Genomic DNA, 223,558 nt, shown 5'->3' with positions numbered 1-223,558 from the left:
CTCCTTGTAGTAGGCCTCTGCTTTCCTCTGTGCCAACTGTGGGATTTGGCCTGAGTTGTAAAGGGAAGGCTGCTGATTAACGTTTTTCCAAAACTGTTCATCTTCCTTTTTTTACTTTTTTATCTGTAAAACCACCATTTACCCTTTCTGTCATATTAATAACCTCAAGTTATTGCTATCTTCAATTCCTTCCTTTTTCCTGATGCTCTAATACAATACATCATCAAAGTCTGCCCAAACTATCTCATAGTATTTCTCACTTCCTTTCTGATGCCACCACTCTAGTAGAGGCCCACTTCATCCTCCTTTGGACTATTACAATAATCTCTTTACATATTTCCCTGTTTTTACTTTATCTTGCTTCCAACTCAGCCTTTGTTAACTTTGCCAGAATAACCTTTAAAAGCACTGATCTGATTCTGTTCTGCATATGTTAAAAAGTCTTTGGGTGGGGGGGTCTTTCTGATTCTTATCAAGAAAAATTCTTGACTTATCTTTACTTATCAAGTCCAGGCTTAAATATGCAAGTTTCTTTACTGGCACTAGAAACTGAGAGAGGGTTAACAATTCAAAGCAGCAAGAGGGGAATGATGCAGAGACTGCTACCTGACCCAGGAGTAACAGGTCAGAACAGTGGAAAAGTACTACATTGTCTGTCTTTGGCGATTTGCTTTATGGGAGTTAGGACCACTTAGCTTAAGTCACTCCATGTCCTATCATTATAGCTATATCATTAAACAATACTAAGATTACATTTTTATTACCTATCTATTAAAAGCCCAACTTAAACCTCACCTTCTCTAGAAAGTCTTCCGTGATTCCTATTCCAGTAGATAATTGCCATCTCCTTAAACCTGACATAACACTTTATTTGCAACTTTGTAATGTAATGAATTATACAATATTATGTATCATATTTGTACTGATATCTCCTCCCTAATAGACTGAAATAATATTAATTTTTTATTAATAATTTAAGACTCTCATTTGATCCTCATAAAAATCTTTGTCATATATACGATATAGCCTTTTTCATGATGAAGAAACTGAGGTTCAGAAACTTAAATAACTATCCTATTTTTGCACAGCATCAGAGACATAATTAGATTCTTGGTCTTTCTTGACTTCCATGTCCAGTACTTTCCCACTATGTCAGATTATGTTTCTCTATAAGATCCTTCAGATCCTTGAGCTAAACTTTATTTCCCCTAATACTTGACTGAGTACTTAGCACACAGGAGGTTTTTAATAAATACTTTTTTTTTTTTTTTTAGGATTTTGCTAGGCAGTGGCGTTAAGTGGCTTGCCCAAGGCCACACAGCTAGGTAATTATTGTCTAAGACCGGATTTGAACCCAGATACTCCTGACTCCAGGGCCGGTGCTTTATTCATTGCTCTACCTAGCTGCCCCTAATAAGTGCTTTTTAAAAAAAATTATAAATATAACTCTTAATTTATGATACTTTAAGGCAGTAGTGTTAATCTCAAATAGAAAAGGGTGGGGCACTAATCAGTACATAGGGATCTCTGATCCACATATTGACTTAGTTTTAAAATGTAATATTATCTATGTTTTATTGCATTTGTATTTGTTTTGTTGAATATTTCCTGATTACACTTTAATCTGGTTCCACTTGTAATGGGAGAGTTGATTATGTCATTCAGCCTTCAGTCAGTGTTTGACAACTGTGTTTGAAGGCATCCAGATCACTTGCTTCCTATGAAACCATACTGTCAAACTCCAAGGCTTGTCATGTTACATCATAATCCTCCAGGAAAGGTATACTTCCATGATCCTCTGCCCACTTTCTTATTTGTCTCACAATCCATTAGAAGAGTTTTTTCACTGATATTTTTTTGCTCATTGTAACTGTGTCATTGAAAGTTTCTGTTCTTCGTGCTTTATTGTTAGACTATGTCTGGCATTGTGGGAAGGATGCAGCTGAGCTAGCTCAGAGGTCATCTTCAATAAAGCCTTATCTCCCTAACTGAAAGTCTTCTCTTCCTCCTCCCTTCTTTCTAGACCATTCTATATAGCTCTGATGTTCTCATCAGTTAGGTGAATAGAATTCTCCATCTGGAGTTTGGAAGACCTGGGTTCAAATCTGATCTTAGACACCAGCAAGTCAATTAATTTCTATCTGCTTCAGTTTCTACAACTATAAAATGGGAATAATAATAATAATGGTACCTACCTCCTAAGGTTGCTGTGGAAATTAAAAGAGATAACATTTGTAAACCCCTTAGCATGGTTGCCTGATACATTACAGGTGTTTAATAGATACCATTTCCTTCCTTCCATTATTACCCTCTTCCTTATTATCATTCTTATTTGGCATGCACTGTGTCTTCTCTAGTAGACTGTAAGCTCCTATAAAAGATGAAACTCTTTTATCAGTTTCCCCCAGCCCTAATATAGCCCTTTATACAAGAAATTAAATATTAAAAGTTTGGAGAATTTGAATTTAAAATGGAATGATTGAATTTCAAACACACACACACATATGTGTGGTGTGTGTGTGTGTGTGTGTGGAGAGAGAGAGAGAGAGAGAGAGAGAGAGAGAGAGAGATTATGACTTTTGGAATATGTTGTAATATCTAACACCCTCAGAGAAAAAGATGTACAACCACCATTAATATTTTTTGTAAAAACAAAACAAAGGACAAAACATGTGGGATGATCATCATTGTGAAGTGTATTATTTGCTTTGTTGACCTTTTAAAAATTGTTTTATTGATGTCCTTTGCTTTTTACATCACTGTCATTTCCTCATAGACATGCTCTCCTTTGTAACAATGAAATTGAGATTCCATCATCCTCTTAACTTAAAGTAGAATTTCTTGAGTACAATTTAACACTTTCTTGATGACTAAGGACATAATAATGAACATTTATAATTATAACAATGCAAGGATATTTTCAGGAGCTATGGAAATGTGACTCCTTAACTGCTTTTTGTAGGCAGTTCCTGCTCTAAGAAGAAGGAACATAGGACTTTTCCCTCCTCCCCCCAGGACAAATTGTTTCTCAAAATGCCTTTTTGGCTTATTTGCTTTTGTTTCATCTTCAGTTGCCACTTTCTACTCTCTGATTAGTGTATCTGTCCTATTTTAATTTACTTGTATATTTTACATTTAATTTTCTAGGTGAGAGCCAAAGGACAACTCTCACTTTTTCTAGAAGAAAAGTACTTGGGTTTTGTGACAAATAAAAGATTTTCTTGTAGATTTTTAGAATTTTTGAGCTAGAGGGGAACATGACTGTATTCTAGATTCTTATGTAATGGGGAGTCCATTAATTGTGCAGAATTCATCAGTTTCCTAAGAGAATCATTCATAAGGAGCCTTTTTCCATGGACTGTAACTTTGGGAAGGGTCTGACTTAGTACTTGCCATGACTTTTCCTCATTCACATCTAAGAGAGAAAGGTGCCTACTTCTTTCACTAATCTAAGAAGGAGGAACATAGGACTCTTCCCTCCTCCCAGGACAAATGGAACAAGATCTTTGGCCTTTCCTTCTTTCTTCTTTTTTTTAATGTTTTTGCAAGGCAATGGGGTTAAGTGGCTTGCCCAATGCCACACAGCTAGGTAATTATCAAGTGTCTGAGATTGGATTTGAACCCAGGTCCTCCTGACTCCAGGGCCGGTGCTTTAGCCACTAGCAACCCCCCTTTCTTTCTTTTCTACTGCAGGGGTAGTCTCCAGGGATCTAGGAGGTCAGTAATTGGGCCTGGGTATTGCCACCAAGCCCAGTACTACTATCTGGCAGAGCAAGAGTATAGGACACCCCAGCTCATCAGAAAGCAACAGTGATGCTGGCTTTGGTTGGAAACTATGTAGGACTAATACTATGTAGAAATTGTACTAATTTGTGAGCTCAATTCCTTCTAGAGACTGGGGTGGTAAGTGGGTATATATTATGTCTTCAACAAGTTGAGGAAAATTTATGTTTATTTTTGCTACATCCCTTTATAAAAGCCAATTAGTTTTAAGTGATTAAATGGAACTGGGATTTTAGTCACTGACCCTCTCAAATAAGGAGAGCACAGTTAGGACTCGAACTCCTGTCAGTGGAGAAAAGAGATCTCCTAATAACTCAGATTACCTTAAACCTAGAGGGGGAGATGTAGTCTGCCTGACCCTAAGAAGGAGGGAATAGAATGTATATGTTGCCCTTAAATTGATGCTTCCATGGATCTATTATCTCAACTATAGAATGTTTATTTCAGTAATGTAGGTTTTTATCAACTCAGAACTCCCCATTCTGTATTATTTATATTCCTGTCAGTTTGACCTCTGAATAAATAGGGATATATATCATAAATATATATGCCTACATATATTTATGGATTTAAAGATACACATGAATATATGCAGATGTATTCATAATAATATATGTAATTTGGCTAAATGTAATAACTGCTATCAACAATTTTAAAAATATACTTCTAGGTATTCATGTTGAGATGTCTCCTTTACACTGTATCATCACAGTCATCAATATTTATCGAATACTTGTTGGTTAAAGCCTCCTGTTTGTACAACAGAGTGGAAGGTTTACAGAATATAAATTAAAGCATCTGCAATCCCTTCCTTTCAAGAGCTTACCATCTAGGTCAAAATTAAGCTCTAGCTACTTACAAAAACACAATATTTACTCTTGGTTCTCCTACTCCCATTTTTGCAGATGATTTACCATTAAGATCTAGGTACCTCTTGGGAAAGAAGAAAGCAGAGGGGATGAAAATGACATCAAAGTAGAACAGTATTATTCAAAACAGCTCCACAGCCTGGAGCACAACTCTCCCCCTGGAGTACTAATGTAATCAGAATGGTTGAAAAGGTGTGATCAGTTATTAAGAAGTCTTACATGTAATTAAACAGCTTTCCTGCCTCTTCAACTCTTCTTACAAAGGATTCAAAGGTTCAAGGACAAGTTTTTCAGAAGTTCAATTATAGACTCATAGGAACATCAAAACTTAGAGCTGTAGGAGCTAATTTAGACCAATACCCTCCTTTTACAGACAGGCAGGAAATCTAAGGACAAAAGGAACTAAAAGGATTTACCCAAAGCAGCTGAATCTGGAATTGGGAAGACTCAAATTCACTAGTTCAAATATGACCTCAGACACTTACTGGGCAAGTTGCTTAACCCCATTTGTCTAAATTTCCTAATCTGTAAAATGAACTGGAGAAAGCAATGGCAAGCCACTCCAGTATATTTGCCAAGAAAACCTCTAATGAGTCATGAAGAGTTTAACCCAACTAAAAAACAACTGAACAACAACCTAATGCCACCCAGCTAATTTCTGACAAAAGTGGGTAACAGAATCTAGCTCCCCTGAATATGTCCTTGTTCCACTATACACCTTACAAAGAGGGAGGAAAAAATCTTATATTTGCTTCTAAAAAATTGGTAAAGATGGTAAAAGTAACTATGCTGGAATAGAGACACTGACTTTGAAATTAGGAAGGTCTGGGTTCAAAATTCTGCCTCAGATATTTATTTCCTGGATGACATGAGGCAAGTCATTTAGTCTTTCTAGGTTTTTGTTTCTGAGGTTCAAATTCTACCTCAGACACTAACAGACACTCTGTACAAGTTACTTACACTCTGTCTGCCTCAATTGCATCATTTATAAAACAAGAATAAAAATAATAACATCTGTTTCTCAAAGTTGTTGTGAAGATCAAATGAGATAAAGTGCTTCACGAAGCCTTAAGAAGCTATATGAATGCTACTTATTATTAAATCTATTATCCTAGATCCTGCACTTTAATTATGTATATTAGATTTTTGACAGGGATAGAAGTGAAGTTCTATTTTTGTTCCTGTTTTGTGGTTTCCAAATCCTCTTTTTGGAAAATCAGGGCAGCATTTAACATATACATATACATAATATATGTATGAAATCATGCCAATTTTATAGGCACAATGTAGTGGGAATATAGGTCTTTGAAAAACTTTCCCTATGTCTCTCCCCTCCATTCTGGTGACCCCATTGAGTACTTTATGAATTCTTTTGTGAAGTCTTTCCTGGTGGCCTTCTTCCACTTAACTCAGTATCACTAACTTTGTCCTAAGCATATGCTCTCTTGTATTTTTAGTTACTTTTACACATGCACGTATATACATATATACATATATAATGTATATGTGTGTGTGTGTGTGTGTGTGTGTGTGTGTCTTGCTTTCCCCAATAGTGAGTGTTTTCGATGTCTTTTTATCTTTTTCTATTCTCAGTATTCTAGTACAAAGGCAGTAATTGAATTCAATAGACATCTGTGCAAAATGCCAGGTGTTCCAAGGTAAAATAAAACTTAAGAAGATTATAATCTGATTGAGGATGGAGATGGGAATGAGAGGAATATATAAATAATTACAATAAAAGGCAATGCTTTAATCAGAGCACCTGAGTTTTAGAGCTGGAAGGGACCTTAGAGGTTATATGATTATATAGTCAGTAAAATGTCACCATTTTGCATTTGAGAAAACTGAGGTCCCTGGAATTGTTACAAAGGCATTGCAGTGTAGTTTCTCTTTCACACTTTTAAGGTAACCTGATTATCTTAATTAGAATCTCATTTGTGTGGTCTTGGGCAGATCCACTTCTCTGACCCTCCTCTTTTCTTCTATCAAGGGAGGAAATTGAAGATTAGATGACCTTTTGCAGTCTCTTTCTATGGTCCTATGATAATATGATGGAAAACCCAATTTAAGTGAAGAATTGGGATTTTAGCTGCCCTGAGTCTTGACTATACCACATCCAGAGCACTGAAAGACATGACTGCAGTGATCAATTAGTCACACTCAGCCATCTTTGAAAGACTGCTGAAAAGGAGAGGACCTCTGAAGAGTAAATGCTGCCCTGACTTTGCAAAAAGGAAGGACTTGGAAGACACAAAACACAAACAGAAATAGAACTTTACCTCTATCCCTGGCAAAAATCTAGGATACGTAATTAAGGATGTAACTATGGCCCAGAACTCAGTCTTTCAGCTAACATAGACCCAAGTTTAATGTTGGAGATTTCTCTCTCAGAGTCTCTTCTTTGATTCCTGATCTTACCTAGGGTTTTCCTAGGAACATCAGAATTTAGCTCATGGTTAGGTTTTTCAGGAAAGGAGAAAGTAACTCTGTATTATCTTTCTCAGGAAGGCCCTTAGGTTAAGAAGACACTGAATATAGTACAAGCCAGTTCACTTGCCTTGTCAAAGGCATTTCACACCTTGTTAAAGAGATATTGTTTCTATAATCAGCTCTACAATTGTGGGCATCAAGTGCTTTCACACCTCATACAGGAAATTTCACACTTGGACCCAGCAATGTCAAGGCAAATATTCTACATTGGGATGATTATCTAGCTTTAAGAAAGGGAAATGTACTCACTAAACACAGCATGTCATACTAGACTAACCTCATATCTTTTTTTTGGTGGAGTAACTAAATTGGTAGATCAGGTAAATGTCAAAAAGTTAGTGTACTGAGATATCAGCAGAGAGCAATGGACAATATATCCTTATGGACAATCAGGATAGATTTGGGGATTTGGAACTGTTTGAAATGACAAGATGTAGTCCTTAATGGATCAATGTCAGAAGAGGGCCTCTAGGGTATTGCCCCCAAGAATCAGGCTTTGACGCTTTTCTATTTATAATTAATATAAAAAAACTTCAGCGTAATTACTTGATTGAAGAATGATGAAACAAATTGTGGTGTATGAATATAAATGACTATTGTTGTTCCAGAAACAATGGCAAATGTGAAAAAGTTAGACAAGTATAAGTTTTTTTCTTAAGGATTTTTAGAATGTCCAGCTTTCCTATAAATGATTCCAATTGCCAGTCATGGTTTTCTCCCAAGTATAGGGGTAAGTTTGAACTCCAGTTCCATTTAGTCACTAATAGATTCATTTTTATAAGGAAATATTTATTAAAAGATATAATCACAAATATACAATAAACTTTTTCTTTTAATAGGTAGAAGGCACAATCCCACCCAACACCTTCCCCTAGTTTTATTACCTCTGGGGAGGAGGAAAAATAGTCGTAGCTTAAGGCATTTTTTATAGATCACAATTGCAAAACTCCCAGGCATTTTGGATTTTCCTTCTCTGCTGGACTGACTGGTTGCACTTATTTTCTTATTATCCTGACTCCATCTCCCTATTCACTCAAGTCCTATTTCTCAGAGCCAAGATATAAGAGGAGAACAGGGGAAGGAAATCTATCCTCTCTCATGGGTTCAATTCATGGTGCCTACCCTATAGATGAACTGTGAACTTTTCCCTCTGGACATGTCAGGAAAGGACATTCAAGAAAAAATTTGAGTCAGAAAAGAGCCACCCTCTCAGTTTTGCCTGTTTGAAAGATGTGGCTTGTTTTAGTTATAATCATCCACATGGTAGGGGACAAAAAAGTGTCTCTATCTTAGGCAGTTTGGACATATTCCAATGCTCCCTCAGGGGGCCTCCATGTTAAAGCCAAGTTACAGAAGTAAGCAGAACCAGTGAAACAATTTGCAAAACTATCACAATAATGCAAAGGAAAATTACTTTGAAGACTTAGACTCTCATAAATGCAATGACCTATGCTGACTGCAGATCACTTCATAAAAGAGCATATCTTTTGTCTCTTAGCAAAGAGGTGGTGGATTATTGATACAGAATGAAGCATAATTTCTCAGAATCAATCGTGTTTTGTCATGGCATCACCTCCCTGATGTGGTCTTTGAATATGAAGAACAAATATTAATTTTTTTGTGCAAAGGAGAGTTCTATTGGAATCATTGAGAAGGGATGATGATGTAAAACATAGCATTAAGATTTTAAGTAGGCAGTATCTAGAATGATGGCATTGCTACTTCTATTGTTCTCTGGCCTAAATAGACTACATCTAGAGTAATATGTTGAGATCTGTGTACTGGAAAGACAGAAAAGCTGGAGATTGTCCAAAAGAGGGCAACTAGAATGCTAAGAAACAAATCCAATGGCTTTTTCTCAGTCCTCATTCAATTCTTCACATCTTTTAACATTATCTATCACTAGCTTCTCCTTGATAATTCTCTTCCCTCTGGGTATTTAAGACACTGCTCTCTGCTGATTCTCCTCCTATATGAATCTGTTCTTTCTCATTCTTCTTTGCTGAATCTTCATTCAGATCATGCCCACTAACTATGGACCCTTTCCCAAGCTATATGCTGTTCTTCATCAATACTGTTTCACTTGGTGATTTTCTTAACTCCAATGGATTCAATTATCTTTTTTATGTTAATGATTCCAAAATCTGCTTTTGTATCCCTAATCCCTTGCATCTCCAAACTGCTTATTAGATATCTCAATTGGATGGATGTCCTGTAGACCAATGAGGGCCACTGAAACATATATGAGGACAGGTCACATATTGACTTTATTTTAAAATATCATATTGTATATGCTTTAGTGTATTTTTGTTTATTTTGTTGAACTGTTAGGTGACACAGTGGATAGAGTTGTAGATCTAGAGTCAGGAAGACTCATCTTCCTAAATTCAAATTCAGCACTGATACCTAAGTGCTGTGTGATCCTGAGCAAGTCACTTAATCCTGTTTGCCTCAGTAATCTCATCTGTAAAATGAACTGGAGAAAGAAATGCCAGAACACTCTAGTATCTTTGACAAGAAAACTGTAAATAGGGTCAGAAGAGTTAACTGCAACAGAAAATAACTGAACAAATTTTTTTATTAAGTATTTCTGAGTTACATTTAATTTAGTTTGGGACATCATTTTTTCTTGAATGATGTCACAATGGCATACTCCTCTATTGGCAGGTGTGACATTGATTGCTCCTAGGTTTTCCTCTTAGTTGTATTACCACTTTTTTCAGGTTTTTTGCTGAGTCATTGCAGGTACTTCTCTCTAATCGTGGGTGTCGTTCCTTGATTCTGTGCTGGATCATCTTCTTAATTTGTCCCCTTCTTGATTAGTAATCTATATTATCATCTCCCATGGTTTCAAGAGTCATCTTTATACAGATTACTTTCAGTTCTAATTAGCCATTCCTAATCTCTGTTCTGAATATCACATTGTATGCCAGACATTTCTCCTTAGATGTACTATATTCAGTCTTGGAGTTATCTTTAAGTTTTAGCTCTCCCATAAACTCTAGATCCAACTTGTTGCCATGTTTTGCCAGTTGTTTCTCTATAGTGTCCATCTCCTTTCCATTCACCTTGCCAATATACTAGTTCAGGCTCTTATCATTTCAAATATGGATCTCTTTAACAGCCTCCTACTTGTTCACCCTGCTTCCAGTTTCTCATGTCTCCAATCCATCCAGTTACCAAACATTTGACCTAATGCAGAGCTTGATCATGTCAGTCTCCTGCTCAACAAACTTCAGGGGCTCCCTATTTCTCTAGGATCAACTTCATTATCAGCTTGGCATTGAAGCCTTTCATATTCTTACTCCAGGCTACTTTTCTATCCTTATTTCATAATACTACACTTCATGTGCTCTCCATTTAAGCCAAACTGATCTACCTGCCTCTGCATTTACCTAAGCTATCTCAAATGGATCACTTCTAGAATTAAATTCTGGTTTCTCCTTTGAGAAATATTTCATGATCCCCCTAAATTCTTCCTCCTTCCTCAAATTATATTATATGCATTTAAATATCATAGACTAGTAGGCTCTTTTAAGGTCAGAAACTTTCACTCATATCCCCAGGACCTAGTCCAGTGACTTAGGCAGAGCAGGTACTTACTTAATACTTAATGAGTTGAATTGTTCAGAGTAGAAGGGATTTTTGGACAGAAAGACTTCTTTGCTACCCACTACCTCTGTGATCTTGGGCAAGGTTCAGTTCCTTACCTGTAAAATGATGGGCTTGAGCTTCAAGACTTCTACATTTCCTTACAGCTCCAAATTGACAAACCTATGGGCCTATAAGGTAAAATTTAGACTACACAGCTTCTGAAGACCTTTACAGTTCTGAGAGTGTGATAGAATCCTAGTGAATTCTCAATTTGGGGAGTCAGGAAGAAGACAAGGATCCAGTGAAGAATGTTCAGATAAACTGATTAGAGAGGTAGAACAATAAACATGGTATGGTATATTTGAAGTCAAGGAAGGAGAGAATATCCAAAAGGAGCAAAATGGTCAAGTTTTTTCTCCCTGATTTGGTAAAAGCAAAGAAAGCTGAGAAACTAGTAATTTTCAAAAGTTGTCCTTAATGGAAAATGAATTATAGAAGGCTAGGAAAGGATCATACCTTGAATTATTGCTCTTCAGTTTCTTTAGTCACATCCATGTCTTTGTGACCCCTGTTTCCTTTTCCAGCTCATTTTACAGTTGAGGAAATGGAGACAAATGAAGTTAAGTGACTTGCACAGGGTCATATAACAGTATCTGAGGTAGAGTGGCTAGGTGGCACAGTGGATAGAACACTGGCCTTGGAGTCAGGAGTACCTGAGTTCAAATCCGGCCTCAGACATTTAATAACTACCTAGCCGTGTGGCCTTGGGCAAGCCACTTAACCCCATTGCCTTGAAAAAAAATCTAAAAAAAACAAAACAACCCCCCCCCCCCAGTATCTGAGGTAGAATTTGAACTCAGATCTTTTTGACTTAAGGCAGGGGTCTTCTAGCCACTGTGCCACCTAACCACCATTCAGTACCCTCACTGATGCAGGGTAAAGATGAAGAGAATTGTGAATGTAGAAACTGGATGGAGATGTAAATTGACTAGAAGTAGAGAATTATGATTGTAACAGAAACAATTGTAATTGGAAAAGCTGCTTGGGTGGAGACCCTCCCCATTCTTGATGTACCATTGATTCATTGTTTAATGTAAAATTTGTATCCTGATCTTCTTAGGCTTTACCCTTTACCTAATTTCTGGTCCAGCGTAGGTAAGGGAGTTCACCTTTTCCCTCTGGATGAGAGGCAAGACATAAAAACCTGGGTTGGACCCAGGCTCAGGGCCAGTGTCTTCTCTACCAACCTGTGGCCCAGCCTACACTGCTTGGCTGTTCTTTTAGCTCTCTCTCTCTCTCTCTCTCTCTCTCTCTCTCTCTCTCTCTCTCTCTCTCTCTTTCTCTCTCTTTCTCTCTCTCTCTATTTCTCTCTCTCTCTATTTCTCTCTCTCTCTATATCTCTCTCTCTCTCTCTCTCTCTCTCTCTCTCTCTCTCTCTCTCTCTCTCTCTCTCCCTGCCTCTCTCCCTAGCCCTTCCTATGTCTTATAACCTTTTTAATACATTTTTGTTTTATTTCCAACCTTACTTTCCCCGAGTCTGAATAATGATTCCTCATAGGCATAATTATACTCAAGTAACCATCACTACTAACTCTAAAAACTTTGTGAGATGAGGCATATTTTGTGGGCCTGTCCTGAAATAAGTACAGTCAATCTGTTGATTAGTAAGAGGTCCTTAGTGACTTTTGAGGTGGCAATTCCAATAAAGATATAAGAACAAAAGCAGTATTTCAATAGGTTGAGGAAGTAAAGGTATCAGGCATTAACAAACTAGAATTCAGATCTTGGCCTCAGACACTTCCTTGTTGTGTGACCTTGAGCAAGTCACTTAACACTAATTGTCTGACATCTCCAGTAATTCTAATCCATATCTGGCCACTGGACCCAAATGGCCCTAGAAAAGAAAGTGAGACTGGTGTCTTAGCCTCCTCATCCAAATTCAATTGAATTGATTTTCTTGGCATCACCTCCCTGGTCTTCTTCTGGAATGATGACAAACAACAACCAGGAACCCAGAATACTTAGAGAAAATAAAGTACAAATCCTACATAAATAATACATCATCATTATTGTTAACTGGTAATAACTCATAATAGGGAGGATGAGGTTATTTTGGGGGGGAAGGGGGTAGAGTTAGAAAAGACAGAAGTCTCAAAAACCATCCATGTTGAGATTATTTTAAAAAGTATACTGGGTTTGTATTTGTTGAAAAATTGTAATTGAAATATGAGAAAATTCTTGTTCTCTTTAGAATTGAAGTAAATAAAATTTACTAATCTAGAAAATCAAAAGACCTGTCAGATAATTGGTTTTTGAATTTTGCACCTTTTAAATTCTACTTATTTCTGAGAAGGCAAAATTTATTTTCTCTAAATGGCCTGAGAAGAGTACAAAGAGATTTAACAATACTTTGGTCTGATCAAGTTGAAACTTAATTTAAGCAATGTGTATTGCAAATTACTAGGGATTCCAGAAAGAAACAAAATTATTTTGAGTTTATAAGGTTTGCTTGTCAATATAAAGAAATCATTATTTTGTATTGTTAAATTTCATAGAACTCATCTCATTCACTTCTTATGATACTAATCCTCCATGTACAGTGAAATGAGACTAGATTCAGAATCAGAAGACTATCATTTAACTTCTGGTTCTGCTTCTCATCTGTGAGAACTTGGACCCTTTCCCTAAAATGAGGAATAAAACTAGATGGGCAGCTAGGTGTTGCAATGGATAGAGTTTCCAGATCTGGAATCAGGAAAATTCATTTTCTTCAGTTCAAATCTGTCTTCAGAAACTTAGTAGCTATGTGACTCTGCTCAGGTCACTTAACCCTGTTTGTCTTAGTTTCTTCATCTGTAAAATAAACTAGAGTAAGAAATAGGAAAATCACATTTCTTTGCCAGGGGTCAAGAAGAGTCAGACATGACCAAAACACAACTCATAAAAACAACAAAAAAACTCTAGATGACCTCTAAGATCCTTTTACTATTCCAGATCTATGAATAATAATTATATATTCCTCTATTTTTCACTGGTTTCTTTTTTAAAATGCTATACAGATTTGCCTATTGTTTGCTACATCTGAATTATTAAAAGCTTTAGAGATGCAGCAAATAGATCCATATATTTTATGTTTAACATCTTTTTTAAAAATTTATTTTATTTTAATTTATGGAATAAAATAAGCATTTCCATAACATAGTATAATAAAAAAAGATGATTGCACATGGAATTGCAAATCTATTATGCACAACTTTCTATTTTTTAACATCTTCAGGGTATCTACAAAAGCAATACTGAAACCTTGAGAATGAGTTGTAACTATTGGTCTCTTAAACATGAGAGACTTATTTTCTTTCAATCATTCATGCATTCATTCATTCAGGATCATCAATGCAAATAAGAAAAAAGTTGAAGCAAAAAGAAATAGATTTTAAGATACAGTAATAATAAAATGCATTAAATATTTGATAATAACACTTTTAACACCTACATAGGATTTCTACAAAGTCAACTATAAAGAAATTTTGCAAAAATTAAAATTCTTTAGGGAAACAATCATTTTTAAGAAGGAGGAGCTTTTGGAGGGGAGAAAATGGGAGTAATAAAATCCACTTTAGACCCCTTAATTCAGTAATTCTATCAATAGCATTCTTTTGGCTGAAATTTATTAAGCACTTGCATTGTATGAATGAAAAAGCATTTTTTAAGCACCAACAATATGCAGAGCCCTGTGCTAAGTTCAGGTGATAGAATTCTCACATCAACTTGATTACAATAGCCTCCTATTGTAAGCTTCCTAAATGGTCTCTCTGCCTCAAGTTTCTCACCTCTCCAGTGCATTCTACTCACTAAGAGAGTAGGGCTTGTGCATGATTGAAGGTAATAGGAAAAGAACCAACTAATAAGAAAAAGTAGAAGATTCATCACTCATTCACAACACTTGACGTTTTCTTCTCTATAAAGCCCATCTTGTACTGCCACTTGGGGCCAAGTGAACAAATATGATCCCATTTCCAAGTGAAGCAGCCTGATGAAGCCTGTGAAACTCTTCTCAGAGTAAAATGTATTAACTACATTTATCCCTTACACATCATGTTTTTTCCCATTGAGGTTTCAATATATCATGGGTTGTCATAAAAAAATTAAATGGGAATTTTTTTTGTAATTTTGCAGAAGTCACAGATAACACGTGAAGACCTGCTGATGACACAGAAAAAGTTTAGAAATTCAAAATTCACAATATATACATATAATATTGTATAATATCAATGTATTTAATCTTTTAATATCATAATAATTCAGATTTATTTGGTATGAAAGGAAGATAAAAAATTTTATTCAGAATTTCCAAATTACGAGGTCACTATTTCTTTAACTCCAATGATGTGGAAGGGATAACAGTACATTCATAATAAAAGGAATGCTATATTTTGGTTAGAGGTTGGTAAAGCTATCATTTTTCCCCCTATCTAAGTTCTTGGACTTCTGAAATCTAGCCACATTCTCTTTAGGGATCTATGGAAGTGAGCTTAAGAACCCTTGCTTTTAAGACCCTTGGACCACCATTCTACTCAATCTTCCCTAGATATTCTCCAGTTTCCTTTCTAAAATGTGTCACTTATATATGTAAATCATTTTATGGATTTAGTCTGATTACAGTAGAATACAATAGGACTAACACCATTCTCACCCTGAATACCACATTTCTCTAAATTTATCCTACTGTCACATTTGATTTTTGACAACCACACCACACTTATAGTGAATCTGAAGTCCATTAAAACCCCTGGGCTTTTTCCAAATGAACTGCTGTTAAGGCAAGTCACATCTGTATCCTATACTTCTGCTACTTATTTGTTTAATAGTTATGATTTTGCTTTCATCTCTATTAAATATTTTATCTTTTTCATTCTTTTATGTCTATTGAGATATTTTGGGTCTTGATTCTATTATTCATTATATTAGTTATTCTTTCAGTTTCCTATCATCTGTAAATATAATTAGCATACTATTTAGATGATATTATTATATTTGTACCCTGCTTAAAGGTTTCCAAAGCACTATTGTCTTATTTTATCCTTTCAACAACTGTAGGAGGTAGTTACTAATGTCACCCCTATTTTACAGATGAGAAAACCAAGGATAGGAATTGTCCAAGGCATGAATCGAACTCAGTTTCCCTGCCTCCATGTCTATCACTCTACCCATTTATATCACATAGATGCCACAGTTCTGAGGCACCTCTCATATTCACTAAGACTCCTCAGGGATCAGTAACAATTTTCAATAACCACAATTGCCAATCCCTTCAGAGTCCTGTGATATTCTGGGCCCAGTGAGCTAAACTAATTTGTGACAGATTGATAGATTGTTTCCGTACTTATCTTGGTTATCAAGTCCTTGTTGGCTATTTTTGTTCTTTTTTCTCAGAATATAGAACATATTTCTTGGTAGGAAAAATGTGAGCAGATACGAGTTGAGCAGTGGGGGTAGTGGAAACAAGAGAGGGCAATGCCCACCTTCTCCTGAAACCATAGACTGACTCCTTATCTGATCAACTTTGCCTCTAAGTATAGCAACTTGGACCTCTACCCTGAAGAATGGAAGAGGTAGGGGCTAATGAATGTAGTCAGAAGTCATTTCCTTTTGCATCTTCCAAGAGAAACAGGGTTCCTGGTATGGGCCTTTTGCAAGATTCAGCTGAGTTGGAGATTGATTTTCTTTCCTTCCTAGAAGACATCACACTTAATAAGAAGGTCCTATTCTGACAGAGTTAAAGTTTAAAGGCAGCCCACTCAAGGGATAGATGGATCCATCTTGCCTCCTCCAGTGGAGATTTTGCAACAGGCAGGCAACTTCCTCATTCTATTTTCCCAAACTAGAGAGATTTTTTTAGGTCTGTGCAGCTGGGGACCTAGGGACCAAAATGGGAACAGTTCCCAGACACAGTAACATCTGGGGGCTCTAGGCTAGAAACCTGTAACCTAGCAATAAGATGTTAAAATCAGCTCCCTTCACTAAATTAAGATGTCTTTACCTTCCTGTCCATTCTCTGTCTTAATCTTTCTTTTTTGTTATTTTGACTTTCAACTGAATGCCTGTCAATGAAACTGATCTATCTATACCACTAACTGTAAATCTAACATAAGCCATTTGAGTTTAAATAAAGGGTCACAATTAAATGACTTTCATTTATGAATCTTGGGGTTTTTGGATTTCTTGAGACTGAAGAGAGGAAAGATGTAGGCATGTCAATATTCGAAATGCTTAGTATTTACACAGCACTTTACATTTTCAAAGTGCTTGACAGTTATTAATTTGCCCATCCTAATGGCATTCTGGTAAGCAGAACAGTATTAAAATGAATCTCAAGGATTTGTCTGGAAGCATAGCTTCTTGGGAATTAGTGTTGTGAGACATTTTTTAACATCTCTTACTCACTGATTGTCAAATAGATCACTTTCTTTACCGCATTTCATTATCTCCATCAGGCAAAAAGACTATAATTAATGAAAATATTCCAAGTTTTGTTGAAAAAGCACAGCTTGACATGTAGCATTACAGCTATTTTTTCTGGAGTTTTGCAGCCAGTAGGTATAGCCTCACCATCCTCAAACGAAGAACAAAGTTTTTGAAGAAGCCCATTTCTTATCATGGAGCCTGTGCACTATCTGCTAATAATAGAGACACAATGGGTAGATCATAGGTGGAAGGGACCAGCCTTTTATTTTTCAGAAGAGGAAATTGAGGTTCAGAGAAGTTAAATGACTTGCTCTAAGTCACACAGATAGTTAATAGCAGAATCATAATTTAAATCCAAGATCTCAGACTCCTAATTTGTTTTTATACTGTACCATGTTTCTTACTCATCTCAGTTCATACACAAGAGAGTGACAGAACAGTTATCCTGGGATATGTTTTCATGAGTTACCCTTATCTCAGACCAATCATGGGCTTCAGGTTTGAGAATGAAATGCAATGATATACAGATGGACTCTATGAAATTCAAATAAAAATAAGTTTACTTTACAATAAAAGATGTCAAAGGATACAATACCTGATTGGAGTAGAGAAAGGCCCAGGATTCTGCTGTGATATAAAGAAGCATTCTTCCTGGTAATCTATGAACAGGATATTAACAAAAGACCACTATTCATCGAAAGCCAGGATACGTAACCTTTGACTCCAGGGTTGGTACTCTATCCACTGCATCATCTAGCTGTCCCCAATACTTAACTTTTTAAAAATAAAAATAATAACTAGAATTAATGTAAAATTTGCAAATCAAGGGAATATTATTCACATCTACCTTCACTGTAGGGTTACAAGTCTCCCAACAAACCCCAGCAGCACCAACTCCTTATAGGCTATGACTTTTATATAATAGGCAATGAAGAAACCCCTTCTGACCAACAAATCCTGAAGACAGTCCCTTTGTTTATTAAGGGAAAATTATCCTGGCCTATATAAGACAGTTGTTGCTCCTACCTCAGACATCAACAAAAATGGTGGGTAAAAATGAAAGAATAAGTCACTTTGGTCCCTGGCCTGACCATAACCAGGATAATCAAAGATTTTTTTTTTTAACCTCAGTGGTTCCCCTAAGGGAAGGCCAGCTTTATTATCATCAGATAAGATAAGGGAATTTAATGTTCCTTCAAAATTTTTATTAATCATTGAGTAGAAATGACAGCAAATGATGTGTCAGAACCAAGCTTGAGCTAATGTCTGGGAACAGGAAAGAACTGCTAGGGATTCATTAATCAGGGGATTATATTTGTATTTATATTGTCAACTAAAAAGATCTGTTTGTTGCAATGGTGGTCTCCAGAGTTCATGACAGTCATCCCTGACTGTCCATAGGAAAGAATGCACTCATGAAAATTGGACAAGGATTAGGGCCAGTCCTCAGCCAGTATATTTATTGTCTAAAGATATGAAAGAAGCATCCTTCCCATGACTCTGTGGCCAGGATTTTAACAAAAGACCACAATCCATCTAAGGTCCTTAGTTCCTAATTTTTCTAAAAATAAAAATAAACATCACAGCTAGCATTAGGTACCACTTTAAGAAAAGCAATGTACTGGGGCATTTAGGTGGTGAAGTGGATAGAGCACCAGCCCTGGAGTCAGGAGTACCTGAGTTCAAATCCAGCCTCAGACACTTAATAATTACCTAGCTGTGTGGCCTTAGGCAAGCCACTTAACCCCACTGCCTTGCAAAAAAACAAAACTAAACTAAAAAGAAGGAATTGCAAAGTACTTTACAAATATTCCATTTTATCCAACAACAAGCTTAGGAGGTAAGTGCTATTGGCAATCTAGGGAATCTTAATGAATAGGTTTTTTAAATGCACAAAATAAAATACATAGGATTATAAAGGAAATCAATTATATTGATCTACAGTTAAAAAAAAAAAACAAGTTCATGTACCCATTGAAATCAATTCATGTATCCTTAAAAGGGGATTCTCACCCAAGATGAAGAATCCCTGATCTAGAATGAAGGACAAAATTGCTATTTTAGAAAGACAGGCATCAGTTTCCCCCTTATGAGAAAATATTAAGTCCTGGTCCCTCAGATCTTTAAATATATTTAATCTATGATTCTTGTGATCCTTCACAAACATTTCACTTTTAATGAATCCCTTGGAACATTTCTGATCACATGTTGTCAATCATTCACTTCTTAATACTAAAGACATGGCTAATCAGTGTCAGAATTAGAGTTAGCTTCTAATTCTGAATAATCAGAGAGCAACATTTCCCTGCTCTCCATTTATTACAGGAGTAAGCTGGAACTAACTCAAACCAGTTGGGTTTTTTTTTCAGTGTGAATAGAAATTGCTAAAGGCTGGAGATGAATGACAAGCTGAGAGACAGTTTCTTGGTAATTAATAATCAATTTATGAATTAGGCAAGCTTGCAGGCAATAAATTGATAGTCAGTGGTTTCTTTGAATAATCAAAGATGCCAAGGGAGATTCTGAAATGTCTTAAATATCTTCTGAAAGTGAATTTCACTCCAAGTAAAAATCAATCCTGATTGGTGAACATTTGATGAAGAGGTGGGTTAAATCTTTAGCTCCTCCTGCTGAGAATGTGATTTGACATGAGACAGCAGCAATCTGGGCAGGGAAAGTTATTTCTATCTAGACCTCCCTGGTTTTCCCCTTTATGAGTTGGGTTATTCTCAACTGATATGGAGGGACCAAGAACTGAGATTCTTTGCCCCAGATTAAGGGTTTACCCAAGCTGTATTCTTTTTATCTTTTGAATAGAAATTAGGTCTCCTAGTTGGATGGGGTTCTGCCTAAAATTGACAAGCATAATCCTGGAGGGCTAAGAGAAATCTCATTAATTAGCCATGACCTTCAGAGACTTCCTGAACCTAATAGGAGTTGGACCTTTAAAGAAAATAGCAGGAAAAAAGTGAATCACAATAATTAGTTACTAATATAATAGTATAATATTAATTTCTCTTATGCTACAAATTGGGGCTTGGATTATTATTTTCTTGATCATCTATCTAGACTTAAGAAAGTGGTGACAAAAATGTTGATAATGCCAATTAAACCTAAAAGTTTTTATGGATTAATTTTTTTGAAAAAACATTTATCAACATACCTTTGGTTATAGTTAACTGAAAATAGATAAGCAACTCTTCTCCAATTTACGTTTTAGAGAATTGACTGGAACTCTGTGAGATTATATGATTTCCCCAGAATTATCAAGATCATTGCTATCAGAAGCAGGGCTTAAAAATAGCTCTTCCTGACTCCAAGACCGGATTTGTATCAACTTTGTAATACTGATGCTAAAGTATTAACATCTGGAAAAACAGCTAAAGCAACGGTTGTATTCAGGAAGCATTACAGAGTTGAGTTTTTTGGTCAAGGTCTGTTCCTGACTTATTTTGTCAACTGCTGCAAGACATAATTCTTTAGAGCCTCAAGTTCTTCATTTGTTATGAGGGAATGAGAAATACATCAGTACCAACATGATCATATATCTTTCTTGGTCTCTGTTAGAAATCTAGTCACCCACCCAACTTCATAACTAGAGGAGTTGCCAAGCCTCCCATCTATCTATCTATCTATCTATCTATCTATCTATCTATCTATCTATCTATCTATCTATCTATTCTTTCCTTTGGTGAATTTGTCTGTTCTCAAAGGTTCAGCTCTAACTAATTTTTGTTTAAAATTCAAACCTTTAGCAGAGTCTCAGTTCCATATTTCCACTGGCCTAAGGATTTTACTTGGAAGATTCACTATTATCTCAGATTCACTGTATACCCCATTATTTCCCTTGAACCAGCTCTGCTTCCAAGCTATCCTTCTCCTATCAATGATATAACAATTCTCTGAAAAATCATTTTATTGATGGTCTTGAAAAAAAATTGTCATAATTACCTATTATTCCCAATCCTATCACAAAGAAAAAGAGAGATAAATGAATATAGATAGATGATAGATAGATAGATTAAAGTTTTTATAAACGAATCCTCCCTTATAACAAAGAATTATATACAGTTAAGGAAAACATACCATTACATTGTCCATGTCTCAAACTATATTCCTCATTCACACTGATTTTCTTTTACCTCTCTCTCCCAAGAGGTGGGAGGCATATTCGCTATCAGTCCTCTGGAGTCCAATCATTGCCTGCATTAATTAAGGTTTTTAAATATTTCAAAGTAGTTTTTCTTCACATTTATTGTAATCATGGAAATAGTCCTGCTGATTCTGCTTACTTCAGTTTTTATCAATTCATGTAATTCAAGTTTCTTTAAGTTCCTCACATTTATCCATTCATCTGGAACAATAATATTTCATTTAGAACAGGATTTTGGGAATGGATTTCTGCAGGCAGAGGAAGTCTTAAGAGCCTAGATACAAGTGAGATTGGGGTAGGGGAAGGGAAAGAAGTGATTGAATGAAATGTAGTCCTGCATAGACATAATATTTTCTTCCAACCTTGGGAAGAACTGAGACTATCAGAATTCTAATCCAGGTTTGGCTGCCAGGGCAGAAGAAGTAAGACTGAACTAGAACCCTGGGTAGCAAGCAGCTGTAAGGCTGCCCTGGCCTCTCATGCATGATTTTCTGTTATGAGATGAGTGGGGGCTAAGAGATGAGAGAAGTGAGAATTGGGAATGCTTCTATGGAGGATAATAAGTATCCATGAGTGAAGTATGATCTATTTAACCTCTTCTTCTTTCTGCCCAAAAAGGATAGAAGCTGGGTCTAAAGCTTATTCTATTCTGTAAAATTATTTTTTCTGATTTTTATGTAAAGGTCATGCTGCTCATGTAGTTTATGTATGTCCAAAGGGGTTGGCTTAACGTTTCTCTTGCAGAAGCACAAACAGATATCTCTGAAATATAAAACTTTCTCCACTCCTCTCCAAGGGCCAATTTAAATCTTGCCTTAAGAGGAGCAAGAGAAGAACCATGAGCCCAGTCACTCTGTTTTCCTTTGAGAAAGGGAGTACTGGATTAAAATTATATCCATTTGTCCTATATATTGTTGGTCTAGGAGCATAATTTTTTTAGATTCAAAAACAACAAAGCTATTAGTTTCTCTGATCAGTAACCTTTAAAAGGGAAGAGTATCTTCAAACTTATACCTTCAGGCTTGACTCCTTCCAATCATTACTCAAAAGATCTTACTCATCCTTACCAAAAAGACCATCACAAGAAAAACGAGGAAACTATGGCAAATAGAGGTTAAATGACTTGTCTGGGGCATTCATGATTCCAAGCCCAGTCTACTAGGCTGTCCAACTGTCAGTCTCTTCTTTCTTTCTTTCTTTCTTTCTTTCTTTCTTTCTTTCTTTCTTTCTTTCTGTCTGTCTGTCTGTCTGTCTGTCTGTCTGTCACTGTCTCTTTTTTCCTCTTCATTATCTTAGACTCTTTTTAGAGTCTAGAATATTCTAATATCTTCTTAATTGGTCTTTCTACCACAATGTCAAAGTCACATTCCTACAGCAGATTTTAACCATCTTCATCACTGCCAACTCAGTAAAATCCAGTGCTGCCCTATTATCTCCAACAATAAAAATAGATTCCTCTGTTGGCATGTAAAGGTGTTTATAATCTGGTCCCTTTCTATCTGCTCAGTTTTCCTCTACATTGCACCCCTTTTTCCACTCCAGGAAAGCCATATTGGACCACTTGATGGTTCTTACATATGAGCCTCCATGTTATTTCAGTGTTTATTCACAGGTTATTCATCTAGTATAATATAACATGATAAAAATTTCTTAAGTCATTCCAGGCATGGCATGCTAGTGATAAATAGATTAGGGAGGAAAAAAGATAGTCCCAAAAGATAGTCTCTCTTCCAGAGTCATTGAAGTCCAGTAACAAGAAGAAAGTCAGGATGACTGGTGACCAGGATACAATGGGTGACCTTGACATCTTAGATATCTGACAAACTCTAAGCACTTCATGGAGCCTTCCTCAGCACCCTCCATGGCCATTGAAACAAATTGTTCTTATGCACCCGTTCCACTGAGAGAAGTCTTCACATGCATGGTGTAGACAGTCCTCCTATCTAACTGATTTGCCCAGAATGTTTCCTGAGTTGTGGCTGCTATATATATGCTACAGCTTCTTGGAGTCACAGGTGAGAACTGGGTGAAAGGAGGACTGCAAAGGTATATGAGCACCCCCGGAAAGGGCTCACTAAGCCCTCACACCACAGATGCTGGTTCTCCTTGAACACCCAGTATTTACTTTCTTATTGAAGGACTGATTACCATAAGGTTTCATTGGTAGAAAGTTACATTTTGAAGCTTTGTCTTCTGACTCCCAAGTTGGAGGTATGATGCTTCTTTCCAACTGTAATAGCCCAAGGAAAAAAGTGATGGATGTCTGAACTGGAATGCTGAGTGTGTGAGTGGGAAGAAGATAGATATAAAAGACAAATATAAGAGAGCACAAAATCAGCTCCGCTTTCCCCATATTATTCATGTTAAATTAGATATGTACCTGACTTAAATGTGGAAGTAGCTCACATGATTGGATATATCTCCAAAGTACACTATTAAACTGTTAGAATAGTTGTACTTGACAAAATTATTGTCTGTTGATTGACATCTATTTTCCTTCCATTTATCTGCAATAGCTTACAGTAATTTGAATCCCCTAAATTCAAACCAGAAAATAGATCTTAGAAAAGGAGAAAGAAGTGGGATATGTGACTGGACTGAAGAGGTGGCTTTCTATTGATAAGACTGATAGTCCTTTTCTATGCAGACAAAACCGTTCATTTAAATGGTGACATCTAAAAGGACTGCTTTATTGAATCTATTACTTGAAATACAGAAAGAGCAACTTTTGTCTAGTTGGAAGGTCAATATAGACTCTATGTGGGGGAAAGTATATGGGAAAGACCCAAATCAGATCACTAACCTACCTATTTACTTTCCTTGACCTCTTTCTTGACCTCTTTCTTACTGGTTCCTTACTAAACTCACATATTTCCTTTCTCTATCTATTCTAAATGGAAAAGCAGAGTAATGATTTGGTTAGGATCTTCCCCTTTTTTGTGTTTTTCCTTTCTTTTTTTTCCCCTTGGCTCTCTCTCTTTTTTTTTCCCTGGTGAGAGTAGAGACTACATCATACTCTCTGGGTGGGGCTCCTAGCCAGGTCTGTCCACAGCTCTTCCTCTTCTTTCTCTGCTTGGTTTGGAGAAGATTGGCTGTGAAATATGGACTCAAGTATGACAGGTCAGTGGGGGTACTGATTTGTAGTCTGGTTTGCTTCTGCCTACATAAATGCCTGTCAATATTAGTATTGTAAAAATATTTATTTTCAACTAATAGAAGTCATTTTTGACACACATATTCTTATAGAGCTCAATTTCCCCAGAAAAGTCTCTGTCCTTGAAAGTCCTTCATTCCCTCATTTCTCAGGGAGTGTTCATAAGAGGCAAGTAAAAAGATGTATCTGTTTTGCTGAGTGAAATTCAACCAAAACAAATCTCATTTGCTAAACAATGCCAAGAATTATTGTTTGTGGAGAGGAATCAACTAAGCTTAAAACTCCCTTCTTTTATTGAGAGACTCAAAATAAGAGGGGTCAGGATATTGAATCTACAGCTGGTATTATATATGATACATTCTTAGGCAGCTAAGTGATGCGGTGGATAGAGCACCAGCCCTAGGGGAGGACCTGAGTTCAAATCTACTCTCAGATATTTAATCCTAACTGTATATCCTTAGACAAGTTATTTAATCCTATTGCCCCACATCCAGATCTTCTCCAGTCATTCTGATTCATGTCTGGCTTCAGAAGAGAAAGAGAGGCTCACTCAAATTCAATTCACTTGCTTGTCATGGCATCACCTCTTTGATGACTTAGTTTTCTTTGAGAACAAACATCATCATCACATATTATGTCACTTTTGTTAGTCTTAATATAAATGGAGCATTTTACCAATTTTCTTAGCTGACACGTTTACTCATTAAAGGACTGGCATGGTAAGACAGTGATCAGCTGACTTAAAGACAAGCTCTGATGTTAATCTTCACTATCCCCTTAGTGAGCTTACCTGTAAAACCACTCATTCCTAGAGCTTAAATTATCCATAAATGTTTGATCTTGTGGACCTTACATTATCTGCCCATAAAACTTATGCTGAATTACCCTGTTAACTGGCATAAGGATATTAAAATTATTTTATATTGACTCCCATACAGTCATTTTATTTTTAAAGCAAATCTTATAACCAATGGAAGTTTATTCTTTTGTGGAATCTTGCTGACACTGCCAAAAATTTAATCCATGTGATTAACTAGTTAATGTTAAAAGAATTTCTGGCTCAGCTTTATTTACTCATGATGAATATTTCCTGGCTAGTTGTATATTCCAGAACAGATCCCCTAGTGTTACTGATCTATTTACAAACATAGATCTTTCCTTCTGCTTTATAGGTGTTCAATCATGTCTAACTCTTTGTGACCCCATTTGGGGTTTTCATGACAAAGATACAAGAGTGGTTTGCTGTTTCCTTCTCCGTCTCATTTTACAGATGATGAGACTGAGACAAGAAGGATTAAATGATTTGACCAGAGTCATAGTCCCAGAGGTCACATTTGAACTCAGATCTCCTTGACTCCAGACTCAGCATTCTATCCATTGTCATCTAGCTGGCCCATCTCCTTTGGATATCAGAATATAATTATTCACCTACCCCTTTGTCCTCCATCCTGCCCTATCCCGTATAAGGCTACTGAAAATACTATTCTGGGCCCATTGGTCTTTATTCATCATAGGACATTGCTCTGAGCATATAAAAAACTGATTATAAAATATCTTGCTGTATTGATGTGTATTTGCCTAAAGAACTTTTCAACAAATTCTTGAACATTTCCATAACATTACTTTGAATTTTTCCTGGACTTATTGGTGTTGGGGAAAGGGGAGGTAAACAACTATGTAAAAATTTTGCATCATAGTTAATGTTTATTATTTGTTCTATGGCCTATTACTAGGAAAATAATCAATAACATAATGAAAACAGAATACTTTCCTAGATTCTTGGATAATATAGAAGAAACACAAACATGCTCTGTATCTTAGAAACTTCCAATGCAGGTCTGCTTCAAAATCCTTTTAAAACATCATATTAAAACAATACTATATTGGCCTTGGGCAAGCCACTTAACCCCATTGCCTTGAAAAATCTAAAAAAAAAAACCACCCTATTTTTGGGGGCAGCTAGGTTGCGTAGTGGATAGAGCACCAGCCCTGGAGTCAGGAGTACCTGAGTTCAAATTCAGCCTCAGACACTTAATCATTACCTAGCTGTGTGGCCTTGGGCAAGCCACTTAACCCCATTTGCCTTGCAAAAAAAAAAAAACACCTAAAAAAAAAACTCCAAAAAATACTATAAATTCACAAGTTCCAGAGATACTTCAACATAAGAATAAATCCAGTTTCATTTATTTGTGTTATGGTATTGCTCCTTGGTATTAGTGCTATCATGGTCCCTCCCTATTTGCAAGTCTGATTTAACTTTCTTATATCAAATCTGGCAATTCCATTCATTCTGTTCCTAAATGCTATCTAATCATTCTTCAGGCAAAGGGCCCTAAATTGCTGAAGACCTTGGCAATTGTATTATTTCCCATTTTTGAAGAAAGGACTCTCTAGTCTTAGGTATCTGAATTAAAGGGTGAAGTTTTCCTCTGTATGGCATTCAAAAATGTCTCTCTGGAGAGGGACAACGTAGAAGAATGGAACTGAGTTTTGGAGAGAGCGGTGATGGCAGGCTCGGAAGCTGAAGCAGCAGCAGATGGAGGAAGCTTCCCAAGAGTCTGACTCAAGTCTTAGTGACTTGAATTTTTTCCTTCCCTTGGCTCAGTTCCTTTCATTAAGAGAGTCCAACAGAGAGTGACTGAATTCTTGACTATACAGAGAAACTGCTGGGAATAATGGTGAAAATACTCCACTCTCCCTTTAATTTTATTGTCTAAAACCCTAGGTGGGAAAGTTCATTACAAAGGGTTTCTTTGATATTTAAAAAGTTTTGCTTACAGTTCATTTACGTTTTTACAATGGTTTGGTGATAAAGATAAGATACTTTTAATTACATTTTGAGTTTGTTTTGCTATTAAGAGTTTAAAGAGACAGAGATACCTATTGATAATGAATTAAGCTACTTCTGACTGTGAGGTCACTTTCCTAGTTTGGCTAGCAACACATTGTTTGGGTGCTCAGAACATTTTGTGCATTTTATTTCCTATTTATATTTTTAATTTTTTTAAGCTTTGAAGAAAAAGAAAGTCATAAATTCAAGACTAAAACCTGTCTTCCCTAATCTCTATCTAATCACCTTATTTCCAAGCAGATGAAATGCTTTGCTCCAGGGCCTTTTGGGTTTTATTCTAAGCTTTGAGGAGCTGAGAGAGAGAGAGAGAGACAGGCAGAGAGAGACAGAGAGAGTGAGGCAGAGAGAAACAGAGGTAGAGAGAACAGAGAGAGACAGAGACAGAGAGGCAGAGAGAGACAGAGAGGTAGAGAGAACAGAGAGAGAGAGAGAGAGAGACAGACAGACAGACAGACAGACAGACCCAGACATAGAGATGCAGAGAGAGACAGAGAAAGACAGGGAGACACAGAATCATAGAGAGACACAGAGACAGAGAGAAACAGAGATAGAGACAGAGACACAGAGAGGCAGAGACAGACAGAGTGAGAAAAACAGAAGAGAACTCAAGAGAATTTCCCAAGCCAGTTAGAATGAGTAGTAGACACAGTAAGGGTAGAAAAACACTCTCATTCATACTTTCCTTCATAGTTATCTCTGTTGAAAAATATATAAATTTCTATATTTCCCATCAAGTTATCACTAAATCAGGACATTGGCTTCTGGTTTAGAGTACCTAGAATTTCCTTTTGTGCCATTCTTTAGGTGTGATGTTGAGAAAGTCACTCAATAATTTTGTGCCTCAGTTTCTCCATCAATAAAATGTAGTCATTAATGTCTACCTTGAATATCTATTACATGTGATTATAAAGATTAAAGGAAAATTTATAATGTGAAAATAATTTGTAATTTAAAGCATTGTACTCAAGTCACTATTATTTTTTCTAAATTCTTCAATGGATTTGTGATCTCATTGATGAAGAAACATTCTCCAAAAGTGTAAATTGCAAATAATCAATGACTTCTTGCAAATTCTCAAAATATTGTCTTCTTAATATATTGGAGATTTTCCCCCAGATGTCGTGAAATTACCCTTCAACAGACCAGCATTCGTATCACTGGACCTCAATATATGACTATTATACCTCTTCTGCCATTTCCAGTCATCACCATGATGATATCTACTATACTAATAGTCTATGATATGTACCAGACCCTGTGCTAAATGTTTTAAGAATATGTCATTGGATCATCATAAAAACCCTTCGAGGGAGGTGCTATTATTATCCTCATTTACACTTAAGGAAACTGAAGCAAATAGGGATTAAAATGACTTGTCCAAGGTCACATAGCTAGTAAATTTCTGAAATTGGATTTGAATTTAGGTCTTCAGTCTTTGTATGCTATCCACTGAGCTACCTTGCTGCCCCTGCTGCCCCTGCAATAGGATAAACTGGTCATTGGGGATGGAAGCAGTTCTTCAAGCTTTCACATGCATATATACGTATAGATAACTATATTCCCCCTCCTCATCTCAATCTAAATGATCATATGGAAAATTTAGGAAAGCTAGCTATGACAATTCAGAGATCAGTACTAGATGATGATGAAAACTCTTCTAGTTGGCTGTGGAGCTGAACAAATTAATGGCTCAGTAGTACTGAGTTAGAATTGAGCATATGTACTAAAGAGGCAACCTGTTCATAGCTGGTTCTTTTTTCTCTGTGGGGAAAGGAGATAGGATTGTTCTAAGCTGCCAGGTTGGGTAGAAAAGAGAAATAGTGGCTGCTCTTTCACCTGGGAGGGCAGCTATGAACATTTGGTGTCTTCTATCTCTATGGATTTATTCCTTTCTGACATTAAGCAAACAAGTGTCTGCTGTCTAGGCAGACTACTGATTTCCATTTGATCTCCTTGCCAAGGGGGGGAATCTTGTTTTCTCCCTACCTTTCAGTTAATTATGTGAGTAAGAAGATTAGATTTGTTGCAGAAGTTCATTTGGGAAAGTTTGATGGTTCCCTTCTCATATTTTCATCAAGTATACTTGATGCATACTGAAATTATTTTCAAAATAATTTTGTGGAAATAAAGTAGGCAAATGGGCCAAGAATTATTATTTTCTCAATTGCCTTTTGGGGAGTAGAAATTATATCCATGATTTTATCTAACCCAAGTATCTTTTTATTAGATACTGTATTATGGAGAAAGCAAGGGAGTTCCAGCAAAACATCCACCTCTGCTTCATTGATTACACTAAAGCTTCTGACTGTGTGGATCATCATAAAATGTGGCAAGTCCTTAAGAGATGGGAGTATCAGATCATTTTATTTGTCTCTAAAGGAACTTATATTGGGCCAAGAAGCAACAGTTTGAAAAGAATATGGAACCACCTATTGGTTTAAGGTTGGAAAAGGAGTCCAATAAGATTATATATTGTCACCTTATATACTTATCTTAAGTGCAGAATTCATAATGCAAAATGCAGACTGGATAAATCAAAAGCTAGAACTAAGGTTTCCAGGCAAAATATCAACAATCTCCACTATGCCAAAGATACCACTTTGATGGCAGAATGAAGAAGAATTTAGAAACCTCTTGAAGGTGAAAGAAGAGAATATAGAAACTGGCTTGAAACTTAACATCAAAAAAAATTAAGATCTTGGCAACTGGTCCCATCACTTCCTGGCAAATAGAGGGAGAAGAAATGGAAGCAGTGTCAGATTTCATATTCTTGGGCTCACTGCAGATGGAGACTGCAGCCATGAAACTTTAAAAAAAACACAACACTTGCTCCTTGGAAGGAAAACTTTTGTAAATCTGAACAGCATATTAAAAAACAGAATTGTCACTTTGCCAGCAAAGGTCCAAATAGTCAAAACTATGGTTTTTCTAGTAGTGATATGAGAATTAAACAATAAGGAAAACTTTTTTGTTTTTTTACCCAGAATCATATGTTTTGCTATTTTCCTCTATACCTGCCATTGCTTTGAGCAGCTCATAATCTGTGCTTCTGAATTGTGGTGCTGGAGAAGACTGTTAAAAGTCTTTTAGACAACAAGGAGGTCAAATCAGTCAATAGTTAAAGAGATTAATTCAGATTATTCACTGGAAGGTCAAATACTGAAGCTTAAATACTTTCACAATTAATTAGAAGACAGGACTCATTGGAAGAGACTTTGATCTTGAGAAAGATTGAAGGGAAAAAGGAAAAAGAGGATAAGATGGATAGATAAGGTCATGTAAACAACAGACTTAAACTTGGTGAGACTTTGAGAGATAGACCTGGCATACTATGCTCTGTGGGGTCAGGAAGAGCTGGACTTAACTGAATGACAACAGTCTTTAAGATATTTTGAGAAGTGATCTCTCAATGTTCTTTTGTCTTCTTTTCAATTCCATCTTTCAATATTCTTAAGATAATCACACATTTTCTTTAAATTCTTTTTTGTTGTATATACTTCTTCAAGATTCTTGAAGGGGTGTTCTTCATAATATTTTATTTATCCTCTTCTTTAAGATGATGTAAATGATTTTAGAGTTTAAACCTAAATTGGCATTAGCTGTCAGAGTTTTTTGTTTGACAGAGAAGTGAAGTATTAACTGTTTCAGAAGTTTTTTTTCCTGCTTATTAGGGCAGTTATCTAATCTGGGATATAATGAGAATGATTTTTGTGGTATCCATTTTCCATTCTTCAGTTTCAATGCAGTAAAATAGATCAGGCTGGAGCTGTATTAATTGTTCTACCATAACTTCTAAATATTTTACCCCTTTTTTCCCCTAATTTGGTATTGAATTTTGAACAAATGATACATGCTAATTATCTGCTAAGATGAGCTCTATTTGATTTACTTTATGGGGAATGAGAGACATGTCCTGTGGTAGCCTCAGTGTTCAAGACCTTTGACTTTTCTCAAATAATATAAACATGGTGTACAAGGATGAGATAGTATTCTAATCTAGAAATATTTCACTTTTTTTGGTTTCTTCACCCAGAATCATATTTTTCCCCCAATATATATTTTACTGTTTTCCTCTATGCCTGGCATTGCTTTGAACTTACTGAATGTTAAAGTATACATCAATTTTATTTGGAGGAACCTAATAAATTCTTTTTATTTTTTTATTTTTTTGCAAGGCAATGGTATTAAGTGACTTGCCCAAAGTCATACAGCTAGGCAGTTATTGTCTGAGGCTGGATTTGAACTCAGGTCTCCCTGACTCCAGGGCCAGTGCTTTATTCACTGTGCCACCTAGCTGCCCCCCTAATAAATTCTTTAAAGAACTTTTTCTATTTCCTCATTCTCTGAGAACAGATAATGGTGCATGAACAATTGTAAAGATTGTATTTTGCCATAGAATCAAGTTATGACTTTGTGTTTGTATGTGTGACCAAGGACTAGGCATCAAATAAGTCACTTATATCATCAATAATACATCATAAAGGTAAAGTTACAACAAAAAGAAATCTATTAAATAAATTTAAATTAACAACATTTTGTTCTAAGGCCTATAAAATGGGCATAAACGCACTGTCATATTTACTATAACAGAGGGTGCAGCACACTATAAAGTGGACAGAGAGTGCATAAAAATAAAGAAGTATAATATTGTAAATTTGATCTAAAATTACTATGCTATTTATGTGTAATAGGGGAATGTTGGAGGAAATGGACTGTATTTCCCTTGATAAAAGGACTGAGAGAAAGATCACTCACTGGGAAAAGTTCCCAAGACTCAATTTCTGAAGAGATAGTGTCCTTTATAATAATAAAGGGTGATTGCACAGTGAAGTGTGAACCCTGGCTTGGAGTGGAGAGATATATGTGTTGGATAAAAAAGAGGGGGAGCTAAAAGAAGACACTATGTTGACAGAAATTCCTATATATTTCTAATACTTTAGGGAAAGGAAATATCAGGGAGTCACAGAGGTAACAATAAATTCTTTACCTACTTATCTTTATCTTCTGGTTTTCCTTTCTTCTTTGACTTTCTTTGGTTCTTAGCAAAAATATCACTTTCTACCCAAAGCCTTTTATTTGTTCTCCCTAATACTGGTGCCTTCTTTTTGTTGATTATTTTCCATTTATTTTGTACTTATATTTGTTTATCCAAAGTTGTTTGCATGTTGGATTAGATTGTGAACCCTTGAGGGCAGGGACCATTTTTTATTTTTGTTTTTGATTTGCCTTTCTCTTTATCCCAAAGCCTTAGTATAATGTCTGACTCCTTTATGTGTTTAATAACTTTCTCTTTTTGACTAGACATCTTGGAGCTGGAATTGACTGTGTTGTGACCTTAGGAATTGTGAAAGATCAGAAGAACGAACCAACATAGCACTGATACAGGACCATGCAGCTGAATGATCCATTGCATCAGTGGAATAAAGACATGCAAGAGGGAGTGACTTTATTTATTGGCTGTGGCATATTCAGAAAAGAATGGAGAGGGGGCAAATTCTTTATAGCAAATGGCTTTAAGTTTGACTCTTTTCTCCAAAGAGAATCTTTCCTCAGCTGCTTTGTTTTGCTTGTGACTATTCCATCCTCACATCTTTCTTAGACTTCACTCTTCCCCCTCACTATCCCTATTTATTTCCCTGTGAACTTAATGTATTTCTATAGAAAGTATGCATGTATTCAGATAAAAATGGGTTTCATGAAATGTCTAGCTCCTCCCTCTTTGCATATTGTGAGAAATAGTAAGTTTCATCCATTTCTTCATCATTTCTTTCCTAGTGTATTCTTTTCCCCCTTCCTTTTCTTTTCTGACAGCAAGAGCTATTCAGGATTTATGTTTGTCTTTATATTGTCTTGACTTTTTATGGCATTAACATTTTGAAGGGACACTTGTCTCTCCCTCTCCACCCCCATAAAAATGTAAGCTCTTGGTCATCATGAGTCCTTTCTGAGTAGTAAAATGTATTTACTTTTCTAGTTTTCAATTTTTCTCCTGTATTTGTGCTTCAAACATTCTACCTAGTTCTAAAATCCTAATCATAAGTGCTTGGAAGTTCTCTATTATATTGGAAGTCATTTTCCTACCCTTCCTACCACATCCCCCTGCCACCCCCATTCCCTTACTCAGTTTTTCAGAATAAGTTTTCCTTATTTTGTCTTTCTCTTTTGTTTTTGGCACATTGTATTGCTTCATCTTTAAGATGGTTAAAACAAAGACATATTTTTTGTATATTTTTCCATTGATCTGGAAGCTCTGATTTCAGCTATAAAGTTTCTTGGTATTTTCAATTTGAAGTCTCTTTTAGAAGGTGATGAAGGAGGTATTTTTATTTTATTCTCTGGTTCTGTATGAACTGAGCAGATTTCCTGAATGATTATAATCAGTTTTGGGGGGTTTTCTTAGGGGTTTTTTTTTGTTTGTAGTTTTCAAGGAGTCTGGTGATTCTTAAATTTATCTCTCCTAAATCTTTTTATTCAGGTATATTGTTTTTGATAGTAAATACTTCATAGGTTCTATTTTTCCAAACCCTTTGAAATTCTAATTTTTCTTATTGTCTTATGGAGCATTTCAGTTCTGTTTTTTTGCATTATATTTTTTAGAGGGTTCACTAAGTTGGATAAGGTTTTCTACTTTCTAAGTTTACTTATCCCTTTCTCATTTTTCCTTGAGTTCTCATTTATCTCTTTATTTTTTTCCATCAACTTTTAAAGTTTGCAGACAAATCATTTTTTTTCTGAATCACTACATGTATTTAGAGACTTATTTTCTTCTTCTGGGTTTAGCTCTTTGGTTTCTCTGAGCTATAATATTTTGTCATCATTTTTATGAGATTTCATATATATATATATATATATATATGTTCATATAAATATATGTGTGTGTGTGTGTGTGTGTGTGTGTGTATCCAGCATTTGTTTCTAGGTGATATGGTAGATGGAGCACTGACCTTATTATAGTTAGAAGAATGGGAGTGTGAATTTGACTTGAGGCACTTTTACTCTTACTATCTGTGTGACCTTGGGCAAGTCACTTAAGCCTGATTGCCTTGTATCCAGGGCCATCTTCAGTCATCCTGATTCATATCTGGCCACTGAACCCACATGGCTCTAGAGGAGAAAGTGAGACTGAAGACTAAGCATAGCCTTCCCCCACTCAAATCCAATTCATGTTCTTGTCGTGGCATCACCTACCTGATAATAATGTTGTGGTCTTCTTTGAGAATGAAGGATAAACCTCATTAAGGACAGATTTTGTCCCTCTTCATACTATTGGATGTGGTTACTGGTCCCTAGTTTGGCCCCAGTCTAGATGTTACTGTCACTGACCTGACACCATTCTAAATGACACAGGCCTGGGGGTTTCCTCTCTCTCCTCTTCCACAACTCTAGCCAGAGGTTTGTGAACCTCATGCAGGGACTTAGGATCGGGTCTCTGTTTTGGTACCTAATTTCTGCCTCTTTTTTACTGGCTACTAGTCCCAATCCTCCTCTCTTTATCTGGTGTAATAATTGTTGAATGCAGCAGCTGACCTTGTCTGATCCAGTGCTATGAACTTCTTGAGAGGGATTGTAACCAGTCGAAATTGGAATATTGAATGCAGACATTTGACTGGAACTGGTCCGAACTGATTTCCCTGTTGCTGTTCCCGAAGACTGAGCCTACTGTTCTGATCATATGTCACCTCCTCCCTCACCTCAGCCTTCTTTATAGATTTTCAGGTTATTAGTCAAAACAGCTTAACTAACAGTTTCTCTAGATTATGTACCTCACCTGCTGAAATATATTTAACCCTGCACCTCTCTGCCCATCTTAGGCACTCCAATACTTTGGGTGCTGCATTGTGGCTCTGAATTGCAATTCCCTTTCCTAGACTTTTGATACTTTGATAGTCTTTTTTTTTGTATCAGATTGACATCACCAGCCAGGAGTTGGCACTGTCCTTTGCTGCAATCATCTAAGTACCTTCTAAAATATCAGACTGACTCCAGGACTCTTGTGTGGGATTTTGAAATTTCTTTGCCTTGATTTCTTGTTATGGTCACTGATTATTAGAGATCATACTGCTTTGAAGTCCCTTGGAGTTCCTCCTATGTTGTGGACAGAATATCTGAACCTGGGTCAGACATTGTAAAGTGAGCTTGCATTTCTCTTTTGTGATTCTGATAGGACTCTTCACACTGATTGGCTTTAGGTCTGATGGAAGACTAAGAGGTATATACAGTTATTCCTTGCATATCTTTGGGATTAGGGACCCAGCACTACCCCTGAAAGACCCCTTGTTGGAGGAAAAAAAATTTGGCCCTTCCTTCATACCAAAGAATTCTGAATTTCTTTTCTTTTTATGGGGTATTTTCAATACCTTATTTTAAAATTTGGGTTAAGTATAGTTATGGACTATATTATACAATATTATAAATACATATATTATAATATACATATTATTATATATATATATATAATTTATGCATTTCTGAGTTTCTAAATTTTTTCTGTATTATCTTTTGGCTTTCATGTGTCATCTGCGACTTTCACAAACTCCCCCCTAAAATTCCTATTTAATTTTTTATGCTGACCTGCAATATATTGAAATTGAGATATAAAGTCATGGTGTGGAAAAGATAACCATATACATTCCATCTCCTTGTCTTAGTATAATGATTACAAAGGAACTGGATTAGCCATCACTGTAGCTCCAACAGACCTGGGTTGAGCTCCCAGTGGTTTTAGATCATTTGCAGAGCCTGTACTGGCCCTAAGATTTCCTTTGTAGGCTTCCACACAGTTCTGAACTGGACAGAGAAAATACCAGTTTTTTTTATTTAGTTTCATTGAATGTGCTTTACCTAGTCATCTTATTTCATCTTTTCTGGGGGGATTCCTAGGGGAATTAGACTTGACTATAAACTTTTATGCCACTATACCATAAGTCTCCAGGATGGGTCTTTCTTTCTTTCTTTTTTTTTTTTTGCAAGGCAAATAGTGTTAAGTGGCTTGCCCAAGGCCACACAGCTAGGTAATTACTAAGTGTCTGAGGTCACATTTGAACTCAGGTACTCCTGACTCCAGGGCCAGTGCTCTATCCAACTGTGCCACCTAGCCGCCCCAGGATGGGTCTTTCTAAAAACTGTTTTCCACACTTTTTGCTTGGGATTGGATCCTAATTTCCAGAAGGTTTTCCCAAAGACTATCTTCCCTATTTTCTTGCTAATTGTTTTTTGTGGTTATTGTTGTTTTGTTCAGTTATTTTTCAATGTCTGATTCTTTGTGATCCCAGTTAGGGTTTTCTTGGCAAAGATATTGGAGCGGTTTGCCATTTTCTTCTCCAGCTCATTTTATAGATGAGGAAACTGAGGCAAACAGGGTTAAGTGACCTCCTCAAAATCATATAGCTTACTAGTATCTGAAGCCAAATTTGAACTCAGGATGAGTTCAAACACAAGATGAAACTTCCTGACCCCTGGCACTCTACACACTATGCCATCTAACTGATTAGATATTTGCTTTTAAAAAGTACACTTGTTCTCTAGTCTACTAGTAGGGTTCAGATTTTAATTAAGGTGACTTTTATGGGTGTACTGGGATGAGGGCTCAAGAAAATTTAGGTACATATTCCAAAATTACTCCAATGGAACTGAGTAATTCATGTGGATCTAGAGTTGAGTAGATTGTGGACTACATATAAAACATTAACTAAAATTTTAATTAATTTTTTTGCCATCTTAGAACCTAGTTAAGTTTTGGGAATAAGCTAATGAGATAAGGTTGAGAAGGGTTGATCTAGATGGTCTTATTTTTTTTTAAGACTTAGTTTTCCTATCTGCTCAGACTTCTGGGGCTGCATTCTACTCATTTTGGCATCATTGATCAGCATGGGAATCTTAACCTTCTCTGTTTCTACCCTGGGCCTGTTTGCTCTTCCTTGGGCAATCTCCCCACTCCTAGAGATTCACCACAGTAATTACAAAGAGTTTAAAAGTTTCATCCACCTCAGACTCCTTGGCAATAAGGATTACAGTATGAGCCACCATTTCCAGCTTGGTCCTTGTCTTTCAAGCAAAACAAAATAAAATTATAAGAAAATTAAGTATATATCTTGCTTATCCGTAATTAATTTTCCTTGCAGCAAATAAGTGTCATTTACAATTCATTCTGTTGAATAAAAATTGCTTCAAGTAAGACAGGAAGAAAGATACCCAGGGTGGCTAGGTGGCACAGTGGATAGAGCACTGGCCTTGTGGTCAGGAGTACCTGAGTTCAAATCCGGCCTTAGACACTTAATAATTACCTAGCTGTGTGGCCTTGGGCAAGCTACTTAACCCCATTGCCTTGCAAAAAACCTTAAAAAAAAGATGCCCAATGTATGCTAATAGAATAGTGGAATGGTAAGAATAGAACTATTGGAAGGCATTTATAAAAGTGACAACTGACCTATGGTCTCTCCCCTTCACTCTTACTGTTTTGTAATAGGTATATATCTATATAATCTAGTACTTTACAAATCTTTTTTTTAATCTTCCCATCAACCCCAGGGAAGTGGATATTATTATTATTATTATTATTATTATTATTTCTAGTTTACAGATGAAGAAACTGAACTAGATAGAGGCTTAATAAGCCTCTGAATCTGGATTAGAACTCAGGCTTCCCGACTTCAGGTCCGGCACTCTGCAGTCCTTAGCTGCCTCTAATTTATTCAGAACAACTTCACTAGAATGAAAACAATGAAAACAACAATGAAAAATCCAGTAGTGTTAAACTAGCTTTGCTGGTGACATTTTGTTGGCAACTATCAGAACAGTTCACATTTCCCTGGAAGCCATGCAAACAATTAAAGCCCAAAGACCTGAGCTTGAAATATTTAAAAATTCTTATTATGTTGTTAAGACATATATGACAGCATCTTGCCTGGTACTCCATGTCACTAAACAAGTAGAGGAGGGGTGGTTATTGTTATGCTGCAGAATTTTTGTGATCCACAGAATATCAATACTGTTCATGGGGTTTTCTTGTCAGATACGAAGTGGTTTACATGTCCAGTGGATTAAGACAAACAGAGGTGAAGTGACTTGTCCAAGTCATATAGCTAGTAAGTGTCTTAAGTACATTTGAACTCAGGTCTTCCTAAATCCTAGCCCTAGCCACTGAGAACTAGCTGCAACATAAAGTCAACATAGGAATGCTAATTAAGCAGCAGTAGAATGGAAATAGAATGGTTGTCCACAGGGGGACAAAGGACTATATTCTAAGATCCCCCAGGAATACTGCTATAAAGATTCCAGGTATAGGAGTTTGTTACTTACAGCTGTTAACATTGTGTTTTCCAAGGTGGAGAGGGATGGGAGAAGGTCAGGGCTTTGGAAAGCTCTAAAAAGAAAGGGCAAAACCAATTCCTATCCTCAAATGGCTTCCCTTTTAATGATGCACTTGTAAAAGGAGACAGGAGGAAAAGCAAAGGTAATGCAGCTTGGAAGGTAGAGCATGGGGGTTGGGGGGAGGTGATCAGGACATTGAAAGGAGTCCTGGGAAACTTTGAAGGTGAGCTTCAAAGTTGGGTTTTCAAGAGCTTCATCCTAAGAACCGGAGTTTGCCTTCCTCCAACAAAACCCAGCTGACAGTGCAAAAGATCATTTCTGGTCTGCATGCTTGAAGGTGTGCTCTTTACAGATAACATTGTTAATCAATACAGGATTTCCTCACTTGTTTTTCTGAGATCAATTCACATTGCTTTGGGGAGGAGAAGTTGTCCTCAACAAAACTGCACCTTGCAACTTTGCACAATATGGCTTCTGTGGTCTGGGAGGATAAGGAGCCTGGAAACACAAACTTTCCACTAGGAAAAACTAATTCCAAACACATTACAGTCTTTCCAAGTTGGGGGTGAGTAGTGGGTAGGTGACTGGGTTAGGGAGGGCCTCACCTTGAATAGTTTTTCTCTAAGAAGGCTGCATTTTTCTTTCTTTTTTTTTCCTACAGTCTCATTTCTGATTGGTCAAAGATGTAACTTCTGACAAATTCTCAGTGTTTTAACACTTATTTGTGAAATGACACTAGTGAAATATTCAGTCAAGTATTTGCAGGTAGCCACCCACTGTATATATATGTCATAAAATCAGTTTTGTTTTTGAAATCTCTAATCTGTGGCTTAGATTCTTACTATCCCAATGAGGCCCTTTTAGATGACAATATCATCCTCATCCCTCAGCCCCATGGCAGTGTTTAAATCTCTTAGTCTGGTTTTCTTCTCTTAAGCCTCCGCTTCCTGCAAAAGTCAGTCACTTACCCTTGTCCACCTCCAGATAGTAAATACTGTTTAACCTTGTTTCACACTGCATAATTGAACTTTCAATTTAAGAAGTTATATCTTGGACAGTCAATAAAGGAATAAATTAAAAGACTCCTTGATTACTATCATTTCTGAGGATAGGAATTCTTTTTCCTAGATGATTTGACCTCATTCCCTTCTGATAGCTGAGATGAAGATGGTGGCTGGATACAATTTCCTTTCTTCCAAATAAACTATGGGAAAAGATCATGATTGCTAGGCAAGCAAATATTCTTCCCTCTCTATGGTTCTGATTCTTGACCTTGTTGAAGAAACTTGATTTTTTTGATCCATTCCAATGTATTTCCTCAACTATAACTGATCTTTCTTTTCAGTTCATCAAAGTGTTATGCTACAATTATTTTTTACCTTAATGTTAGGAGAAATAAAATTTTATTTTGAGAATTTGTGATACTCTTTGAGATAATGGAAGGTATGCAGGCCTAATACCAAATCAAAGCTAGGAATTATTGCTCTATAGGGCTCAAATAAATGGAAAATATTTATATTAGATGAAATAATAATAGACCTCTTCCCTCAACTTTATGACCTTTCTTTATTCAGATGACATTAGATAATCCCAAAGTATAGTTTTATATTCTGAGTTCTCATAATATTTGTGGAACAGAGAAAACAACAGCCCAGTGTGTTATGAAGTAGGTGGTATTTGTCTTATTGTCTAATTCTTTACCTCTCCTTTTGCTTTTCAGTTTTTCAAGGTTTCCCTTGCCCTTTTGTTCTCATCTGCTTGCTGAAGGTTTTTCCTATGGTTTGTCACCCCCAAGTCTATGTTCCCTATTCTTGTAATTGTTCCTCTCCTTTATGTGAATTTGGCTCACTCCATGGTGAGGAGTAGGAGACCATCTTCGCCTTTCCCCAACCAGCCAATAGGCCACAAAGAGGTCAGTAATTACACTTGCTGTTCCTTGTGGGACAGTGTGTGTGTGTGTGTGTGTGTGTGTGTGTATATATATATATATATGACATACATACACACACATATATGTCATATGAAGCAGTTAATAAATATATTTCTATTATGTGTCTAGCACATTTCTATGTTTATTTAAATTATTTATTGGGTGATGAATGAATGAACGAATGACTCCCTCAAGACTGACCTTGGTTTCTGGAAGACATATCAGCAGAGAGGAAAGTTGGCCATACCTTCTCAAGCTGGCAAAGCCCAACTTGGACTATATGTCTCTGCTCCCAACTGACTGACAGAAGGCTCATCATCAAGTTGGTTGAATTGGGTAAGGGAGTTTTAATTGCAATAATTCTCCAAGACTACATTATAGTAGGACTGTGATTTATGTTGGTAAAGGAAATCCTTTCCTGTTGAGGAAATCATGTATCCTTAAAAAACTGAATGATAGAAGTAGCTTCTGCTGTGGATGGTATTCTAACCATGGACACTCCCTAGCTGCCATCAGTGATGAATGGAGATAATGGCACCTATAACCTGATAAGAGGCATTTACAAAGAATTTTAGAAACTTTAAAAAATCTTTGTAATTACTACTTTTTTCCCTAAAGATCAGACCTGTGATTTTATTACTTTAGAAAACCAGGATCAGGAAACTTCATTTATTCATTCTGATTAAGATTTGTTCTTTAATTTATAGTTTTAGAAAGCTGCTGGGGTGTGGAGAAGTTAAATGACTTTCCTAAGATCGTATGGTAAGTAAATATCAGAGACAGAATATCCCCTATGCCAGGCTGCTTCTGGTACCTTAGTAGTTTTAAATGAACATTAAAAAAAAAGAAAGTTAGTAACTAGTGGTTGTGAGAAAGGCCAGACTATCTTATAATTTTCTGTTATCTGAACATTTTGGAAAATGGTGGTAAAATTTTTAACTGGAATAAGTAATAATAGCTAACAGCAATAATAACTAATATTTTATATAGTTTATTATGTTAATCCTGAGATGTGTGTGCTGTTGTTATCCTGATTTTATAAATGAGGACACTGAGGTAAACGTTGACTTGTCCAGAGTCACAGAGCTACAGTATGATTTGAATTCCTGTCTTCCTGACTCAAGGCCTAATGTTCTAGTCTTCTTCTGCCATTCAATCACCCTATAATTATTCAGGTAATCACTTCAGTATTCTCTTTCCTAGATGCAGAATCACTTGATAGAGTATGTTGACATATAGATATAGATAAAGATAGATATAGATATAGGTATGTGTATAATAAAAATAACACTGACTTGGTGTTGTCACTGACTGCCTATGTGACATGGGACAAATCCCTTTATCCTGTTGGGGCTCAATATCCTCATCTGTAAATTGTCCAAAATCCCTTTTACTAAAATCCCAGTTGGTTCAAATGGTCTTGTAACTGGCTTTAGCACTAGTGTCATCAAGTTGTTGAAGGTGACAATGAAAGAAGTCCAAGTATGAGAGCAATCACTTATTTCAATAGGTGCAAATGGATATAGGTAACAAGTTCTGTACTCAGGCATACATGCCAGCTCACTTCCTGGTCTTTCTCTATGTCTAACATTTTTGTACTTTCTTCCTCTCACTCCTTCAAGGTGTTTATAAAAGTCCGACAGTATTTTTACATTTTTTTATTAAAGATATTATACGAGTTTTGCAATTTTCCCCCCAATCTTACTTCCCTCCTCCCACCCCCTACCCCACTGAAAGCAATCTGTCAGTCTTTACTTGGTTTCCATGTTGTACATTGATCCAAATTGAGTGTGATGAGAGAGAAATCATATCCTTAAGGAAGAGACAAAGTCTAAGAGATAACAAGATCAGACAATAAGATATCTGTTTTTTTCTAAATTAAAGGGAATAGTCTTTGAACTTTGTTCAAACTCCACGGTTCTTTATCTGGATACAGATGGTATTCTCCATTGCAGACAGCCCAAAATTGTCCCTGATTGTTGCACTGATGGAATGAGCAAGTCCGTCAAGATTGAACATCACCCCCATGTTGCTGATAGTGTATACAGTGTTTTTCTGCTTCTACTCATCTCACTCAGCATCACTTCATGCAAATCCCTCCAGACTTCCCTGAAATCCCATCCCTCCTGGTTTCTAATAGAACAATAGTGTTCCATGATATACATATACCACAGTTTGCTAAGCCATTTTCCCCAGAGAACAAACTTACAGAAACCTTTTGGTTCTCTCAAACTTCCATTATGAAGGCAACCAGTTGAAATCAGTTTGAAAGGGATAGTCTGACTAGCCTGGACCAATGATAGGGAGCAGTTGAGACTTTTTTTCCCATGGTACAACAGGTATGTATATAGCATGAGAAGTAGAGAATCTTCCAGGGAGGACTAATGGTAATGACCTTCCACGGATATGGGACTAATGGCAGTGATCACCCAGGTGGATGCTCCCTGTAAGTTTATGAGAACACAAGCATATTACTAGGGGTACACCTTTTTGCCTATCTCCTCTTGATTGTTTTCTGAGCTCAAGGTCCAAAGATTACATAAATGGTTCTTTATTTCACCCATCCTCTACTCCCACTGACTGCATTTACTCTCCTAATTAAAAAAAAATGCCACCTTTAGCTTTAATCTTAGAAATCCCCTAATTCACTGCCTTTGTTTCATACATAAGGAAAGTAAGGCATATTGAGATGAAGGCCAGGCAGTTCCTCTTAAGGACCTCAGAATTCCTGGGGGGGGGGGTATTATAATGATCACCTATTTGAAATACACATATTTAGTTGAAGAAGATATTTTTAGATGTGCTAGGTTAATACTTATCATGGAAAATTAGTGAAATTTTTCAGTCATAGAGGACATAATAAAAAACTTTTTTTTTTGTCTCTGCTAGACTATTTCCTATTTGGTTGAAAGGAATAACTCTTTCATTGCAAATCATAGAATATTTCCCACAGCATGAGACACTTGCTACTCTCTGTTTCTATCCACAAATGATCTTGATGATGATAAGGCATATTCCTAAGTACCTATTGCCTTGCCGGTGGTGTTACAGTCACATCCCTGTGTGCAGCTGCAGAGGGCTCCGCAGCATTATAATCCCTGGTGTTTTAGTAATAGGTTCAGAATGAATAACGTTACATTTAAAGAGGTTTGGATTTTGTTTATAGCTTCACCTACCATTTAAGTGGCAATGTGCAGCACTTTAAGCAACATAAAAATGGTCTCTGGATTCCTGCAGCAACTGCTTTTATATGGAGAACACTCAGCAAATTCATCTGGCCTGTAACAGATTTCTAAGTGGCAGTGAAGCTGTGGTGGGGAGGGAGGGGAGGAGAAAGGGGGGTGGTGATAACAAGAGAATCTTTTCATTTTCTCCTGTAGAACTGAGAACTCTTGGGTCTTACTTTCCATCAGATACCTAGAGATCATAGTACAATGAAGTGGGTGGTGGTCAAAGGGGTCCTAAGTACAAATTTCTTTAAATGATGTTGCTGTTTTACAGAGAATCCATACTATACTCTTCTATGTACTGGATTAATCCTGTTGCCAGCAATATCCAGAACTTAGCCAAGAACACCTATTTCCTTTCTCTTTCCCAAAGGAGGCTAAAGGAAATTAACGGAAAACAAACAAACCAAAAAAACTCAACACTACCATCATAAAAATATTACTAGTAAAAATGCCTGGACTATTTTGCATTGAAAACCAACTTTTGATTCTAGACCTCTGACATTTGGAAGCATCTGTGTCTCTGAAAAGTAAGAAGATCCAAATCTGTCATAATGGATTGATGAGGGATACTGGGGCAGACTCTTTAACCACTACTCCTTTTGTTGTCTTATGATCAGCAATATGCATCTCCTTCTCCCTTACCTAAGCTCCATTGCCACTTAGAAAACTGGATAAAGTGCTGGGCCTGGAGTCAGGAAGACTTATGTTCCTAAATTCAATTCTGATCTCAGACACTTATTAGTATGTGATTCTAAGCAAGTCACTTAACCCCTTTTTGCCTCAGTTTTCTCATCTGTCAGATGAAATGGAGAAGGAAATAGTAAACACTCCAGTATCCTTGCTGAGAAAACCCCAAATGGTATCACAAGAGTCAGACATGACTGAAAAATGTTTGAATAGATAACTATGCTACCTAATCTCTCCTTGTCCCATTTTCTCCATCAAGCAAATGGAACTCTTGCAATTACCTTAACTTATTAAACTTTCAGTTAACATCTATTTGTATAAAGCATAAATTCAATAAGCTAAACTTTGGGGGAATTAAAAGGTTCCTATAAGACATCTGATCTTATGGAGTGTAAGGTCTAATACATGTATTTATATTACAAAATTTTAAATATATGATATCTTTACATATATAGGTATATATACAAACCACTCATGTATGTAAACCGGTGTTAGGTGTCCATGGATAACATTGGTATGAAGCACCCCAACAAGGATTACTTGAACAAGGATGCGTACTCATAACACATATAGGAAATCTCTGACTTTCCTGGGTAGCATTGAATGGTATCACTCCCATAGCTGGCCTATGTTCCCGTTCCTAGGGAATGGGTAGATTTTACTCTGTTTCTACTAGATCTGAGGGTATATTTATATCTTTGTTATGACTCTGATAGCTTTGGTATATGATTTCAATGTGTTTCTATTTTGTTTGTGACTTCTACATAGAGTCACTATGTGTTCCATCTCCTATATATCTTAGCTTTTCTAAAGCTGTTTCTTTATAAAAATGTAAATCTTTCACCAAATCCCTGCTCATACTAGCATTAATCAAACAGATAAGCCCTAGTGGCTGTAAGCTTTTAATTTTATGTAAAGGGGGGAATAAACTTATAGTGAAAGGACAGTGGAAATTGGGGGCTGGGGAGGGAGTTTATTTAGATAGAAAAATACTGGCATTCTTGCTGCAGGCTGCAGAAGCCTAATCAGCTTCTCTGACTGAAATCATCCCTCCCCTAAAGAGAAAGGAAATCTACCAGAAAACACAAAATACAGTACCAGAACTCTAAGCTGAAGTTGTCTCCAATGCCAGATTTTGGGACAGTGTTTGCTTGAGTCTCTCATTTCTTCAACAGAGCTTGTAATGTAGATGTTATATTAACAAGTGTCTATTATTCTATAGAATCATTAAAAATGGGGGCAGCTAGGTGGTGCAGTGGATAGACCACCAGCCTTGGAGTCAGGAGTACCTGAGTTCAAATGTGGCCTCAGACACTTAATAATAATTACCTAGCTGTGTGGCCTTGGGCAAGTCACTTAACCCAATTGCCTTGCAAAACCCCCCCCTAAAAAATAGAATAACTAAAAATCCTCAATCTTAATAATAACTGAAACTTTATTGTAATAATTATAAATAACATTATCTAAATCCAAGAATAAATGATATATGGAATGGGCAGAAGTTTGTAGGCTTTACTGATAAAATCATAAGTATAGAAATTATGCCTGTTATCACCAACTGTTTAAAATAGTGCTAGAAATGCTAGCTATAGCAATGACAAGATAGAGAAACTGAGGGACTAAATATGGAAAAGAAAAAACAAAATTAGCACTTTTTTGAAAATAATGCATTATACCACAGAACCCAAGAGATTCAAATATAAAATCAACTGGAATAATCAGTAATCACAGGATATAAGATTGATATAAATAAGCCATCAGAATTCCTATTAACCAATATAACAAAGAATGAGAAAGAAAATTTTCTTTCACAATAACTACAGAAACTATAAAATACTTGAAAGTATATCTTCCATGATTCATTCAAGGTCTATATAAAAAACCTTCTTTGAAGCAACATAGACCCAAATAATTAGAGAAGCATTAGTTGCTCTTGGTTGGGTTGATCCAATATAATGGCAATTCAATTTAAATTGATTTACTTATTCAACATTATTCTGAAAAACTTCCAAAAGAATATTTTACAGAGCTAGAAATATAATAATAAAATTCATATGGAAGAACAAAATATCATGATTCTCAATGAAAAAAAAAAGTAGGTAGAAAGATATCCTATCAGTACTAGATAGTAAATTATACTCCAAAGGAGTAATCATTAAAATTATTTGGTATTAGTTTTTAAAAAGAAAGATCAGTCAGTGAAATAGATTAATTACCAAACAAACAGAAGCAAACATATATTATGGCATGGTGTTTGATGAGTCCAGAGATCCTATTTACTAGGGAAAGACTCATTCTTTTAGGGAAGGACTCATTATCTGACAAAACCTGTAGGAAAAACTACATGTCAATTTGACAGAAATTAGGTTAGTCTAACATTCACACCATTTATTATAAAAAGGTTAAAATGGACACAGGACACATACAAAGTCACATTTTAAGTATATTTGAATTATTGTACAGTTTTTCAAGTAGACATCAAAAACTATAAATAAGTCTCAAGTGTAGAACTGAGTCAAAGATTGTACATTAAATAATTAAACTGAAATTAGCTGCTTTTTTTTGCATCTCTGCACTGTCCAGTGTATTTTTTCTTCCTCTGCACACAAACTGACTATAGAATTTTTTAATAATTATACGATATGCTTTGAATAAAAGTTCCTGAACACATAATTGAAAGAGTTGAAGAGATCACTGGAGTTTTTTTATCTTTTAGCAATAAGTATGTGATATTTTCTATTAAAAAAATGAGATCAGATGATCTATGGAGGAAAATGTTTTTGCTAATAGATTAATGTGCATTTGAACTAATAATTGTAAAACATTTGTGCTGATAATCATGGCTCTTACAGGACCCTACCACTTTAAAATTTTAAATGGAAATTCTTTGAAATAATTCTCCTGTAATAGTAATAGTGACTAAGTTTTCTCTTTTGTGTTTGCTCCATCTTTTTTGTTTTCATCATATTGAGATTCTTTGTGACTACAGAGAAGACTGGAAAATTTTCAAATTATTCTTTTTTAGGGATTTTCTCTCCTCTGAATTTTTGTTTCTCAGACCCCTGCAATAAGCTTTTTGACTGATATTGAATTGTTATTTGTTATTGTTATTTGTGATACTTTCACTCCTTGAATCACAAACTATTTTGCTTTTAATTGTGGATTAAAAGCATCTAGAATTTCTAGTAAAAAAGGCCACATTATATATAAATTAGAAGACCATGGAAGAAATTACCTTCTGCATCGATGGAAAGGGGAAGAGTTCGTGACTAAACAAATGACAGGAAAAACTCACATAAGAAAAAAGGAAATTTTTTATTATTTAAAAAGGTTTTTGTACAAATAAATCAAATGTGATAAAAATAAGAAGGGAAATGTGTAATTGAGAGAAAATATTTACAACAACTTTCTGTGATCAAAGTCTCATTTCCAAAATATATAAGAAACTATTTTAAATTTATAAGACTAAAAGATATTCCCCAAGAGATAAATGGTCAAAGGATATAAACAGGAAGTTTTCAAAGGAAAATAAATTCAAACTACCAGCAATCAAATAAAAAAAATCTAAGTAATTAATAATCAGAGACACACAAATTAAAGCAACTTTGAAGTTTTGTCTATACCTGTCTAATTGACAAAGATGTCAAAAGAGGAAAAATATTGGAGGAGCTATAGGGAAAGCAGGTATATTATGTACAGTTAGTGGTACTAACAGAATTAATTCATCATTTCTGTAAAGCAATTTGCAATTATGCCTATATCACACACACACACACACACACACACACACACACTTTGATCCAATTATATTATTACTAGGTCTATGCTCTGAAGGAGGCAAAGAAAAAAGGAAAGAAATCTTCTGTTGCTTATAACAACTCTTTTCCTGGTGACCCAATGTGGGAAACTACAGGATTGTTCTGTTAGGGAATGGATTAACAGAAAGTGACATATGAATGTAATGAAATATTATTCTAGCATATGAAATTATGAAATTGATAATTTTAGAGGAACCTGGTTTTAAGAATTGATTTATAGCCAAGTGAGTAGAAATAGAACAATTTATATACAACAAGGATCTCATTATTAAAAAACTTTAGAATTCTGATCAACGCAATGATAATCTATGAGACCAAAAGAATGAAGATGAAAGTTACCACCTGAAAAAGAGGTAATGGACTTAAAATGCAGAAAGAGACATATTTTCATATCTGCTAATGGAGGAATTTGTTTTGCTGGACTTTGCAGCTAGTATTGAAGGATTAATTTTTGGTTATAATTTGCTCAATTGTAAGAAAAGGTAGTAAGGACAGATGAATAAAAATAATTGGTAATTCAAAACAATGAAAAATAAAGTATATTAAAGACATACAAAGGAGGAATTTTCTATGCTTATAGAAAAAAGGTTTTTGCTGTGAGAGATTAAGCAACATGTCTTGTAGGATGTGGCATTTGACATGAATTTTGATAAATGGCTAGGGTTTCAACAGGCCTAGAAAACAGGATGATCAAAGGCAAAGAGTCATATAGATATATATATGTCTGAAGTACAGAAAGTAGTGCGTGAAAAATAGTTAAATGAGACATGCCTAGAAAGGCAAATGGTACCTAAAGGGCATTGAATGCCAGGCAAAAGAAAATGAGATTTACATGGTAACCAGTAGGTAGTCCCTGAACTTTTGTTGTTGTTGTTTAGCAGAGGAGTGATATGACCAAATTTATGTGCAGGGAACATTAATCTGGCATCAGATTCCATTCCCTCCTTTTCCCTCCTCTGAATTCACCAAGGCTTTCTGCAGTCTCTTATCTGTAAATTAAATAAAGCTCTTTGCTTTGGGGCTATTTAAAAGGCCTTTAGTAGGCTTATATAGTATTTCTTTGTTAATAACAAAAACCTAATATGGTCATGTACATAATAATAGTTCACATGTATATTGAAGTTCAGGATAGTAATGATTTCCTAGTATAATGGACCTTTCCTCAATGGAGATCATTAAGCAAAGACTGGGTGATCACTTTTTAAGTATATTGTAGCAGAGATTCCTTCTCTGATATAAATTAAACTTGTTGGCAAAACATCCTTTTCAAGTGAAGAATTTTGTTATGTTTTACAAATTACATTACTCACAATAGCCCTATGACATAGGTAGGGAATATGTTATCTCACATTTGAACAAGCCAAGACTCTTAGAGGTCAAGTGACCTGCCCAGAATCACAGAGTTAGAAAATATTAGTCAAGATGTGAACCTATGTCTTTCAAGGCCAAAGCTAGTGTTCTTTCCACTACACCACCCTTCCTTCCTAATTAATCTCCTGGGGTCATTTAGCCCTCCAAGAATGGTTTTCAAAGGTTTAGAGAGCACTGCTGAAGTAGCTATTATGTTGAAACACAATGTTTTATGGAAATATTGAGGTCTTTGATAACTTTCTGCAATTGTCTCTTACTGAATTAGGGGACTTTTTCTGGAGAGAGTTATTATGATGTCCTGGATCTTCTCTCAGAAACAAAATCAGATCTTCCTTCTGAAAGCTTAAGATAGGTGAAGATTCTTTAGGGTACCAATATGAGTGGTATAGTAGAAAAATGCTGCATTTAGAGTTCAAAGGATTGTGACCTTGAGTAAGTCACCCAAGTTCTCTAGGCCTTAATATCTTCTTCTGAAAAAATGAAGGGGTGAGCTATTTAATTCTTTTTTGTTTGTTTGAGTTTTTTTTTTAGCAAGTCAATGGGGTTAAGTGACTTGCCCAAGGCCACACAGCTAGGTAATTATTAAGTGTCTGAGGTCGGATTTGAACTGGTACTCCTGACTCCAGGGCCGGTGCTCTATCCACTGCACCACCTAGCGATCCATGGGCTATTTGCAATGATATGGAAGGGGGGGAAGGCAAGGGGGAATGAGGGAATCTTTGCTCTCATCGGAGATGTCTAGGAAAGGAAACAGCATATATACTCAATGGGGTATAGACATCTGGAGTAAGAAGGGGGAGATAGGGGGAAGGATAGGGAGATGTGAGTGATGGAGGAGAGGGTAGACCATTGGGGAGAGTGGTCAGATATAACACATTTTCTTTTTTACTTCTTGCAAGGGGCTGGGATTGGATGGCCTGTCCGGGACCATAGGGTCAGGTGGATTCTGGGCCTAAGGGGTGGTATAGGAACTCAGGGCCTCTTGGCCCCAGGGCCAGGGATCTGTCTGCTGCACCACTCAGCTACCCTATAGCAGAGTCAGAGTGAAAGGAGAGAGAAAATATAGTACATGGTAGTGGAGAAATACGAAAGGAGGGACATGCAATCAGCAATGGCAATGGTGGAAAAATAAGGAAGTAACCTTTGTGATGGACTTATAAAGAATGTGAGCTGTTTAATTCTTTAGGTTTTTTCCATTTTTAAATTTATAATCTCTCTATGATATTATGGATTTATGTCAACTGCTTATGTCAGGAAGACTTTAGTTGTGGAAGATCTAGAATGCCTTTCAAATCAATTACTTAAAACTATTTCCCCAAGGAATTCTAATTCATGAACACTTCCATGATACAACTTTATCACACATTAGATAATTCTTCAGAGCAAGTAATTGGAGAGAGAAAAAAGAGAGAGGGGAGAGAGAGAGAGAGAGAGAGAGAGAGAGAGAGAGAGAGAAGAAAGGGAAGAAGGAGAGAGAGAATGGAGGGAGGAAAGAAGGAAGGAAAGAAGAAAAAAGAGAAAGAAAAAAAACAAAGAATCTGATTTAATTCTTCATTTTTGTCCACTTGGAGAAAAAGTAAAGGATAAGGAAGTTTTAGCTAGTAGAATTTTTTGACAATATGATTTAAACTGTAAAGAAAAGTTGTGATTGATCCTAAGGTCATAGTCAGATGTTTTGATCTTTCCAAATTTTTTGGAGCTGGTCTTCTGTTAATCTAAATGAAGATGATAATTTGATCTTTTATTCTAGCATCTCAAAAAAAAAGTTCTACCTTCATCTATTATTTTTGCTACCCACAGGTTATTCCAAAGGTCACTAGGAATTTTCCCAGTTACAACCTAGAACGAAACCCAGGCTTAATGACTTTGGTTCAGCTGCTTCCTTCTCTGAGAAAAGGTAAGATTAGAATGTTCTAGCAGGAAAGACTTAGTCCCAGTTCAGAGGAGATTAGGGAGAAAGAAAACAAAAGGAAGCCTGTTTTTGCAGAGCATTCCTTAGTCTCACCTTGGAAATACTTGAGAATCTCCTGACTGGCTGGTATTGGTGGTATTTGAAAAGCAAATCAAAAATGCTGCTCCTGCAAATATGAATGCCTAAATATTAATCAAAACTAGACTGTAATTCTGCTGAAATGTATGAGATTTTCCAGCTGTCAATCAATGCGGTTCTGACAGTTCTAATGAGATTCTGGCTTCATGTGTGCTTCTCAATAACTTAGGGGCTGAAGCAGGTGTTGTCCTCCTTAAGAGACAACTTGCAGACTGCCTCCCAATTTCTTCCCATCTGGAAGGAAAGAGAGCCCATATAAATTACCTGTCTGAGGGACCAATGAGGGACCAACAGGACCTTCAAAGATAAAGGCTGAATTTCTCCCTTTGGATCAAACCAGGCTCTGGGAGAGTGATAGGTTCCAGGTGGGACCAGGCCCTTAGGAGCTGACAATACTGATGATAGACTAATCAAAGGAAGGTGGAGCATTTGAACTCTGAAAATTTTATTCCTAATTCCAATTTGAAATATCTCCAATAATAGCCATTAGTTAAATGTCTGCTTCAGGTAACAGACCATATTTACTGCCATCTCTCTGGAAGTAATGAAACGCTATTTAAATTAGACTCTTTTCGCTAACAGATCTGAGTGGAAAAGCAAACTCTTTAAGTTTCCTATCATTCTGTAAAGCCTGAAACCATATCAAGTAATCACTTCAAGTCTCACCAGGGAAGAACAGCAGGTAGGAGGCTATTGGGGATTTATGGGCCCACTTAGTTCTATAGGCACAACTAGAGTCATAAAAACAGAAGAGAAAGAGTTCTCCAGCCCTCCAGGGTAAGAAATACACTTTAAAGTCTTTATTTTTATTACCCTTGTGAAAATAAGGCAGTATGGCACCATGTTTAAGGAAGGGACTTAAAACTCTAGGGCTGAAACTTCCAATCTTGTATCCTCCCCTTCAACCCCTCCGGGATTTCATGCAGCTGTCATAATCTCTCTCTCTCTGTTACAGTTTCATTTCTGTAAAATGGGGAGAGCAAAATTCTTTCTGCCTCATCATTAAGGGAGGAACAGTAAATCTGTGGATGCAATGTCCTGAGAAAAGAACCAGGTCTTTTTTGTAGAGATTTTAGGATGACAGAACTGAAAGGGACTGGAGAGGTGACTATATAGGGTACATACACACACACACACACACACACACACACACACACATATATGTGTGTATATATATATATATATATATATGTATATACATACATATATATATTTGACTCTAGTCCTACATTCCAGACTATGTTTCTGTCATCTCTCTGACTTAAATGTAAGCAATCTTCCTTTCTTTTTACCCCTTCCTCTGGGAGTTTGTTCAGTTTTTTCCCAATTGTCCTTGATTCTTCATGACCCCATTTGGATTTTTTGGGGGTGAAGTTACTGGAGTGGTTTGCCATTTCCTTCTCCAGTTCATTTTGCAAATGAGGAAATGGAGGTAAATAGAGTTAAGTGACTTGTCCAGGATTACATAGCTAGTATGTATCTGAAGCCAGATTTCAACTCAGGAAGGTAAGCCTTTCTGCTTCCAGCTCTATTTTTCTGTTATCACCTAGATACCTTTTCTCTGGGAGCCATAATCAAATCAATAATTACATAGATATTAGAAAGGATGTGCCAGCCAACTACCTATTATGACTCCATTAACTATTTCTGGGACTTTCCAAAAGAAAGTATATCCCTTCCTTTTCAGAACTCCTTATATGAGTTGCCTCTCAAATTAGAATGTAAGTTCTTTGAGAATAGGGACTGCCTTGCTTTGTATTTGTATTCCCAGAGCTAAGCACTACTTGGTATATAGTAATCACCTAATAAAGGCTTTTTTAATTAATTCTTTCACCATGTAAAGATGAATAAACCTCCTCTTTACCTCCAAACTACCCTCTTCCAGACTTCCATTCTTTCTATTGAGAGCATCATATCTCTCCAGTCACCTACAATTTCCACCTCATAGTTACTATCATTCTCCATTCCTGCTCAATTACCAAGTGTTATTAATTCTACCCCTAAAAAAATCTCTCCCATCCTCTCCTCACATAGTTACCACCTCAGTTCACATCTCCATCTCCTCTTTCCTAGATTAGTTTCCCTTCCTCAAGTGTCTTTCCTCTCTAATACATTCTCCTTAGGGATGACAAATTAATGTCACTCATCACTCAAGAAGCTTCACTGGTTTCCTTTTGCTTCTAGGTTAAAATACAAATTCCTCACTTTGTCATTTAGAATTTCTCCCTAAAATATAGTTCTGTATTTCCTTTTAATTATCTGTAAACTTGTTTCCCCTGTCCTCCCTCCCCTGAAATTGAATCTAGGTTCCTTTTGAACAGGGTCTGTTTCATTTTTGTCTTTGTATTTCCAGTTCCTAGCACAGAGTATGTGATTAATAAACGTTTGTTGAGTTAATAAAATGTTCATTGGATCAGCTACATATTTCTGATATGTAACTACTTCAACATTTTGCATGAGACTTCAGAGGCTATTTCTCCATAGTACAAGTATAATAAATTTTCATTGACTCAGATAAACTATGAAAAGAGGCCAGTCTGAAATGTCAAAAAGTCTGAATTATATACCATTTGCCAAAACAAAAGAAAACATGGAATTTGATTACTTTCAAATACTTTGGAGCTAGCTATAATAAATATGAATATATTATAATGAGTATATAAATTATTTAAATGTAGATGTATACTTCCAAAAAGTTGGAGGGTACTTAAATAGTTTTTGATCTTAAGTTGATTCAGTCTTAATTTTGGACAGTTGGGTAGTTAGAATACTGATCTTGGAGTCAGGAAGACTCATCTTTCTGAGTTTAACTCTGGCCTCAGACACCTCCTAGCTTTGTGACCCTGGGCAAATCACTTAATCTTGTTTGCCTTAGTTCCTCATCTGTAAAATGAACTAGAGAAGGAAATGGAAGTCACTCCAATAGTTCTGCCTAAAAAAGCCAACAGTTAGGCACTTGAAAAATGACCAAACAACAAAAACAAAATTGAATTTCACTTTGAAAACTTCTTACAGACATTTGCTTATAGTCCATGCTCTATAGGCCATGGCATGAGAAGTATTTTCATTGTTTTTGTTACAGGATTTCTTATAGATCTCATTAGAGGATCTTAGGTCTAGACTTAGAAAGAATCCTAGAAATCACTCTTCATTTTTAAGTAAGGAAACTGAGGTCCTGAAAGAATAAATGACCTCCCAAGGCCATATAGTCTTTTAGAAATCAAGGAGAGTGTGAAATTACTGACTCTTCTTTTCTTTGACACAAACACATACACATAAATAATTATGTAGATATATAAGGTTCTACTAGCTTCAGCTAGCTTAAATAGACTAAAGAGAGTCAATTGTTACATTTTTCAGAGTGAACATTTGCACTTTGGAAATTGACAAATGTCATAAATTAGGACTTGATTTATCATATTGTTGATTATCTAGATTTAAGAAAATGATGGAGAAAATGTAAAAATTTTCCAGATTAAACTTAAAGGTCTGTCTTATAAACATTTTTTCCTCTGGCAAAGCAGCTGTTAAACATTAAACAGCATACTATTGTATATACATAATGAAATATGTATGAATTGAGAGAAATAATTATTGATAACCAATGATCTGGGAAGATCCAAAGTTCTTTTCTTTTTTCTAAAAACTTCACTTCAGTGTTCACTCTCTGAAAGATGTTTATTGATGAGGTTGAATTAACTCTCCTCAATCTTGGTCAGATTCCACTGCCCAGTTTGCTCTACACAGGTTTAGGTTAGGATAAATTATTTGATTAGATTTAGATTGCCCAAGGCTGGGCAATTTAGAAGTAAATGACAAAGTTATATGCCCAGTCCTTCAATAGACTAGATCCACTTCTCATTGAATAATATTCATTGTCTCTCATTAATTGTTAACTGATCAGAGTTGATTGCCACCCTTAGGAACACGCACTCTTCCAAGAGCATATGAACCATGAGCCCATGATTGGTCTTTCGATTCGAGAGTGTCATTGACTCTTTTATTAATAAAATGCTAGCATTATCAATAAAATGATTACGCAGAAACTCTGTCTCTCCAATTTTTTATATGTCACAGAATGTATATATGTGTGTTTCTTTCTGTGTTCACACACATATTCATCTCCTTTAAAATGTATTTCCAATACAGTGACACATGGTCCAGTTGTTATTTAGTCAGCAAACAATAAGGATTTATTATTTGCCCTTCAAGGACCTAAAGCTAAAAAGAAAGGGCAAAACCAATTCCTATCCTCAAATGGCTTCCCTTTTAATGAGCTAGACAACAGGTAAACAAGTAGGTCCATACAAGGTGTAGAAAGACTATTTAGAACATGATCTTAGAAGTGAAGTCACAAGCGTCTGGGGTACTAGGGGAAGGCTTATAGAAAGTTGGAATTTAAGATGAATCTTGAAAAAATTCAGAGAAACTAAGGCACAGAGATAAGGAAAGAAAACATTTCAGCTGATTGCTACTGCAAAGATAGGAGAGATAGAGTTTATGGAGACTACAAAGGTGTGTGAATTCTGTAAAGATAGGAAAAGTCTCAGTTATGAAGAAATTAAAATGCGAAAAAAACTATTTTACATTTCATCTGAAGGTATTAGGAAGCTTTTAATCAACTGGATATGTGGAGTGAGTGATACTGAAGGGTTGAGTTTGATACTTAATTTTTGAGCCTTAAGAAGATAATGGTAAACTCAAAAGCAGTAATGGGGAGATTAAGAAGAGGGGTCTGTTTGGGGAAAAGATAATCAATTCTCTTTTTACCTATGAGAAATCTAGTTTGAGATCTCTATTGGAGATGCAGGGCTGGAATACAGAAGAGAGAGATTAGACTTAGATGTTTAGATCTGGGAATCATCTTTAAGGGGATGATAATTGAATCTTTAGAAATTGCTATCACCAAATGAGATAGTATTGAGTGAAACCAAAAAGGACTCAGGATTGAGCTTTTTTGTGATCATCCCCTATTAGTGGGAATGATATAAATGAAGATCCAGCAAAGGAGATTAAGAAGGAACAGTTTGATAGGCAGGAGAACAAGGGGAGAACAATAACATAAAAGCCTTACAGAAAATATTCAGGAGAATAAAGAGTCAAATGCTGTAGACCAGTTAATAAGGATAGGAAACCCTAAAACATGAGACTTGGAAATAAAGAAATGATTGGTAATTTTGGAAGGAATGTCTTCCTTTGAATTATGAAGATGACAGTTAGACTGCAAGGCGGCCACAAGTGTAGGTGGTTTTCTTAAGGAGTTTAGCCAAGTGGCAGAAAAGAGGTTTAAGATAATGACTAACAGGACTGATCTATCCAATCAAGTTTGGATTGTTTGTTTGTTTGTTTGTTTTTAAAGGGATAGCTTTGTAAACTGCAGGGAAGGATTTAGTAGCTAAAGAGATCACAGCTTAGAAGGAAGGGGGAAATTATTGGGGACAATTGTCTGGAAAAGAAGGGAAGCTTTGGTATTAATGGAGCATGGAAGTGGATTGGCTTTGATAAGGAGATAAGCCTTCTGGTCATGTGAATCACAAGTGAAAGAGGATAGTGAAGGACAGTACCTGAGTGATGTAAGAAGAAAAGAAGGAGGGAGTTCTGGTTGGATAGTAAACTCTTGGTGAATTATTTGATGAAATACTCAGCTGAGAGAGTGGAGGGAGGGGATTCTGTGGGAGACTTGAGGAAATAAGAGAATGTCAGAAATAGTCACTATGGACAGCAGCATAGTAAATCAGATAAGGAAGAGTAGAAAGATTGCTTCACAGTAGGATTAGATAATATACATTTTTAGGACTATATCAGCAACATTTCCTGATTTCCCTCAGTTCTGTATAGCAACACAATGATGAGCAGTGAAGGTGGGTGATGGAAAAAATCTCAAATTGGGCTTTGATAAAGTGTGTTTGGTCATAGGACAAAGGGGCAGGCAAACTTTTAGACGACAAGCATTTGTTTAGGGTTTATTGCCAGACCCTGTTTTAAAGGACTTTAGATACAAATATAAGCAAAAAGAAAACAGTACCTATCTTCAAAGAGCTTACATTCCAATGGAGGGGAAGGAAGAGAAGGTCCTTGCCTGGAGCAATGTTTTGAGGTCTGAAAAGTCTGAGCATAACTGGAAAAGGGGAATGGAAGTTGGTTGACCTGGGTCCAGGAGTGTCGTGAAATCAGTTTGTAACGAGTGAAAACAGATTGTTAAATTTTGGTATGAGCATCTATACCTAAGTTATCAGCAAATCCTATCCAAATGGGGCTGGATTTATTGTTTTGCTGATTGTCTAGATTTAAGGTGTTAGAAAAATGTTAATTGTACAGATTAAACCTAAAAATATGCAGCAGGTTTTTGGAAAATCAATTGTTAAACATTTGCCAGAACACTCCTGTTTGAAGCCCTCCTCAAAATGGAGGATCTTGGAAAGAATTCACTAATGAATAAGGGATTCAAGAATGGAAGGTGACATAGAATTGAACTGATTTGCCAAGAGATTGAGATAGGGAATGGAATGTACCCACTTTGAGATTTATGACCTGGGAAAGAACTGAAGAATGGAATTAATGTAGGTTCTGGTGGAGATGAAGGACAGGGTTGAGGTTAAAGGGTCTAGGAAAAGATGGAATAATAAAATATTATGATCAAATAAAGATATAGAGTTCATGAACATAGAAATGGAGTTCTTATGGTTAATGAGAATTAAGGGAATAATTATCTTTGTTTTCAGCTGAAGTTGAGTATAGGAGTGGATCATGGGAGTAAGGTAAAAAGAGGAACTGGAAAGCAATGAAGTTGGAGGGAGCTTTCAATACACACAATGAAATCCCTTAGTATGAGGATAAGAATTGGGGTAGAAGGACTATGAACTCAACCCCACACTCAGTGAAAAAGGTAGAATGGATATTAATAGATAATATATCTGGATTAAAAAATAAGTTTGGATTGAAATGCTGAGTGATGGTGATCAAAAGAAAGTTTCAACACATTAGTGGGAAGTAAGGCATATTCTCCCCTCTGGGATACATGCTGCCATAGTGAACTTCATTAGCAGGATCTCAAACCTTCATCCTATGGGAAAATCTGATTTCTGGTACCACATGCTCTTTAAACCCTTGTTTTTGGAGTCAAGCCAAATATCTTCTAATCTTCCCACTCTCTTTTTCTTCTTTTTGATCCATTCTACATACCTGCATGCGTAGGTCAGATCATCTCATTCTTCTTTTCACCAAATCTTCAATAACTCCCCATTGTCCATTGAGTACTATCTAAAGTTAGGTTGAAATTAAGGGTTTTCAAAATCTGATTCCAATTTACTTTTTTTCACTTTGATCTCACTCATAACTCTTTGTTCTAGATAAAGTGAACAACTTGTCTCTCTTCTTTTCCTGTCATGATCATATTCCATGTTCTCTCCTCTATGCCCCTGCTCATACTATTTCTCATTTCACAATATTTTTTGAATCCATTCCATATGTTGATATTCTATCTAACTTTGAAAATACTCCTCATATACTTTTCAATTCTATTTGGTATTATGCTTATCTCTATATGTACTCTTATCTACTTTATGAACTCTTTGTCTTCTTGTGTAAAATGACTAAGATGGAAATGTTTTATATGATTGCAGGTGTATAACCTATATTAGATTGCTTACGCTCTCAGGAGGAGAAAGGGAGGGCAAGATAGACTTTGGAATACAAAACTAAAAAAAAGTTTTAATTTTTTTTAACATTTAATTGAGGAAAGATAATATATATCCTGGAGGGCAGATCTATTTTACCTTTTGTTCTTCCTCCCTCTCAACATAACAAATTCCAATAATAAGTGCTTAATAAATGAATTAATTAATATGATTTTAATACTGATTAAATTTCTAACAATGTACTATTTAGACCCAAAAGAAGAATATTTGCATAAAAAGCAACCTATTTTTACAGGTTATTATATTTTCCTTCTTCTTTCTCCCCAGCTTTCTAGCTATGCCCACTGCTTTGGGGGATTAGCAGGACAAAATTATTATCCTTTTTTTCTTTTAAGGCCCTCTTCATCATTAGTGATTATCTTTCTCTTCTATTCAGCTCAGTTTCCACCACCCTCTTGCTTCCCTCTATTGCATCCATTCTTCCTCCAGTCAGTTTAGAAAGGAAAAGATTCTACTGTGCACATCTTTTTTCAGATTACTATGGTGCATATCTTCACTGGTAAACATAGTGTTGTCTCAGGTGAAGAAATGCTCCCACTTTTAATATCTTTACTGGCAAACATGGTTTTGGTTGGTTGGTTCTTGTTCTTTATTATCGAAGAAGACCAAAATTACATCACTATGTTTGAGACAAATTACAATGTGTTCTACTGTGGCTGTTCAGACCAATACAAACTCGAAATGCTCTACTACAGGTTGAGCACAAATAGTCCATGTGAACACCTGGGATGGTACTCTAAACTTATGAATGTCTTGTTTCTTTTGAGCTGCTTCAATTCTGCCTTCCTCATGGAATGTAGCACCCTCATTGGTGAGAGCATGCCCATGCTGGGAGGTCTTGCGCTAGTGTCTCCAATGCTGTACAATCAATTCTAAAGTTCTTTAGTGAGACCTTCAGGGGGTCTTGGAATCACTTTTTCTGACCCCCTTTTGACGTTCTCCGTAAAATAGTTTTTTGGCAAGCATATGTCTGGCATTCTAACAAGTTGTTCAGCCTATCATAGTGGCACTCTCTGTAGTAATGTTGAAATGCCAGGTGGTTTAGCTGGAGAAAGGACCTCAGTGTCTGCCAGGTGATCTTCAGAATCTTCCTAAGACAATTTAAATGGAAGTGATTCAGTTTCCTCATATGGTGCTGGTAGACTGTCCAGGTTTCACAGGCATATAGCAATGAGGTCAGCACAATGGATCTGTAGACCTCCAGTTTGATAGTCAATCTAATACCTCTTCTCTCCCACTCTTTCTTTCAGAGCCTCCCAAATACTAAGCTAACTCTGGTTATGCAAATGTCAACCTCATTGTCAATGTATACCTATCTCCTTAGAAAGGATACTTGCCAAGGTAAGTAACTTGTCCACAGTACTCAAAACTTCTTCAAAAACTTCTCACCAAAAACATGGAGCATATTTATTTAAAAGGGAGTGTTTGGAAAAGGATGCAAACTGAAAACTTACACTGGCTTTTAGAAATAAAACAAAAGAACTGGATGTCAAGTTTTGACGAAGATGTGAAAGAATATTAGAGAGTAGAGAATGGGAAATTTAAAACAAGAGAATTGTTCATTGAATGGGAGACCAACCAGAACCTAGATGAAAATCACGGTGGTTTTTATGAGTGCAAAACAATAAAAGGCTCTTATTTGAGGATGAATTGTTTGTTTTTTGAACTTGAGGATAAGACTTGCAAAACCAGGTTAAAAAGATATTTGCTTTCTCTGTGATCAGCAGGAAGAAAGAGAAATGGGAAGGAAAAAAGGGGCTATGAAAGGGATAGAGAGGTAAGTAGTTTAGTTGGGGCTGGAAGCAGGATGATACCAGGAGTAAACAGGTTTTGGTAATAAGGTTTATTTCCATGTCCCCCTAGAGATAGAGCTGTACTTTGTTACAATCCAAATATCTGTATATATTTTGTACCTTAGTGTTCCCAAAACAAAATAAAATAATTGAATTGCACTTTAGGACAACTTGCCTTAGTGCAACCATGCTAGTAATTTATTACCCATGAACAGTCCAGAGATCATAGGAAATATAAGAAGCTTATGAACCTGAGGTTGTTTAAAGTTCTCAGATGATAGCAGCAAAATCAGGACAGAATGAAGTAATGTTGTTTTCTCAGTTGTGTTTGACTCTGTGAACTTATTTGGAATTTTCTTAGCAAAGATATGCTAAGGAATGCCTTGTCATTTCCTTTTCCAACTCATTTTACAGTTAAGAAACTGAGGCAAATTGACTTGATCACAGTAAGAGGATTCAAGCCTGTTGTTTCATCATGATACTTCCTTTTTTATTTCAAATCTTTCTTTCCCTTCATGGCTTATGTAGCTTGTGCTCCATTTGAGTGGTTAGGGCACATTTCTCATTCAGCCTCAGACGCTTATTACCTGCATGACCTTGAACAAGTCACATCACTTCTGTTTGCCTCAGTTTCCTCAAATGTAAAATGGAGATAAAAAGAGCATCTATCTCATAGGGCTGTTATGAGGATCAAATACCTGGCACATTGTAAGCACAATATAAATGCTTATTCCCTTTTCCTTTCTCTTTTTTTTCAGTTCAAAGACAAGAGTTCATCTGAAGAACTAACCAGGCTTAACTGATTAATGTCAATCTACAAACATTTATTACCTGCCCAATATGTGCCAGTCACTGTGGTAGAGATACAGGATAAAAAAAACCCCAGATATCATTGGAATCATACATCACACCTTCAGGAAAGGTATTTATATTTTTAAAAGATTATCTATAGAATATGCTTTAATCCAAAAGAGGAAAAAGGACAGTGAGGGGTCTAGGTGTTTGCAGGTCTACAAGCTTGGGGGACAGGAGCATTTTTTGAGCAGTAGCCTGTTTTTTTCCACTTCTCCAATCCCTCCTTGGAATGGCACAATCCAGATGGACAATGTCACAATAACATATAAAGAGGTGCCATCAACATTCACTCAAACACCTGACCCTAACAATATCTCCTGTGTGCCTGTAAAAAGCGAGGATAAAGTAGAAATGTCAAGAGGAGCTCTGACTGACTCCATTCATGGGACTCTTAGCAGTTGTTCTGCCTCTGGCCATTTTCAACCCCCAAACTGAGTCCCTACTGAGCTATATTTAGAAACCTATGAAGAGAATTGTGTGCTGGGTTTTGAAAAGATATATTTTGCTTTAATTAGACATATGTCCCAGATGTCCCCTGGTGCTGACAGCTCTGTCACTCTGGATTTTCTTTTGGATGGCACAGGAAGGAGAATTGACTACAAGCTTCTTTTCCTTTCTCCTTTCATTTAGGATCATTGGGTGAGTTGACTTTTGCTCTTGGTGGAGATTCAAGTCATATTCAGCACGGGCTTTACCAGCATCTTCTTGCTTTTCTTTTTTTAAACCTTTTATACTATTTGTTTTCAACAGCAGGAGCTATCACCTGCCTCGGAATGACAACCAGGGATGGCTGTAACCTCTATGATTGTAATCCTGTTCTATCTAAGTTTTGCATCTCTTCCAGCTCTAGCCCAGAGTTCTGAGCAAAGTAGATGCTAGAATTTGAGAATTGGAAGGAACTTCCACTATAACCTAGTTAAACAACTGAAAAAGGGAAATCTCATTAGGCATAGTCAAAAAGTGGTCATTAAACCCTTGTTCAGGAAGACTCCAAGGGGGGAGAGTCCACTGAATTCACTGTTGAACAGCTCTAATGTGGTAAAGAAACTTTCCCATATATATCAGATCTAAGTTTTGCTCTGCTTCTCCACTCATCATTCTTGTTTCTGCCCTCTAGGGACAGAGAATGAACTGGTTTTCTTCTGAATGACAGATAGTTGAACAAATCAATCAGTTCTCTTCTGAGTCTTCTCTTCTTTAGGTGCAACATTCCTTGTTTCTTCAAGCAACCATAATGTAACATGAATTCAAAACCCATTTTTGTGGAATCTGTATTTTTAGACTGTGGCAACTAGAACTGAACCCAATATACTAGATGAGGTTTGATGAGGGCAAAGTCCAGAGGGAATTTTTATTTGTTTTTTATTTTTTAATTCCTGGAAGCTATTCCTCTCATTGCTTTCCAGATTTGCATTAGAGTTTTTGTCTACGATATCAAACTACTGACTCATATTAAACTTTTAGGCCACCAAAATTTTAGATTTATTTTTGATCCTATAGTATACTTCCCTCCCTAAGTTGTTATCTAACCATACCTTCCCTGTCTCATTCTTGTCAAGATGAATTTTTGTACCAAAGTGTAAAACTTTACATTTATCTCTTTTAAATTTCATCCTATTAATTCACTCAATATTCTAGTCTGTTAAGTTCTTTTTGGATTCTGACTTTCAACCACTGTGTGAGCTATAATTCCTATCTTAATGTCATTTACAAATCTGATGAGCATACCCTCTATGCTTTTATTCAAGTCCTTGATAAAAATGTGTTAAACCATGACTGTTAATTTGACTAGAGTGACTTGAAAATTCTGCAATATTCCTTCTACAAACTGAAGACAAATTTTGATGAAAGACTAGTTGAAAACCATTGTGGAAAGTATTTGTTCATCCTCCAGAAAGTGTTAACCTGGTGAGAGATGGTGCCAATGTCTACTCTGTTAATTTCCAAAAAGGTTTTCTCACCTACTTTAAATCTCATCTCTAATTCATACTTTATATTTTTTCCTGTGATCTTATGTATAGGTTTGGGGGTATAGTTTCCTTGATTGAAGTTTGCATCCTAAATAAGCATTCACATATGGGACTACCTCTGCCTTTTGTTTTTCATTAAGGTCTTCTATGCACCCTGCACATCAGCCAAACTAGACTACCAAATATGAATTATGTTCTCTTGCTTCCTTATATTTATTCATGTTGTTTTCTATGCAAGGAATAAGCTCTTCCCTCCCTTCAGCTGTTGACTTCCTACTCAGATATCTTTCAAAATCTAATTAAAATGCCATTTCCTCTTTGAATCTTTAACAGATCCCCTGAATGACCTCATATAGCACTTTGCTTGATAACTCCCTAATGTACTCATATGATTGCTATATGTATTGGTATCTTCTTTGCTTTCCTTTTCCCCCAAAGATTGCATATGTTTCATGAAGGCAGATACTATGTCCTAGGTAAATTTTTTATTTCCTTATGCACCTAGTGTAATGCTTTACCTAATAAATTTGAAATGTTGTTGGTTTTCACACATTAGGTACCTAATAAATTTAAGTTGATGCTGATGATGATAATGAAACTGCTGATGATGAAGATGATGATGATGATGTTGATGATATTTAAAGCAGTTTCCTGATACTTCATAAAAGTACTCCTCTTACCTTAGGAGAAATTGAGAAATATAATTATCACTTAATTAAGAGAGGTTCAGGAGATGTTTGGTGTTCATTTATTTGCATCATTTTTTTGAGGGAGCATTTGTCATGGCATTGTTTCATCCAAAGGTATGTTGGATTTATTGATTCATGAGTTCTGAAACTCATTATTTTTGTTTATATCTGGTCTTCATTGTCAATCGTTAAGTGCTTGGCTAAAGAGATCTGGTCTGTTTTTCTAAATCTCAAATAATAAGAACAATAATTATAGCAATTATTATTGATAATAATGCTATTTGAATATTGAATATTATATGAAAATGAATAATATTTTTGATTCTATCTTGTAATATTGTTGTAAGGAAGGAGTTTTATAAATATTGAAGGACAGAATGAATAGTATTATCTTCATTTGACAGCTATGAAAATTGAGGCTCAGAATCATGAAGTTATTTGCTCAGATCATATTAATAACAAAACAAGGTATTTTGATTTCTGTTCTACCATATGTCTTCAAATATTCTTTCCTTTTGAATAGATAATGAACTTTTTCTTATGGCAATAGGAAAGTAGGAAAATAGAATAGTCTTCTGAGATATATGACCACTTTGCTTGTAGACACCAGTTTTGGAACAAGAAGTGATACTCATGTAGCCCAAGAGGAGAGGTAACCTATCTATTATTATACTGTTGTTAGTTTTCTCTGTGTTGCTTAATGATAAGGAATATTCAAGATGACAGCAAACAACTTGGCTTTCAGGGACGGGGAAGAGACTGCTTACTTTAGCAGAAAGAATCATGTTAGCCTTAAAAAAGTTCTTTCTTTGATGGAACTGACCATAGCTAGGTGGTCAGGTAGCTGGTGCTAAGTTGCTTTGAGGCTGTTACTTAGGAAATCTGACACTTTGTGCTTAGATACCTATTTCTTCGATACGGTCCCTTCCTGAGTGATCGCCTACACACGTGGTAGTTCCATGAGCTGTAGTTAAAGGATTATCTAGGAGGTGATCTTCCCCATTGCTGGCAGAGCTATTGAAAGGAAGTGTCAGGTGGCAGAGAAGATAGATTTAAAGTCCATAGTTTGCAGAAAATGAGTCCTAAGGGAAACAGTGTGTCCAAAACATATTATTTTTTGAATGATTCGTGATTAGCTCCTGCAGAAAAACTGCAACCTTTGATGATATTCTGTTGCCAAAACAAATGATGGGTAATTCCTGGGGAGGAGAGGTGAAAGGTATTGGATTAAAAAAAATTTTTTTCCCTACTTCTCACTTCTTGAAACAAAGACTATCAAGTCTGATTGACTCCCTTTTTTACTTAAAAAATAGTTATTTCTAAGTGTTTTATTAATGTAGACTGAATATCCTAGAAGTATGAGTAAGTCATTTACTGATGATTGGAATGGTTGTCTACCCTAGGAGTACAGTGAGTTCCATCCCCAAAACTGGTTATTTTCTTACATGGGTCAGACCTTTTCAAGGGTCATAGGTTTGGATAACAAAATTGGAGTCACACTAGAAAAAACTAAAAAAAAAAAAACCCAGATCTGTCATTTCATTGGCATAAAGCATGGATTCTTAACCTTTTTGTGTGTGTGTTATGAACCTCTTTTTGAATCTGGTTAAACCCTGTAGTCCTCAGAAAAAAGTTTTTTAAAAATTATTAATCAAAAGAATGCTAAATTTGTGAAAGGTTAGTGGAAAAAAAGTTTTCACTCTCTGAAACCCATCCATGGTACCTAGGTTAAGAAGATCTGGTGAGGAAAAGACCTCTATTAATACAGATAGTCTCTAACTATAACTAATACTAAGAGATAGTCCTATAAAACCTAGGTGTAATGAGAAGTTAAATGACTAACCTAGAGTCAAACCATCAATATTATCAGAGGAGTCTTCAGAGGCTTTCTCTTTATCCACCGTTGCCTCCCAGCACGAGTACTTTAATTATTTTTCTTTTAAAATTTGAAGATCCACCCAATCTAAATTATTTTTTCCTCTGTTTTTTCCTAATTTTTTTCCCTGGTGTGTGTGTGTGTGTGTGTGTGTGTGTGTGTGTGTGTGTGTGTGTGTGTGTTACAGGGAAGAGAGTAGGATTTAGTTACCTTTCCTCAAGGTCCACATCAGGCTAAGAAAGTCAACAGAAGAGAAATGAAAAGAGTTCTTTATAGAACAAGTTTTCCAGGCAGGAAACGGTCAGTGGCTATGTGTGTACAATGCTCTCCCGTTTTTAAAAGTTGAGCTGAAGATCAAGTTACACAAGAAGATGACTATTCTATTTTATGCCCCATATTATGAAGACTGAAAACATAGGAGCAGTTTTGTGGCATCATCAAATAAAACTAACTACAAAATTATTAATAATAGTTATTGATTATATAACATGATAATTAGTTAAATAATCTTCCTATGCAAATAGATGAAATTAGAATCTTAGACTCTTAAGACAGATCAATCAGTTAGACAGTGGATAAGGATTTTTTAACTGTCTATTGTGTGCCAGGCACAGTGCTAATACAGAAGGCAATCAACGATCATTACCCACAAGAACTCACAATTTGATGGGGGGTCACAACATTCAATCAATTATGTATAAAAGATCTATATATAGGATAAATAGGAAATAATCAACCAAGGGAAAAACACAATGGAATTATGAATTCCTTTCTAAAACCTCCAGAATTTTTTCCACCCTAGCCAAGTCCCTTCTTAGTTCTCCAGTCCAGATCTATTCATACCCCCAATTCCCTTTTCATTATTTCTGTTCTAGGATTCATAGCACATAGTTTTACAAGTTAAAGATCGTCAACAATTTTCTTCTTAAGTCTCCTTTGTTTTTTCCTCAAACATTTTAACACCTTTAAAGACTCTATATTTTCCTCTTCACTCTTTAATTTTTAATTTCTGGACCTGGCTTATATTTGATTCACAAACTGTCTTCAAGAAGGAGCAATTTAGGGAAGAGGGTACAATGAGAATGGGCACCTTAATTTCTGGTATCTGTGAATTAGAGGGCTGATTGAGTGGGATTGAGGACTGGGGAGGGAAGACAGGGATATAGTAAAACAAGGAAAGAATAGGAAAAGCAGGTCTGTACTAGACCAGGATGGATTTCAGGTCCTGGGTATTTGACTGAAAGGATTTGCTTTTGGAAGCTAGTAGGTGTAAGATTCAAGCTGCTATAATTATGTCGGCCCCTGGTTTGTACTGTTAGGGAAACAGCGAGACAAATGATTGATATGCTGGCCTGTTACCTCTCAGTGAATCTAATTGTGTGGAAAAGTGGGGAGCACAAAGGACTTTAGTCAGGAAAAACTTAGTTTTGAGAGTTGGGTGTGTCTCTTCATGGTTGTGGAATTAAGATCTCTAAACCCAGGTTCCTCTTCTACACTTTGTTACTGACTTAAGGGTCATTGTGAACCTTAAACAAGCTAATGAAGGTAAAGTTTTTAAAATCTCTATTACTTTATTATCGTCTTTGGATTGTTTTACAAGTCTATTTTGAGAAAGTACTTTGTAACTAAGAAATAGGGATGCATCTGTGATTTCATTGACCTAGGGAACTTGCAGATGAGGAAACTTTCTCTAAATAAATGTTTCTCTATAATTTTGAGTCTAAGAGCAAAGATGTCAAACTCAAATAGAAAGATTCCTGTCAGTTCCATGTTGATTCAGAAAACCACAAATAAGTATTATGGTGTGTTATATTTTTTATTTTGCAAAACATTTCTCAATAACATTTTAATCTGTTTGGGGCTACTTGTAACTCTTCTCTGGACCATAGAAAGCAGAAGTAACTTGTCCATGATCCCATCCCTTATAGGAGACAAAGGGACCACTTCAACCCAGGTTCTGCCTTAAAAGGACAAGATCTCTATAAATATCAGTTATTAGAAGCATTTTGAAGAAATGTAGTGTGATTTTTTTTGGGTTCCCAGAATGTCTACCTTCTTCTGTTGTCATCTGCTTACTGATATCTTATAGAAGGTGATAAATTACTTACACGTGGTTTTTAAGAACCATAACCTTGGTAGTTATTCCTGCTAATGAGAACTAGATCTAATACTAAGACACTAGATTAGTGGACACATGCTTGGAAATATCCAGAAGGCACTACTGATTGGGTGAAGAGTAGATTTTGCTGAGGAGGTAAATAAATTATAAAAAATTGAGGTTGAAACTCAGAAATGAAACAATTCTCCCCCTTCATGATTTTATTGTGGTATGGATTAGTTTATCTGCAGCTGGGGGTGGATGAGAGAAAACTATATGCTAGGGGTATTTGTAGTCTCTTTGGGAAGCTTATTGGGGAAGTAACTTTTTATGTGAGTTGGCTGTACAAAGCTTCTTCCTCACTACCTCTTGTAAACTTAATGGTAGAATTGGAGGGCTTTAGGAGCTATCTGCCCATTTTCTCAGAAGGGAGTGAGGATGACTGGAGGACTGTGGAAGGATGATCTACTCCAAAGGGAGGAGGGAATGGGAGGTTGCTGAAAGGGGGGTTTGTGTGTTAGGGAGTTCTACATAATTTACCTTGAGCCAGTCCTGCTAGTCAGTCTTTTAAATTAGTCTGAGAAACTGCTGCCTGGATTACCTGGAGTGAATCTAATCATTCATTCAATTTGCCATTGATCCCTTCACCTAGTTCTTTTGTTTCCCAATTTCTCAGTCTCTTCCTAAAACCCCCTGCCTCATATTGTAAGGAAGAAAGAGCCCAGGGACTTCTGTCCCTTTCCATGCTCTCAGTTCTCTTGGTATTAGTTGAAGGTCAAGAGGCACAGTTAAGAGTGTATTTCTAATCCCCTTATACTGAGGGAGTTTGTAACTTGGAGAAAGGAAGTTAAGAAAAGCCCTCAGCAGGACTTTAAATGGAAGTACTTCATTTTCTTGTTGCTATTGTTTTTTATATTTCTGGTATTCCCACAGAGTTGGGTTTGAATAGATGGACGTGCCTGTTAGAGGAAAAAACCCACCAAGTCCCCACAGACTGAACTCTTCTGCCAATGCACACAATGTGCTCTCTGAGAGTATCACCAGCTCAGCAGGTTTCTCCCACCCTGGGCTTTTGAAAAAAAAAAAGCTCTGTGTTTCTTGAACAAGATAGGGAGAGCTTAATCACTAGCAGTTCCCGGGTCCCCTCCTCATGTGGTGGGGCTTTTGGCAGTGTGAGCACCAGGACAGCTATAGTGAGAGGTTGAAATAGGCTTGGATTTTATTTGTTTTGTTTTGCACTTACTGAAGACCAGAGAAGGGATGGTAATCCATGGATGATGCCATACACATAGTGAATGATGGTTGTTTACCAAGACAAGTTACACCCTCCTGGGATATCCATTCTAAGTGTTGAACTAGTTTTCTTTCAGATGAGCAGAGAATCATAGGACTGGGCTTGGAATCAGGAAGATCTGAATTGACAAGTGATCTCAAGACATTAGCTGTGTGATCCTGGACAAGTTATTTAACCTATGTTTTAGTTTCCTTAAATTATAAAACTGGGAATAATAAAAGCATCTACTTCCCAGGGTTGTTGTGAGAATAAATGAGATAATATTTGTAAAACATGTAGTAGGCACTGTTTTACTTCCTTCCTTTTCATATCTATCTTCTGAGATTTTACCTTAACAATGATTATCCTTTCTGGCATCACAGAATTAGTTTTAGAGCTAGAACGGTCTTTTGAAGTAAGAGAAATGATTATTAAGTAACAAATTATTGCAAAGATCCAAGTTTTTTTCCTAATTCTTGATTCTCTACTAGGTCAAGCCAGGATCTGAAGGATATTGCTGATAATGACATTTTCAGTACCCACTCAAGTGGAGAAGCCCAAGGAGTTCTATTCAGACTTGAGTAAGAGATAGATCCTTTATCTAGATTGCCCAAGGGCTAGGGGTGGTCCAGGAGTCAAAGTGACATAATTAGTTTCCCCTCTTATTAGAATAGGTACACCTCTCATTATAATATTCATTTTCTCATCTTGTTACTTGGAGATAGCTAGGTGTGCAATAGATAGAGCACTAGCTCTGGAGTCAACAAGACCTGAGTTTACATCTGGCCTTCAACACTTGATACTTACTAATTGTGAGACCTTGGGCAAGTCATTTAACCTAGATTGCATTATATCCAGGGCCATATCCAGTAGTACTGATTCATATCTGACCATTGGACCCAGATGACCCTGGAAAAGAAAGTAAAACTGGTGACTTAGCACAGCACCCCTCATTCCAATCATATTTACTTGTCTGTCATGTTTTCATGTCTCTGATGTCATGGCCTTCTTCAAGAACAGCAATATCATCACCATCACTATTTGTTAACCAATCAGTTGATTTCCACTACAGGTATTATAAGCTTTGAGTGGGTTCCATAAGGGGTCTTTGGTTTGGGAGAGTGAATCAAATCACCATTGTTTATTATTACTCACTTGCATAATTATTCCAATAAATAAGACAACATGGAAGGAACTGTTTGGGTTAGCAGAGAAGGTAGTTTGTTTGGCTCACATTGAATAAATGATAAAGTATGTTAAAGTCAATATGGGCCAGGGGTTAAACTCTAAAAGTATAAATACAAGAAAGTTCCTTAAGGAGGTTACATTTTAATAGGGAAAATGATCAGATAAAATCGGAACTAGAAGGATTGGTGTTAGGCATAGCAAAATAATTGGGAAATAGCTAGAAAGCTACATGGAGGCATGGTTCTAGGTGAACTACAGTAGAAGCTCCTCAAAAGGTAGTTCCAGAAGTGAAGTCCTAGATTCCAATGAGAGAGGGTTTGATTTCACAAATATTATATTTACTGAATTTGTTCCGTACCTGCTTTTTACATAACTGTCAAAATTGCAAAAATGGTAGTATATGATCCACTGACTCTAAAAGTGATAATTTAGTTTGTGATATAAAGATTATGCTACTCTGCAGTTAATTTCCAAATCAATGGCAATTACTTTAAACACTAAAGGAATTTGGAGATAAGGAAATGTATGGTTTGGAGTGGTCAGAAAACATTTCTAGGAGGAGCTCAGATCTAAACTGGTCTTATAATGTTTTGGTGGAGCATAAGAGAGAGTTAGGAAGGCATGTCCCAGGTGAGAAAAACTGGCTTACTATGGTGCTAAGGAATGGGACAACAAGGGGAACACTATGCTCGCTCTGAGGACATATTGGAGTCATAATGGGAATTAATGGGAGCTGAGTTTTGAATTCCATGGGTAAAATTATAACAGGACTTAAAAGTCAAGTGAAAAAATTTGGTGAAAAGGGGAGTCATTGAAAGATTTTTTTTTTAGAGAGGAAAAAAAGTGTAACAATGAAGTGGTAATGTAGTCAAATGTCATCTCTACTGTGAAGTCTTTGCTGATGATTTCCCAGTCCTCCTCAGCTGGAAATTATCTGTCCATCTGATTTCCTAGAATTTTGTACTATGTACTTGTAATTTATGTCATTTCTCATCACTCTTAACTAGATTGTTAGCTCCTTGAGGGCGTATAGCAGTTTGTTATATATTTGACGCTCTCATCAGACTTCAGTCTCCATACTTCTCTAATAATCATTGATGTTTTATCATTTATTCTCTCAATGTGGGGGAATAGAGGAAATACCCTCCCACTTCTACAAAAATCTCAGTTCCCAAAACTATTTCTATCTTTCTCATATTCTTTCAGTTTCCCTCATTACTTTAACCCTTCTTTTTTTTTTCTTTTTAAGGACAGATGATATCTTAAAGCACTGTCTTTTTGAGTATCTTACCTTGATATTTAAAATCTGGAATGAGTCCTGTCCCATTTCAACTAGAGAGCTTTTCAAGCCAGTGGCTGCTTTATGCTTTCTTGTGCAGAAGAGTGGGCTGCTTCCAAGGTTATGATGCACACTGTGATTAAAAATACATTTGCTTTTTATTTATTTTTCGAGACTAGTTCTCTCTATTTTGCCCAAGCTAGAAGTGCAGCATTGAACCTGCTCTAACTTTATAATCTTCACTGGATTCCCCCTCCTTAGAGAAGCCTGGTGTCTTTTTGGCTCCAATTTCTCCTTCCTTTCTGCTTTTTTTTCCATCACCAGGGACTAGTTATATTTTTTTACCAGACTCCTTGTGGGTAAGTGATTGGTTTTAGGTTGACTGAACTCATGAACTCAAGCTATTGACCAGCCTCAGTTTATCCTTATAGCAAGGACTACAGGTATTTATCAATGCTGCTTAGCTTAGAAATACATTATGAAGAATGATATGATCGGTCTTGGTACCTGATTAGATATGGGCAAGAGGCAGTAAGTACAGAACAAAGGAGCAAAGAATCAAAGATGACTAATGTTTTGAGATTGAGTGACTGGGATAAATAATGATTGAGAAGATGGTATGTGCTGAGAAGATAATGAAAAATGATAGAGTTAAATTAGGGTCCCATAATCAAGGAAACATCTTCCTCTCTTAGTGATAGGACTTTTATTCAATCACTCAATAAGCATTTATTAAATGTTTCATTAAATGTGTCATTTTTTGGGGTCCCCAGATAAAGGGTCCTTGTGTACAGAGAGCATGGTTTCTCAGAGTTGGCATTTTGAGATTGACTACCAGTTAACACGTGCGTGCACACACATACAAACACACACACACACACACACACACACACACACACACACACAAACAGAGATGGCTATCTTTAGTTCCCAGCTAGTCTTAGGTGTGGGGGTGAGTTAGATATTCTTTCTGCTAATGTTGATAGTGATGGAGATAACCTTTCAAGGTTAAATGGGTTATCTTCTCTCCCCTCACCCCCCTTTTCCCCTTTATTTTGACCCAATGTGACTCTGTTTGACAATGAAAACAGCAGAATGAATTATAACTCAGCCTTTGGATTAAAGCCCTCCATAAATCAAATAAAAAAGAAAAACAAATATTTAGGGTATATTTTGGTTGGATTTGTCACAATTAAGATTTCCTTGGCTCCTTTGAGTATAGGACAACAGAACCTTTGTGATAGTTTATAGCTGACTTTTCTGAGTACACTTTCCTAATCTTAGAATCTTCCTGCTATTTCTAAAAGTGAGCCACATGTCAGATTCTCCGTGCAGTTCATGTCTAGAATACAAATGAATAAAATCTAGCTCTTTGAGGTCATTAGGATAAAATGTGTTTTGCTCTTCATTTGTCATTGTTTTGATTTAAAAGTTTATCCTGATGGAAAATGTGACCTCTTTTAGGAATGAGCAATAACAAGTATTAGTTTGTCCCATCCCCCACATTTTCTATCCAAATCATGTTAATTTACTTACAATGACCCTAAATTAGGTGATCCAGGGTAGAGTAATTGCTGAGACTGGCTTCCAAACCACCAGGAAATGAATAATAGGCTTCCTGTCTGTGGCAGAAGTTGTCTCATTTTCAAGGTTGTTTCTGGTGTTATTTTGTTTTAGTTTTGAATATCTGTCTAGTTTCTGACTCAACTTTCTTTTTACTTATGTTACTTGTAGGTTTTCTTTTTTTTTTAAATTTATTTTCATCAATATGCACAGGTATATTTTTAAGTTACAAAATTTCCTTACTCCCTCTCTTCCTACCCCCTCCCCTCGAACAGCATTGTACATACATATTTTGAAAACACATGTTTACAGATGAATAATTTTCAGTATGAGGAATTAGGGTTGTTGCTGCTAATTTGTTTCTTCGATGAATTGTGACTCAGACTGGGGAATGCAGATTTTGGAAAGAAAATAGAGATTTATTAAAGGAAGTTACAACATATTAAGAGAGTAATAGAAAAGTTAAAAAGTTTAAAGAGACCATATGGATTGCTGATTGAATTGGCCAGGCCAGCTGACCAGGGTTCAGTAGGAGGCTAGGTGTTTAAAAAAAGAGTGAGCTCCTCTAAATTCTCTCCAAGAGTCCATGGAAGGGGGTGGTGACCTGGAGTGACCCAAGTCTTGAATTGGAGGTTTTCCTTTTTTGGGGGAGGGATCTCTTTTGGGTGGTCTTGGGTGTTTCCAGGGCTTGTGCTCTCTCCATCCTGCCACCTAGCTGCCCCCACCAGAGCACAATGCAATCCAAATCAGGCTGAAGGTCAGGTCCTCAGGTGTGGCCTAAATTAGATGATAAAGCCAGAAGGGAAGATTCTCTTTTATAATGCAAACAAAAGATTTACAAAGTTTGTTTTCAACTGATCTCATCACTACCATGCCCAGATTTCTCTGCATCAGGATTAAGGGAAAGAGATACATTAGAGATAATTTTTATAAAGTGTTCCTCAGATTCTAAAGGTTGTGTGTGTGTGTGTGTGTGTGTGTGTGTGTGTGTGTGTGTTTTGTTTTATTTTTCTTCCTCTGGATGAGGATAATATAGTCCATAGCCAGTCTGATACACTTGTTCTAGCTCAATGAGCTGCTAAGGAGGAGCTGCTTCCATTAAAGTTGTTCATCTCACAATGTTGTTGATGAGTACATCGTTCTCTTGGTTCTACTCCCTTCACTCAGCATCAGGTCCCAAAAGTCATTTCATGCTTCTCTAGAGTCTGACCACTGATGGTTTCTTATAGAACAATAGTATTCCATAGTATTCATGTGCCATAACCTGTTTAGCCATTCCCCAATTGATGGGCATCCCCTCAATTTCCAATTCTTTGCCATTACAGAAAGAGCTGCTGTGAATATTTTGGAACATGTAGGAATTTTCCCTTTTTCTATAATTTCCTCTGGATATAGAACTAGAATTGGAATTGCTGGGTCAAAGGGTATGAACGTTTTATTGTTCCTTGTGCATAGTTCCATACTGCTCACAACTCCACCAGCAATGCATCAATGTCCCAGTCTTCCCACAACCTCTCCAACATGGATCATTCCTTTTTCTTATCTTGGTCAATCTGATAGGTGTGAAATGATACCTCATTGTTGTTTTAATTTTCATTTCTCTAATTAAAAATGATTTGAAGCATTTTTTCATATGATTATATATAGATTTAATTTCTTCATTTGAAAACTGTTCATATCCTTTGACCATTTATCAATTGGGGAATGACTTGTGATCTTATAAATTTGATGTAATTCTCTATATATTTTAGAAATAAGACCTTTATCTGAACAACTAGTTGTAAAGATTGTTTCCTAGGTTTCTGCTTTCCTTCTAATTTTGGCAGCATTGATTTTATTAGTGCAAAAACTTATTAATATAATATAGTCAAAATTAAGCATTTTGTAGTTTATAATGTACTCTAACTCTTGTTTGGTTATAAATTTATCCCCCTTTCCACAGATCTGATAGATGGAGTATTTCTTGGTCTCTTAATTTATCTATGGCATTGCTCTTTATGTCTAAATCCTGTACCCATTTTGGCCTTATTTTAGTATAGGGTGTGAGATGTGGATCTATGCCTAGTTTTTGCCATACTATTTTCCGGTTTTCCCAACAATTTTTGTCAAATAGTGAGTTCTTATTCCAGAAGCTGAGGTCTTTGGGTTTGTCAAATAGTAGATTGCTGGAGTCATTTACTGCCACTTCTTTTGAACCTATCCTAATTCACTGATCCATTATTCTATTTCTTAAACAGTATCAGGAAGTTCTGATGACTGCTGCTTTATAGTATAGTTTTAGATCTGGTAGAACTTGGCCACCTTCCTTTATGTTTTTTTTTTTTGTTTTTTTTTAGCAATTGCCTTGCTATTCTTGCCCTTTTGTTGTTTCAGATGAATTTTGTAACCATTTTTTCTAGTACCCATAGGTTTTTTTTCACTATTATCCTAAATCTGTCCTTAATATCCAGATCTTTCCAGTCTTGTCTTACTCTCCTCAGAGTAGCTCTTGATTGACAAGACTAGCTCTCTGTTGAGTTCATGGCCTGCTCTCTGTTTTTGCTACCAGAAATCTTGGTCCTTTTGAACTTGAGGGGACTACCTCTCTGTGTAGATTGGACAGGGTGTGTTTCTGTTCTGGTGTGGATTTATTGTCTCCTTACTAGTGGAGTTGTTCTGGTTCAAAGTGCCTTGGCCAAGTTGCAAAAGTAAATATTTTATTTGTATTTCCTTTTGCAAAATGATTAATATGGAAATTTTTTTTCATGGAGGTATATAGGTGCTCAGAGACCACTAGCACTTTTGGTATAAGGATTTGCTGAACCCTTTGCTCATCTACCTTTGGTCTCCACCTGATTCATCCAACTCTTCCAGTGGATCAAAGAAGCTTTTGTCTGCAGTTCAGAGATCTAGCACAACCCCGAGAGACCTGTTATGGACAAAACCATCCACATCCAGAGGAAAACAAAAGAAAATCAAAAAATAAGCCTCATAGAATCTGAATGATTACTATGGTCACTTAATAAAATTTCTCTTATATTTTCCTTCCTATTCTATAGTTTTTCTTTCTTTACCCTTAATTCTAATTCCTCATCCACAAAATGTCTATTATGTAAACATGTTAAACACAAATGAACATATACAACTTTTACTAGACTGTTCACCGCTGAGGGGTGAGGAGTGGGAAGGGTGGTAGAAAAATATATACATGAATATTCAAGTGGATGAATGTTGGAAAACTTTTATAACATGTAATTGGAAAAAATATCAATAAAAACAAACAAAAAAGAAGCTACTGTTTCCATTGACCACATCCTGGTAAATCATCTCAGCAGATGTCTAAATCAAGTTAAGGATAGCTAAGAGATCTCAGTTTCTTCGGTGTGAAGACTGAATGTGAAGAATGTGAAGACTCCCCCAAGTAGAATGGGTAGATAGAAACAATTTATTCCAATGGTCATGAAGGCAGGAAGTATGTGCCATAGAGTGCTTAGAGCTTGATCATATATTGAAAATGTCAAGATCATGCACTGCAACCTGGGCCCTCACCAGTCATCTGATTTTTTTCTTGCCATTGGACTTTGATGACCCTGGATGACAGAGTGAGAGTGATGACTGTGCAGCTCTACCTTATTAAAATCCAATTTATGAGCAGCTCAAGACAATGGTTGTCTTCCAAATGAAATAAAGGACAAACAATGTTTTCAATGACCTAAATGCATTGTCAAAATCAAATTGCCTGCCTTCTCAAGGAAGGGGGAGAAGTAGGAGGGAGAGAGAAAATTTGGAACTCAAAATTTAAAAAAGGGATGGTTAAAATTTTTTTATGTAATTGGGAAATATTTAGTAAAAAGTCAAACAAACAGAAAACAAATTACCATAGCCTACTTGGTGTAGAGGAGAGAGGTGTCCCTTGCCCAAACTGATTCCCTCTAAGAGACTGGTTTTCTTTCTGCCTTGAGCCAATTGGAATGCTCTGACAGTTTTGAACTCTGCAACCTTCCTAAATAGGCTTAGCCATTTGAAGTCTCCAGAGATATGACCAATATTCCAGTCAATAGTCCCTTCTGATTTGAATAGAGAGAAGTGTTCATTAAGGGTTTGATACCTTATTAACATGACACTTTATCATCTGTTATTTTATTAATATGGGAAATGAAATAATTTCTGTATCTTCCCCTGCTTAAATTGGTAATCAATTACATACAGCCATAGAGTTAATAATGTTTTCCATTAGTGCTTCCTAATCTTTTTTCATCTGACCACTGGTTTGTTAACTTTGTCAGTGCTGATTTAAAAGGGGCAGGGGAAGTGAACAGTCTAAGACCCACTGGCCAAATCTGGCATGAGGGGTCATGTCTCCCACCTGTTTTTGTTTGGCTCTTGGACTAAGAATGATTTTTAAAAACTAAGTAACGTAGTTTGCAGACCCCTAACCAAGAGGAACAACACAGTGAACCTTTGAAGACATTGACAGTTTTGATGCAAGAAGAAAGAATGATGATACTGAAAAGAGATAAGGGCAAATTAGACAGTTTCTGGAGAAAAAGAGATGTAAGGCAAGAAGATGCACTTTTTCCTATTTCACAGTCTACCTAGGAAGGAGTGTGCAGACATGGACTGGAGTTAAAAAAATACAGGAGAGATATAGAAGTAAAGATTGAATTCCATGAAGGAAGGAGTTTTAGTTTGAAATAGGTGATGCATTGGGTTGAGAGTGATATAGATTTGAGTGGTTGAAGATCTCATCCTAGTTCTAGGAAGGCTAAAGTTCCTTTTTTATGTCCTTGAGAAATATTTTTTTTTTAACTAGGAGAAAACTGTATTAAAAGAGTATGGCTGTGGGTATATGGAATATCCAGAAGATGTTGTTGGGTAGACATTTTATCCTCACTGATCCTGAACTAAGCAAATTTTCAACAGATAGTTACATGGCCCCAAGAAGAAGTTAGTAAATCTGTATTTGGTTATGCTATTTTATATACATAATTATATAAGGGATACTTACCCTCTGTCTCAGATTAATGTAATCACAAAAGACCCAGAGTATAATTACAGAGTTAAGTACATGCTAAACATTTTCCTGCATTCCCATTTCAACATGTGCATTACTCCTTAATCATTTAAACAGGATTATAGGGCTTTGACCATAAATGACTGAAAGATTGACTGAAAGAATCAATCATTCCACTGAGCAGTTGGAAGCTTCAAGGCTTAAGAGTGCTTTGTGGCATCAGATCTCCTTCTCCTCATTCCAGTGCACTTATCTACCATGTCAATGGAGCTACTGGACCAGTGGGAGATAGAGCAGCTAGCTAGGAACAAAGACACATACTGAGGGCAGACAATGGATGTGAAAATACAGTAATTCAAGAAGGGAATCAGCTATGAGGAGCATCCCCATCTTGGTGGAGAGGAGAGTCAGTTATAGACTGCAGCTCTTGGGAACTCTGTTGGACAGCCTTCCCAATAAAGAGCTGTATCCAATGGGTGCAGCATGAGAATTTTATATTTAAAAAAAAAGACTTCTAGGCCCTGAAATAACAGGAATTTTGAGTTAACCAATTTTACATATGTATTATAAATATTATACATATGACTCACTTTTTTACATATGTATTATACATATTTTACATAGGACTCACTTTCATCATGCTCTAAGTTTGAGCTTACCTTTTGTTGGGCACTGTGCATTTGTGGGATAGTGCACCACATATTTTCAGTGGGAATGTTTTTATGCTATCCTTTCAGTAAATATCAATTTAACATTTGCTTAGAATTTGCAATTTGGATCATTGCTGTGGGTTTGAATTGCTCACTGAAACTATGAGTTGTACTGAACAGGATTACCCAAGATCTATAAATGGCAATGGAAAGTTCTGACAAAAGATGATCCTATGGGGAAAGAAATGGTCATCCACACCAGTATCTTTGCCAAGAAAACACTTAAAGTATTAAAATGCTGTGACATCAGAAGATAAGACCCTTAGGTCATAAGGTGTCCAACGTATTATGAACTTGGACAGATTTTGGGAGATAGTGGAAAATAGAAGGAGCCAGTTTGCTATGACCTAGAGGGTTATGAAGACTCATCCATGACTTAAGAACTAATTGCCTACTGCCTGATTTTTTTTAGAAAGATTTTATTTATCTTAAATTTTGCAATTTTCTCCCAATCTTGCTTCTCTCTCCCCCCCCCCCCCAGAAGGCAGTCTGTTAGTCTTTACATTGTTTCCATGGTATGCATTGATCTAAGTTGGATGTGATGAGAGAGAACTCATATCCTTAAGGAAGAAACATAAAGTATGAAATATAGCAAAATTACATGATAAGATAACATTTTTTAAAAATTAGAGGTAATAGTCTTTGGTCTTTATTCAAACTCCACAATTCTTTCTCTGGATACAGTGCCAGATTGTTAATAGGAACACCAGTAGAGGCTCATGAGCAATGTAACAGGAGTAGTTTCTTCCTAGAATTCTTTCCTAGAATCCAAGGCCAGTTCACCTATAAGTGTAAGTTTGGGGAGTAACTCAGTGGGAGTCCTATGTTTTGTGTGTGTGTGTGTGTGTGTGTGTGTGTGGTGTGTACCCAAATGGAAATAATCTTTCTAATTTGGTTCCTTAGAGGGTCATGTTTTTAGAAATGTTTTCAGAGAATGACTCCCACAGGAGTCATTGAGCATCATTTTTCTTTAGTGTTTTCAGTCACAATTTTTTTTAAATTAAAGATCTTATTTATTTTGAGTTTTACATTTTTCCCCCAATCTTACTTCCCTCCCCCACCCCACCCACTGCCCCATAGAAAGCAATTTGTCAGTCTTTACTTTGTTTCCATGTTGTACATTGATCCAAATTGAGTATGATGAGAGAGAAATCATATCTTTAAGGAAGAAACAAAAAGTATAAGAGATAATAAGATCAGACAATAAGATATCTGTTTTTCCCCCCTAAATTAAAGGGAATAGTCCTTGAACTTTGTTCAAACTCCATGGTCCTTTATTTGGATACAGATGGTATTCTCTATTGCAGACGGCCCCAAATTGTCCCTGATTGTTGCACTGATGAAATGAACAAGTCCACTGAAGTTGATAATCACCCCTATGTTGCTGTTAGGGTGTATAATGTTTTTCTGGTTCTGCTCATCTAGCTCAGCATCAGTTCATGCAAATCCCTCCAGGCTTCCCTGAATTCCTGTAGTGTTCCATGACATACATATATATATATAATATATATATATATATATATATATATATATATATATATATATCACAGTTTGCTAAGCCATTCCCCAATTGAAGGACATTTACTTGATTTCCAAATCTTTGCCACCACAAACAGGGTTGCTATGAATATTTTTGTACAAGTGATGTTTTTATCCTTTTTCATCATCTCTTCAGGGTATAGACCCAGTAGTGGTATTGTTGGATCAAAGGGTATGCACATTTTTGTTGCTCTTTGGGTGTAGTTCCAAATTTCTCTCCAGAAAGTTTGGATGAGTTCACAGCTCCACCAACAGTGTAAGAGTGTCCCAGATTCCCCACAAATCTTCCATCAATGATCATTACCCTTTCTGGTCATATTGGCTCAGTCTGAGAGGTGTGAGGTGGTACCTCAGAGAAGCTTTAATTTGCATTTCTCTAATAATTAATGATTTAGAGCAATTTTTCATATGGCTATGGATTGTTTGATCGCATCTGCAAATTGCCTTTGCATATCTTTTGACCATTTGTCAACTGGGGAATGGCTTTTTTTTTTAAATATGACTCAGTTCTCTGTATATTTTAGAAATGAGTCCTTTGTCAGAATCATTAGTTGTAAAGATTGTTTCCTAGTTTACTACATTTCTTTTGATCTTGGTTACAGTGGTTTTGGCTGTGCAAAAGCCTTTTAATTTAATGTAATCAAAATCATCTAGTTTGTTTTTGGTGATGTTCTCCATCTCTTCCTTAGTCATAAACTGCTCCCCTTTCCATATATCTGACAGGTAAACTAGTCCTTGATCTTCTAATTTTCTTGTAGTATTTTTTTTTATGTTTAAATCTTGTATCCATTTGGATATTATATTGGTAAAAGGGTGTGAGGTGTTGGTCTAATCTAAGTTTCTTCCAAACAAACTTCCAATTTTCCCAGCAGTTTTTATTAAAGAGAGAGTTTTTATTCCAATAGCTGGACTCTTTGGGTTTATCAAATAGCACATTACTATACTCATTTCCTGCTATTGCACCTAGTCTATTTCCCTGGTCCACCACTCTATTTCTTAGCCAATACCAAATAGCTTTGATCTCAGTCACAAATTTTGAGCACTGGATTTAAGATCATAGAACCTGACTTAGCTTTCTATGAATTTGGGAAAGCAAAATATGCTCCTGACAATTAATAAGAACCACCCACTTAACCTATGTCCATAGGTTTATAAACAAGTTGTTGAAAAGCAAGCAGTACTTAGGAGAGATTTGTGATTTCGTATGTATGTTCTTCTTCTGTTCTGTTTTGTATATGTAAAGGCTTATCTTATTTAACACAATAGATTCAAGCTAAAAATACAAAAATATAATAAAAAGATGTAGAAAGTGCTGTTTTCATTCCAAGAAATTACAAAAAGACAAGAAAGATCAAGAATGACTTTAAAAAAATATTTATTTTTTTCCAATTTTCTGCATTCATTCGTTTGCAAGTTTTTGAGTTCCACATTTTTCTACTCTCTTCTCTTCCTTCCTCCCCCATGACAGCTAATAATCTTATATATGTTGTATATATACATTTATATTTAACATATTTCCACATTAGTGATGATGTGAAAAAAATATTACTAAGGGGAAAAATCATGAGAAAGAAAGAAAAACCTTAAGGAAATTTTAAAAAAGTTTGCTTTGCTCTGTATGGACTCCATTTTTTTTTCTAGATGTGAATGACATTTTTCTATAACAGATCTCTCAGGATTGTCCTTGATCACTGAACTTATGAGAGGAGCTGTGTCCATCATAGTTGATCATCTTTCACTATTACTGTTAATATGTAGAAGGTTTTCCTAATTCTTCTCATTTCACTCAGCAGCTGTTTATGTAAGTGTTTCATGCTTTCTTATAGAACATAATACTCTATAACATTCATATTCCATAACTTGTTTAACAACTCCCCAAATGATGGACATTTCCTCAATTTTCAATTCTTCACAATTACAAAAAGAGCTATTATAAATATTTTTGTACATTGATTCTTTCCTATTTTTTATGATTTCTTGGGATATTAAGCCTAATTGTTATATCAAAGGATATGCATAGTTTTATTCCTTTTGGGCATTGTTCCAATTTGTGCTCCAGAATGGTTGGATCAGTTCAAAACTCTACCTACAGTGATTAAATATCCCACTTTTCCCACATCTTCCCCAACATTGATCATTTTCTTTTTTTTTTTTGTCATTTTGGTCAATCTGATAGGTTTAAATTCAAAATTGTTTAAATTTGCATTTTTCTAATCAATGGAACATTTTTTCATATGACTAGATAGATAGCTTTAATTTCTTCATCAGAAAACTACCTGTTCATATCCCTTGACCATTTATCAACTGAAGAATGACTTGAATTCTTTAAATTTGACTCAGTTTTTATATTTTAGAAATATGTCCTTTATCAGAAACACTAGCTGTGAAAATTGTTTGCTAGAGCTTTTTGCATTCCTTCTAATCTTGGTTGTATTGTTTTGGTTTGTGCATTTTTTAAAATTTAATGTAGTAGAAATTATCCATTTTATAATTTATAATGTTCTCTGTCTCTACTTTGCTCGTAAACTTCTCCCCTAAGCCATAGATCTGTCAGGTAGACTATTCCTTGCTCTCCTAATTGGTTTATGGAAATCATCCTTTATGTGTAAATCCATATCCAATTTGATCTTATCTTGGTACAGGTTGTGAGATGTGGGTCTATACCTGGTTTTTGCCATACCATTTTCCAATTTTCCCAGCACTTTTTGTCAAACAATGAATTCTTATTCCAGTGGCTGGAATCTTTCAGCTACTGGAATAAGAACTTACTATTTGACTATCAAACAGTGGATTACTATAGACATTTATTACTGTTTCTTTTTAACTTAATCTATTCAACTGTTGAACTTCTTTGTTTCTTAGCCAGTTGCAGACCAGTTTGATGACTTAAAATAAGATTTTAGATCTGGTACAGCTAGGAAAAATGAACTTATTGGAAGCTACAAAAGGTTATTGTTGCTTATCCTTTGTTCTTGAAGAAGATCATGATGATAACATTACATGCAAGTGAATTGAATTTAAATAAGGGAGGGTTGTGCAAAGTCACCAGCCTCACTTTCTTGTCTGGGGTCATCTGGATCCAGTGAAAAGATATCAAGGGTAGTATGATTTGGGTTTACTTCTTTATTTTTCCTATGCTTTTTAAAAATATAAACATTTTGTTTTCCAATTATATACAATAGTAGTTTCTACCTATCATTTTTTGTAATGTTTAGAATTTTACAATTTTCCTCTCAACATCCCTTCCCTCCCCCCACCCCAGAAATCAGTCTGGTAATCTTTACATTATTTCCATGCTATACATTGATCAAAATTGAATATGTTGAGAGAAAAATCATATCCTTGAGGAAAAATAAAACATAAGAGACAGCAAAGTTACATAGTACATAAAACAACTTTTTTTTAATTGAAGGTAATAGTCTTTGGTCTTTGTTTTATGGGAGAGCTCATCCCATTCACATTCAAAGTCATAATTACTAACTTTTTATTGCCCTCCATGCTATCTTCCTTCTGTTTGCATTTTCCCCCTTTTTTCACTTTATCCGTATTCCCCAATATTTTGTTTCTGAATACCACTTCCTTCAGTGTGTTTGCCCCCTTATATCCAACTTTCTTTCCCCAACTTTTCTTTCTCCCCTTTCTTTCCCCCTTCCCTTTGCCCCTTCTTCCCTCTCTTCCTTCTGTTAGCTCCTCTTTTCCTCCCCCTTCCCTCTTTCCTCTTTCAATACTTGAAAAATAAGATAAGTTTCTTAACTTAACTAAATGTGTGCATGTTAATCCTTCTTTGAGCCAAATCTGATGAGACTAAGAATCAGATTGTTCTCACCTCCTCCCCTCTTCCCCCCTATTGCAATAGGTCCTTTGGACCTCTTCATGCAATGTAATTTACCCCATTCAATCTCCTCCATCCTCTCATCTCTTTATTGTCCACCTTTTTAATGGGGGTATTCTTTTTAAATCATTCTATCAGAATCATAGCCAAGTCACAAGTGTCTATTACTTCTGTATATTCTCTCTGCTAGAGTTACAATTCTTGAGGTATGATAATTTTTCTCCCAGGTGGGGATAGAGCCAGTTTCCTCTCATTGGATAGCAGTTTTTTTCTTTTCCCTTTTTTACATTTTCATGTGTCTCTTGAGTTTCCTGTTTGAAGTCCCAATTTTCTATTTAGCTCTGGTCTTTTCATTGGGGAAAATTGGAAGTCTCCTATTTCATTAAATGTCCATCTTTTCCAATGGAAGAGAAGGCTCAGTTTTGCTGGATAGTAAATTCTTGACAGCATTCTGAGCCCCTTTGAACTTCAGAATATCATATTCTAGGTCCTTCAATTCTTTAATGTTTATGCATTCAGGTCCTGTGTGATCCTTATTGTAGCTTTTTGGTATCTTAATTGTTTCTTTCTGACTGCTTGCAGAATTTTCTCTTTTATCTGATAGTTCTGGAATTTGACAACTATATTCCTTGATGTTTTCATTTTGGGATCCCTTTCAAAAGGGGATCAATGTGTTCTTTTTTTTTAACATTTCTATATTATATTTTATTTTGAATTTTTTTACAATTTTTCCCCTAATCTTGCTTCCCTCCCTCCACCCCAGAGAAGGCAGTCTGTTAGTCTTTTCTTTCTTTTTTTTTTAGGTTTTTGCAAGGCAAATGGGGTTCCCCAAGGTCACACAGATAGGTAATTATTATGTGTCTGAGGCTAGATTTGAACTCAGGTACTCCTGACTCCACAGCAAGTGCTCTATTCACTGTGCTACCTAGTTACCTCAAGTCTATTAGTCTTTACATTGTTTCCATGGTATACATTGATCTAAGTTGAATGTGATGAAAGAGAAATTATATCCTTAAGGAAGAAAACTAAAGTATTATGCCTGATTGTTGCACTAATAGAATGAGCAAATCCATTAAGCTTGGTCATCACCCCCATGTTGCTGCTAGGGTACACAATGTTCCTCTGGTTCTCATTTCACTCAGCATCAGTCCATGCAAATCTTTCTGGGCTTCCCTCAATTCCCGTCCCTCCTGGCTTCTAATAGAACAATAGTGTTCCATGACATACATACCACATTTTGTTAAGCAATTTCCTAAATTGACAGACATTTACATTAATTTCCAATTCTTTGACACCAGAAACAGAGCTGCTATGAATATTTTTGTACAAGTGGATTTTTTATACATTACTAAAATATTCTTAAGAGTAAACATAATACCCCCTTCCCCCCCCCCCCAAATATAGACCCTGATGAGAAATAAAGTAAAGGAAACGAAAAAAATTTGTTTCAGTCTGTGTTCTGATACCATCAGCTCTGTTTCGGGTGGATCCATCATAAAAGTTACTTCCATATTTTTCCACTGTTGCTGTGGCTGACTGTAATTCCCTCCATCCATTCCCCCTGACTACCATATATTATATTTTCTCTCTCCTTTCACTCTGTCCCTCTTCTAAAATGTGCTGTAGGGTAACTGAATAGGGCAGTGGACTGATCACCAGCCCTGCAACCACCCAGTCACATGGTCTCAGACAGGCCACCCAATCCCAGCCCTTTGCAAGAAATAAAAAGAAAATGTGTTTTATCTGACTATTCTCTCCTATGATCTACCCTCTCCTCTATCACCCACATCCTCCCCTTACCCCTTTCCCCCTTCTCTCCTTTTTACTCTAGATGTCTATATCTTATTGAGTGTGTATGCTTTTTCTTCTCTGAGCCATTTCCAATGAGCCCTCATTCCCTCTCGCTCTCCCCCTTCTATATCATTGCAAAAGTTCATTGTAAAAAATATATATCTTTGATATGAAGTATCTTAGCCTATTCCACCTCTCCTTTCTCTAACTCCCAGTGCATTTCCCTTTTAACCTTTGACTCCATTTTTAAAATATATCATATCTTCAAATTCAGCTCTCTCATGTGCTTCATCTATAAAAGCTCTTTCTACCTGCTCTATTAAATGAGGAGTTTCATGTGAGTGTTATCAATATCATTTTTCTATGCAGGAATGCATGCAGTTCATCATCAAGTCCCCCAGATTTTACCCTTCTCTTCTACTCTCTATGCTTTACCTGAGTCCTGTATTTGAAGATCAAACTTTTTGGTCAGCTCTGGCCATTTTAACAGGAACATTTGAAATTTCCCCTGGTTAGGGGCAGCTAGGTGATTCAATGGATAAAGCACCGGCCCTGGAGTCAGGGGTACCTGGGTTCAAATCCGTTCTTAGACACTTAATAATTACCTAGCTGTGTGGCCTTGGGCAAGCCACTTAACCCCATTGCCTTGCAAAAACCAATTAAAAAAAACCCAAACCAAACGAAATTCCCCCTGGTTCATTGAAAGTCCATTTTTTTTCCCCTGGAAAAGGATGCTCAGTTCTGTTAGGTAGTTGATTCTTGGTTGCATTCTGAGCTCTTTTGTCTTCTAGAATATTATATTCCAAGCCCTATGAGCCTTTAATGTAGTTGCTGCTAAGTCCTGTGTTATCTGACTGCAGCTCCAAGATATTTGAATTGTGTCCTTCTGGCTGCTTGTAATATTTTCTCTTTGACTTGGCAGTTCTGGAACATGGCTATAATATTCCTGGGGGTTGTTTATTTCATTGAGATGTTTCACATTTTCTTCTAATTTTTCATACTTTTGGTTTTGAAGTATTGTGTTCTGACTTCTCCTAAAGTCAACAACTTGCTTCAGCTCCATTTTAGATCTGAAGGATTTGTTTTCCTCAGAGAGCTTTCTTATCTCTTTTTCCATCTGGCCAATTCTGCTTCTTAAAGTATTCTTCTCCTAAGTAACTTTTTGAATTGTTTTATCCATTTGACCTATGTTGGTTTGTAACATGCTATTTTCTTCAGCATTTTTTGGATCTCCTTGACTAAGCTGATGACTTCTTTCATGTTTTTCTTGCATCTCTCTCGTTTCTTTTCCCAATTTTTCTTCTATTTCCCTCACCTGATTTTCAAAATCTTTTTTGAGCTCTGTCATAGCCTGAGCCCAATTTCTGTTTTTCTTGTAGTCTTTACTTGCAGGAGCTTGGACTTCCTCATCTTCAGATTGAGTGTTTTGATCCTTCTTGGGATCACAGGCAAAGTATGTCTCAATGGTGTTCCTCTTTTTTCTCTGTTTTCTCATTTCTCCAGCCTGTGCCTGGTTTCGGGGTGCTTCCTGATCTTTTTGAGTATTATTGAGATACCTGCTTTGGGATTTTTTTTTGGTATACCCCACTAGGACCTCTATTTCTCCAAGGGCATATGCTCTCTTGCCTGTACTTTGATATGTAGATAACCACAGGCACTCCCCTCTGCCCTGGAGCTGTGAGGAGGAGCCCTGGTATCTTATTATGGAAGACCAAACTGCAGCCTGGATCTAAGTCTGGGTAAACAGCAGACTTCTGCCCTAGGGAGAGCAGAGTGATTTCTGCAGTCTCCCCTGCCCCTCACTGTCTGTGGGCTGTGCTCTGGAGGTGCAGGCTGTTTTCTCCCGATTCTCGCTGCAGGTTCTGTGGCTGGTGTTCCTCACTCCACAGTCATTCTGGTGTATCAGAGTTTTCTCATGACTTCTTCAAACTGTTACTGGTGATCCCTGGGCTGGGCTGCATTGCAGCTGCGCCTTTTTTCCAACTCCCAGTCCTGGTGAAAGACAACTTTCCTGTGGAACTTCTAAGTTATCTTGGACTGGGAAAATGTATATCACTCAGTCTTTCTTTGGATTCTGCCCCTCTAAATTTTGGCTAGAGTCATAATCTGTTGGCTTTTGGAGTTTTGGGGGGAAGGAGTTTCTGGGAAATGCTGCCTTTAAGCTGCCATTTTGGCTCTGCCCTATCAATGTTTTCTTTAAATAACAATTTTGTCCTCTGCTTCCATGATATAAGGGCAATTTCCCATCACTAAATTCTGAAATATTGAGACCAGGCCTTTTTTTTACAAATTTTATTTATCGTCAATGTTTTCAGCAAGCCCAGTGATTCTTAAGTTGTCTCTTCTGGATCTATTCTCTAGGTCAGTGGTTTTGCGGATGAGGTATTTTTCATTTTCTCCTATTTCTCGAATTTTTGGTTTTCTTTAACAGATTCTTATTGTCTCATGAAGTCATAAGTTTCCACAGATTCCATTCTTTTTTTTTAGAGAAGAATTTTCTTCATTTACCTGTTACAACTCCTTTTCTAATTAGTCAATTCCATTTTTGAAGTTTTCCATTTGCCCAATTTTATTTTTGAGAATTATTTTCTTTTTCCTCTTGTCCAATTAGCATTTTCCAAGGATTTGTTTTCTTGTTGCCAAGTGTCAATTTTTTCTTGAGTTTCTTTTCCCAATTATTCCAATTGTTTTGTTTTGTTTTGTTTTTTTAGTTTTTGCAAGGCAAATGGGGTTAAGTGGCTTGCCCAAGGTCACACAACTAGGTAATTATTAAGTGTCTGAGACTGGATTTGAACCCAGGTACTCCTGACTCCAGGGATGGTGCTTTATCCACTGCGCCACCTAGCCACCCCTCCACTGTGCCACCTAGCTGCTCCCCAATTGATTTTTAAACTACTTCCTGATGTCTTCCAAAAAGTCTTTGTGGGATGGAGACCAATTCAAATTCTCCTCAGAAGTTCTAGATCTCTCTCTGAGTTGTGATCTTTGCCTTCAAGGTAGCTTTTGATGGACCCCATCCCCTTTTCTTCTTTTTTCCTAGGATCTTGTATTAGGGAGGGGCTGATTCATAGACCTTTGGTGTTGAAATCCCTAGAGGCCTTGCTCACTGGACTTAGTAACTACAAATGGACTGCCAGTAGGGGACTGCTAGCTGCTTTCTCTGGGGTGTCTTTGACCTTGACTTGTGGCCCACTCTCTAGGCTTGAAGGGGTAGGGGGGCAGCAGGGGCCGGATTATCCTAGCACAATGTGGGTTTTGCCCTTGGGCTATATAGATAAATTATCCTTATTCTACTGAGGGAGATCTGCTGCCCACACCTGAGCCTGGGGTGGGGGGTAAGGGCTGATGTGCTTGTTATTGGAAGAGTCACTTTCTTCCACAGGGATGTGGGGGAGGGGACTCAACTGGAAAAAAAAACGGGGACTCTCCAGAAAATATGGGGCTCATGGCTCTAGTCTTCCAGTCCAGTCAAGCTAAGGTGAATCGATGTGTAGCTGCATTCTGGAACTTTCCTGCCTGCTTAGCTGGAACTCTTCCTCCAGCCCCACTGGATCTCTCCTGCCTTCCACATAGCCAAAGGTTCTGTGGCTGTTTTCATGTTAGTCCTGGGGCCTTATCCTGCTGCCCCTGCGCTGGCTCACCCATGTTTCCCTGAGAAAGATCTTGTTGGTAGATGTTCTTCTCCTAGTTTCTTTTTCTGGGTTTTGTCAATCAAAATCCTCTCAAGAGGCTTGATTTATATTAGTTCTGAGGGAAAGCCGGGAGGTCTTAGCACAGTGCCTAGCTTCTCTATGCTGGAAGTCAAGAGTTGGGTTTCTAATACTGGAATGTTTCTCATTATACTGTATTTCCTCATGCATAAGACACACCTTAATTTTGGGGCCTGGAATCTGAAAAAAAAATGTGTTACATAAAGCTATTGAACTCAAGTTTTATTCTTCATAAAATTCATACAACTCCTCATCAATGTCAAAACTTCCATCCATTAACTTGTCCTCATCTGTGTTTGAAGATGAATCACTTTCTTAGGAGAGGCTCTGACTACTCTCCTGCCTGTGCTCTAGTCTGTAGTTGGCCACAAGCACTCCCTGGACAAGTCTGGTGCATAGATGCATGCTTAGTCCATTCTGTTTCATGAACCTGATGTGCCAATTTTGTCTTCCTTTGAAATCAGTCATTTCTTTTTCATCAGCAATTCTTGTTGCCTCCTGGTGAACTATCTTTGTGGACACAGGCCTTTGCTCTTCAATCCATATCTTCAATTCCCTCTCTAACTCAGGCCATTTTACTGACTTTCCTCTCATGGCATTCTGCTAGGGTATTTTTATTTTTAATTTTTAAAAAAAATTTTTATTTATTCTCATTTTGTACAAATAATGTTTTTTATACATTAATAAAATATTCTTGTTTAAGAGTAAACAAAATACCCCCTCCTCCCCAAAATATAGACTCACTTGAGCGATAAAGTAAAGGGGAAAGAAAAAAATTAAAATTAAAATAAAAAAATAATAGTAATAATTGTAGGTATGGCCAGGTGGTGCAGTGGATGGAGCACCAGCCCTGGAGCCAGGAGCACCTGAGCCCAAATCTGGCCCCATACACCCAACAACCACCCAGCTGTGTGACCCCATGCAAGCCACCCCAACCCCACTGCCCTGCAAAAACCAAAAAAAAGAAAAAAAAGACCCCAAATAAAATAAAATAGTAATAATAGTAGGGGTGGCCAGGTGGTGGACAGAGCACTGGCCCTTGAGCCAGGAGTACCAGGGTCCAAATCTAGCCTCAGACACCCAACCATCGCCCAGCTATGCGACCCCAGGTAGGCCACCCAGTCCCATTTGCCCTGCACCCCCCAAAATAATAATAATAATAATGATAATGATAATAATAATCATAATAATAACAATAACAATAATAGCAATAACAACAACAGCAACAACAATAATAATAATAATAATAATAAAATGTGCTTCAGTCTGTGTTCCAACACCACCAACTCTGTCACGGGTGGATCACATTCTTTATGATAAGTCCATCAGAAAAATTACTTCCATATTTTTCCACCATTGCCATTGCTGATCGCAACTCCCTCCTTTCGTACTTCTCCATTACCATGTACTATATTTTCTCTCTCCTTTCACTCTGACTCTGCTGTAGGGTAGCTGAGTGGCACAGCAGACAGATCCCTGGCCCTGGGGCCAAGAGGCTCTGATCCCCCATACCACCCCTCAGGCCCAGCATCCATCCCGCCCTATGGTCCCGGACAGGCCATTCAATCCCAGCCCCTTGCAAGAATTAAAAAAGAAAATGTGTTATGTCTGACCTCTCTCCCTCCAAGGTCCATCCTCTCCTCTATCATTCACATCCCCACCCCTTCCCCCTGTCCCTCCTCTACCCTTCTTACTCCAGATGTCTATACCCCATTGAGTATAAATGCTGTTTCCTCTCCTAGCCACCTTTGATGAGAACAAAAATTCCCTCATTCCCCCTTGCCTTCCCCCATTCCAAATCATTGCAATAGCTCATTGTAATAAAGAAAAATCTTATTATATGAAATATCTTGGCATATTCCACCTCTCCTTTTTCTTGTTCCCATTACATTTCCCCTTTTTGTATTGACTTCATTTTTACAGCATGTTTTATCTTCAAATTCAGCTTTCTCCTGTGCTTCATCTATAAAAGCTCCTTCTACCTGCTCTATTAAATGAGAAGGTTCATATGAGTATTATCAGTGTCATTTTTCTATACAGGAATACATGCAATTCATGATCATTAAATCCCTCATATTTTCCCCTTCTCCTCCAATCTCTATGCTTCACCTGAGTCCTGTATCTGCAGATCAAACCTTCTGTTCAGCTCTGGCCATTCCAACAGAAACATTTGAAATTCCCCTGGTTCATTGAAAATCCATCTTTTTCCCTGGAAGAGGAGATAGTTGATTCTCAGTTGCATTCTAAGCTCTTTTGCCTTTTGGTATATTATATTCCAAGCCCTACAAGCTTTTAATGTAGTTGCTGCTAAGTCCTGTGTGATCCTGACTGCAGCTCCACGATATTTGAATTGTGTCCTTCTGGCTGCTTGTAATATTTTCTCTTTGACTTGGGAGTTCTGGAACTTGGCTATAGTATTCCTAGGGGTTGTTTTTTTGGGATCTCTTTCTTGGGGGGATCTGTGGATTCTTTCCATTTCTATTGGCCTCTGCTTCTAGGATATCAGGGCAATTTTCCTGTAGTAATTCTTTGAAAATGATGTCAAGGCTCTTTTCCTGATCATGACTTTCAGGTATTCCATTCATTTTTAAATTATCTTTTCTGAATCTGTTTTCCATATCAGTTGTTTTTTCAATGAGATGTTTCACATTTTCTTCTAATTTTTCATTCTTTTGGTTTTTGTTTGGAAGTATTGAGTCCTGATTTCTTGTAAAATCAGCAATCCCCCTGAGTTCTATTCTTTGTCTGAAGGATTTGCTTTCCTCTGAGAGCTTTCTTATCTCTTTTTCCATCTGGCCAATTTGCTTTTTAAAGCATTCTTCTTCACAATAACTTTTTGAACTGTTTTATCCATTTGACCTAAGCTGGTTTTTAGCATGTTATTTTTTTTTGGATCTCCTTGACTAAGCTGCTGACTTTATTTTCATGTTTTTCCTGCATCTCTCTCATTTCTTTCCCCAATTTTTCTTCTATCTCCCTCACTTGATTTTCAAAGTCTTTTTTTGAGCTCTGTAATGGCCTGAGCCCAATTTCTGTTTTTCTTGTAGTCTTTAGATGCAGGAGCTTGGACTTCCTCATCTTCAGATTGAATGTTTTGATCCTTCTTGGGATCTGCTTACTCATTTTCCCAGCCTGAGCCTGGTTTTGGGGTGCTTCCTGAGTTTTTGGGACACCCCTACAAGGATCTCAGTGTATAAGGCTCTGTCCTCCCCTCTGGTCTGTGAATGACCATAAGCACCCCACCCCCGCCACGGGGCTGAGGTGGGGTATGGGGGGCCTAGACTGTGATCAGGATCTGAATGTGGTCAGAACCCCATTGTCCTGTTCCAGAGACAGAGGACAGAGCTCAGTAGTCTTTCTCCCCTCCCTCCCTAGGCTCTGCACTCATGCCCTGGGGGCTCCTGCTTACTGGCTTCTGCTTCCTATTCCTGGATCTGGGTTGCTGGGGGCCATGCTGCTTGCTTTGTGCCTTGAGGGCTGGGCTTCACATGCTCACTCTGGCAGAGGTTCCCCCCAGCTGATCCCCCAAGTTGTGCCTGGTGCTCCCCAAGGTGTAGCTCAGGAAACTCCCCCACTGCTGTGAGCCCCGGCTCCCTGTGCCCTGGGGCTGCCTCCAGGAGGCTGAAGTTCCTTTGCTCTGGTGGCCCACCCCTCTGGCAGGCGACCCCTCCAACCCCAGGGAGCAGAGCCTTTCTGCTCTTTTCCAGGTTACCTGGAATTGGAGAACTGCTTCACTGGGTCCCTCTCTGGGTTCTGTCTAGTGAAAATTTAGTTAGAGTCCTTTGTTTATAAGTTTTAAGAGAGAGCACCTAAGAGACATCCTCTCTTGTCACCATCTTGGCTCTGCCCTCTGCTGTGGTATTTTTAATAGTGTTTCCTCTTCCTTTAGCCAGTCTTGGATTGTTTTCTCAGTTGGAGGAAGACACCTTCAACAGCGTGATTTCTATCATTTTTGAAACGGGATCACTTTTAACTTGAATTCAGCAATGTATGAAAATCTTTTCTGAGCCATTTCTGGGCAGAACATGGCAAAACATAACCTAATATACTGATAACAAATGTGAAAAATGGGCACAAAGGCAAACAATGATGATGTTCCCAGTTTTTAAACCCCAAATTTTTTGGAAAAGGGTGGGTCTTATATATGGGAGAATATGGTACTTTGAGTGTTTCTCTTAGACTGTGGCAAGATATCAATAGCAATTAATCAATCAATCAATAAATATTTATTAAATATGTTAAGCTTAGGAATACAAAAATGGGCAAAAGAGAGTACCTATCCAAGTAGCTTACAATCTGAGGGGACAAAGAACATGCAAATATATATAAAACAATCTATATACAAGATAATTAGGAAGAAAGATGCTAGGATTAAAAGTGTTTGAGGGGGGGTTGGGGCGGGGCACAGTAGATAGAGTACTGGCCCTGAAGTCTGGAAGACCTGAGTTCAAATTTGACCTCAGACACTTAATAATTACCTAGCTGTGTGACCTTGGGGAAGTCACTTAACCCATTGTCTTGCAAAGACCAAAAAACAACAACAACAACAAAAAAAGAGGGCTTGGGGAAGACTTCCTGAAGAAGATGGGATTTTAGTTGGGGATTTAAAGCAGTAATATATGTCTCTGTTGCCCAATCTTCCTAAATATTCCCTACTTTCTATTCCCTCTTTATATGCCAGCTGGCTTTCATCTTTCACTCTGCAACATTTCTCCAATATACCCCCTTCTCTTCTCTGACACTATCACCACCCTGGTATGAGCCCTCCTAACCTCATTTCTGGACTATTGCAATGATCTGCTAATGGGTGTACCTGCCTCAAGTCTCTTCACTCCAATCTATTTCAAACTAATTTCAATCTATTTCAATCTAATTAAGCCACAGATTTTGAACATGTTACATCCCTCTGCAATAATCTTCAGTGACTATGTGCAAAAAATACAAAAGACTGCTTGATTCTGAAAATTCTTCACAACCAAACCTCCCTCATCTTTTCCAGTGTTTTTACACTTTGCCCTTTACATGTATTTTCCAATTCAGTGACATTGGGCTCCTGGTTGTTCTAGGACATTCCATCTTTCTGCTGTAGGCATCCAAGTGTCCCACACCCCTGAAACACTCTACATCCTCATTTCCACCTATTGACCTCCTTGTTCTACTGGAAAGTTTTTCTAATTGCTCCTAATTCCTATGCCTTCCCTATTCTGTATATATTTTTATATATTTGTCTTCATGATTTCTCCCCCCCATCAGACTGTAGGTTCCTTGAGATCCCGAAACTATCTTTTAGGTCTTTTTGTATCCTAGCACTAGTAGATACTTAATAAATGTTTATTGAATTTAAATTCCTTGAAAAAAAGGAAATCTGTTCCAAGAGAACCCCTTGCCTCCCTTCTTTTTCTACTTTCCAGCTTCTAATTATGCTCACGTCTTCCTGGTTGTGCCAGGTTTAATGTTAAAGACCTAGGCCCAGTCATTTCTGGGGGTGAGGAAATTTAGTTTGGCTCAGCCGATTAAGAGCTGATTGTTTTGGCAAGTAATTAATTGGTGGGTTGGAGTAATCTGATTAGCTGTGAGTAATCTCTGGATATTTCCAGTGGTAGGTGCTTTATTCAGTTTCATGGCAGCCCCTCTGGTTTTAAAAATAACCTCAAAGAACAAGCAAATCCTTCCAGCTTGGTTGCGCATCTGACTTGTCAGATTCCCTAGTAGCCATCCAGGCTGCAGGTGCAAGGTAGCTAATAAGTAACTCGATTGTAATTTTTATTTAGCTACATGAACTTAACACAGGGCTTAATTGCTATTGCCTAAGTGAACCATGTAATCACAAATTGGGCCCTTTACATCTTGTCATTTGCTCCAAAGAGAAGTGCTCTTAGCTGGAATTCCGATTTTAGGCTGGGCTAATGCTGAAATTAGAGATGGCTTTTCAGATGGGAGGAAGGGCAGAGAGAGCCGGGCTTGTAAATGCTTCAATGCAAAGGCTGGTTTGTCTCTGCCAAAGCTCAAAGCCTCTGCTTCTACTTTCCTCCTTTTGCTGGCCCAGGTTTCCTAATCCCCATCCTCTGTATTGATTAGCCTCCATGTTTAATTATCCTGCAGTTTGTATTCTCCACCAATCAATTTCACTTCTGGAATGCCAGAGTCCTGTTTCTCAAGGAGGAGGGGATCAATTAATCTTTGTTTGCCTTTTTAAAACCCTGAACATAGTACATTCACAAACAGGTTAATTTTAAATCCACAATCCACCTCCATTCCTTGACCTTTTTATTTTACCTTGGAAACCCCAGTGATGTTAAAGCTGTATCCACATCCTCTTATTGCTTACACAGACTTATTCAAGGCCTTGACTACTGTGAGTTTCTGAGTACATTTTTTTCCCCTTTTAGCTCATGGGACACAGCTGTCCAAAGTCCTTTCATTTGTCTTTTCCAGTCTAAAGTCCCCTCAGGGCAGAGGTTTTCAGGAAGTGCTGACTTGTACCTCTAGAAGGAAGGCCACAATGGCAAAAAAGAAGGGTGCTGGCCCCTTCTTTTCTTTTGCCAGTGTGATGAAGCATTTCCCAGCCTCATCTTCCTTGAACCACATTAATTAATTCTAGGTACCACATGATCTGAAAATAAAGTGTTACATGGCTCAGGTCTCAGGATCTCCCAGAAGGATCAAAAAGAAAATGTTACTTGACATTCCTATTGCATTTTATAATTTTCCTTTTGTTTTTCTAAATTTTTTACTTAAATCTTTTGATTTTATATCACTTCCTTCCCTCCCTCTCCCACTATATTCTTCCCTTTTCCCTAGAGAGTCAGCCTTTATAACAAGGGGCAGATTATCTCTAAGGTCCCTTCTCATTCAAAATCTATGATTAGATTGAACTCCATTTTACAAATAAAACACTGAGGTACAACAAGGTTTAAGTGACTTCTAAGACCCTGCTGCTGGGTTGAGGGTGGACCTCTGACCATCAGCAGCCTAGGCTGGTCTCCTTTTTCATTATGTTCTCCTACTTGCCAACTGAGGAGAACATTTTATTTGCCTGTATAAATTTTAGGATGGTGGTGATGCCCCTCCTAGGCTTCTGCAAATAAAACTTTTGTCCTCTGTTGGTTGTTTTTCCTAGTGATTAAGCTTAGTACTTTGGACACAGCTTGCCCAGTCCCATGTTCCTCTGGGTTGGTCTGAGGCTGGGCTGATGGTGATATCACAAACCTACTGGGCCATTTGCCACAATTTATCACCTTGGCTTCCAAAACAACTTTGTTTTGGCATAACCTTGAAGTTGAAGATGAGGTCACAAGTACTTTAGGGAGCTATATTGGGATTCTTTCACAGCACCTGAACACATTTTGCCTGTCTCTGGCTAATGCGGGCTGTCCTTTGCCTGATTAAGTACAAAATTCATTCAAAAGCAGGAAAAGTGCCAACTACAGAAGAAGACACCTGAAGGGATTGATGTCCTTTATTCACTCCCAGGATATTAATACCATAGTAGGGCAGGGGGAGGGGTGTATAAGCTCCCCATTAATATGACTTCAGTCTATCCTAGGAAGAATAATTATTAGCCATTAGGGCTATTTAATCACAGATCTATTTTCTGAGACTATTTAATAGCAAGACCTTTTAAAAGGACTACCAAATAATTTTTTATGGGGATTCCCATAAAGATTAATAATTGTGAATGACAATACCTCTCTAATAACTCTCAGAATGGAACAACTTTAAAATTCTTTAACCAGCCAAATTCACACTAAGTGGTCATAAGAGGCATCATTACAATGTTTATATTTGATGGTCACTTATGGACAGCTGCCACCAACCCAAAAAGTGAACACTCTTCTTTTCAATAATATACAGAGGAAAATGAAGAACTGAGAGCAACTGCTCTTAATGATGCATTCACATAGCTGACATTTCTATTAGTTATAAGTTAGCAAAGGGCTCTAGACTTATTAACTCATTGGAATTTGGAAACAACCCTGTGAGGTAGGTTCTATTAATCCATCAATCATCAAACATTTAGTAAACAATTATTATTTGCCATTTTCCAGACAGTTGGGGATTGAAATTTAAAAAAGGAAAAGTGTTCTTGACCTCAAGGAGCTTACATTCTAAGAGCATATGGGGGAATAGAAGGGTAACTTGTATGTAAATAATATTCTAGGTTCCAGTTGTCAATAGAGTATGGGTCTGGAATCAGAACATTGACCTCAGGCACTTGCTATGTGATCTTGGGCAAGTCACTTAAGTTCTGTCTGCCTCAGTTTCTTCAATAATAAAATGGGAAGAATAATAGATCCTACTTCCCAGAGTTGTTGTGAGGATTCAATGAAATAATGCCTGTGAAATGCTTAGAACAGTTTCTGGTACACAATAGGTAATTAGTAAATATTTAGTTTTTTCCTTCTTTGAAAATTGGGATCTTCAAAATTATAGATATCATTCCCATTTTAAAGGTGAAGAAATTGCTACACAGGGAAGCTACTTTTGCCAAGGGTCAGTAGCTAGTACATGTCAAGGGTAGCATTTAAACTCAAGTCTTTAGCTCCAAGTCTATACTTTTTCTACTGATGCCATATTGTTTCTGGCAAGAGAAAGGTCTACAAGTGCAAGTCTTATTCATCTCCTATGATTTGATACTACCAAAGCCTGTCTAGTATTATTTGGGATACCTCCTATGAGATTATGGTTTAGGATCAAGGAATTTTACAGCTGGAAGCGACGTAAAGTTTTGCCTAAGTCAACCTTTCCATTTCAAAGATGAGGAAAAGGGACATTTTTACCATCTGTCTCCCATTCTGAAATGCTCTTCTCTCCTCATCTCCACTACTGACCTTCTGGTTTCTTTGAAATTCCAACTAAAATCCCATCTTCTAGAGGAAGCCTTTCCCAGCCTCTCTTAATTCTAGTATCTTCTATCTCTTAATTGTTTCCAATCTTTCCTGCATTTGTACATATATGTTAACTTTTTTCTCACCTATTTGATTGAGAGCTCCTTGAGGGCAGAGGTTATCTTTTTTTGCCTCTTTTTTTATATCCCCTACACATAGCAGGTGTCTAACTAATAAATGCTTATGGACTTCTAAATGAAAGAGGCCTTGAATGAAAGTTGTGACTTGCACAAGGTCACCTAACTAATTAGGGGCAGAGTTGGCATGAGATTCTAGGTGGTTTGATTCCTCGCCCAGTACTCTCTCCACTTTATCCTACTTTTTTCTTAATTTTCCCTAGCCTTGATGCTTTAGGAATGACGAATGCAAAATCACTATAATGAGCATGCCAGCCAAACTGATAGCAGTTATAGATACCTGAATCAACTTTTAAGTGTTTTCACAGCAATGTTAGCAAAATATTTGGTTCAGATCTGCCCTGCTTCATGTTCTCATTTCACATTGTATTCTTTATGGTCTATGCTTTAAGAAAATCTTACAGAATCATGAAATACTGGAGTTGGAAAGGATATTGAGGACTCATCTAGACCTGAGAAATCATCTTTAGGCAACTAGGTGATATGAAACAGGGGTTAGAATGCTGAACTTGGAGTAAGAAAGAACGGAATTTGAATACTGCCTCAGCCACTTACTAGTGGTGTGATCCTAGCTAGTCTCTCTCAGCTTCAATATCCTCATCTGTAAAATGTGAAAAATAATAGTATCAAACTCACACAGTTGTTGTAAGGAGCAAATGAGAATGTATATTATGTGTTTTGCAAACCTTAAAATAAAATAACAATTATTATTAAAAGAATTTAACATTATACTAATACATTAACATAATAATAACTATCATTTAATAAAGCACTCTAAGGTTTGTGAATCCATATGCATTTATCTCTTCGAATTCTTATAACAACCTTAGGAAAGAAGTGTTAGCATTAGCTTCATTTTATAGATGAACTGAGACCAACAGAGGTTATGTGACTAGGCCTAAAGTCACACTGCTAGGATTAAGTGCCATTTGAAATCAAGTCTGTCTGACTCCAAGTCCAGTTCTCTTGCTCACTGCACCACCTACTAGAATCAGCTATTAATAAATACTCATTATCATTATTATTGCTATTTAGTGTAAGAGACCCCTTTGGTACTCTTGAAGCCTCCATAAACCTTTTATTGTTTCTGTCTCTGCTTCTTTCTCAGAATCATATTTCTAAATATGTATAATACATAGGGTAAGGAAACCAATCATGCTGAAATACAGTTATTAGAATCTTTTTAAAAATCATGGAAGAGAACTCTTGCTCTCTTAGTGCAAGTCCTCTCCTTTTGAAGTGGAGAAAATGAAGGCCTAGAGATGCTAAGTAGACTTACACAAGGTCACAATTATTGTAGTTGGTGTGGGACTAGTCCCTTGTTCTCTACTCCTAGGAGATGAGCTTCTTAGTTAACACACCTCTCACCACAAGCCTTCCTTGGGGAGGTCCACCTTCATGTCACTTCTGAAGGATTTGAAAAGTGAGAAAGACCAATCTTGACTCTGAGGAGACTGTGTCTGAGATCAGTGTTGATCATGAAGATATCTAGGTGATGGACTATGACGGAAGAACGACTGGACATCACTCTTGTGAGCTATTCCCTGGAAGTGAGTGCTGTTTGCTTTGCTCACATTATAATCCAAAACAGGTGGCCTCCATTTGTATTAGGAAGGGAGTATGTACATAGTCTAGTGAAGTTTCTGTTTTTAATTTAGAAGTATCTACACAGGCAAGAAACTAACTAGAGAAAAGAAAATGCCAGAGAGACCAGAGAGGCTAGAGAGCATTGTCTTTGTGGCCAAATTACAGAACTTCAAGTTGTTTTTCATTTCCCTCCCCAAGAGTCCAGCTGTTCTACTGCAAGCATCAATAGGCACAGTAGATTGCTTTTCATTCCCAGTGACTCTAAATTAGCAAATTCTTATTCATAAAAATGTTGTGCTTTTCAGTGCATCGTTTGACACCTCAGCTTTTATATAAAACTCCAGCAAATGAGATCAATTCTCCATCCCTGCAGGTGTGGAGTAGAGAGTAGTGATCCCTCCCCTAGAGAAACCCCCATGCAGGGTGATCTCTCTCTCTCTCTCTCTCTCTCTCTCTCTCTCTCTCTCTCTCTCTCTCTCTCTCTCTCCGCTGTCTCACCCAACTAGAACATTTTGGGATGTGTGATCCAAGGCTAGGAAGAAGGAGTTGGGACAAAGGACAGGATCAGAATGAGATTGTGAGGGGGAGAGCCTTAGTGATTTTCTTGGTAGTGGATCTGGTCATGGGACTTTTAAAAAGTCCTATTAGAAATGTGAGAGTTTTTTTATTTTTGTTTTTGTTTTTCTCTTGATTCAGCTAATATTACCCTGCAGAGATAGTCTTAGTTTCTCAGTCTATACTTCATAAAGAAAACTGCCTTTTGGCAGAACTCACTTGGTAAAAACAATTTTGTGGATACTGATTTATTTTTCTGAAGTCCTTGAATAAATAACTTTGCTGCCTCAAGTACCAAGTGACCTCTGTACATCAGTAATTTTCATGCCACACTTCAGAACACAACCACCCTTGGGAAGATGGATAGTCAGAGTTATCTGAAAGCCCTGAGCTCACTTATGGTATAGCACTCACCTCCATGACCTGAATCTTTCTGTCTTTCTATTTCCAGGATGCAAGGTTCTGAAGAGCAGAATATATTTGGCTAATCATTCAACTTTGATTACCTTTGAAGAAAAAATACTCACTAGCAAAATTTCTAAATTTCAGTGGATCAGTAGCCAAGACAGGCTTTCCTGATTCTCTGTTTCCTTTTAATAGTATTATGGGGCTGCTAGATGGTGCAGTAGATAGAACACCAGTTCTGGAGTCAGAAGGACAAGCATTCAAATTTAGCCTCATACATTTTATGCTTATTAGCTATGTGACCTTGGACCCTGATCACCTTGTATTTAGTGTCATCTCCAGTCATCCTAATTCATTTCTGATTATTGGACCTAGATGGTTCTGGGACTAGTGACATAACACAGCAATGCCCCCCCCCCCATCCAATTTACGTGCATGTCCTGGCATCACTTCTCTGATGTCATGGAGTTTTTCAAGAAGGATGAAAAAAACCACAATAGTATTATAAACAAAGGAATTTAGTTTGAAATACAATATTTAACTAATTTTAACTCAATGTAGTGTCAATTCACCAATTACTTGACTTTTGCATAGTGATTTTCTTTTTTTATTTGTTATGACAATGTTATAGTTGTAACAGGGGCCTGGGACAACCCAGGAGGCCAGTCTTTATGGGGACAACCAGCTTACTCTGCTATTGCAATCCTCATATAGACTTCAGGACATGTGAAGTTATTGTTTCCAACCTACTTCTCACATGCAAAAGAGGTACCTTTCAATAGACTACTGAACCAGAACGGAGAATATATTCAAAATACACTGACCAAGGCATTTTTCTTTTCTGCTTGGCTGTGTTTGAGTGAGGAGGAGAGAGCGGGTGTAAATTTCTGGGTAGGGAGAGAGAGGCTTTGGGACCTTATTCCCCAATCTTGGTCACTCATGTCCATAAGCTCATGATTCCTCTGTTGCTTTTGTCTCTGTGATATCTATTATTTCTTGCTGGGTGAATTCAGTCAGTAAACAAGTTATTAAGCTTTTATTATGTCTCAAGTTTAAGATCTGGGGATCTAAAGAAAGACAAAAACACTCCTTGCCCTTAAAGAGCTTGCATTTTCATGGAAGATACAACATGCAAATACCTACACAAAAATACAAATAGAATATTCATGGTAAACCAAAGCTATTCAGAAAGGGAAGGCTATTTTCATTAAAGGGGAACAGAGAAAGGTTTTTTGCAGAAGGTGAGTTTTAGCTGATATTTGAAGGAAGCCAGGGGACAAAGGTGAGGAGGAAGTAAATTCCAGGCATGGGGGACAGGTTGTTAAAATGTACAAGATTGGAAGATGGAATACTGAATTCAAAGTACAGCACGGAAGCCAGTCTTACCAAATCACAGAATGTATGATGGGAAGCCAGGTGTAAGAACCTTGAAAAAGTAAAAATGTAGTCAGGTTATGAAGGGTTTTAATAGCCGAACAGAGAATTGTCTATTTATCCCTACAGATAATAGTGAGCCATTGGAATTTATTGAATGAACAGGGGAGTGAGATGATCAGATTTTGGCTTCAGGAAGATATATTTGACAGCTTAGTGAAGGAAGAATTAGAGTGGGGAGAGACTTGAGGAAGGGAGGCCAGCCAGAAGACTATTGAAATAGTCCATGCTTGCACAAATGTGGTGGTAGTGTTCAAGGAGAAAAGGTGGTAGAGTTAGAGGACAAAACATGTATAACAAAATGTTATAAAGCTAAAAACTATAGAACTTGTAACTTTTCAGATATAGGGGATGAGATAGAGTGAGGAATCAAGGATGACAACTAGATTGTGAATCTGTGTGATTAGGAGGATTCTTATCCCCTTGACAGTAATAGGGAACATAAAAAAATAGAAGATGGTTCTAGGGGAAAGACACACTGAGTTTAGCTTTGGATATGCTGAGTTTAAAATATCTGTGGGACGTCCAGTTTCAGATATCTAAAAGACAGTTGAAAATTCAAGGCTGGAAGTCAGAAGAGTGGTTATAATTGGAAGTTCATTAAATTACAAGGATAAGGACATCTGGGAATCATCTTCATGGAAATGATCATTGAATGTGTAGGAACTGATGAGATCATCAACCAATTTAAAATAACTGGAGAGGAGAAAGCAACTCAGGACACAACCTTGGGAGATACCCATGGTAGTGGGAATGACCCATATGAAGCAAAGAAGGCTGAGGAATGGTCAGATGAGGTAGTGTCTCCACTACCTCTCCTGGTTCTCACCAGGAGAGAGCAACATCATGAAAACCTCGAGAGAAGAGAATATCAAGAATAGGGTGATCAACAGTGTTAAAGGGAACAAAGAAGTTTGAAAAATTAAGTTTGGGGAAATGTTATTAGTTTTGGCAGTTAAAGCAAGGTCTTGTTAGCTTTGAAAGTTGAGGAGAATGAGCTCCCAGGTCCAGGTCAAGTGAGCTGTCTTATAGCACAAATTCAAGGACGAACCAGGACCCAGGCCAGCAGTGAAAAGACCCAAAGTCAAGATGCCAGGTCCTAAAAGAAGGGATTTTTCCATGAGCTATTCGCTTTTTTTTTGCAAGGCAATGAAGTTAAGTAACTTGCCCAAGGTCGCACAGCTAAGTAATTATTAAGTGTCTGAGACCAAATTTGAACTCAGGTCCTCCTGATTCCAGGGCAGGTGCTCTATCCACTGTGCCACCTAGCTGCCATGGTTATTCATTTTCAAATATAAACTTGATGGGGCCAATGCATCGTAGACCTAGGGACCAAGGTGATATAAAGGATAGTGTCCTCTGAGATATTTCTAGGGATGAGAGGAATAGTTATATTTCTGTTCTTGATGTGACTTCTAAGTAAATATACTTTTATAAAAGTTATTTTACCAGGGCAACTAGGTGGCATAGTGGATAGTTCACCATCTCTGGAGTCAGGAGAACTTTGAGTTCAAATCTGACCTCAGACATTTACTGTGTGATCCTGGACAAATCACTTAACCTTGATTGCCTCCCAATAACAACAACATAAAAATGTTATTTTAAGGTAATTGGTTAAGTCATATTGAGGCACTAATGATTATTGATAGTAGAGAGAATAAACCAGAATGGAGCCAGTGATATCAGCAAGAGATACCCCCATCCCTTCAGAAGTACTTCTAGAACCCTGATGGGGAGATCTAGTGACCTTCTCTCTGGGAACCTGACTTGTTAGTGTGCATGTGGGTTAGGACAGTGAGCAGAGTCTGACTACATTGATGCATTCTTTCTGTATGCTTTTAAAAGATATCCTCTTGACCTATTCAATACAGATAGATCCTTTATTAGTATGAATAGTCACATGAAATGGTTGCATTATTTGAATTTGCACTGCATATTTCCTTTATGATAAAACTAATGACCACATTTTACATAAATTATAATTTTAAAATAGTGTGAATTCAAATAATATAACCACTTCATGGAATTCATTGGAACTTAGCTGTACCATGTATCAATGCCTAATATTAGGTCCCCCTATGAGACCTTGATTAAGGACCTCCTAGGACAAAGCTCTGGTTACATTCTAGCAAATTCTGAAAAGGCAGGCTGAAAGAAAAACCCCAAGAGTGCAACACAAGACAGATGATGCGCATCCGCATCTGCCTGCCAAGAGCCTTCCTTCCAGGCTATTTCTCCCCAGTGGGATTCCACACCCAGCCTCTACTTCCTTAGCCTAGATGGGTGTTTTAGGAGTGTGCTCTGAGAAAGCTTGTGGTGGCAATGGTGATGACAGTTCCTACATTCCCTGGCCTCTCCCCAATGTTTCTGGGTCCACCTTGTCTTGCCCAGTTCAGGAAGGAACAGACTTCTTTTCTGGATTTGATAGGGAGCTGAGGGAGTGCTGATGAATGTTTTCACCAAAGGAAGAACAATCCATAATCCTTCTTGTAGCAGGAATTGGGTAAACTGCAAACCCTCGAGGTAAAGAATGATGGGGCTTGAGGAGAGGACAAATCCTGAGGGGTATGCTTTCTTCAGTTCTGCAAGCCAGTGTCAAATTATTAAGGTCTGATGGATCACCATGTTATGGGATAATTGTGCCCTTGAACAGAAAGCTACAGCAGCCCTGTCTGCAGACTGTTCTGCTGAACCTAGTTTTGTAAACAATGCAAGATTTGTCTTCGGAGGCCACAGGCTTAGCTCTTTTTGGGGATGTGTTGCAATCACCACCTTTCTTTTCCTCAGGATAGTTAGCACAATGAAAGCATTTAATTTCCCTGGATGGGGTGTTCAAGAGCAAGCTTGGGCAGTACAAGCAGGTAGGGAGGCATTCAGAGGGATTTTTCAAATTATATTTTTGTCTGGCTATAACAAAGTTCTCTCAAGTTTTTAATGGAGAACTTTATAGTATTACTATTAGGTAATTACCATGGAAATTATAGAGCAGGGTTGAATGTTGAGAGTGAGAAATTATAGGTAATTTCTGGTATTTTGGTCCAGTTTCTATGGTAATAGAAATAATTGAGAATTAATTGCCTGTTGTTGCCATGGTTCTTTATGATAATTCCAGGTTGTTAATGCTGAAAACACCCAGGATTATGTTATCCTTATGACTCTACTGCTAGTAGGATGTCTTGGAGGATACTTGCGTTTGTAATTGTCCATTGTAACCACCTAAGGCCACATCTAATCAAATGACAACCCTTGCTTTAGAAAAAGGAAGGAATGAGTCTCTCCTCATTAAATGTCTTTGATCTGCTTTTCCAATATTCCTAGTTTGTTTGTTAGTGTTTTCCACTTAAAATTAGGACAACATTATGTAACCATTGATAGATACAGGTAAATGAGAAGATCTGCCTGCTTCAGGCAAAGCAATTGTAAATGGCAAAAATTATGGTAGAGCAGGAGGATGAAATCACATTGTGGTCATTGGGCAATCTGCAAGTGTTATTGCTGCCCTTTTGGCCACCTTGGAGAACAGAATCCTGGTTGGCCTGTTGGCCTGTTGGGTAGAGCCAGGATCCGGTATTGACATGAAGTGATTGATGCCTGGCCCTGAGGAGGACCATCATGAGGAGGAGCAGTGGGCTCAAAGGGCAGATCGTTCAGCCATGGGTGAAAGTTACAGAGACAAATTTAGGCTCCATGTGAGGAAAAATTCCATGACAATTGGAGCTCTCCCAAAGTAGAGAAAACTGCTTCAGGAGGACTTCACTAGAGGGCTTCAAGTGAGGGCTAGATACCAGTGTGACCTTATATAAGTCTCCTGAGTTCTTTGATCCCCAGGCTCACCTCCTCTCTAAAGTGAGGGGTTTGGGGTCAATGATATATGAGGTTCCCTCCAGAAATAAATCTATGATCTTGTGATCCATGGACTTACCTGGGATGTTCAGAGGGTCTTCCTTTTAAAGAGTGCATTGGACTAGATAGTCTAAAGTCATGTGATTCTTAAATAAGTTCTTAATCATAATACTATTGTATTTAATTACCTCCCTAAACCACTGAGAGATATAGTTTCATATTATAAGTTATATATTTGGGATATTCATTTACATGAGGAAAATCTCCTGGGTACTTAGCCAATCCTTAGGTAACTGACTAGAATGCAGCTAATGCCTGGAACACAATAGATATTAAATGCATATTTATTGACTGTCTGATTTTGCTAATTTTTGAAACATCTTTCTTTTCCTAGTATTATATCATAGTATATAGAGTTGAAAGGGACTTTTATAGTTATCCAGTTCAATGCTATCACACTGCTTGGGGCTATCAAGTTTAAGTGACTTGTTCAGGATTATTCAGGTCTGAACCCAGACCTTCTGTAGAATTTGAACCCAGACCTTAAGACCTCAAATCATTACTCTTTCTACCAAACTAAGTAGCAGATTATAGATTGCAGAAGGATTGCCTCTTAATTGGTAGTCCTGTGAGGAAATCTCATTCCCAGTAGGATGAGATAAGGGAATTCAGTCTGGATATGTTGTTTTGAGTCTTCCAAAGCTTGAGAAACTCTGCCCTTATCAGAACTTTTAATGAGAAAGATATAATCACATGGCTTCATCCGAGTTTTAGTTATTTACCCAGGAGATTAGTATGGTAGACATTTATAGATATTATGTGCTCATATTAATTTGGTTTGCTTTGTGATAAAGAAGTCCTTCATTGTTATATTTTGATATCAGGGGAAACCACTACTAAGCTCAAATTCATTATTGTCTGTTATTTTTAGTAAGGTTTTGTCCTATAACTGTTAAAGTTTAAAGTGATTATTAGAAATTCTTTCCCTGACAGTCAGGTACATTGGATAAGCTAAAAATTCATATATTGGCCTTGATAGGTTGAAGATTTTATTTGCTAGAGGTTAACTTTAGCATCAACATTGGACTGGGAAGGCCACAGGTCTGACCTAGTGGGCCATATCTCATTTTTTTATGTAGTTAAGTCTTACAGATTCAAGTCTCTTCCTTCCAAATCATTCTATACTTGGCTTCCATGTCAGTGTTCCCACTGAACAGGTCTAATCATGTCAATCCTCTGCTCAGCAACATTTATTGCTTCCTCATTATGGGCCAGTTCTCATTACCTGTGCATCCCTGTTCAAGTCATGAACTCCTTGGGCCTCAGTCTTTTCAAATTTAAATGAGGGAGATGGACTGGATGACTTCTGAGGTCCTTTCATGCTCTAAACTGATGATCTTATAAACCTGGCTCTACCTCTCCTACCCATCAAATACCCAGCTCTCTAGACAAACTAGAATATTCTCCATTTTCTGAATACTATTTTTTTTAAGTTTTTTGGTAAGGCAAACAGGGTTAAGTGGCTTGCCCAAGGCCACACAGCTAGGTAATTAAGTTTTTTGGTAAGGCAAACAGGGTTAAGTGGCTTGCCCAAGGCCACACAGCTAGGTAATTATTAAGTGTCTGAGACCGGATTTGAACCCAGGTACTCCTGACTCCAAGGCCGGTGCTTTATCCACTACACCACCTTCTGAATACTATTTAAAAACTTTCACCTTGTTTCCTTTGTTCACATTGTTCCTTATGCTGAAGACCTATTGATACCTCACCCATTCTTCAAAAAAGATTGAAGAAAGTATTTTTTCCTCCATATCTTTATTGATTCTCTTAACTGGTCAGAGGAGGGGAATCCCTCCCTCAACTGATCTTTTATATAAATGTATGTGTGTGTGTGTGTGTGTGTGTGTGTGTGTGTGTGTAAAAATATAAATTTTTTGCAGAGAAACCCATTTGTTCAAATAAATAGCAAAATACAAATTAGAGAAAATATACATAGAATATATACACCAGATTATACAAAGTCGAGGAGCTCTCCCAATGAGAGAGCAAGCTAATTCAGCTCAAGCAAGAGATAAAGTCCTAGATCTCACCCAAAGGAGAAATTCCCCAAGGCCTCTGGTGTAGCAAAGCTGGGAATAAAGACATGATTGAAGTACATGTTAGCTTCTTCCTAGACACTTGTCTCCCTTGAGCAACCTGAAGAAAGTGGCATTGCCACTACCTTTTTTCTTGATTCTAGAAGCCAGAACAAAACCCAAAGATATTTCATCTGGCCTTTTGTCTATCACCATTGCTAGCTCATTAGTTCCTTGGGACAAAAGACCTTGACCTTTTATTATATCTTCTTTACCCCAACTCCTTGCCCTATTCATAAAGGGAACATTTGAATGCTTAATTAATGAATTAATGTAACTAGAATTAATTTTATATGATTTACCCCTTAAGATATTGCCTCAGGTAATTCTCTAGATCTAGGAGTCTCAGAAAACATCATTATCATCATTATTATTATTTTATAAGAAGAACCAGGTAGGAAAGTTTTTTCCTAATTTTTGAGGCAGTGAGATAGCCCATTGGATAATGTGATAGCATGGTGAACCTGGAAGGAGGAAGACTTTAATTCAGATTTGACCTCAGGCCCTTGCTAGACTAGCTATATGCCTCAAGCTAGTCACTTAATCTCTCTCTGACTTAGTTTCGTAAATTGTAAAATTGGTAAAATAGGAGCACCTACCTCTCAGGTGGAGATCAAATGATAATATTTACAAGTTCTTATCAGAGCAGCTGACACATTGTAGTTGCTTAATGCTTGCTTATTTCCTTTCTCACCATATCAGAAATATTTCTGTTTTAAGAGTAAGGATATACTTTCAAAAAGAAATTTAAAAGGAGCTCATGTGCTTTGTTTCCTCTTGTTGAACAAATCTTTCTCAAAGTACTTTGAAAAGTTGGTCATAATAGAGACTTGATTCATGGCTTCTGACTGTAGAGAGGAAAAAAGTTACTGAGAGGTGATAAAACTTGGTGATTTTTGTTTATGGGAGTCTGACAGTCGAAGATAGCTTAGCTAAACTAACTTTTTTGAGAAATGAACTACTTTTTTCTTTTTCTTTTACCTTCTCCATCTTCTGAACTTAAATAGAATAGAATTGGACTGTATTACTAATTGAGAGTTTTGAGAAGGGATGAGAAATTAAATATTTAATAATAAGGTCATGATGCTAAAAAAGGGGAATTCTTAAATAGCATCAATAGACAAATGAAGTGAATTGTCCCTCTGGTCTAAAACCAAATCTCATTATCATTTGAAATAGAAGGAGAGAATGGTGATAATTTTCAAACCAAATTTGAGGTACATTTCATACTTTATTCTCCTGTAAAAAGACTATGACCCTGGAAATATAGATAGAGAAAGTATTTATCAGGTAGTGGAATGGATAGAGGGCTGGGCCTGGAATTAGGAAGACATGAATTCAAATTTAGCCTTAGGCATTTAGTGACTGTAGGATCTTAGATTAGGTCTCTTCTGTTTGTTTCAGTTTCTTAAATAAAATGAGGATAATAACAGCACCTATCCCCCAGGATTGTTGTGAGAATAAAATAATACAATATTTGTAAAGCTCTTTGCAAGCCTTAAAACATATGAATGTCAGCTGATGTCAAACAACAATAACAACAAACTTTCTATTAAGATCAATACTAAGTGCTGAGAATACAGATACAAGCAGACCAGAAAGTTCCTTCTCTCAAGGAGCTTACATTCTAATAATGAAGATAATAAATAAAGGGAGCTAGAAAGGGAGAGAGAGAGGATACACATATGGGGGAAAAAAGCTACTGTAGGAGAGACAATGAGTTGAGAGAAATAAAGTTAACTTACCTGGGATTCTAATGATGAGCTAGGAGTTCACTAATCAGAAATGCCCCCTTAAGGGCAGAGGCATCTTAAAGGGGGAAGATAGGCTGGTTGAGCAAAGCTATGAAGTAATTTTTGGTTCTATTAGAGAAAGGATTATAGATTTGATCTATAATGATATTTCTGTGAGAAGAACTTGCCAGGATTGTATCTACTATCCATTTAATCCATCATTAATATGCTGATCTACAATCACAGATCATTTCACCTTTTCTTTTCTCTCTTCCTGCTCCTATATCTTAGGAGGAAATTCTAGAACCATGAAGGCTTCATATAAAAATTAATTCTGTGCACTGGGAACAGGGCCCTTTCTACTGTACAATAATCTTTATTCCTTAGTGAATTCTTCATTCTCTTTTCTTTTTAAGCCCAAATTCCATTGATTTCATGATTTTTGTTCTTAATATATATAAAATCTCACCTTCTTTACTGAGAAAGTTCTTATTTCCATTTCAGCATTCTTATTCTGTCTCTTGTAGTAGAGATGTTCTTTGAGGTCCCTTTAGTTCAGGTGGTCTATGAGTCTGTGAAGCCCAATTCCCTTAGAAGTTGGAAAGGAATGGCCTGAAAAACAGAGATTGAAGTTGGTTGGAGGCACTGTTAAAGTTGGATAGAATGAATTTGTATATGGACCTTCATGGTCTGGTTTTCCTGTTGCAATCTCCTGTGATCAAGGAGCAGGTAAAAAGAAAACAGACAAAAAGAATTGATCTTGGAGGGTGTTTGTCCTCCTCTCATAGAAAGGAGTGCTTTATCTCTTTAAATATGATCTTTCACCTTTGCTTTAGAGGTCACTCCTTTCCATCTTCTAAGGAATTTGGCTTCACAGAATTATAGACTACAGAGCCTCAGAGGACATTTTATATAACCACATTGGAGCAAGAAACCTCATGTGTCATTTTAAAAAATTCTAGCCTTATGCTAGCCTTTACTTAAGGAACCTTCCTCCACCTTAATGAAAGAACCCATTGCCTCCTGAAGCAATTTTTCAGTATAATTGATAATTCCTTACTTTCAGTCTTAATCTATTTTTTTCAACTTCAGCACTTTTCCTTGTTTTGTCATCTGTAGCCAAGAACAAGTCTAATGGTCTTCCATGTGATTGTCATCTATCTTTTGTAAGTCCTTCCTAAAATATTGTGCCTAGATCTGAAAACAGCACTAGAAGTGTGTTTTAGTAGAGCAGAGTTATGACCTCCATTGTTCTGATTCCTCTTGATGTAGCCAGGGTTAGCATTAGCTGTTTTGGTTGGCATCTTGACTCAGATTGAGCTTGCAAATCCATTAAAATACTCAGTATTTTTTAACATAAATATTTATTTAGTCATACTCCCTTCATCTTCACAGAATCACATCTCGATTTCATCTATATCCAAAAGGAATCTCCACCATAACCTATCTGAAAAGGGTTCATGAAGACCTCCACTAATAGAATATATACCATTTCTAGTGACATCCAATTCTACTTTTGAATAATTCTGATTGTTTGGAAGGATAAAATTTCCTCTTTGCCACTTTCACTCTCTGTTCCTGGTTTTGCTCTTTTAGGCCAAAGAGATGAAATCTAATTACTCTTGAACAAGACAGATCACCCAATACTTGAACACAACTATCATGTATATCCTCAATTGTCTCTTTCACAGGTCAAATATACCCAGTTTTTTCAAATAATTTTCTTATGGCCTGAATTCAAGGCTTCTCACCATCCTGATTGACCTCCTGTACCTTCCTTAATCTTATCACTGTCCTTTTCAATGTATGTGAAGGAATGATAATTTCTTTCTTACATTAATAGCCAATTATTAAATTAGGATTCATGTATTTCTCATTTCTATTTCCTCATTAAAATATCAGCCCCTTTTAGATTCAGCCAACATCTGAAGGACATTACTGATAATGAGATTGTATTAACTTTCTCTTCAATCTTTTTCAGACCCTACCCAAGTGGGGAAGCCCACTGTGTTTTACTCAGGTTTGGGTAGGTGAGTAGGGTGGGTGGGTAGTGGTGAATCCTTTGTCTACATTGTCCAAGGCTAAAGGTGGTCTGGGAGTAAGAGTGACATAATCAGTTAAGTCCCAACCACCCCCAGCTGCTCATTAGAATCAATCTACCTCTCATTATTATATGAATTCTCTCATTAATTATTAACCAATCAGAATCAGTGTGGTTTCTTGGTAATACCCATTCTTCTAAGAGCATATAAGCATGACTAGGCTGCCATGACTGTCTTTGTTTTATTAGAAAAAACCAAATGGCTAACTTATTATTAATTATTCACTAGCCATAATTAATAAAATGATTGGCTAGAAAAATTATGTCCCTCAAACTTTTTAATGTATCATATATGGCACTGAGAACTGATTGATCTTACAAGGAAAAAATATAGAAAGGCAACTACTTCTTTCTTTTTATTTGGAAACCATGCCTCTCCATGCAGCTGAAGACCATATTAACTTTTTAAGCTGCCTTATCTCACTTCCCACTAATATTGAATTTTTGCCTATTAATGTTCTTAGATCTTCCAGACAAGCTGATTATATGTATATATATGTATATATATACATATATACATATATATATATATATATATGACCATTTTCCCTCCCCTGTGCTTGTGAAGTTGATTTTATTGGATTTTATGAAAGACTTTACATCTATCCCTCTAGAATTTAATCTAATTAGATTCCAGCTTTTTTGCCATCTATTTGGATTCTAATTCAAACCAGTTCATATCCCCCCCCCTCCGTTTTATGTCACTCACAAATATGATAAGCATGACTTTTATATATTTGTCCAAGTCATTAGTGAAAATGTCAAAGTTAAAATTCAAAATTCTGGGGTATTTCTTCCACTTGAGACTTCTAACAAGATGATATTGAGTCACTAATGTCTACTCTAGGGTTTGATCATTTAGTCAATTCTGATTCTGCCTAACTGCATGATCACCTAGCCCAATGGTATCAAATTCAAATTAAAACAAGGGACTCTAACCTAATCATAAGGATCCCTGTGTGTTGCATTTTGACAATATTAAAATGTAATTTTATCTGTGTTTTATTGTATTTTTATTTACTTTGTTGTTACTTTCTGATTGTTTGGAAGGATACTGTATTTATTTTGTTTGGAAGGATACTCTATTTATTTTGTTGTTCCGAATTATATTTTAATCTGGTTTAGGCTCCACTCTTGAACACCTCTCATCTAGCCCATATTTCTCCATCTTATCAAAAGGACAGTATTATAAACTTTGTCTTATGATTTTTTGAAGCCTAAGTTATTCTGTTAACAGCATTCCATTGATTTGCCATTCCAAGAAACCTGGTAAAAAGGGAAATGAGATTAGTCCAATGTTCCTCTCCAGAATCTTCCTTTTTTTCCTCTTTATTGCTTCCTTCCCCTAACCTATCCGAAGTACATAGGTCATCTTGAAAAAAAAAAAGCCCCCAGCAACAAACCTCATGTTTTCCATCTTTCTCTCTCTGTCTCTTTCTGTCTCTCTCTTTATACCCTCTCTGTCTCCTGTTCCTTCTTCCTCTCTCCTTCCTTCCATTTCTCCTCACTCCTTTTCTCTCTCTTCCCCTCCCTCTCTCTTTTCATTGCCAAATGTCTCCAATAAATTATTTATACCCACTATCTTGATTTATCTTCTACATATTCCCTCTCTTTATAATTCCTTCTAATTTCATTTTAATTTTCACTACTTTAGTCAAACTGCCCTCCTAAATGCGTCCATATTTTTCTCATTGCCTGTCCAGTGATCTTTTCTCTCTTTGTTACCAGCAGCATTGTTAATGACCCGATTGATCCTTTAAATCTCTCTTGGCTTATATGAAACCATATTTTCCTGGTTTTCCTATAACCTCTGAAGGAGGAGCTTCTGTTTTCTTAAAGTTTTCTTTTCTTTTTTTTAAATTAGATACTTAACAGTATCAATAGACATGAACATTTCAACATACAGAAAGTAAAAGAAAAGAGCATACATTATGGAACTGTGAGTTGTTGAATAGTTGTTGAATAAAAATAAAAAAATGAGTAGGTTAGGCAGCACAGTGGATGATTTCCAGATATAAGGAAAGAACTAGTAGCCTTTCTGTATTCTGTGAGTCAGGAAGACTCATACTCTTGAGTTCAAATTTGACTTTAGACACTTACTAGCTTTGTGACTCTGGGCAACCCTGTTTACCTCAGTTTCCTCATCTGTAAAATGAACTGGAGAAGGAAACAGAAAACCATCACAGTATCTTTGCCAAGAAAACTTCAAATGGGATGACAAAGAGTCAGACATGACAGGAAAAAAGATTGAACAATAACACATTAAACTTAACAAGATAGTAGCAAAGCTGCCCCTTCTGAACTCAAATCTGCTTTCTTTTTTTGATGTAAAAAAGTTTCATTTTTTTTCCCCTACCTACTTAACCAAGTAAAAGCAGGATTTACCCTAGTAAGCACAGTGGATAAAGATATGGATCCTGTTTACTTCAAGGCAATCATTGTTCCCATGAGGGCCATCACATAAGGAAGCCCTGGCACAGTACCCAGTTGATCTCATGGGGGCTAGAATTGTTAATCTCATCATTAGGAGAACTTGACTAGTAATTATACTTCCTTTTCTTGCTCTTCTCAATTATTTTGTCCAACTATGGATATTCCACAAGGCTTAACTCTTGACTACTCCCTGTGTTTTTCCTTACTTTTTTCCCTCTTCAAGAGTCATTCTCAGGACTTTAAATATTATCTATATGCTTATGCCTTCCAAGTCAATATTGCCTGTTTTGTCTTTCTACTTGAGTTTTGAGCATCTGTGTCCATCTGCTACCTTCAAAATCTAAGCCTTTTTTTTTTTAACCTCCATAAGATTTATGCTTCCTTCTCTCCAATGTTCCTCCCCCAGTGCAGTGCAGTTATCTGAGTGACTGTTGCATCTGAAGGGGGAATATAGGAAGGAACCATCATGTCAATAAACCAGTTAAGTCTAAAAGCTACTGCCCACTGGGTAATCCTCTACCCCTTGATTAATAACTTTGAACTTCTGTTTCCTCTAGCTTTGTAAAGCATAACCATTACCCAAATCTCTTTCTAATAGGTATGCAAAAAAAATTGGAACAAAGTAAAATAATTAAATTTATAACACCTATGACTTTTTATATCTTTAAAAATCTTTTAATATTCAACATGACCTCTTTTTGCTGCAGTTAGCTATTTAATGATTTGACAGTAAGTTGCTGAGATTTTTACACAGACAATAATTCTTTAATTGTGAAACCATAATTTTGTCTCCTTTATTATTTATACCCATGACACAACAGTCCATTTAAAAAAGTCCAGCCTTGATTATAGCCCAGAGGTTTTCAGTGGGGTTTAAATCTAATGAGTTCTGAGAGGGAATTTTTCTCTTTTTAAAAAATTTATTTTATTTTCAATTCATTAAACAAATAAGCATTTCTATAATATGGTACAATAAAAAAAGATTATTATACATGGAACTGCAAATCTACCACATACAATGTGCTATTCCCTCCAAATACACAGCAAGATTATCATACAAATTTCTTTTTTTTTGTACCTCCCTCCCTCCACCCATGGCTAATATCAGACACAAATATATGTATATGTAAAATTATTCTAAACATATTATTAAATTATAAAAACTATAATAAACAATATAATAAAGAATCCAAAATATAATAAAATAATTCTATATATATTCCCTTTTTAAAAATTAAATTCACATTTATATTTTCAGTTCAACATTCTCTTTCCCTCCCTCCACTCTTTCCCTCTTGAGAAGGCAAGAAATATGATATCCATTGTACATATAGCGTTATATAAAATTTATCTCCACATTTGCCATGTCCCCCCCCACCCCCCCAAAATTTCACGAAAAATAAAGGAACAAATTTACAGTCTGCACTCTGAATTCATCAGTTCTGGATGTGGATAGCATTTTATATCACAAGAACTGTGATTGTATTGATAAGAGTTACTAAGTCTTTCATAGTTGCATACGGTATTACTGTTACTGTGTACATTGTTCTCCTGGTTCTACACATTTCACTTAGCATACTTTTTTATATCTTCCCAGGTTTTTTCCCGAAACTATTCCCTTTATCATTTCTTCCAATATAATAATTTCATATTATATTCATATGCCATATCTTTTAATCTTTTCTCCATTCCCCAATTGATATCCTTTCAGTTTCTAATCCTCTGCTACCATAAAAGAGCTACTATAAGTATTTTTGAAACTTTATTTTTGTGTTTTATACTATAAATATTTTATATATTTATCCATCTCTTTTTTTCTTTGATCTTTTTAGGATATAGACTTAGTAGTACTGTTGCTGAATCAAAGGGCATGTGCAGCTTTATAGGTCTTTGGACAAAGTTTCAAATTGTTCTCTGGAATGATTAGACTGTTTCACAGCTTTTAGACAAATCTTTTGACATTTTGTGATTTGTAGAATCTGACATTTTCAGTTCTTCATGGACTTCTAGTATGGTTTTGTTTTAGCCTTGGATGAAGTAATGAATTTCATCAGCAAAGATAACCTTTCAGCCAAAACTTCAGTACTCTAGTCTTCATATTGTCTTGCTTATGACAAATATCAGAAAGAGGATGAGGGAAAGGGTTTACTGGTTGGAAAAATGTTATATAGCTAGTTTCTGCCATAAATATTCCTTTCCTACCTACTTGGGTCTGGAGGCCAAAGCATTTTCCAGTTGAAGCTGTTCCAGCTGGGGCTGACTCTTGGCTGTGTATTCCCACTGAGCAATATCTACTACTTGGAGTTTTGGGTTTGGTAACTCTTCTCCCACCATATTGTAATGTTGGGAAGAGGAGAGAACATTGAGGCTTGAGCAACATGCCAGGCTATAAGAATTCTGGTCAATGCAATGACCAATCTCTGACAACAGTAGACTGAGGATAAAGAATGCTTTATCCTCTTTCTGATGACAGTTTTTGGACTCAGAGCACAAAATGAAGAATAGATATTCAGATATGGTCTATGTGACTATATTTGACTCTGTTATTAGTTCAATCATGATTATCTCTCATATGTCAAACACTGATGATTTGTTTCTGATACATACTTGGATTCTAATGGGAGAGAAGTACATATAAAAATATATGCAACATAAATTTAAAACCACCACACAACCATACACAAATACACACACATATAATTTATACACATGATAGTTAAATACACGGTTATTTGGGAAAGAGAACACTAGTTTCAGGGAAGTCTTCATTTAGAAGTGCACAAGTTTGTTTTTTTTAAAAGACAGAGTTTAAAAGGTGAAGATTAGAAGGAAATACATTCTAGGGATGGGGAACAGTCAGTGCAGAGGCTTTAGGATGGCAGAAGGAGTATTAGTACGAAAAAGAAATAAAAGTTCAGTTTGACTGGATGACAGGATTTCTGTCTAATGAAGCAGAAAAGAAAAGCTTCAAGAACTAAATGCTGGAGTCTATATTATGTCCTATCAGCAATTGGAAGTCACTGGAGTTTTTTTGAGTCCAGAAGTCACATGGGTCATATCTGTGTTTAAGGAAAATTATTTTTGGAGCAATGTATAAGATGAGTTAGAGGACTAAGAGACTTGAGGCAGAAAGACCTATTAGTAAGGTATTGCAATAATCAAGGTGGGAGGTGATCAAAGCCCGAATGAACTAATGTGGCTGCTGTGCGAGCAGAGAAAAGATCAGATAAGTGAGATATTGTGAAGGTAGAAATAGCAAGATCAGCAACTAACTGAATTTGTGAGGTGAAGGAATGAAGAATCCAGGGTAATGCTGAGGTTACAGAGCTGACAGATTGGAAGGATGAGGCTGCTTTTAGTGAAAGTTAAGGGAGTTTGGAAGAGATGAAGGTGCAGTGTTAGACAGCTTAAATTTAAGATGTCTTTGGGACATACTGATTGAAAGTCCAGGAAGCAATTGGTGATTCAGATGCGAAGCTCAAGGGAAATACTGGAGTTCAAAGGATTCAACCAAGGGTGTTGCTGAGGCTACTGAGAGAGTTTGTAGAGGGAGAAGAAAAGAAGGGGTCAGAAGAGAATACTCACAATTCCTTCCCCACCTCCAATTCTTGAGGTGGGAATTGGAAAGAGGGGAGGGGGTTTGTGCTAGTGGTCCTCCTCCCCCTCCCCCCCAGTCATGACTATTCAAGAAGTATTAAGTGCCTACTATGCACCACCAACTGTGTTAAGCCCCGGGCATACAAAGAAAGATAAAAACCAGTCCCTGCTCTTAAGAAGTTCATAATCTAATGAGAAACATCATGAAAATAATAATGTACAAGCAAGCTCTGTGTATACACACACACACGCACATATAAGAGATATATGCATATGTCTGTATATGCACACCTTCACACACAGTTGATTCTTCTGGTCCTTCCTTATCAAAGAAGATCAAAATGGCATCACTATGTTTGAGATAAATTACAGTATGTCTGACTGTGGCTAACCAGAACAATATGAATGCTCTACCACAGGTTGGGTACAAATAGTCCTCGTGAACATATGGTAAGGGTAATCTAAACTTATGGATGTCACATTTCCTTTGAACTGTTTCAATTCTGCCTTCCTTGTAGAGTGCAGCACTCTCACTGATGAGGGTACTCCATGCTGAGCAGTCCTGTGTAGACACTAGTCTCTCATGATGTACAATCAACTCTAAAGTTCTTCAATGAGACCTTCAGGGTGTCTTGGTATCACTTCTTCTGATTCCTTGTGAGTACTTGCCTTATCTAAGTTCTCCATAAAATAGTTTTTTTGGCAAGTGAACATTTGGCATTCTAACACCGTGTCCAGCTCATCATGGTTGCACTCTCTGTAGTAATTTTGGAATGCTAGGTAGTTTAGCTTGAGTAAGAACCTCAAAATCTCATTGTCTGGTATCATCTCCAACCAGGTGATCTTCAGAATCTTCCTAAGGTAATCTCAATGGAAGTGATTTAGTTTCTGACATGGTTGTGGTAGATTGTGCAGGTGTCAGAGGCGTATAGCAATGAGGTCAACACAATGGCTCTCTTCAATTTGGTAGTCAATCTAATACTTCTTCTCTCCCATACTTTTTTAAAGAGTATCCCAAATACTGAGCTAGCTCTGGCAATACATGTGTCAACTTCATGATCGATGTATACCTCCTTGGAAAGGTGGTACCTGGAGGTAATTGGGAGTCACTGGAATTTACTGTGTATGGAAGTGGCATAGTCAGACCTGTGTTTAGGAAGGTCACTTTGATAGCTGAGTGGAAGATGGACTGGAGAGAGGAGAGAGGTGTGGCAAGCAGTCCAGGAGGGAAAAGGGCAAATATGAAGAAATTTTGTGAAGGTAAAACTGACAGGCCTTGGCAACAGATTGGAGATACATTGTGATAGTGAAGAGTTGAGGATGACACCTGGGTTGAGAGGCTGGTGACTGGGAGGATGATGGCAGCCTCAACAGTAACAGGGGTAGTTAGGCAGATAGGAAAGTTTAGGAGAAAAGTTTATGAGTCCATGCTTGAACATGTCAAATTTAACACATCTATAGGATATCTGGTTTGGGATATTTAATGAGTAGTTGAAGATGGGGCATTAAGCAAATTCAGCAAAGAAGAAAGGGATGAATCATCAACATAGATATGATAATGGGAGATGATGAGATCACCAAGTGAAATAGTATAGAGAGGGAGGAGAAGGTCATAACTGAACCCTATAGAATACCCATATGTAGCAGGTGTGACCTATATGAAGATCTACCAGTGCAGACTGAGAAGGAGAGTTCAAATAGGTAGGAGGAGAACCAGGAGATAGGAATATCATGAAAACCTAGAGGGAAGAGAGTATCCAGAAAAGAGGGGAATTGACAGTGTCAAAGTCTACAGAGAGATCATGGAAGATAAAATCATTAGATTTGGTAATTCAGAGTTCTTTCTTTCTTTCTTTCTTTCTTTCTTTCTTTCTTTCTTTCTTTCTTTCTTCTTTCTTTCTTTCTTTCTTTCTTTCTTTCTTTCTTTCTTTCTTTCTTCCTTCCTTCCTTCCTTCCTTCCTTCCTTCCTTCCTTCCTTCCTTCCTTCCTTCCTTCCTTTTAGTATTTTGGATGGAGCAGTTGCAGATGAATGATAATGTCAGAAGCCAAATTGAAGATTTAAGAAAAGAGTGAAAGGAAAGGAAATGGAGACATCTATTGTGTCACCTATTCCATTCCTTTACATGGAATTTAGCCCCAAAAAGAAAGTAAGATATGGGATAATAGCTAGCAAGGATCAAGAGGTTTTAAGAATGAAGGAGACCTGATATATTTGTAGGCAGGAGTGAAGCAGCCTGTAGAAAAAAGTAGATTAAATATAAATAAGAAAGTGGGGGAAATAGAGGAGACAATCTACCAGAAAAGATGGGATGAAATGAGATCACTTGTTTATCTAGAAAAATTTATTTTGGCAAAGAGAAGACCCACCTAATTATGTAAGTTAGCAGTGTTGGTGGAGGTAGTGGCAGAAGACATCTGGATGGTGTGAGTTGGGCAAGAGGGTAGAAGGGAAGCTCTTGTCAAATAATCTCAAATTTTTTTTCGGTAAAATATGAATCAAGGTTGTTACCTGAGAAGACAGAGGAGAGGGAGTGATGGGATTTTGAAGAGGTATAAAAAGTTAGGAAAAATCTGTAGTTTGAGTGGGATATTGAATCAATTAAAATAATTGCCTTGTTGCAGTGAGGACCCATTTGGAGTAATTTGGAGTAAATCCATGTGATTGTTCTCCAGCTTTGTTTGATAGCTCATGAGTAGGAATGAAAAAAGCAGATGGCCTGAGGTCTGACAGGGCAAGATTGACCATAGGATAAAAAGGGAGAAAAATATTCAAAGAAGGAGACTGTAGAGTTGTATCAACTCACCACTCAAGATGGACTAAGGGAGAAAGTGCAGCCAATGCAGATGTAATACTGTGAAAAAAAACTGAAGAATTGAGGGGCTAGATGTCATGAAGCACAGGTTTTGGACCACAGCACAGAGGAAGGGCAAGAGTTCTTTAGTATGGAAGTGGAACATTTGTGGTTTATGGCAAGATTATGGGGTGAAGGAATAGATTGTGGGAAGTAATCAAGTTGAGGAGCTGGGAGGTAAGGATGCTTGCAGAAGTATCAATATGCATGTTGAAGACCCCTAGTATGAAAACAGTAATTGGAAAAGAGAGATAGACAATGAACCTGTGATTGAATTAATAGGAAAAAAGGGGAGTATTCTGGAGGTACTTAGACAATAACTACTACAATTTTGTTTAGGTGGTATATATGAGGATTGAATAAACCTCAAAGGAAAAGAAGATAATGAGTGATGGAACCTGGATGTGATAAGAAGTGACTATGAGGAAACAGAAGTACACTAACTTGCCCTTCTTCAACCAGAGTGGAAGGGGAGGGGAATGAGTGAAAGTACAGCTCATAATGGAAAGATTGGCTAGAGTATCTGTCATCAAGGGGGAGCTAGCTCTCCCTCAATGACAGTCAAAAGAGAAAAGGAGTAAGAAAGGAAAAGATTTAAGATGAAAGCAAATTTGTTACAAATACCACATTATCTGTAGAGAATAATGGAAGGTGGGTGGGTAGCTTTTGAGAATGACCCTATTTGAGAATGATCCTGGGATTAGGGACTGGGGCAGTGGGAGTAGAAGGGTTGAAAAGGATGAGAATAAGGGAATGGATGGTGGAGAATGGAAGTCAGGATTTGTTTAATGACAGCCAGGGGTCCAGGATCATTAGGATGGGGAGAATATGACCAGATGGGAATTTATTAATCATTAAGAAATAAGTTTAGGAATGTTATTAACATCAGTTTGACAAGTAGGCAGCTTGGGTGAGGGGAACAATAGGAACAGTTTAGGAATAGTGTTTCTGTCTTATCCCAGATCAGGACAGGAGGACAAAAAAAATGAGCTGAAAGGAACAACAATAATAATAGTTAGCATTCATATTTTACCGATAATGTGCTAAATGCTTTGCAAATATTATCTCATTTGATTCTTATACCTCTAGGATATAGGTTTTATTATCACTCTCATTTTACAATTGAAGAAACTGAGGCAAATAGCAGTTAAATGACTTGTCCAAGATCACACAGTAGTAATTATCTGAAGCAAGGTTTGACTTGAACTCTTTCTGACACCTGGTTAAGTACCCTATCCACTGTGCTACCTAGTTGTGTCTGTTCTCCTGTAGGCAGGAAAGGTCCCCTGCAACAGGAAAACACCTGATCAGGAGACCTTCATGTGATGGAATGGCAACTCTCCAATCTCCTGCAGACAAGAAGGACACCCTGTAATCAGGAAGGGTCTAGTCTTGGGGACTGACATGAACCCAGTGATATCTTTCTGATCCCCTACTGACAGGAAGAGGTCAGATCAGGAAATCAGCAGGCTAGGGAAAGGCATCTCTTTGATCCCTTGAAGGGGAGAAGAGTCCCTTGCTGCTTGCAGGGGATTGGCAAGAAAAAAGAAAGTAAAGAGGATCATTGAAGCATTTTCAAAATTCACAGAAGAGAACTCATAAAATAACTCATAATCAGGACAGTTTCTTTTCAGTTCTACTTCACACATAGAAAAGTTCATTTTTGGGAATAAATTTAAGATCAGAATTAAAAAAAAGTCAGATCCTAACATCTTCCTTGGAGTGATAGCTTTTTTTGTTGTCACTTCTGTATATGCCAGTGGGACCCCATTTTACCTGATTCTGTCTTAAACTTTATGTAATTTGTTAATTACTTATGAACTACTGCTCCCTTCCTGCTCTTCCTTCAACGTCTAATCCATATCCCTCTTTTTACCCTTAAATTCAGAGACTATTTGTCTCCTTAACTTGAGACTTTCTTAATGCCTATCCTCTGATGTCCTTAAAAATGTGCTTCAGTGGAACTCGGCCCTAATTCTGGGTATTCCTACTAGTACAAGTCATAAGCCATTTGTGGACTCTCATTCTGTGAGATTCTCATGTTTCCTGCTAAGCCATCATAGAGATCCTGTCTAGCACAGGATGTTTTCTTCTAGTTCTTTGAGTAATATGTTGTGGATTATTGACTAGAAGCAAGAATGGTTTATTTTCTTTCCTAATTAATTCTTGAAGGGTTGTTTTTAGAGAAAGGTGGGCATTATAACCTCTTTTTAATGAACTTCTTTTTCCGTGGTAGGCTGGTGGGAAAATTGGCCAATAATTCCTATGTTGGTTTGGAAAGAGATGGTTCTGTTCTAAAGAATCCTTTTAGCATCAAAACCCTTCAGTATTCCTCCACGCTCCCCTGTAATTCAATGGTTTTTATAAATAATTATAAATGAGCTTCATCTCATATTTTACAAATTGTTTATATTGATTATGTTACATCCTTTCAAATGATGTGGTCAGATGCTACAAGTGATAAATAATGTGGCCAGAGCCAATTCCTAATTAAAGAAGACTTTGGGGAATATTATGTATTACATGAAATATTCAGCTTTTAGCAACCATTCTGGCTGTGAGTCCATAAATATACAATGATGTAATTTGAACTGTGGACCTGAAGCTGTGATGCAAAAATCTGGTAGGGTAGAATGAGCACTTAGCAAGGAGTCCTAGGAGAGGTGGACTCTCAAAATGGCTTTCCTAGTTATTAACTGGGTGACTCTGGGTAAAACTAATTAACTCCTTTGGGATTTGGTTTCATGGAATCTTGGCATCTTAGATTTTGAAAGACCTTTAGCAATCTCTAAATGAAAGTCATACTTGAGGCATGAATTAACCCCCTCTGACATAATTCAGAAATTATTAAGCCTCTGTTTGAATTCTTCCTATGAGTGTAAACTCATTACCAAATCAGGCAGCCCATTCCATTTTAGTGCAGTTCTAATTGTTTATAGGATGGCTAGGTGAAACGGTGACATAGAGTACCCAGCCTGGAGCCAGAACTGGTCTTCCTGAGTTCAAATCTAGGTAGTTCATTCCATTTTAATGCAGTTCTAATTGTTTATAGGGTGGCTAGGTGAAACAATGACATAGAGTGCCCAGCCTGTAGCCAGAAAGACTGGTCTTCCTGAGTTCAAATCTGACCTCACACTTATTAGCTTTGTGACTCTGGGCAAGTAGCTTAACCTTGTTTGTCTCAGTTCCTCATCTATAAAATGAGCTTGAGAAGGAAATGGCAAACCACTCCTGCTCTTTGCCAAGAAAATCCCAAAAGGGTTCATGAAAAGTCAGATACAACTGAAAAATGACTAATCAACAGAAATTGTTTATAAGATCATAGATTTAGAGCTGAAAGGGATCTTATGAGGACATCAAATCCAATGCCTTCATTTTATAAATGAGAAAAGTGAGGCATAGAGGTTAAGTGGCTTCTCCAGGATAACCCATCTAGTAAGTGTTCAAATCAGGATTTGAACCCAGGCTTTATGAATCCAATTAAGAGCTCTTGCTACTGCATCAACCTATGTACTTCATGGTAAATTTCTACCATTGGTCTTATTTCCATCTCTTGGGTTTCAAATTTTATATCTCATTTTTAGTTGACAGTATTTTAAATATTTGAATATGGAAGGAGAGGAAGAATGGTATTTAAATATAAAAACAAATACTGAATTTGGAGTCAGAAGAGCTAGATTTGAATTAGACATTGTCCATCTGACCTGATGACAGCTGCTTATCTCCCCGAGTCTTAGGCTTCTTACTTGTCAAATTAGGGTTTGGCCTAAGATGCCTTCTAAGCTTAAAATCCTATGATCTCAAGAAGAGAAAAATTAGGGAGAACAGAAGAGACAACAGTCCCTTACTACTGGTATGATCTTGGGCAAGTCATGTAACTTCTCTGGATTTTAGTTTGCTCATTTGTAAAACATAGGGGCTAGATTAAATGGCCTCTAAATGCCTTCCAATATATAAAACATTGATCCTCTGAGCCTATACTCCCTCTATATTCCCACTCTTTCTTGGGATCCTAGAATTTTAAGGTAGGGATGCTATATCAAAACCTTAATTTGACAAATAAGGAAATGGAGATTCAGAGAGGATACAGAAATTTGCATAATGCTCCAAATCCAGTACTTGTTTTATACCACATTCTCCTTCCTCATAAGTAATAATAATAACTGATGTTTATCTAGAAACTTATGGTTTCCAAAGTATTTCATTTACAGTATCTTATTTGATCACACATGCATGAAATAAGAAACACAAGCATTGTGCCCCTTTCTGAAGTGCAAGGAAATTACATACTAACTCATGGTCACACAACCCTACCTGCCTCCAGTCCTTTATCTGTAAAATAATGAGTCTACACTAAATTACTTTCAAGGTCTCTTCTAGGTCTTTTCAAAATCTCTGCTTTGCCATAAGAAACCTTTTGATAGGAATAATTCTTGGAAGAAGACTTTTTAAAAATTGATACTATGTCTTTTTAGATTGGAGGAAAAGTTGGGATTGGACCCCTTCCAGATGTCTTTGATGGCTGAAATGTGAAATGATCTAATCATGAAACTTTAAGGGAGTTTTCAATTATTTTAATATTTTAATCAAATATTTTAACATGTATTATTTTAACATCACAGACTCATGTCTTAGAAATATCTAAAGCCATATTTTCAGTTTGGTGTAACAGTAAAAGAGTATTGGCCATGGAATCAGAGGGCCTAGATTCAAATCCTACCTGAGATGTAGATTACAAGTATTACTTTAGACAAGTCATTTAAGGTTCTTGGTCCTCAGTTTTCTCCTCTGTTAAATGAAGAAGTTGGACTAGATGGACTCTCAGGTTTCTTTTAGCCAAACATCTTTAGATGTATAAATCATGTAAAACTAACCTAAGCTCCCTCCCTATACTTCCAAAGGTGGCATCTCAACATCTCCTCAAACAACAATCTTTCTTCTAGGCTTCATCACATAGAGAAAGCTTCTGTTGGGTAACTCTGCTTACCATAAGTCTATCATCATCTGTTGCCAATGGAAAGCCTCTTCTGGTTGATGATCCTGCAAATAAATGTGCTTTGAATGGCCCCTTCCTCATCTCTGTCTATTGATTTCCCTGGCTTTCTAACTAAAAGCCCAAATTTTACAGATCTCAACCTTTCTTAATTCTAGTGCCTTTCCTCTGGTAATTATATACTTTTCTTTAACCCATATATAGCTTGCTTATATACCATTTGTTTGCATGTTGTCTCCCTCATTAGATTATAAATTCCTTGAGGAGGGACTGATTTTTGTCTCTTTTTGCATCCCTAGTCCTTAGCACAGTGTCTGGCACTGTTGATTGATTGAATTATTTTTATTGATATATTTAATAAATATTTATTGATTAATTACCTGAAGATGGTGATAATCTGACTGTTTTCCCTTGCTACTTGTGAACCCTATAAAAGCATTCCACTAAGGAGGGTACATTGAAAAGTTGACTCTCTGCCGAGTCAACCCAATTCAGTTTGATTTATTTTTCACCTGCTACTAATGTTCAAGTCTTGTAACTAGGATCTAGGAGTAAAAAGATGAAAATGAAACAGTTTGCCCTCAAGAAGCTTACATTATTTGGGGGATGTCAGGCACACAGATGAACAAATACAAAATTGGGACTATAGAGAAAGCAAAAAAAAAAATCTTTGTAGGATTCAACAGTTGAGATAAACCTTTAGTTGTTTTTGTTTGTCCTTCATTTTCGTAGAGGATCATGACATCAGGATGGTGATGCCATGACTTGCAAGTGAATTGGATTTGAGGAAGAGCTGTGTGCAAAGTCACCAGTCCCACTTTCTTCTCTGGAGCCATCTAGGTCCAGTGACTAGATATAGGATGATTGGAAATGATTCCAGATAGAGAGGGAGATTTTGGCTTTTTTTGTAAGAAGAATAGAAAGGTAGAAAGCCTAAGGTCATATTTGAACACCCAAAGATAAATCTTTCTGACTTTAGACCTAATGCTCTATCCAGTATTTAGATTACTAGCCCCAAATCTGGCATCAGATAATTGACACTAGTTGTGTGACCTTGGACAAATCATTTAACCTTTATTGTCTCACATCCAGGACAATCCACAGTCATCCTAATCCATATCTGGTCAATGGTTCCAGATGACTCTGGAGGAGAAAGTAAGACTGGTGATTTGGCAGAGCACCCCCTCACTCAAATACAATTCACCTGCTTGTGATGGCATTATCTCCCTGATGTTATGATCTTCTTTGGGAACAAAGGACAAAGCAGCACCATCATCATCATCATCATCATCATCATCTTCATCATCATGAAGGAGTCAGTTTGTAAAGAGTTTAAGAAGTCAAAGTGAATATCTGGAGGTAATAGGGAGCCATGGAGTTTATTTAATAGGGAGGTGACATGGTATTTGTGCTTCAGAAAGATCAGTTTGATAGCTAAGTGGAAGATGGTTTGACCTGGGGAAGGATTTAGATGTTACAAGCTTAGATGTTATGCCATTCACTGCATATTCAGGATGTCCCAAAAGTTAGTGCAGTCCCAAGTTTAAGGCAGCATCAAGGCTGCTGTTATTTTGTTCTCTACAGTGTTTTTAAATAACAATGCTTTTACCCTATCCACTATAACTGCTTCTCTGGCTCACTCCTTCCCTTATACTGCTTACTCTATTTTTTCTATATGTCCCTGTTCATTTGCTTCCACTTGCAAGTTCTAGAATTTCTGCATTTAGGTGCTGATTTATGCCGTAGCAGGAATTTTACTAATGTTTCCTGATTGATTCTGACAATGGATGACCTTTATTATCAAGGTCATTATAGTACTGATGCTTCTAATCTGTTTTTCTCTCTGCATTTGCTTGTCTGCATGGATTTCTGACCAGCCCCTTTGCCTTACTCTTTAGTATTTGTGTCTTACTGTCTACTTAATAGGTTTCTGACCCACTGCTTGCTGACACCTCCATTAGTCAATTATTTCTTGTCTAATGCTTGCTGCCCAGTTTTCTGACTTATTACTCTATTCTGACCTTCAACTTGTATATATTTCTGGAGTCACTCAGGGTCATCGATTTAGAATGAACCCAAAATTTTTACTTTAAAGATGAGGAAACTGAAGTCCAAACTGGTAAAAATAACCTGTACAAAATGATACCATTAATTAGTTGAGAGAGTTACGATCTGAGCCCAGCTCAAATCTCTTCTGACCGTCCCCCCCAAGCAGCACCTTTTCCACTTCTATATCTCTCAACAATCAGTTTGATTTTTCACTATGCCCAGCCTAGATTCTCCTTTTCTGGCCCTAGTTCTATCTTTTAAGCTCTATTCCTTCTGGTGGTCCTAGATCTCATGATTCTTTCTTTTATTTTTATGGGTTGTTTCACATTTGAATGTTGTCTTCCTAGTAAGATTTTAAACTTCTTGAGAACAAAGTCAGTGTTATTACTTTTTTTCTATTTCTCTGAGTACAGAATAGAACACATAAGTAAGGGACCTTAGAGATCATGCAGTCCAGATCCATCTTACAAATAATAAATCTGTAAGCATATTATTATTATTATTATTATTATTATTATTATAAAGTAAGCAATGAAACCATTTCTTTCTTCAAAGAACTCACATTCTTTTGGGGAAATAATATTCACACATCAGTATGTAATAATCACATATATCAAATATAGGGTGAGTGAGTGGGTGAGTAGGTACTGAAAGCAGTGGGATTCAGAAAAAGAGGTAGCAACTGAACTGAACTTTGAAAGAAACTAGGAAATGCATTAGGAGAGTAGTGATTGAATACCAGACCTGAATCCAGAACAGCCTGGGGAAAAAGCACAGCAATAGGACATGATACACTGAGTATGAAGATTATCATGAAGATGATGAAGAAACTGAGATCCATAGAGGTCCACGCAGTTAGAAAATGGAAGAGTTAGATTTTGAAATCTTATTTCTACAGCATTTTGGACTTTTTTTTAATTGCATCATGCTCCTATATTATCATACTATCCGTCTACCTTAAAATACTATGTTGCCACTCTGTAAATGCTTGTTGAATTTATTTAGCTTGGTGTGATATATCCATGTCATTCTCCATTAAGGATTTTCTTCCCCAAGTTCCTCCCCTGAGCTCATGAACCAGTGATGAATGCATCAAGCCATTTGTAGTTGAGACCTCTTCACATTTAGACTTCTTAATTTGTAATGCTCACTGACTTCTTTCCAGTACAAGGCAAGATGTGTTTTCTAATCTCCATAGTGTAAATACTTTCCAGCATATTCTGGTTCACTGCTTGCTCAGTTGTCTGAATCGTTATACACATATTACCTATTTGAGATTAAAAACATCTGTTAACTCTGCCTTTGTTCCTACTCTCCTCTGGACAGAGGTAGCATTGTATAGTGGGAAGAACCTTGAATCTGGAGATGGGATACAGGGGATGATGGGGGTGGAGGATGCTAACCATCAGAATGTCACTTTATACAAGCCACTTTTTCCCCCCCTCTGGACTCCTTCAAGTATCCTTATCTGTAAAATGATAGATTTGGATTATATTATCTTTAAGATCTTGCAGTTAATAAATTCCAGGATCCTAAAAGCTCACCAGTCCTTAATATGTATTTATAGGGAATTTCAAGACATTTTCCTTTAATTAAAAGGGAAGGGGAAAAGAAAAGTGAATAGGCATCAGCTTTTCATTTGAGAAGGGGCATAGTACCTTTGAAGCATGGGTAGTCAAGCATGTTATAGCCCTGTATTGAGTGAACAAAGTCTCTCATACTTGGAAATAAGCACAATCAGGTCAGTTCCTGATTAAGAAGTTCAGGAAAATGAGTAGCCCATCATTAGGCAAACAATGGGCATAATGTGGATTACAAATGATTTACTCAACAAATCACCTTTTCAAAAGAATTAAGAGGCTTTTCCTTGAATATTCCTGATTTATTTTCAAGAAAAACAAAGTGCTCAATTGTGTTCTCCTATTGTTGGAAGGACGGAGGCAGGTTGGGAGAACTGGAAGGAACAAGTTGCTAGGAGTAAGAAGATTTGGGTACTGGACTTGGTTCTGGAAAAGAAACTTGAACCTGGAATCTTGTGAACCTGGAGTTCTGGGGTGACTCCCTTGCTAATAAGCAGGGTGGCTACATATACATCACATTTTCTTTCTGGGCCATTGTTTCTTCACCTACAGGAGGCAGGGGCTAGACTCAATCTCTTAAGCATTTTGCAGCTCTGATAGTTTATGCTTCTAAAGCCCTGGGTTAACTCCCTTAACTCCCCTGATCCACCCAACCCACTTTAACTCTCTGACCACACAGTCCTAATCCTTTGAAGATTGTATTGATTTCTTTCTGTTTGCAGCAGTGAGATGTGTTTTTTCATGGCTCAGCCAGAACATTTTTTTTTTAGTGGGCAATCATCCTGGTCACATTACTATTCAAGAAATGAAACAACAGCCTGTGCCCTGAATGTGGTTTTTAATAATAAGAGGATATGATTCCTTGAGGAATATTATTCAGTAATGATAGGTCATTATTCTTAGCAACATTACTCCTTCATTTCCATTAAAATGCACCGGACGATATTAATTCATTTATTCATCAAGCATTTATTAAGTGCCAATTGAGGGGTTTTAATGTACTAGACCACAAACTTGGCATAAAGTAGCAGTGTAACATAACAGCCAAAACAAAAACAAAAACAAATGCTTAAGACCTTTAGCAATAATCAATCAATTACCATTTATTAAGTATCTACTATGCCAGGTTCTACTCTAAACAAGCTAAACAAAAGGTGCAAAATATAGACCCTACTTATTAATAGAAAAGTTAGAAAGAACAAAGGAAGTAAAAATTCCATTATACTCTGTTCTGGAGTACTATCTTTTTATTTGAAAGTTATAATTTAGGAAATATATTAGCAAGCTGGAAAAAAAAAAACAAGGGAGAGCAATCTTGTTGGTGAGAAGCTCAGATACCATATCATATAAAGATCAATTGAAAGAAAAAGGGAGTGTTTGGTTGAATGGAGGAAGAGAAGGCCTTTGAGGAGCTGTATTATAACTATCTTTAAGTATTTGTAGGGTTCTCATTTGAAGGATCAGTGGATAGAGTGCCAGGCCTAGAGTCAGGAAGACTTATTTTCTTCTGTTCAAATCTGGCTTCAGCTGTGTGTGACCCTGAGCAAGTCATTTAACCCTGTTTGCTCAGTTTCTTCATCTGCAAAATGATCTGGAGAAAGAAATGGCAAACTTCTCTACCATCTTTGTCAAGAAAACCCCAAATGGAGTGTTAGATATAACTGAAATGACTGAGCAATAACAACAATATTTGGAATTAGGGAGTCTACTTGTTCTCAGACAAAGGGAAATCTTCATATTAGATCAGATAACCACTCAACAGTGATTTTGTTGTAGAGGGGGTTCTTCTTCTCATCCTAATTGAAGCAGTTGACCTCTGAGATCCCATTCAAATGAAATTCTTTTTTCTGTGACTAACATTATATATTTTTAATAGAGTATCTTTTCTTCTTACTCCTTCAAGACCATAACCTCCATGACAAAAGAGACCTTATTATATACAAATGATAAACACCTAGCATTGGCCTCTATACATACTAGACATATAATGAATGTTGAGTGAAGAATTTTAGACTGTAAAAAAGCTGGTATGATCTTATGTTGCCCTAAAAGGTATAGTGTCTAGATTGAGGAAGTCCTATTTTAGTCCCACCGCATTCTGCACTGGTCAGACCACATCTGGATGTGGGATCAGTTTGTTGGTTAAGATTTTAAGGGAGGACATTGGTAAGATAGTATTCTCAACCAAAAATAGTTTACTGAAATGTGTGTAGTGCAGTAAAAACACATAGAGCAGTCAGAGTGTGAAAAAAAATAGAAGAGAAAGAAGTAGAAAATATTTGGAAATGAAAATATTACACTTAATAGTTGAAAACATTACTGTTTGCTTTAGGGGTTGACAGGGGTCTGCTAACTGTTAATCAATGTACCTGGTAAAGGAATGTCAGATAATAGGAGAAAAGGTCAGGGAATCTTTTATAAAAAAGCACACTTAGGAGCATCTAAATGACAGCTTGTAGCAGGCAGTTTGCCATGGCAGTAAGTAAGTAAGTAAGTAAGGAGAATTGACAGTAAGAGCCACAGAAAACTGAGAATCTGAATGTTAGTAGGTATGGATAGAAGGGGGAATGGTATAGTGATAGGAGAGATTTTACTATTAGAGTTTCCCTTGGAACCAATTAACAATTGAATGGTTTTTTCCATGTAAAACATATTTCTGTTAGCTATATTTCAGAAAAGCAAGAAAAGCAAAGAAAGTGAGAAAATTATTCTTCAATTTGTACTCAGAGTTCATTCATCTGTTCTTTTTCTGGAGGTGAATAACATATTTTCCTCATAAGTCCTATATTGCTGATTTTTCTTACTTCACTTCGTATATGTTCGTTTTTGTTCTTGCTGTATTTTTCTGAAACCACCCCCTCATCATTTTTTCCAGATCAATAGAACTCCATCATAATCATATGCTCCAACTTCTTCAGCTATTTCTCAGCTGATAAGCATCCCCTTGATTTCCAGTTCTTTGCCACCAAAATAAAATTGCCGTAAATATTTTTGCATATATGGGTTCTTTTTTTTTTCCTTTTCCTTTGATCTCTTTGAGGTATAGACTTAGAAGTGAAATTGCTGGGTTAAAGGATATATACAGTTTTATATCCCATTGGGCATAGTTCCAAATTGTTCTCCAGAATGGTCTGAGCAGTTCACTATTCCACCAACCCTTCATTAGAGGATCTGTTTCCTCCTTATCCTTATCTGATAGATTTGAGATATAAATACTTACAGTTATAATATAGCTCCTCAAAGGCCTTATCTTCTTCCTTCAACCGAACGCTCCCTTGTTCTTTCAATTGATCTTTATGTGATGTGGTATGTGATCTTCTCACCAACATGGTTGCTTTCCCTTGGTTTTTCTCCAGCTTGCGAATATATTTCCTAAATTATAACTTTCAGATAAAAAGATAGTACTCCATAACAGAGTATAGTGGAACTTTTGCTTCCTTTGTTCTTTCTAACTTTTCTATTAATAAGTAGGGTTTATATTTTGTTTTAATGTGAATTATTTTAATGTGTATTTCTCTAATAATAGTGATTTAGAGCATTTTTTTTCATAAGACTATAGATAGCTTTGAATTCTCCTGAAAACTCTCTGTTACTGTCCTATCATTTGCCAGCTGGGAAATGACTCTTATTTTCTACTGTTCCATATTCAGAATATGTTTGAGAAATGAGGCTGTAAACATTTATTGTCTTTGGTACCTTTTAGCAAAATTTATTTTTCTTGATTCTCTCTTTTAATTAGGTCTGTTTTTTTGCCTTTGCTTTGTGCATAATCATGATTACTGCTATCCTCCCTTTTTTATCTTCAGCTAAAGCATATTAGTGCCTTCTCCTACCCCTTATATTTACTTTATGTATGTCTTTCTGTTTCAAGTGTATCTCATGTAAACAGCATATTACTGGATTCTGGTTTCTGATCCATTCTGCTATCTACTTCTATTTTATGGATGAGCTTATCTTAGTCATACTCACAATTATGATTATAGTGTATTTACCTACATCCCATTTTCTTCTGTTTCTTTCTCTCTCTCTTTTAATCTTGTCCCTCCTATGTTGCTTCTAACCACTGACTTCCTCAATAAGCTCTTCTTTTTACCATTCCCCACCTCCTTTCTCTTCTCCCCTTCATCTTCTATTTCTCTATTGAATAAGATACATTTATATATACAATTGAGTGCATATGTGTATATGTATATAAATGTATATAAATATATATATCTATATCTATATGTGCTTGTGTGTATTCTTCCCTTTTTCAACCAATTCTGATGAGAGTGATATTTAAGTATTGCCTGCCATTCCTAACCCCCCAATTTCTCCTCCATTGTAAATTTCTTTTTTGTACACCTTTGTTATGTGAGAATTTTTTCTATTCTACCTTTTCCTTCCACTTTTCCTCATTTCATCCCTTTTTCTCAACCCCTTCATTTTTGGGAGAAATCATTCCAATGTAATATATTTATACCCATGCACCATTAATTAAATTTAGAATAGGGGAAACTTGGCTTGAAAACAATTAAGTGAAAGGAACTTAGGGGTTTTAGTGACCTGTAAACTCTGCATTGATCAATAGTGTGATGTGGCAGTCAAGAGAGATAATTCCAATTATGTTACATCAATAGAAGCATCATGTCCAGGTCATGGAAGGTGATTGTCCCAATGTACTCTGACCTGTCTGACCATACTTGAAGAACTGTGTTTGGGGTGCTATTTTTTTGGGAATGACACAAGGGAGAAGGCCTCTCTACAGAGGAGGGTGATCAGGATGGATAAAGGATTAGGGACCATACCATTTGAAGATTAGTTAAAAGATTTGGGATTGGGGTGGCTAGGTTGAGCAATGGATACAGCACTGGCCCTGGAGTTAGGAGTACCTGAGTTCAAATCCTCCCTCAGACACTTAATAATTACCTAGCTGTGTGGCCTTGGGCAAGCCACTTAACCCCATTGCCTTGCAAAAAAACCCAAAAACCTAAAAAAAATTTGCAATTGTTCACCATTGAGAACAGAAGGTTCTAAGAAGTTATGATAGAATCAACCATTCTGGAGAGTATTTTGAAACTATGCCCAAAGGGCTATAAATCTGTGCATAACCTTTGATCCAGCATATCACAAAGATTTCTAAAAAAAAAAAAAAGAAAAACCTATTAGTACAAGAATATTTTTGGTAGCTCTTTTTTTTGTAGTGGCTAAAAAATGTAAATAGGATGTCCATCAATTAGAAAATAGCTAAACAAACTGTGATATATAATTGTGATAGAATATTATTGTATTATAAGAAATGACAAGCAGATTGATTTCAGAAAAACCTGGAAAGACTTAAATGAACTGTTGCAAAGTGAAGTGAAAACCTGGAGAATGTTGGACACAGTAACAGCAATATTGTTTGACATAGAACTGTGAATGAGTTGGCTATTCTGAGCAATATAATGATACAAGATAATTCCGTGGGACTAATAATGAAGCATACTACCCACCTCCAGAAGGGAAAAAAAATGATATTGTTAGAATACAGATGGAAGCATGTTATTTTCACTTTCTTTTATAATTTTTCTTTAATTTGAAACTTCTTGAACAAAATAATTAAAATGGAAATGTTTTATACAATTGTACATGTATTAATTATTATGCATTAACCCCTCTGGGAGGGGTTAGCAGAGGGAGGCAAAAGAGGATAGAATTTGGAATTCAAAATTTTAAATAAAAACCTAATGTTAAAAAAGTTTTAACTTGTAATTGGGAAAAAATAAACTATATATGAAAATAATTTAAGTAAGTTCACATTCTCTAGCTTGGAATATTTATATTAAGTTATTAGATATTGTAATGTATTGTAATGTAAGATTTGTAAATACATTTTCTAAAGACCAGTATGGTATTAGAGATACACAATCTCTCATCTAACCACCCATTTTTTCCAAATTCATTACATTTAGTTGATTTGACTTAAGTGACCTGTTTGAAATAAAAACAAATTTAAATCACTACCAAACATTAAACAATATTTCTATTTAATTCCCCTTACCCCCTAAAAAAGAAGTATAATAACTGTCTTCAAGTCTTAGAAGGCTGCCATGTGAAAGAGGGATTACATTTGTTTCACTTTATTCTAGAGATCATAGTGGTAGAATGTTGTAGAGAGTTTTATATAATGGAGAATTTTCTAACCATCTGAGTGCTATTGGAAGGGAAGGGAACAGAAAAAAGAAGGATCCTACTTAATACCTTAAAGAAGATGCTTTGCCAACTGCTTTGCTTCTAAACCTTAAGAACCATGGAAATTTTACATCAGCATTTAGCACAGTGTTTGCCCATAATAGATTCTTATAAATACTTTTAAAAATCATGTATTCAAATAATAACAATGCTCATTCCTCATTGTTGAAGGAAACCACAATGTCGGGGCGGGGGGTGGAGGTGGGTAATGCCCTGACAAGCGCATGAATTGGATTTGAGTGAGGGAGTGACCAGCTTCACTTTCTCCTTCAGAGCCATCTAGGTCCAGTGATCAGATATGAATCAGGACAACTAGAGACAGCCCTGGATGCAGGATAGTCAGGGTTAAGTGACTTGTCCAAAGAAACACAGCTCATAAGTGGCAAGTTTCTGAGGCTGGATTTGAACTCCCTCCTCCTGACTCCAAGGCCAGGGCTCTAACCTCTGCCCCAAAGAGGACTCCAGCATCTCTCACTGCTTTTCTTCTCTTCTACTCCTCTAACTTCTCCTCAAGCTACCATCAGTCCTTTCTCCCTGCCTCATATCCTTTCTCATGTATTTAGATTAATACACAAAGATCATTCAGCAATGGTACTAACATGGGCAAAAAACAGCTCTCTTTTTAGTCAGCATCTTTTTTTTCACATTTTTTTTTCAGTAACTGAATCTGAAGATAAACTCAATTAGATGTAGAATATCATTGGTGAAGAAAAGTCTGGGAAAAATGAATGTGATAATGTATGTGCTAATTTATGCTCTTGGCTAATGATGGACTCTTGGTATGTGTATCCATTCATGTTTATGTTTATGCTTTTCTTCCTATTGATGACTTTTTAAAAAAGGACTCTTTTTAACCAGTTAATATCCTTAGAAACCTGCCCTAGTTCAGAATGTCTGTAATTCCTGCTTCCAGGGAAGGTGAGACTGGTGGATTATTTGAGCTCAGGAGTTTTGAGCTTCAAGACAACTAAAGCTAAATGTTTGTGTGTGTGTGTGTGTGTGTGTGTGTGTGTGTGTGTGTGTGTGTGTGTGTGTAACAAGGTTCCCAAGGAAGAAGTGAACTCAATTCAGATCAGAAACCCAGCAGGTCAAAACTTCCATGCTGACAGTAGGTGGTAGGATAAAGCCTCTGAATGACTGCTGCACTTTGAGCCTGGGCAAATTAGAAAGACATGGTCTCAAGCAAAATACTCTTTTAGAAAAAAAAAAGTAAGTGTTGACTGAGTCTTGTTTGCAAATGTGAAATGTTTTTATAAAATAATTTTCTATATGTTGGATTCTAGGCATATACCCCATGAAGGTTAAAAATAAAGACCTCAGGGCAGGAAAAAAAGTTATGATATACTTAAAAATATTAATAGCAGCTCTTTTTTTGTGTGAAAGCAGTTAACTGTAAGAAAAACATGCCCATCAATTGAGGAAATGGCTGAATAACTAGTGATTTGTAAATGTAACAGAATATTACTGCACCCTAAGGTATGGTGTATACAAAGAGTACAAAAAAGAATGGGAAGACATATGAATTGATGCAATGAGAAATAAGCAGAGTCTGGACAACAGTATAAAGTACAATTAAACTAATGGAAATAGAAAGAGCAACAACAGGTTAAAAAAAAGGAAAAAGGAATCAAGAAATGGAAAAAAAGAAGACTATGGATTGTAAATCCAATGATTGAATTTGGCCCAAAAGAAGGAAGGAGAAAAATACATTTCTTCGCTCTATTTTTTTACAGAGATGGGGTACTATGTGTATGACATATAAGATATATACTAATAGTATGAGCTGATATATTGATTAATTTTGTGGAACTTTTCCATTTTTTATTTTATTATAAGCTCTTTTATTTATTATAAACTCTCTGGGAAGAGGTTTGAGGAGGGATACAATTAGAAATAGAGATTATATAAAACAATAGATACCAAAATTTAAAAATAGAAATAATATATAATATATATATAATAAATGAAAATAAATATAAAAATTTTCAAAAATACCCAACTTTAGGAGAAATAACAATCCATGGATATGATCTTTTTTAGCCCATATATGCGATCTATCTATTTATCTATCTAACTCTGTCATTGTCTCTGTTTCTAATATCTATCCTTTTTCTAAAGAGTTAGGAGACAGGAGCTTGCCTTTTTTTTTTTTTTTATCATTACCAGAGAGGTAGCACTTAGGGATTCTTCTTCTTGGGCTACAATTTCAATTTAGAAAGACCTGAACTCATCACTAAGCAATTGTGTGACCCTGGACAAGTCTCTTTATGTCTTTCAGTTTCAGTGTCCTCATTTGTAAAATGGGGATAATAAGAGTACCTGCTTCATAAAGTTGTTGTTAAAAATGAAAGATAATATATGTAAGGTATTTTTCAAATTTTATTTTGCCATTTTAAGGTTAAGCATTATTATTACTATTATTGTTGTTATTTTATTAGAGGTTATTAACCTCTATGGTGGATTTATGGAGGATCATGGGCACAAGTCACACAGGATGAAGTGATACAATCTGTAACTTTAGAGATCACGCCTACCTTGATGTCTTACCAACTTTTGGAATACTGGAGAACATATAAAATGGCCTCTTACTTAGAAAAGATTGAAGAAAATATCCTTCAACATGCTATATGAATATGTAGATACTTAGAAAGATATTTTACCTTAGAGAATATTGGCATAGATTCAGAAGAGTCAATGTAGATTACTCCTGCAAGCTTTTTACTTCTGAGTTTAAATTGTGGTATTTTAATTATGCATAAATGATGATGGAGTGACTGAGGCCCCCATGGCAAAGGGAAATTCCAGAGGAAGGCTATTAACAACTGAGCATTTCTAGTTGGTATTGAAATCTCAATTATACTTATTGAAGAGGGGGGCAGAAGTGGCATTCATTATACTTAAATCCTTTTAACTTTGAAAAACTAGAGTGAGACATAGAAATAATTTCTCTGGTGATTGTGAAATACCTTTCTTTCCATCACTTTATTGAACCATGATGGTGGTTCCTTTTGGTTTATCACATCAATTTCTTCACATCAGTTCCCAGTAGCTGCAGGCATAGACTAAGAACAGGTCAAAAGACCAGGATCCATTTACTCTGGAACCTTTGCTAGTGGCTAATGAGAATTTCTGGTTACTTTTTTTTCCCTTCTGTCTTCTGGAGCCTAGGATAATTTTTTTCTTAAGTATTTTCATTTAACTTGATACAAAATGAAAGATGAGAATTAATGATACCCTCTGCAGGAAATTTAAAGTCCTATTAACTCTCAGAGTTGCTTAGTATTAATAATTTAGGGATAGGATTTTGGTTTGTTAAGGTGGCCAGCCAGACATAATGGTGGAGTCTCAGTGGGCAGCCCAGGGAAAGGGCTGATTTGTTCTACAGTTTAGACCCACCTTCTGCTTAAGCAATTATTGATGTAAGGATGTTAACAGACATCAGAAAAAATTTGGTGTCTGACTAACTTATGCCTCTGATTAATTTTCTATCACTCCGTATGCTCTAAGTAAATGGATTAAAGAACCATTTGATCTTCAAAAAGAGGTTTAAGGTTGCTTTGATGATTAAGTACCCATGGGACACAATGGATTATCATGGATAATGGATTAGAAGTATGAGGGACATTTAAAAAAAAGCCACGAACTCTTCCCTTTGTCATCTGGGTGTATGAGATTTCGTATGAGGAATTAGTTAACTCTTTTGTGTAATTTGATGAGCAAGGTTGAGAAGTAAGGAAAATGCTTCCATTACTAAGGAAATTCATACTTCTTACTTAGTGTGATGAAAATGACTGAGTCTGGCCCAGTTTGGTTTGTGGAGACAATGGTTATAATTGGAAGGGGATGTTTTTGTTCAGGAGGGGAAAGGCCAAAATGCAATAGAATCCCTTTAAAACTATACTCATGTGTACAAAGATTTTACCAATCTTTACCCATTATGGTAAAATGACTGGAGTCCTGAATTTGGAACTAGAGGACCACAGGCTATGAGTTTGAATCCTTTACCACTTATAATTGATATAATCTTGGACAAGTCACTTAATCTCTCCCTGTTTCCTTGTTTGTAAAATGAAAGAGATAGTCTAGATAACCCCTACAAAGTTCTAAAACTGTGGTCCTGAGGAACCCCCCTCCCCATGCAGTAACGTAAAAACCTTTTACCAGATCTCTGGTTATAGGGTCAAATGCCAATCCCCATGTCAGCTTGACATAGAAAGGAGGGTAATCTTACAGTCATGATGAGAACTTTTGAATTTTGAAAACAAAATAAAACTATAAATTTACTTCCTGTTAAAAATACAGAAATTCCAGAGACTAGTTCAATGTTCTTTGTTTATTCAGTGATTTGGCAACTGGTTAGATTAAAAGGGTTTCCTTATCATGCTTTAGTCAGTAAGCCTCAGGGACAAAATACTTGATCCATCAAAGGCAACTTCCAAACAAAGCAATTTCCCAGCCAGGTTTTCCCAGTCCTTCTGTTAGTTCCCAGAGAATCATTTCTGACATAGGGTAGAATGTTGGGTGGGATGCTCTCTTTGAAGGTTATCACCTTGGCTTCTTGACTTTTCCCATTTTTTCTTCTTCAGTTGTACTCTTTTTGAAACATCCCTATAAAGAGTTCAAGTGTACAAGTAGTCATGAATTTATAAGAGCATTTTGAGGTTAAAACATAATACAGTGGAGAAAGACTATAAATTCAATCTCCTTGTTCAATTATTCTGAGACAGATGTATAGAGTATTAAACAGTCCCTTCCAGGATCTCTCATTATAGTGGTAGGTAGAAAAAAGATTAAATTTGGAGTCTAAAAGACCGTGGTTCAGGTCCTAGTGCTGCAGCTTTTATACTGTGTAATTTTGGACAAGTCACAACCTTTCAATACCTTGATTTTCTCATTTTAATCAATATAAGCTTTCACAAAGCTCCCCCCAAACACTAGGGTAGCATTCCAATTCCTTTAATGGAAAGGACCTAACTCTAAATCTAACATTTATCTTGACCCTGACCCTTAGGAGAAAGTACAATGGGAAAGTCATTTTTCTTTGAATACCTAAGACAGTGTATGACCTTTATATACTTCTTAACATTTGCCCAGTTTTTTTCTTAACAAGGCATCTCATTTGAACTTCAAAACAACCCTATTAGTTAATTCTTACAAGTATTATAACTCCTTTATAGAGTTGAGAATACTGAGTTTATGACATATAGTCATGTATTATCAAAGCTGGCATTTGAGTCTGGCAATTACTGATTTCAATACCAGCACTTTATCCAGTACTTTATATTGACATTATAAAATGAGGGGGTTTGACCAGATGATACCTAAGGTTTCTTCTGTCCCTAAAATCCTGTGCCCATTTTCAGTCTTTAGACCTTCCCCTTTTATGATTTATAATTAGAATCTTTCTTGCTATTTAACTCAGGTGGAACAGTTGCCTTTAACCTCTTTAGGACTGTGAGTGACATCTTTCTTATCCCCTTTGGCTCCAGATCAGAACCACTGTTCTGACATTCACCTGCCTTGCCAATTCAGTGTCCTGAATTCTGTCCTCAGGAAATCTTTGACTAGTCTTTGTCCTAGTTATGGGCTCTTAGTGTACTTCCTTTTCTTTCACTGAATTTCCTATCTTCATTCTGTCTGAAGATAATTTTCTTGGCTAGAAAACACAGAATCAACATAGGGATTGAAAAGTTCTGCCTCCTTTTTGTCACTGATTAACACTGCCCTGCTCTTCTTCAGCCTCTTTGTGTCATCTAAACTTGCCCCCACATCCCCAACTGAAGGAGGAGGTGGAAATATAGTCACTTAGGGGAAAAGTAGGTTCTCATTGAATGAGGCAGATTGTCAGCAACTAAGTTGGAAAGGAAATAGGGAAATAGTGAAAGCAAAGGGAAGCAACTTACATCATATTAAACTTGATCATAGGGCCTCTAAGAGTGGGAAGGGATTATAGGGACAGCATAGTTGATTCTTTCATTTTACACTTATGTTGTTGTTTTTTTTTTCCAAGTGACTTGTCCAAGTCATACAACTAGTAAGTATTAAGTGTCTGAGGACAGATTTGAACTCATTTCCTCTTGACTCCAGGGCTGATGCTATATCCACTGGGCCACCTAGCTGCCTTAATTCTCTCATTTTACAGAGCAGGAACAGTTACTTGCCCAAGAGTTGGGATTTGAATCGAGGTCCTTTGATTCTACAACCAATGTTTTATCCTCTGGACTATTCTTGTTTTCATCTGCTTGTTTTCTTCCCAATAGCTAGGAGCTGAAAAAGGGCAATTGGGACCAGTAAAGATTATAAATAATAGCTTTCATTATAATGCCTTAAAGGTTAGAAAGACCTGGTCTATTTGTTTTCATTCACAGAGGTCTAGGATAATTGATAGTATATTTATTATATGCACTTTGTTTTTGTTGTTTTTTTTTTCCATGTTGTATGGGAAGGTGATAGGGGTTGGGAAGGAAGAGGGATTCAAAAATCCAGAAAGAAAGTAAATAAAGTCCCCATTTTACTTTATGCTTTGTTCAGAACAAATTTATTTTTAAAAAGAAAGAGATATGGTAAACTGTCCCTCTGTAGACCCACTCTACCAGGCTAATAACCAGAGGAAAAGACCAAAAACTTTGTCCCAGGTCTATTGTGAGTGGAGGAAGAGAATGTGGGAATAGTTTGCCATATGATTTATGGCTGGCCACAGGATGGGTTGGTAACTTTTTGCTCTGAGGTCCCTTACTAGTAAAACAATCAATGAACAGGAACACTCTCCCCCCATCACTTCATCATTTTTTTCTAAAAGGCCCTCAATTCTGTACAATGCCTCTCTCCCCCTGTACCCCAGTTATCAGATCACCTGACTCAGATTGGAAGTCCCAGTTTATGAGAGACCCAGCTATACACATTAACTTGCTCAAGTCAGTCATCTTCTGGCCTTGAGATATCCACAGTAACATCCCTTACAAATTTAAAAATAATTAAGGCTCTACATTTATATTTTAATTCTATGAGCTTTTTGCATCTATTGCAGATCACCTCTCAACAGACAATAACTTTTTGGGGAGGGAAATATTTTTTTCTAACAGCCTCAGTTGTTTTATTCAGTCAGGTTTTTATTACAAGGTCACAGAGGCAATAATGACTGAAAAAACCTGCACTATAACTAAACAAAAAGGGCATGAACTAGTCAATCTCTCTAAATTAATCAGTATTGATCATGAAAATAACTTAAATGAATGAGTTGACTGTGCTGTGTTACCATTTGATTTGCCTTTGTCTATGAAGGAGCAGTAAGGTCATGGATTTTCAAGCTGGAGTATATGTACTTCCAGAGGGTCACAGAAGTTTCTTGAACAGAATGGGGAATAGTTGACAAATAGCTTCTCCTTTTGAATCAATTGCTTACTTTAATTTTTTATTCATTTGCACAGTAAATTTCAGAATGTATTTTCTTTCATATTGAATAGGGGACCCAAGATCATTTTTTGAAAAACTTTGGGAACTGAAAATCAATCTCTAAACTTTTAGTAAATGCTTCCTATATGTTAAGCTATGGAGATACAAAAAAAGTCAGAAGAATGTCCCTGCCCTCAAGAAGCTTATACTCTTTTGATGGAAGTAATACAAACAAATTATATACAGGATAAATAGGAAATAATTAACAGAGGGAAGGCAGTAGAATTAAGTGCAGTTAGGAAAGACTTCCTATGAAAGATGGAATTTTAGTTGGAACTTAAAGGGAAAATGATTAGGAACAGAGAACTCTCTAACTTAAACCTTGGTGAAAGTGAGTCTATTCTTGAAGTACAGAATTTGGAGTGAAGGCTTCTAAATGTCACTTTCAGCATCTCTATGATGAAGAGTCAGAAAACCAGAGTTTAAACAGTTTAAAACTACCAGTAGTTCTAATTCTTAAGAAATTGTCTTTTTTCAAGATTCACACCAATATAGCATCATTGGAAGAATATAGTTGTTAATAAAATTGTTTTTTTGTTTTGTTTTGTTTTTGGACAGATAATCAGAGATATTTGACAGAGCTGTCCATTTACTCAAATGCAACCTGTCCTCTCCTTCTATCCTGGGTTCAGTATTTTGTCTATCTAAAAATTTTACAAGGACATTCTTCATTAATTTTTTTCTCTTCTGGGCATATCTCCTTTAGATTTTTTTTATGGATTTTATTGAGGTTTGAAAGTAATCAGCACACCATCTGTAAATAGAAGCATCTGGAGAACCTCAGTGTCTATAGGAAATAACTCCTTTATTTGAATTACATTCATGACTTTCTGATGTATAACAAACAATCTGCCTTTCTCTTCATATTTTTTACCAATAAAATCACTGATTTCTGTAAGTATTCAATCTGATGATGGGCCATTAGCTATTGGAGATCTCTTGTTTAATCTCCTTTTATCAGTAATATTGCCAGCAAGAGGTAAGTGGAAATAGGTGGAAAGCCTGGTACCCATTTAATGCCAAAAGATGCAGAGGAAAATCCGTAGATTATTAGAGGACTTGCTTGGAAAATTTTGAGAGAATACAGACATGAATCAAGAAAGAGAAGCTATAGGTGGGTTATCATTCATCTTGGGAAGAAATACCCATGTAGATAAAATCACAAGTGCATTGAAGTTTAAAAGAATTAATAATGAAAATATACTACATAGTGGGCTAGGCTCTGATGATACAAAATATGAAAATGATGAAGTGCCTGACTTCAAGGAACTTACATTCTAATGATGAAGACAAAATATATAAAGGAACAGTGGCTGGGTTTTTTTGTTTTGACCTGGAAAGTCACAGGAATGGAGACATAAGTAGATTGTCTCTTTTTGGGCAAGCCATGGTAATACTGATTTAATTGCTATTCCCAGACCAAGAAATATAGATAGGGGCAGGAAATTTCTATTTATCTGATGTGGGGAAAATGATAAGATTCTTGGTGTGGCTGGCTGAATGACATGTGAAGTATGGACTAGGACTGGCTTAATATATTTAAGTTAGATAGGTTTTAAGTCATTCATTCCACTTCCACTCACCTCACTTACCATTCAAGATAGCTCAGTTCTAGTTCAAAACTGAATTAACTCACCTAGTGAGGGGCACAGCATGGCCCCTAGAGGGGGAGTCAAGTACTGGGTAGGGAGAGGGAAATTAGTGGCTGGAAGATAACAAGATTCCTGGGGTGTATGGATGGATGGGGTATGACATTCCCATCCACAATGTTTTTTTCTAATTGTCTGGTGTCTTCTCCAATTCAGATACATTGATTTTTTTTTTTTAGTTTTCAAAATTATATTGCCTTCAGATAAGACTTATTCCTCTGTAGTTCAATTAAATTAATATTTATTGAAAACTGTTCAGTGCCAGTCACTGTGTTAGACACTGATGATACAATGACAACACAAAAAACAAATACTTCCCCCCCCCCCCCCCCCACCAAACCAATCATTCCTTCCCCTCAAGAACTAGTAGTCTGGTCCAGCTGCTTTTTCCCTCAGGGTTCTTTGGTGCCAATTCCATTTCCTTCTGTACCACATCAAGAAGACTAAAGTCTAAATGTGGTGGTTCTGCTGTCATCAATAATAAAAATAGTTTGTTTTAGAAATGCTGACAAATCTATTCCTTTTTCCATCTGCTTGTTGTCTAAATTCCAATTTTATCCATAAATATTCTTGGGATGACTTAGTTCAGTCTGAAAGGGAGTTTAGATATATATTACTCATAACTAAATTGAGAAAGAACTGGGTTCAAATCTTCCTTCTGACTTTAGCCAGTGGTATGACTATGAACAAATCACTTATCCTTTCAAATTTCTGTAGAGTCTACCTCTCAAGAATGGTAAGACTCACCTGAGATAATGTATGTGAAAGCTTTTGAAAACCTTAAAGTTCTATGGAAATATCAGTTATTATTATTATTATTATTATTATTATTATTATTATTATTATTATTATTATTATTGGTTGAATTTCACACCAAGGAATCCCTTATACCATTCTTCATTGTTTTTGAGTTAATTGAAGATGATAGATTTAATTTAAGATGTGAAAGACCACAATTCAACTTTGTAATGTTTGCAAATTAGATTATATATTTTTTTGCAAGGCAATGGGGTTAAGTGGCTTGCCCAAGGCCGCACAGCTAGGTAATTATTAAGTGTCTGAGGCCAAATCTGAACTCAGGTACTCCTGACTCCAGGGCCAGTGCTCTATCCACTGCGCCACCTAGCCACTGCAAGATTACATTTTAAACTAGAGCTTTCTTTTTTGTTTGGCAAGGAGTTATTAAGTGTTTAATGGCTGAAATGGAGTTTTCTGGCCTTATGTCAGCTGCTTTACACAAGCTAAACTCTGTAGAAAATGATGATGGTCTATATTTTTTTCCTTTGCTAGTGTTCATATTTTGGGCATTGACACTGATACCTTGTTTGAATAAATTAGGTTGTAAGTATTGAAGCTATATATATATATATATATATATATATATATATATATATTAGCTAAATTCTAATTTGATAGGCTTTTAACCTTTATTTTAATTAATATATATATATATAATTATTGCACAACATAGTTGATTTAAAAATGGCTAATTTTAATATCTATATAGTAGTCATTTCCTGTCTAAGGTAAAATCAATTTCTTCCTTCCCTCTTGTCTTTTTTTAGGATATTACTCCTTGTTTTGCATGCCTAGGATCTTCTAGTTTTCATTTTGAAAAAGATATTCATCATATGTAGGTATGAGGTTTATAAGAAGACTTTTTCTTTTATTTCTTAATCCTAAACCATATTTTTGAAATTAATTTTCCTGTCTTCATATACATTTAAATGGATTTTATATTGGTTTGCTTTGAAGGATCTTATCAAGATCTTTGAAGAATTTCTCCCTTTTAATTCTCTACTACAAATGTTGGTGCTTAAACTACAATTGCTATCGTGTGTACAGTAAGATGAGATGACCAAATGTCTCATGGGATTATTTTTTTTGTCTTTGCCTAATGTAGTTAATTCCTTTGTCATTTTAAGCTACTACTCCAAGGAAAATCTGTATTTTATACTTTTCTTTAGTTTGAACTTATTTATTTTTTCTGGTTTCATTCATAATGAGATTGCCAATATTGATATGGTTAGTTATTGTAGCAGTATGTGAACTTGGCACTTGACAATAAACTCAAAAATCACAATTAAATTCATTTTTAACTGGCAATCTAAAAATGTGTGAGACTTAGCTTTCTTTGTCCTCTTTTCCATCTTTCAGTAATGACAAATGCAGAAACAGACCAAGACTGAGGGCGACTATATATTTCTCTTTGTTTTACAGGTTGCCATTGACAAATAATTCATCATCTATAGGTCAGTCTATCTCTAATGAGATAGGATTGGCTTAATATAATTAAATTAGATAGATTTTAACTCATTCACTCTACTCATCTCACTCATCAGGCTAGGCCTTGGGAGCAGACAGTCTGTTCCAGGACTTTGCTTGAAGCTTTCCCAGATCCTGCCAATACTTAAACTCTGTTGGCATGATTTTTGAGAACATAGGGTCATCATAATGCCATGATGAGGCATTGGAATAGGATTTTGGTGAAGGTTTAGATACAATAAGTCTATCAGTTCAGTGAGGATTCTGTTTGTAATTTTGGCTACCATGATATAGGTTGAATTTTACTGAATACCTCTAAAACCCCCAGGTTTTTGCCCCCACCCTCACCCTCACCCTATTGAATTGTTGCCTAACTAAATCTCCTTTGTTCTGATGCAGTCGATTTTTTGGATCTAAGATTAGGACTTTATATCTTTAACTTATTTGAACTTATTAACTTCATCCTATTGACGGTCAAGATCTTTATGGGTCCTGGTTATTCATCCAATATATTAGTTATCTTCCCAGCAAAAGCTGTCTGCTAAAGCTTCTAGTCTTGAGGTGAAATATCAAAGAAACTGAGCATTCTATTCAATAGACATATATATATACTATATACTATGATCACTGCTCACTTTCCTGGGAAATTGTTAAAGAGCAAGTAACATTTTAAATGAATTTAGGCTTCCTCTTGCATATTAATTGTAATCTTATAATCAGATGTATTCTCATATGTTCAGCATACTGTATTGTAGTCTATGAAACAAAGCTGCTTATGAGTTGGAAAGTCAGAAATCAAACTGCCTATTGGAAGTAGGGAAAAAAAAAAGAAATGAATTGGGCTGGGGAACTGCAGCCTACAAGTGTCCATCAGCACTGAATGCTGAGATCTGCACAGTCAGCTTTTTAAAGCTGCTCTCCTGAAAATTAAAGGTAACATTGCAGCCACCAATCTGCAACCTAAAATGACCCTTAAACTGAATAGGTCATAGATTTTAAAAATTGCTTTCCCTTAGTTGATAATCCAAAGTTTAGCCTACAGTGAATTAAATCTCTTCAGCTAGATAAGCCACTAGAGTGTGAAATGGGAGCACCATTTCAGGTTTAGCGATTTCTGTAAATAGTAGGAATGACGTTCTCTTCCTTTGTTGATATTTTACCTTTGGTTTATTCTTTTTGTCTAAAGAATGACAAAAGAGTTGTGAAGAGTGGGAACAAGGAGAAGTCTGGGATACAATGGATATGTTTGACTTCAGTTTTTAAAAAGCAAGTTTAATTTAAGTAACTTTATCATAAAGTCAAAGATGGAATCTTCAGAAGCCAACTATAACCCAACTTTTTCATTTTATAGGTGAGGAAACTGAGGTTCAGGGACATTAAGTGCTCTGTCCTAATAAGCATGAGAGGCAGAACTTTGTTTTTAAAGAAAGGCTTAAACTTTAATTCACAGTTTACTGCAAAAGTTCACAGGATATTACAAAAAAGATTGTAAACTACATAAAGTTCACAGCTGATTGCACAAAGTTTACAGGTTACATTCTTTGGAGAAACAGTGAGTTTCAATAGAAATAAGATGAGAATAGGAGTATTTGGGGAAATTATGCACCCCAGAGTGGGCCAGCTTTACAGTAAGACAATCTGTATACATAGTAGAGAAGTTTCTGGGATGATGCTCCCCCAGAGTGGGCTATCCTCCAAAGGCAGAGGAGCACCTCCTCCATGTGAAGATAGGTTGATGGATATCTTATCAGTGCTCTCTTAACATGACTGTAGTTGTGTGGGGTGGTTTGTGTGTGTGTGTGTGTGTGTGTGTGTGTGTGTGTGTGTGTGTGTGTAATAAGGCCAAGTAGCACTCTCTGACCTCAGTTCTTTTGACTGCTCTGTTCCTGGAGATGTGACTCCTTCATCTAAGGCATCCAGTAGAAGCCCATGTTGTAATGGGAGAGGCCTTTGGGTCTTTATAGTCCCAGAAATGAATCTCAATCCTTGGATTCTATAATTATTTGTTTTTTCTGTTCTAAGTGAACAGAATGGAAACTTTTTGACTTTGTGAGTTTAGAAAGATCCAGAGGACACCTCGGCATCCAGAGTCCAGAGAGAGCTTCAGTGTCTTGCTGTTCTAGGTTGGATTTGGTGGAATGCTCAGCATTAATAGCCTTAGCATCAAATAATGTCTTTCTGGACTCAAAAGAATGGAAGCTGACTAAACTAGCAGACTGCATCTGGACATGAATTTGGTGGGATCAATGTTAGGTAGCATCTGAGATGTTAAAGGTACTTTCCCTCCCCACCCCCTCCCTGGAAGATTATGCCCTAAGATGTTAGGAAAAATGCTTGCATATTTTTAACTATACTTTTGAAGTTAATATATCTCTTTGTAAAAGTTATGAACAAGTAGCTAAAGAGACAAACAGACAAATAAGAATAGGTGGTATAGAATAGGGGACAGCTAAGTGGTAGAGTAGATAGAATATTGGACCTGAAGTCAAGAAAATCATCCTCCTGAGCCCAAATCTGACCCCAGACACTTATTAGCTGTGTGATCCTGGACAAGTCAATTAATTCTGCTTGCTTCAGCATCCACATTTGTAAAATGAACTGAAGAAGAAAATGACAAAATACTCCACTATCTTTGCTAAGAAAACCCCAAAATGGGAAATGGAGAGTTCAGTTTTGACTAACAACAACAAAGCTTTGATTAAATGAAAGAACATGGAACTTGGAGCCCAATGTTTATGTCTTGACTTCTACTTATTACTTGTATAACCTTGATCAATTGGCTGAACTTCTCAGTTCTTCATCTAGAACTATCTAGTTCTTTGTGTAGTTGGGAGTCACAAATGAAATTCCAGGATTCCTGGTTTTGTGCTGAAATGAACCTTAAAGATGGCTTTTCAGAAGAACTTGAGACCAAGAGAATAAATGATTTCCCCAAGATCTTAAAGCTAATCAGTAGCTAAGGTAGAATTTGAATCCAGGGCTTCTGATTCCAGATCCAATTTTTTATACACTACACCACACCACACCACACCACACCACACCACACCACACCACACCACACCACACCACACCACACCACACCACACCACACCACACCTGTTGGATCTGAACACATTTTGGAAACTGCCTTATAAATGTGAGCTCTCAATGTTTAGGGTAAGTCCTAGCTTAGACTCCCTCGGATGGTTTGGGGTGGGAGGTAGTGGGTTTCATGGGTTGGTTAGAGTGTGAGACAGTCAAGAAGTATAGAAGAACTACCACAGGTCATTCTGAACTCAGTTTTTTGGGTTTGTTTTAAAGTCATAGCCCAAGTCAGGACACAAAATTCTAGACAGTGAGAATTAACAGAGCAAGCAGTCTTACAGTCTAAAGATCAAAGTCTGGAATTTACTAATAACAAAGTCACCCAATCCAGTCTCTAGGCATGAACATGTAGTAAGAACAGTGATTCCAAAATTAGGAAATCCCTTACATGGCAGTATCAGGAAAACAACCTGGGCAAAGAGTATTTTGAATGGTCAGGACTAAGGAGGAGATTGAGGCAGCAGCATTTGTGGCATTGCAGTTTAGACAAGGATTAGTTTTTCCCCCCTTTCCACATATCCACATTTATTCCTCACTTCCCATTCACACACCCACAAATACACACATTCACACACATTTGTGAAAGCAAGGCAACTTTGAGCATTCTTTCTCCTCTGATGTCATCTGTTTTACCCAAGAGATGAGAAACTCATTTCCCAGTGCAAATGATTTGCTATATGGATTGAGACACCTAACATTTGAGCAGACACTAGCAAATAGAAAGCATTACATTTTCATCTCAGTAGCTTGTCATCTTGCAGCAAATTTGTATAATAACTTTTTTTTAGACTGGATTTTATTGAACTTTGTGCTTTGTTTGGTATAGAGAACTTCCCATATTTTGACTACCAAGGCAAATTTGTACATGCTCTGCAGCTTAAAAATTTCAAAGAATTGCTTTGGGTTAAGAAATGACTTGCATTATAGGATCACAGGGCCACAGAATATGTCAGAGTTGGGACTTGAACCTAGGTTTTCTTGATTTTGTCTTGACTATGTTTTGTTGCCTTTTCCCACAATAATAACAGGTCTGAACTATATAATGTTTTAAAGTTGGCATAGCTCTTTCCTTCTGTCAGCCTTCTGAACTTATATCAAATGAGATATCATTTGTATAGCAAAGTCTCCTGACTTTAGTGATGAACTTAGAACATTAGAGCTAGAAGTAATCTTAGAGACTATCTATCCCAACCATCTTATTTTATAGATGGAGACACTGAGATCCAAAGAGAAAAAATAACTTTCCCAAGGTGGCATAGATGGTAAATGGTAGCTCAGGATTTGACCTAGATGTTTATAACTGTTAGAATCTCTTCACCTGGTCTTCACTTTCTGCAAATTAATTTTTGTCTGGATGGTAGGTGTTTCCTTTTCCTCATCACAAATTCAACACTTGTTGGTGGTAGAAGTATTGAAGAGTATGACCTGATAGTTTAGTCATATATTACTAGGCTTTTACTATATATCCTTATGACTCTAGGGAGTAAGGAAGAAATGATCTCCTTTTGGCCTATTTATGAAGATGAAATTTGATGACCTAACAGTTGTAGGATAATTACCATGCCAGTGGGTTGGTAATCCCAGATCAAAGCTTGGTTTTAGAATCATCATTACAGTAGAAACAGCACTCTTTCTGAGATCAGAAGAGGGTTGAAATCCTGCTTCTGGCATGAACTCTGTGACCTTGGGCCACTTGCTTATCCTCCCTCTGCCTCTCTTTCTTCAATCAGTTCCTTGGACTAGGGGACTTCTAATGCTCCTTCCAGCTCTATGATATGATTTTGATGTTCAGGTCAAGTAAGTCACTTAGACGGTGGGAGTGAAAGTCAGTCCTTAAGAAGAGACTTGGACCTTTGGGACACAAGGCTTTGTGGAGAAGTGCTCTCTTTCTCTCTGTCTCTCTGTCTCTCTGTCTCTGTCTCTGTCTCTGTCTCTGTCTCTGTCTCTCTCTGTCTCTGTCTCTGTCTCTCTCTCTCTCTCTGTGTGTGTGTGTGTGTGTGTGTGTGTGTGTGTGTGTGTGTGTGTGTGTGTTGATTCTGAAACAAAAGAAGCTGAAGAGTCCAATGGAAGGGGAGAGACTAGAGCAGGGTCAGGTTCCAGAGAAAAAGAGCTTACATCCTGGTAGTAGAAAACAGATCATTTGATAATTTCCTATTTTAACCCATTCTTCATGCTTAGTAGGTACTAAGCCACATTTCTGTCTGGCAAAGATGGCAGGGTCAGAGTCACGCAGATTTTGATCTCCTGCCTTGACCTCATTATGGCTTTGTCTTGTTAGGATCTTCCTGGTGATCGGCTGCAGAGGATCTCAGTAAAAACTGAGTTTTCCTTTCCCCCCCCCCCTTTTTTTTTGCAAAGAGGCATCAAACATCCAAGTGTCCAAGGTTTATTGAGGCTTTTTATAGTTGGAAAGTGGGTTTCTTATTCCAACCTAAAGACGGAAGTATCCTTCCTGTAGAGGTATCTGGGAGTTGCAGTTTCTTTGTTTCTTAGGAAATGCCTGATTGCAAAGCAAAGAATGATTTTGCCCAGCTGACTGGGTTACCTCCAGAATGGCTGACTTAACATATGCTTCCTATGGTATTAAACTTTTCTGATAGTAAATAAATATTTATTAAATGCCTACTCTGTGCTAGAAACTCTGGATTTACACATAATGAATGAAACAGTTTGATGAAAGGAAAAGTACACTGTGTACCAGAAGTTAGTCCATAAGAGCAAGGACTAATTTTTTTGTATCTTTGACCCCTTAGGTTGCCGGGCAGAATGTATGGATGGACTCCTTTTCATAATATTTTTAAATGAATAAAATAAAATACAGAGGATTTTATTTAAAAAAAGCCCAGCAAAGCAATCATAATGAAGTAGTTATTAAAATGTAAAAAAAAAGTTAAGAGTTCTTATTTTAGAGCAATCTAGTCATTAATCTGGGCTATTACAATGAAGGAAACACATTGTAACTCCCTTATAGCTTGTTGACTGACAGGTGGTTCTGGATTAAAAATATAATTGTCCAATCCCAGATATTCTTTCCCTAGTAATATGTTACTGGCATGTTGGAGTGGGAAGGGGTTTTGAGGATCATCTAGTCCCATCTTCTGTTGGTTTGTTTGGTTTGTTTTAGAGGAGGAAAATGAAGCTCCTATCAGTTAGGTAACTTGTCCAAAATACTTCAAATAGTGTAAACCTTGCTTAATACTGGATCTTCTAACTCTAGTTATTGACTGTTGAGGGAATCCTCTTCTCAAATTTACATTTGAAAAAAAAAGACATTTCTCAAGTCTTACAGTTTTTATAATTAGAAGGGAGGAACTCAGAATGTTGGGAAGTATATGAATTGCTCATGGAGGTTGACCATATGCTCATAATCCCTAAGAAGAAATGATGCCCTCACCTAGGGATCTCAAAGTCTTTGTGCTTCTCCCTCCTATTATTAATTCACAAGTTACTTTGGAGGAATGTTCTTTTGATCCTGATTGGGCTGTTATAAAGGTACTAGTGTGCCCTGTTTTAGATGATATTTGTGAAAAGAATTGGGTGAGGGTCCAAGATACTTCTTAGGAGGGAGGGAGGGAGGACCCAGGACAGTCAAATAGCATTTGATGTTCCTTGTTCTAGCTCTCCTCAACGGTTGAAAAACTGAACGAAAATCAAAGGCAGCCTTGAAAGGAGAAGAGAAAGAAGGCCATCATCACCAAAAGGCACTGTGTAACCAAGGGTGAGAGGGTGCTGTTACTAGTCTGGCAGGCTCTCTTCCCCAGTTCCCTCCCCTTCCTCCCTCCCTCCTTTCCTATCTCCCTCCCTCCTTCCTTCCTTCCTCCCTCCCTCCCTTCCCTCCCTCCCTCCCTCCCTCCCTCCCTCCCTCCCTCCCTCCCTTCCTTCCTTCCTTCCTTCCTTCCTTCCTTCCTTCCTTCCTTCCTTCCTTCCTTCCTTCCTTCCTTCCTTCCTTCCTTCCTTCCTTCCTTCCTTCCTATAGGAGCATAGAGGTAGTGTTAGAAAAGACCTTAAAAGATTGTACCCACATCAGCCTCAGGTACATTCAGGGCTAAAGCAAAGATTCCATTTGCCTATTCTCCATGTGGCAAGGACTGCAGGGAAATGAGATTTGAATGCCATCAAATCATATATTCCTCACATATATATGTGCATATATATACATATGCACATGCACACATATACATATACACACAAACACTTACATACATATATACTTAAACATAACAATATATATTTAAAATAATAATAATAATAATAATTAATGTTTTAAATTATTACTATTATATGATTTCAATGATTTAATGATTTGAACTATTTGATTTAAATTTAATGATTCAATCAGTGATTTGAATTATTATTACTATTGTATCAATTTAATTAAATACTGTCAATAATAAAATTAATACTATTATATATGCACATAAATCATTTATTTATTTATTTATTTTCTCAACTACTTGAATGATTGTTTTAAACTTTCTTTTTTTTTTTTGGTAAGATTTTTGCATTCTATATTTTTCCTCCCTCCTTCCTTTCTCTCCCCCCCTTCCTTTGACAGGGAATAATCTAATACAGGAAACCATATATTCTTAATCAGTGGGTAGGATATTGGAGCAATCTTGTGTCTAAGTCTTTGAAACTATAAAGGTGAACTTCAGTAATTTTCCCTCAAGTAGGACTATGCAGTAGTCATTAGACTTATTAGTGAGGATAGTTACTTCTTACTCATATATTTTTGACTGCTATATTATAGATTTATTTTGATAATTTTTCCTTTCTCATAAGGTCCTTAAGGGGCAGCTAGGTGGTGCAGTGGTTATAATACTGGCCCTGGAGTCAAATCTGGTCTCAGACACAATATTTACTTAACTGTGTGACTTTGGGCAAGTCACTTAACCCTTTTGTCTTGCAGCTCCCTCCAAAAAAAAGGTCCTTGAACCTGCCAGTAGTTGCCAAGATTTAGTTTTTATGTCTACTATGAAAATAAAGGAAAGCCCCTTGGGATAGTACAATGTACTAAATGTCTTGAAATCCTGTGTATACTCTGATATATATATATATATATATATATACACATAATACATGCAAATATATATGTACATATATACACATGTGTTTCTTTTTCCTACAGTTCATTGGATCACAGAATCATAAATTAAGAACTGCAAAATACCTTAAATATCATCTTTTCACCATTTTTTTTTTGGTGTGTCATGGAGCCTGCTGGCATTCTGGTGAAGCCTATGGATCTGTTTTTAGAATAATATTCTCAAGTGCCTACAATAAAATCTATAAGATTACAATGGAGGCCAATCATATTGAAATGAAAGGATGCTAGGTCAAGAGCCCCCTCCAAGTCCAATCTCCTCATTTTATAAAGGAGACTGAGACCTAGAGAAGAAATTTGTTCAAAATCATAAACCTAGTGAGAACTCAAGCTGGAACTAGTTTCAGGTTTTTTTTTGGTTCCCAATCCAGGTTGTTCTTGTTCTCTCCCTCCCCCTCCCCCCTCCTCCCCCCACTCCTGATATTTGTATCCCCTAAAGTCTATGGGGAGTAATTGAGAAAAATTTCTGGAGTCCTAATTGCCCTTGCAATGACAAAGAGACAGTTATGATTTCCTTTGAAAAATATTTCAAGTCAGTTCAATAGACATTGAATAGTCTTTCCCTTTCCTCCTTCCCATTCTTCCTTTTCTCCCCCTCTTAACCAGCTAAGAAACAGAATTTTATTTTTATCTCCTCTGGAAAACCTTCACTGATGTGATGCTAATTTGTGTCTGAGGGGAAAGTGTTATAATTTTGGAAGTTGGAATAGTAGCAGCAGCAACAACTGAGGTCTTTGATAAATTTGACCTTTTTGTGCCAGGGGACATCTGACTATTGCTCACTTAACTATTCTGATTTGACATTTCATGAAAGAATTCCCATATTGCCCCAACCTGTGTATGTTTCTTTGCTAAAGGAATTCTGTGAAGGATGCCATCGCTGTGAGTAGCAATAGAGGAAGGTTCTTTGAGTACAGACCTCACTCTCTATTCCTTGGTAAAGGTTGTTTTTAAGAAGTCTGGGTGAGGTTAGCAAAGTTTTCTCATCAGTTTCCATCTCCCAGAGACAAATCTGTCCTCCAATTGCCAGAGAGGCTGCACTGAACTTAAATTTAATTCTGGGAGGCAGAAACAGCGACAGACACTGGTCTTTTGGGAAGCCAAGTAATGGCTCTAGTGAGTGTCTGTCAACTAATAAAGATGCTTCAAGTGTGATCCTGCCTGAGGGATTGGGGAGGAGTTGATTTTTCAAGGTCTCTTAGATTCTGTGATTCTGTGGCAGGACTGAAATTAACAGAGGACTGACATGGAAGCAATTCAAGAGAGTGAAAATAAGAGAAGAGAGAAGGCAACAGCATGGTCGTGATTTAGAAGGCATGTCTACAGATATACGTGAATAAACCTTGTTACCAGGATAGGAATAGTGAGGTTTTTTTTTTTCTAATTTTTTAAGGTTTTTAAAATTTCTTTATATTGAAGGCCATCTAAATGATAAATTTATATTCATAATATCTTGGAACATATAAATGTATTTATCCATAGAGAATGTCTAAAAATGGCTCACAGGGATGCTGTGAGTGGAGGGGAGACAGAAAAGGGGCCAAGAAGCTGGCCACTCTTCTAGAGTACCAGATTAGAAATATATTTATCTGTCCATTTTAGTGCTATATAGTCTAGAGAAAATGATTGGGAGTTCAAATGGCTGCTTTGGTAGCTCTTTCTTAGAGGAAGGGGTACATTTTATATTTGGACACTTAAGTCTCTTCTGGCACAGTGGACCTGGAGTTAGGAAGATCTGAATTCAAATGTGGTCTCAGATACTTATTAGCTGTGTGACCTTGTGTAAGTCACTTAACTCAGTTGGCCTCAGTTTCCTTATCTGTAAAATGAACTGAAGAAGGAAATAGTAAACCACTCTAGTATGTTTGCCAAGAAAATGCCAAATGGGGTTACAGAGAGTTGGACATGACTAAAATGACTGAACATCAAAAAAATCCTTTCCCACCAAATTCTTGTTGCACGAAAGAAAATTAGAAATAGGTACTACACAACAGAAATCAGAAAAGTAATATGGATAAGAATATAAAGATAATATATAGAAAATATACTTTTGTTTACTTGGAGTAAGATATCTCTTATTGAGAGTATTTTTCTCAGCTAAGGAAAAATTCCCTAAAGACTCAAGGGAGGCAAGAGAGATATCAGGACATGTTAGAGAGAGGCAGCTTTCCCTTACAAGTTTGCCTTTTATCTTTCTCTGGAAGAGAGTTTGGAACCATGTATGTCTTCCCTCAAAGCAGAAAGGAAGATAATCTCTCTTCCTTTTTTTCTTAACTTAATAGTATTTTATTGTTTCCTTTATTACATGTAAAGCTAATTTTCAACATTCACTTTTATAAGATTTTGAATTCCAAATTTTCCTTCCTCTCTCTCTCTCTCCTCTGATCCTCTCCCTTCCCCTCCTCAGGACAGCAAACATTCTATTATAGAATATACATTGTACAATCATATTAATCAAATTTCCATATTAGTAATATTGTGAAAGAAGAATCAGAACCAAAGGGAAATATCACATGAAAGAAAAAACAAAAACCTAATGAAGTGGAAATAGTATGCTTTAATCTATTATCGATTCCACAGTTCTTTTTCTGGATGTGGATAGCATTTTCTGTCATTTGAAATTGTCTTGAATCAGTGCATTGCTGAAAAGAGCTAAGTCTATCATAGTTGATCATCATACAATGTTGCTGTCACTGTGCACAGTGTTCTCCTGGTTTTTCTCACCTTGCTCAACATTAGTTCATGTATGTCTTGCCAAATGATCTCTCTCTTGATATCATGCATCAACACCATACCTCATGAATTATTGAGTCAGCATCCTGCCTACCAGTGAAGAAAGTCTTAGACCCCAGGTGATACTACTACTAATAAATAATAATAAAAATTAGAATTTCTATGAATCTTGAAAGTTGGCAAAATATTGTTCCTATTTTATAGATTTGGTCTTTATAGAGAGAAAGAAGATAAGGTTCAGCAATATATAACTTAGCTAAATCTCGCACATATAACTTACTAACAATTTCTTAACAACTGAAAAATTAGGACAGTAATGCTTGCACTACTTTGTCTAACTGGGTTATTATGAGGAAGATACTTAATAAAGTTTGAAGTGCCATAGAAATGTGATCAATAGTGTATAAATGACAGAATTTTGATGTAATCTTATAATATGGATAGTTACAAAGAGTAGAAAGGTATGAGGAGAGACCAGGATAGAAAGTGAGGGTTAAGGACAGATCAGGATAAAGAGCTATATGTAGGGAGATATATATAGAAGCAAAGATATGACTACAGATATTCATTTATTAACATTTTCATCTTGGGGACATTTAATGAATTTCTAGTATAATTCTTCAAGTTATTGTGTATTTTTGCAACTAAGGCATACCTTAGATACTGCCTCATGTTCTTGTCCTTTAGATCACATTTAACTAAACTATTGACCAGATTTGCTCTTGGTTCAAAGATTTGCCCCCAAGGAGCTAACTCAAGAAGTGAAAGCATTTTCTTAGAACCTTTGCATTTCACCGTTCTAAATTCTCATCATTCTGACTATTCTCCTCTCTGGATTTTTCTGACATTGCTTTATTCTGTTTTGTTTCCTATCTGGCAATTCTTTCCCAGTTTTATTTTCTCATTCATCATCCAGATCATACCAAATGGGTCTCCATTTCCATCAAACCTCTGTCATGATCTTTATTCTCTGATTTCTCTCCATTTTTTTTCTGTCTTGTCTCTGTCTTTGTCTCTCTATATCTCTCTGGCTCATTTATTATGTACATCAATGACTCTAGATCTATTTTTTCAGCTCTTTTCTCTTTCTCAAATTTCAGTCCTTTATTCGCAATTAGATAGACTCTAGGAATTTCAAATTTAACATTTTAAAAGTAGAGCTCATTTTCTTTCTCCCAAAATCCATTACTCTTTCTCTATACTTCACTACTGGGCACCACTAACCTTCCATCCATTCTGGCTTATAACATTAGTTATAATGTTTTTCTCATTGTCACATACTCCATATAGCCAGTCCATTGTCAAACCATGTTGTTTCTATATCTAAAAAATTTCTTGTTTACATTGTATCCATTCTCTTCTCTTTATGCACACAAAACCATCATGTTTTAGACTTTCATAATATCTCATCTGGACTATTGAAATAGTCTTCTAATTGGTCCTCTTCTAAAGTCCATCTACTGTATACCTGTCAAAATGGTTTTCCTAAAGTGATTCCTTATTAAATTTAAGATTGATCAATCACCTGAAAATAATTCATTAAGTTCCTACTATGTGCAAAATCACAGAGACAGAGAATGAAATATTCTATATGAGAGACAGGGAAAGATTATTTTGACTAGAACTCAAAGTATAGAAGAGGGAATAATATCCAATGAGGTAGGAAAAGATAGGATGTGGTAAGTTTGTAAAGGGCTTGAAAAGTGAATCAGAGGAATTTATATTTTATCCTAGAGCAGGGATTCTTAACTTTTTTGCATGTCATTGAAATAAAATATATTCTCAGAATATGTTTTTAAATAATTAAAGTAACTGCTTAAATTTAGACGCTAGTGAAAGTAAAGATGTAAATTTTTTTTCCCTTCCAAGTTGAGAAAGTCTTTGAAATTTCTCCTCAGATCCCCTAGCCTGTGGCTTCAGGAAAAGAAGCCTGACAGAAAATACAGGGAGTTACTGAGCAAGTGAGTGACACAGTCAAATTCATGCTTAAAAAATTTCTTAAAATTAATAGTATTTCATTTTTTTCCAATTGCAATGTCAAGACAATTTTGGCATCCATTTTACAAGATTTTGAGTTTCAAGTTTTTATCCCTCCCTTCCCTCCTCTTTTTTTTAAGGTTTTTGCAAGGCAAAATGGGGTTAAGTGGCTTGCCCAAGGCCACACAGCTAGGTAATTATTAAGTGTCTGAGACTGGATTTGAACCCAGGTACTCCTGACTCCAGGGCCCGTGCTTTATCCACTGCGCCACCTAGCTTCCCCCTTCCTTCCTCTTTTCCAAAAATTGTAGATAATTTGATATAGGTCATACATGTGCTATCATTTAAAATGTATTTCTATGTTAGTCATATATATTAGATCAAAAGGAAAAAATATGAAAAAGAATAAATTAAGTGAAAAAATATGCTTCAATTTGTGTTCAGAGTCCATCAGTTCTTTATCTGGATATGGACACCATTTTTTGTTTGTTAGTCCTTTGCACTTATCTTGGATCATTGTGTTGCTGAGAAGAGCTGAGTCATTCATAGCTGATCATCATGGAAAATCACTTTTGCAGCAATGTGGAGGATAGATTGAAGTTCAGAGAAACTTGAATTGGGTGGAACAATTAGGAGCTCTTTGAAATAATGTAAGAGAAAGTGATAAGGGTCAGAGCTAAGATAGTTCTATATGAATAGAGAGAATGAGGTTATATGTGAGCAGTGTGGTGGTGTTAGAAATGGCAAGATTTTTCTACCAATTGAATAAATGTGGAAATAAGAAGATGAGAATAACACCAATATTATGATCTTAGAGACTAGAAAAATGATATTATTAACAGCAATATGAAGTCTGGAAGAGTGAGTTTTAGAGAAATACTGAATTTGAGATAACTCTGAGACATCCAATTTGAAATGTCCAATAGACTTTTGGTGATGTGGGGTTGAAGCCTGGGGAGAGAGAGGCTAGATATATACAGTTTTGAGCATTTAAAGATAATTGCTGATAGCAGATAGATTAAGAAGAATGATGATGTTTATCCTTCATTCTTGAAGGAACTCATGAGATCAGGAAGATAATGCCATGACAAACACATGAATTGAATTTGAGTGGGGGGAAACTGTGCCAGCCTTACTTTCTCCTCCAGAGCCATCTGCATCCAGTGGTCAGATATGAATCAGGATTATTGGAGATAGCTCTGGATGTGAGGCAATTAGGATTAAGTGACTTGCCCCAGATCGCACAGCTAATGAGTATCAAGTGTCTGAGATTGGATTCAAACTCTCATTTTCCTGACTCCAAGGCCAGTTCTCTAAAAATGAAAAAAAAAAAGACCATTAGATATTGCTCAGTTGTGATTAATGTGAACTGAAGTAATGTGAAATTCAATTTAGTATGAATTATAAAATAAAACCAGCTTACATTTAATGTGATCCCAAATGAGACCTAGTTGAAGATTTTTATTATAGGTATGTGATGTCCTGCTGTGTACTATGCAACCAACAATTATGCTAATTTTTTCAAAGAGATCTTAACAAAAAGTACAAAAGAAAGAATAGTTCAGATAGAAACATTACCAGTGCAAAAAAAGAGAAAAGGTTTGTTAATTAGAACAAAAATCTCTTGTATTTGGATGATATGATTGTAGTCATAATATGTCTAAAAGAGCACAAGATGTTGGAGTGCTTGGATTTACAGTATGGACTATTACAAAATATGCAGCAAAGCAAAAGAAAAAGTCAAAATTGCAATACCTTTTTGTGATTTCCAAAATCTAAGAATTGAAGTGCTTTAATGATAGAAATGGGATGTCTTATTGAAAATTCAGTTAAAAATCACATTCTTCTTAGCAGAACAGCCATTTAGATATATTTCATGTTTATTTTAAGCAATGAAAGAAAATGGAAATGAAGTGATGAGTGGGGAACTTTACTACAAATATTAGTTGGTTCAATCACTTGATTAAATTAATTGATTAAAAATTAATCGTATAATGTTAAAATATTGGAGAGGCAGCCAGTGTAGATGAGGAAATTAGTAACTAAATGTACAAAAAATATAGAAGGTGGATACACTGATCAACACATTTTTAATGTGAATGAAATAAGATGTTTTAGAAACGAATGCCTTTCAGAACTTAAATGTCTAAGAAATGAAAACAAAAACTCAGCCTGGATTTAAAATTGCAAAACATTTTTTATTGGAAGGTACGACAGCAGATTTTAAATAAAAACCAATGTTTGTTTATCAGTTTCAAAATCCATGTGCTTTGAGAGGTTACAACTATCCATTTCTCCTAGTTCTTTCATGGTCAAGAAAGAAAACTTTGCTAATTGAAATGGTTTTCAAGTCTTTTTTAGTAGGTGATATTCAGTTGTTTTTAAGTCATGTCTGATTATTCATGACCACATTTTGGGTTTTTCTTGGCAAAGATACTATAGTGGATTGCCATTTCCTTTTCTAGCAAACAGGATTAAATGATTTGACCAAGATCACACAGCTAGCAAGTGTTTTAAGGTCAGATTAGGATTTAGGAAGATGAGTCTCCTAACTCTAGATCCTGCACTCTCACCATTGCCCCACCTAGGTACCCCATCCTCCCATATTACATACATACATACATACATATATACATACATACTTTTTCTCACATTAAATAGATTATAATCAAGGAAAATATATTTTATTCCATATTTTGTCCAGGTATAAGAGGCATATATCTTCTTATTACATATTGTCAATTCTGCCTTCAAAGTGTGGAGAAAAAATGTGTAACTAATATTGTACTAAGGCACCAATTTCCCAGAAATAGTTTTATTTAATTTATCATTAATTTATATCTTTAATGTTTCTTGTTTGGAGGGGGAGAAATATATATATATATATATATATATATATATATATATATATATATATATATATATATGTATGTGTGTATGTGTGTGTGTGTGTATTGAGAGAGAGAGAGTTACAAATTGGTATATTTACTCATGCTCTCATGACTACTCTAAGATTTTGGAATCTATGCTAAATCTTCCATTTTAGTCTTCCTGGACTACTCTCCTGGAGAAATCACTAGAATTCCTCTTTGATAACTATATCATGAATCAAACAATAGGAAGTATAGAATGCGTTTTCCTTTCAACTGAACTCATAGAAAGTGCCCTCTTTTAATTGATTCATAAGTGATTCCTTATTCCTGCTTCTTTTCCATTTCTACTAGGCATTGCTTTATTGTTAAATAACAGATATCCGAAGGTTATATTGCTCAAATGATGAAAACTGGGCCTTTTGAAAATCACATTCAGAACCATATTATCTACCTAAGATAGTTTGGGCTAATAAGAAGAATTAGTTTGAGAATGAGGTTAATGGCATCAAAGTCATGATTGAAACTACTTTTGGTCAAAAACAATTAAGTTCTCACCCAGTGCCGAGCTGTTAGTTGCCTATCCATATGGGTCAGTTTGCTTTATATAAAGCTTCATTCTGTTTAATGTCCATAAATTAATTCATAAGTAACTGTGTCATGTTTGTTGTTGACAACAAAAAGGTTGAAGACAGGAGGCAATGTGATTCCCCCAGTGCAAACCCATCCTTATCATGGGAAAAACAACACAAGGTTCATGCATAGTTCAATTATGCTACCTCAATAGTGGATTCATATCCAGAAATTTTGTTGTAAGGGCAAGTGCCCCAAAATATCCTCCTGAAGCAAGTAGCCTGGAACCTTCTATTCAAATCACCCTTTAAAGACAAATTCAGGTAACAGGAACCAGGAAGACCTAGGTTCAAGTTCCTCTACTAGCATAAACTGCCCACATAATCCTTGGCAAGTCATGTGTCTCTCGGTACTCTAGGACCTCAGCAACTCTCTAAGACTTTCATTTGCAGAGAGGATACCACTGTGCTTTTGGTGATGGAGTTTTGTCATGGAGGAGTTCCATATATGAATAAAACCACAGATTCGATTCCTAGCACTATCCTAGTTAAACATGGAGTGGTACCTTGAGAGGAAAGCTTTGAATCACAGGTCAACTTAGATGGAAAAACTCAGAGATATTATGATTACATAGGGGATGGGAAACAGACTTCGCCATAGACAGCAACCCTGCAACACTGAAAAAAAGTGCTGTGGAGGCAGGTTCTGCAGAAAGAATAAAAGTGTGCTACCTGGCAACTACCTATTTTAAACTATTTCCTGCTAGTTAGTACCATATACAGTTATTTTTACAGACCAAAAGAACTGAAATGTTGTTGTTGGTGTACCCTAAATTCCAGGACTGTAGGTCAAAATGCCATCCCTTCATGCTATTAGAGCTCTGCTCAGTAGGGTATCATATCATAGTCATCATTGTACATAACCATTCTTGTTTATCTATATAAAAGACATTTTTCTGTTTTCAAAAAGGCCATTGGAAAATAATACTAAATAATAGAAGTTCACTGTATTGCTGAAATAATTTTAAAAGTACTATTGTAATAGAAGGCACATTGACTATGTGTGGGTATGCCGTATGTCCCCATTTCCCTTTGAAACATGCTGTTGCTCATATTATTTGTAATGTTATTTTGCCTAGTATGACTCAGCATGTGATCAGCAGCATTATGGTATCCTATAATCTTGGTGTTAAAAGTGACATTATAATTGCAGGAATAAATATTTCATTGATTTGGAGAATTACTATGTCAGAGGAAGACTTCTCAGGGTTACTAAGAATATATTGTCATCTACCATTCCAAAGAATATTTTAAAAAAACATTATTGAATTTGATGTAAAATTCTTCAACTCTGAGAGCACTGTTGCATTAAAGAAATGAACTACTTGAGTAATCAGATAAATTGGATGCACTCAGATGACATTTTTGTATGTCTTGAAGCTCTTTATCATATAATACTATAATAATAATAATAATAATTGATATTTGTATAATGCTTTAAGGTTTGCAATACCTTTTCTATACATTATTTCACTTCAGTAATAATAGTTCTTATCAATGAAGCTTAAGTAGTTTATAAATCACTCTGCTTGCAATAATTCTAATGAGAAAGGTCAAGCAAATATTGTCTTACTATACCCATTTTGCAGAAGAAGAATTGGAGGCTAAAGGGTTTAACTGAACTGCCTAAAATTCTAGGGTTAGCATATTATAAAGCTGGGACTTGAAACTAGGTCCTAATCAATTCAGACTTGCTTTTCCCATTCTCTCTTCTATCCGACATCTTACCAAATAAGGTTAAAGTTTGTAGGGAAATAGTGGATGATTCTAGTGAACAGGGTCAAGATATAATCACATTAGATATTTTTTCTTTTTCCTTGTATTTTCTATCTTATTTTTCTTTATACTTGTGTTTTATCTGCTTCTAACTGCCAAATAAATTAATCTTTGCATGGGGGGGCTAGAGAGTCTAGGATCCAGAAGGAAGATGTTGTGTGATGAAATGAGGTATATTTTGTTAGCTTCTCCAGTCTCATGATTTGCAAAATTGGCAGTTTGGTGGTTGTTTTTGAGGATTAGTCAAGGTGGGGGTACTATAAGGAAGAAAGAACTATAAAACTCACTTCAAGCCAAGCATGGAGGAAATGGAGAATTTTTCAGTGACCTATTGATGGTGTACTTTGGATTTCTCCCTGTATCTGTGTGTGTGTGTGTGTGTGTGTGTGTGTGTGTGTGTGTGTGTGTGTGTGTGTGTGTGTGTGTGTGTGTGTGTGTATGCATGTATATGTATATAACACATATACTTACACACACAATACAGATTGGTTCCATCCAGAGCAGAAAATGAAAGGAGTAGAAGTATGTGTCACTGTTCTTCAGTTTATTAGGGAGAATGGAGGTTCTTTTAGGGCAGAATTTTTGAATTTGTATTTTGAATGTGTATTCCCAGAATCTCGCAAATGGTAGATGTTTAAGAAAATTCTGTTGATTTATTAAATGAAATGTTCCTTTAAAGACTGTAAGGAATGAATGAATGAAAAAAAATTATTAAATACTTCTAAGTATTAAATACCAATTGCTTGAGACAACAGGAGATAGACTAGACTTCAGCACAGCCCTATGTAAATAGGCATCTTCCATCAGCCAGACTACCATATACCTTAGTATAGTCCCAGGGAAACACAGAAATACCCCATCAACCTCAACGCATGCTAAGAGACACCATCCCTAAGGTCTCATTTCAGCACTAGATAAACTGTCAGATCCCTACATCCTCCAGCATCACCAGACCCTCCCCTGACCCTACTCCCTCAGTGAAGCACTAGACACAAGGGTCCTCTGTGGGTCTCAGGTCAATAAAGTAACTGGTAAACACTCAGCACCTATAGTTAGTAGCCCAAGGACACTGAGAGAGAGAGAGAGAGAGAGAGAGAGAGAGAGAGAGAGAGAGAGAGAGAGCGAGCGAGCTCTTATCACTCTGGAGGAATAGTGCAAAATTAACAGAAAGGAAAAAAGTCAAAAAGAGATAATTAAAATAAAACAATAGCAAGAATATGACCATAGGAAGTTATTATGGGACAAAGAAGAGACCAAGTCACAAATTCTTAAGAAGATAATAATGTCAAATTGTTGGCAAATATTGTCAAAATGATGTCAAAACACCTATGGTCAAAACAATGAAGAAAAATTGTAAATGGTTTCAAGTTCTGAAAGAACTCATGGAAGAATTCATAAAAGAGCTTAAAAATCATTTAAGAGAATCAGTGAACTACCTGAAAGTCATTATGAAAAGGAGGACCTGGACAGCATATGTCAAGAAGCTATCAAAGAAACTTGTCCTGATGTTCTGGAACCAGGGGGCAGCATAGGAATTGAAAGAATCCACTGATTATCTCAGGAAAAAGATCTCAGAATAAGAACTCTAAGGAACATTATTAAAAGCCTAATATCAGAACTGTCAGGTCAAGGAAACATACTATAAGAGACTAGAAAAAAATTCAAATATTGGGGAATCACAATCAGCATAACATAGGACTTGACAGATACAACATTAAATTATCAGAATTCTTGAAATGTATAAAGGCAAATGAGCTAGGACTATACCCAAGAATCACTTACCCAGCAAAATTAAGCATAATATATTGATGGAAAAATGGTCATTCAATGAACTAGAAGGATTTCAAGTTTTCAAAAGGAAAAGACCCAAACTAAATAAAAAGTTGACCTCCAGAATCAAGAGAAGTATAAACAACTAAAAAGGGAAAAGGAAACATAACAGAATTAAAGTGTTCATCCCTACATGGGAAGATGATACCTGTAATCCTTAAAAATTACATCACTAATAGTATAGCTAGAGGGAACATATATAGCCAGAGGGTATTGGAATAAGGGGGATTTGAGGGAATGACATAAAAAATTAAGAGATGAGAAAGAAGAGTACAATGGGTGCAGAAGGAAGGGAGAGAGTGGGATAAATTATTTCACATGAAGAGATATGAAAAACCTATTATAGTGGAGGGAAAAATGGGAGGGTAGGCGGTAAGCATAGCTCAAACCTTAATTTCATCAGTATTTACTCAGAGGGGGTAATATACACATTTCATATATATATATATATATACATATATATACACATAAATACACACACATTTATCTTAGTTGACAGGGAAGTAGAAGAGGAGGAAATTAAGTAAAGGGTGGATGGGGTATGATAGAAGGAGAGCAAATTAGGGGAGGTGGTAAAAACAAAATACTGATGAGAAGGAAAAAGGTGAATGGTGAGTGAGAACAAACAGAGGAAGAATAGGATGAAAGAAATACACAGGTAGTAATTATAACTGTAAATGTGAAAGGGTAGGACTCACCCTTAAAATGGAAGCAGCACAAAATCCTATAATTTGTTCTTTACAAGAACACACTTGAAGCAAAGAGATTCATGCAAGGTAGAGTCAAGGGATTGGGACAGAATCTATTATGCATTAGCTAAAATAACAAAAAGCAGAGATAACAGTTCTGATCTCAGATAAAGTAAAAGCAAAAATAGAACTAATTAAAAGAGATAAGGAAAGAAGCTACATTTTGCTAAAAGATACCACAGACAATGAAGCAATATCAACACTAAGCATATATACACGAAGTAGTATAGCATCCAAATTCTTAAAGAAGCTAAGTGAGCTATAATTTTGATTACATTAAATTAAAAAAAAACCTTTTGTGCAATCACAACGGATACATCCAAGATTAGAAGGAAAGCAGGGAAATAATCTTTCCAGCAATTGTCTCTGAGAAAGGACTAATTTCTCAAATAGAGAACTGAGTCAAATTTATAAGAAAACAAGTCATTCCCCAATTGATAATTGGTCAAAGGATATAAACAGGCAGGTTTCAAATGAATAAATCTAAGCTAGCTAACTATAGGCATATGACAAAGTACTCTAAATCACTTTTTATTAGAGAAATGCAAATTAAAGCAATTCTGAGAAACCATCTCACCCATTTCAGATTGACTAATATGACAGAAAATGAAAGTGATAAATCTTAGAGAGGTTGTAGGAAAATTGAGAGACAAATAAATTGTTGGTGGAGTAGTGAACTGCTCCAACCACTCTGAAGAGCAATTTGGAACTATGCTTAAAAGTCAACAAAACTGTGTGTATTCTTTGTTCCAGTAATGCCATTACTAGATTTGTATCCAAAGAGAACATTATAAAAGGGAAAAGGACTTAACAAGTGAAAAAATATTTATAGCAACTTTTTTATGGTAGAAAAAATGGAAATTAAGGGTACATTCATCATTTGTGGAATGGCTGAACAAGTTACAGTATATAAATGTTGTTAAATACTATTATACAATAAGAAATGATGAATAGAGGGATTTCAGAAAAAAGGTAGAAAGACTTGAATGAACTGATGCAAAGTGCTGTGAGCAGAACAAGGAAAATATACACTGCATTTAGCAACTATGAACAACAGCTCTTCTCAGCAACACAATGATCTAAAACAAGAACAAAGGACTCACAAAGGAAAATATTATCCAAAGCTAGATAAAGAAGTGATAGACTCTAAATGTGAATTGAAACATATTTTTAAATTGTTTATTCTTATTGTTAAGTTTTTCCCCCCCCTTTTGCTCTGTTTCTTCTTCAACAACTGAGACTAATATGGAAATTCTATACATAATAGCACATGTATAAACTATATCAAACCTTACCATTTTCAGAAAAGGGAAGGGCAGGAAAGAAGGGAAAAAAATTTGAAATTCCAAATCTTGTAAAATGAATGCTAAAAATCTTTTCATATGTAATTGAGGGAAAATGAAATACTATTAAAAAAATGAGATGGTCTCTGTTTTCAAGGAGCTTATTCTCTACTTAGAAGAGACAACATATATATACATACATGTATATATATATATATGTTAGTCTGCAGGGCAGATGTAAAAACCTGGAAGTCCTAAAGATAAGCTCAGGTATTATTAACATATATCAGCTAGTCAGATGACAGTATCCAGGATCCGAAGGGCAAAGCTTTAGGACATTTGGTAAGCAAGACAGATGGCAATGTCTGGTGGTCCTCCATCTCATTGGAAGACTTGTAAAATTTGATTCATGGAGGAAGTGAAAAAGAAAACATCTACAGAAAGGGGATTCTCACCAGAGTCAGGAGGTTGTCTGTGAAAGGATTGGGACTCAGAGAAGGATGGAAAGAAGGAGTACTCAACTTGAAGTGATAGAGTAGATGAGGTTCCTTCTATAGATGGAGGAACTGGGCCACCTCTGCAGGAAGCAACTTCTTATCCTACTTAGAAAGGTGATATGAATACATTGGTATTGCCATGTGAGAGGTCATTCCATAATGAAGCATTAACTCAGAATTAGAATGGATCTCAGAGACCATCTATTCTAAACTGTATCTGAACAAGAATACCCTTTATAAAATATTCAACAAGTAATTATGTATTTTGTCCTTGGAGGTTTTCACTTTGGGAGAATCTATTATCTCTCTGGGGAAGCTAGAGTGCAGGATTTGAAAGACTGCAAATACTTAGTAGCTGTGTAATCAGAGTCAAGTCACTGGGTCTCTGCCTGCCTTAGTTCTCCAAATTGTAAAATGGAGATAACAATAACATTTTACTTCCAGGGTTGCTGTGAGGTTTGAAAGAGATAATTGTAAAGCACATAGCATAGGGTCTGACTTACTAAGTAGGTGCTTAATAAATGAATGCTTCCTTACTTTCCAAGGTAGTGAATTCTTCCCCCTCCCTTTGGATAACCCAATTTGTTAAGAAGTCTTTTTTCCTTATTTCAAATCTTAACTTGTTTCTTTGCAATTTCTACTCAGTGCTCCAGTTTTGACCTTTGGGATCAAGTAGAATAAATCTAATCCTTCTTCTATTTGTCTTTAAAATATTGAAGAGAACTATTCTATTTTACCCATAAATATCTTTTTCTCCAGCTAATCAACCACTTTTCCTTTAATCAGTCCTCATGTGGTAGGTTACAAGGTCTTTCAACCATTTTTGATTGTCTTCTGGATTGTCTATTATGTGTCATTCAGAACCAAATAGAGTATTCACATTGGAACCAATGGAGTTAAATGACTTGCCCAGGGTCACACACCTTGAAATTCTTCCTCACTACATGGCCATTGATCTATCTACTACATTATCTAGCTGTCTTTCCAGATGTAGTCTTTTTTTTTTAGGGTTTTTTTTTTTTGCAAGGCAAATGGGGTTTAGTGGCTTGCCCGAGGCCACACAGCTAGGTAATTATTAAGTGTCCGAGACCGGATTTGAACCCCAGGTACTCCTGACTCCAAGGCCGGTGCTTTATCCAGTACACCACCTAGCCACCCCCCAGATGTAGTCTTAACATGGCTATCATCTCCTTATTAATAGACATTATCTCTCTTTTAAAAAAACCCAAGATTGCATTAACTTTATTGCTTGTCATTTTATGCCACCTCATATTGAGATTGTTGTCCATGGAAACTACTACTTCTTCATTTGAAGTACTGCCTAGTACAACTTCTCCATCTTATATTTGTGACATTGATTTAAAAAAAAAACAACCAGTCAAAAACAAACCTTTACATTTATCCCTATTAGATTTTGTTTGCCTCATTCAATTTAATGTTCTCATCTATCAAGGCACTTTTGAATCTTGCTTTTGTCATCAATTATTTTAGCTATTCCCTACAGGTTTGTATCTTCTATAAATTTGCTCTCCCTGTATCTTTATATATGTTCATATATATTCTCTACATATATAGTAATGTATATGTTTGCATATGTAAATATATTATCTATATTTTTTAACTTGTTGATAAGAACAGAGAACCAGTGTAGAATAATGTAGCAAATACTAGTTTTGGAGTAGAGGACTTCTGTTCAAATCCTACCCCTCTTATATATTATCTGCATGCTTTGGGGCAAATCTTTTAATTTCTCTGTATCTGTCAAATCAAATCTTCAAGAGGGATGTGACTAATTATTTATATAGCATCCACTATGTTCCAGGGACTATACTTAGCACTTTTTTTTTAAAGAATGATCTCATTTTTACAACTCTAGGAGTTTGTGATATTATTATCTCCATTTTAGAGTTGAGAAAATTGAGACGTACAGTGGATGAGTAACTTGCCCAGGGTCATAGAGCTGGTTGATTCCTTGAGGCTGGATTTGAATTTGGGCTCTTTCTGATTCCAGACCCAACTTTGTCCACTTTATCCTTGGATATCTGCTTCCTTATTAAGCATTTATGAAGTGAGATGCATAGGACTAAGTATTGAGAATACAAGCACATCAAAAAAATAAAAAGAGTCCTTGTCCTCAAGGAGCTTACATTCTAATTAAGAAAGTGTTATATAAAAGGAAGCTGAAAAGCCAAGGGAGGGAGGAGAGAAGGTGCCCACAAGATGGAAAAACAAGTTTGATGAGTTTAAAGGGATCCTAGAGAGGAATGGATGAGTACATGTAAGTGGCCTGGACACTTCCTTTATATGAAGGTTCTGGGAGAGATTGACCAATTAGAGAAAAGTGCCCCAGGGGCAGATGCATTATACAAATTGAGATGGCTGCTGGGGAATGGTGAAGAAAGATTTCCAAAAATCTGGAGAGATATGAAGAGAGGAAAGCTCAGTTTTCTCACCTATAAAATTAAGAAGTCAGACTCCATGGCTTCTAAGCTTCCTACTAGCTATAAGTATGTGATTCCCCCTTTCAGGTCAGAGTCAAGATGGTGGAAAGAAGTTAGGAAGCTCCCTAAGCTTTTCCCAGGTACCCTCTGAAGCAACTTTAAATGAATCCCGTCTAAACAGACTCTAAAGTGACAGAACCCACAAAAAAGACAGTAAAACAACTGTTCAGCTCAAGATGTCTTAGAAGGACTTTAGGAAAGTCTGCCTCACTTGGGCAAAAAGGGAGCCCAGCATACAGGGAAGCCAGAGGGAGACTCAAGGCCATAGGGTAGATCAGGGGTCAGTGGGTAGAGCAGACCATCAGTGTGGGTCCCAGTGCCAGCATGGGAGGCATACAGCAAGTCCCAGAATGTGGGTGCAAAATGCAAGAGTGGCTTGGGTTACCCTAATGCAGGGAAGAAGCCACCAGAACCTGAGACCCAGTGTGGCAAATCAATGACCAGATCCCTGCCCCTTGGGCCCCAGAAGCAGAGCACAACTTTCAAAGTGACCAAAAAACAAAAAAAGAACCCTAACTATAGAAAGCTATTATAGTAACAGGGAAAATCAAAATGCCATCTCAGAAGAGGCAAAGAAGTGACAAGATACTAGCAGGTTAAGCCTTAAAAGGAGATTATAAATTTAGTCTCGAATCCGAAAAGTTCTCATGGAAGAGGTAAAAAAAGGAAGAGGAAAAAAGAAATGAGAGCCATGCAGGAAAATCATGAAAAATCAAAACAAGGAAAACAGTATTCTTAAAGATAAGAGTTGGCCAAATGGAAAAGGAGATACAAAAGCTAACTGAAGAAAATTAATCCTTAAAAATCTAAATATGTGATCCCACATTAAACTGCTCGACCTTGCATGCTAGCAACAAACCATTAACTCTTTGGATCTAGTTAGTTATCTAGTTCTGAAATCCCCTGATTGCCCACTCTCATCATCCTTTCTCCAGCATCAGAGACTTTGTCAACATCAGTTGCTAAAATCTCAGTATCTCTAGCAACTTCCAGACTGATAAGTTTAATAAATGTAACAAAAAGAAAGCAAAATAATTTAGACTGCTATTGATGCATCATGATAATTAATGTTGACCTTTTTTATGATCACTACTTATTTCCCTAGATTTTCATAAACTATCCCTCATATTTGGATTTATATATACATATCTATATCTATATCTATATCTATATCTATATCTATATCTATATCTATATCTATATCTATATCTATATCTATATCTATATCTATATCTACATCTACATCTACATCTACATCTATATCTATGTATACACACAAACACATTTATGTATACACAGAAACAGGAAGTCAAAATCACTAGCCTATAATTTCAGACCCTTTTTTGAAAATTGATTCAATTTTTTTCCCTTCTCCAATGCAATGCTCCTGTTGTCTAAAATTTTCCAGTGATCATCAGCTGTCACTCAGTAATCATATTCTCTAGCTCTTTTGAGACTTTAGGATGAATACATGACTAAATTAAAAATTAATTAAGTACTTACCACATGTCAGATACTGTGTTAAGCACCAAGAGTACAAGTACAAAGAGTAAGACAGTTCCTGCCTTCAGGGAGTTTTTGCTCTTTAAGTCACGGACACTTCATAGATGAATGATGACCAGGGGAAAAGAATTGCAGAGGGATTTGAGAAGACCAAGTATGGTTCATATGACAACCTACTGATCTACACTGCCCAAAATCAATGGTACTAAATATTTGATGACTGTTCCTGAGCAATAATTGAAGGGAAGATATGATTATTGAGCCACTATTAAGTACATTATTATGTCCTTGTCATTAGAAGAGATGACAAGATGATTGTGGGTAACTTGTGGATAGCTAGTCTATGAAATCTAGTCTGGTTTGACATCAGCTGGAAAGAATGGAAGAGGCAGGTCCTAAATATTGGTCATGGTGGCTTAAGGTCAAGAAAAAATTCCAAATTTTAGTAGATTAAGAAATTATTAGTTTTTTTTGGCAGAGAAAGGAGAGAGCTCCAGTGGATGTCCAGATAATTGAATCTCTCACCATTATCGTATCATGCCTTTGTCCAAGTTATTTTTTTGCAGATGGCATATTTTCTTCCACAGCCTTGCCTTTAATCATATTATTCCCACTTTAAAATAATTCCATAATCTGATCTCACTTTTCCCCATTATTTCAGTCACTACCCACTTTATATTTACTATTCTGCTATTCCCCCCAAGTAAAATGTAAGCTCCTTGAGGGCATCGACTGTTTTACTTTTGAGTTTGCATTCCCAATATCTAGCACAATGCTTAAATTCATGAAGTGAATTAACTAGCTTACCTCGCTGAGTTGAGGAGGGACATAGTCAGATCTTCACTTAAGGAAAATTACTTTGGAAACTGTGTAGAGGAGGGTTGGGGTGAGAAGAGTCTTGGGGCTAGAGACAGATTAGGAGGCCCAGGTAAAGGTGATGAGGGTTTGAATTAAGAGGATGACTGAGTAGAGAAAAGGGGCATAATTTAAGAGAAGTAGAAGTAGAAATGATAAGATTTTGTGGCTAGTTGGAAATGTGGAATGAGGAAGAATGAAGAGTTAAGGATAAATCTCAGATTATGAATTTTGGAGATTGGAAGACAAAATTAGGGGAAAATGAGTTTTTTTCTGTTAGAAAAAATGAACTTGTTAATGATTGCAGATATATAATCTATATCAAATTGCTTACTTTTTTTTAGGGAGGGAGAATTTGGAGAAAATTTGGAACTCAAAATTTTTTAAAAAATTGAATTTTAAAAATTGTCATTGCATCATATTGTGAAAAGGAAAGATATATTTAAGAACAAAACAAAATAAAACAAAATGTGGACATGTTGAGCTCGAGATGTCTCTGGAACATCCAATTCAAATTTCAGGCAGATAATTGCTGATGTGAGACTAATGTATTTGAAAGAGAGACTTGGGTCTGAGAAATGTTTATATGTGTGTGTGTATTTACTAACCCTAACAGAGCTTGGACTTAAATAAGACAAACAGAAATTAGACTAAACATTGTCCTCCAGGCTTGCCAATTGCTCATGATGGGGAATAATTTAGAAACTGACTCAAAGTGAGATTTTTGGGAGAATTTCTATAAGGAATTAGACATTGAACCATGAAATTATTGGGACACCCAATGAAATTACATATTCTTTCATAAAGATATCAGAGTATGTATTATTGTTTCCATACCTGATTCAGGATGTCTGCTTCATGTTACAGGATTCCCAATAGGGAAGGAATACTTTATCAGTTGTTACAGACTTCCATAAAACATGGGATTCTCTCTCCCCTTCCAGGATGTCTGTGCCATCCTGTGACTGTTGATACAATGAGAGAATTTATAGTTGTTATTAGAAAGATAACCAGGCAAGCTTCTTGTTTTCTAAGGAGGAAGTTGACATTTTCACATACAGAGTTGACATCTCTACATTTTAATTTATAATTGCTATTAGAGAGAAGCTGATTTTCACATTTTACACTCATTTTAAGAAACATTCTTACAACATTTTTACAGTACCTGTATATATATATATATGCACATATACATATACACAGATAAAAAGATACACAAACATGAATATATTTATGTTTATATGTACCTATCTATCTACCTCCATGGATAGAGATGATAATTAAAGTCACAGGCCAAAGAGAGAGAGAGAATCAGAGATAGATACACACAGAGAAATTGTATATAGCACAGGGGTTCTTAACTTTTTGTGTATCATAGAACATTTTTGGGGTTAAGCTTATGGATCTTTTTTTCAGAATAATTTTTTTAATGCTAAAAACAAAATAGCATTAGAAACCAATTATATTGATTTATGTTTATAAATTAAAAAATACTGAGCCCTCATTAAAAACCCTTTTATTGTATATATATATATATATATATATATATATATATATATATATATATATGTATATAGACAGAGAGAGAGAAGACCAGAGCCTTGAGAAATCACTATAATTAGGCAGTAGAGAAGGAAAATCAGACAAAAAAGGAAGAGAGACATCTATATAAATTAAAAATTATGCAATATAAATATTGTAATGAAATAAAAATATATATGTTAATTATATTCTCTCTATAAAACAAATAGTAAGAGAGGAGTCTGTTTAACTCTAACCATAAACTGCTACTTAAATATAAGTTATCATTATTTTTATTTTTAAATTCCACAAAAACTAAAAGTAATCTCAGTGCCAAGTAAAGACTTCACAGTTATTTTAAATTCATGAAGACCCACCACTGGTCTGGCTATGAGGAAAGCTGAATTCCAGACCTAGTTCTTTCATCAACTTGACTGGGCAGCATTGTACTAGCCTGATAGCTTCTCTGGGCTTCATTTTTTTGCATTTGTTGGATAAGGGGGTTGCATTAGATGACCTCTAAAGACCTTTCCAGCTCTAAAATTCCATGATTCTTTCTAGTTCCCTAAGGAGGCTCTGTGTTACTATCCACAGCTCTGAGATCAGGTCCAGAGTTCTTTGCTTTTTCACTAAGCACGGTTTCATGAGTGAATTTCATTAGCCTTGCTAACCTTGCAGAGGTGAAAACAGCTCCATTAAAATAAAGCTTTCTCTGTATTGCTTCTCTGACATATCTCAGTAAACACCAGCATCTAGATATATATTTTTTTCATTCAGCTTGGTGGAAAGTTCAGGGAACTTTCCCCCTTTGCCCTCTGTTTATTTTCATGTCTTACTTTGTTTCAATGTACAACCAAGATGTTAATGTTTTCTGTCTAATAAACAGGACATCTGTAACCTCCCTACCTAATATTCTTAATCAGCCTGGCTGTTAGCTAGCAGAGAACTAGTTTGAACCAAGGGACTCAAGGTCACTTTCACTGTTTATTCATTTGCATTCCCCCAAATAATGCAATGTAAATGTCCCCTTGGAAAGCCCACTGCTCTTAATATATCATTGCTTTCCTTCTGACATCTAGGACAAATCATACAACCCATCAGGTACCCTGCTAAATTAATTACTCCCCTTCACATTTATTGACCTCTGGATTCCTAGAACATATGAGAATGCCCTATATCTACACCTGCAGTGGCCATAGTAATAACTTATATTTGTATAGCACTTTATGGTTTATAAAGTACTTTTCTTACAGTCCTTAGGGTGCTAAAAAATTATCTGGCTTCTGAATAGCCTGGGCTGCTGATGAGATCTGAGACTTGCAGGAGGAAGAGTTTTATTCTAAACTGCCTCTGGTTGGAAGTTCCCAATAAGGCAGTGCCTCTTTCTGAATTGGTACTGCCCTGCTTTCTGATGTATCAGTGAAGCCACCTTCAGAGATGAAAGGGAGCTTTTTAGGCAACTCGGCTGGAGGTATTTCTGTTCTCCTGATGATGACCTTGTAGACTTTCACTTGTTATCCTTGAGAAAGGAACAATGAAAGAGACACAGAAGAAATAGCATATTGGCATATCTCCCTTCCTAAATCTCATCTGGCAATTATTCTTACTGCCTTCTAGTTGGTTTCCCTGCCTCAGGTCTGCCTTCTCTCCAATTCATTCTCTACATAGTTGTCAAAAGAAGTTTCCTAAAGAAGAGGTCTTACAAGTTTATACTACTGCTTCCTAAATTTTAGCGGCTCCCTGTGACCTGTTGGATCAAATACAAATTCCTCTGGCATTTATGGATATTACAATCTGACTCCAACCTACCTTTACAAACTTATTTCACATTACTTTCATTTGCACTCCCATAGTATAGCCACTAGAATTCTTACTGTTCCTCACATTCAACATTCCATCTCCTGTCTCTACTAATGCCAAGCTATATATGTATATATATATATATATATATATATATATATATATATATATATATATAATTCTTTTTTCTTATTATATTAATAACAAATTTTCTATAAAGATCCTCTCTTTCAGCTAACTTAATCAAAGCATAGCCTCTCCAGAATAATTCTGACCCTGCCAAAAACTTTACCCCACTTGGACCATTTTATCTGTGTGAAATTGATACTGTAATCTCATCATTGCTTTACTTAGATAGGATGGGACAAAGAAGAGATTTTTTTGGTATAGATTGCTGGGAATGGAATAATCTGGGAAAATGTTGACATGATCAGAGTTATTACCTAGTCCCTCATTTGAAAAAACCTATCTTATGTTATAATATTCATTCTTTCATTAATTGTTGGTCAATTAGAGTTAATTCTTCACCCTTAGGGACTCCCCTTTCCAAAGGTATTTAAACATTCAATGGTCTCCATAAGGGTTCTTTGGCTTCCAAGAGAATCATTAACCTCAATTTATTGATTATCTACTAGTCTAATGAATATATTGATTATTAATTACCCAGAAACTCTTGTCTTTTACACTTTTCATTCATCTTAGGGGAAGGGAAATAACATTCTTTGTGAGTTTCCTCTTCTATCTCTCCAAGGCTGCTCTTCAGTACAGAACTAAAGTTCTGCTACCTGAAGGAGCTCCTATTTTGAGTCTTCTACTATCTAACATTTTTTTTTTGCTGCCAGACTAAGTTCCTTGTTGAAATTCTATTGTATTTAAAGATCCCAGTAAAATTATTCGATCAGCCATTCATACTATTCCCTTTTTGATTAAATTAAATTAAAATGAATTAAAAAGAGGATGAGCATAAATCATACGTTCTTGCATTTAAAAGAGTGTGACCATGGTATTAACACTTTGTAATTACATTGATTGGGGATAGAGTTGAAATTCCACATATATACTTTGATCTTTGCAAGTCATCTAACCCAACAGAATGCAGATTCCTTGAGGGCAGGGATTATGCCATTTCTATTTTTTAATCCCCCAAATTTAATAAGTGTTTGTTAACTGATTGATTTTCCTAACCTATAATGAATAAAAAATAAATTACTTCCCATTCATATCTTTTGAGCATTTATTTATTGGGAAATGGCTCTTGTTTTTATAGACATAAAGAACTTTGTCTAGATCTTAATTTAAAGATCAAATAGAATATCCCCCCCCCCGTATATTTTCTTCCTGTAAGTTTTACTTTGTTTATCAGTTTAACCTGTGGTTCAAAGACTTCTTTTATAGAAGTTGTAGAAGTCATTGCTATTTCTTTAAAGCAGAGATGCTAAAAATTAACAGCTATAATTGTCACTGTCTAATATTTCTTCCTATGGAGTCAGGGAGACCATGGAAGTTTTTGCTTAATCTGTGAGACTCTAAGAGGAATCAAAGTAAAAGATAGGAACAAAAATTCTTTCTGATTATAGCTGTTATTTTGTAAAGAAACATTATAAAGAGAATTTTGAGAGAATGAGACTGGACAGAAACTGTTCAGCATGATGGCTTGAAAGTAAAGATATTAATTTGCTGTCAAGTCTAAAGCAAGTCAGAAAAAAAAGTTGATGGTGCAATATTTTTTCCTGATAAAACTGTTGTAACCTTTATTTTGTAAAGAGGATGAAGAAAATTTTTTAAGAAGGGACTGTTATCTTGAAAGAAATAGAATGAGATTACGTTCTCAGGAATGAAACCATCTGCTATTACAGTGATGCTTGAGCTGACTCTAGTTGTAATTATTTTTTGACCTGAACTATAGTAAGGGTATGTGAAGTGTCAGTCTAGACAACTTCACTACTCCAATTAAAATAGGCAATACAATGCTCTGTCCATTCTGGCATTGATTGTGTAACATAGGAGATATTGGCATAGAACTGCCCAGTAGGATGGGCCCTCATCAGAGAATCTACTGTGCTCTATGAGCAAGGCAGAATTGTAGTAGCTCAAAAGAAACACAAAATGAACAAGTTTTGAGATTCACCTCAAATGCCCACCTGTCAATCTATGCCCGACCTGCGGGCATACCATAATACAACTGAACTTGTATTGGTCTGATCAACCATAGTGAGAAACATTGTAACTTGATTCTACCATAGTGATGTCATTTTGGTCCTCTTCTAGGACAAAGGACAACAACCAAACCACTACTTTAACTAAGTGAGAATGTTTCAACCAATCGAAGATCTTAGATTAAGTACAAAAATCCTAGAAATCCAAGCGATGAATTAGAGGGGTGACATTGATATGATGTTTGGATTGAGTGAAAGACTTGACAATCAATGGTTGGAGATGCTTCTATAAATAACAGAAAGCCAACTGGAATCAGAGATTCAGAGTGTGTGCTAGAGAAGGGAGGGAGAGTGGAAGAGCAGAAAAGAAAGGGGAGAGAAATTGAGAAATGGGAATAAGAAGTTAGATAAAGGGACAGAGAAAGAGAAATAGGAGAGAGAGGGAGAAGAAAGGGAGAATAGGAGGGAGGGAGGAAGGGAGGGAGGGAGGGAGGGAGGGAGAGAGAGAGAGAGAGAGAGAGAGAGAGAGAGAGAGAGAGAGAGAGAGAGAGAGAGAGAGAGAGAGAGAGAGATTTGACAATCTTGTGAGATAGGTATTTTTCCTATTTCAATTTTATAGTTGAGAAATCTGAGGCAGACAGTGGTTAAGTGACTTGACCAGTATCACATAGTTAGTAAGTGTCTGAGTCTGGATTTGAAGTCAGGTCTTCTTGACTCTAGGTCTAATGCTCTAAATATTTTGCCACTTAGCTAGCTGCCTAGGAATTGTGTGAGAATTCATAGAGAAGCTCATATCTGAATTGAACTTTAAAGGCTAGCTAGAAAGTTTGCAGGTGAAACTAGGGAAGAAAGGAAGCAGGGTCTATCAAGTCTAGGAACAGAGGCAGGAGGGCACAGTGCCTCTTTGGGGGAAATATAGTACTTTTATTTGCAGTTTACAGTATATAGAACAATAGAAATATGAAATAAAGAAGGAAAGGTAAGGTGATGATAGACTGCAGGGACCCTTGAATGACAGACAAATGAATTTGAACTTTACATGTATAGGGAAGAACAGATCATTTCTGAGCAGAATAGTAATATGCTGAGATCAATGCACCAGAATGATTAATCCAGGTCCTGGATAAAGGATAGATAGGAGTGACAAGAAGATGAAGATGGGAAAACCTGTTAAACAGCTTTTAAAATTCTTCAAGAGGGTAGTAATAAAGTGTTATACTGTGGAGGTGGCAGTGGGAATGCAGGAGGGGGAATGGATGAGAACCATTCACTTAGTAATTTTTTGGATAGGAGAGATAAGGAAGAAGAGTCAAAGGTAACAACCATGTAAGACTGGGTAAATACTCATTTCATAAAAAAACCAATTTTGTTGTTTTTGACTCTTTGTGACGTCATTTGGGTTTTTTTTTTGACACAGATATTAGAGTGGTTTGTCATTTCTTTGTCCAACTACAAATGAGGAAAGTGAGGCAGAGTTGAGTGACTTGCTCAGGATCACACAGCTAGCAAGTACCTGAGGTCAGATTTGAATTTAGGAATATAATTTTTCCTGATGCCAGGTCTGGCATTCTATCCATAGTACCCCCTAGCTACTCATAAAAAAGGAGAAGCATAGTTTTGGAAAGTAAGGGACAAATCGAAGCCAAATGGTCTACTCCTTACTTCCCTTGGGGAGCTGTCACCTCAAAGCTCAAAATTTCTTCCTGTTTAATGTTCTCTTCAACTTGCAACCTCTGTGTTTTAGGCAAAGCTTCATGGAATCATCGTAGAACATAATAACTTGAAAGGAGAGTATGATGCAATTGAAGTGGATAGAGCAGCGGCCCTGGAGTCAGGAGTACATGAGTTCAAATCCAGTCTCAGACACTTAATAATTACCTAGCTGTGTGGCCTTGGGCAAGTCACTTAACCCTATTTGCCTTACAAAAACCTAAAAAAAAATACTATCTTATTTCCCTGGAAGGAGTACTTTGATATGTATATATTTTTTTACTTAATTTTTCTTTTTTGGTGGGGTTGGGGGTCTTTGTTTTCTTTCACAACATGAATAATATGGGAATATGTTTTAAATGATTGTATATGTATAACCTATTTCAAATTGCTTGCCTTCTTAATGAGGAGAGAAGGGAAGGAAAGAAGGAGGGATAGAATTTGAAACCCAAAATTAAAAAAAATCTAATGGTAAAAATTGTTTTTTTAAAAAAGTTATTTATTTAAGGCAATGGGGTAAGTGACTTACCCAAGGTCACACAGGTAGGCAATTATTAAGTGTCTGAAGCCAAATTTGAATTCAGGTACTCCTGATTCAGGACCAGTGCTCTATCTACTATGCCACCTATCTTCCCCCTGCAAAAATTGTTTTTATGAGTAATTGAGAAAGAAAAGAAAATATTTATCAATAGTAATAACAATGTGAAGAGACACTTATGAACTTAAGAACTCTGATAAGTTAAGTGACCATCTATAATCACCATTTCTGGAGGACAGATGGTAGATGAAGCATGCTAGTGACCATGTGATAGAGAGCTGGTAGACTCAAGTAGTCAGATGACATATGCATTTTGGGACATGGTCAATGTTTACTTGTTAACTTGTTACAAGTTAACAATGTTAACTTGACCATCCATATCTCTGTCCCTGTCTGTCTGTCTGTCTGTCTGTCTGTCTCTCTCTCTATAGACAGATATAAATTTTTTTTACAATATCTTTATTTTTTTCTTTTCAGTTTGCATATTTGGAGGGAAGTTGAAAAGGAGAGAAAATAGGCACTAGTCAATTGAAAAACATAAAATAAAAATGTGAGAAAAAATGACACTATTGTGTTCAAATATGTTTAAAATAATCAAAGTGGGGGGGATGATTCTTTTAATAAAAAAAAAAATTGGTGCCTGAATTAGTTATAAAAGTGAAGGACTTAAACTATTCCCTGGTTAGAAAGCATTAATAAAGAATGGGCCTAAGGATGTGACATAGAGGTAACATTTTTCTGATTTTGGAAAACTACTAGAGGGGAATCATCTTGGATAGACTCTTTTTTACAAAATTTTTTTATTCTGCTGGTAGTTTTAATCATGAGGAGAAAGATTTTTTCCATCATAATTGGAACAATAAAACCACCTCAAGTTGCCACTGTACTTCAAAGCTAATTAGCAGAGTTAGAGTCAAATTTACCTCTTGGGCAGGTACCTTGTTATAGATTTGCTTGTAGGGGGTCTTATGCAGTCATGAATTCCCAGGGAGCAAGTGTGTTTCTGAAAGTTCTGATTTGAAGAACAGGGCATTGATCTGGGAGGGGAAAGGAAGGGGAGAGAAGAAAATGTTCAGTTGTAGCTGTTAAACAAGATAGAGCCAAATGCAACAGGTATGATATAACAAGCTTGGGTCAGTAGTTCTGGCCCCTTGGTTCTGTTCATTTTATTCAAAATCCTCAAAATTATTCATCTTGATTATATTATATTGATATTACAGTATAAATTGTTATTCCAATTGGTTTAGTTTACTTCACTCAGTGTCAATTCATATAAATCTTTCCATTTCTTTTTTTAAAGTTATTTATTTATTTATGTGTTTTTGGTATTAATTTAAAAATATTTTGAATTCCAAATTTTCTCCCTTCCACTCTTCCCTTCCCATTGTGAAGGCAAGAAATGTATTAATTATTTATGTGAAATCATGCAAAATATATTTCTATATTAACAATATTGCAAAAACACAAGTAAAAACGAAAAAAGTTTCAATCTGCATTCAGTCTCATTTCTCTGGAGATGGCAAGCATTTTTCATCATAAGTCCTTCAGAATTGTCTTAGATCATTGTATTGTCATGGATTTTGAAATTGTCTTGGATCATCAGAATAGATGAGTCATTCACAGCTGATCATCATACAATGTTGCTTTTTCTATGTACAATGTTCTCTTGGTACTGCTCACTTTATTTTGCATCAGTTGAAAGACATCTTTCAAAGTTTTTCTGAAATCATCCTGCTAGTCATTTGTTTTCTAGGTTTTTGCAAGGCAATGGGGTTAAGTGGCTTGCCCAAGACCACGTAGCTAGGTAATTATTAAATATTGAGGCTGGATTTGAACTCAGGTACTCCTGACTCCAGGGCCAGTGCTCTATCCACTACACCATCTAGCCGCCCCATGCCAGTCATTTTTATAGTTAAATAGTATTCCATCACAATTATATTCCACAGCTTTTTCAGTCATTCTACAACTGATAAGTATTCCCTCAATTCTTTTTGTACATGTGGGACTTTGATCTCTGTTGGATATAGATCTAGTAGTAGTATTCCTGGGTCAAAGATTATACACAGTTTTATTGTCCTTTGGGCATAGTTCCAAATTATTCTCCAGAATGATTGAATCAGTTCACAACTCTACCAACAATATGTGTCCCGATTTTTCTATATCCCTTCCAATCTTTGGCATTTTTTCCTCTGGTACCTCAGAGTTTTTTAATTTATGTTTTTCTGATACATAGTTATTTAGAGAATTTTTTTGATATCACTATAAATAGTTTTGATTTCTTCTTCTGAAAACTGCCTGCTCATAACTTTTTGACCATTTATCAATTGGGGAATTACCCATATTCTTCTAAAATTTGACTCTATTTTCTATGTATCTGAGAAATGAGGCCTCTATTAGATAAATTTGTTATTGATTTCTCCCCCCACAACCAGTTTCCTGTCTTACTCCTGATATTGGCTATAATGGTTTTCTTACTTTCAATTTTATTAATCTCTCTTTTGATTTTCAGAATTTCCAATTTGGTGTTTAATTAGATATTTTTAACTTGTTCTTCTTTCCAAGTTTTTTTATTTGCTTGCCCAGTTTCCTCTGTGTAATGTTTGGGTGGCATTTCATAAATTTTGTTATGTCTTATAGTTGTTATTTTCTTTAATAAAATTATTTATTGTTTCTAAAACTTGTTCTTTGATCAACTCAATAGAAGTAGATTATTTTGTTTCAAATTATTTTTAATTTATTTTTACACAGCCCTTTATTAAATGCTATTTTAATTTCACTGTTGAATGAAAAGAATATTTAATATTTTTGTATTTAGTTATGAGGTTTTTTTTTTGTTCTAGCACATGGTTAATTTCTGAGAAGGTACCATACACAGTTGATTAAAGAGGTATACTTCCTAGAATTCCTATATAAATTCTAGGCATTTTGATATATTGTACTTAAATTTTAATAAGATATTTGACATCCTCTTATGATATCTTTCTGTTCAAGATGTAGGAATATGAACTAGTTGATAAGACAGTTACATGGCTTTGAAATTAGTTGACCAACAGGATTAAAACAATAAATTATATTTAATGAAGTAATGTCAGCTGGGAGAGAAGTCTATAATGGAGTTCTGTCCTTGGCCCTTTTCTTGTTAATCATTTTTATTAGTCTTTTGTAAGAAGATATAGACTGCATACTTATCAAATTAGTAGATGACAAGAATCAGGGAGGAATATCTAACATGTTACATAACAAATTTGAGATCCCAGATCTCAACAGACAAAAATTGATGAACTGAAATTAATGCATGAAATTTAAAAGGGATAAAAGTAAAGTTTTATTCTTGTTTTTTTTTTTTTAATTGCCTATATACTTACTGCATGGGAAAGATGTGACTAGAAAGAAGTTTGAACAACTCAGGGATTTTCACTGACTGAAATGAAATATTAATGCTTATTAGGATGGGGCAGACCAAGATATTAATAGAATATGAGGGTTGAAGAGTAGAAATATAGTGTCCAGAGTAGTGGAAGTGATAATTTTACTGTGTTCTATCTTAGTTAGATCATCAGTGAAGTGTTATGGCCAGTTCTTGGTGTCACATTTTTTTTTTTTTAGTTTTTGCAAGGCAATGGGGTTAAGTGGCTTGCCCAAGGTCACACAGCTAGGTAATTATTATGTGTCTGAGGTCGGATTTGAACCCAGGTACTCCTGACTCCAAGGCCGGTGCTCTATCCACTATGCCACCTAGCTGCCCCCCGGTGCCACATTTTAAGATGAACTTTGACAGTCTAAAGTGAAGACATTAAAAACCAATAAAGGCATTGAGGGGACTCAAGATCATGACATATAAGCCTGGTTGAATGAGATATGTAGTCTGGAGAGAACAATTGGGAGATATGATGTAGTTGTCTTTAAATATTAAAAGTGTTATCATGTAGAAAAGAAATCAATCCAGAAAGCAGAACTGGGACTGACAATATTTCTTACAATCCAAACTGTCCTGATAGGGAATGGGCTCCTTTCATAGATTGTGAGTTCTCAGTTATTAGAGAGCTTCTAGTGGAGGGCAAAGACACTGTGTTAGGAATGTTATAGACAGGATTCATTCTTTGTATATAAGTTGTCATAAAGATTTCTCCAGTGTCTTCTGACACTGATTCAATGATTTTGGTCTCTTGCAAGATGGTCAGTATGTTTGAAGTCACAATTGTGATGATCAGGAATGCAATTTACACGTGCATGTACATAATTTATACCTAGATAGATGTAGTTCTTTAACTATTACTCTCTATATTATACTTATCTGTTTTTTGAAACAGAGGTGCTACTTATAGATGTGCTAATTTTAATAATAGGATTTTAGAGAAAGAAAGTATCTTAGAGATCATCTAACTTGAGTCCTTCATCTTGCAGATGAGAAATGTGGGATACAGGAAGGTGACTTGCTTTGAATTCTAAATTCATTTCTAAATTCAATGTTGTACTTAATTAACTTCAGAGCTAACATAAGAACCTGAGTTTCCTAACTTTTCTCTCCAGGGCTCTTCCTATTAAATCATGATGTTACTTTTTAAAATAAGTAACAAGTCAAATAATTAAATAATTTTCTCTTTCAAATAAGCTTTTAAAAATATTTTCTGTTTTTTACATTATCATAATATCCAAAGGATCCTCCTCCTCCTCCTCCCCTTCCCTGAAAGTCATTCCAGATGACAGTATTTTTTTAAAATAAAAAAGTAACCACAACTTGATACATTCTAAAGTATGAAAATATGCGCAATGTGTAACACACAGGCCTCCCACCTCCATGAAGGGGTATGTTTAAGGTATTTTTTCATAGTTCTTCATTCAAATCCATTTGATTTTTATCATTTTGTATACTTGCTTTTGATATTTTTGGTATGTAGTTCTTTAATTTGTTGTAGTTTAAATAAATATGTATCATATACATATGTGCATATATATATATATGTATAGACAGTTTTTCTTGTCTCTGCTTACTTCACATTGTACCAGTTTTTCTGGAACCTTCCTTGTTTCTCTGTATCCATCACATTTATCCCATTCTCTTCATGCCACTGTGTTTGTTTAGCTATTCCCCAATTAATGGATATCTATATTGTTTCTAATTTTAGGTTTTTACAAAAGGTAGTGCTATAAATATTTTGTAGTATAAGGAGTTTTTTCCCTTATCATTGCCTTCCTTGGGTTATACAGAATGGACATTTTAGTTACTTTATTTGCATAATTCCAAATTGCTTTCCAAAATGGTTACACTACTTCATAACGTCACCAAAAGTATTTTAGTGCCTATCTTCCCATAATCACTCCAACACTGATTGTTGACATTTTTTGCAATTTTTGCCAATATTCAGAGTATGAGACAAAACCTCTGGGTTTTGATTTGTATATCATTATTAGTGATCTGAAACATTTTTCATGTGACTGTGAATACTTTGAAAATACTTTTTTTTGAGAACTATTGTTCATATGTTTTTGTCATTTTATATTGAGGATGATTATTAATCCTATGTACATTTATTGTTTATATATTTCAGATAAAAACCCTTATCAGAGAAATTTGACACAAATATTTTTCCCCATTCTACCAATTCTCTTATCTTAAACTAATGTTATATGTATAGGAATTTTTCAGGTTCAAGTAATTGAAGTTAATTATTTTTTAAATATAATTACCTCTAACTCTTGTTTGATTAAGAATACATCACTTACTCATAGTTAGGAGTGGTATATGATCTGTTTTATAGCATAATCTTTAATATTAAGATCATGTATCCAATTAGGATGTATTATACTATCGGTATAAGATGTTGATCTAAGCCTAGGATCCAGTTTTTCCAGCAGTTTTTTCAAATAAGGAGTTTCCCCCTAAATAACTTATGGCTTCTACTTTATTGGACACTGAGTTATTGAGTTCTATTGTTTTTGAATATCCTTGTCCAGTTTGTTTCATTGATCTATCTGTCTGTGTTTGTTTAGCTAGTACTAGATGGTTCTGAATACTGTTGCATTATATTATAGTTTGAGATCTGGTGATGTTATTTCCCCCTTCATCCTTATTTCTTTTCATCGTTTCCCCTGATGTGTTAGTTACTTTGCTTTTCTCTAATCAATTTTGTTATTATTTTGTCAAACTTGATAAAATATCCCTCTGGTCATTTTGTTGTTATATTATTAAAATGTAAATTACTTGAGGGTAGTATTGTTATTTTCAATATATTGGGATGGTTTGGTCATGAACACTGAATATTTTTCCAGCTATTAAGGTTGTTCTTTAATTCTTTAAGAAATTTTTTTTAATTTGAATCTATACAAATTTTTGCATGCTTTGGGAAGGTGATCCTCAAATATTGTGCATTTTGAAATTATTTGGAATGGATTTACCTTTTTTAAAAATAGCTTCTTGTTATTATTATATCATTATATTCTTATTATTATATTGTCATTGTTCAGTCATATCTGAATCTTTGTGGCCCTATTTATAGTTTTTTTTTTGGTAAAAATACTAGAGATGTTTACCATGTCTTGAGGAAATTGGAACAAACAGAATAAAGTGACTTGCTAAAGTCATACAGTCAGATTTGAGCTCCTGAAGATGAGACTTCTATTCACTGTTTACCTGCCCCCATTATTATAAAGAATGCTGTTGATTTGAGGGGATTTATCTTATAGCAAAGACATATCAATATCTTTCTTGATTTCCTGGGATTTTTCAGGTAAACTGTCATATTACCAACAAAGGAAAGTTTTATCTCCTCTTTACATATCTTTCATTTCCTTTCTCTTGTCATTGCTATTTCTAGCATTTCAAGAACTATAGAAAATAATAGCAGAGAGAGTGGACATCCTTGATTCATTCTTATAGTTACTGAAAGAGACTCTAGTGTATACCCATCGCCTATGATGCTTGTTTTTAATTTTAGATAGATATTTTTTATGATATTAAAAAATGTTCACAGGGCAGCTAGATTGTGCAGTGGATAGCACTCTGGCTCTGGAAGAGGAGGACCTGAGTTCAAATCCAGCCTCACTTAATTACCTGGCTGTGTGACCTTGGGCAAGTCAGTTAACTCATTGCCTTGCAAAAAACAAACAAAAAATCTACCCTATATATCTGTTCTTTGTAGGGTTTTTTAGTATTAAAGAGTATTGTATTTTTCAAATTTTTTTCTGTGTCTCTTAAGATGATTAGGTAGGTTTGGATATTTTGGCTTTGAATATGATTAATTATATCGATTTTTTCCTATGTCAAACCATTCTTTCTGGTTTAAATTGCCTTGAGCATAATGAATGCTTTCTTGTGTAAATCATTATAGTCTCTTTGATAGGAATTTGTTAAAATTTTTTGAATCAGTATTCATTAATAAAATTGATATATATGCTAAAGTGCTTTATTTCTGTGTTTTTTATGATTTAGGTATTAGATCTATATTTGTCTCATAAAAGGATTTTAATAGGTGCTTTATTTCTTTCCCAATTTTTAAGAGTAATTTGTGAAGTTTGGATAATAACATGTTTTTTAAAAATTTGATAGAATTCTTTTGTGAATCCATCAAGTCCAGGAATTTATTTTCTTTGGTAACTTAGTTTAAATCCAGATTCAACAAATGTTGAATGTGTGTTAGTACTGTGTGATAAGTGTTAGCAGGAGGTACAAAATCTAGATATGAGACATTATTTTCTTATAGGGAGCTTACTGTCTCATAAGTGAGATACATACAGAAATAGCTATAGTAAATACAGAAAAATTATGTGAAGAATGTTCCTCGTTTGGAGGAGGAAAGGTCATTTCTAATTAAAGAAAGAGAGAAGAGGATCAAGGAAATTTCATGATTTGACCAAGAATCCTAAAAATAATGATTTGATAATTGTATTATAATTTTAGTCCAATGACCACAAAATTCCATAGTCATCCTCCTCCTTTCTCCAAAGATATCACAGCTGATCCTCTTTGCAGAGGGCAAAATTGGGATACTGGAAATGCTAAGCAGTTTGGAACAAGTGACACTAGCACTTCAGAACAAAACTAGACTTTCTGCCTTATACTGAGCAACATTTGCTTTCTGTTAGAGAACCTTCTTTTATTTTCACCTAATATTCTGGAATACACCCAAGTCTTAGGCCTTATTTGGTTTGCTGTTTTACAAATGACCCAGGCTAAAGAAATGTTGGTTGAGTCAGAATTCATAGTAAAACTGATTCCCAGGTACAAAATTTCAGTTCTGTTGGAATGATGCCACTTCAGATATGGTCATCATTTATTTTTACTTATCTTGGAAATGTAATGGTTGAAGTTAAAACAGGCTCCAGAGCAGAAGGGTGTCCTACTTTTCCAACATCTCATTTAGGATCTTTGTTGTTGTTCATTTGTTTCAGATTTGTCTAACTCTTTGTGACCCCATTTAGAGTTTTCTTGAAAGAGAGGCTGGAGTGATTTAACATTTCTTTCTTCAGTTCATTTTACAGATGAGGAAACTGAGGCAAAGAGAGTTCAGTGACTTGCTCACAAAATTTTATCAAATAAACTATAATGATTTACCCAAGTAATCATTCATAATGATCAAGGGGAATTTGTACCAGAAAGAATGGTTTGACATTAGGAAAGCAATCCACACATTAATAAGTTTCTGAGGTCCAGTTTGAACTCTGCTCTTCCTGACTCTAGGCCTAGTCCTCAAGTTGTGGATTTAGGGCTATCAGTGACTTTACCTGGATAAAGAAAAACAGATCTTACTTTTCTGCTTAGAATACCAAGCCTACCATCTATATCTGTCACTGTCGTAGCACCTTCATTTCAGACTCAGCCCAAATCCTTTGTAATTTATGACTTTTGTTATTGTCCTAGTTGGAAGTGACTTCTTCCTCTTCTCTCCCTACTCCCCACTCCCTGCCTTAGTATTATGTCTTTACCTCTGTACCACTTTATAGAATTTACTACACCTTGCCTTATTTTGTCATTTTCTTTGCCCATGTGTAGTCACTTCCAAGAGGTGCTTCTCAGAGTGACTCTTACATTTGGAGGAGTTTAGTAAAGATTTGTTGAATTTAACTGAATCATTTCTGCTCATACAGTCCTAGCAATATCTTGTGGGGAAAGGACAGCCATAAATCACAGACTAGAATGTCAGAGCATGAATTCTTAACCATTTTTGGTGATAACCTAGCTCCTGACTTCATGAATTTTCAATGGCGGGCCACCATATCTGGAATATTTCCTCGTCTCTGCCTCCTACCCTCACAGGCTTCCTTCAGGTCTCAACTGAAATCCTACTCTCTGCAAGCCTTCTGCCTGAGATGAATTTCAGTTTATTTTATACATATCTTGTACATATTTGTTTGGATCCACAAGGGCATGGATTTTTTTTTTTTGCTTTTCTTCGTATCCCCAGAGCTTATAACAGAATAAAGGCTTAAAAATATTTGTTGATTTTGTTAATTTCCTATTGTGCACACCTTTGGCAGTCTAGTGAAGCCTAGGACCCTTTCTCATACTAATAGTTGAAAAAATTATAATGGAAGAAAACACTAAATTTTAGTTGGAAGTTAGTGAAAATAAAGATGTAATTTTTTCCCCCATCTGAGATAATGTAGCCCTGAAAACCCAGGTTATGAATCTCCTGGCTTAGAAGTCAACTAATTGATATGTTTCACCTTACAAATGAGGAAAACCAGTCCCTATTGTATTGAAGGGGCCTTCCTCAAAGTTAAACATCAAATCAGTAGTAGAGCTGAATCTAGAACCCAAGTCTCTTCAGCCTAGTCCATGACTTTTAGGAGATTTCTATATAGATTGCTAACTATGGTGTATGGTCTGATGGGGAGGGAGTTTTTTTGAGAAAAAAAAATTCACCTAGCACCTATCAAACTCCATCATTCATTTTTTGGGACCACATTTTGAAAATTCAGGAGGTCCTTCTGAAAATGCTAATAACCCTATAAAAGAACATAGAATTGGGGTGGCTAGGTGGCGTAGTGGATAAAGCACCGGCCTTGGAGTCAGGAGTACCTGGGTTCAAATCCGGTCTCAGACACTTAATTACCTAGCTGTGTGGCCTTGGGCAAGCCACTTAACCCCATTTGCCTTGCAAAAAAAAAACACACACAAAAAAAGAACATAGAATTAATCCCCTGTCTACCTATCTCCCCCCTGTAAATTACTTAGAAGGATGGACTAAGCACTTAGTCTTACTCACAATCCTCATGGAGATCCCCTCATATCCTAAGCACCCAATAAATGTTTGTCAAATGAATTTGAAAAGCTACAGAATCATACTCTGAACTTTTTATGAAGGAAAGTGATCTAGCTATCCAATGACTTTTATTTCACCTATAAGTGAATTAATTACCTAAGCGTTTTTTTTCTTGGTTCGAAAAATTAGACTGACTAAAATGTCTCTCCTACTCCATTGTCAGGAAAGAGAATGATTAAACTAATAATACTTCAGTGTACACTATTTTTAGGTTTTAAAAGAGCTTTCACATCTATTTTTAATATTTTATCATTAACAGCAACCTTGTAAGGTAGATAGGACAAAATTTTCATCTTTATTTTAGAGACAAGGACCCTGAAACCCAGAGATATAAAGTTCCTTGTTTGGAGATCAAGGAGAATAATTAGTAGAGCATTGGATCACAAAATCTGGTACTCCCTTTTCCAGGGTTCCCTTGGTCCAGAAAAACAGAACTGTACAGTATGGCAAGAGTATTGTTTACAAAGACAGAGTACCTGAGTTTAAATCTTCAAACTAGGGATCAAATCTAGGTCCTCCTAGTTACTCTTTGAGTGACCTTGAATAGGCAAATTTACCTCTGACCTTTAGTTTTCTCATGTGATGGACTTGCTAAACACTGAGGTTTTTTCCATCTCTAAATCTATGATTCTTTGATCATGCCAACCGTATTTTTTTTGAGTTTTACTCTTTATTCTTATGTTTTGGAAGGTTTGGGGAATGACAGGTGCTTCTGATGACTGGAGTGGCTTGAACTTTTATTTTGATTTTTCTTTTTCAGTTGAAGACTTAGAAACTTGCATTCTTTTTATTGTTTTTTTTTTCATTTGTTTTAATGTTGCATTTTGAACTGATCTGATCCCCTTGTTGGTGGAAACCCTGCTGAGTCTGGGCATTGCTTGCCTTTCTGGGATCAGTATGAGATGATATTTTAGGTTCAGTAGGTAGGGAGGGCTTTTCTCTCAGAGCAGGAATGAGCTGATAGCTTGTCTCATAAGACACAATTATCTGGGGGAGGCAAAAGATGAATTTGTGATTGCTGGATTCCTGTGGCCCAATTGCTTTCAGTTACCTAACATCCTCTCTGCAGTTTCATTTGCTTAAGGTATTTTCCACAGTCTGTCCCCCAAAGCATTGTAATGTTGCAGTGTCCTGATCTCATCTGAAGAGTGTTGAATTGCATTAGTTTGGATGTAATTGCATTACATGACTGACACTGCTGGTATTTATCTGTTGAATTTCCATTTGAGTACTATCCTCATTAGATTGCAGTAAGAACAAGTTAGTGGCACCATTAAAACTTCCTAGCTTATTCTGGATTTAACCAGAATTGTAGAAACTCAGCATCAGAAGGAATCTCAGAGGTCACCCAGTACAACCCCCTGAACAGGGACCTCTATCACTTTCTTGACACAGTGACTTTTCAGGTTTTGTTTGGAGGCTTCCAGTGGATATTTCACTCTTATATAGCTCTAATTGTGAGAAAATTTTGCCTTTCTTGGAAATAGAACCTGCCTCTGCAGCTTCTACCCATTGGTTTTGTAGTGATGCCAGAGAAACTCTATCCTAAAGAATTCACAGCCCCAAAAAGTCGAGGAGGTTCTTACTGGTGGATATATCTAATAAACTCAACACAATTCAAATCAATGTATATTTATTATGTTTCTATTATGAGATTATCACTGTGCTAGATTTTAGGGATTGAAAGACAAAAATGAAATAGTCTTTAGTTTTAAAGAGTCTACATCCTATTGAGGGGAAATAATATACACAGGTCAGTATACCTCAAATTTGTACATTCTAAGTACAAAATAATTTCCTTACATGGAATCAATAAAGGCTTCCTGTAGGAACAGATCCCTGAGATATCCTCTGAATGAAACAATGTAGAACAGAGAAGTCTAGGTATGGGGAGCAACTTGTACAAGGGCATATAAACAAGAAATAAAATTTCATATTTGGGAAATAGTAAGGAGGCCAGTTTGGCTGGAACAAAGACTGTGAGGAGAAATAAGGTGTAAAAAGTCTGAAATAAAATATTCTAGCCAGATTACAAAGGAATTTAAATGCCTGGGTAAAAATAAAGCAGGAAAATAACCCTTTCTTGTCTCATTCAGCTTTATTTGCTTGCTAATCAAATGGAGTCAATGAGTGTGGAATAAGTTTACTCTTCAAAGACAACCCAGTCTCTGTACAGCTACCATGTTTTTGAAAGAGTAAAGGCTTCAGAATGGATGTTTTGGACATAAGCTAAAAATTAGAAATTGAATTGGAATTACAATGACATTTATAAAACCAAATCAGATAGTTGTCTGGGACCATGAATCTTGAATCGGTATCAGACAGTTGGCCAAAAAAGAACAGAAAATATTACCCTGAGGCATTCTTCTAGTTATTATTAATTTCCTTGCTAGGTTTTACTCAGCTATGTTCTAAAATACTATCAGCTTGGCCCTGTCAGGGTGAGGCTTCATACCCATTGCCCCTTAGCAGATATTAGTAGAGAGCAGCAGATGTTTAAAACTCTTAAACCTATCAGGTGGTAGCAGAGAGAATATGATCATGAGAATAACAAAGATGCTCATCAGAGAAAACATAAAGATATTAGAGATAAAATGTTTTCTAGATAGTTGTAGAAAGTACAATGATGATATTACCAGAAAACACTTTTTGTCAAAAGATACTGAGATTCCACAGCAACATGTGTATTTGCATCATAAAGATTTCTAAAAGTCACATAACTTGGTGATGGTTTCCTGCCTTATACCTCTCAAAGTATATGCTTTCACCACATGTTCTTAAGGTATATACCTTTCCTTATTCATTTCCATCTCTATATTGCTATATTTCTCCTCTTTTTTATTGCCAAACACTTTGAAAAAAGTTGACTATATCAATATCTTTAATTTCCTTTATTCTTAATCCTTAACTGTAATTTTGCTTCTATACTCATCACTCAATTAAAACTGCTATCTCCAAATTTACCAGTAATTTTTAATCGCCAAATCCAACAACCTTTTCTCAATTCTTCCTGTCTTCAATATTTTATAATGTTGACCAACCTTTCCTCCTGGCTACTTTCTCTTCTCTGGGATTACATGACACACTTGTCTCTTAGTTTTCCTATCTGACCCTTTTCATTTACTTTGCTGGATTATTACACATATCCTGAATTTTAAATTTAAGCGCTCCAAAGATCTTTCTTGAGTCTTCTTCTCTTCACTTTTTTCTTTCTGTATATTTACTTTGGTGATCTCATCACTTCCAATTGGTTTAATCATCTGTATCCAGAATGGTAGATCTTTTCTCTTCAGTTCAAGTTCCCTCATCAGCAACTAGATATATCATGACAAGATCCAAAATAAAACTTTTTCTTAAAAGCCATCCTTCTTTCAAACTGCTCAATTTTTATGACTAATATCACCTTTTTTTCTCTAGTCACCCAGGTTTTCAACCTCAGAGTCTGGGCTTTTCACTCTCCTTTCCTTCTGTCCAACCTTACTATTAAAAGTTTTTATTGAAACAATGGAAAATATATTTTGATTTGCCATTTTAGTGAGAGCTCTGCAGTAGCTTAGCTTCATTTACTAAAACATTTAGTAAACTCACAGGGGCTGCATAAAATCACCCTTTGGGCCACAATTTGGACATCCCTTTCCTATAAGATTTAGAACTGGAAGGGACCTTTGATGTCATCAATCTCAGCTCCCCCAGTTACAGGTAAGAGACCATGGTAAAGAGATACTAAATGACTTGCTCATACAGCTAATAAATTTTTAAGGTAGGATTTGAACCCATTTAAATCCCTCAGTGATTCAACAAATATTTATGAAATGCTTACTATGGTCCAGGCAATTCTTTCTCTATGTCTCTCATACTTACCCCTTCTCTTCCACTCATATCACAATAAATTAATTCAATTCCACATTACTTTAGCCTGGCCTATTACAATAGCCTTCTACTTGGTCTTCCTGCCTCAAACTTTTCCCTTCTCCAGTTAATCCTCCAGAGAACTATCAAAAATGATGTTCTGACCATATCATTCTTGATTACAAACTGTCTAACCCAATCCAATACAATAAACATTATTAAGTGATGGGGATACAATAAATAAAACAAAAGACAGGAATGGCCCCTGCTCCCCCAGGAGCCACAAATACTAGTGTTCCTCTTGGTCCTGGAACTGTGACCAGGATCTTTGCTCCTCTCTGCCAGGAAATTGTGACTCAGGAGTGCTTCTGAGGATAAGAATTATTCTATTAGTGACTGCAAAGGGTCTCCTGAAAACTATTTTTGATCACTTGTCTATCACCCTTTACTGTCTCAGCATTGAGAACTCCTAAAGCTGCTGCTGTGGTTGTCATATCCAAAGCCAACCACTGCTTACCCTGTTCCACTTTGGATCTATGCCCACTCCAGTATTACAGACCTTTCCTATAGACCTCCTAAATAGTCTTAGGCTGGATCAATGTGTCTCTCTTGGACCTTTGGTTGGTTCTGCCATCCCCAAATTTGATTTGAGACATTATACCTGTTTTGAGGAAATATTAGGAGAATTCATTTGGGACTCAGTCTCTACTCTAATATCTTGGGTCCTCAGACAACCAATTGGTTTTAAATTATCTTTCAGGTACACTAAATTTATCTTGTATATACATAGTCATTCACATATTTTCTCTTTCTTTAGAATGTCCTTCTTTGTATTCTTTACTTTTAGCATAAAGTCTGACAAGTAAGGTAAGGGTTTAATAAATAAGTCTTGGCTGCTTGACTCTTTGATAACCTTGAATACATTGGCAGAAATGTCAATATAATCACTAGTTCCTTGCTTCAGCCGGTTTCTGTAGCAGCAGGAACATCAAAGGGAGCCCATCCCACCCTATATCCTACACACCTGTGCTTTCTTCTGCCTTCCAGCAATCCCTCATCAATTTACTGGAATATGTTCCCTATCTGCGATGGAAACAAAGAGGCATGGAATACAGGAGAGGGAGAGATGATCCCTGCGGAGTAAACCTTTTCCTATGGAGGGAGGAGGAAACATGAGTGGCCCTTACAAGGGAAAATGTCCTGTTTTTGGAGTTCCTCTTTGTAATGATTTTCTTAGCTGGTTTACTTCTTGCATTTGAAATGTTTCAGAACTGCTTGTTGTATCCTTTGATTATCAAGATAATCAAGACTCCAGGTGTGTTTCCAGCTACATCTGGAGGCTGCTGAGATGCTTTCTAAGGGCAGTAAAACTGAATCACTACAAAGTCTAGTGCTAAAAAACATTAGAATATTAGATATGGACAATTAAGACAAGATAATGCTACTTTTTCTAGGAAAGCACCAAAAATATAGCTCGTGAATGCAAAATACCTTCACCATTAGGCCAAAAACACTGCCAATGGGAAGACTTCCTCTCCCTCCTCCCAACTCCCATGTATCTCAAAAAGGCAAGAAGGCAGATAATTGGAAGTCTTTAAAGGACTTATTTATGAAGCCCTATTAGCAGGGAAAATAATGGCAAATGGTGACTGGAACTGGGAGGAAAAGTTGAAATATTAGGAAGATCTATTTACTTAGTAGGAAATAGAATAGGTGACATAAACAAAGAGTAAATAGAATAGAATAGAATCTTCTTGATGGAAGGTTTCTTTCTTTCCTTTTCTCTTTCTCTCTTTTTCTTTCTCTCTCTATTCCTTTCTCTTTTTCTCTCTTTCTTCTTTCAGCTTATTATAATGCCTTATATGTACTGAGTGTTTAATAAAAGTTTGTTGAAAGAAATTTAATTGAAAGACTTAGGGGACTCAGGCCAGGCAGGATATAGATGGTTCTGAAACTATTGGGCTGAGCCTCTCATCTGATCACATTAAGCTCTGTGTTTTGAGTTAATCAAGCTTATTTCATTTGTATAACCATGCAATGTAACACATGTTGATTCTCCCTGAAATTATTTTTCAGGGTTGGATACAATGGCTAAAATGATGATTGGAATGAGTTTGGATATCAAATCATGGTATCAAATTCCTTAGCAGAATTAAACTGTGCATTGTGGTGATTGATACTCTTTGTCATCATTTTTTGCATGTGTTTATGATTGATTTTTAACTTATTATTTTATTATTATTAAGAGTATTAATGACACTATATGAATCATGATATTTGACTTGAAAATATTTTTCCTATTGATTTGAAAGACTTATATCAAAGGACTATCCCTTCATTTCACCACAAGACATTGCAGTACTTTTCATCATTTCCCCACCTTCACTGTCCTCATATTAATAAACTGCTTTGAAGGCCCAAAGGCATCAGATGCTGAGAACTATCTGACCCCCAAATCATAACCCTACCACCCACCTCTCCTTTTTCTTTCTTTTTAGGATTTTAACTTAATTTCTTTGGTCATTCCAAACTTGTAAAGCATGAAAAAACACTTGAATATATAAATTCCGTGTGCAAATAACAGAAAAAGAGCATTAAGGAAATAATAAATCTGTTACATAGGGGTAGAGACTGGTACTTTGTTTCACTTGTATAACTCCCAGATTTTAACATTGCAACTCAACATCCCTCAACTTTCTTTTAGGGAGTTGTTAGATCAATGAGAGAAATTAAGACATTTGTCCAGGATTACGTTTATTATGTGCCAGAATTGAACCCAAGTTTTCCTGATTTCAAATCAAGTTCTCTACTTTGTTATCCTTTTGGTACAAAAAATTTTCCATTATATTCATATACTGTCATTTTTTCAGCCAAAATCCAATTGTTAGGCATCCCCTTTATTTCTAATTGTTTGCCAACACAAAAAAGCAGCCAAAAATATATTTGAGCATTTAAGTTTTTTTATTTATTTTTTTAATCTCTTTGGGGGTATGATTTGGGTAGTTGACTAAGTCAAAGGAAATGCAGAGTTTACTGACATTGAGACTTAGTTTCAAGTTTCTTTCTTAACTAATTGGTTCAATTCACTTCCCTACTAGCTGATATATTAGAGTGTTTTGTCATAGACCCTCCAGCAATGATCATTTCCTTATTTTGTCATCTTTGTGTGAGGGGGAACCTTAGAGTTATTTTAATTTTTATTTATTTATTAGTGATTTGGAGCATTTTTTCATAAGTTGATAATTTCGTCTTTTCAGAACTGCTTGTTGTATCCTTTGATTATTAATAAATTGGGGAAATCCTTTTATTAATTTATTAACTTCTATTTCTTCAATTTCAGATCTTTATCAGAGAAACTGATAAGTTTTCCCATTTCTTTCTAATTTTTAACAGCATTGATATTATTTATGCAAAATGTTTCAGTTTTAACACTTCTGATCAAAAACTTATCTCCTATCCACAGTTGTAAAAAATGTTTCCATTACTTCTCTGATTTTTTTTTTTTTTGAAATTCCCTTTCATATCTAAGTCATGTATCCATTTGGACCAAGAAATATTAGTCTAAATGTAATTCCTGCCATATTGTTTTCCAATTTTCCCCAGGAGATTTTGTCCAATCCTTACCCCAGTAGTTGTAGTATTTGAATTTATTGAAAACAGCTTTATATTCAGTTTTATTTCTGGATCATGTGATTGGTTTTCCCTTTTTATGACTTTTATCAAATAGTCTGATACTATTTTTTTCCTCTAGTTAATAATAATAGTAACTGGTTTTTATATAACATATGATAATCATTGTACTTTACAATGCTCTATATTTACTCATTTAATCCTTAAAACAACTCTGGAATGTCAGTGTTATTCTTAACTCCATATACAAATGAGGAAACAGACAGAGGTAAAATGATTTGCCTGGGGTCAAACAGCTTCTGGCTGAGGTTTGTTTCAAACTCAGTTCATCAAGACTCCGGGGATGGTGCTTGATTTATTGTACTACCTAGATTCAGATTTGATAGTAGTAGCTCCATTTCTTATTTATTTATATTTTCTCTTGAGATTTTTGACTTTTTTGATGTTTTAACTGAAATTTATTATTTTTATCATTATAAAGCAACTCTTTTTTGATGATTTGGTTATATTGGACTAAAATAAAGTAAATTGATTAAAATATTGTATTAATTCAAAAACCCTGTCTTTTAATTTTTTTTATATTGGCCTGGTCCAAACATGAGTAATTTATATCTCTGTGTAAATTTTTGTGTCAATTTCTGTAAAGTACTTCATTCATACAATTCTGATGTGTTTTGGTATATGAATTCCCAAAGATTTTATATATCTAGCAATTATTTTGAATGAAATGTCTCTTTATATCTCTTCCTGATGTATTTTGTTGGTAATATATCAAAAAAGACTGGTGATTGTTGTGGGTTTACTTTTTAATCCTGGTATGTTGCTGATGTTATTAATCATTCTGAATTTTTTTTTTAGGTTTTTGCAGGGCAAATGGGGTTAAGTGGCTTGCCCAAGGCCGCACAACCAGGTAATTATTAAGTGTCTGAGACTGGATTTGAACTCAGGTACTCCTGACTCCAGGGCCCGTCCTCTATCCACTGTGCCACCTAGCCAGCCCTATTTCGAATTTTTAAGTTGATTATTTAGGATTCTCTAGATAGACCATCCTTTCATCTATGAAAAGTGGTCCATTTGTTTCCTCTTTGCCTATGCTTATTTTGCCAATTGCTTTTCTTATTTTATTTTTATAGCTAGCATTTCAAGGAATGGTGGTAATAATGAACATTTTTCTTTATCTTTGATCTTATTGAAAAGGCTTCTAATACTTCTAAATTATGGGTAATGCTGACTATTGGAGTTAGATACTTACCAAATCAAGGAAAGGTCTGCCTGATTTCTATTTTTTTTAATAGTTTTTTTAGCAGAGATATGTACTTTCATAAAAAAAGTTTTCCTGATGTGATATTATCACATGCATTTTATTTATTTTGCTATTAATATGTTCTATTCAGGAAGCACAAATTTTATTAAGCAACTATTAAGTATCAGGTACCATACTAACTATTGAAAGTTATAGACAAAGAAAGACAACCAACAATAAACAACAATAACTACAGTCATTCATCTCAAGGAGCTCAAAGTCTAATATTTTATATATTGTTTTTCCTAGTTTTGAAGCACCATTGAATTCCTAATTAAATCCTACCAGAACTTAATATACAATCATTTAAATATATTTATGCAAGTTTTGGGCTAATAGTTTATTCCATGTTTTTGTATTATGTTCATTAAGAATCTTTTTCCTGCAGTTTTTTCCTTTGCTGTGCCTTATTGTTATGAATTTCAAGATTTTTTTCCATAGGAGGAATTTGTAGGATCTCTACTTTGCCGATAGTTTATTTTGTTCTTTGAATATTTTTTTAGAATTCACTTCTTAATCCTAATTCTGTTTTTTTCCTTTAGATGTTCATTTATGGAATATTCCATTTTTTCTGAGATTGTTATTTAAACTCTCTATTTCTTATTCTGTCAATTTGTATTTTATATTTTTGAAAAATTCATATCCTTCATTTAAGATATAAATTTTATTGGCATATAATTAGGCAAAACAATTTCAAACCATTTTTGATTCTTCATTTAAATATTTATTTTATATTACATTTATATAGATGTTTATTTATATTTACATATTTATTTCATTTAATATATATACATAATTACATGAACATACACACACATATATATATACATATTTGTGTGTATATATATAAATACACACACACACACACATACACACATACATATATTTATATATGTAATAGAGGCAGGTATATGGCACAATGTCATATTAATGGCTTGATCCAAATCACAGAGCTAGTTTGTGGCCATGCTAGCCATAGAACATATTCAGAATCTTTCCATTCTGCCACACTGAAGAATAAATCTGAATTTCAGGAGACCTGTGGTAGGAATGGGTAAAATAGAATGAATTATTTGACTGGAAGATGCTCACCTGAAGTACTCAGTCATGTCCATAGAAACCAAAGCACTCAGATACAAAATGCCCTAGTACATGATCAATTTTTGTATAAGTGCCATGTACTGCAGAGAAAAAGCCATATTCCTTTCTATCCCCATTCAATTTCCTCCATGAGTCTATCATATCTAGGTTTTCTAACAATCTATTTACCTCCTTAACTTCTTTCTTGTTTATTTTATGATTTGATTTATCTAGACCTGAGAGAGGGAGGTTGAGGTCTCCCACTAGTAGAGTTTTGCTGTCTGTCTGTGTCTTCCTATAGTTCTTTCAGCTTCTCTTCTAAGAATTTGGATGCTATCCCATTGGGTGCATATATATATGTGTGTGTGTGTGTGTATATATATATATATATATATATATATATATATATATATATATATATATATATATGTTCAGTAGTGAAATCACTTTATTGTCTATGGTAACTTTTAGGAGGATATAGTTTCCTTCCTTATCTCTTTTAACACTATCTATTTTTGCAGCTGCTTTGTCTGAGATAAGGATTGCTACCCCTGCTTTTTTGACTTCAACTGAAGTAAAATATATTTTGCTCTAACCTTTTACCTTTGCTTTATATATGTCTCTCTGCTTCAAATGAGTTTCTTGTAAGCAGCACATGGTAGGATTCTGTTTTTTAATCCACTCTGCTGTTCACTTATGTTTTAAGGGAGAGTTCATCCCATTTACATTCAGTTATAATTACTAACTCTTTATTGACCTGCATGCTATCTTCCTTCTGTTTGTATTTCCCCCCTTTTCCCCTTCTGAGTACCACCCCCTTCAGTGTGTTTGCCCTCCTATATCCACTCTTCCCCTTTCTTTTCCCCTTTCCTTTTTCCCTTCCCTTCCTTCTGTTAGTTCCCCTTTTTTCTCCCCCTCCCTGTCTCCATCACCCCCTCTCCTTTTAATACTTGAATGGTAAGATTTTTTTTTTTAATTTAACTGAGTATGTGTTTAAGTTAACTTTAAGCCAAGTCTAATGAGAGGAAGTTTCAGGTGTTTCTCATCTCCTCCCTTCTTCCCCTCTATTAGCGTAGGTCTTTTGTACTTCTTAATGTAATGAGATTTGCCCCATTCAATCCCCTCCCTCCTCCCATCTCCTTCCTGTCCCCCTTTTAAAGGAAGAGGTGTTTTTAAATCATTCTATCTGTGTCATAGAAAATTCTGAGTATCTGTCACTTCTAGCTAAGTATATTCTATCTAATAGTTACAATTCTTGAGAATTATTAGAGTCTTTCTTCCTAGTGGGGTTATAGCTAGTTTTATCCCATTGGATAGCAGTCTCATGGATAAGTCATGAATGTCCATCACTTCTGGCTAGGTATGCTCTCTCTGTTAGAGTTACAATTCTCAAGAGTTATGAGAATCTTTTTCCCATGCTGGGATATAGCCAGTTTCATCTTATTGTATAGCAGTGTTTTTTTCTTTATCCCCCCCCCCCTTTTTTTTACCTTTTCATATATCTCTTGAACCTCCTGCCTGATGTCCAAAATTTCTATTTAATTCTGGTCTTTTCATCAGGAATTTTTGGAATTCTTCCATTTTGTTAAATGTCCATCTTTTCCGCTAAAAAAGAAGGCTCATCTTTGCCAGATAGTGGATTCTTGGTGGCATTCCAAGCTCCCTTGCTCTTTGCAATGTCTCGTTCCAGGCCCTTTGATCCCTTAATGTTGATGCAGCCAGGTTTTGTGGAATCCTTACTGTGGCTCCTTGGTAGTTAAATTGTTTATTTCTGGCTGCTTGCAGGATTTTCTCTTTTATCTGATAGTTCTGGAATTTGGCCATAACATTCCTTGGTGTTTTCATTTTAGGATCTCTTTCCAGAGGGGATTGATGTATTCTTTCAGTAACTATTTTTGCCTTCTGGTTCCATGATATCAGGACAATTTTCTATCACTAGATCCTGTAATATTAAGTCCAGATTTTTTTTCTCTTCAGTGTTTTCAGGAAGTCCAATCTCTTCAGAGGTTCTAGGTCTGTCTGAGTTAGAGTCTTTTTCCTTCTAAAACTTTTCCTAAGGATCCACCTTTCCACTGACCTTTCTTTATTTTGCTAAGACCTTGAGCTGGGAAGGGGCTGGTTCACAGAAACTTGGTGTTGGGATCCCTAGCAGTTTTGCTCACTGAGTATACTATCTCCAGCTGGCCAGAAGAGGGTTCTAGAGGATTTACTCACTGAGTGCAATATCTACAGCTGGCCAATAGGGGGGGTGCTGGTTGCTTTCTCTGGAGTGTCTGTGACCTTGATTGAGACCCTCTCCCTTGGCCTGAAGGGAGTGATTGAAGCTGTTAAATACTTTGTCTTCAATGGATGGTGGGCTCTACCCTGTGGTGAGGTCATCCCTCTCCCTGTTGTCAGCTAGGCTGGTTCTCCTGCTCATACACCTGTGCCTGGGGCAGAAGGTCAATAATTGTGTTTGTTCTGGGAAGAGACTTCAGCCAAAATGGAGGCGTGGACTCGTCCAAACTAGAGGAGCTCAGGGTTGATGTCCACAGCTATTCTGCACAGAAACTCTCCCCCCAACCCTGTCAGGCAAGCTCCCGAGGGTCAGCACCAACACCAATGCCTCTGCTCCCTAGTTGACCCAAGTCCCCGTGGTCGACCAGGCTCTAGCCCTGCTGCTGATTGAGCAGGTCTGGTTCTTGGGCCCTCAGGCTTCCAGGTTCCAACACTGCCAGGCAGGCTGATCTGTGGCTGACCTGCCCTCTGTGCCAGACTCACCCACAACTGTGTAAGACAAATCCTGAGGTAGAAGTTATTTCTCCTGGCTTTTCTTTCTGGGTTTTGTTGATCAGATTTCTGTTAAGAAGTTTATTTCATATCATATATGGGGAAAGATCAGGGGATTTTAGAACTGTGCCTGTCTTCTCTCCACCATCTTGTCCAGAAGTCTCAGATACAAAATGGTGAGTACTTTCATATAATAAAGCATCAGAATGTGTTTTCTAGAAGAGGATTCCATAATGTCAGAAATTCTCTTTTAAGGGAGGCCTTCAAAATAATATTATAGGGATAGACTATGATCTCATGTGTTATGCTAGACCTGAAATTAGACAATTTGATTTAAATTATCAGCTTCTACTTTTACTAATCTTAGATAAATAAATTAATTTGTCTGAGCCTCAGTATCTTCTTTGCATATTTGCATTGCCTCCATCATTTTTGTTTGTCCTATGTTTTCAAAGAGGACCAGTGATATCATTGGTGTTATCTTGACATGTGTGTGAGTTAGATTTAAGTGAGATAGATTTGGATAAAATCTTCAGCCTCATTCTCTTTTCCAGAGTCATAGAAGTCCTATGACAGGACAAAAACCACACTATTGGCAATAAATCAGTGAAGAACCTTGGTATGTTCAATGTCTGATCAACCTTCAAAAGTTCTACTGTGCCTGCTTCAGCCACTTTCATGGTTATTGGAAAAATTGTTTTTCCCTGCCCATTCCACTGGGTTAAGTCTTCCTGTGTTTGGGGTTGACACCCCCTAACTCACTGATAGGTTTGAGGCCTGTCAGTTACTCTGGTATGACCAAATTTGTTTATCATAGTGTAGTTAGTGTATATGCTATAGCTCTTTGGAGTTACAGATGATAATTGGGTGAAGTTGATCATCAAAAGTGAATGAGCAGGGGGTGGCTAGGTGGCGCAGTGGATAGAGCACTGGTATTTATTAAGATTCAGAATTTACTTAACTTAAATATTTTGTATCTCTCTAGTTGAAAATAGGCCTTTGGGGGGTGCCTAGGTGGTGCAGTGGATAGAGCACTGGCCCTAAAGTCAGGAGTATCTGAGTTCAAATCTGGCCTCAGACACTTAATAATTACCTAGCTGTGTGGCCTTGGGCAAGCCACTTAACTCCATTGCTTTGCAAAAACTAAAAAAAAAAAAAAAAAAAAAAAAAAAAAGTGAATGAGCAGCCCTGAAAAGGGCCCAGCAAGCCCTCACATGAGAGGTGCTGGTTCTCCTGGAAAACCCCACAAGTTTTACCTACCTCAAAATATAGTTATGAATGTAATGAATGTAGGAATGAACTTGAGTTAAATATTGCTGATACCCACAATCAATGGGGGGTATTCTTGGAGCATTTGTACACATTTTCAGTTCTGGAGAACTTTATGGTGACTAACAGAAATTTAAAAATTTACCTTCCTAGTGCTTTTGAAATGCATTGTTATAGTTTCAGCAAAGTCCATATGACAGAGTTCTTAGGTCATATAAAAATTATGTTTTTGGTGGGAATCTAGCTCTACAGTAACAGAACTGTTTCACATGGAATCTTTATTCATCACCAAATACATGGTATAACAAATTTAGAAAATATTTTATGAAATTTTAGTAGGATATTGTAAGGTTTATTCCAATGCCTGTGCCAACCTGAAGAAAATTAGAAAACAAAACAAAACTAAAATAGCATATATGAAAGCATTTTTTTTTCTGTTTTCAAGGGAAAATCTGGTCTCAAATCCCATAGAAATTTGGGCTCTCCCAATAGAGATCTGGGATTTCAGGTTGACTGGATATCTCCTTCAGGTGAAAAATCAAACTGTGCTGGTTTTCTTTCTTTCTTTCTTTTTTGCATCATGAACCCCTTTGGCAGTCTGCTGAAGTCTTTAGATCTCTCTTTTTTGGGGTTTTGTTATTATATGTATAGAACAAAATACATAAGATTATGAAAGAAATACAAAGAAATAAAGCTCATGAATTTAAGCTCATGACATTCAGGGTCATGAAGTTCAAGAAATGAAAGACATACACTTTCCTCTTGTGGGAGTTATGTCTTTGAAACCTGGCATAAGAACTCTTTCTCTAGTGGGTTCCTTCAGCACATAGATAACACATACATTTCTCTCATTGGATTTCTATATAAAGCCTTTTGCATTTCAAACGGAGGTTCAAAGTGATCCCATTTAGGACAAACAGGTTAATTTAAAAAAATAAATTGGACAAAATCAGAAGTTTGTCAGACTCCCCAAAAGAGAAGTGTCTAGATCATTAAGCAAATCATATCTTATGGCCCTTTAGAATCTTAGAAAACTTTTCTGGTTAATGCTACATCAGGGCAAGTTGTCTAGATTTGCTCAAAAGTAAAACAAACAAATATTAATAGGGATTCTTCCCCTTCCCCAGCAGCTCTCATTATGAGTATTTTTAAAGAAATGAGACATGCCCTCATAAAGAACCATTGTGTGATACTAGATACATTATTAGATACTACTGTCCTAGGAATCCATATTGCTCAGATCAACTTTTACACTCATAACAGACATTGTAATACAATGAGATATAGCTATCTAAGCACTGAAACATGCTAAAGTTACCTCAAACTAAGTAGTCTAACTTGTAAGGGAAAAATGCTAGAAAAATAATGCTCAGGGGCAGCTAGGTGGCACAGCGGATAGAGCACCAGCCCTGGAGTCAGGAGTACCTGAGTTCAAATCCGACCTCAGAGACTAATAATTACCTAGCTGTATGGATTTAGGCAATCACTTAACCCCACTGCCTTGCAAAAACCTTAAAAGAAAAAGAAAAAGAAAAAGAATGCTCAAATACAAACCTAAAACAAAAAAAAGAAGAAAAAATTATCTAGTGAATCTTTTTTAAGACCAGAAGATCAAGATAAGATTCTGGATGAGTCCACTGGTATGGTTGTTTGGTTTGTTCTTGTCCTTTGTTATTAAAGAAGACCAAAATGATATCACCAGGTGTGAAATAAATTACAGTGTGTTCAACTGTGGCTGATAAGAATAATATGAGCTTGGGCCAAATTTTCCATGTGAACACCTGGGATGGGTATTCTAAACTTATGGATGTCACATTTCCTTTAGGCTGTTTTATTTCTATCTTCCTCACAGAGTGCAGCATCCTCATTGAGGAGGGCATGCCATTCTGGGTGGTCCTGTGCCAGTGTCTCCCATGCCATACAATCAATTATAAAGTTCTTCAATGAGACCTTCAGGGTGTCTTGGTATCACTTCTAACCCCCTTGTGAGTGCTGGCCCTGTGTGAGCTCTCCATAAAATAGTTTTTTTGGCTGGCATTCTAACATCATATCCAGCCTACTGTAGTTGAGCTCTCTGTAGCAATGTTGGAATGCTAGGCAGTTTATCTCAAGAAAGGACCTCAGTGTCTGGTATCTTCTCCTGCCAGGCAATCTTCAGAATAAGACAATTGGAAGCGATTCAGTTTCCTGGCATGGTGCTGGTAGACTGTTCAGGTTTCACAGGCATATAGCAATGAGGTCAGCACAATGGCTCTATGGACCTTGAATTTTGTAGTCAGTCTAATACCTCTTCTCTCCCTCACATTCTTTCAGAGCCTCCCCAAAACAGAGCTAGTTCTGACAATGCGAAGGTCAACCTCATTGTCAATATTTATGTACCTCCCTGGAAAGGACACTGCCAAGGTAAGTGAACTTGTCCACAGTGTTCAAAATTTCTCCATTTGCTGCAATCCACATATGGATAGTGTGGTGCTGGTTGATGGAGCACCTGTGTTTTCTTGGTGTTAATTGTTAGACCAAAATTAGCATAAGCAGCAGAGAATCAATCCATATTTATTGCATCTCAGCATTAGAGGCTGTATTGAGTGGACAATCATCTACAAACAGAAGATTATGCATCAATACTCCTTCCAATTTGGTCTTACCTATTAGCCTTTTCAAGTTGAAGAATTTGCCATCAGTGGGGTAGCTGACCTTGAGGTCATGTTCATCCTCAGTAAAGGCATTTGATAACATGGATGAAAATATCATGCTAAAATGCATGGGAGCAAGGTCACATCCTTGTTTGATTCCACTGGTGACTGGGAAATCTTGAGAGCATCACCCACTATCCAGAACCCAGGTGTGCATGCTATCATGGAACTAATGTACAATTTTGATGAACTTCTCCAGGCAAATAAATTTTGACTTAATTCTCCATAAACCCTTGTGACTGATGGTATCAGAGGCCTTGATAAGGTCTACAATGTTATATACATACCTCTGTTCTGTTCCTGGCATTTTTCCTGGAGTTGTTGGGCAGCAAATACTATATCTACTGTTCCTCTACCCTTATTATAATTATAGGACTTGAGCTCTCTAGAATAACCTAGTAAAAAATTGACTGTAGAACATTTCCCCCATAAATTTGGAGTACACTTTTCTTTGAATCCAGGATGAATGGGGAGAATAAACAGAAATTGTGCAGAAGGAGTCTTCCACTCCTCTCTCTACATTATGTCATATGGAACACTGGGTGTTTCCAATCTGTGCCTGAATCTTTTGCAGAACAGAGCAGAACAGAGCACATTTATATTGCAACCAGATGGTGGAAATGATTCTCTTTATATATACTAAGTGACATGTAAAATGACAGATACTATAGTGCCCTCACAGGAAGATAAGGGCAAATAGACAACTCACTCCTCTGAAGCTTTAGGGTTACTGATAGCCTTTTCTTGTGATGCTTGTGATGCCATTCCTGCTTGGAGGAGATGTGTTGGCTGGGTGAAATGCTTAGCCAGGTTCATTGAGCCTGTTATTGTTGGGCATGTTGCTTTTCCAGTTGACTGTTTCTGGAAACTTAGTTTCTGGCTGAACTGAAATTCTTGCTTTAGAAATTGCCAGACTCTTTTAGAAAAAACCAGAGCCCTTACCATAGGACCAAATTGGAGTCTCTCCACAGAGTTTGGATTCCTGATCCAAACTCTCTACCCTCAGATTGGAATTCTGGTCCTAATTTCTCCACCCTCCAAATTATTTTCAGGATGGGTTTTCTGTTTTCTAAACTCTCTTAAAAGCTATTGGGAGAGGTGAGGGGTGAGCAAATCTCCGACTTTTCCTTATCTTTTCAAAGAGATATACATTTACATTTTTTAGTATCTCTCACCTATCCCTTATATACTTCAAATGGAACCATTTAAGGTCCAAAGGGGCTTTTTTTCTTTAAACATTTTATTTATTTTGAGTTTTACTATTTTTCCACCAATCTTCCCCCCCCTCCCCACAGAAGGCAGTCTGTTAGTCTTTACATTGTTTCCATTTGTGACAACAGAGAAATCATATCATTAAGAAAGAAAAATAAAGTATAAGAGATAGCAGAATCATATAATAAGATAATGGGTTTCCTCCCCCTAAATTAAAGGTAATAGTCTTTGCTCTTTGTTCAAACTCCACGATTCTTTCTCTGGATGCAGACAGTATTCTCCATGGCAGATAGCCCAAAGTTGTCCCTGATTGTTGCACTGATGGAATGAGCAAATCCAACAAGGTTGGGAAGTCCATGCATGTTGCTGTTAGGGTGTACGATGTTTTTCTGGTTCTACTCATCTTGCTCAGCATCTGTTCATGCAAATCCTTCCAGGCTTCCCTGAATTTCCATCCCTCCTGAATTCTAATAGAACAATAGTGTTCCATGACATACATAGTTTGTTAAGCCATTCCCCAATTAAAGGACATTTACCCAATTTCCAATTCTTTGCCACCACAAACAGGACTGCTATGAATATTTTTGTTCAAGTGATGTTTTTAACCTTTTTTTTAGGGTATAGAGCCAGGAGTGGTATTGCTGGATCAAAGGGTATGCACATTTTTCTTGCCCTTTGGGCATAATTCCAAATCTCTCTCCAGAAAGGTTGGATGAATTCACAGCTCCACCAACAATGTATTAGTGTCCCAGATTTCCCACAACCCTTCCAACAATGATCTTTGATCTTTCTGGTCATATTGGCCAGTCTGAGAGGTGTGAGGTGGTATCTCAGAGATGCTTTAATTTTCATTTCTCTAATAAGTAATGATTTACAGCAATTTTTCATATGACTATGTATTGCTTTGATTTTCTCATCTGTAAATTGCTTTTGTATATCCTTTAACCATATGTCAATTGGGGAATGGCTTTTTTTTTTGAAAATTTGACTCAGTTCTCTGTATAGTTTATAAATGAGTCCTTTGTCAGAAATACTAGTTGTAGGGACGGCTAGGTGGTGCAGTAGATAGAGCACTGGTCCTGGAGTCAGAAGTACCTGAGTTCAAATTTGGCCTCAGACACTTAATAATTACCTAGCTGTGTGGCCTTGGTCAAGCCACTTAACCCCACTAAAAAAAAACTAAAAAAAAACTAGTTGTAAAAATTGTTTCCCAATTTACTACATTTCTTTTCATCTTGATTACAGTGGTTTTATCTGTGCAAAAGCTTTTTAATTTAATGTAATCAAAATAATCTAGTTTGTTTTTAATGATAAATTGCTTCCCTTTCCATATATCTGACAGGTAAACTCCTCCTTGATCTTCAGGTTGGCTTATAATATTGCTTTTTTATGTCTAAATCTTGTATTCATTTTCATCTTATCTTGGTACAGGGTGTGAGGTCCTGGTTTAATCTAAGTTTCTTCCATACGAACTTCCAATTTTCCCAACAGTTTTTATCGAAGGGAGAGTTTTTATCCCAATAGCTGGACTCTGGGTTTATCAAACAGCAAATTACTATAATCATTTCCTGCTATTGCACCTAATCTATTCCACTGATCCACAACTCTATTTCTTAACCCATACCAGACAGTTTTGATGACTGATGGTTTATAATGTAATTTTAGATCTGGTAAGGCTAAGCCACATTCTTTTGTACTTTTTTCATTGAATCCCTGGAAATTCTTTACTTTTTAATTTCTCCATATGAATTTACTTACAACTTTTTCTAACTCATTACAATAATTTTTTGGAATTTTGATTGGTAGGATATTAAACAGGTAATTTAGTTGTGGTACAAGTGTCATTTTCATTATATTAGCATGATTTATCCATGAGCAGTTGATGTTTGCCCAGTTTTTTAAATCTAATTTTATTTCTGTGAGAAGTGTTTTATAATTGTTTTCAAAAAGTTTTTGAGCCTTGACAGGTAGACTCCCAGGTATTTTATATTGTCTGAGGTTACTGTTGAATGGGATTTCTCTTTCTAGCTCTTTCTGCTTTATCTTGCTAGTCATATATAGAAAAGTTGAGGATTTATTTTATATCCTCCGATTTTGATGAATTTGCTAATTATTTCTAATAGTTTTTTAGATGATTTTTTGGGATTCTCTAGGTATACCATCATGTCATCTGCAAAGAGTGAGAGTTTTGTCTCTTCTTCCCCAATTCTAATTCCTTCAATTTATTTTTCTTCTCTTATTGCTGAAGCTAACATTTTGAATATGATATTGAATAGTAGTGGTGCTAATGGGCAGCCTTGTTTCACCCCTGATCTTATTGGGAATGCCTCTAGCCTATCCCCATTGCATATAATGCTTATTTCAGATAGATATTGCTTATTATTCTAAGGAACAAACCATTTATTCCTACAGTCTCTAGTGTTTTTAGTAGGAATGGGTGCTGTATTTTGTCAAAAAGCTTTTTCAGCATATATTGATATAATCATATGATTTCTGATAGATTTCTTATTGATATAGTTAATTATACTAACAGTTTTCCTAATATTGAACCAACCCTTCATCCTTGGAATAAATCATACTTGGTCATAGTGTATTATCCTAGTGATAACTTGTTGTAATCATTTTGCTAATCTTTTATTTAAGATTTTGGAATCTATATTCATCAGGGAGATAGGTCTATAATTTTCCTTCTTTGTTTCAACTCTTCCTGGTTTAGGTATCGGCACCATATTGGTGTCATAGAAAGAGTTAGGTAGAGTTCTGTCTTCACCTATTTTTCCAAAGAAACATATATGTAATTGGAACCAATTGTTCCTTTAATGTTTGATAGAATTCACTTGTTAATCCATCTGGTCCTGGATATTTTTTTCTTAGGGAGTTCAATAATAGCTTGTTGAATTTATTTTTCTGAGATAGAGTTGTTTAGGTATTTAATTTCCTCTTAAGCTGGGCAACTTATATTTTTGTAAATATTCATCCATTTCACTTAGATTGTCAAATTTATTGGCATAGAGTTGGGCAAAATAATCCCTAATTAATACTTTAATTTCCTCTTCATTGGTGTGAGTTCACCTTTTTCAATTTATGATACTAGCAATTTGGTTTTCTTCTTTCTTTTTTTAATCAAATTGACCAGAGGTTGATCAATTTTATTGGTTTTTCATAAAACCAGTTCTTGTTTTTATTTATTATTGTTGTACCCAAAGAGTGAAATGGAGACCAGAATTTGATAAGTTTGGAGATCTTTAATATTCCCGGGGACTGTCTGGGAATGATGAGCACCCAAATCACACAGTACTTGAGTGTTCAGGGGATAGGGTTTTTATAGTACTTTGAGGGGGAGGTACTGAGAGCAAGCAAGATACAGAAGCAAAAGCAGCAGTTAGATATATTGTCTTGTTATACTAATATAAACATATGTAAACATATGGCTCAGTATAAATAGGGGGACTGGACAGAGTGATAAAGGGTCAGGGTCTCTGTTTTATATATGAACATGTTTCCTCAGATGGAGGGAGTCAAAGATTCATAGGCTTCCCACAGGTTTGAGGGAGTGAACTTTGCTATCTTATGGTTCCAGCTGCATCTGGGGAAGGGGAAGTAGTCCTGGGAGGAAGAAGGAATCTTACAGATAAAGCAAGATAATTAGGCTAACAAGGGTGCTTTGTAAATCTTTAGACAATTTTATGGTATATCCGTGTACCCTTGGGTCCTATCAGACTATTTTCAGACCCAAAGGTGCCTAGCCAAAGTTATATATCTAAGGAATTTCTCAGGGACCAGAAGGATGTCAGGGACCCCTTTCTGTACAGGAATTTCACAAACAGTGATATTGTACTTCATTAGTTCAATAGTTTTCTTGCTTTTGATTTTATTAATTTTGCCTTTAGTATTTAGAATTTCTACTTTTGTATTTAATTGGGGAGTTTTAATTTGTTCTTTCTCTAATTTTTTTAGTTGCATATTTAATTCATTAGTTTCCTCTTTCTGTAATTTATTCATGTAAGCATTCAAAGATATAATATATCCTCTGACAGATGCCTTGAGTGAATCCCATCAGTTTTGGTATATTGTTTCATTATTGTCATTATCTAGGATGAAATAGTTAATTCTTTCTATAATTTGTTATTTGATTCCCTCATTCTTTAAAATGAGGTTATTTAGTTTACAATTAGTTTTGGATCTGTATCTCCCCAGTACAGTATTGCATATGATTTATATTACATTATAATCTGAGAAAGTTGTATTCACTATTTCTGCCTTTTTTGCAGTTGATCATTAGGTTTTTATGCCCTAGTATATGGTCAATTTTTGTGTGTCATGTACTGCAGAAAAAATAGTATATTCCTTTCTATTCCCATTCAGTTTCCTCCATAAGTCTATTATACCTAGGTTTTCTACCAATCTATTTATCTCCTTAACTTCCTTCATGTTTATTTTATGGTTAGATTTTTCTAAATCTAAGAGAGGGAGGTTGAGGTCTCCCACTAGTAGAGTTTTGCTGTCTATGTCTTCCTGTAGCTCTTTCAACTTCTCTTCTAAGAATTTGGATGCTATACCATTGGGTGCATACATATTTAGTATTGAAATTACTTTATTGTCTATGGTACCTTTTAGGAGGATATAGTTTCCTTCCTTATCTCTTTTAATGCTATCTTTTTTTTTTTTTTGCAGCTGCTTTGTCCAAGATAAGGATTGCTACCCCTGCTTTTTTTTCACTTAAGCTAAAGTAAAATATATTTTGCTCCAGCCTTTTACCTTTACTCTCTATATATATATCTGCTTCAAATAAGTTTCTTATAAGCAGCATATTATAAGATTCTGTTTTTTAATCCACTCTTCCGTTTGCTTATGTTTTAAGGGAGAGTTCATTCCATTCACATTCAACATTATAATTACTAACTCTGTATTGCCCTGCATGCTATCCTCCTTCTGTTTGCATTTCCCCCTTTTTTCCCCCCTTTATCAATATTCTCCAGTATTTTGTTTCTGAATACCACCCCTTTCAGTGTGTTTGCCCTCCTATATCAACCCACTCCCCTTTCTTTCCCCTTTCCCTTTTCTCCTTCTTCCCTCCATTCCTTCTGTTAGTTCCCCTTTTTCTCCCCCTCCCTCCCCTTTCCCCCTTTTAGTAAAAGGAAAGTAAGATAAGTTTCTTAACTTAACTGAGAGTTTGTGTAAGTTAACTTTAAGTCAAATCTGATGAGAGGAAGATTCATATGATTCTCAGCTCCTCCCTTCTTCCCCTCTATTACAATAGGTCTTTTGTACCTCTTAATGTAATGAGATTTACCCCATTCAATCTCCTCCATCTTCCTGCCTCCTTACTGTCCTCTTTTTTAAGGAGGTATTGCTTTTAAATCATTCTATCTGAGTCACAGAAAAGTGATGAGTATCCATCACTTCCAGCCAAGTATATTCTTGCTAATAGAGTTACAGTTCTTAAGAGTTCTCAGAATCTTTCTCCCAGGAGGGGATATAGACAATTTCATCTTATTGGATAGCAGTTTTTTTCTATACCCCTTTTTTGTAACCTTTTCATGTGTCTCTTCTGCCTCCTGTTTGATGTCCAAATTTTCTATTAATAGCTCTGGTCTTTTTATCAGGAAATGTTGGAAGTCTCCCATTTTGTTAAACATCAATCTTTTCCCCTGGAAGAGAAGGCTCGGCTTTGCTTGGTAGTGGATTCTTGCCAGCATTCCAAACTCCTTTGCTCTTTGGAATGTCTCATTCCAGGCCCTTCATTCCCTTAACTTTGATGCAGTCAGGTTCTGTATAATCTTTACTGTGGCTTCTTGGTATCTAAATTGTTTCTTTCTGGCTGTTTGCAGGATATTCTCTTTTAGCTGATAGTTCTGGAATTTGGTCACAACATTCCTTGGTGTTTTCATTTTAGGATCTCTTTCTGGAGAGCATTCATGTATTCTTTCTTTCTTTCTTTCTTGCTTGCTTGCTTGCTTTTTTTTTTGCTAGGCAATGGAGTTAAGTGACTTGCCCAAGGCCCCATAGAGCTAGGTAATTATTAAGTGTTTGAGGTCAGATTTGAACTCAGGTCCTCCTTACTCCAGGACTGATGCTCTATCCACTGTGCCACCTAGCAGCCCCCAATGTATTCTTTCAATAATTATTTTGCCCTCTGGTTCCATGATATCAGGGTAGTTTTCTATCACTGAATCCTATAATATTAAGTCCAGGTTCTTTTCCTCTTGAATATTTTCAGGAAGATCTATAATTCTTAGGTTGTCCTTTCTCAATTGGTTCTCAAGGTCATTGGTTTTACTGATGAGGTAATTTACATTTTCTTCTATTTTTTTGATTTTTTGGTTTTGTTTAACAGTCTCTTGCTGTCTCATTACATCATTAGTTTCCACAGACTCCATTATTTCTTTTAGGGAAGAATTTTCTTCATTTACCTTTTGCAACTCCTTTTTCAATTGATCAATTCTATTTTTGAAAGTTTTCCAATTGAAGTTCTGAGAGAATTATTTTCTTTTTGCATTTGTCCAGTTGTATTTTCCAAAGATTTGTTTTCGTGTTGCAAGGTGTTAATTGTCTCTCCTGAATTTTCCATTTGATTTTTAAACTCCTTCCTTATTTCTTCAAAGAAGTCTTTCTGTGCTGGAGACCAAATCATATTCTCCTCAGAGGTTCTAGGTCTCTCTGAGTTAGTGTCTTTTCCTTCAAGGAATATTTCTATGAATTTTCCTTTTTGCTGACCTTTCTTCATTTTCCTGTGACCTTATGTTGGCAATGGGCTGGTTCACAGAAATTTGCTGTTGAGACCCCTTAGAGGCTTTACTCACTGGGTTTAGTAACTCCAAGTGGACCAGCCAATAGGCTGTGTTGGTTGCTTTCTCTAGAGTGTCCGTGACCTTAATTTGATGCCCTCTCCCTTATCCTGGAGGGGGTGGATGAAGCTGTTGAGTATTTTTATCTTTGATGAATGGTGGGTTTTGCCCTCCCTATTCACATCTGAGGGAGGTCTGCTGCTCATACCTGCTCCTGGGGCAGAGGTGGGCTGTAATTGTGTTTGTTCTGGGAAGAGGCTTCAGCTGAAATGAAGGTATGGCTGCAGTTCTCCTACACTGAAACTCTCCCTCCAGCTCTGCAGGCAAGCTCCAGACCATCAGTGCCACAACCAATGCCTCTTCTCCCTGTTTGGCCCACATCCCTATGGCCTATCAGGCTTGTCCCGATTTTAGATTTTCAGGCTCTAGTCTGCCCCACCGATCAGGTTAGTCCAGTTCTCAGACTCTAACCCTGTCCTTGAGGTAGATCTTCTGCTAGTTTCTCTTTCTGTTTTCTGTAGGTTGGATTTCTGTTAAGGGGTTTGTTTCATATTATATATGAGGGAAGATGAAGAAACTTTAGCATTGTGCCTATCTTCTCTTCACCATCTTGGCTAGAAATCTGAAAGGGCTTTTTGCACCAAACTCTTACATGTCACAAATAAACCACTTAATTACATTAAGTAGATAGGGGTTCAGATTAATGGTCAAGTGGTACAACCCCTCCCCCCCACTACACAAAGTTATTTGTGAATATGAATTACAATATAAAGAAGTAAGTATTATGAGTATCATTATATGGTTTCATGATTTTCCTCCAGATATTTGAAATAAAAATCACAGAATTCTAGAGCTGGAAAAGATCTCAGAGACCCTCTCCCCACCTCCAGTTAGGGGGCTTCTTAACCTCTTTGTATCATGGAGCCCTTTGACCTACCTGGTAATGCCTGTGGACCCTCTCTCACAGTAATAATTTTTATAATCATTAAATGAAATGCATAAGATTACAAAGGAAAATGATTATATTGGAATATAGTTATGAAAATATATAAAATATATAAATATCAAAATACTTAAATAAATATCAAAATACATAAAAAGTTCACAGACTTAGAGAACCCATCCTCTAGTCCAGCCTTTGCCAGAAAAAGCATTCCTTCTACAATATGCCAAACAGGTGCTCAATTTATCCTTTTCTTGAAAAACCACTAATGAGGGGAATGTTATATTAAGTTCATATTAATTTCATATCAGATTCTTTTCTTCTTCTCACTCTCTCCTCTTCCACTTTTTCCCCTCTCCGCCCCTAATTTCTCTATCTCTGTTTTTATTGATCTCTCTCCTTTTCTCTTCTTTTCCAATCCCATACATACTTCCACTCTCTGCTTGTACTCCTCAAATTATCTGGAACATTGGGTGCTTCCAATCTGTACCTGAATGGCTTCTTTATGAAGCAGAGCAGAGAGACTTTAGATTGAGACTAACTGGCAGAAATGTTTCTCTTTATATATGCTAAGTGACATGGACAATGTCTGACACGATGGTCTTCTTATATGGGCAACCTAAAGTAGGGCTCCAGGGAGGACTGGCCCTCATGCTGTTTCTTTATTTTCATCTACTCTCTTGCAGCTTGACTCTAAAAGTATAATTCAAATCTGATCTTGAATTTTTCATACCATTCATTAACCTTTGTAACTTTGACCAGGTGAAAATGAGAATCCACAAACTCTATCCAAGTTTAACCTACTCTACTGCTCATGTGGGATGGATATTTCTCTGGAACCTGAGAAGACTGGAGTTGATTCTGAAGATTATATTTTTTCCTTTGTATGGTTTCACTATAGTTTACATGGATCATACACAAACATAAAACTAAAGCCTGAGTTACGGTTTTGTAAAGAGGACCTGGGTATCAAGATATGAGATTGGGAATCCATCTTAGTCATTGACTTCCTGTGTATTATAAATGTTGTTGTGATTTTTTTTGAGTACAGACATTGAATCAAAGGTTTTTTTTATGTCTCATAGGGAAGATGTTAAAATTTTTTTCATCTTTAAATTGTTTTAGAAATGTCAATCTTATTTCCTTAATTTGACTGCAAATTCCTTACAGTTTGGGACAATGTCTGAGATTTCTTTTGTTTTTAATTATCTAAATAGAGAGATAAAATATTAATTAAGTGTTTACTCTGTGTCAGTCACTGTAAGTGTTAGATATACAAGCTAGGAGAACAATCCTTACCCTAAGGAGCTTATATTATAATGAGAGAAGACAACATAGGAAGGGATGCTGGGGGTGAGGCACTGCCAGTCCTTTGCAATAAGGAGCATACTTTTGAGCTGGTGACAATGAAGTGAGACATTTAGCTCAGTAATTGACTTAAGTATGTAGTTGCTATTTGTCCTTCATTTTCAGAAGACCAATGACATCATGGAAGAATTTAAGTGAAGCAAAGTTGAGCAAAATTGCCATACTTTTCTTCCTGAGCCATCAAAATCTGGTAGTAAGGCAAAAGTTAAGACAACTGGTGATGGTTTTGTGGAAGGAACTGGGCATGTTTTTACTGGAGAAGAGAAAACTTAGGTGGCAGATGTTTGCTGACTTCAATAATTTGAAGTTCTTGCAAATGAGAGTCTATTTGATCTGCTTGGGTCCAGAGAGCATATCTAGAAGCAATGAATAGAGATTATAGGAGGCAGACTTCTATCACTTTGAGTGTTCCAAAGCAATATGGAGGCATGTCTCAGGAGGGAATGGATCTCTTTGAACTCAGGGTCTTCAACTGGGTTATGGATAGCAACTAGCAAATGATGTTGTAGAGGGAATTCATTTTGTGACAGCTTGGACTAGAGGACTTCTGAAGTGCTTTCCCATCTATAATTGCAATCCATTCAACACACAATATTTAAGAGTTTACTATGTGTATTACATACAAAGACTAAAACAAAACAGTCCCTGCCCTTAAATAATTAACACTCTATTGAACTGAACCAACACATATACCTATAAATACAAAATACATAAAAGTCAAGTCAACAAGCATTTATTAAACACTTACTGTTTACTAGGCTCGATACTAATTAGCATTAGAGATAAAAAGACAAAAAAACAGTCCCTACTTTCTAGGAACTCACAGTCTATAATAAACATAAAATAATCTTGGAGGATACTAACAAGTAGGGGAAAATGGAAAGGCTTCTTGGAGGAGCTGAGCTCTGAGAGAACTAAGGATTCTAAAATTCAGAGGGTATTCCAAGGGTATCCTAAGCATGTGCAAAGATATTTGTTCATTTAAATGCTTTATAACTGTAGGGTTGTCATCAATACTTCTTAAAGGCTATAACCAAAGTACAAAAAAGTTCTCAAGGACATTGCCTTGGAAGAAGTCAGAAGGTAGCAGAGGCAATACTTTGGATTTTTATATCACATTTATATCTGTATCTATTACTCCCTCATCTCTTGACTTAAGAGTAGCAAAGATTATAAAGAAAAGTTTAGCAAAAACAACCAACTTATAGATAATATCTGACAGTATAAGAAATATTCTATACTAATAATCCCCCACCCTTCTAATGAAAGGAGATAGGGGCATTTTCACATTGTTTCTTTCACATTTTAATAATTTTTTTGTAATTGTTCTTTCTGCTTATATTTTTCTGATTCTGTTTCTTTTATTCTGTTTAAGTTTTAAGTCTTCCCATATTTCTCTGTTCTTCATATTCATCATTTTTTATGGTAAACTACACGCATGTATCACATCTTGTTTACTTGTTCAATTAATGGACACAGATTCTGGAACTGTCTTATTTTTAAAAACTAGTGTCACCATCTAGACAACCTAAAAACCTTTGTTGGTAGTCTGCTAAATCTTTATTGTTTTTGATTCCATTTTCTGCTGCCTTACCACATACATCTCCATTATATTGTGTTTATATGCATGTATATTTCAATTTAATTTTATTTTTAGTCCCATATTCTTTCCTTACCTACTCCTTCCCACCCACTGAACAAGCAGGAAAAATGATACTTGTTCTGATTAAGCAAAATAAATTCCCACAATAGATTTATCCCCCTCCCCCCATAAAAGCTTTTATTCTACATTCTGAGTCTTTCACCTCTTTGTTTGGAGACAGAGCATAGGTTTCCTTATGAATCCTCTGGAATTGTGATTAGTCATTATGTTGATCAAAGTTCCTAAGTCTTTCAGAGTTGTTTACTTTTATAGTAGTGTTGTTGTAAACTGTTTTTCTGTTCACTTTAAACAAATCTTTCCAGATTGCTCTGAAGTCATCCTCTTTATCTTATAGCATTACAGGATTCTATCACATTCATTTTACTAACTTAGACAGTCATTCTCCATTTCAAGGGAAATCTTTTAGTTTTAAAATCCTTATCACCATGATAAGGGTTGCTAGAAATATTTTTGAACATTTAGGTTCTCTTTCTCCTTCTTTAACCTCCTTGGAACCTTTTAACCTATAAATTATCCTTTCCAAATCATGGGGGTTGGGGGCAAGGCACCCCCACAATCTGAAAAATCCATGTAAAATTTTTTGATCCTCTCTATACCAGAGAAATTTTGATTTTTTTTATTTTTCTTTTATGGAATTATTACAGTACCTTATTGTAAAATTTACATTAAATATTTGGTCATAGATTTTGTATTGCCTGTTGGCCTATGTGTTGCCAATGGCTTTTGCAAAATCCCCCCTCCCTCAAATTTCTATTTAATTTCTTATGCTGACCTGTGATATATGAAAACTGCAATGGGGAAAGCCACATTGTGGAAGGGATAATTGTATTTTGCATGTTGTCTCCTATATCAGAATGTTAGTGTCTTGTAATCAGGGACTTTGCTTTGTAGCTCCAAAGCTTAGCACAGAATTTGGTACCCAGTAAGTGCATATTAAAAGAGAGAAATAATTAAGGAAAACTGTATTTGTAGACCTACAAACTCTTTAACTTCTAAATCAATAAAATGATTGAAATGGAAAATCAAAATGAAGGGACTGGACTAAAAATATTAATTCATACTTAGTTACATACATACATAGTTAAAAAAGAAAAACTT

General features: G+C 36.2%; 1 long non-coding RNA gene across 7 annotated transcripts; it reads left to right on the top strand.

Annotated features, from left to right (window-relative positions):
• Positions 1-22,716: 22,716 nt before the first annotated feature.
• On the top strand, positions 22,717-211,514 carry LOC141497263 (uncharacterized). 7 transcript variants are annotated; one of them, XR_012471272.1, is made up of 6 exons: positions 22,717-24,474; positions 51,506-51,602; positions 60,703-60,793; positions 62,004-62,167; positions 62,616-62,739; positions 210,107-211,514. It is a non-coding gene; the product is annotated as an uncharacterized LOC141497263 (long non-coding RNA). The 7 variants fall into 7 exon arrangements; XR_012471273.1 differs by lacking the exon at positions 22,717-24,474 and adding an exon at positions 37,937-41,361; XR_012471270.1 differs by lacking the exon at positions 22,717-24,474 and having other exon boundaries at positions 51,414-51,602.
• The last annotated feature ends 12,044 nt before the right edge of the window (positions 211,515-223,558 follow it).

This window comes from Macrotis lagotis, chromosome X (assembly GCF_037893015.1).
Source record: "Macrotis lagotis isolate mMagLag1 chromosome X, bilby.v1.9.chrom.fasta, whole genome shotgun sequence".
NCBI classification, from domain to species: Eukaryota; Metazoa; Chordata; class Mammalia; order Peramelemorphia; family Peramelidae; genus Macrotis; species Macrotis lagotis.
The sequence above is the reverse complement of the archived record's forward strand: the minus strand, read 5'-3'. Positions and strand labels throughout refer to the sequence as shown.